This window comes from Schistocerca americana, chromosome 8 (genome assembly GCF_021461395.2).
Source record: "Schistocerca americana isolate TAMUIC-IGC-003095 chromosome 8, iqSchAmer2.1, whole genome shotgun sequence".
In the NCBI taxonomy this organism is placed as follows: domain Eukaryota; kingdom Metazoa; phylum Arthropoda; class Insecta; order Orthoptera; family Acrididae; genus Schistocerca; species Schistocerca americana.
In genome coordinates this window covers 365,587,403-365,875,760 of record NC_060126.1, presented here as the reverse complement: position 1 = coordinate 365,875,760, position 288,358 = coordinate 365,587,403, and the positions used below count along the sequence as shown (strand labels likewise).

Sequence of the window (288,358 nt, the reverse complement as noted above, 5' to 3'; positions counted from 1 at the left end):
CGCTTAATAACAGGTGTCAAGTATTGAAGTATTCGACTCATTTATACCTTCGAGATCTCGCCAGTATGGCCGTTATTGCTAATTCTGCAGACGTTTTGACGCTCGACCTGTAGGCAACCTTTTCAATCACAGTGGTGAAAAAAATGTATTTTCGGATTTAACAGGTAAGGGGAAGAGTTAGTTATCTTGTTTTGTATCTTCAACGTGATTATCATGAAGATGCAGGACATCCGCATCTGTAGAAAATCATTTGTACAGAATTTCTTTACCAGTGTACTTTTAGAGAAAAGGCGAAGAGTATTGGTGTCGTGGTTCTTTTGATAATAACTGTAAGGTGATATCCTAGATAAAATCTCAGTCTCTTGGCAGAGCTCCAAGGGAGCCATAGAGTAAGGGTATGTGACTGTTCAAGGCGCTCAGCCTGTCTGATGGAACTAATTAGGTGGGCTCTTTGGCTCGAAAAGGGCAGATATGCGTAGCATCAAGTTGCATCATCCACTGAGCACCTTTTACGTGTTAATTCATAGTATGAGAAGTGCAGGGGAAAGGGATAAAAATGAGATGGAGCGAGAAACTGACGGAAGTATTTGGTAGAGCACTGGAAGATCTAGTAAGTAGAACCAAGGCACCTGGGGTAATAAGCGTCTCTTCTCTGTCCCTCAGTGAGATTTTTCAACCCAAAGTTTCCCAGATGGGCGACATAAATGAACAGTTCATAAGGTAAGTAATCTTTACTTAAATTAACTGTCGTGACATGGAAGGGGCCCACATTGACGAAGAACAAATAACTCCCTAAAAGCACCGTATGGTGAGATTCACAGAAAATTCTGTTACTCCGACGTAACATTACCTTCATGGGTCCATCACTGTAACATCGCTCTCACAATAGAGGCTCCATGGGGCTCTTGAATAGGCCCGCAAGCTTCATTGTTCGAAGGCGGAGACCGATCAAGCCCACACAATTTCGCCAAAGCGTTACGTGTAACGGGGGAAATTATCGAATAAAACATCTCCGGGGGACTCTAGCTTCCGACAGAGAAGCAATAAACGAAAGGACACGAATAGCTTTCGATCGTTGCTACCCGAACAATCCGCCTCCAACGAACTATCTAGTATATACCAAGTACCATAAGTATTTGTTAAGTGACGAAACAAAAGAGTACTCTACAATTACACTAAAGATTGGCTTCAACATGAATTATTGGTATTATCGTTTCTAATTTTTCATGTTTATTTAATAGAAAATCTGTGAACCAGTGTTTAAAACTATCCATTTGACTAGCGTAGTATGGGACTGGCGAAAAGAATAAGAAAGCTAACTTGACTAGCAATCGCTGTTCCTAATTGTAAAAAGTATAAAATTGTAGTTTAACGTTAGTTATGCCGATGGCGTCGACAAAAGAACAATCTCTTCCTGGGCATTATCCTGGCCCTCGTTTTACTTAATCTATACACAAATGATCAACCGACTTCATATCATACAACGTTTTTCTTGCGTGCCGATGATCTGACTTTTATCGTACAAGGGAAGAGCTTTGAGAAAGTAGAAGGAAAACGAGAAAACTCAAATATCATCTCTGAATATTATCAAGAGAACTCCCTCAAACCAAACCCCTCGGAAACACAAGTTAACGCTTTCCACCTTTCCTCGAAAAGCAAACAGAAAGCTGAACGTCACTTGGAATGGCAGAAACCTGGAACATAAAGACAAACGAACGTACCTGGATGTCCTGCTGGACAGAACACTGAATACAAACGACCCGAAAAAAGGTTGCCGCCAGGAACAACATCTTGAGGAAACTAGAGAACAGTAAATGGGGAGCCAGACCAACTCCATTAAGAACACCTGTTCAACGACTCTGCCTTTCCTCATCGAAATTTTCGTGCTTCCTATGACCCAGATACGCACACGCCAAAAAAGTCAGTATAAGCCTACACGGTACAAACAGGATCGTTGAAACCAGTTCCACTTCGGAAGCTATATAAAGCAGCCGGATTCTCAGATCCTGAATCCTGAAGAACTGCACATAAGCAGGCAGAAAAATTTAAACAGACTTTCGATGAGGGTCACCTCCTACACGGTGCTTCATGTGGATCTGGCAGACTAAAATCCAGCAAGAAATTCCTTGGTATTGAGCTAAATGAGCCCCTGAACACCTACCCTATCTTACAAGAGATGCCCAGCGGCAACACATCAGGATGAAGATTTGAAGAACACTGATACGCATCAGAAAGGGTGTAGCGCCAGTCAAATAGAATTTAATTAAATTGCGTCTTAAACACTAAGCAAACATAAGGAGAGGACATGAAACATCTTCTACAAAGTACTAAAGGAACCACGACATGTACCGTTGACGACGTATGGCTTGACAAGAAAGGAGCAATGGACGTGGACATTTGTTGTTGTTGTTGTGGTCTTCAGTCCTGAGACTGGTTTGATGCAGCTCTCCATGCTACTCTATCCTGTGCAAGCTTCTTCAACTCCCAGTACCTACTGCAACCTACATCCTTCTGAATCTGCTTAGTGTATTCATCTCTTGGTCTCCCCCTACGATTTTTACCCTCCACGCTGCCCTCCAATACTAAATTGGTGATCCCTTGATGACTCAGAACATGTCCTACCAACCGATCCCTTCTTCTGGTCAAGTTGTGCCACAAACTTCTCTTCTCCCCAATCCTATTCAGTACTTCCTCATTAGTTATGTGATCTACCCAGCTAATCTTCAGCATTCTTCTGTAGCACCACATTTCGAAAGCTTCTATTCTCTTCTCGTCCAAACTATTTACCGTCCGTGTTTCACTTCCATACATGGCTACACTCCATACAAATACTTTCAGAAATGACTTCCTAACACTTAAATCTATACTCGATGTTAACAAATTTCTCTTCTTCAGAAACGCTTCCCTTGCCATTGCCAGTCTACATTTTATATCCTCTCTACTTCGACCATCATCAGTTATTTTGCTCCCCAAATAGCAAAACTTCTTTACTACTTTAAGTGTCTCATTTCCTAGTCTAATACCCTCAACATCACCCGACTTAATTCGACTACATTCCATTATCCTCGTTTTGCTTTTGTTGATGTTCATCTTACATCCTCCCTTCAAGACACCATCCATTCCGTTCAACTGCTCTTCCAAGTCCTTTGCTGTGTCTAACAGAATTACAATGTCATCGGTAAACCTCAAAGTTTTTATTTCTTCTCCATGGATTTTAATACCTACTCCGAATTTTTCTTTTGTTTCCTTTACTGCTTGCTCAATATACAGATTGAATAACATCGGGGAGAGGCTACAACCCTGTCTTACACCCTTCCCAACCACTGCTTCCCTTACATGTCCCTCGACTCTTATAACTGCCATCTGGTTTCTGTACAAATTGTAAATAGCCTTTCGCTCCCTGTATTTTACCCCTACCACCTTTAGGATTTGAAAGAGAGTATTCCAGTCAACATTGTCAAAAGCTTTCTCTAAGTCTACAAATGCTAGAAACGTAGGTTTGCCTTTCCTTAATCTTTCTTCTGAGATAAGTCGTAAGGTCAGTATTGCCTCACGTGTTCCAGTATTTCTACGGAATCCAAACTGATCTTCCCCGAGGTCGGCTTCTACTAGTTTTTCCATTCGTATGTAACGAATTCGTGTTAGTATTTTGCAGCTGTGGCTTATTAAACTGATTGTTCGGTAACTTTCACATCTGTCAACACCTGCTTTCTTTGGGATTGGAATTATTATATTCTTCTTGAAGTCTGAGGGTATTTCGCCTGTTTCATACATCTTGCTTACCAGATTGTAGAGTTTTGTCAGGACTGGCTCTCCCAAGGCTGTCAGTAGTTCTAATGGAATGTTGTCTACTCCCGGGGCCTTGTTTCGACTCGGTTCTTTCAGTGCACTGTCAAACTCTTCACGCAGTATCGTATCTCCCATTTAATCTTCATCTACATTCTCTTCCATTTCCATAATATTGTCCTCAAGTACATCGCCCTTGTATAGGCCCTCTATATACTCCTTCCACCTTTCTGCTTTCCCTTCTTTGCTTAGAACTGGGTTTCCATCTGAGCTCTTGATATTCACACAAGTGGCTCCCTTTTCTTCAAAGGTCTCTAATTTTCCTGTAGGCAGTATCTATCTTACCCCTAGTGAGATAAGCCTCTACATCCTTACATTTGTCCTCTAGGCATGCCTGCTTAGCCATTTTGCACTTCCTGTCGATCTCATTTTTGAGACGTTTGTATTCCTTTTTGCCTGCTTCATTTACTGCATTTTTATATTTTCTCCTTTCATCAATTAAATCCAATATTTCTTTTGTTACCCAAGGATTTCTACTAGCCCTCGTCTTTTTACCTACTTGATCCTCTGCTGCTTTTACTACTTCATCCCTCAAAGCTACCCATTCTTCTTCTACTGCATTTTTTTGCCCCATTCCTGTCAATTGTTCCCTTATGATCTCCCTGAGAAAAAAGTTTCTGGACGCGAAACACTAAAGTAAAGTAAGTTACTTATTCGTCAGTGCGTAACTAAAAGGAAATAATACACAGTTGCAATTGTTCAAGCATGTGCATTCTACACACTTCGAATATTTACAACTTATAAATAACTGTATTGATCAAATGTTCCTCTTTTGACTTAAGTTGTCAGTCACACGACAGACGTTTTAAACAAGTAGGATAGCATGTATGGGGAGTCTTTTAATGTTCTCATCTGGTTAGATAAGGTTGATAAGGTTTTTTGCGGGCATGAGCCGCGTGCGTTAAGTGATAGAGAGATGTGCAGCTAGTTTAGACATTGTCATCTTTTTAGTGCAACAGTTCGCAACTTCGAAAGTGTGTAGTCACTGAGTGCCACCATAGACGCTGTTACTGAACCGTGCCTCAAAGATTTAATTATTGCATGTATAACTTAGTGAACCGGTTAAATGTTCGGAATTTGTTCAGATTCAGTGACTTCGGCGTACATTAACCGTTGCTCGCATACACTCAGCGAGGTCAATTTTTTCAAATCTTATTTAATTCGCCGTGTATAGCATTACGCTGTGTAAGTCCACCATTCAATACGACTTGTTTACTTGTGCTAAATGAAACTGAGAGTGAATATCAATACTGTGCTCACGGCTCACTTTTTTCCTAAAGAACTATTCCTATAGCTTCTTTATTTAATAATTAAAATTTTTGTGCTTTATGATTTATTCACTAATTGTTGGTTAGACTGGAATTTTGTTATTTAAAAGACTTCGTAAGGACACAATGCAACAGTGCACAAACTAACACCTATCTTAGGAAACCAACCAGTAACTGGTTTCTGGTTAAGTACTCGTCCCTGTGTGGGACGGGTGACAACTCATTAATATCACCTAGCGATTAATTTCACTTCATTTATTTGTCACCATAAATAGTTGGTAAGTTGCAAGACTGAAATTTTTGTGTAATAACCAGTGATTATAAATACAAGAGTCGTTCATCGTATTTACTAAATATACAGCATGCACATTCTATTATCTGCTGAAGTACAACGAACAATAATCTCATACGGCATTACAATCTAAAGAGGGATATAGGGTGGGTACTAGGCACACAGTCACAGCTCCTTATCTTCTACTGGTTGTCTGCATGTTAATGGTTCCTCTTTCAACTAAATAATTCCTATTTCTTTTTATTAAATTTGCAATCTGTTATAACCGTTGACATATGAGAGAGAAGGGGTGGATGCTTACGAGCTGCATCAAACCAGCGTTAGGCGCAATGTCAATAACCGTTCATAGATTCATAATTACTGCACAAGCATGAAAAAAAGTCAATACAGCATAGATACAGAATCCTTGATATAAAAAGGTGATAAAAAATGAGTAACTTTTCTTCGCTATTTATTATATCCTGTGAGAATCCATAACAGAACGTCACATAATTCAGCTTAGAAGTAATTAGTAGACAGGCGCATTTACTGTAATAATCTTACTTTCTTTGTTATATTATCGTTCTGTATGGTTGCATCAACATTAATTTTCTGATCTTTATGCTTTTTTGTAGAATGTTTGAGGGTTCTGTGCCTTGATGAATGAATTAGGCTGTTGATAAACAGCGCAGATACTGATATTAAATAACCGAAGAAGTTGTAACAAACATTGAATATATTTTACATCAGTTACGGTATTTTCTGACAACGCTGCTCTGCTGATGTTGCTTGCAGCAATTGTTGCTGAATCATTGTTCCAGTAATGCTGTACATAGGAAAATATTCTGCAGTCCGCACACACATTAACAGATCCAGACTGCCTACTCTCGGATTTAGTGTCTAAACAGAACTTCCAAATAGACAGTTTAATTCATTGCATCTGCGTTAGGTATAGCCCTGACTTAGCTGACAACAAGAAACAAATAAGGAAAGATTTGCCCTACCTTAATGCCCCCTCAGCAGCAACGGTCATAATAAAAATCAACTTGTGTACTAGACGTATCCTATATCTAGGAAAGCCATCAAAGAAATTATCCAAAAGTCGCTAATATTGAAATTTTAAAACTTCATTTCATTTAGGAGGTATCATAACTCAAGTTTAAGGATGAAGTGATTTATTAAATAATAGTTGTATTTGCAAAATCACTTCCGTTAACTGTAGCAAACCTTATATTGGTCAAACAGACAGGATGTAGCAAAACTTATATTGGTCAAACAGACAGGACCACAGTATGTGGATTCACTGAGCACGAACGAAATGGACGTTACATAAATCAGACTAATTATGCTGAACATATGCTGGAGGAAGGTCACGGAAGTGCTACTATAGCCAACTTTAAATTTGTGTATTTTCGTTATGTACTGTTTCTCACACTACCTACATTGTAAATTGCAATTTATCACTGTAACTTAACATGAGCTCGATTTGACTTTTCTCACCTAGTGTCACAACCAAGTACATTTGTTTCTAATTTTTGGGTTCCTACAAATTAGTGTGTGTATGGACGGTAGTCAGTTGTTTTCTAAAGATAACCCAATAATCCGAAAACCAGTTCGAAGTAAACAAATATTAGTGGAACAAAAACACAATTTTTGTTTGTTTTTCAACCTTAAATGAATCATATCACGTATATGCGTTATTACTTCTTCATTACAGTAAACTAAGTGAAGTATTTATCTCTTTATATAACAATGCGGGACTGTTTATGTTACATAAGCCGGTAGCGTCTTTAATTGGCTGCTAGGATCCGATGTCCTCGCCGTTTCTAGAACGAAACGCAGCTCCTGCGACGGTTGCTTGACATAATAATTTCAGAACCCCCGGTGGTCGGTTTCATATTTGATGCTCGCGGGGCAAACAGGGACGTGGAGAAGCGCGCCACCGGCCGAGCAACAAGAGTTCCGAGGGGCATCCAGAAACAGAAATACATTTGCGGTGTGCGTCTTTAATGAGCTTGAAGACTGACGGCTTCGTGCCGACTTGCATGTTTCAAACATTTACGAAGTGTATCGGTACTTGGGGCCCCATCTAAGCATCTGTCCTTCCGCGGCACGATATGATTAAAGGTTCATCACTCGCGCGGGCCAAATATTTGATGAACGGCACAGTTCCGCTAATTACTACATTCAGCGTTCTCCACTAACTTTCATGCGTCACCTTGATGTGGAAGCCGTAGCTGAACAAAGCCACTGTTACATTTGCCTTGAACTTATGGCCTCTCCGCTGGGATGTTCTTGTCAGTAATAATATTTTCACCAAACCATTACAGTGATTTCAGCATCTGTCACTTCTTATTATCACATGAAACTGATACGACGCCTTCCGGCAGCACTGTATTATATTCCAGCCCCCCCCCCCTCTCATGAGCATGTTACAGTGCAAATGGTGTGAGGAAGTACAAGCTTATTTAAATCACTAAATCTGCCATTTAAGTTACTTGAAGTTGTAATGAAGCTGTTGTGACAGAACTACAAAAACTTTATGCTTCCTGTGTAGTCCTGGAGAACAATTGGTGTTTAAAAACACGTATCATAGGAGGTAGTAGTTGTCTAACTAGAGGAAAAATTTCTAGTCTGAAGAGGCAAAGAAACTGGTACACCTGCCTAATATCGTGTAGGGCCCCTGCGAGCAAGCAAAAGTGCCGCAACACGGCGTGAAATTGGTTCGACCAATGTCTGAAATAGTGGTGGAGGAAACTGACACCATGAATCCTGCAGGGCTGTCCATAGATCCGGAAGAGTATGAGGGGGTGGAGATCTCTTCTGAACAGCGCGTTGCAAGGCATCCCAGATACGCTTAATAATATTCATGTCTAAGTAGTTTGGTGGCCAGCGGAAGTGTTTAAACTTAGTAGAGTGTTCCTGGAGCCACTCTGTAGCGATTTTAGATTTGTGGGGTGTCGCATTGTCCTGCTGGAATTTCCCAAGTCCGTCGGAATGCACCGTGGATATGAATGGATGCAAGCGGTTAGACAGGATGTTTACGTACGTGTCACCTGTCAGAGTCATATCTAGACGTATCAGGGGTCCCATATCACTCCAACTGCACGCGTCCCACACCGTTACAGAGCATCTACCAACTCGAACAGTCCCCTGTTGACATGTGGATTGACATGAGTTTGTCTCCATACCCGTACACATCCATCCACTCGAGACAATTTGAAACGAGTCTCCTCTGAACAGGCAACAAATTTCCAGTCATCAAGAGTACAATGTCGGTGGTGACGGACCGAGGCGAGGCGTAAAGTTTTGTGTCGTGCAGCCATCAAGGGCTCCGAAAGCCCATATCGATGATATTTCGTTGAATGGTTCGCACGCTGACAGTTGTTGAAATCCGCAGCAATTTTCGGAATGATTCCACTTCTGTCACGTTGAACGATTCTGTTCAGTCGTCGTTGGTTCCGTTCTTGCAGGATCTTTTTCCGATCGCAGCGACGTCGGAGATATGATGTTTTATCGGTTTTCTGATGTCCACGGTACACTAGTGAAATGGACGTGCGGGAAAATCCCCACTTCATCGGTACCTCGTAGATACTGTGGCCCATCGGTCGCGCGCCGACTATAAAACCACGTTCAAACTCACTTAAATGTTGATAACCTGCCATTGTAGCTGCAATACCCGATCTAACAACTGCGCTACACCTGTTGTCGTATATAGGCGTTGCCGACCGCAGCGCCGTGCTTTGGCTATTTACATATCTCAGTATTTGAATACGCATGCCTGTACCAGTTTCTTTGCCGTTTCAGTGTATAATTACAAAGGGGGTGGACAAAATTATGACAATACTGAAAACACAACGCGTTACACATGCCTAACACGGTGTAGAAAATCTGTTCGCACTGTAAACCACTTACAGTCTACATCTACATCTACATCTACATTTATACTCCGCAAGCCACCCAACGGTGTGTGGCGGAGGGCACTTTACGTGCCACTGTCATTACCTCCCTTTCCTGTTCCAGTCGCGTATGGTTCGCGGGAAGAACGACTGCCGGAAAGCCTCCGTGCGTGTTCGAATCTCTCCAATTTTACATTCGTGATCTCCTCGGGAGGTAAAAGTAGGGGGAAGCAATATATTCGATACCTGATCCAGAAATGCACCCTCTCGAAACCTGGACAGCAAGCTACACCTCGATGCAGAGCACCTCTCTTGCAGAGTCTGCCACTTGAGTTTGCTAAACATTTCCGTAACGCTATCAAGCATATCAAATAACCCTGTGACGAAACGTGCCGCTCTTCTTTGGATCTTCTCTATCTCCTCTGTCAACCCGACCTGGTACGGATCCCCCACTGATGAGCAATACTCAAGTATAGGTCGAACGAGTGTTTTGTAAGTCACCTCCTTTGTTGATGGACTACATTTTCTAAGGACTCTCCCAATGAATCTCAACCTATCACCCGCCTTACCAACAATTAATTTTATATGATCATTCCACTTCAAATCGTTCCGTACGCATATTCCCAAATATTTTACAGAAGTAACTGCTACCAGCGTTTGTTCCGCTATCATATAATCATACAATAAAGGATCCTTCTTTCTATGTAGCCGCAATAAATTACATTTGTCTATGTTAAGGGTCAGTGCCACTCCCTCCACCAAGTGCCTATCCGCTGCAGATCTTCCTGCATTTCGCTACAATTTTCTAATGCTGCAACCTCTCTGTATACTACAGCATCATACAAGAAAAACATTTCCCATCGTCTCGGAATGGATAAATACAGCTCCCACATTTTTCTCAAGAGAACGTAAAGCCACTTTTCCTGCAAAATAATCTCAAGTTCAGATAACGACGATGGATGTGGACAGCGATCACACGCTGTTCTCTCCAGAGCACAAACGCTCAGTAATATTGAGATTTGTTGATTGTGGTGGCCACAGGAAATGGGACAGTTCATTCTTGTGCTGACAAAGGCTCTCCTAGAGGATGCGAGCTGCCTAAATAGGGATCCCCTCGTCTTGGAACACAGCATCACCATTGGGAAACAAACATTGTACCATAGGATGGATATGATCACGTTAAATGATCACATAATCATTGGCAGTAACGCGACCTTGCACAGTAACCATGGATTGCAAGAAGTACTATGATATGGCCGCCAAAATCATCACTTAACCACAGCCTTATTTCACTCTCAGGACGTAAATTCGGCCAGAAGTTGGGAACAATTGAAACAACACTCATCCGACCAAATTAATTCCTTCCATTGCTCCATATTCCAGTTTCTATCGCTTCGGCATATAATACTCCTTTCTAAAAAATTATTTTTTGAGTAAAATTGTGCGTACTGATTCCGTAGCAAAGAGACCATATGTTTTCATTTAAATTATCTGTACTAATAAACGAAGGCGCGGCCTTTAATGTTTTCGAGGGCAGGTAGGAGATGCTTTGCTGTTGGCTTTTGTCTTTTGACATTCTGCATCGTGCTCTGTGGCTCTGTACAAATTGTATTAAGTTAATTCTCAAAAAACATGTGTTCGGCCTCTTTATTCATATACCAGTCCACATATTTATGCTAACTAACAATGTATTAACAGTTTCATATTTCAGCCTTCTGTTGGAGAGACGCAACATTTCGAAGTGGCACCGATCTACCACTGGCATGACTTCGTTACAAATTTTTTAATTTCTTTTTTCGATTTTTATTAACTTGCAGTATTTTGAATAAGAAGACCGAGACTTTTAACTAATTCCCCGGCAGATCGCCATATGCAATTTACATTAGAAAATTCCATCGGGTCACATTTAGATGCGCTGCTGTCAACGCCAATCTGGGACAATTACATCGTGCAGCTTCGGCTTATATTGAGGGAGCGGAGGTGGAATCCAACTTGCACTGGTGACCGCGCCCGTACGATCGTTAAATAATGTCTATCATATAAAACTGTAATTACGAGGGCTATTCGGAAAGTAAGAAACGATAGGTCGCGAAATGGAAACCACAGTGAAAATCAAAACTGTTTTATTTACAACAGTTAGCTACACCTTCTAGCTACTTCTCTACACAGTCGCCGCTCAGACTTAAGAATCCGTCGTAGCGTTGTACCAACTTTTCAATTCCCTCGTTATAGAAGACAGCCGCCAGTGCTTTTCGACAATTTTCTACTCTGGACTGCAAGTCGTTGTCTAAGTCAAAATATTCTCTTCATAGCCAGCGGTTCATTTGAGCATAGATAAACCTCGTGGGCAGCCAGTTACGGGCTGTATCGTGGGTGATCAAACATTTCCCATCGAAAACGCTGCAGGAGCATCTTCATTGCCCCTACAGAGTTCGGCCGAGAATTGTCGTGTAGAGCGAACCGCATGACAGTTATGTTTTGTGGGTTGCATAGCTTCAGGCGAAACCTTTCGCCAGGCCCTCATACTTGAGGGGGACGCTAATTTATAGCCATCTTTAAGTTCTCACTGTGAGCTGAGAAATGAAAAGAGCGACCTGATGCAATCGAAGGGCGTACTAGACACAGTGCCCAATGCATCTGTGCAAAGCTTCATCAGATTTTCACTGTATTTTCCATTTCGCGACCGATCGTTCCTTACTTTCCGAATAACCCTTGTATTTTGATTGTTCCAATTGTTTGTTTTTCTTTCATGGTCGAGCGATCGTTCAAAACATCATTATATAGAAAGATAAATCATCTGGAACTGAATATTGAATTCAATGAATCACCTAAAGAAAGCCAAAGAAACCTGTAAATAATTTAAAAAAAAGCCGAAACAGGAGGAAGACATTTAAGGTAAGAGAGTATTCATTATTGCGCTTTATTGTTTGACATAGTGAGCGCTAGGCTGCGATCTTATGCTTTTTTATTTAAGCACCTCTGCAGTACATTAGTTTGCATAGTCACATACTTTCATATAATAAAATACAGTGAAAAGTAATAAACGTAACAACACAGAGTTGGTACCGGATTGACGCTCGTGTTATGTCTCTCGTTTAGTGGCCTGTTCCATTATCAAAGTGAATGCAATCAGTATTGTGATCATTTGGCAGCGGTGTTAACATTTCCGTTGTCAGTAAATGTTATTTATTGCAAAAAACGCTTTAGTGCGATTAGTTGATCTTTCAATATTTTGGCCAAAACTGGTTTGAAACAAAGGCAGAGATAAATTCTGGTAATATCTCTTCTGACGAAGAAAGTAACAAATTAGAAATTAATCAAAACACGGAGAATTATAATTCGGCTGTGTGTGAACCCAGTACGTAATCTGACATATTTCAATCAGATATGCAATCAGCTACCAGTAATGAACAGATCGCGGACACAATGATTCGACTTGCAGCCGACCTTGCGTTCCTGGCAGCACAAGCTTCTAGCCAACTTGATAGTCGATAAATGTTACAAAGGATATTCGTCAAAATGACCACTAAAGATGAAATGACCTCGTTTGCAAATGCAGTTACTACAATGATATTAGATGAAATGACTTCAAAGTTCAATAAAGCAACGAAAAATATCACAACACAATTTTCAGAGCTTTCAGCGTCTGACTTGCAGTCACAGTTTAATAGCATCTTTCTAGGTGTAGGGCGAATATCCCAAGACGAAACGTCCCCTTTGTAAAATTATTAAATTACTGCGCTGGTAAACCTCTTACGTTATTTGATTTTCAAACAGCTGAGCAAAACTGAACGTGCTCAGAAATTTCTCTCTTTACTTATTCTGATCATGACTAAACTGACACACAATATTTTTAGCGCAACGTAGTCTGACTTCCAATAATCCCTACAAAAGAATGGCCCTGACTAACAATAACCTATACCTTTCATGAATCACTTACATCACAAAAATCTTCGTTACTCGAACTACTGCATTTGCTAACTATGCCTATCAGTAGTTAGTGCCTTCAGTAGTTAGAATCTTCTATTTAGTTGGCGGTATTGGCGCTCGCTGTATTACAGTAGTTCGAGTAACGAAGATTTTTGTAAGTGATTCATGAAAGATATAGGTTATTGTTAGTCAGGGCCATACTTTTGTAGGGATTATTGAAAGTTAGATTGCGTTGCGCTAAAAATATTGTGTCAGTTTAGTGATGATCAGAATAAGTAAAGAGAGAAATGTCTGAGCACATTACAAAGGTAAGTTATATGATTTGGTACTATACTACTTACAAAAACTTACACGAGAACTAGATGTTATTAAAATATATATTTAAAGTGTGGAAATTCGCTCCAATGATGTATTTTGCCGCAAGAAATTTATGATTACCTGGTCAAAGCGAGCAGCAGCAAAAGATGAAATAAAACAAATGCTTATCACCATATAGTAGTCCATTGTTATTAATAACCAAATATAATAGAAGTATTTGTCTCATGTTAGACGCATGAGTCGCAAATAAGATAATTGCACCTGTATGCAAAGAACCGAAAACTTTGATGAGCAGTGCAAAAATTCCGTGTTATCAAATACCTTACAAGTATCGACTTACAAATTTGAGATAATCTAGAAAATATACGTATTTTGTTTTTGGCTTTGGGGATTATCAGTTTTGCATCCTACCTTTCGGACTTAATGTTAGTTCTCGAGTGTCAACACTGCTTTAGACACAGTACCAGGTCCAGAACTGCTAGAAAGTATAACATTCTATACTGACAACATTCTTATAGCAACAAATACTTGGGAAGAAAACCTGCGCATTCTAGAAAGAACGTTAGACATGTTTTCACAAGCAAGAAATACTTGAGAAGAAAACCTGCGAATTCTAGAAAGAACTTTAGATAAGTTTTCACAAGCAGGAGTAATGGAAACTTACAAAAATCTAAGTTTTGCAAGGGAGATAAAATCTTCAGTCCACATAATATCCTCTCAAGGAACACGACCATATCCTGATTAAAATTAGTGAAATCACGAATTTTCTATATACAAACACTAAGAAGCAATTTAAAGCATTTTTAAGTCTCTGCTCTTTCTTCCGACATTTTATTCCAGACCAGTTGCTAGATAGTCCACCAGTACTAGATTTGCTTGAGAAGAAAGCTTTATGCCTTTGGACACAGGAATACTGCACTGATTTTAAAGCAGTCAAAGAAGCCTTAGTTAATTCAGATATCTTACGTCATTCTATTAGGAGCAAAAATTTACACAATTTTGGACTTGTGTCTGTTTCAAACTGATCAGGTAAAAGGTCAGTATGATGTTAAAAATAATTAACTGTGCAAATAGAAAGCTTACTGAATGCGAGTGCTCTTATTGAACGACAGAATTTGAAACATGAGGAAGTGTGTGAGCATTCAATAGATTCGATGACATTTATTGTGGAAACATAAATATACTAATCACCTAGACTGGAGTTTTTTGACGTCATGCGGATTGTTACATCCGGTCCTAGCACACTGGGCATTGTCTTCACAAGAAGATTCATTTGAAGTAAATCACATAGAAGAAAGACAGAACATTGTAGCTGATGCACTGTCTAGTCTGCCACAAGGTCCAAACGAAATGGTGGAACACTAGAACAAATAACAGACTATCATATCTTACTCATGGAGACAAACACTACTGACAATACTATAATGACAAGTGCAGAAACACGCAAGAATTCTAGAAAGCAGATCCACATTGGCACAAAGTGAGAATGCAGCTGAAACAGGATAATGCGAGTACTTAGGAACAATATTACACCTTACACAATAACGTACTGTTCTATAGGAGGCACCCCAACACAAAATCTTGGTGTGTATTCGTACCGTTAGAAAGCGTAGATAAATTTATGTCGTATACACATCATACCTGGGGACTATGGTACGACAAAGTGTGTAAGGAAACCAAACCTATTTTGTTACTTTCAAAACATGCGACGAAAAGTACGAGTACATCGAATACGAAGCATTTGTGTCATATGTCAGAATGCAAAATTCACCATCAACACTAGAAAGACTGAACTGAGCTCCATTTCGCCTAGTAAACCACTTGTTGATATTGCTGGTCCATACCCGAGCACCTTTGGAGGCATCATACACGTTAGTGCATTATGTGACTTTTTTTCCAAGTTTATAAAGTTATATGCTGTTAAATCGGGGGCTGCAGTAATTACCAAAAGAATTGATTACATTCGCATAGCACGAAAACCCGATACATTGCTAACGGACAATGCCTCTTACTTCTCTGGTTATAAATGGAGTTTTTACAAGAAAATGACAAAGAAATAATATTGATATCATTAACCTGCTAGCAATTCCTTGCAAACGAGTGTTCAGCGAATTACACAGGTTTACACGCATTTATACACAAAATCAACACCCTCGCTGGGTACAAGGTATTGATCTGTTCGAGCAGGTACTGAGTCATATTCCTATTTATGACACACAATACATTCCTGCAGAGTTGATGTTGAATGTCAAAGAATACAACGAGAGGGTGAATTCTCTTCTGGAGTTTCCAAGACAAGCAAAATGCTACGAAGAGAAGATAAGATCCATGTTAGTAGCTCACTCGTCAAGCGCACCTTATAAAATCGCAGTGTGACAAGAATCTCAAAAAGACGCAAAAATATGAAGTATGTAATTATGTTTCACTCAGAACCCACCGCAAATCATCATAGCTCAAACGAAGAAACAGCAAGTTAGCCCTATTTTATGAAGGACCATGTGTCATCACTTGCATTCCACACCGAGGTTATTATTTACTCACAAATCCTAGAACGAATAAGATCCAAGGTTTGAAGAAGTTTCAATGTACACAAAACCCGTAGATAAACATTATGAAAGATTAGAACCTGTATCTAACCGGGGTGGCCGAGCGGTTCTAGGCGCTTCAGCCTGGAACTGCGCGACCGCTACGGTCGCAGGTTCGAATCCTGCCTCGGGCATGGATGTGTGTGGCGTCCTTAGGTTAGTTAGGTTTAATTAGTTCTAAGTTCTAGGGGACTGATGACCTTAGAAGTTAAGTCCCAAGAGCTCAGAGCCATTTGATTTTTTTTTTAACATGAAACATCATGTATCCTGACTTTGTTTTGGAACGAGCATTAAATCTGCAGCACCCGTTTGTATCAGCGACACGGGATCTACACTAGATGGAATTATATTTATCCGTTTGCTTACGACATGCTTATTATACTGAAGCGGATGTGTGGTAGCACAAACTCACTTTTATCTATGGTTTTTCTGTGTTTATTGTGAAGCTAAGTAATCTCATCTGCAAAGCTAAAAGGTTGTTTTCTCTGAGTGCAAAGATGCATCTCAGACTTACGCGTTGCTGAATAGCTTCTATGCTTAACACATTTTAATACTATGGCATTTATTTTGCGGAGAGAGTAATAGACAGTCATAAACCTATAAAACTAATTGAATAGTAAGGTGTGAGAGGATGATTTCCTGTGAATAAATGAAAACATTTATAGAGATATACTGCACTGTGTGCTAAGCACCAACCAAACACAATACAGTTACACCCAAATATGTAATGTACTAGCCTGTTTAAAAAGTAAACAACAGTAGTACACTTACACAAAATACTACTACGCAACACGAATGGTATGCACTGCTGATGTGAAACTTGTAACTAAAGGTTTTTTTCCCTGCTCCTTTTGGATGAACATCTGTTTATCTTGTACCTAAATCGTTTCTTATAGTAGGTACTTTGCTACTTGGCACTCACATACTTTAGATAGTGATTTGTTGTAGTGACTTTTCTGACCTGACTTCATGTGTAAGTAAGTAAATGAAATGTTAACTTCATGATATATGAATCCTAAACCCATATAATACAGCGTATTTTAAAGACTGAAAATAGGGTAAGTGAAATATGCAAAAATATGACTGATCAATGAAAAAATTCAGTAGATAGAATGACTTGGACAGAGAATCTCTAAATATAAAAGCCCATATTAAATCGGAAATCTCATACGAAAGTGCCTAAAATTCTGTTATGGCGAAAACAAGTTAGTGGTGTGTATGTGATAAACAGTGACTAGTTGTGTGCTGGGCTAGAGATTAGTGCACTGCAGAATCCCCATCCCTGGCAGGGTTCTAAAGGAATATTAGGACAAGTAAACAGCATTTCTTCCAGATACGAAGGTGTGCACTCACCTTGCAGAAAAACTGAAGCTGCTTACTACAAGAGGTTGTGCTGGCAAAGGGACGCCATTGAACATTCAACATACATGCTGAAATGCTTATATGTAAAAAAACAATTTCAGAATAATATTCGTGTGAACTTATCTTTGCAGATAAGCAGCGTGCTATTAGGAAAAAAAGGGGAAAACGAACGTTCTGTTTAGTCCGAATTCAAGCTGTACTTTTGTTTTGGGCAATGAAAAGAAATAATTTCTAGTGTACATAACATTAACATTTTAAATTCGAATTACTATTTGTCAGTACTAAGGAAATTTAAACTTTGTCTGTTTTATATTTATTTATCTGTGTATTTTAATTGTGCATTTTAAGATACTGATAGCACGGCACAAATGCGTCATGAATCGGAGAGCTGCACATATGGAAGAAGACGCTCATCTTTTGTGTCGTTGTTGACACTGTAGAGTCTTGTACCAGGGGAAGCAAAGAGAGGATGTTTTTTGTTGTCCAGTATTCTCTTTCTATAACACAACTGTGTACATGTGTTAACAGGGCTTTTTATTCAGAACAACAAGAAGCCACTTATCTTTAAGCAAGTTGGTACAAGCTCTTCTATAACAGTGCACCTTAGCCTCAGTGGCGATCTAAATATTACATGTGAAAACAAAGTTGACACTCAGAGTGGTGGCTGATGGGAGTGACCGTAAAGGCATTTCCCATTTACTGTAGCTCCCATCAGCCACCGCGCCGAGTATCAACTTTCTTTGCGCGAGTAATACTAACAGTCCAATGGGCGTCGGCAGCCCGTTGCTTGCGAGTCTGTCTTTGGCCTCTCTCTTGATAGACGCGCTTGATTCAGAGCCTATTGTCAATCTTCTTGCAACCTCTTTGCGACTGGTGCTCTGGCGACAGTTCACGGCAACACATCCCCCCCCCTCCCCCGCTCCAAATACCGCACTGTTGTCATGTAGGGAAGCTGCAAACGACAACAAGGAGGGGGGTAGGGTGCTGGGAGCTTTAGCTGTGGAGGATAGTGTAACCCGACCGTACCCTGCCATCTGGCTTATGAGGTAACAGGAATATCCTCCTGAAAATTGCTGCCAGGGCGCACGTCCAGGCCTGAGGGAGAGCCCTGGGGCGATGACGGCGACGACGATGGCGATGACGAGTCCTGGTTCATCGGGTCGGCGGGTGGGGGCGGCGGGTGCGAGAGCGCATCGTCCATCCGCCGCTCCTCAGGTGCCCTGGTGGCACCAGCGGGCGGCTGCTTAGGCCGTGTGGTCCCTTGAGGTCATGAATCTCAGGGAAGAAAAGCAGCAGAAGCACGGGGCAAATGGCATGCGAGATTTGGTTCTGGTGGCGGCGCTGGAAGCCATCGGGACCTGCAACCAAATACATAGAAGAGCCACTGCGTTTCTGGATCGAGCCTCTTTCCCAGCGCCCAAGTTGGCCACAAACCCTGAAAAGAAGAGGATCGCGCGGCACAAAAGGATACTTGCAGACCATTGGCGGTGCCAAATGCTGCGTTGGGTGAAGCAAATGTAGCAGCGTCTGATGGCGGCGGCCATGCAGAAGTCCCTACAGTGATGGTCCGTCACGTGCTTGGGTGCAGGAGGAGATGAGAAAGAGTTGCAGCCCCTGTTCCCGTGTGTGGGTGACGTAAAGCTTGGCCACCTGTTGTTTGAAAGTGCGTACGAAGCGTTCTGCTTCTCCGTTGGACTGTGGATGAAACGAAGCACTTGTTAGATGACGAATGCCATTGCGTTCACAAAACTGTTCAAAATCACGTGAAGTGAACTGTGGTTCATTGTCCAACACAACTACTTCTGGCAAACCTATGCAAAATATGGAGGACAACGATTGAATGGTGCTACGTGATGTTGTAGAAGCCGTAGGCACCGCAAATGGGACTTGCTGAGAGAGTCTACCACCATGAGCCAACAAGTGTTCCAAAATGTCCCGGTAATGTAAATGTGCACTCTTTGTCATGGCGATTGAGTCTGCTGCGAATCCAGAATGAGATTTTCACTCCGCAGCGTAGTGTGCGCTGATATGAAACTTTCCTGGCGGATTAAAACTGTGTGCCGTACCGAGACTCGAACTTGGGACCTTTACCTTTCGGGGGCAAGTGCTCTACCATCTGAGCTACCCAAGCACGACTTATGCCCTGTCCTCACAGCTTTACTTCCGTCAGTATCTCGTCTCCTACCTTCCAGACTTCACAGAAGCTGTCCTGCGAACCTTGAAGAACTCTTGCAGGCTTTGCAGAACTCTTACAGAGAACTTGCCTGCGAAAGCCGAAGGCCCCGAGTTCGAGTCTCGGTCCGGCACACAGTTTTTAATCCGCCAGGAAAGTTTCAAGCTGCGGATGTCTGTAGCTGAGAGGATTGGCTTTCCGCGCATGCGCAACACTGTTACTTCATGTGTTCAATATGGGCGTCCATGACCTGCCAGGTACAATGCCGTCGCGTTAACTGTTTAGTGCGAACAATTCCCTAATGTGTTTGGTGGAGCAATAGCAACACATCCTTTTGCAACACTCTGGTAATAAACACACGCGCTTGACAAATGCCATTCTGAACTATAATCACACCCTGCTGAAGTAAAAGGATATGCCGACGTGCAAAATATCGGCGCACAACCAAGTTCATTGAACAAGGCCAAGACGTGCGAATGTAATGCAACAAAATCATGAAGTCTGTCTCTGCTTCCGTGACCTGTGCAATTTTTATATAGTGCAAGGGGAAATATTCCAGCAATTCAGAGTCTGCCTATCGATTTGGCAACAAGATGAGACAAATGTATCAAATGTATCAAAATCAGAGTCTCGGACAATCGGAAGGCGAGATAGGCCGTCTGCATTGCCATGCTTTGCCGTAGGTCTGTACACAATTTCATACTGATACTGCGAAAGCAACAAAGACTATCGTTGCAATTTTTGAGCAGTGCGTGTAGGAACCGACTTTGACGGATGAAACAAGGACTGCAAATGCTTGTGATCTGTCATTGAAAAGAACTTGCCACAAAACAGATCGCAATGGAATTTTGTCACATCATACACAATAGCGAGAGCCTCTTTTTCGTTTTGAGAATAATTGCACTGAGTTTGAGTGAGCAACTTTGAGGCAAAAGCAATAGGTCTGTCTTGTGCACCAATTGTGTATGAAAACACAGCCCCGATTCCGTAGGAAGAAGCGTCGAGTTGCAAAACTATTGGCTTGGCAGTGTCAAAATGCTCTATACACCTGTCACTACGCAAAGAATTTTTGAGTTTCCGAGATGCGTCTTGACAATATTTAGCACAAACGTACATTTTTATGACATCAGAGGTGCAATGTAGTCGCTATTTGAGCGGCATTAGGTATGAACCGAATGTAGTGTGTCATCTTGCTTAGTACTGACTGCAGTTCAGACACATTGCGAGGAACAGGCAGGTCACGGATTGCAAGCAAATGAGACTGGAGGGGGTGCACACCCTGCCTGTTTATCACACTTTTTCGAGATGACACTTGAGTCCTGCTTCTGACAATACGCGGAGTACGCAAATTGGCAATGTCTTCCTTTGGTGTACAACTCAGACCACAATAACGTCGAGGTAGTTTGAACTTTTGCAGTCAGTTCCTCCAAGTAGCGTTGAAAAATGGCGGGTGCGGAAGCACTGCCGAAAGCAAACGCAAATACTTGGACAGTCTTAAATGTGTATTTACAACAAACATTTTCTGTGATTCTTCATCCAATGGAATTTGCAAATAGGCATCAAGAAAATCTATCTCAGAAAAGTAACGTCCTGCACCAGGCCTATCCAGGAGTTCCTCAGGGCGAGGTAACGGATAAGTGTCTGTGGGTTGACTGTAGACTTGAAGTCAACAGAAATGCGGATGCGGTCAGAAGGCTTAGGCAACAAAACGGTAGGACTTGCTCATTGACTAGCTTGAATGGGAGCAATTACACCATTATCTTGAAGTTCTTTCAATTCGCTGGGTACTTTGTCTCTTAAAGCAATCGGAACGAGGTGGGCCCAAAAAAACTTAGGCTGTGCATTGTATTTCAATGTAACATGCGCTGCGAAGTTATTTGCTTTTCCCACTCCTTCTGAAAATAGTTCAGGAAATTCTATAAGCAAGCGAGCGACACTGTCTTCTGGTGAAAAAGCTGATATGGTTCTGTGTCGTTGGAAAGTACGTTCTCGCAGGTGCTCTGTCCGAACAAATGGAAGGCATCTAAACCGAAAATGTCCTCACTGTCTCTGGATTTCAACACAGTAAAATTCACCGTCCTGTTGTAAGATTTGTAAGTGGCAGGCAAACTACATTGTCCAAGCACTGGAATTTCCTGTCCGTTGTAAGTAGTGAGATGCTTGCTAGATTTAGAAAGAAGTGGTGAGCGTAACCATTCATACTTGGCACGATTAAGCAAAGTTACTGATACACTCTAACTGAAAGTTCACACGACGACCAGAAATTGGTAATGAGACAAATAGTTTGTCAGAATGTCGTTGCACAGTATTAGGGCGAAAAGGAGGCACAACCTTAATCTTACTTTTGTGAGAGCCTATTGTAGGTTTTGAAAATACAACGTTCAGTGCCCGTGATCGAGCCTGTTTTTTCTGGGAGCGGGCAAAATTGGCGTTTCTGTGCTGTTGCAAACAAACTACCGGGACATGGCCTTCTTTCCCTGACATATGACACGTTGCGGTACGTGATGGGCGGTCCTGTATTTTATGGCGAGCAAAACATCGAGGGCAAGACTTAACTAATTTCACTGGTCTGTTTACTTGTCTACGTGGCTGTCCGCGCGGCTGTGTACGCGCTCGTTGTTGTGGTTGCTTGGGGCGGTCGCGAGCAAGGGGCGACTTGACCCGACAAATCAGGGCCTGGTCAAACTTATCGGCCACTATTGCACCCAAATCATATTTCTCTAAGATTTGCAATATTTGGGGAAGTGACGGATCAGAGTACTTTAGGATCTTGGGTTTGGTTGTTTGGGCAAGGAGACCAGACAGCGAGGTCATCGGTCTCATCGGTTTAGGAAAGCACGAGGAAGGAAGTCGGCCGTGCCCTTTCAAAGGAACCATCCCGGTATTTGACTGGAGCGATTTAGGGAAACCACGGAAAACCTAAATCAGGATGGCCGGACTAGGGATTGAACCGTTGTCCTTCAGAATGCGCTTTAGGATCTGTTTCCTGTACTCTGCTATCTGGGACTTAAACGTTATTTCATATCCAATCATTCAATCACTGTTGCCACAACTACACCTAAATTTACACTTCCTAGTGATACCCTTTAATTCTGTGTACCACTGACGGTACGTCTGTTCCGGCTTTTTCTGCAAGCGAAAAAACTGATTTCTGGCTGCAGCTACTTCTACTTGCTGGTCAGAATGTTGAGTTAATGTAGCGATTACTTGGTCGTAATTGAGTTCTTCAGGAGACGCCATTGGAAATAGTTTTTGTATTAACCTGAACAATGGGGAGCCCGCAATCCATAGAAAATATTGCAGCTTTACAGGATCTAGAACTCGATGAACTCCACAATGTGCTTGGAACTGTGACAGGTATTCGAGCAATTCCTCTTCTGTGTCGTTGAATTGCAGGAACGGTGGTATGCTGGTCGGCGGCACTTGTTGGGCTAGCTTGTCGGCCGGTTGCGGTTGTGCGGCCGACGCAGCTTGTGCAGCCAGAAGTTGCTGTACCGTCGTCAGTACGACAGAAATTTGTTGAACTTGTGTTAGATCCATCACAGTTTCCGTCTGCAGCTGAGAAACGGGGCAGGGGTTGGAGGGGGCAAGGTAGTAGCCACGGTTTACACAAATACATTATAGTAAAAAGCAAGTAAAGCGTCTAAAAAGAGAAATTTCATTAGTTCTGCGGCAACCCTGTAAGGTGTCAGGCAAATCCAACACCTTCCATGAAAACCCTGACATGATAATCAAATCCAGTAGTATGTCACATAGCTCCGAATAAATCGTGGTCCACAACTCGTGGTCGTGCGGTAGCGTTCTCGCTTCCCACGCCCGGGTTCGATTCCCGGCGGGGTCAGGGATTTTCTCTGCCTCGTGATGACTGGGTGTTGTGTGCTGTCCTTAGGTTAGTTAGGTTTAAGTAGTTCTAAGTTCTAGGGGACTGATGACCATAGAAGTTAAGTCCCATAGTGCTCAGAGCCAATAAATGGTGACATTAAATTAACCAAAGTAATACGAGTAACGAGTGAGCAAATGGAATACCACAGACTAACACAAGAATGCCTAAATGCATGTCATACCTTCCCACCGTGAGACAGACGCAATTCCGAGGGGAGAAACGAGAACAGAAGCCGAGAGCAGAACCGTGTTAAGCTGGAAGGCCCTACGATAAGGGACAGACACCCATGTTGTCAGTTAACCGCTAGGACCACCCCCCAGCCCATGTTAAAAGCTAGAGCCCTCCAGAAGAACAGTAATGATCTTACGATAACACAAAAAGTACCACCCTCCAGCCGCAAGTTTTAGTGTGAGACTTTTTCGCGTCTCTGTTACGTCAGGACCACTCCCCAGCCCATGTTAAAAGACAGAGCCCTCCAGAAGAACAGTATAGATCTTACGATAACACTAAAAGGACCACACCAGCTGCAAGTTTTAGCGTGAGACTTTTTCGCGTCTCTGTTACGTTGCAAACTTTAGAAACATTGCCCCACCACGAAAAGTATAACGTTTCTCATTGGATAGACAGAATTTTTGTAGGCAGAGCTTAACGTTAACATTGAGACCCTGATTGGTCAGATGAAAACACAGCCAGAAAGTTTTATTAAACCAACTTCGGTAAATTGTAGTAAGGAGAAGTTAGGAGAGAGTTGCTTCCGAGACGGCGAGGTGAGCGGAGCTGTGCTGACCGCTGCCCCCTGACGAACACCGACAAGGTAATGAACGCACGCGATGCTGCATAACAGCGCATAAAGCTTCACTCAGAACTGCAGAAGTCTCATCTGTTACACCCCCTTTTTGCGTAATACTAGTGTCGATCGTCAATTAAAGCTCATGGTGTTCACATTTGCCACTTGAAGTAAAAATCTGAAACGCGAAGATTTTTCTGTTATATAGTTACTGAGAAGCCACATCAGCCACTGTAATTTACGACAAGTTAGATAAGTAATTAAAGATAATTGAGGGTCACTGTAGACCATTTTGATAGTTTTCTCTTTTGTGAAACTTAGTTTAAACCTAGATTATAGATGTGATATGGCATAGGTCATCCTTCGATCCATTGTAGAACTTGGAAACCCATTCAGGGAATATTCGTTCACATTTTTGTTTTGTGAGTAGAATAAAATTTCCAATGGTGAACTTAACTGCTTTTTCGACGTTATTTTACCAACTAACTAAAAATAGGAAAGCCTTGAGCCCCTTCCACTAAATTTAGTTAGTATTAAGATTCTTTTACAGGGAGTGCAGTGGAGCTAACGCTGAAATCATTAAGTATTTGGTTATATCATCGCTAGTCTCACTGAAATCTTCTGAACTCTACATGTCGTGTGTGGTCTGACGTCTCCTTACCAGCAACAGGTCCCAGGTTCAAACTAGTCAATTCCCTAAAAAACACGCTCAGAGCGTCGTTGCGCGAAAGTGGTAGGGAGACGCGATATAGAACAAACAGACACTGTGCAGAATGTTAGAGAATGGCGACCCTGCCAGGATGGTAAAATTCCATGATTGAAGGTCGGCCACATGCCTAACTAGGTCAGAAAAATATCCTGTTAAAAAATTTTCGTAATAAAAAAAATTGTTTTTGAAAGGCATAAATAGTTGAAAATAGTAGCTGCAGCGATAGATAGTGAGACATTCTAGCAGAGACAATAGCATAATTAAGTTATAAAGTTTAAAAATTGTTAGAATTAAGTTTTCTCCTCAATGCAAGCGCACAGGTGGCGGATACATCGTTGACAAGTTGGTTCTGACCCAACAAGTAAGTGAATTGATTGTCAAGTCATGTGTGCAAAAAGTTTATGAAACGCGTGAGATCGTATGAGCGCATGTTGACTCGAAGTAGGGCGCGTGAATTGCTTTTAAAACAGAAAATAAGGAATTCGGAAAGATTAGCAATGGCAGATCGAGACCTTGACCGAATTGAGGTAGAGACCCAGCATGACGATGCAGTATCGCGAGAAATAGGACATATAACGCACCATAACGAGGATAATGTACATCAAGGCATAGAAAACGTAAGTCAGCATAGACAGAGGAGCAGGAAAGTAGAGAGACAGTCGATGAGGATTCTAACTTGCGTCTTGAATACGCAGAACCAATAGTACAAGTTTATCAGAGCTCCCTCACCACAGAGTACAAGGAATGCGAGCAGAAACGTGTCACAGCACAGTTTAATTCAATCGGTTGCGAACCAACACTTGGGCGAAAACACAGAGCGTAGGACGTCGGAAGAAAACGCAATAGGACCCACCAATCTGGCAGAATTATTACAACAAATTACGGAAACCATGACAAGGCAAAATAAAGACATAGCGAACCAAATTCAAATTCAGAATGCAGAAACCACGAGACAAATGCGTGAGATTAAAGAACAAAACAAAAAATTCAGTTACACCTAAGTCATATTGAAGACGAGGCAAAAGAATCTCGAGAAGTGATAGGAAACTTAATAACAGGTCACAATCAATTGAGAACAGACATTGACAAGGTACAAGCGGACGTACAAACATTGCGTAATGACATTCAGGACGAGATCAAAACATTACGTAACAACACCCAGGGAGAAGTCAAGAAACTAGAGAAACAGATAAACGAAATTACTAGACAAGCAGCAGGTACAGCGCGTGAAGTTGTTGAAAACAGTGTGTTACACAAACGTATCACAAAAGCAGCGCTGAAAAGATATGATAACCGCATAGTCAAAATAGAAGCGCAAACGAAGCGACAATTTCAGAAATTGCGAACAGAGTTGTTGCAAACCATTGAAGAGCGTAGTGAATAGGATCGAACAAGCACAGAGTCTGTTCGAATGGTTCAAATGGCTCTGAGCACTAAGGGACTTAACATCTATGCTCATCAGTCCCCTAAAACTTCGAACTACTTAAACCTAACTAACCTAAGGACATCACACAACACCCAGTCATCACGATGCACAGAGTCTGTAACCACATCCGTATCTGTAACAGCACCGGAAAAACAAGCAATTAACGAAGATATTACGCATTTGCGATTCCAATCACAGGCGGAAAGTAACATACTTGAAATCAGACAGCCTGCACAGCAACAAACACGTTTCGAAATTCTTGATGAACAAACGTCATCACAAACACATGCGGAACCACAAATGTATGTTTCAAGACAGTTTGGATCGTGCAATGAAGCAGCAAGGTTAGCCAGACAAGATACCCAACCAGTACCTGACAATGGAAAGCCAGGTCGCGAAGAGTACAGTGCAATGCATTCAGCTACACGTTCACAACCGATGGAAGAAAATTATTGCGTACCACTCCAACGATACTACTCAAGGGTAGGCGAAAGTTACAGTGGACAATATCCAATGGATCTACCACAACCGGAAAGAACGACGGGAGAAATGATCGGAAACAAAAGTGACGAAGAATTGCGAATTTCATATGGAACTATAACGAAGTACGACAACGATCATTTCCTCACAGTCAGAAAATTTCAACACTTTCGAGAAGGAAACTCATTACATCCACAAACTTTTACTGATCAATTCCGAGTAGGATTACCAGAACACTGGACGCTAGCACACAAATTAGACTTTATATGTGCACACATGTCAGGAACAGTCACAGAAACCATGCAGAATGTTGCAGCGACATGCCGATCGTACGAAGATTTCAGAGAGAAGTTTCTCTCACGATATTGGTCCAGCGAAGCACAGAACATAGTGAAGTACGAATTATTACAGAACTCATATTTTGAAAATTCAGGAGAGAAGAGTCTCGTGAAATGTTTCGAATTAATGGCAAAGAAAAATCAATGCTTAGATGTACCATACAGTGACGGAGAGTTGATTAAATTATGCGCGATGAAGTTACCATTGAAATACCAGCAATCATTAGTAGGTCGCGGAGGCAATGACGTCGAAGCATTTAAAGGTATTCTAAGGGAACTAGAGTTCATATTTTCGGAAGATGACGCAAGAAAAAGACGAAGCGCACGTGAAAACGAAAGCAAAAAGCAGTGGAATCCACAAGACACAGTGCGAAGAAACAATAATTACGAACCACGTGATAACTTCACACCAAGAAACGACAATAGATTTCAACAAAGAACCGGTTATGGATTTGGAAGAGAATATGGAAATAACTATAATTCACCCAGGAACGGCAACAACTATTACAGAGGGAATAACGACAACCGGAACGGGTACTGGAGAACAAATAGACCGACAAATTATCAACAAAGAATCCACGATCAACAAGCTGAACAAGAAAAGAGAATACAGATAGAAGAGATGGAGGTAAGACCACCAAACCCCGATAAACGTTCGAATTGACAGCTAAGCGCCCATGCCAAAGAGAATGACGCACCGACCAGGACAATTGCAGCACCTTGAACAGAGAAGTAAAAATCTTATCACGAGAAGAGAAGAAGGAAGAAACAAATCCGCAGGGACCAGATGAAAACGAAGACAAGAAAATAACAATATCGTGATTGGGACGAAATTAATTTGAAGAATACTGGCGAGGAAGATGAATTACCAGAGGCATGCACAACAAATGTAGGAGGAAAGGACGAAGTAATGAGTATTGCAGAGCTATTTGAGATGGAAACCAGGGAAAGCGAATTCAATGAGGATAATGCGCGGTCGACAGAAGTTGAAAATAAGTTACGAGTGGGCACACAACCCAACGTATATAATGAAGGAAGTTATGAAGCGATAATTAGAGCATTTAGATGCGATTATGTGGAAGTAGCGATGAAGAAGGAGAAGATAGACGAGGATGAGGGAAAAGTAGAGGATGTTGAAGAAAGCGTAAATGAAGGAAGAAATAGAGAAGAGGAAATAAAAGAGAGAGAAGTAGCAATCGAAGCTTATCCTACAGAAAGTTCTAATTCACAAGGGAAATTCCTAAAAAGACTCATGTATGATTCAGTGAAGGATTCGTTGATGCAAGAAGAAGAAGAACAGAATCAACCCTTTCAAATTCAACCAATTGTGAAGGGCATGGTAAAGCATATCCCAGTCAATATTGTAATTGATAGCGGAAGTGAACTGACTGCGATCTCAGAAAATTTATTCATGCAGTGTAATGCAAATGAGGAATTGCCAGTTCTGAAAACACGTAAGATTAAAGTAAGAGGTCCTATTAGAAACAATGCTGCGGAAGGTTAACTCTTTCGTGTCAAGGTCAAAAGATCGAAGTCAACTTCGTGATTATACCTAAACTAACTGTAGATTTGATTATAGGTGCAGATTTTTTAAATGAGAGACGAGCGATAATAGATATGGGGAAAGGTAGCGTAACATTCAGGAATGTCACACTTCTCTTTGAGCAAAAGCTAAAATTAGAAGAAATACCAGTTATAAACAAACAATTAAGAATGATGCGAAATAAAGAGGATGAAGAATTAGAATGGTATGCACAAAAGGGGGAATTACCTCAACTCATGTTAGAAGTCCATAAAGAAATCGACAAAAAATTGCCAGGAGTTCAAGGTATTTTGGAACACAGTAAAAGAGAATTAGAGGGTATTTTACGAGATAAAGCAGAGGTATTTTTACCTAAGACTGGCAGTATTAAACACTTTCAGTACAAGTTTGAAGATTAATTTTATTACTGGTAAACAATCAGCACAATATTTCAAGATTATGTTGCAGATAATATCATCAGGAGAAAGAAGAATGAAGAGAGGGGAAGGTGGGAAAAAGAAAGTAGTTTCAATAAAAACAAAAACAAAAATAACTCCAATAGTACCATAGATTAAGGTGAAGGGATAAAGCGTAGATAGTCTAACAGCATAAAATACTAAAATGCTATACACCATGACACTACACAAAAAAACGAATTTGAGGATTTTTATGGAAGTTAAGACTCAAAATATCTTAGAATTGTAACATGGGAAGGGCACCGAAATTTGTAAAGCTTTTTAAGAAGGCGTAAAACAATGTAGGTACTAGACATATGTTAGATGATTATAAGTAAAACTTTTTGTAAGAACCACTGTAAAAACTCCAGCAAGGACGAGATGCAATGACCCACAAGTTGCAACAAGAGAAGTATCAAGAAAGAAAAGGACGTAATTAGCAAGACACGATTCCTACAAGGCAGAGCGTCGAGAGAAAGGAGAGGACAGCGAGACCAAAGAAGGCCCTTGTATCAGAAGTGGGCCGTAAATCTGCCCGCTAAGCGGAACCCTGCTGGGACAGAACAAGGAACCACACAGTGACGGAACCCTGCAGAGACACAACAGGACACCGAATGCCAGAAGGAACCGGTGCAGGGACTGACAAGCAAACACCGGACTTTCACCGCTCGTAAAAGCCGAACACCCCGACTCACCGGAGCGAGCAAAAAACGGCCTGACGAGAAGACCGCTAGGGCAAGCCACTACTGGCAAAAAAATATGTGTAAAAGTCACACTACTGCTATTAAACAGCACGGTGATGCACGAAACTGAAGAAAACTTCCACAAAGTAAAAATGACACGCCCAAACAATTTATCAAACTGTTACTAAGAGGAGAACTTCAAAGCGACTAGTTATCAATAAATATTTCCATATCCTGCCCAGAGAAGAACCAAGAAGCAAGTAAGAAGCAGAGAAAAAGCAGGAAGAACAGAAGTTGAAGATTCGCAAGATTGAGATCAAGAAAGAAGATGGGTGAAGAATAGACGACATACCTTCCCAAATCCCTATCCTATTGAAAACTAGTTGTCTGCGAAGTATTACAACGAAAAACGACCGCTTTCAGCGACACCTAACGATGACTTTCACGCATACAAAGCCAGTAAACCACGAGATTCTGCACTCACGGCTCCATTCCATTATGGGACCTCCACAACAGCAACACACTTGCAAAGCCAACAAGGAATGACGAACGAAGCTGTACATCAAATACTTGCCCACATCCATCTCGCTCAAGTCCATCACCTTCGTTGAAAAACATTCATAGCATTGTGTGAATGTGTGAAATCAAATTATGTGATGTAGGAATTGTGCAAAAGAAATGTGTGAAAAACTAAATAAGTTAAACACACCAGGCAGCTAATAAACTACAAAATAACAGTCATTGACTATGGACTTAAGTAAAAAATAGACTATCGATAAAAATAAGTCATAAGTTCTGAAGTGGACAGTGCATAAAGAAAGCAAGTGAGGCATAATAAACTCTAAAACTATATGCCACTTATTTTCTCCTCATAAATATAAAAGAATAACTATATTTTACTTATTTTCTCCTTATAAAAACAAAGAATAAAAAATTATCTTGTTGGATGTTTTCCCTTTTTTTAACATTTGTACCATTTGTTAGGATAATATCTCAATACTCGTGTATGTGTATTTCTTTGTCAAAGCAATTCTTGGAAATAATTCTTATTTGTTAGTGTAACAATACTGAAATGAGTGTCTAGAAACAAAAACATTTTTGTACATGATATTTACAAAATGTGTTAGGAATAGATTATACTTAATTACTACATTTATAAAAACAATATTTCTAAGAAAATCGATGTGAAAGACTCCTCACTTTCGATAACAAACTTCTTAAAAAAAACAAACTTCACAATTAAAAAAAGAAAGAAAATAATTAAAAAATAATAATTATATTAGAATAAAAATATTCTTCCCTTGTCAATATAAAAATATTTTGATAATAATGTGGAAGAATATAAAAATATAAAATAATAATACAAACTAGCATAGAACAGAATAATGTGGCTGAACAGTAGGCAACAAAATTTAGATAACGGAATAATTTTTGACTGGCTTAAACAATGATTCAATCATTGCCTAACTTCAGGGCAAAAATTAAGTTCAAAGAGTGGTGATATGTAAGGTGTCAGGCAAATCCAACACCTTCCATGAAAACCCTGACATGATAAGCAAATCCAGTAGTATGTCACATAGCTCCGAATAAATCGTGACATTAAATTAACCAAAGTAATATGAGTAACGAGTGAGCAAATGGAATACCACAGACTAACACAAGAATGCCTAAATGCATGTTATACCTTCCCAACGTGAGACAGACGCAGTTCCGAGGGGAGAAATGAGAACAGAACCCGAGAGCAGAACCGTGTTAAGCTGGAAGGCCCTACGATAAGGGACAGACACCCACGTCATCAGCTAACCGCTAGGACCGCCCCCCAGCCCATGTTAAAGGCTAGAGCCCTCCAGAAGAACAGTATAGATCTTACGATAACACAAAAAGGACCACCCCCCAGCCGCAAGTTTTAGCGTGAGACTTTTTCGCGTCTCTGTTACGTTGAAAACTTTAAAAACATTGCCCCACTACGAAAAGTATAACGTTTCTCATTGGATAGACAGAATTTTTGTAGGCGGAGCTTAACGTTAACATTGAGACCCTGATTGGTCAGATGAAAACACAGCCAGAAAGTTTTTTTAATCCAACTTCGGTAAATTGTAGTAAGGAGAAGTTAGGAGAGAGTTGCTTCCGAGACGGCGAGATGAACGGAGCTGTGCTGACCGCCGCCCCCTGACGAACACCGACAAGGTAATGAACGCACGCGATGCCGCATAACAGCGTACAAAGCTTCACTCAGAATTGCAGAAGTCTCATCTGTTACACCCCCTTTTTGCGTAATACAACTGTCGATCGTCAATTAAAGCTCATGGTGTTCACATTTTCCACTTGAAGTAAAAATCTGAAACGCGTAGATTTTTCTGTTATATAGTTATTGAGAAGCCACATCAGCCACTGTAATTTACGACAAGTTAGATAAGTAATTAAAGATAATTGAGGGTCACTGTAGACCATTTTGATAGTTTTCTCTTTTGTGAAACTTAATTTAAACCTAGATTATAGATGTGATATGGCATAGGTCATCCTTCGATCCATTCTAGAACTTGGAAACCCATTCAGGGAATATTCGTTCACATTTTTGTTGAATGCAGTTGGTTTTTACCATCCTGTATTAAAACATTTCCTTTTATCAATAGTGCAATTTATAAACAATGTTTTGTGAGTAGAATAAAATTTCCAATGGTAAACTTAACTGCTTTTTCGACGTTATTTTACCAACTAACTAAAAACAGGAAAGCCTTGAGCCCCTTCCACTAAATTTAGTTAGTATTAAGATTCTTTTACAGGGAGTGCAGTGGAGCTGACGCTGAAATCATTAAGTACTTGGTTATATCATCGCTAGTCTCACTGAAATCTTCTGAACTCTACATGTCATGTGTGGTCTGACGTCTCCTTACCAGCAACAGGTCCCAGGTTCAATCTAATCAATTGCCTAAAAAACACGCTCAGAGCGTCGTTGCGCGAAAGTGGTAGGGAGACAGGATATAGAACAAACAGACACCATGCAGAATGTTAGAACCCCCACCCCACCCCCCCCCCCCACCCCCCTGGAACACATGCAAGAACACAACAACAAATTAGCAAAATAGTTACTCCTGCAAGCTGAAACACAAGAGAAGCTAACAAAATCTTCGGCAAAGTTGATGAACTTCGATCTGCACTGTCTTATTCTCATCGACACTTTTGTGTTGTCGTTGAGACTGTAGAGTATTGTACCAGGGGATGCAAGAAGATTAGATTAGATTAGATTAATTATTCATTCCATAGACCCACAAAAGAGGGGATCCTCCTGGGTGTGGAAAATGTCAGATAAACACATTACAAAACTATAATTAGAAAAACTTGAGTTTTATTAATATTAATGATCCTCAGTCAATAAACAGTAAAATTATGTACATGAATTAAAATTCGAATATTTACAGGTTTAATACTCTGCTTTCATTAAATCCATCATTCACACAGTAGCTAGTAACTTGGCTATTACAACCAAGTATCGTCAAAAATGAAAGTAAATTATTCATTTCAATGATCCTGAGTTGAGAACAGTCAAATTATGTATAAGGTTTAAAATTTAATTCCACTATTTACAGACTTAAGGCCTACATCATCTTTCCATACATCCATCATTCACACAGTAGGTAGTTACTTGGCTGTCACAACCAAGTATTGTCAAAAATTAAAGTATAATAAATTTTCATTAAAATGGTCTACTGCACTTGTTGAGAAATTCATGGATGGAATAGAAGGAGGTAGCCACCAAAAATTCTTTTAAATTATGTTTAAATTGTGCCTTGTCTGAAACTAAATTCTTAATGGTTGCTGGTTACTTATTGAAAGTATGTGTTACTTATTTTAAATATTTATGTATATTGTTCTTATTCCTAGTATTAATACTGTGTATTAAGCAGATAGTTGGAAAAAAGAGTGTATTCTTTACAACAAACCTCATTAAGGAATAAATATACAGAGAAGCTGTGGTTAGTATGCCCAATTCTTTGAATAGGTTTCGACATGATGTTCTTGGATTTACACTACACATTCTGTACTCTAATAATTTTTTCTCAGTTCTTGGAGTTACACCAAAATATGATACCATATGACATAATGGAGTGAAAATAGGGAAAATATACCAGTTTTTTTAATATTTATATCTCCATGTATGGCATCGTTTGCATTGAAAACACAGACTTGTTTAGGCACTTTAGCAGTTCGTTAGTATCGCTCCTAACTGAATTTATTATCAAGTAGTAATCGCAAGAATTTTACACTCTCAACTTCTCCTATTTCCATATCATCATATTTTACACACACACTAGAAGGAAATCTCTTGGAAGTTCTGAACTGCATATAGTGGGTCTTTTCAAAGTTTAATGACAGTGAATTGGCTATGAACCACTTATTAATGTCAGTAAAAATTTGATTAGCTGCCATTTCTAAATTTATATTTGATTTACTATTTACTGCAATGTTTGTATCATCTGTCAATAAGACAAACTTGGCATCTGGTAATGTAACAGATGACAGGCCATTAATATACACAAGAAAAAGTGGTGGACCTAGTATGGAACCTTGGGGAACACCACATGTAATTTCTTCCCAGTCAGATGATGTCTGATTGCCTACTGCTGAATTGCTATGTAATGACACCCTTTGTTTTTCTATTAGTAAGATATGACTGAAACCACTTTGCAGCACTACCAGTGATGCCATAATATTTTAATTTACTTAAGAGAATGGTGTGATTCACACAGTCGAAAACCTTTGACAGGTCACAGACTATGCCAGTTGCCCCTAATTTGTTGTCTAATGAATTAAGGACATTTTCACTGTAAGTGTAAATAGCCTTCTCAATATCAGAACCCTTAAGAAACCCAAACTGTGACTTTGACAGTATGTTATTTCAGTAAGGTGCTTAAGCAGGCACTTGAACATAACCTTTTCAAAGATTTTTGAAAAAACTGGCAAAAGTGAGATCGGTCAGTAATTTGATGGCATTTCTTTGTCCCCTTTCTTGTGGAGAGGTATAACTGCAGCATATTTAAGCCAGTCTGCGAATGTTCCTGTGATAAGTGATTGATTACACAAATAACTTAAGATATGACTAAGCTCACATGAACACCCTTTATTAACTTTGTTGATATGTTACCATAATCACTAGAATGCTTTGATTTCAAGGAATTTATGATGGATTCTGTTTCTTTGGGTGAAATAAGTGTCAATTCCATTTTATTGAGATTGCTTGTGTGCACTGGTCTCAGATATTTCATTGTATTATTTACTGAACCTGACAACCCCATGCTATTAGTAACAGAGACAGAATTCTTGTTTAAATGGTTTGCAACACAAAATGCATTTGTTACTAGGGTTTCATTTATTTTTAGAGCTATTTGTTCATCCTCATTTCTGGTCCTACCTGTCTCTGACTTACCTATATCCCATATTGTTTTTAATTTATTGTTGGATATATTTGTCTTCTTCTAATGATGCACTTGTTTAGATTTCTGGACAACCTTCTTCAATATTTTGCAGTAATTTTTGTAATGAGCTATAATGCTAGTATCAAAGGTGTCCCTACATATCAGATAGTTTCCTTTCTGTCTCACATGATATCTTTATCCCTTGTGTGATCCATGGTTTCTTGTTAGACTTCTGCTTGATTTGAGTTCTCTTCAGGGGAAAACAGTTTTCAAATAAGGTGCTAACTTTATTAATGAATGCTTTGTATTTTCCATTTGTGTCTTGGATGCTGTAAACATCCATCCAGTTAATTTGTTTGAGCAATCTTCTAAATCTCTCAGTTTTTGACTGATTTATTGGCCTTCTGTTCTCAGCTATGATGGATGTTTTACCCTGACAATTTTCAAAATTTAATGTTATGTGTTGTATGTCATGGTCAGATAGCCCATTTACTACTGGTTTTGTAATGTGGCTTAGTTACCTAGAATTGTCTATAAAGATGTTATCAATGGCAGTCTTAGAACATTTGTATACAATAGTTGGGAAATTTAAAGTATAAATTAAGTTGAATGACAATGTAACTAATTTCAGTAACTGTTTACTGACAGTGTTTTTCAGGACATCTATATTAAAATCACCAGCAACCACTACTTCTTTGTTTTTTAATTTTAGATGAGATAATAAATTTTCAAGACCATTTATAAACAGGTTGAAATTTCCTGAAGGTGCTCTGTATATGGCTGCTATTATAAAGGACCTATTATGAAATTCTATCTCTGTTGCACATGCTGCTCTACGCAAAATTTATTAATGTCAATATTCTTAAATTTATAACTGTTTTTTTACAAATGTGGCAACTCCTCCTTTCTCCATATTTTGTCTACAGAAATAAGAGGCTAACTTAAATTCTATAAGGTTTAACATATCTATACCAGTGGTAACATAATGTTCAGAGAGGCAGATAACTGGGTTTAATGACTCTAATTCATCAATGTACATAAGTAGTTCATTAAGTTTACTTCTATGCCATCGAATATTTTGATGCGCTAAAGATAATTGGCATTTCACATTTATGGAGATGAAATCAGGTGGAAATAAAATTTCTGCTGATTGCTGTAAATTTTTAACCAACAGCTGTGTTTGTTGATGCAATGTGCCAGGATTATGCTGTTTCATTTCTTTCTGAAACTGAAGGTTTTTTCAATCTTTACTTCTCTCAGAACTTGACTTTATTCTCTCCTACCTATCCTAGAAAAGGTGCTATGACCACTGGTATATTACCACTCATGGTAGTGCCTCCCCCACCCTTACATTTCCTGCTATTAGCCAGGACAATTTACCCTTCCCTTTCCTGTTGAGGTGTAGGCCATGTCTGTATAATCCCACCTACTGAGAGAATCAACAGGAACCAAACCAATATGTGACCCTGCATCTGACCCAAGTAGCCTTTACAACTCCAGATTAACTCTTTCGACAGAAGAGTTTAAATGAGGTCGGTCATGGCGTCTCAGAACAGACACAGACGCAACACTGGTATGTTTCGTTGCTGATACGATCTTTGCCAGGTCACACTCTATATTGTACCCAAGATCTCTGTCAATACTATCGCCTGGCCCATTGACAATAACCATGGTGTCTCTTAGGTAAAATCTTTACACAGTGAACCTAAATCCTCCGTCACCTAACCCAGACCAGCACTAGGTTTAAAAAAATTGTGACTTGGTATTCTGGTCCTAACTGGTTCTGCAAAAGTTGGCCTACACCTCTGGCATCTGAACTAGCTAACAACAAAACTTTCTCTTTGCTAGCTTCCCTACATTCTTATTCAACTTTCTACTGAAAGTTTGTTGTGCCCTCTCTACACCTACCTCTGTCTGAGGCTCATCAGTTTCTAACTGAAGCAACACCCTAACTTATTCTTCACATTCACCACAAAGCTGTCAGACAAAGTTTTAGGTCTGTTCCTCCTGTTACCTGTTGCCACTTTCCACCTGTCTTTACCCTTCTCCCTCCTTAACCTGTACAGATCTTCCCTAGCCTGCTCTAACTGTGCCTGAAGGGCAGCAATTTTCCCCTCCTGTTCCACTATTTTTCTATCTCTACTGCATATCCTACAGAACCACTGATGAGTCTGATCCACTTCCCCATTTCCCACGTCGCTACAGTCACCCCAATGGAAAAAACTACTGCAGCCTTCACACCAATCCCCGGAGCTAACAATTCCAAGACACGTCAGGCACTTTTCACTCTTGGTAAAAATCTTACTTTAGTGAGAATCAGTCAAATTAAATTACTGACAAACAAGGAAACACTTTTACGAAATATTAGGTCTAGTATCAATCGTATGTAAACAAACTTACGTTAGTGACAATAAGTTATATTACCGAACAAAAGAAGAAAAACACGTTTACAAAAATTAGGCCTTGTCGCAACTGTATATAAACAAAGCTATTACCGTATGTGCAACGTTTCAAGATACCGGAACTTAAAATTTACACTGTGTTTCGCAAAATAAGAGTTAAACAACAAAGGTACACGCTTTCTTAACTTGATGGAACGGAACAGAACAATTAAATGAGATTATATAAGTTCTACTGTACTAAAATGTATGCAAGAATGCGATCATAGCCGTACTTTATGTTCCTTTCGCGTTTTCTGGAGTAATACGCAAAGAGAAGTGAAACCTTTCATACTAAGCTTGCAAAGCACCCCTATACGCGTATTACACTAGTTTCCTGAACTAAACTTAGTTTTATTACAGTCTACATCACTCATCTGTACGGCAGCACAAAACTCATGCGTCTCGCCTGATGTTGTTTGGCGGCTGGTATCTGCCTTCTATAACACAAATGCACCCGTGTATTAACAGGGTTCTTTAGTCATAGCCGGCCGAAGTGGCCGTGCGGTTAAAGGCGCTGCAGTCTGGAACCGCAAGACCGCTACGGTCGCAGGTTCGAATCCTGCCTCGGGCATGGATGTTTGTGATGTCCTTAGGTTAGTTAGGTTTAACTAGTTCTAAGTTCTAGGGGACTAATGACCTCAGCAGTTGAGTCCCATAGTGCTCAGAGCCATTTGAACCATTTCTTTATTCATAACAAGACGCTACTTATCTTAAAGCTAGTTGTTGTGGTACTAGCTCTTCCATAATAGTCCATGTTAGCCATACCGCTGGTGAAGGACAAGTCCCGCTATAAACACTACAATCTCGTAGACACCAACTAAAATAGTAACTGAGCTGGCTGCGACTGTCACTGACTTTCTGCAGCTGGGCTGACTGTCTATGACCGACTCGGCTGACTGAATGACTGGCTCTCTGCTCTGGGGCGGCTTTTTTATGGTAGGGAGGACAGAAAGAAACCAAATTCTAAGATTGGTTGGGATTGAGACAAACCTTCAGTTAGAGAAAGAAACCAAGAAACATAATTTTAGTTAATTACATCAGCATAAACAGTTGTTGGTTAAGAATTTTCAACGATCAGCAGAAATTTCAACTCTACCCGATTTTAACTCAGTCAATGCCAGATATCTTTATTGCATCAAAATATTCGAGAACTGAGAAATAAAATTAATGACTAAATTACCTGAATAGATGAATTAAGAGTCCTCAAACGCAACTGTCATAATCTGCCTCTCTGAACATCATGTGACCACTGGTATAGAAATTTTAAGTGTTACAGGATTTAGGTTAGCATCTCACTTTTATAGAGCAGAAATGGAGTTGCCACATTCATCAGGAACTGTCATAAATTTAAGAACATAGACATACATAAATTTTGCTTAGAACAACATATGGAAGCATGTGCGACAGAAGTGGAATTTCATAAAAAATCCTTCATAATATTAAGTGTATATCGAGCACCTGTAGGTAACTTTAATCTGTTCATAAACCACCTTGAAGCTGTACTGGCCTATTTAACAAACAAAAACAAAGAAATAGTGGTTGCCGGTGACTTCGATGTAGATTTCCTTAAAGACCCTCCCAATAAGAACTTATCTGAGTTAGTAACACTATCATTCAACTTAATTCCCACTGTAATGTTATCAACTAGGGTAACCAATTTCTCACAAACAGTCATTGATCATATCTGTATAGAAAAGTACAATGAGCAAAATTATATTACAAAACCAATAGTCAAAAGCCTCTCAGACCACGACATGCAGTTCCTTCTGTTAAATGTTAATATTGAACTGGATATAAAATCTGTTAAATCTGAACTCAAGAGGGTAATCAATAAGCCAAAAACTGATTATTTTAGGACACTCCTCAGAGACATTTCCGTAACGCTTTCGCGGTTACTAAATGATCCTGTAACGAAGCGCGCTGCTCTCCGTTGGATCTTCTCTATCTCTTCCATCAACCCTATCTGGTACGGATCCCACCCTGCTGAGCAGTATTCAAGCAGTGGGCGAACAAGCGTACTGTAACCTACTTCCTTTGTTTTCGGATTGCATTTCCTTAGGATTCTTCCAATGAATCTCAGTCTGGCATCTGCTTTACCGACGATCAACTTTATATGATCATTCCATTTTAAATCACTCCTAATGCGTACTCCCAGATAATTTATTTAATTAACTGCTTCCAGTTGCTGACCTGCTATATTGTAGCTAAATGATAAGGGATCTTTCTTTCTATGTATTCGCAGCACATTACACTTGTCTACATTGAGATTCAATTGCCATTCCCTGCACCATGCGCCAATTCGCTGCAGATTCTCCTGCATTTCAGTACAATTTTCCATTGTTACAACCTCTCGATATACCACAGCATCATCCGCAAAAAGCCTCAGTGAACTTCCGATATCATCCACAAGGTCATTTACGTATATTGTGAATAGCAAGGGTCCCACGACACTCCCCTGCGGCATACCTGAAATCACTCTTACTTCTGAAGACTTCTCTCCATTGAGAATGGCATGCTGCGTTCTGTTATCTAGGAACTCTTCAGTCCAATCACACAATTGGTCTGATAGTCAATATGCTCTTACTTTGTTCATTAAACGACTGTGGGGAACTGTATCGAACGCCTTGCGGAAGTCAAGAAACACGGCATCTACCTGGGAACCCGTGTCTATGGGCCTCTGAGTCTCGTGGACGAATAGCGCGAGCTGGGTTTCACATGATCGTCTTTTTCGAAACCCATGCTGTTTCCTACAGAGTAGATTTCTAGTCTCCAGAAAAGTCATTATACTTGAACATAATAGGCGCTTCAGTCTGGAACTGCGCGGCCGCTACGGTCGCTGGTTCGAATCCTGCCTCGGGCATGGATGTATGTGATGCCCTTAGGTTAGTTAGGTTTAAGTAGTTCTAAGTTCTAGGAGACTGATGACCCAGAAGAGGCTATATTGTAACTGGCACTTTCATTTTAATGGCAGATAAATTACCAGGATCTTGGAGGAGGAGGGGAGACGAGAGGTGGGTGGTACATTATACAGCGTGTGTGTGCTTTTTGTGATTAGTTGATATATATGTAACTTTTTTTGTATATTTACTACTCGGGACGGCACAACTGGATTAGTTACAAGATCGCAAATTTAAAAAAAAAAATCCCACAAGTTTTTCAAATTTCCCTCATTCATATCTTGAAGAAGTCACCAAATATGAGCCTTGGCTTATGGCGTCACACTTTCTGTTATCGAGAAAGACGAATTTTAATTTTCGCTCTAGCACAGGTGGGTTAGTTCCTTCATCTTGGATTTTGATAGGTTGTTTCATTTCAGTATTATGCTGTTATTGGCTGGAAAGGTAAGGGGAGGGGAGGAGTGGGATGGAAGGGACATGATCGCGTAATACATTCAGGGTGAAAGTCAAGGTCATGGACAAGGTCTAGGACGGGTAATGACTCGGTCACGTGACGTAAACGAAGTGCAACAATGTCGCTAATGCGAGCCATAGTCACAGCCTTAGTCATATTAATTATTAGGAAGACTGATTTCAACAGATACTTATTTTTTACGAGCTGCAAAGTCAGAAGAAGTCTTTACAGACTATATTAAATAGGTTGCTCATGTACATATTGATTAACATTGGGGACTGCTACCTTCAGATTTTCAAAGAGTGAAGTCCAGTCAACATTGTCAAAATCTTTCTCTAGATCTACATATGTTATAATCAAAGTTTTGCCTTTCTTTGACCACTACTGTACGACAAGTAAGAGAGCAGGAACTGCGTTTCGTGTTTATACATTACTTCAGAACCCTAACTGATCTTCACCATGGTTAGTTTCCACAAGTCTTTCTATTTTTGTGCAAATAATTCATGTCAGTATTTTGCAACCATTAGTTATAAAACTTTTACTTCTGCAATATTCACATCTTTTTTTTTTTTTTTGTATTGGTATGTTTGGCTCTCTGAAGTAGTAGTAGTAGTGAAGTATTTCGCTGGTGTCATGTATCTCGCATATTAGGTGAAATTGTTTTGTAATGTGTGGTTCTCTCAAGGATCTCCTTAATTCTGAGAGAGTATCATCTACTCCAGTGTCCTTCTTCTCGCAGTATAGTATTTTCCTTCTCGTCTTTGTTTAATTCCTCTTCCGTTTGTACAGTATTGTATTCAAGTTCATTTTCCTTGGAAACCCCCCTGTATATTAGTTCCACCCTTCACATTTCCATTGTTTACTTAGTAATGGCTTGGAATCTGAGCCCTTCATCTTAATACCTCTTTTTATTAACTTTTCAAACTGTTTGTGTTAACAAAACATTTCTATAAGACGCTTGTACCTTTCTCTATTAATCAGTGTTCCCCAAATTGACAAATCTCTGGACGATAGTACAAGAATCACCCTTCAGTCTAGAGTTATCGACATTGTATGTGTCCAGCGCCGACAATAGCCGTCATCCTCTACATTCATAAACAGTGAAGTCTATACATTAGATTTCGGACGTCGAACCGCAGAAACCCTATTTATAAACGCGATATTTGTGCTGTGTATCTTACGGTTATTGTCCAAGTGAGGCAACAGAGTAATACTAATCTACAATAGGATCAATGTCCCCTTACTGTGAAGTATCAGTCGATGCAACCTCGAAACTCAGAAGCAGTCGACAAATGCATATCTCTACTAAAGCCGTAGTGGATTTCGTCGTATTTCGTTGTTTTCGTATTATAACTTGTGTGTCACGACACTATGCCATTCTAAGAAAACGGGACACTGAAGATTTATCGCAAACACACCATTATTGATATGACTGTTTTGTAATTAAATGTCAGTTAACGACACACCGGCAGTAAAAGCCTTCAGGACATCCAAATACTATTTGGAAAACAACTTAAACCTCGCTTTTAATGTTGTATGAGCGTGTCATAAATCACTGTTTGTGGAAATTGCAACACTCCAGAGGAATAATCGCAGTTACTCCAAAATCGGAGAAGGTGTAGAACAGTGGAACCATGATAGGTAATAAAGATTTCAGAAAGATGGCGTGCACATGGGGCCAGCAGCGCCCTCTTTGCTGTGACTGGACAGGTTAGAGTTACGCCACGCTCAGTCGGTGCAGTGTAGTCAGGCGAAGCGGAAACATGCATGCAAGTGCCAGTATCCCTCGTCGACGTTGAAGGACGCAATGTCACCGTATGAGTGATCTCGAAAAGGGCAGAATGATTGGTATTCGAGAAACGGGTTGTAATGGCGTGAGATTGCCGCTCATACAGGGCATACTGCAACTCCAGTGACGCGTATGTGGAACCTGTGGATAGCAAGAGAGTCGTACACAGCAGTGAGAAAGTACTGTGCCTAACAATGGGACCACAGAATGACCGTGATCTTGTCCGCCTAACCGTAACTGACTCAACAGCCTTGCCCACATTGCTGGCATGACATTGGAGCACTATAACTGTGTAAAGTTTCTAGCTTATTTTTGGTATTTGATGAGAGTGGTGTGAGTTCTCCTTTTATTTAATGACTCATACTACGCACTTGTACAATGGATGTTTTTCAGACAGAAGTCTTTAATAGTCGATATGTTACACCCCAGTGGTCATGAGTACAAGCAACGTGATCTTTGATTGTCAGTACTACTGTCTTTGCTTGTGCAGCATTCGAGAGTAAGTGAGAGAATCTAATGGGTGTTGCTGAGCGGTTTGGGAATAACACAGAGGTGCAAATGTAGAGGATGTGGATTTTTAGAAATATGGTTTTGTAAAGATTGATTTTAGAAGTACGAAGATATTCAGCAAATGTTGCCGCTGCATAGCGTAGACGTAATTTATGATGGTTTTTAGTATAATTTTTCTTCGCTGATTTGAGCTGGTTTGTTTCACTTTTGAGATGAGATTAAGCAAAATTATCTGGTCATATAGCTTAGACTCATAAATATACACTCATGCTGACAAATTAAGAATAATTCTGATACGTGGTGAAACAACGCTCTGGTGGGCGGTTTGCGCGTTTAAATCACCTCGGGGTCTGACAATGCGGTGCATTTGACCTGCGGTCGTCGCACGGTAGCGCTGGCAGCAGTCCACATATGTAGAAACGTGTTGGTGCATATCAGATAACGGTGCAGCGAGTAAGTGTGCAGACGTTTTCAGACTTGCTTATGGTGTCTGTGTGTTGAAAATGACTCAAAGAACACATATTGATGACGTTATGAGGGGTAGAATACTAGGGCGACTGGAGGCTGGTCAAACACAGCAGGTCGTAGCACAGGCCCTCCGTGTGCTACAAAGTGTGATCTCAAGATTATGACAACGATTCCAGCAGACAGGAAACGTGTCCAGGCGCTACAGTGCGGGACATCCACAGTATACAACACCACAAGAAGACCGATATCTCACCATCAGTGCCCACAGACGGGCACGGAGTACTGCAGGTAGCCTTGCTCGGGACCTTACTGCAGCCACTGGAACAGTTGTCTCCAGACACACAGTCTACAGACGACTGAACAACGTGCATACGACAGCATCCACAGGAAAAGCTCATGCAATGCACTGTGTGACTTTATAGACACTGAGAAGCTGATGAAAATGGTGCATTTCCAAGGGGTCGCGTATGGAAAGTTCGAAATCGAGATATTTCTTAGAAAAGGGATGCTCTCTCACGTGTTCTCTTGAATGTCATCTTAGAGAAAATAATAAGGGAATGGAGGCAACAGGAATGGGAAAGAGTGCAGATAGATGGTAATTTCAAATGTCTCGGACGTGCAAATGTTATAGTACTCCTAAGTGAATAAATCCATGAGTTAAAAAAGTACCAGAAACTGGAGTACATAAACAGGATTGGGTTAAAGGTAAATCAAGACAAAACGAAGTTCGTGCAGTTAGGAAGAAGACAAAGGCAGAAGCATTGAGGCAGATGTCATGAGGTTCAAGAGAGTTCACCAGTTCACATACCTGGGATCTTGGTTTACCACCAACAGCAATATGGAAATGGGAGTCAGGGAAAGAACAGCAGTGGGAATTAAATGCATGTAATTCCTCAGGGAGACGTTCAGTTCAACATCTATATCAGCGGATACCAAGGTGAGAATCTATAACACAGTGGTATGCCCAGCAGTCGTGTGTGGTTCAGACCCTAGGAGCATGACAAAAAACGAAAAGGAAAAACTATTAATATTTCAAAAGAAAGGAACGAGGAATATATAGGACCAATCTTATACAAAGGAAGTTGGAGGAGGAATGAGGAAAATTACTTCTTGACTCAACAACCACAATACTACAGAAGCTGAAGAACAAAAGAATCCAGTGGGCAGGCCACGTAGCCGGTATGCCAGAAGAAAGACAGGCGAAGAAATCATTTGAGGGGAAACCAACACCAGACGCCCCACAGGACGACCAAGGCAGCGCTGGTTAGACGACCTGGCAAAGGACCTGGCAGCCCTGAAGATTGAAGATACCTGGAAGAAATGATAATTAATTGAAACCCTAAGCTGCCGACAGGTGTTGTTGATATACCTCGATGGGGACAGCTAAAAATGTGTGCCCCCACCGGAACTCGAACCCGAATCTCCTACTTACATGGCAGACGCTCTATCCATCTGAGCCACCGAGGATACAGATGAACAGCGCGGCTGCAGGGACTTACCCCTTGCACGCTTCCCGTGAGACCCACATTCCCAACTGTCCATAATCTACATACGTAATATACCTAATAGATATTTGCCCATCCACTCATTACTTGCGCACACTAAGGTGACGGTTCCAATTAGAGCTCGGGCAACCTGTGCGTATTCTCACAGACGAAGGTCAATGTATATCAACAACATCTGCCGGCAGCTGCACAAACCATACAGTGGTAATTGTTTCAGTATTTTTGCTTTGGTATTATTGTTACCAACAGACGCTAGCTTATTTCAAGTACTGAAATTGTTTAGAGGCGGTAGTGTTGCTATTCCACTCTTCAGTTCAACGATGAGTTTGATGAACCTTACCACACTGGTCTATCCAGTAGGAGTCTCATCACCTTCGTATAACTACGGGAATCTTGGTCCATTTATACCTGCTTATTGTATTCAAACATTGATCCTACTGTACAATTTGTTACTATCCACACTTCCTTCTATTGCAAAATAGACTATCCGTTGGCATCTCAGGATCTTCGCCACAGTCGATGCTGTACCCTTTCATAAGCTACGTGACATAACTGACTAATCACTATACCACTGGAATTATGCATTCGAAAAGCTTCTATTCTCCTCCTGCCTGTAGGAAATGGCATTATGTCATTATTATTTCTTTCAGTTATCGAGAGAGAGGAGGGAAGGAGGAAGAGGAGGCAATGAGTTTTATATGTGTTGCTGTGAAGGTGAATTTATTTTCAACGAAATATGCAAGGAGTCAAAGGTTTTTTTATAACAAAAAGATTGTAATTAGAAAACGCATGCCTGTTGAGTGCCCTTTCTTTACGTTTATCACTCTTAAACAAGAGACGATCTCGATGAAAGTCTGGACAAAGGTAAAATTGATGAAATTATTAGACAGGCGTTCAGGCATAAGGAAGAATATGACCATGTTGACGATGATCTAGATGAATGTAAAACTGATGAATATATTGATGACATTATTCGACAGGCACTCGGGCATCGGGATGAATATTTCCTTTAGATTAATGTAATCTTTTTGATAGTGGACGGAGATGAAACTAAGTCATAAATGGAATAATTAAACTAATGTAATATTTATAAGAAATTTTTGCTCTTAAATCTTTCTTGTCTAGAGGATTTTTCTTTTATTTGAGAGAGAGAAAGACCCACAAAAGTCCCCCTTTGTAATCTGTCCTGCAAGTGGCTGCACATGTGTAAGGAGTACAGTATTTGGAATGCGGAAACAGAGAGAGATGAAAGACAAAGGTGTGTGTATTTGTTTTAATAACGATGGGGCTCTCCTACTTACATTTTTTTAAATATGTTGATGCACACACGTGAGATGAAATGTAACGCTGAGGCAATATGGTATTTATGGAAAGAGAGAGAGAGAGAGAGAGAGAGAGAGAGAGAGTGGGAGATGATGTATGTAAGCAGTAAAGTATTTGATGAATTATTTTCAAAGTATTGTTTGTGTGTGTGTGTGTGTGTGTGTGTGTGTGTGTGTGTGTGTATTTGTGTGTGCTAGTGATGGCTCTAATTTACGCAGTTCAAAGGCAATTTTTACTCCATTCAGAGGAAAGTACCTTGATACATGACGTCTATTAAGTGAAGATCACTTATTTCGGAAATATTACATTTCCTCTAAATTGACGGCATTTTTAGGCAATTCACGTGACTGACTGCCTCATTTGAATACTATACTGAGATTGCCTGGAGAGAGGAGAGAGAGCAGGTACAAAATACAATCAGGCCAATTCTCCAATCTTGGATTTGTAAATTTCCCTCCATCGCCAAGCTGAATATATTAAATTTCCCCCCACCGCCACACTGCATTTATAAACTTCCCACGACGGTCATCTTGCATTTTTTTAAATTTTCGCCATTGCCAGCTTGCATATTTTAATTTCTCTGCAGATCATGAATTTTTCGGCGACTGCAGTGCCGACTCCCTTGATATATAATTAACGGGCGTCTAGAAGTAACATTATTACATTTTGTTTGTTTCAGGTATGTCTGCAGCGCACATTGAAAGACCTGGAAGCATGTCTCGAGAAGTACCAAAAGGAAATGGGCAAATCCACTGATATAGTGGAGAAATGTGTGGTAATTCGTTTTCTGCATTTGAAGGGGAGCAGTACTGTAACAGTCCATGTTCGAGCTGCTGCAAGTATAAGGCAAAAGTGTACTACCATGTTATAAAACACTGGTTAGTGTGGTCAAACAAGGCTGAATGACGAAGAACGATAAGACAGGTGTCTCTCTTTGAAAAATGGGTAATCAACAAGCATTGAACGCCTCGGTGCTCGAAGACCGGCGTATCACAGTGGCAGAAGCCTGAGGTGGGTGACCTCTGCAGTGGCACCGTTGACCTGAGGTGTGAAGTCATCAGTGTTGGAGCTGATGCAACAGTTGCCAGTGGCCGGCTGGCAGCTGGGCCAGATTTCTGACATGTGTGAGGTAACGAGCAGGTTGTGGCGCCCTGAAAATATTCTAAGTTCGGAGTTGGCGTGGCCTCGCTGGAGCTTGTGGGCGGGCCGCGACTCGGCGGTGGCCACGTGCTGACGAACGTTAGCCGGTGTCCAGGCCGACCAGGTGGCTGGGAATTCCTTGGTGACGCTGTGTCAATGAAAGAGACTTGTACGCCGAGAGTACCAAAGATGGCCGACTTGTGAAACCTTAATGCCAGACATTTCACAGTTCGTATAGAAATTAATAGCAGCCAGATGAATCACGATACCTCAAAAAGAAACATGTACATTACCATTATTTGCACGATGATTCTGATGGTGTAATCAGATTTTCAACATCTTTATTAGTTTAAAGTTTAATATCTGACGATAAATTATACGAGTAACACCCAGCAACAGATTTCCAAAATCTAAACGGTTCATCCGATTTTGTCGATCGACATGTCTATAGAAAGCTATTAGTGTAAACTTAAATTGGTATAAATTACAGGCATGTAACTTTAATAGTGTATGAGTTATTGGAGGTTAAAGTGGCCGAAAATTATCAATCGTGTAAGGCCATAAGTATTCCACAGTTACACGAAAAAATCGTAGCAGCATGCTTATAAATATATTTATTCGTCTATGTCTCTGTTTATATCAGATATATACTGTTCATGAGGAAATTGGTCAAATATGGGAGAGGACACATAGAGTGCTGGACGCGAAGGAGAGGCAGCGACGGTCGGTCGCAGGAACTACTTGTAGAGTGCAGCAGTTTGCGCGTGGTCACGGATGATAGAAACATTTCGTAGTGCCGACTTGTGCACTTGTGAGATTTCCGTGGCTTCTGCAGTGAATACGTAGTACGTTTAGAAGTGAATATCTCATGTTCTTGGTTGTTGCCCATAAGTAATTACGTGAAGTAGGAATCTATTGTTTCCCTGTTATTCAACTTATATGTTATTTAATTACTGGATCATTGACACCAATAAGTGTTTTGCAGAAATATACCGCATTCGCTGAAGTACCTATGCTACTGTACTCATCATTTAAAGTCGTTAAGATAGTGAGCCGTGTATCGATTCGTGCTACACCTTGTGTTTGGTTTGCATTGGTTTTCCTTTTCTTTCCCTGACATGTTAGTTTGATATGTTGTCTGCCATTAAGTGGCTGCTTGGTTGTCTTTTCTCTCTGCTATCGATATCTGCGTTTTTGCTTCCGGGAAACTGCTATGGAGGAAGTGAGATCTTTGACCGCTTGTAACCTCGTGTGGTGGCGCGGAAGTAGGGGCGTTGCGCCCAGAAAGTGTGGTGGACACTGGAGGGCAGCGTGGCTCGCCAGCGTGAAGCAGGCGTGGTCGGTTGTACCGAGTCGCCATGTGATCTATGTCGGTTGTGTGTAACGAGCGGGTCGATTTGAAGGAAGAGCTCCCCGCGTGTTGGTTGAATACCGAATCGCCCCACGAGCACTTGCTGTTCATTTCGCCTTGGTGGGACGTTAAGAAGCTTCTTTAAATCCTCCGTTTCAACACTGGAGTTTAAAAGGAGACACCTAACATGAAGGAGCGGTCATTACCCGTCAACGTTGCAGAGAAGACGTGAACTCCGGTGACAGAGCGTGATGTCACGTGACCGTGGCGTGTTTGGTACGCTGGCGACGCGTGCGCCGTCGGATGTGTGGATCCTTGCCATCGGAGGTCGTGTACTGCCTGTTCGAGCATAATTGCAAATTAAGTTCGTGGAAGGTTTAATCAATAAGTAATAATTTCGTGTAACCAGCGTCTCTTCTGCCTTGTGGCCTCCGGCGACCTGGTTTCCTGTCCCTGGCACCCGTGTAATTGAAGACAGTGATCTTTACTCCTCCCTTCGTTACTGTCCGATGGGAGGTGTAGTTTTGGCCGTTTAATTGTTTCGCTATTCTGTCGTGGGTTATGAGTAAATTCATGCTTCTTGTTGGGTGATCATATGGTCGCTCTATCAGGACTGTGTGGTGTAATGTTTCCTTGCACGAGGTTAGCTCTAATTCTGTCAGCAAGTTAAGCCATCTTATAACAAGTTTTCGCGGGCTAAAAGTCGGTGCAGTGACCAGCTTAAGGGTGGCAATTGTGTTTACGGGCGTATTTAAATTGGTCAGTATTCTGTCTAGCCTGAGCATCCCTGAGTGGGTGATTTGTGGCCGCCTTACATGGGTCCGTCATATCTGTTATGTTCTAATGATATTCCAGGACACTTTTGTTTAAATTTTTTTAAAATTCTTTCAAGTTTGTAAATTCCTTTTATTGCCATTAATCGTGTGTTTGCTGAGACCTGTTTAATTTTTTTAATGGCGGTGTTGGTAGCTTCACTACCTCACCGTACTTTATTAACAAAGTTCTGTATTGACTTTAGTAGCCTGTTTACTAATGTTCTTTAAATTTTTAAAATTGTTGTATTGCTATAAATTACTTGATTGTCATTAGTGACGTGTTTAAAAGGCTGTTTATTGCCGTACTGCTATTTTCTGTAAGATACGAATAAAAGATCTGCGAAAATCTCAACTCGACAGTAAACTACTAGAAATTTGTCCCGGTTTCCCAACTTGTGGTGTGGCTTATAGTAACCGTAAGCACTGTGTGTGTCAGATAGTATCTGCCGATTTTATTTAATTGCAATCTATCATTTATAAACGTCTACGTTACGTTCAAAATTCGCAATTGCCGATTGATAGGAACCTTCGACCATTCTATTCATTTGTATATTCATATTGTATACTGTAGACTCAGCAGTATTTGGCTTGTAATGCGGCAACTACGTATCCCAGCCCCTAGACAACGAAACCAGCCAAAACTTTCAACATTTCAACTCTGAGTCTGAGGGTACGTAGTTGAGGGCCACCATCTCATCGCATTTTTCTATTTGAAAGCCCGCACACGCAATGTCTGAATTAGCACATGAACCAACCTGGCACGACTCTGCAACTCGGGGAAGGGGGTACTGGCTGATACGAAAACCCGCCATTGTTCTTGTGGTGGAAATCAACCCACAGCGATGACATCTGTCCTTGCAAATGGAAGCGTATAGTATCAGTTTTCCTGCACAAGCGGACGCGGTGAATCTGCTGCATTGCCCCAGTCACAAACAGCTATCCTGTAGGGCCGAAGGTTGGCTGCAGCTGAAGTTAGATCGGAGATAGTCCATCAAATGGATCGTGCCAACTCCACCGGAGTGAATTTAGCATCAGCAGTAGTCAAGTCGTAGTGAATGCTACCAGAAACATGTCATTTCATCAGCTGACGTAGTTCTCCCCTTGTGTATAACGCTGCCAAACGGAGATGCCTTTGGGTATTTATACACGCTCGGTTCCTACTTGTCATGCGGAGACGCCGCTTACAACCGCATAAACCAAAATGAAGTGGCAGTGAGAAGGTGTAGCAACTGACCAGCTATTGCCGTGGTCGCTTTACCTTTGTCATGTCGTCGGTACTGTGGATACTGGTCTCCGGCCCACATTGTGGAAACAAGCTGGTGGTATTGCTGCAGTTGATGTAATGGTTGTTTGCTCACATCCCTTTTGCAACAGCCGTCACCGAAAAATGCTGGTAGTGTTACGCAATCGAGACGATTATGGAAAAACTGAAAATCGGTCAATATCAGTTTTAATCATCTTCTACGACATTTAAACACGACGGAGGTGATCGTCGCCTGCTGGGCTTTGCGACTCCTGACATCGCCTCAAAAATCCTGATGCACCGAGAGGAGAGCAGAAATGTAATCAAGATGAATTCTTTAGCCACCTATTCACTGTGGACAAATGCTGGGTTTATCATTATGAACGCGAGGCAAAGGACCAAAGCAAGGAGTGGAAACACATGAATTCACGACCGGTGAATACGGCAAAGACCCAACCGTCATCCGGCAAGGTGCAGCGGAGTGTTGATTTGGACTCCACTGGGGCGGTACTAACAGGTCATGCTCATGAGCGGCAAACCATCACAGGAGCATACTACCGAAATCTCCTGACGAGATTCCCGGAGGCAGCGAAGAGTAAATATGTAGAGAAGGACCACGACCAAGTATCATGTTGCAAATGACTCACAGACCTGCTAAATAAAATGTAATGATTACCCCCCGTAAACATTAGTTTCAGAGCTTCTTACTGGATTTCGATGAATATTTGACATCCAGTCTTGAACAAAACCTATTTCATTTTCGCAAGTCTTCTTCATTCATTTTAGGTAACCTTGCTTTGCAAATATCGAAATACTTCTACGTCTTCTGTTGTACGTACACCCGTTTTGGTGTTTAGCCCGTTATTCTGTGTCTTACTTCTGTTCTACACCACAGTATGGCATGATAAACTAAACTTTGTCAAGGAATTAGCTCATCTGCTAAAAAATTGTGTACTGTTGGACTCAGGATGTTAGAGTAGTTGGAATTATTACATTGTTCTCTTGTATAAATCAAAGGATGCTCTCTTGGAGCCCTTCTTACTTCTCTAGTTTTGTACCTCTGAATTAATTGTGAATAATACTGTTAATATTGAGTTAAAATGAATCATTATGTTATTGAATATGTGCCTGAACTATTACCTATACAGGTAATTACCTATTTCAGGATTTCAGCTGCTTAATTCCGCTGGAAGCGAAAGCTTGGCGATGCATCGATTACACGCCATCAGTGTGCTATCACGTACATATCTGCTTCCTTTCTATTACAATCTGCAGTGTAACTTACTTTATGCAAAGTCCGATTATTCCTGCTGTACTCTGCGACATGTTTTGCCGAATTATACCGCATGTTGACACAGTGCGCCATCACCCAACTATTCGCTCTTCCACAACAGTGTCTGCGCCTGGTTTCACCATAAGAGGAAATTTAACAGGGAACAAAGTAAATGATTCAAGTGGCTCTGAGCACAATGGGACTTAACGTTTGAGGTCATCAGTCCCCTAGAACTTAGAACTACTTTAACCTAACTAACCTAAGGACACCACACACATTCGTGCCCGAGGCAGTATTCGAACCTGCGACCATAGCGGTCGCGCGGTTCTAGACTGAAGCGCCTAGTACCGCTCGGCCACACCGCCCGGCAGGGAACAAAGCGCAGATTCAGATCCAGTATCGAGTTTTATCTGAATTCAGTCATAACTGCAAACAAAACATGACCATTTTTACTCCTACTGGAACACCACATTCTTTCTCAATATCACCAAGGTACTAGCTTGAACTTTTCTCGTTCATTACATGAGTGTTTTTTGGCTGAAAGTACCCCGTAAATCTAAATTTCGTCTTCTTCGTCAATTTGCATTCTTCGTAGCATAACGAGACAAAGAAGGATTACCTCCAACAGTAGATGACCGATCAAGAAATCCAGTATACACAGTTTCGCAGGCTGAAACACAGTGTAACTATGTGAATCACCCAACATACCTTTAAAACCATTAGCTGTACAATGTTTAACAAAGCTCTGTAACAAATCTGACTCTGTCTTCTTCTTATTCACAGAAGCTCCTGAGGATGGATGCTCTACGTTCAACATACAATCGAACCCATAAATTGTAAACAGCCTTGCTCGGTATACAGGGTGTAAATTTTAAGTTGACGAACCAGAATAACTCGAAAAATAAGCTTCACACGAAAAAATGTGTAGAATCCAAAGTTGATTCTTTTCGAGCCGGACATCTGCTGGTGCTAAAATTAGGCCGCCACCCCAGCCCTCTGTGGTAGAGCGGGAGGCAACTTTAAAATTTCAAATGGGAACCCCCATTTTTTTATTGGAGAATCAGATTCTACATAAAAAACTACGTACATTTTGTCTTAAACATTTGTTTTGATTCTTGGTAGTTGGCGTTGTAATTCAAGAAAATCCATGTGCTCAAATTTTGCATGGAAAATGGTTACGGATAAATAAAAAAAATATTTATTTACTTCGTAAATTTTGATTCGCTAAAACTAAAACTCTCCCTCTCTCCCCATAGGGTGGGGTTTGAGAGAGATGAATTAGAGTATTATAAATGTTGACCCTAATACTGTATTAATTTTTTCCGCAGATTCGGATAAGTTTTGTTTGTTTCGTGGCCATGAGGCCACACAACTTTTAATCATCAAACAAATCATCTGACTAGCTAACTAACTAACCAAACATCCTACTTACTGAAACTTCCTGGCAGATTAAGACTGTGTGCTGGACCGAGACTCGAACTCGTACTTACTATCGAGTGAACTCATTTTTTATTTATCTGTAACCATTTTCCACGCAAAAGTGAGAACATGGAATTTCTTGAATTACAGCGGCAACTAGCAAGAATCAAAACAAATGTTTAAGACCAAATGTACGTAGTTTTTTTTAATGTAGAATCTGATTCTCCAATAAAAAATGGGGTTCCCATTTGAAATTTTAATGTTGCCTCCCCTCTCCCCCCCCCCTCCCCCCCCCCTCCCCCGACGCCCCAGGGGGCTGGGGGCTGGCGGGGTGGCGGGCTAATTTTAGCACCAGAAGATGTCCACCTCGAAAATAATCAACTTTGGATTCTACACATTTTTTCGTGTGAAGCTTATTTTTTGAGTTATTCTGGTTTGTCAACTTAAAATTTACACTCTGTGTAGTTAGTGTACCGGCAATTCATGAAATTACTTGTACCAGCACTGTCAAGTGGTCTAATACCAGTCAGATGTTTCATTGTATTGTCGTATATACCATTACCATACTCAAAAACAAACTGCATTGACTGGTGATCTAACACTTCACTATAGAAACCGAAATAAAGTACCTATCCTGTCCTTATCTCCCGTTAGTGTCTCTCGCAGGACACTAATTAGCCAACACCGTGAATCGCGCAAGAAATAAGGTGGCAGCAGGAAGCTGCGGTTAGATAAAAGTAATGGATCTGGGAAGACGTCGTGCAGCTGCGCGCGCGACAGCACAGGACGGCGAACAGAGATGCCACGCTACAGGGGGATGTATCCCACCTTCGAACAATTAGCATTCTGAGGTGCTACGCAATCTACCATTCTATCTTTATTTTGACCTTTTTATGGGCTACATCATCCTGGCGACCATGACAATAACGTTGTATAATTTTTGTGAACTTGTATAACGTGTGTCATTAAACTGTTCTAATCTTTCTCTCTTTATTTCATGTGCAAACAAACAATGTATGATGTATAGGAGGAAACTGAGAACAAGTATAACAAATGACTGTAAAAGGAGAATACATGCTAACCAACAACAATGAAGTTTGTCGGGGTAACGAGAGAAAATTTAATATCAAAAGGATTGCTGAATGCGATTCAACATAAAAGAAACGACGATATTGTCTATTACTCTCGCTCACGTGTAGAGTGATTTCAATTAGTAGTGAATACTCATCCAATAGATTCACTTATCGAAAAAGGAACTGATAATTTCCATAACAACGCGATCTGAAAATAGTAATTAGTCACCCAGGCTGGATGAATTCATGTAGCGGGAGCGCATAATGGCGCATGCTGTTTCAGTGTTTCAGATTAGCCATGTTGAATTGGGAGAGCATACTTGCTCGATACAATTAATTACCCAGGTGCTGAGTTTACTTGAATTACGTTACCTATAAGACATGTGAATTTTGTCATATTACATCGTTATTGTAGAGACAGGATAATTAACCACCGTGGAGCCAGAAATGGAACATGATAATGAATCTATTGCTGATGAGAATGAGTATGCTGGAGAAAATATAGACGATAGGAATGCTTCAGCATGCGAAAATGAATTGCGAGCTGAAGGTGAAGCCATTAAATAGTACGGTTAATCTCACTGTTAATACTATAATGAATCAGTTATCTCTCAATATTAACCTACTCAATAATAACCTACTGTGTATAACAAAGCGGAAATCTCCATCAATGTACGAGTACAAAATAAATGTCGAGAAGCGGTAACATACTTACATGGGATTTTTGTATTACACCTTACTGTTAATAAGAACAAACGAGGGAGCCATGCTACGCAACATCACAAATAAGTGTGATCACTTTTTTTCACGAAAAAAGGATATCTCTGAGACTATAGTTGGAGTCACAAACGATGGCGGACGAGTTTAGGCTTGTTCTGTACGTCACTTTTTCCCCAACAGCCAATGAGCGTTCAGTAGTCTACTCAGCCCTCTGCTGTGAATGCCGTAGCTAATGAGAGCATTAAGCGTAATCGAAGCGAGTTGTTTAGTGATTTCGATTCCATTTGTTGCGAGTTGCCATCACTGATTGCTGTGGTAAGTGATAAATTCTGCATAAGCAGGCGAGAGACCTAATTTGCAGGATATACGCTTTCTTCAAGCTCAAAGCACACGCATACCGCAAGTGTTGCTTGGAATCGTCAACAATGCAGTCCCCGTCCGTGCTTCGACATGTGTGAACCACCATCGTGCGTGGGTCGGACTGTAGTGATGTAGAATCTAATCCTGAAGTGGGAGAATCAGCTGCTTAGTTGATCGAACTTCTCCAAAAATAGCATTTAATGGTTCGGACGATGTCCGCAGCCTTAAATCAGGCGGGCGAAATTTGGTCAATGCAAGTGACTATTTCTCTAACAGAGACAGAAAGCACACAAAAATATTGCTATGGTGCTAGAAATTTCAATGAAATAGGTTTCACTATCGAAAGAAACTTCAGCAGTAAGTTTAGAATTACAGTTATCTCAAGTAGACCTACCAGAAGCCGTACAGAAATTAACTGACGGAGTAGTAGAAATAAAACAAGCACAAGCTATCTCAGCTAAAACTGTTCGTCAGCTTTCAGAAAGAGTTAATAATATAACTGCAGAGCAAGTAAAAATGATGCGCGAGCAATCCAAATTACAGAGAAAAAATTTGCACTTGGATTAGCAACTTGGGCATCTGAAAAGAACAGACAAGTAACTAAAGCAATAGGTGCAAAATTCCAGGCAGCAATTTACAACTTATGAGGCTACTTCTGAAAAGTGTCATTCAGCCAGGTCAGGTTGAAACTGAGTTACGTATTATCACAGATAAAAACTAGATCAAGATTTTTCACTATGGTGAAATGCCGTAGGTTTGTTGATTGTAGCTGTAAAGAAAAAGTAGTCGAAGTAAAGGGCATTGATCATGACAATCAATCAGCTGCACACAGATGTCTGCACTTCAGGACCGACGTCAAAAAGACAGCAGTGAATTTGTGCACGAACTGCCATATAAAATGGGGGCTGTGCTGGTCTATACTTCAGCAGTAATCGAAGAGAATTTAGTTAGACACAGTCAGTTCCTAGTGTTTTTGCCTGACAAATAGGGCATTCACTGCATTATTTTTGTAAGATTATTTCATGGATCATTGCCATGTTCATGTTTTGTAAGTGGTTATATTCGCGGAGAAGCTACACACTATATTACAGAGGCAGCTAAATATTGCCCACACGTTTGAAAAAATTCAGAATTAGGCCAAGTGCTGGTCTATGGGGGTACAAGAACGATTCGGCTAGAAGATGCTCAACCCAGAACTATCTCATACCTGTCAGTACTTCAAAAGCTGCATCAACAAAAACAGGCATCTGGGTGACCCTATATCTTATCACAACAAACTAAGAGTGTTGACAGTGTATATATAAAAGAGAAACTAATGAGTGCACCAAAATCAAATCTAGAAGAATTCATATCCGTACTTGATTCCAATGATTTAATTCATAAAGACGCAAAAACAGAATCGAACAAAGGGAAAACCATAATAAAAACAACAGTAACAATAGGTTTATGGACTATTCTAATGTGAATTGTCATGCACATCACAATGAGCAACAGAACGTGATGGGAGAACAGTGTGATAATAATAACAACAGCAATCACTACAACTGTTCTAACACGTGTAAACAAAATGGCAGGATCATAGATAACACCCTGGTTATACAGACAACAACAATTATAATGAGTAAGAGACTGGAAAAACCATCAAACTGACCAAAATTGGCATTAGCGAGTCCCTGACAGGAGTATGAACGACAAAACAGTTGCCCATCTACGTCTGTACGAGAAAACTAATTGCGACCTCATTATTTCCCGAGATGATGGTCATGGAGTGAGGTCAGGCATTGACAGATCAATTCACTTAGTACATTATGATAATGGAAATTACATTAGAGATTAACTTACTCTGATGTAAGTCATTGAAATAATCAACATTCTAGAGTCTCACGATCACCGATTACTGCATATATAGGCAATATTACGATCATAATAATTTTGGATACAGGCTCTGCTGTTAACGTGGACTCCACTGATCTGTTCAACAGAATATGTGAAAACGTTAAGGTACCAACTTTGCCCTCAATATCTGCAAGATACTGGCTGCTGTAGCCATCATCTCTCATAATATTAAATTATAGCTCCTCCTGTCTATTAAGCTGGGGAATGTGATAGGATCCATGTACAGAGTTGTTGATTATTTTGTGGTGGACTGTATATTAGGTACGGAATTTCTGCAGGAAAGGGATGTAAGGATCGACTTTCTTCTTCTTATTGATGGTGTTAAAGTATTTGCAGACTGGCTACGGACTGAGGTTGGTAATTATAAATGTTGCCAAGGCATAAAAATAAAGTTAATCAGCCATCAGAGTGAGTATACAAATAAGCAGCAACCTAACTGCCGTTCTTTTATTAAGGAGTACATCACGAATAAAGTAAATGCGACAATATATTGGAGCAACAATTATCAAGATTTTGTTAACGTATTCAGATGCTTTTGAAGAAAGGCCTGGTATAATCCTAGGTTATGAATGCCACCTAGATGCCATTCCCCACTCCCCCAGCAACACCTTCTGTCACAATTCTTACTCCCATTCTGTGGACAATAAGACCCGTCATTACCAAATATATTCGCAGAACCCTGGATTGGAATATCACTGAAAAATCGAGGAGCCAATAATGTTCGACCGTTTTTGGATGCCACTGCTTTTAAAAAAAATCACTGTACCTCTCTGGACCAGACAAGAAAACATAGGACAGATTCAAAGATTTACTGAGGTTAAATTTCTAAGCAGCATAAATCTCCATGTCTTGTATTTGGAGATTCCCTTATGCTAGAAGTCTAGAAAATATAATGATTTTATCTACGCTGTCTGCAGCTTCAGTTTTAGGTGATACACTACGGCATGAATGCTGGTTCGAACGTATTTACTGCAGCACTTAACTCTGTACTAGGATCTGAGTTGCTTGGCAGGCAAACTCTTTTTGTGGATGACTTATTAATAGCGGCACAAATATGGCAAGGTCATATTGATCTTACAGAAAAGACATTGTGCAGAGTTCTAAAGGCTGGCATTACCGTCATCCAACAAAAATCAAAATTCTTGGAACGTTTACTTACTCCTCGTATTATACTTCTCGACAGTGATAAAATCAGTGCAATAAAAAATTTTGTCCCTTCACGTTAAGAAACAATGAAAGGCTCCTGTCAGATTGACCTCGTTTTATATAAGACTATCTGTCAAACCCGGCCCTGCACGGGTATTCGTAGAAACGAAAACAAGACATGAATTGTTTGAAGGGTACTATTGAAAAAATTTCTTTTCCATATATTCCTGAAAACCCCTTCGAAATTATGGAACAGTCTTACAATGAAATGTGTATAATGTACAAATGTCTAAGACCAGTATTCCCTAAGTTTCTGTTCGCTGGACGCAGCTACTTCGTAAGTCTGCAACACGATTTTATAAACGTCTCTATGGCGACGCCTCTTCATAACTCTGTCGACAGCTACTGTCTTCGCCTACAGCCATTTGTGCTTCGCAGTTGAAATCTATCAAAGGTGGTGGTAAGTGCCATGGATTTGCTTAAGTTGACTGTTGGAGTTTCTCAGTAGTAAGTAAACATATCAAAATTTCATGCATGATGCAGCATCTTTTCATGCATATCAGTGTTCATGACGTCATATCTCTTGAACTATGTGCCGTACAATGTATGGTACACAAGGCGGAGCAAATAAAAGTGACCCGACGAGTGGATACGATTGGACGTGTTCCTGTGGCATCATTAACGATGAGGGAAAGACCTACAGTTACTTCCAACCGGATGCGGCAACTGGCCACCCAGCCCGCCGAACCTTGGAGCACATTTACACAATCTTCGCAGCTGACAGAGTCGTTAGCAGAGGTCAGTCTGGTCACGGCCCTAACTGGCCACCAGGTCACCAGATCTGAAAGAGTGTGGGGAGTCCTTAAGTCTAAGGTATAGCGCTACAGCCCTCATAGACTTCAAGAGCGGAGCAGAACATTGCAGATGAGAATACAGCAATTCCAGCAGTTCAGCTTCCATCCAACTTTAGCAACTTGCTGACCAGGGCCCACAAGAGCCATGAGACGAATGGTGGTCATTTTCAACACCTGCTATAATCAGGTTAGCACTTTATTTCCTACCCTCTGCTGTATTTCTTTGTACTTAGGAACTCTGTTCTCTGGGCCACTTTTATTAACCCTAGCCTGTATTTGTGTAGATGCATTTAGCGGCATGTGTGGATACACGTGCTAAATTTATTGCTAATAGTCAGTAACACAGAAGCAATAAATTTGCAAGTCAAGCATGATGATGCAGTTTTTGGTTTGACGTCATATCTTTAAACTATAATAGGTAGGAGATTCTTGCCCCACAGCCTTTGTTGCCTGATAGAATGGACACGTGTACCAAGTTTGGATGAAAGAGGAATGAACGGTGTATCACATTAGCTGATCAATAGTTGCCATTGAGAATTTGATGAAATTAAACAAACTTCCGTCACTCACACTGACGTGACAAAAGTCGTACGGTAGCGATTTTCTTTTTTCATGAGTCTTCTGACTGGTCTGACACGGCCCGCCACGAATTCCTCTCCTGTGCTAACCTCTTCATCTCAGTGTGGCACTTGCAACCTACGTCCTCAATTATTTGCTGGATGTACTCCAATCTGCTTCCCTCCACAGTTTTTGCCCTCTACAGCTCCCTCTAATACCATGGACGTCATTCCCTCATATCTTAACAGATGTCCTATCATCCCGTTCCTTCTCCTTATCAGAGTTTTCCACATATTCCTTTCTTCTCCGATTCTCCGCAGAATCTCCTCATTCCTTATCTTATCAGTCCACCTAATTTTCAAAATTCGTCTTTAGCACCATATCTCAAATACTTCGATTCTTTTTTCTTCCGGGTTTCCCACAGTCCTTGTTTCGCTACCATACAATGCTGTACTCCAGACGTACATTCTCAGAAATTTCTTCCTCAAATTAAGGCCGACATTTGATGTTAGTAGACTTCTCCTTGCTCCGTTGGTCATTGGTTATTTTACTGCCTAGTTAGCAGAATTCCTTAACTTCATCTACTTCGTGACCATCAATCCTGATGTTGATTTTCTAACTGCTCTTATCTCTACTACTTCTCATTACCTTCGCCTTTTTTCGATTCACTCTCAATCCATACTCTATACACATTAGACTGTTCATTCTGTTCAGCAGATCATGTAATTCTTCATCACTTTCACTCAGGACAGCAATGTCAACAGCAAATCATCTCATTGATATCCTTTCACCTTGAATTTTACTTCCACTCCTGAACCTTTCTTTTATTTCCATCGATGTACAGATTGAACAGTAGGGGCGAAATGCTGCATCCTTGTCGTACACCCTTTTTAATACGAGCACTTCGTTCTTGGTCGTCCACTCCTAATATTCCCTCTTTGCTATTGTACATATTGTGTATGACCCGTCTCTCCCTATAGCTTATACCTACTTTTCTCAGAATTTCGAACAGCTTGCACGATTTTACATTGTCAAACGTTTTTTCCAGGGCGACAAATCTTATGGACGTGTCTTGATTTTTCTTTAGTCTTGCTTCCATTATTAACCGCAACATCAGGATTGCCTCTCTCGTACCTTTACCTTTCCTAATGCCAAAATGATCGTCATCTACCGCATCCTCAATTTTCTTTTCCATTCTTCTGTGTATTATTCTTGTAAGCAACTTGAATGCACGAGCTGTTAAGCTGATTGTGCGATAATTCTCGCACTTGTTAGCTCTTGCCGTCTTCGGAATCGTGTGGATGATGCTTTTCCGAAAGTCAGATGGTATGTCGCCAGACTCATAAATTCTACACACCAACGTGATTAGTCGTTTTGTTGCCATTTCCCACAATTACTTTAGAAATTCTGATGCAATGTTATCTATCCCTTGTGCCTTATTTGACATTAAGTCCTCCAAAGCACTTTTAAATTCCGATTCTAATACTGGATCCCCTCTCCCTTCTAAATCGACTCCTGTTTCTTCTTCTATCATATCAGGCAAATCGATGATGTTATCGCTCTTTTCATCTCTGCTGTTATGACGTTCGTGCCCTCAAGCACAAACAGAGAAACTGAAAGGGTGATATGCGTTGCGATGATGTTGACATATATAGAGGCGGAAAGCAAATTGATCCAAGTGCAAAATTTAACAGTTAGCGTTGTTTAATCCACAGCAAACTAAATGCAGATGCCAATCCAAAGCTTATGATTCAGTTGGAAATCCACATCCGTTGTTGTTCTGTGTGTCCGTTAGTCTTGACGAATGACCTATTGCGACCGTCCTTGTTTATTCTGATAGCTGACGTTGCCATCGAGTTTTCAGGTTATGTTAATAAAAGACCTGACGAGAGATCAAGAAACTGCCTACTTGGGGGATTTTCTGTTGTTAACTGAGAAGAAAATATTACAGAATATTTTAAATGACTGAGCTAAACTGACACCGATAAGAGCGGTGGAGTCCGGGTAACCGGCCGCTGGCAACGAGCAAACCAACGGGACGGTGATGATGCGGCGAGAGTCAGATTAGGATGAGATTAGTGTTCAACGTCCCGTCGATAACGAGGTCATAGGAGACGGGGGACAAACTCGGATTAGCGAGGGATGGAGAAGGAAAGCGGCCGTGCCCTTCGATGGAACATACTGACATTTGCCTTAAGCGATTTAGGCTCTCACGGAAACCTAAATCAGGACGGCCGGACGCGGGTTTGAACCGTCGTCCTCCCAAATGCGTGTCCATGAGAGACAAAGAATACACCTGCATCTATGTACATCTACATCTACATTTATACTCCGCAAGCCACCCAACGGTGTGTGGCGGAGGGCACTTTCCGTGCCACTGTCATTACCTCCCTTTCCTGATCCAGTCGCGTATGGTTCGCGGGAAGAACGACTGTCTGAAAGCCTCCGTGCGCGCTCTAATCTCTCTGATTTTACATTCGTGATCTCCTCGGGAGGTATAAGTAGGGGGAAGTAATATATTCGATACCACATCCAGAAACGCACCCTCTCGAAACCTGGACAGCAAGCTACACCGCGATGCAGAGCGCCTCTCTTGCAGAGTCTGCCACTTGAGTTTGCCTGACATCTCCGTAACGCTATCACGCTTACCATATAACCCTGTGACGAAACGCGCCGCTCTTCTTTGGATCTTGTCTATCTCCTCCGTCAACCCGATCTGGTACGGATCCCACACTGATGAGCAATACTCAAGTATAGGTCGAACGAGTGTTTTGTAAGCCACCTCCTTTGTTGATGAACTACATTTTCTAAGGACTCTCCCAATGAATCTCAACCTGGTACCCGCCTTACCAACAATTAATTTTATATGATCATTCCACTTCAAATCGTTCCGCACGCATACTCCCAGATATTTTACAGAAGTAACTGCTACCAGTGTTTGTTCCGCTATCATATAATCATACAATAAAGGATCCTTCTTTCTATGTATTCGCAATACATTACATTTGTCTATGTTAAGGGTCAGTTGCCACTCCCTGCACCAAGTGCCTATCCGCTGCAGATCTTCCTGCATTTCGCTACAATTTTCTAATGCTGCAACTTCTCTGTGTACGACAGCATCATCCGCGAAAAGCCGCATGGAACTTCCACTTCTACATGACTACTCTACAATTCACAATGAAGTGCCTGGCAGAGGGTTCATCCAACCACCTCTAAGCTACTTCTCTACCGTTCCGCTATCGACCAGCGCGCGGGAAAAACAATCACTTAAATCTTTCTGTACCAATTTGATTTCTCTCATTTTAATGTGATGATCAGACCCACAAAATATTTTCATAACTTGAGCAGAAAGTTGGTGACTGCAGTTTCGTGAGAAGTTCGTGCTACAGTGAAAAACACTTTTGTTTTAATGAGTGCCACCCCAATTCGTTTATCACATCCGTAGCACTCTGTCCTTCTTTGAACTCCGTCAGTACTATCTGATGCGGATCCCACCCCGTACAACAGTACTCAGAAGAGCGCGGACAAGCTGAGTGAAAGCAGTCTCTTTGGTAAACCTGTTACATTTTCTAGACGTTCTGACAATAAATCGCAGTCTTTGGCTTGCTCTCCTAACAACTTTGTCTCTGTGACCATTCCAATTTAAGTTATTCGTAATTGTAATCTGTAAGTATTTAGTTGAATTTTGACCCTTTAGATTGGTGTGACTTTTTGTGTGACTGAAATTTAGTGGATTTTCTTTAGTGCTTACGCAGACGACTTTACACTTTTATTGATTAACAGACAATATAAATATGTTACATCCAACACATATCGTGTCTAAATCATCCTGAAATTCGTTTTGATCATCGAATTACAAGACGGTAAATGAGAGCATCATCTGTTAACCTGAGAGGGCTGCTCAGATTGTCTCACAAATCGTTTATGTAATCCAGGAACAATAGAGGGCTTGTCACACTTCCTTAGGAGACCAACTGTGCCGACTGCATATTATTGCTAAAAAACAGTCCTGTATGATCTGCTGTACTGCAAACTACTCAGCGCCTAGCAGTATTTGATTAATATTGCTTTAGAATGAACGTATGTTGAAGTGGCTGGAATTGGAAGAATACATGCCACTGTCATACTTTTTTAGACTTGTGATTGGTATATTCCCTTTATTGAAATGACTGTGTTACTCTGGGATTGGAAGAGTATATGTCACTGTCATACTTTTTTAGACTTGTCATTGGTATATTCCCTTTATTGAAATGACTGTATTACTACGGATGCTGTGTGAAAGTTTAACGCTGAGCAATTCTAGTTCAGTTGTAATTTAGAATCCTTACGAAGACGTGACAGTTTATTTACTCTCAGGAAATGATCGATATTCTGTGTAACTTGCAAATTTTTGCCATCACCGTAGTTGAGATTTCTCTTTACACTAACAAAATTCTGGGCTTTTCAGTTATTTCAGAATTATATGTGGATATATTTAAGGCTCTTCTTGTGAGGGATGTTCGTGCATCAATGACATCACCTGAGGGCATCCAAGTTTGTGTTGGCGTTTTGGTGGACTTGAGATCGATCAAACACAGTTACTCGAAACCTCTTGATATAACATTCGCCACGCTCTCGGTGCACACAACAGAGACCTAAGTGTCGCAGAATTACCTCTCGGTTACGTTTGACACTTGTCTCACAGTAATGCAGTATGTTTCCCTTTCAGTTTTTTATTCTACTTACGTATATTTTATGAAATAAATGCCCAAGCTTAAGGTCTATCAAAAAATGGGGAGGGGAAACTGAAAAGGAAGGTGGAATGGGAGCTAACAGTTGGTTGAGAAAAAGCAGTAGTCAGAAAGTTACAAAATCAGATAGCGTCCTGCGTTTTAGGAGCCCCGAATGTTAGATTCTACACCACTTAAAAACGTAGCCTTTGTGAATGGAGTGACAGTGGTGAGATTCAGCGAAAGAGCGAGATTATGATGATTTATATGTTTATCTTCTCGCTAATGACACTTTTGACATCATAGAACGCAAGTTTCGTTTCTCTGGACACAATTTTTAAGCCTCATATCGTGATATGCTCTGATATTGTTAAGTGCGAAACGTTCTAAATGGGGAAGACCTTAAAAATATCATTATTACTGCTAGGCCATCCCGAACCTACGAGGTTTTATATATGGCAAGACAAGGCTTCGTTGATTTGGACAATATCCCAAAAAAAGTACCTTCAAGACTCTCTTTTATCTAGTCTTCATTGCTGCTATTCAGAAAAGAACATCCAGAAGTCGTTTGTTACAAGAAATGCTATAGTGAACTTTTCCAAAGAGGGCAGCAGTTTATATCGAAACAAGAAATCAGTGTCCATGAAGTAAGATCAAAATAATTATAATAATTGCCTTCGGTACCACGTTCGAGAGAGAGAGAGAGAGAGAGAGAGAGAGAGAGAGAGAGAGAGAGAGAGCGAGAGAGAGAGAGAGAAATACTCGTTCTTTGCTTGAACTTCTGACTAAGTTTTTTGAGATTCGGAAATGAATGGTGGGGGAGTCTGAAGAGATTTGGGGTTAGAGCATCAGAAGAGATGGGAGCTGACGACCATCTGTGGCTGATTGGCACACTTTGCTGATCCTGAGGAGATATAACATTTTGTTGTCTTTTTTTTCTGGTCATCAGTCTACTGACTGGTTTGATGCGGCCCGCCACGAATTCCTTTCCTGTGCTAACCTCTTCATCTCAGAGTAGCACTTGCAACCTACGTCCTCAATTATTTGCTTGACGTATTCCAATCTCTGTCTTCCTCTACAGTTTTTGCCCTCTACAGCTCCCTCTAGTACCATGGAAGTTATTCCCTTATGTCTTAGCAGATGTCCTATCATCCTGTCCCTTCTCCTTATCAGTGTTTTCCACATATTCCTTTCCTCTCCGATTCTGCGTAGAACCTCCTCATTCCTTATCTTATCAGTCCACCTAATTTTCAAAATTCGTCTTTAGCACCATATCTCAAATGCTTCGATTCTCTTCTGTTCCGGTTTTCCCACAGTCCATGTTTCACTACCATACAATGCTGTACTCCAGACGTACATCCTCAGAAATTCCTTCCTCAAATTAAGGCCGGTATTTGATATTAGTAGACTTCTCTTGGCCAGAAATGCCTTTTTTGCCATAGAGAGTCTGCTTTTGATATCCTCTTTGCTCCGTCCGTCATTGGTTATTTTACTGCCTAGGTAGCAGAATTCCTTAACTTCATTGACTTCGTGACCATCAATCTTGATGTTAAGTTTCTCGCTGTTCTCATTTCTACTACTTCTCATTACCTTCGTCTTTCTTAGAGTTACTCTCAAACCATACTGTGTACTCATTAGACTGTTCATTCCGTTCAGCAGATCATTTAATTCTTCTTCACTTCCACTCACGATAGCAATGTCATCAGCGAATCGTATCATTGATATCCGTTCACCTTGTATTTTAATTCCACTCCTGATCCTTTCTTTTATTTCCATCATTGCCTTGTCTTACACCCTTCTTAATACGAGCACTTCGTTCTTTATCGTCCACTCTTATTATTCCCTCTTGGTTGTTGTACATATTGTATATGACCCGTCTCTCCCTATAGCTTACCCCAACTTTTTTCAGAATCTCGAACAGCTTGCACCATTTTATATTGTCGAACGCTTTTTCCAGTTCGACAAATCCTATGAAAGTGTCTTGCTTTTTCTTTAGCCTTGCTTCCATTATTAGCCGTAAAGTCAGAATTGCCTCTCTCGTCCCTTTACTTTTCCTAAAGCCAAACTGATCGTCACCTAGCGCATCCTCAATTTTCTTTTCCATTCTTCTGCATATTATTCTTGTAAGCAGCTTCGATGCTTGAGCTGTTAAGCTGATTGTGCGATAATTCTCGCACTTGTCAGCTCTTGCCGTCATATCTTTTCGATGTCTTCACATTTTTCATGCAGCCATTTCGTCTTAGCTTCCCTGCACTCCCTATTTATTTCATTCCTCAGCGACTTGTATTTCTGTATTCCTGATTTTCCCGGAACATGTTTGTACTTCCTCCTTTCATCAATCAACTGAAGTAATTCTTCTGTTACCCATCTTTTCTTCGCAGCTTACTTCTTTGTACCTATGTTTTCCTTCCCAACTTCTGTGATGGCCCTTTTTAGAGATGTCCATTCCTCTTCAACTGTACTGCCTACTGCGCTATTCCTTATTGCTGTATCTATAGCGTTACAGAACTTCAAACGTATCTCGTCATTCCTTAGTATTTCCGTATCCCACTTCTTTGCGTATTGATTCTTCCTGACTAATGTCTTGAACTTCAGCCTACTCTTCATCACTACTATATTGTGATCTGAGTCATATCTGCTCCCGGGTACGCCTTACAATCCATTATCTGATTTCGGAATCTCTGTCTGACCATGATGTAATCTAATTGAAATTTTCCCGTATCTCCCGGCCTTTTCCAAGTATACCTCCTCCTCTTGTGATTCTTGAACAGGGTATTCGCTATTACTAGCTGAAACTTGTTACAGAACTCAATTAGTCTTTCTCCTCTTTCATTCCTTGTCCCAAGCCCATATTCTCCTGTAACCTTTTCTTCTACTCCTTCCCCTACAACTGCATTGCAGTCGCCCATGACTATTAGATTTTCGTCCCCCTTTACATATTGGATTACCCATTCAATATCCTCATACACTTTCTCTATCTGTTCATCTTGAGCTTGCGACGTCGGCATGTATACCTGAACTATCGTTGTCGGTGTTGGTCTGCTGTCGATTCTGATTAGAACAACCCGGTCACTGAACTGTTCACAGTAACACACCCTCTGCCCTACCTTCCTATTCATAACGAATCCTACACATGTTATACCATTTTCTGCTGCTGTTGATATAACCCGATACTCATCTGACCAGAAATCCTTGTCTTCCTTCCACTTCACTTCACTGACCCCTACTATATCTGGATTGAGGCTTTGCATTTCCCTTTTCAGATTTTCTAGTTTCCCTACCACGTTCAAGCTTCTGACATTCCACGCCCCGACTTGTAGAACGTTATCCTTTCGTTGATTATTCAATCTTTTTCTCATGGTAACCTCCCCCTTGGCAGTCCCCTCCCGGAGATCCGAATGGGGGACTATTCCGGAATCTTTTTCCAATGGAGAGTTCATCATAACACTTCTTCAATTACAGGCCACATGTCCTGTGGATACATGTTACGTGTCTTTAATGCAGTGGTTTCCATTGCCTTCTGCATCCTCATGTCGTTGATCATTGCTGATTCTTCCGCCTTTAGGGGCAATTTCCCACCCCTAGGACAAGAGAGTGCCCTGACCTCTATCCGCTCCTCCGCCCTCTTTGACAAGGCCGTTGGCAGAATGAGGCTGACTTCTTATGCCGGAAGTCTTCGGCCGCCAACGCTGATTATTTATCAAAATTTAGGCAGTGGCGGGGATCGAACCCGGGACCGAAGACCACGGGTACGGTCTATGGTAGCGTAATTTGTAATCTGAGAACTTGCTCCTCTTATGTTTCTGGTTCGCAACTTGTGCTGCTGATTTAATTAAAATTTGTATGTTCTTTCGATAATCTCGTATCTATGAGCTGTACAGATAGGGATATCTTGATGCTTCTTTCTAGAAGCAGTCTTCCTTTCATTCGGTAGCTCTGATGGTGTTAATGTCTCTTTTTTCCCAACGTTATTCGCAATAATTAGTCTCGTTTCACAGTAAAGAAATATAAATAGGTATATTACCAAATCGTGCACTGCTGTGTCGGCGTTGTCCTTTGCCCAATACAAGGATAATTTCTCTCTTATTTTGCGAAAGAAACGATCACTGCGCATGCTCGGCTTAGGTGACATGATTTTGCTCAGTAGCAAACATAAATACTTAGAAATTTTCACACTTATCCAATGATAATATGTCTGATACACAGCAAAGTTAAATTAGGACGAAAACCGAAAAAGCTTCAGCTTGACAGCTCCTATTCCATAGAAGAACTATTTTTGCAATGTGTAAAAAGTGGGGGGTAGGAATTACCAACCGACTACTGTATTTTTTAAAAGGCAACTGTAAATGGTTAGCATTAACCATATTTACATATGAGTAATGTTAATATAAAATGACTCGTTCTGGAACATTACAATTAACCTACACATGATCCTTGGAACATGAAGCTAAATAACTAACAAGATGCCAAGGAAGTCGTCTCTTACACGAAATACAAAATTCTCTCTTATCAAGTAGCCCACCTGAAAAAAATGGTTCAAATGGCTCTGAGCACTATGGGACTTAACTCCTGTAACGTTCCCTGGCAGCACACACTATTAATAAACTGAAATGACATTTCATTGTCCTACGTACGCCGCTATGAAGCAATTCGTATGTACTGTAATCGTTTAACAAAAAATATTATTTAATTTTGTATAAAGGACGTTGGTTATTATTGTAATATTTTCTGTAATAATATTCTCGACGTATTTATGATTGTAATATTTCTATACTCATAATGTAATTACGAAATATGTTAATATCTGCGATGAAAAAATGTAAAATATAGCCACAGAAGAAAATAATGTTGTAAGATTACGAAGAGATATTCATAATCAGCAATAGTATAAATAGCACTACATAATGTGCATTCTTTGTCGTCTCCCTCGAGAGCTGAGAGAGAGAGAGATGAACCTGTGACGTAGCATTATATGAATGAGTAGACTTCTTTTGTCTGTATCTATCTTTAGCCGCCATTAGAGGAGAAATTATAAAGGTGTGTAATTTTAATTATTGTTATGGTCTAAATACATTATAATTTATCAAAATTGTGTATTACTAATGTAAATTAGCTTGCCCATGTCATCTATAATATTTCTTTAAAGAATTTTCAGCACTTTTAGCGATTATCGTTGGTGTTGCTGGGCTGTGCCGCGACCGAACGATTTGCAGCGGCGGCACATTTAAAAAATTGTTCCGCTATAAAATTAACCAAACCCGTAAATCGGGAGCAGGTAAAATTAGCAGTGAATTACGAAATATTTTTCTTTTACAGCGATCCTTTGGGTGACTGAATTTATTACTGGTTTTACATTTGTGCATTCATAGGCGGATAATTAACGTTGAAGTTGTTAATCTGTTGGTTCTTTCAATTTCTAAAGCAAATAACTTAAACGTATAGTGAAGTGTGTTTTGTCAATGATAATTAAACGTTCAGGACTGCTTGGCAATATTTAACCATTTTATGCTAACAGGGACTGTCTTGTGTAACATAGCTAACGCCGGGAAAGAATTCAGTAAATATTTGAAAACCCACTGCATCTAGAAAATATGTGCCAAGGCCGAAATACGTGAAAATTTTAATTTAAATATTTTTCAAGGCAATAAATGTTATTAATTAGTTAGTTTGAATTGATCAGCATGAGAGGGTTGGTAAAGTTCATGTAATTTTAAATGTGCTTAATTCTGTCTAAATGAATTTTTATTGCCACACGTAAAAAAAGGGGTTCTACAACAAAGTTCGTGCTGAAAGAGTAAACAACAAAAATATTTAAAGCCATTTCTTCCCCATTTTCATCCATTCATTTTATATATATATATATATAAAACTACTTTGGTCATCAGTCCCCTAGAACTACTTAAACCTAACTAACCGAAGCGCATCACACACATCCATGCCCGAGACAGGATTCGAACCTGCGCCGTAGCGGTCGCGCGGTTCCAGACTGTGGGGCCTTAACCGCTCGGTCACTCTGGCCGGCGTAGCCCATCTGAGATAGCAACAATTAAAAATAAAATGAAGATACTAACAGGGAGGAGAGAGGGTAGAGAAGAAGAATTCATGCCAACTAGTCCTCGTCCTTTTGCTGATAAAAAGGAGATGGCCACGAGATGACGAATCTGAAACTGAACATTCGAGACGGCTACATTATGAACCGGCTAAAACGGTCATCTGGTCCGAGTTGTATGTTACCTATCTAATGGTCTCCAGCGGAAATAAAAATTTGATTTCCAGAATTTCGTTGATTCGTTGATTTGGGGGAGGTAACCAACCAGCGAGGTCATCGGTCTCATGGGATTAGGGAAGGATGGGAAAGGAAGTCTGCCGAGTCCTTTCAAAGCAACCATCCAGGCATTTGCATGAAGCGATTTGGGAAAATCATGGAAGACCTAAATTAGGGTGGCCGGACGCTGATTTGAACCGTCTTCCTCCCGTATGCGAGTCCAGTGTGCTAACCACTGCACCACCTCGCTTGGTTTTCAAAATTTCGTACAGCTATTGACAAATTTAAAAATTTAAAATGCTGAATAATCTACATATTAACAGGTACAATCCTATGTTAAAGGTTTAACACAATGAGACAAGTATGAAAATCAGAAATTGTGTGCACGTCTTGGGGATGCATAAGTGACGAGACTCAAATTAGTCAAACTATACTGATCCAGTATTTGAGAATGAGAGCACTGACAAACTTCTTTCATGCCTCACACATAATTTCAAACCTTTTCGAAACTCCTCGTTGCTGACACCCCCCTCCCGCCCCCCCCCCCCCCCGCCCCCACACACACAAACACAAAATAATGAAAGTAAAAAAGTTTATCGTTTACTTTTTCGCTGTTCAAGCAGTTATACTTCAGCATCTACTTACTCTCTTCGCTACAGATTTGTCTTATAGTATCCGCATGTACCACTGGATGTACTTATAAAATAATATCACTGTACAATGTGAGCACTGACATGTGTAAAAAATACAATGTCTTCAACAGTAAAGCGAGAAATATTTGACGCACTAACTTATTATTAGTTTGTGGTATACGTTCGTAGTGCTTTTTTGTTCTGCATTTTGGTATTTCGGTTGCTATGGCTTTATTTATCGATTATCATTTTACGTTTGTGATTGCTATTTGAGTTTACATGTTCTCATTCTGTCCTTTGGAGTTAGTGAATGGACACTAGAATGTGAAGAAATCGTAGCATTTCCAACATATTCTTCTGTTTCAATTCAAGTAGAGGTGCGACAGCACCGGAAGCAGCCAGAAACATTTGCGTCTTGTGTGGGGTAATGCCATTGGACAGAGCACGGCAAGAAAACGGTTTTCTCGTTTTCAGGTGGATCATTTTGACGTCACTGACTCTTCACATTCACGAAGACCTTCTGGGTTTAATCAAGATCGTTTAAAAGCATTAATCCTCAACGACCGGCGTCAGTGTACTCGACAACTGGCAAATTTGACGAACTGTTATCATTCCACAATCGTGTGACATTTGCATGCGATTGGAAAGGTTCAAAAATTGGGTGTATGGATACCGCATGATCTAAGACGAAATCACAAAAATCAGCGGATGGGTATATGTGCATCTCTACTTACTTGCCATCAATTGGCTCGTGAACAACAAAAAATGGTTCAAATGGCTCGAAGCATTTTGGGACTTAGCATCTGAGGTCAACAGTCCCATAGACTTAGAACTACTTAAACCAAACTAACCTAAGGACATCAAACACATCCATGCCCGGGGCAGGATTCGAACCTGCGACGGTAGCAGCAGCGCGGTTCCGGACTAAAGCGCCTAGAACCGCTCGGCCACAGCGGCTGGCGTGAACAACACCAACCATTCCAACTCCGTACAGTTACTGGTGACGAGAAATGCTGTCTTTATGGTAACAAGGAAAAGAAAGGTATAGTTAAGCCCTAACAAAGCAATAACTCTCCGTACAAAGATATGCAGGCATCCACAATACATAATATGATGCATCTGGTGGAACACTATTCAGCAGTTGTGGTTGGGGGTCATTCCGTACTCATCTTATTCACCTGATCTTGCACCCTCAGATTTTAACCTTCTCCGCTCTCTATCGAACAACTTGCAAGGAACTTACTTTTCGGATAAAAATGCGCTCATAACATGCCTCGACGAGTTCTTCGCCTCAAATCCACGTGATTTCTACAGCCATTGAATCGAAAAGTTACCCCAGCTTTGGCAGACAGCTGTAAATAATGAAGTATATACACTACTGGCCATTAAAATTGCTACCCCAAGAAGAAATGCAGATGATAAACGGGTATTCATTGGACAAATATATTATACTACAGCTAACATGTGATTACATTTTCACGCAATTTGGGTGCATAGATCCTGAGAAATCAGTACCCAGAACAACCACCTCTGGACGTAATAACGGCCTTGATACGCCTGGGCATTGAGTCAAACAGAGCTTCGATGGCGTGTACAGGTACAGCTGCCCATGCAGATTCAACACGATACCACAGTTCATCAAGAGTAGTGACTGGCGTATTGTGACGAGCCAGTTGCTCGGCCACCATTGACCATACGTTTTTAATTGGTGAGAGATCTGGAGAATGTGCTGGCCAGGGCACCAGACGAACATTTTCTGTATCCAGAAAGGCCCGTACAGGACCTGCAACATGCGGTCGTGCATTATCCTGCTGAAATGTAGGGTTTCGCAGGGATCGAATGAAGGGTAGAGCCACGGGTCGTAACACATCTGAAATGTAACGCCCACTGTTCAAAGTGCCGTCAATACAAACAACAGGTGACCGAGAAGTGTACCCAATGGCACCCCATACCATCACGCCAGGTGATACGCCAGTATGGCGATGACGAATACAGGCTTCCAATATGCGTTCATCGTGATGTTACCAAACACGGATGCGACCATCATGATGCTGTAAACAGAAACTGGATTCATCCGAAAAAATGAAGTTTTGCCATTCGTGCACCCAGGTTCGTCGTTGAATACACCATCGCAGGCGCTCCTGTCTGTGATGCAGCGTCAAGGGTAACCACAGCCATGGTCTCCGAGCTGATAGTCCATGCTGCTGCAAACGTCGTAGAACTGTTCGTGCAGATGGTTGTTGTCTTGCAAATATCCCCATCTGTTGACTCAGGGATCGAGACGTGGCTGCACGTTCCGTTACAGGCATGTGGATAAGATGCCTGTCATCTCGATTGCTAGTGATACGAGGCCGTTGGGATCCAGCACGGCGTTCCGTATTACCCTCCTGAACCCACCGATTCCATATTCGGCTAACAGTCAGTGGATCGAGACCAACGGGAGCAGCAATGTCGCGATACAATAAACCACAATCGCGATAGGCTACAATCCGACCTTTATCAAAGTCGGAAACGTGATGGTACGCATTTCTCCTCCTTACACGAGGCATCAGAACAACGTTTCACCAGGCAACGCCGGTCAGCTGCTGGTTGTGTATGAGAAATCACCCATGTCAGCACGTTGTAGGTGTCGCCACCGGCGCCAACCGTGTCTGAATGCTCTGAAAAGCTAATCATTTGCATATCACAGCATCTTCTTCCTGTCGGTTAAATTTCGCGTCTGTAGCACGTCATCTTCATGCTGTAGCAATTGTAATGGACAGTAGTGTATTATTGATGACTAATGTCTCTGTTGTGTGTAAATGTTGTGTTCATTAATCTTATTGAAAAGCCCTACGAATTTATGCACCAACCCATCAGTAAAGTAATCAGACTTTGAAGCTATGAAACTAGTGTCGTGGCTTAGGACGACTTAGAATTTACCAAATTTCGTTCGTGTGTGTCATGTTCATAGTCCTGCAGGCTTATCGGTCATCGTATAAGTTGCGTTCAAACAACGGAACTGGCTCAATAAATAAGACGATTTTACTGTATATCTTGCGCTACAGATAACTAGGTTAGGTTTCTTCTGTGATCTTGACGTGTGGAGCAAAGGAAACTGATGTCACAAGCAAAGCAGTGTTTCTTTGTCAAATTTCCTTTCACAAAACCATATTTGCCTCACTCAAGAAGGACCTAAATCTCAATTTAATATTTGTACTTTGGGGTCCCACATATTTTGGTTTCGGAGAGAGAATTTGGATTACTAGGAGCTGATGAATTACTGACAGATTCATTATGCATGAGATGAGCTTCATTCTTCTAGGAACCTCGAGGAGTAGTCGCACGATATACGGACATTAGGGGGAAAAAATGCTATTGTACTCTGATCACTTAGTGAAAGACTGTTTATGAAATACAAAGAACACAGTGCCTAACAGTATCCAGTTTAGTTCTTCATTTAATAACTGGAAAGTGGTATAGGAAACAGAAATGGAAAGCCTTCATTTATTCATGTACGGAGTCATACAAGATTACAACAATACCAATCCCATCGTCCAATAGATTACTCAGATGCAGAGAGTGATTGCGAATGCCGGGGGCGTACATCTGGCTGGGTGAGGCATATTTACGACTATCACGTAAAGTGGGACAAATATATAAAAATCGATAACCAAGAGGCACTTTCCGGTAGGTGTCGTATTCGCAAGTACTAAACTGCAGTGCCCGTGTTGTAGCAATGTACTTTGCATCGCCATTTAGTCTTGCATGCATGTTTGAAGGACATTGCAAAGTACTTTAGAATGACAGAGGTACTGCAGTTTAGTATTTCATGTCTAATAACTGGGCCCGTCTCTTCCTGTACGGAACTCGCACGGTGTCCGTGCGAGTACAGAATGTAGACGAAAGTGGTGACACAGGGATGTTTGGGTCGGTCCCTGGAGCGTGCTCAGGTAGCCGAGGCTGCCATGGCAACCACTCTCGCCTACATCTACATCTACATGATTACTCTGCAATTCACAATTAAGTGCCAAGCAGTGTGTTCATCGAACTACCTTTAAGCTACTTCTCTACCATTCCACTCTCGAACAGCGCTTAGGAGAAACAAACACTTAAATTTTTCCGTGCGAGTTCTGATTTCTCTCATTTCCTTATGATGATCGTTTATCCCTATGTAGGTGGGTGCCAACAAAATATTTTCACGCTCTGAGGAGAATACTGGTGATCGAAATTTCATGAGAAGGTCCTGTCTCAGAGAAAAAGACCTTTGTTTTCATAACTGCCTCCCCAATTCGTGGATCATATCCGTGGCAAGCCGGCCGGAGTGGCCGTGCGGTTCTAGGCGCTACAGTCTGAAGCCGAGCGACCGCTACGGTCGCAGGTTCGAATCCTGCCTCGGCCATGGATGTGTGTGATGTCTTTAGGTTAGTTAGGTTTAATTAGTTCTGAGTTCTAGGCGACTGATGACCTCAGAAGTTAAGTCGCATAGTGCTCAGAGCCATTTTATCCGTGGCACTCTCCTATTTCACGATAATACAAAACGTCCTGACCTACTTTGAACTTTCTCGATGTCTTCCATCAGTCCTATATGATGCGAATCCCATACTGCACAGTAATACTCAGAAAGAGGACGAACAAGCGTAATGTAAGCAGTCTCTTTACTAAAACCTGTTACATTGTTTATGTGTTCTGCAATAAATCGCAATCTTTGTTTTTTTCACAACATTATCTATATGATAGTTCCAATTTAAGTTACCCGCGATTGTAGTTGAGTTTACAGCCATTAGATTTGTGGGATTATTGTGTAACCGGAACGTAGCGGATTCTATTTCAGGCTCTTGTGGATGACTACACACACTTTTCATGATCAGAGACAACTGTCATTTTTTGCATCATTCAGATATCTTGCCTAAATCATTTTGCAATTGATTTTGATGATCCGATGACACTACATGACGGTAAATGACAGCGTCATCTGCAAACAACATAAGAGAACTGCTCAAATTGGTTCCTAAATCTGTACGTAGATCAGGAACAACAGAGGGATTAAAACACTTCCTTGGCAACACCAGATATTACTTCCGTTTTACGCGACGTCTTTCGGTCAGCTATTAGCAACTGTGACGGAAATCTAAAAATACGGAATCAGTTTGACGAACCCTGTTGCTAGCACTCGTTATTTCGTGACGATAAAGAGGTAGTTGTGTTTCACAAGGACGATATTTTTTGAATCCGTGTTGGCTAATTGTCAATAAATCATTTTTTTCGAGGTTATTCGTAATGTTCGAGGACAGCATATGTTCCAAAATCCTACAGCGAATCGATATAGGTTTGTAACTTAGCCGATTGCTCCAATTTCCTTTCTTCAGTATTCGTATGACTTGCGCAACTTTCCAGTATCTGGGTACGGATCATTCTAGGAGCGAGTGGTTGTATATGATTGCTAAGTATGAAACTCTGAAAGGAACCTGACTAGTACACAATCTGGACCGGAAGCCTTGCCTTTCTTAAATGTTTTTAGTTGCTTCACTATACCAAGAATATCTACTTCCGAGTTACTCATGTTGGCAGATTCGAATCCTGGAATATTTACTTCGGCTTTTTTGTGAAGGAATTTCGGGAAACCGTGTTTAGTAATTCTGATTTAGTGGCGCTGTAATCAATAACATCACCATCGTTATCATGAAGTGAAGGCATTGATTGCGTCTTGCCACTGGTGTACTTCACAAACGACAAGAATCAGAAAGAGATTTTCACTCTGCAGAGGAGTGTGCGCTGATACGAAACTTCCTGGCAGATTAAAACTGTGTGCCGGACCGAGACTCGAACTCGGGACCTTTGCTTTTCACTCTGGGTTTTCTGCCAGAACTCGAGAGAGAATTTCGCTGTCGAAATCATTAAAAGCATCCCACATTGAAGTTTGCTTTAAATTTCGTGCTTCTGTAAGACTTCGTAGATCTTGGTGATTTTGCGTGCTTTTAAATTTGGCATGTTTTTTTTCGTTGCTTTTGCAATATTTTTCTGATCTGTTTAGTATGACTTGGAGTTCAGGACCACGTGTTATTAATTTATTTGGTATATATCTCCCAACTGTCGTCGACACTATTTCTTTGAATTTAAACCAAGCTGAAGATAGGAATTCGAGTCCCAATATGGCACAAATTTTCATTGTCATCAGTGCATAGTGGAGCCAAAGTTTAACCTTATTCACTAAAGCGAATATGATTCTCATATTGAAAATTGATCAGTCTCAAGTATTATTTGTATTAGGCTGTGCCGGTAATCAGGTTCAATGCACCTTGTCGGCTGAGGACTAGAATTAAATCAGAAACAGCAAAAAAAAAAAAAAAAAAAAAAAAAAGAAAGAAATAGAAATTCGAACTGCATGTAGGTATTCATTAAGCTCAGGGCGTTAGTTGTATCATTTGAGCTAGGCCACAGACCAAGGATCTTTAAATAACGGTCATTTGATCAGCTGAAGACCAGAATTCAGGCAAAGTCCCTTAAATTCAAAATCCGCCAAACAAATAAAAATTCCACATACTTGTGACTCATCATTATACTCAGGGCATAAAGATCTATCATTTAAGGTAGATCAGACAATCGCAAAGAAAACTTCATCAAATTCCGTGAAAATACTTGATACTTTAACATTAAAGTATAAAAGTACTAAAATATGAAAATCATTTACATGATACTTTAACATTACATTCGCACGAGCACAAGCTTAACGGCTTCCCTAATGACACAAAGCGGGTCACATACAGTTGCATTTACCGCACAGTTTTCTCAAGAAAATGAAGACTAATACGGGAATGTGAAACATTTCCTTAACCTTTGCAAATAAATGAAAGGAAGTAACTGTATCTTTAGTTTAAAGGAAATCAGCCGATTATCTTTGCTCAAGGTACCAGCGGAACGCTTTAAAGAGAGCACCCATAACTTAGCAAGCCGAGCGAAAGAATGGACACACTTCCATCGTCCAAGAGTCAAAGACGAGATTTTCGGCACCAACTACCCACGTGAGCCCTGAAAAACAGATTTCCACCCCAGGATAGCAAGCAGTCTCACAGGTTTTAGCACTGTCCATCTACGAGTGAAGTTAACACAGTCATTACAGTGCTCTATGAGAACTTTGGCTGTGCTGGAGCAAACTACAGAACACAAGCATTCTTTTTCAATTACTCACTCACAGAAGCTAAAGTGGGAAACCAAGTGGACTTTGGAAGGAAAAGGCCTTATATTCGACGAGTTGGGAACCAGCCAGAAGATCAAGATTACACAGAGAAGCTACTTCTTGGACACCAACACTGACTAGTGACCTCTTTCACATCTCCAGAAACTCAAACTAAAGATTTATTGACATAACTTGAATATTTGCATGAGAAATATCAGATATTTTAAAGATAACAATGTGCTTCAAACTAGGACTTGCCTCTTTACCTGTTAGGGTAGTGCATAATAAGCTCGTAGTGTTTTTATTTTGCGTTCTGGTATTCCGGTCGCTATGGGTTTGTTTATCGACTGTCATTTTTATATGTATTTCACTGGCGCTATTTGAGTATACATCCTTTCATTTTTGAAATCTGGTGTTTCGCATTACAGTGCGGATCAGATTGTGGAAAGGGGCCAAGGTCAATTACTGTTAGTTACACAAGAACACATTCAACGTCATTCCTCAAACCAATGCACAGTTTTCTCTTTAAAACAACAAAGATCAATTCACAACTGAGGGCCAAAGTAACTTCTCCAGAATAAGTTTGCATGATTGCTTTTAAAACACCATGATTTAAGATAACGGGTGAAGGCCTTACTTAAGCAAAATTACAATATCTTCTCGGCTAAAGGCCGAAATAATATTTCGGATCAGTTAAGGAATTCTTTAAAAGCCAAGCATTTACAAATTCTGGCTAAAGGCCATATTAAGGAAAATTCAAGTTAATTCTTCGGCTGAAGGCCCAAAAAATTTTTTTTCTTTACGTAATAAAAGAGAGTCTTCAAAGATAAGCTTTTACACAGTACAACAAAAAAACATCTTAAGAAAACTTGAAGGCTCAAACAATTACTCAAGAATAGTTAAAGACAACCTTAAGATAAAGATTTACAGAACATGGCTGAAGGCTGTTTCAAGAATTCAAGATAATTAAAGAGAAACTTTACAGCCAAGGATTTACATAGTAAAGCCACAGTTCTGAAACAAATGCTACTGAAGGCCTAAATGCAGAGCAACAGGAATTTTAAATGAAACACGGCTGAAGGCCTAATCTTAAGTTGTTATGAAGTTCGGCTGAAGGCCATATACTAAGCAGACAATATTAATACACGGCTGAAGGCCTGCCACAGTACCTGCGACTAGATAAAATGACTCACAAACAACAAACAGTGGTGCTCAGAAGTGTTCCAAGGGTCAGCCTGGGGAGTAAACTCTAACCATAGTATAGGTGGGACAGACAACCTAGCTTAACACTAAACAATCGGGTTCGAGCACGGCCTACGGACCAACCAACCACCAAATCAGTTCCCTTCCACCCGACCAACAGCGCGACAACCGAGAGTACCAGCGAAGACGAGGATCGCAGCGGGATTATGTCTTAATAACTGGTATGTAAACACAGTCAAAGCACAATAAACACTCAAAGAGAAAAGGAGAACAACACCAAGCTGTCGAAGAACACCAAGCCGTGCCGGACACCATCAACACGGCGAGGTAGACACACTGCCACAAACCTATGCTAACGACCAGGGCAGGTAACTGGAATGTTAACGGCCACAAGGCAGAAGATACCGCTGGTGCACTTCATTAATAAATTATAATCATTTCAAAGGTTAAACACCATACAGGGAGATGGCTGCAAAATTTTGCCGACTCCAACACATCATCACGTCGCTGCTTGCGGCGACAGCCCAGGATGCAACAACCAGCAATCAGCGAAGATGTCATAACGGTTGAGCTTTCACGACAGGTTCACTGATTACTCAACTCCAGTATGCAGGTGCGGTGGGCGACGAACTTAGCAGTTCTCGCAGCTAGTGCCACACAACTCCGACCGCGCGTGACGCCGCCAGCGGTCCCAGCCTGATCATACGCTGCAGAGGCATCCTCGCTGCTCCGCCGCAACCAATCAACTGCCCACACCCGGAAACGTTCAAAGGATAAAATACACGTCGGCCAATGAGACGACCGACCGAACGACCAACCAATGGTCGTTCCAGCTCCAGTCTCCTTCCGTCGGACAGTGCATGTGTGTCGCCAGCGGTCCGGAAGTACTGGCTGTCCGCACCTCACTGGCGCTCTGTGTCCGATGCTGCTTCGTCCCCGACTGCTGCCCCATGCCCGACTGCTGCTTCGGGCCCAACTGACTTCCAGTCACACGACGAACCGGAAATACTATCGGTCGCTCCAGAGATAGTACGACAGAGCACTTATCGATAAGCGCTGCTGCTGCCACTCACGGGCAGGTTTGGCAAGGAAGTTAGCGACGCCAGTAAATACAATAAGAAAACGAGATGGCAGTACGGTAAGAGAAGATGACAAACAATAAACGGAATAAACACGAGCCGCACACGTCTCAATTTTGTCATTTGGAGACAGTGAATGGAGCTGTGGACGGTAGAAAATGAAGTGCCAAGTTGAGAAATCGGGTCATTTCCGATGTACGCTAATGAGCCAAAAAATTGTGACCACCTGCTTAATAGATTGTTTGTCTGTCTTTGGAACGAAATACATCACTGATTCTGCGTATCAGGAATCCGACAGTTTATTGGTACGTTTGTGCAGGTGTGTGGCTTTAAATGTATACGAACGTGTCATGTAATCCGCGTAAATAACTGGCCACTGATTTGCGAACGCAATGATGGCTCCAGAGAGCGACCAAATAGTTTTCCGTAGGATTTACATCAGGCGAATTTGGTCGCCGAGATATCAACGTGAGTTTACTATAAGGTTCGTTCCTCAACCACTGTAGCACAGTTCTGGTTTGCGAGACACGAGCGATAGTATTGCCGAAAGATGACATCACCGCCAGGGAAAACATCAAGCATGAATGGATGCAGGTTGTTATAGCATAATACTGCTCCCACCAGCTGCGTCTGTGTCGCTCTGTACTTTTCGAGCCGCTGTTCACCTCGACGACGGAGTTTGTGGCGACAACCATCGGCCTAGTGTAGCAAAACACACGGAGAGCCAGCACGTTTCTACTGACCGACTGTCAAATCCCGACGGTCCTGCACCCACTGCAATGGTAATAGACAATGCCGTTGTATCAACATACGAACATGTAGGGGGTTGTCTACTGCGGAGCTCCATGATCAACAATGCACGATGAACGGTGTGCTCCGAAACACTTGTGCATCCACCAGCATTGTGCTCTTTTGCCAGAAATGCCACAGATCACCATCTACCCTACTTTAAAAAGCAGACATGCCTCCAAAACTCACGTTCTATCAAGATTTGTGCACGTCCAACCATTTAGTGCCTAATGGTACTTTCACTCTTGTTCTACCTCTTTCCGTAAATGCTCACGACAGTAGCACGTGGACATTCGACCAAGCTTCGCTGCTTTCGAGATACTAGGTCACATGCTCTGCGTAATAATAATCCGCCCTTTGTTAAAGTTGCTTATCTCATTGGATTTCCCTACTTGCAGCCCATATCTTCGCTAGGGTGATTCTCTATCCGTGTCTGCTCCTTTTGTTACCGCGTCACGTGCCCGCAACGCCACCAAGCGACAGTGGTCGTAAGGTTTTGGGTGACCCGTGTCTTCTTCTGTTTGAGTTCAGTAGAAGCAGCAGCGGAGAAGCCAGAAACGTTTGTGGCATGTGTGAGGATAATGCCATTGGATAGAGCATAGCAAGAAAATGGTTTTCTCGATTCGAGGACGATCATTTTTACATTAATGTCTCTCCACCGTTGTGCGACATTTGCGCGCATTATGGAGGGTTCAAAAATCGGGTGTATGGGTATCGAAAGCTGTAAGACAAAATCAAAAAAACCAGAGGGTGGCCATATGAGCGTCTTTCCTTGCTCGTCATCCACTGGTTCGTGAACAACACTGACCATTCCTACCCCGTATCGTTACTGGTGACGAGAAATCGTGCCTTCATGCTAAAATAAGAAAAAGAAAGGAATTATTGGGCGAAACAAAGCAGCAACTCCTCCTACAAAGAACTGCGCGCGTCTACAAAAGATAATGTTACGCATTTGGTGGAACACCGATGGTGTGATATACTACTAATTGCTTCCCCGACGTGTAAACATCACTGCTGACATTTATTGTCAACAGCTGAGACGTCTTGCAGCCGTAATCTAAGGACGACGACCATGGAGATTGCTTGAAGTGATGCTACTCCATGATAATGCACGTTCGCATTCTGCTAGACTGACAAAAAACACTATGCAGGACTTGGATTGGAAGTCACTCCGCATCCACCTTATTCATTTGTATTTGCGTCGTTAGATTTTCACCTTCTCCGCCCTCTATCGAGCAACCTTCAAACAACTTCTTTTCCGGATGAAAATGCCATCCGAACATTCCTCGACGAGTTCTTCGCCTCAAAATCACGTGATTTCTACAGTTGCGAAATTGAAAATTTACCTCAGCGTTGGCAGACAGCGGTAAAGAGTGAAGGAGAATGTATTATTGATGACTAAAGTCTTCGTTATGTGTCTCTGTTGTGTTTATTAAGCTTTCGGGAAAACGCTACGTACTTATGCATTGAAACGTCCCCTTAAAAAAAATTATACATGACTGTGATTAAACTGACACACAATATTTTTAGCGCAACGCAATCTGACATTCAAAAATCCCTACAAAAGAATTGCCCTGACTAACATTAACCTATACCTTTCACAAATCACTTACCTCACAAAAATCTTCGTTACTCAAGCTACTGTAATACAGCGAGCGCCACTACTGGCAGCTAAATAAAAGATTCAAATTACTGAAGGCACTAACTACTGATAGGCATAGTTAGCAAATGAAAGGTTCTGATAGAGAACAAACAATGTATTCACCTTAATAGTGTTCAAAAGTCATAATATATATAGCAGTTCATGACATCCAGTCTTACAAATTTCAAAACTCCGCCATTTCTCTCCCCACATCCACCACTGCTGGCGGCTCACCTCCAACTGCGCAACGCTACGCGCTGTTAACAGCCAACTGCCCAACACTACAATGGCAAATTCCAACAATGCCACCCAGCCACAGACTGCACACAGCACAGCCAGTGATTTTCATACAGAGCGCTACGTGGCGTTACCATTAAAGAAACCTAAACAGCCTACTTACAGCATCAAGGCAGTAACTTGCATTTTTTTCTTTTTACTTGATATTATTAACGGTATACACTTGCATAAATTCTGTTATTTGAGTTTATTTTTTCGTATGAATTTTTTATTCGATCTACCAGTTCATATTCTTCAAGAACATTGGGCATTCGAGATACGTAAGTGAATGGAACATTTCTTGATCTGGCATGTTAAGTGGAGTCAACAGCAATTGAGCTTAGTTTAAGCTACGTTATGCAGTGATGACCGACAAAGCAAATTATCACCTTGATCTACGGAATAATATGCAGGTCTTTTGGACCAATTGGGTAGAAAAGTAAGGAGAAGAGCTCTGTTTTGTACGATCAATCTGCCATCTACAGCAGCCATAAATGGTCTTTGGTAATGGGAACATTAATTTCAAATTGATGGAACCAACGAAGAGCTGTTAATAGTCGACGACAAACATTTTTAGACAATGCATCACTGCACTGGTTTGATGCCAGTCTTTCCTTTGCAGAGTTCGCGCCTCTGCATAGGTACTGCAACCCACGTCTATTTCAATCTTACTACTGTAGCCAGGCCTTGGTTTCCCTATATAATTTTTACCCATCACAATTAATTCTAGTACCAAGTTTGAGAGTCCTTGACATCTGTATCCTATCAACCGATTCCTTCTTTCAATCAGGTCCTGCCATAAATTCGTTTTCTCGTCAATCCAACACAGTACATCGTCAACAGTTAAGCGGTCTCTCTGTTTTGCAGCGTTCTCCTGTGGCACCATATTCCAAAAGTTTCTGTTCTCCTCTTATCTGGAATATTTGGCGTCAACGTTCCTCTTCAGTCAAGAATACGCTGCAGGAAAATACTTTCAGAAAAGACTTTCTAAGGCTAAAATATGTATTCAATGTCAATAAAACAATTCTCTTTTTCAGGAACGCTTTCCTTGCCAGTGCCAGACTACGCTATGTATGCTCTTTACTTCTACTAGTATTCGTTATTTTGCTCCGTAGGTAGTAAAACTTCTGCTTACAGTGTGGTATTTTCTGATCAGATTCCCTTAGCTTCACCTGGTTTGAAAGGGGAACTGTCTTATTTGCCGTCACGACTTTCAGGTAGTTTTGGTCGTAGTTGTGAATGAAGCTGCGAAATTGATATACGTACTCAATCTGTGTAGTTTCGGTATAATCATGTTCTTTGTAAATCTGTTCTTGGGATCACAGATGTTGGTCAGAGAGATTACTTCTTTTGAAGAGAGTAGCAGGCAGTGGGTATAAATCATTTCGGCTGCGTACTTCGTTTGAAAACGATGGAAGCTGGTCCACCATGTAGCGGAGGCAGCATTTTTCAAAAAGGATTCAGTAATAGCATGTTTTGAGAAAAAAATTTGAGAAAATGAGATGATATGAATGCAAGAATGACAAAGCCAAGTTTTAACCCAGTCAAATTTATATTTGTAACTGCATAGTTTCTTATTGTTATAACACTGGGTATGGTTAAAGTTTACTGTGAAAATTTTATAGTGAAGCACACGGTTGAAATAAGTGTCAAGGAAGGCAATTGTACACAACAGAGCTATTAAAAGTATTTTGTTACTTTGGGTGTGAGGAACTTATGAAAAGATGTATTGTCGTTAGGCTTAACGAAGTGTAGCTTAATTTAGTGTCTTGTTCTTATTTATCAGTGATTAATATTAGTTCCCGATTTTCATTTACTTTCATGTCTGTTTTAGCATACTCGCACTGCACTTCGCGAGTTGTGTACTGAGAATCATTTTGTGAAAATTGGTAAGATACTTCTTGATTTTCACATCGCAGGTATCAGTACGATAAATGAAATTTGGTTTCTGACAGTCTCATCATTATGTTAATAGTAACAGGTTGCAGAACAAACGAGGGGTTCGTGCGCACGGGTATCTTATCCCAATAAATATAATTACCATCAAACCTCATGTCCAATGTAAGTCAGTATCAGTTCTGAGGCTTACTGGTATTACTTTGCCATCAGTGTTAAGGGTTGCGTGTAAGAGGATGATTTCTGAATGGACAGATGAACATATGTACAGTACTGTATGTGTTCACCAGCAATTTATTCTTGTGCAGCCAGGAGAGGAGTCCTTCATAGCCCAGCACTACTTTTTATTTTGCTGTCAGAGACAGCAAAGGACATAGAATATCTGTTGAAAGGAATGGTTGGTGCCATCAGCATAGGTTGTGAGATAAACATAAAAAAGTAAAACAAGGGTAATGGAATTAAGTCAGGTCATACTCTGAAAGTTAGGTCAGGAAATTAGACATTTAAGGTGTTATATGTGTCTTGGTATTTGGGGAACTGAATGACTGACTGGCAATGGCAAGAAAAGAGTTTCAGAAAATGTTAAATTTTTATCATCTAATATGAATTATAATGTTAGGAGGACTCTTCCTAGGTCCAGAGTGTTGCCTGATACGGAAGTGACGCATGGACGGTAAACAGCTCACACAATAAGAGAACTGAAGTTTTTTAGATGTGAAGCTACAGAAGAGTGCTAAAGATTAGGTGAACAGATCACATTACTAATGATGTGGCACTGAATCGAATCGAGGAGAAAAGAAATTTATGGCAGAAGCTGACTAAAAATGGTGATCGGTTGATAGGACACATCTTGAGTCATCAATAAATTGCCAGTTCCGTAATAAACGGTAGGGGTAAAAGTTGTAGAGAGAGGAAAAGGGTTCACTACAAGTAAGTAAGTCTAAATGGGTTTGAATAACCACGCAAAGCGGAATAAGTTTGTACAGGACAGACTAGTGCGTAGACTTGCATCAAAATAAACTTCGAAATGAAGACAACAACAACAACAGCAACAACAACAACAGAACAAAGATAAAATTGCTCATGAATGTGGAGAAACTGTTTCCCAAATTTTCATCTCCGATCTTCATTGCGCTTCACTTACCTAGTGCCTTCGTTTAAGCAGTCTGTGGTGGTGCTCTCGATCGTAACAGCTGGATGTTCAATGTTAATGTCGCTATCGTTTCCACTATGTTTTTTCAACTATTTAAAATGTGATTTTGTTCATGAACGTTCAGAAGGATTCTAAGAAGACGGGTAATCTCACAACTTTGTACTCTCGGGCAAGGAGAGTATCACATTCATGTAGATGTTATATTCGAGCAACTGACCACTTGGCGATAGATATTTTCAGTTTTCGTCACTGCTTAGGAGCAATTAAAAACCTGAGAAATTCCACATGGAATTTGAGTCCCTGAATGTGCATATGTGAAGTTCCTTGCGTAACTCCTAAAATCTAAGAAAGTTTTTGTACTGAAACACACGAGATATAATGAGATATAGTTCACAATTCAATTTTCATCACAGTTAGATATTCTACCTTTTAGTTCGAAACGATCAGTCATGTTGCAATATGTTCGCTTATAGAGAGGTCTGTGAATCTACAAGTGTTGTACCGTTCTGGTTCATCTGAGACATTACCATCTTATAAGCGGGAATACTGTGAACACTGTATTGGGCTGTTTGACAGGAACTGTGCGTTGTCACTGCGAAAAGGAGTTAGTGGTGCTTACCTGCTGTTTTCCTAGTAGCCTGCGACTCCATAATGAACGCAAGAACTTTGTTAAGAACTCTGTGCATTTCTTAATCATTTATATCACATTTACTTTGACATCTGGTACATTTAATAAGTCGTTAGCGCAGCAAAATTAAGGTAGCGAGGTCATCAGGAGTATGTTTAATGCAAGCTGGAGAGAACAGTGCTACCAACTTCTTTGAGCGGTGTACAGAGAGACAGATAACTAAGAGCTCGTACGTATCGCAAGTGTTTACGGTTGGCGTCCAGTCTTCCTGAGGGCAGCATTGCGCATGCTTGAAATTTTGATGCCTCGTTTACCACGCTACTAGCAGCGAATGTGTTCGCTTTCACCGTGTCTGTGCTGTGCATTTAAGAATTCATGGCGGGCACTTTATACTTAATGGGCATGGAAACAAACATGTCAGCGATTCTGCCACCGGCGCTCAAGCAGAGAGGATGGCAAAAGCCAAGGACCTTCCTGATCCGGTGCGTACAGTAACTGTTACTTTTCTGTTTCTCAAGTACTTTTTCTTAACAAGTCCTTTACAACATCCGTTATGTTTTTTGATTTTTCAAAAGTTAATACAAGGGTTCCTCAGTAGAATATCTTCCGTTGTGGTTTCCTTCTTTTTCTTTACATAGTTCATTTAATGCACAATTCATCACAAACTGTTTCCTATTTCTTATTCCGCTATATCTGCCGACTGGCGTATATCATTAGTTAAGCCCCTCTACGTATGAGCATTCATGCAAAGAGTATAGTACATAAAGATGAAAGAACATAATTTGTAATGCTTTTATAAATTAACCAACCATTACAAACAAACTTCTGTAAAAGACCAGTGTTTAAGAATTTTTATTTGCAATGAAAACTGGATTTTTTCATGCGCAATAAGTAATTTGAAAAAATGAGACGTACGTTTTTTATAAACATGATATTTATGCAGTGTGGTGAGAAACAAAGAGTTTGTAGGGGTGATAAGAAATAACTGTTAAGAAAATAATGCGACACGTTGTGCCGTTTCCGAGTTCATTATCATTCATGTTCGCCAATCAGTCCGTTGAACGTGAAGATTTAAGTGGCTCGCCGGATACTGTTTGTGTCAGTTCCTCTCATAGTGTAGATAACAGCGCACGGGGATGCTCAAGTCTTTGTCTCGGATTCGATCCTTACTAGTGTCCCGTTTTCAGTGTTTGTATTGCTCCCTTGATCGGTTCCGGAAAAACAGAGGAAGAGTATTTCAGGAAAGTAAACGAAGAATACGTTTGGAGACATCGTATGTGGTGGGCCTGATAGGCTAACTTCCATGTTAATTAACTTGCAAACGCGTATCGAAGTTTTTCCGCAACAATTATTTCTTAGCGCAACCTGTCCTGCAACACCCTTACAAGCTTTTCGCATTGTTTCTGAGCACCCTTTATATGTGTTAATTATCATATATTTGATGACATTTATATTTAAATGGCGTAGGTATTCGAAGTGAATGAAAAAAAAGAAGAAAGACTCGAACCAGCTATCCAATGATTACCATTGTCAAAAAATTCCCCATCTTTCTGGATTTCAAGCTAGACGGAAACGCTTGTAGAAGATGCAACTTTGTTTAAAAATTTGCACCGGCTGGAAATTACACCAGGTCTCCCGCTTTGTAGGTGGGCACGCGACCACAGAGCTAAGGGTCGAAAAATCGACCCTACTTCAGGGTATTAAAGACGCTCGAAAAATTTAAAGTCGATTTTCTCTAGAATATTCGGAAATTGTATTGAACTTCTTTTTAGATTGATTTTGAAGTTCCGAACATAAACAAATACAAAAATCCGACTCACGTGTGGTCTGCTTGTTAATGTGTTGCAACCAGCTTCTAACTCTTGCAGGGCATTCTGATTATATTAAAAGACAGGAGCTAAGCTTGACAAATTGTCAAAATGACAAAAATATATTGAGTTTAATGGCCTCTGTACACTGGTGAAAGCAGCTACATTAAAGAGGGTTCATTATCCACTTGAAGGAAAACCTGTTTAAATTCACTAGTTGATATCACTCTCAGAAGAACCCGTACGAAATTCTATGGTGAACTATTTATTTAAGCGGATATTTTGCTAATGAACGAACATTATTTTTAAAAGCACGACATCCGCATAGACTTATCTTAGTTTTCTACCACCTACTTTTTTCGTATGCAGAGACCAGCTATTGTAATGAAGTAAGACGTCCGTATTCTCATGAGTGCTTCATTCATGGCTCCTTTTTCAGATGAAATGAGCTTATTGCCTGAGATATAATTAATGGTGAAAACTGATTCAAGTGAAAGAATACGATAATGGAAGCAAAACATTCCAGTAAACATAGGTCCACAGAGAAACCGTTTGTGAAATATCTGCATATGTGTGGTTACGAGCCGCCACTGACTAAAGAATGAAATGTTGTCGTAGTTAGTGAAAACATAATTAAAATACAATCTTTTCGATTAAGTCCGCCGCCCGGAGTGCCCGAGAGGTTCTAGGTGCTACAGTCTGGAACCGTGAGACCGCTACGGTCGCAGTTTCGAATCCTGCCTCGGGCATGGATGTGTGTGATGCCCTTAGGTTAGTTACGTTTAAGTAGTTCTAAGTTATGGGGGACTGATGACCTCTGAAGTTAAGTCCCATAGTGCTCAGAGCTATTTGAATAAGTCCCCGTCCAAACAGGCTCCAGTTTCAGCCATGGCTCATGGTTGGAGAATGTGGTACATACTTTTGAAGAACTGGTGCAGCGAATTGTATAGTCTTGTAAAGATTTAAGATATGATCCCACTGGTATTTGAAATAATTAGTAGCGGTATTTCATTGAAATACGAGCATTACAATGGAACTCTAACATATAACTAGCTTAAATCGTATTGTATTTCTTGTAAACTTACGCCACGGGTGAAATCTGAGATCATTAGACGGAGACAATCGAAAAGCGTACATTTCGTATTCATACAAAAGTCAAAATGTTCAAATGTGTGTGAAATCTTATGGGACTGAACTGCTAAGATCATCAGTCCCTAAGCTTACACACTACTTAACCTAAATTATCCTAAGGAGAAACACACACACACATGCCCGAGGGAGGACTCGATCCTCCGCCGGGACCAGCTGCACAGTCCATGACTGCAGCGCATACAGAAGTCTGTAACGGCTTGTGTGTTGGGGGGGATCATGTTTACTGGAGCGTTTTTGCTTCTGTAGTAGTATATTTCCACCTGTGTCAGTTTTCGCTGTTAATTGTGATACAGATACATCACCGCGTAAGGATTGCGAAGACACGATAAACAAACTCGGGGCTCGCACAGAATCGTATAGAAAATAGTTACTCCCTCACTGCATTTGCGTGTGAAACAGGAATGAGAATGACTGACTCTAGTACGAGGTACTCTCCACCGTACGACGGTTTGCGAAGTTTGTGTTTAGATGCAGATGTTGATCCAAATGACCTTGGGAATCACGTAGAAAGCTCCATGAGGTTGTTCGTGAATGATGCTGTTGTAGTTAGGGAACTCGAAGGCCAGAACACAGAACCGAAATGGAGGAATTGCAGAGGATCGACAAGTGGTGCAGTATCTCGCAGTTAACATGAATATGCCGTAATTACGTATAAGTAGTTGGAAAGACCCATTATTGTTCAATTAAATGATTATAGATTAACCGGTGACGCACACACCTCCGATGTCGAACTCCCATGTATAAACCGTCATATCTTCTGAATTATATGTCTCACATTGATATAATTTTGTAGGTACATTCAGCGGTATGCGTAGATATCACCTGCAAAATGTATTGCGGATAGACTTACGCATAAAGAAGTAATAAATTAAAACGTAATGCCTAATGCTGAAGTCTAACTCCACGAATAGCGAAAGTGAAGCAAGCGATAAACATTTATCGTTTCATTATTTTTGGGGGGAATGTCAGCGAGAAAAAGTTTCGAAGAGTTCTGAAATTATGCATAGAGTTTGTTGGAAGCTGCTAAGCACTCTCATACTCAAATGGTGGATGAATGTGATCTATTCATTTGCGCGCCTTGATTTGCTCTCTCCCAAGATAATTACGCAGTGTCTTACTTTAATACTTAATTTATTGTGTTAAGACTGTGGTGTCACCGCCAGACAACACACTTGCTAGGTGGTAGCTTAAATCGGCCGCGGTCCATTTAGTACATGTCGGACCCGCGTGTCGCCACTGTGTGATCGCAGACCGAGCGCCACCACAAGGCAGGTCTCGAGATACGGAATAGCACTGGCCCCAGTTGTACGACGACATTGCTGGCGACTACACTGACGAAGCCTTTCTCTCATTTGCCGAGAGACAGTTGAATAGCCTTCAGCTAAGTCCATGGCTACGACCTAGCAAGGCGCCATTAGCCTTACATAGTTTGATAGTTATCGTATGAAATGTCTCATCAAGAACGATGTATACAACAAGGATTAAAAGTTAAGTATTCCCAAAGCAACGTACTTTTCTTTATATCATTTATGAAGTATCCTGTTTCAGACCTATATCTAGCCTAAGTGAGATTACGCGTGCCTTTCGGCTACTTCAGTGTGGCGTAGCTGTCTTGTTACGCCACAACAAAGACTTTAACGTAAGATTGTAGGTTTTAGTGAGTGGATTATGACAGCTTTTTAAATTTTTAAATTTGACTAATAATTGTATGAGATACTGAAAATAAAAGTTTTATTTAGCCTGGAAGTGTTTAGATAGAGAACGTGCAACTGCGACTGACACCATAAACCCGGTTAGACATTCTGTAGTACAGATCAGTGCAAATAGTAACAAACGCAGGACTATTTAAAGCGAAACGACCACAGAAAACAAGATAGAAGGAATACTACTGCCAGAATAAGATTCGCCTAATCTTGTGTAGCCGTTCTGTCCATGAGTTTGACAACCTTAGTCAGTAGGATTAATAGAGATCTAGCAGCACTTTTCAGCCTGGGTTTATTTAGCAATCACGAGAGTTAGGCCGAAAGATGTTAGCTACAAGCGAAGCACTATGAACCGCGGAGTGGTTTACTCTTTAAATTTCGAGGATTCACGTTACAAGAAGATCCAAACAATATTTTAACTTACGCCAACTTAAATCTCGTGAAATGACTATAACGTTAAAATAAGGGAAATTCGATTTTGTATGGAGGTTTATTGACAGCTATTGTTCCCAGATACCACACGAAAATAGAACAAGAAGAAGAGAGAAAGAACTGACAGAGGTGTACTCGAATTATCCTCCGTCGCTAACCGTACAACTAGATTCAAACATCAAGAATTCACTGCCAATAAAGTTCTTCACTGCTGTTGACCGCATTGTCAATACAAAAGATTGTCCGACGTTTCGGCGGCCACTGCAAGTGGTCTTCCTCAGGGGTGTGCTGATATCTAGGTTTACGTGAAGAATTCAGTCGACAAAACTATACAAACACTATAACACGGAGTATCTGATTGAAAGAATCTTTATGGATTGCAATGCGACCCTACAGAGCTTCACTATGTCCTCTCATCAATCCAAATACTTACAAGTTTTTCATTGGGCGTGCTCATGGATGTTGTTCGTGTTTGTACCCATCCTCTGTTTGAGACCGGAGGCACGTTATCTGTGTGCTGTTTAACTGATTTATTTAATACAGGTTCCTAGCAAAATGTAGAACAATATTCTACGTGGACGTCTGTGTAAAATATACTACTGCAGTGTCAAAAGGTTCAAATGGCTCTGAGCACGATGGGACTTAACATCTGAGGTCATCAGTCCCCTAGAACTTTGAACCACTTAAACCTAACTAACCCAAGGACATCACACACATCCATGCCCGAGGCAGGATTCGAACCTGCGACCGTAGCGGTCGCGCGGCTCCAGACTGAAGCGTCTAGAACCGCTCGGCCGTCACTGCAATGTTAAACTGACTCGTGCTCATGCCACATGAAGCTACTAATGTTAAAACACCCAGAATTAATTTGGCTAGAGGACAAGCAGAACAAAAATTTCTACGAAGCCAGTGACGCACGAGTGGTAGTGTATGATCTGTACAAGCTCTTCAAAATTAATAAGAAGGAATCTTTCCGTGAATGAGACCCAAAATTACCAAACGGCGGTGTTACGAATAATGAACCATTTTGCAAGCGATATTAGTTCACGCACAGAGGATTTATACAGGACGTAACAGGTAAAAATGCAGATATTTTTGTATGTGGTATCGTAATACGTGCGGACATCATCGTGTAGGCTGTATTTTTCTACATCAAACAGTTCCCTCAAACAAATCACATAATCTACGAATATTACCTAATGTTTTCTGCACGGTGATAACTTCACCACTAAGTGGACTAACGGTTCCGTGTCTAGCGTGCACATTTCAACACCTGACGTGCTACCCAGAGTACAGTCATAATATTAATACGTGGACACGTATATTGAAGTACCGATTTTAAATATTAATTACTCAAGACGGCAAATGAATCTTATATAATTAGAAAAATTCTTTGCCGTAGATGTCCACAAAGAAAAGATCATGTCTGTACATAGGCGTTAAGAGTAGTAAAAATAAATAATTGCTTTCATACTCACACCTCTGATAATACCTTCTCCATCACGCATTAAAACTGAAGTACTGCCAACTTATGCTCTGCTTACCGATCAGGGGCTGTGAAAGAAATGACGCACGGAAGTAACATTTCATGAAATCACATTCCAGGTGCATTCACGTGTACATGGTTCACTTGCAGTAACACACGCTTATAGGCAGCTACAATGTGACAACTCTTATAGGTCGATAATGTCAGCCGTAGAAACCAAAATATCATAGAAACGAAGTCTGTAAATAACGTTGCATATTGGCGTCGTCATTTCGCTTATTTTTCTGTAAGACTTATTTTTCGATTTTTGCAGCCGTTACCAGAAAATTTGAAGTAAGTTCCTAATTTTTAATTTCTTCATTTTGAGTAACAACAACTTCTGACTTCTCTTATTATACGGAAACTATATACATTTTTAGACTGCCTGGGTCCGAATGAAAGATGCAGAGCTCGACAGAAAAAAGTTATGCGAGGAGAAAGTAATATAAGTGTGGACGTTCGTAATGATAACGCAACTTCTTAAATTACATTTAAATATGCACTGAAGGTAATTCCACATAATTTTGACAGTTACAAGTGCTGTTTTGTGGATTAATATTGCAGATTTTGTGATTCAAAACATTTCACATCAGACGTTACTATAAATGACATAACGGGATTCAGATTGTGGTGTCGTAATAGAAAAGCTAATTGGCCGGTGTTAACATAAAATTTATTTTCCAACGCATTAATCAAGTACGCACTACAGATAATCCAAGAATTCAAGAGAAATGAAAGAATTATTTCGATAATATTTGTAGCTACAATCAGCATTTGCTGTGGTCAGTTCTGATGCCAAAATTCCAAACAGTCTTATGTGAAGTGTATCACACACGACATTTTTTTTTTCAATCATACGTCACGTCCAATGACTCCTACGTATAGTCGTTCACCATGTAATGTAGTATTATATTTTTATGACATCGATATTGCTCTTTGTCAATTTTCATTTCCTCCCCCCCTTTTTTAGATTTCAGTCCTTTCGTGCCGATGTTGGCCCTTGTGGCAAAGTGTCCACAGTTGCCCTAAATGGCTTAGCGTGCCCCACATCCACAATGCAAGTCTTTGATGGTAATAACAGCTTTATATTCGCGGTGATCTCTTTTCTATGGTCTGATTTAGTCCTTGGTATCGAGTTAGGAAATTCTTTGCCTTGCCCTCAGGTGCAAAGGGTTTCAATGGCAAAATCCAGTATCCAATTTTGTACTGTGTAACTTGCCAACATGTCATCCCACTTGCTTTTGCCATTTGAACACTCTCATATTCACTTTCTTTACCCCCTTCAACACATCCCCTGACATTTTTGAAAACTTGTTCACTGACTTTTCGTTCTTCCCGAACTTAGGTTTAATTACATAAAAAGGTGATGACATTTTCCTTTTGTATATTACCTCATATAGTGCGAGCCCAACACTGCTATGTATCTTAGAATTACACATTGCCACAACAGAAGGAAGGTAAATATCCCAGTCATTGTGACAGCTGTTGACATAATGACTTAACATTTTGGCAAATTGTGATGAACACACTCCGTTCTCCCATTTGATTGAAGGAGGAAAGGACTGCGCTTCCAAATGGGTAGGAAGTAGCGTAGCTGTTTCATCATATCGTATTATGCATGCCAAACTTCCATGGCCTGTACCACCATACTTACATGCTGATATGGAATTGTAACTCTTACTATGTAACATGAAAAATGGCCTATGGTGGTCAACATGTAATGCTTAACTACAAGTGTTTAGGTAACAGACCTAGAATATCCATCCTTACCAGTTCAAATGGTTTGGATGCTTCGGGTAATTTTTGTAATGATACTCTTTGATGTCTGATGTCAGCATGTTGTGCACATCGCATTTGATTCTTGACATACTGCTTGATGTCTTATCTCCTCGTAATCCACGGAAACTTTTCTGCTACCCAGCTATCAGTAACTGTCCTGATACATGGTCGTGTGCTTGCCTTACTGCTCATCTTGCAATGCTGGAGGTACTGCCAAGTGTGGTCCATACTTCATCATTTCGCACAACACCCCTTGAACATGGAGAACTGTGGATATGCCCTAAATACTTCGCAGTTTGTGTCAACAGTTTGTGCTTCCTTTCACTTTTGTGAAGTGCTTATGTAAGCTCTGGTGCCTGGTTCGTGTATCACTTTGCAATCAAGTTCACTCAGTTTCAGAGCCCAGTGCATTAACCTCCTTGAAAGACCCCGTAACTCAGGTGCCATTACAACACAAAGTGGTCTGTTGAAACCCTAAATTTCTTCCTATACAAGTAACAACAAAAATGTGTACTCAACATAGTCTGTTACAAGCTTGCATTTCTCCCTGTACAAGTGACAACATTAATATGTAATCCCATAAATGACAGCCAACATTTCTTTCTCTGTGGATGAATAACTGTTCTCCTCTTTTATTTAAATGTCTCAATGCATATTCCACCAGATGTTCTTAACCATCTTGCTTGAGAAAACACTCACTGGGAATACTAATACCAGACTCGTTGTCAATGCTCCCTTTAATTTCTCGAATGTGATCTGACAGTTGGTTACCAATGGAATTTTATGCGTTTCCGCAATAAAAGGTATAACGGCGCAAAAATTTCGCCAAAAGTTCTTGGCGAATAGTCAATAATAATTACACAGCGCTAAAAATGATTGAAGTTGCTTCAGTGTCTGTGGTGTCAGTAAATCATGTACCGCAGTAATCAAACATGCATCTTCACGCCATCTTGGTTAATAAGATGATGCTGGTAATGATGCGAAGTGACGCTTCTCAGTACTCAGCATTAGATGTTCTGAATGTAGCCTTTAAAATACTTCCTTCAGTCGCTGTACTTGCTCCTCCAGGTCTTTACAAAATACAGTGATATTGTCAAGATGAATCGTACACTGTCTCTGTTTGCCTTCTAAGCACTTTCTCCAATAGCCTCTGCGAGGTGGCTGGTATATTCTTAAAGCCAAATAGCATCTGTTGTAAATGCAGTCTTCGGCCAGTCGTACAGAACCACTTCCAATTGGTGGTGGCCACTCTTCAAATCATAACAGCTTATTCGACGGGCATCCACAGCCAAACTTCTGCATGTTGAACAAAAACAACTGTAACTGTTGTAAATCCTTTGTTAAATGCATGGTCAGTTTCTTAATTTAAATTACATTATCAGGTGCAAATATTATAGTGGTAAAACCACTTTTACAGTCTGATCCCTACCCTTTTCTTAAAATTTGGAAAATTTTGCAAAAAGCAATAGTTATGGGTTAAAACGAGGCAATGAAATTGGAATCTTAGTTGAAGCCGCTCCAGGACGGAATGCTGCGACTGTCACAGAGGAACTGACAGGATAACAAAATATAGGCCGCAAGGGAAGCGGCACGTGCGTGGAAGCAGCTTTCTGTGTCGGCGTGGCTCCAGCTAGGTTCCCAGTTTCACTGCTGCATTTTAGTCACAGACTATCCCTTTTTGCAAAATTTCTCAAATTTTAAGGCATAGGTTGGGATCAGAATTTAAAAGTAGCTTGACCACTATAATATTTGCACCTGATGACTTAATTTAAATTATGAAACTGGTCATGGCTTTACTAAAGGATTTACAACAGCTGCAGCAGCTTTTGTTCAACGCTCCTCAAACTTAATCTGAACTAGGTTATCTAAACTCTCCGTTATGATGGCAGCCGCTGTTTTGCGCTCAAATGCCGATGATCCCATCAAAACTTACATTTCTTCATTCCATTCAATTATTTCTTTAGTACAACTGCTCTCCATGGACTATCACTCTCCTCAATAATGCCATCAGCCGACTGTTTATTGATGAATTCTTCCATTATCGGTTGCAGATATCTAGGTATTCTGTATGGCTTGTTGTACACTGGAGCGTTATTACGCATTGGTATCTTGTGTTATTGCTAGTGGTCACAGGATTGAACAGATCTGCAAAATTGCACCAACAAAGCTTCCACAGGCGACTTATCTCTTCAAATGTTTTACCCTCTCGCATAATGCAGATGCATCAATGGTCTGCTTGTGACAAAGGTCTCTACTCGACCTATCCAGATCATCTTCGTTCAAGATGTTGAAGTTGGTAATCAATAAAGCCTTTTGCAGACTCACTTCCTCAAAGAAAAATTATCCAAACTCACTGGAACGATGTAATTCCCATACATTTCTCTCACGCATACTGCATTTCTGTACACAGTACAATCTGATTTATCACTCTATTCTATCAACTCCGCAATGTATAACATTTTGCTCGGCACGTCAGTACCCACAGATACCCAGAGTAAGTCCTGTGCCTCTTGCTGCTTCATAATATACATTTTCAACCGTAGTTATTGATTTTTTAGTGATTTCACGAGTTATCTGCCATTCGAAGCTCACATATCTACATCTACATCCATACTCCGCAAGCCACCTGACGGTGTGTGGCGGAGGATACCCTGAGTACCTCTATCGGTTCTCCCTTCTATTCCAGTCTCGTATTGTTCGTGGAAAGAAGGATTGTCTGTATGCTTCTGTGTGGGCTCTAATCTCTCTGATTTTATCCTCATGGTCTCTTCGCGAGATATACGTAGGAGGGAGCATTATACTGCTGGACTCTTCGGTGAAGGTATGTTCTCGAAACTTTAACAAAAGCCCGTATCGAGCTACTGAGCGTCTCTCCTGCAGAGTCTTCCACTGGAGTTTATATATCATCTCCGCAACGCTTTCGCGATTACTAAATGATCCTGTAACGAAGCGCGCTGCTCTCCGTTGGATCTTCTCTATCTCTTCTATCAAACCTATCTGGTACGGACCCCACACCGCTGAGCAGTATTCAAGCAGTGGGCGAACAAGCGTACTGTAATCTACTTCCTTTGTTTTCGGATTGCATTTCCTTACGATTCTTCCAATGAATCTGTCTGGCATCTGCTTTACCGACGATCAACTTTATATGATCATTCCATTTTAAATCACTCCTAATGCGTACTCCCAGATAATTTATGGAATTAACTGCTTCCAGTTGCTGACCTGCTATTTTGTAGCTAAATGATAAGAGATCTATCTTTCTATGTATTCGCAGCACATTACACTTGTCTACATTGAGATTCAATTGCCATTCCCTGCACCATGCGTTAATTCGCTGCAGATCCTCCTGCATTTCAGTACAATTTTCCATTGTTACAACCTCTCGATACACCACAGCATCATCTGCAAAAAGCCTCAGTGAACTTCCGATGTCATCCACAAGGTCATTTATGTATATTGTGAACAGCAACGGTCCCATGACACTCCCCTGTGGCACACCTGAAATCACTCTTACTTCGGAAGACTTCTCTCCATTGAGAATGACATACTGCGTTCTGTTATCTAGGAACTCTTCAATCCAATCACACAATTGGTCTGATAGTCCACATGCTCTTACTTTGTTCATTAAACGACTGTGGGGAACTGTATCGAACGCCTTGCGGAAGTCAAGAAACACGGTATCTACCTGGGAACCCGTGCCTATGGCCCTCTTGAGTCTCGTGGACGAATAGCGCGAGCTGGGTTCCACACGACCGTCTTTTTCGAAACCCATGCTGACTCCTACAGAGTAGATTTCTGGTCTCCAGGAAATTAATTATACTCGAACATAATACGTGTTCCAAAATTCTACAACTGATCGACGTTAGAGATATAGGTACATAGCTCTGCACATCTGTTCGACGTCCCTTCTTGAAAACGGGGATGACCTGTGCCCTTTTCCAATCCTTTGGAACGCTACGCTCTTCTAGAGACCTACGGTACATCGCTGCAAGAAGGGGGGCAAGATCCTTCGCGTACTCTGTGTAAAATTGAACTGGTATCCCATCAGGTCCAGAGGCCTTTCCTCTTTTGAGCGATTTTAATTGTTTCTCTATCCCTCTGTCGTGTATTTCGATATCTACCATTTTGTCATCTGTGCGACAATCTAGAGAAGGAACTACAGTGCAGTCTTCCTCTGTGAAACAGCTTTGGAAAAAGACATTTAGTATTTCGGCCTTCAGTCTGCCATCCTCTGTTTCAGTACCATTTTGGCCACAGAGTGTCTGGACATTTTGTTTTGATCCACCTACCGCTTTGACAAAAGACCAAAATTTCTTAGGATTTTCTGCCAAGTCAGTACATAGAACTTTACTTTCGAATTCATTGAACGCCTCTCGCAAAGCCCTCCTCACACTACATTTCGCGTCGCGTAATTTTTGTTTGTCTGCAAGGCTTTGGCTATGTTTATGTTCGCTGTGAAGTTCCCTTTGCTTCCGCAGCAGTTTTCTAACTCGGTTGTTGTACCACGGTGGCTCTTTTCCATCTCTTACGATCTTGCTTGGTACATACTCATCTAACGCATATTGTACGATGATTTTGAACTTTGTCCACTGATCCTCAACACTATCTGTATTTGAGACAAAACTTTTGTGTTGAGCCGTCAGGTACTCTGTAATCTGCTTTTTGTCACTTTTACTAAACAGAAAAATCTTCCTATCTTTTTTAATATTTCTATTTACGGCCGAAATCATCGATGCCGTAACCGCTTTATGATCCCTGATTCCCTGTTCTGCGTTAACTGTTTCAAATAGTTCGGGTCTGTTTGTCACCAGAAGGTCTAATATGTTATCGCCACGAGTCGGTTCTCTGTTTAACTGCTCAAGGTAGTTTTCAGATAAAGCACTTAAAAAAATTTCACTGGATTCTTTGTCCCTGCCACTCGTTATGAACGTTTGAGTCTCCCAGTCTATATCCGGCAAATTAAAATCTCCACCCAGAACTATAACATGGTGGGGAAATCTACTCGAAATATTTTCCAAATCATCCTTCAGGTGCTCAGCCACAACAGCTGCTGAGGCAGGGGACCTATAAAGACATCCAATTACCATGTCTGTGCCTGCTTTAACCGTGACCTTCACCCAAATCATTTCACATTTCGGATCTCCGTCAATTTCCTTCGATACTATTGCACTTCTTATCGCTATAAACACGCCTCCCCCTTCACTGTCCAGCCTGTCTCTGCGGTATACATTCCAATCTGAGTTTAGGATTTCATTACTGTTTAGGTCTGGTTTCAGCCAACTTTCTGTCCCTAGTACTATATGGGCGTTGTGACCGTTTATTAATGAGAGCAATTCTGTGACCTTTCTATAGACGCTCCTGCAGTTTACTATTAGCACAATAATATTCTTATTCCCTGTTGCATTTTGCCTACTCCTACCTTGCCACGTCTCAGGAGGCGTCTTGTCGGGCCTAGGGAGGGAATTCTCTAACCTAAAAAACCCCCATGTGCACTCCACACGTACTCCGCTACCCTTGTAGCCGCTTCCGGCGTGTAGTGCACGCCTGACCTATTCAGGGGGACCCTACATTTCTCCACCCGATAGCGGAGGTCGAGAAATTTGCACCCAAGATCTCCGCAGAATAGTCTGAGCCTTTGGTTTAAGCCTTCCACTCGGATCGAAACCAGAGGACCGCGATCGGTTCTGGGAACGATACTACAAATAGTTAGCTCTGATTCCACCCCGCGAGCGAGGCTTTCCGCCTTCACCAATTCCGCCAACCGCCTGTACGAACTGAGGATGACCTCTGAACCCAGACGGCAGGAGTCATTGGTGCCGACATGAGCAACAATTTGCAGTCGGGTGCACCCAGTGCTCTCTATCGCCGCCGATAGGGCCTCCTCCACATCTCGGATGAGACCCCCCGGCAAGCAGACAGAGTGAACACTGGCCTTCTTTCCCGACCTTTTCGCTATTTCCCTAAGGGGCTCCATCACCCGCCTAACGTTGGAGCTCCCAATAACTAATAAACTCCTCCCCCAGTGTGCCTGCTCGGACCTTGCTGAAGGAGCAGCCATATGTCCACTCACAGGCAGAGCGGGCGATGCCACACGGCCAGCCTCAACATTTACCCTCCGCCTCGTGCGCCGCGAACGCCGCTGAACCCGCCACTCCCCTTGGGGAGAGGATGGCCCAACCGCGCCCGGTACCCGCGAAGATGTCTCGACAGCAGGGACAGTGGGTGAAGCATGCGACGCACCAGACTCCCCACTGCCGCTACACTCCGTGGCAGCAGCCTGAAGACGGCTGACCGCGGCCATCAACACGCTCAGCTGTTCGCGAACAGTGGCCAGCTCCTCCTGGCCAGCTCCTATTCTAAAGTATCTTTCATAGATATCGATTCACTACAAATTTCAACATTAACTTTTATTTAAGCTACTGGTGGTCTTTGAGTCGTCTGATTCCATTAGTTCCTATATAGTGGAGTAACAATATTCGTCCCTTCCACGTCATTATCCACTCAAAATTTAGATGACTATCACCAAGGCGTGTCAGCTGCCCCTGGTTCAAAATGGCTCTGAGCGCTATGAAACTTAACTTCTGAGGTCACCAGTCCCCTAGAACTTAATACTACTTAAACCTAACTAACCTAAAAACATCACACACATCCATGCCCGAGGTAGGATTCGAACCTGCGACTGTAGCGGTCGCGCGGTTACAGACTGTAGCGCCTAGAACCGCTCGGCCACCCCAGCTGGCAGCTGCCCCTGATCCCAGGACTTCCAGCATCTGCCAACCGTTATTTCTACGTGATGAGCTTTGCAGTTGTAGGTACTTTCTGACAGTTGTAGATACTTGCTGCTCTCTCGTATCAACTTACTGGCCTGCCAACTCATGCAGTGTTGACATGTCTGACAGGTGGTGGACTTGAGGTGGATGAGCCGGGCGCTGGCACCCGTGGGCATGTGGGGTCCCTCGGGTGGCAGCCGGCTGTACTATGCCTACTCGCTGTGGACCATCGTGCAGCTGGTGCTGACGGCCGCCGGCCAGGTGGCGGGGCTGCAGGGCCACTGGGACGACCTGCAGACCGTCTTCACCACGCTCTGCTTCGCCTTCACTGTCACCTGCACCATCATCAAGGTTCGTGATAGTCATCTCCACTCGTATACCAGAACACACAAGAGCGACAGGTGTCGCAAAAAACTTATACAGGGAGTTCAGAAATTCCCGTTACAGACTGCTAGAACTTATAAAAGGGAGCGAGTAGAAAATATTTCGTATTGGAATCCATGTCCAGGAACGCACCGTTTCCGTGGTAGAACTATTCGAAAACATGTTAGTAGTGCGACCAGCTCTACAGGTAACTGATTAGGCATGAGCCATTAAGTCACTTACTCTGTAATTCTACTGATAATAACCAAAGAAATTACTCCTGTACTCGTTGATGGGTTCTCTCCAACGTGATACAAAACAATGTTCCAGTTCTGGTGTGCGACTTCTTCCTGAAACACCACAGTCACACCTGCTGACGGCGAAGGTACCCTTTCTTGAAGCCGTTCCGTAATTATGCCGAAGAGGTTGCGCGAAAGAGTCGGCCGTCGTGGATAATGATCTTCATATAGGCTACGAGCTGCTCTTCCATTACCGTGAGCTTCGCCAATCAGAAGGATCTTGTCGGTGTAGTCTGCAAACGTGTTCTCAGCCATGTTGCTCTAACATTCACAGACACATGAATGAGGCTCTAACTAGGTCAGAGATGGGATAGAAGTCAAACAACATCAGCCGATCCGCCGTAAGCAGCCCGCACTATGACCAACCTGTTGCGAACCTACTTAGCAAACATGTTTTGAAACGGCTGTAACAGGGAAACGGTACGTTTCCGGAAGTGGTTTCGTATTCAAAATATTATGTGCTCACTCCTCTCTACACGTCCTACAAATTTGTAACGGGGATTTCAGAACGCCCTGTAAACTGGATGTAACGAGGACAGGCGAAGCTGTCCGCAGCTCGTGGCCTAGTGGCTAGTGTTGATGCCTCTGGATGACGGGGTCCTGGGATCGATTCCCGGCCGAGTTGGAGATTTTTCCCTGTGCGTTTGTGTTGTCATCATCATTATGATTCGTGAGAGTGTCTAGATTGGATTGTGTAAAAATTGGGACTTTGTAGGGCCGCTGATTACTGTGCACTTGAGCTTCCACGAACCAAACATCATATCGCATAGTTGTACTGAACTATATTACATCAGTATTTATGTCATCTGTAGACTGACAATTATAGCCATTACAAATCATATGTTTTTAGATTGGTTAGTATCTCCAATCACATATGACAAGAGCAAGCCGTTACTGAAGATTTTCCCCTGGGCAGCAGGTTAGGTATCGAAGTGTGGACGCGTGTTCCATGACTGCCCAGGAAACATCAAGTCGCAAAGTTTTTTACGTCTCTTGATGATATTAAGCTGCCAAACACAAAAATATCTGCACTTACATCCATTACACCCTGTATGTATATACAGGGTGAATCTCCTAAAATTTGCACCGCATATATTGCGGAAATGGAAAGTGCTATAGATGTGAGGTTTTCACAGAGTGAATGGGTGGTCAGGGGTTCTTATTATTAGCCAATAAACAGATGGTGTTTTCTGTGAAAAGACATACCTTTTAAATGTAACAATGCTATTGACATTATAAAACTAAAATAGGGTAAATTAGAATGTCAGTGGTGTTTGTTACAGGAGTCTATTGCGAGCCATTTACGGTATTCGTGTTATGCAAAGTTTCCGCAAAGACAATTGCTTGTGCCATTCAACCTGCATATCTGCTGGGAACGATGTTATGCTTGCTTGTAGTGTGCTGTTATGTTCTTTGAGTGCAATGCAACTTACTGGTCTGTTAGTATGTGACAGTCGAAGCAGTAGGTTGTGAGTGAACGATGGGATTTACCAATGCAGAAAAAGCCGACTTGCTTATGGTGTATCGAGAGTATAGGAAGAAAGCAGTTCGTTCTTGTACGGTGTATGCGGCACGATATCCCAACATACGTCAACTGTCTCGACAATTCTTATCAACATCTTCAAGCAGTCACGTACAAGTAGATAGAGTAGCACGTAGACAACGTAACAGAAGGAAACAAGTGATGACAGAAGAAGGGGAAATTAATGTTCTTGCTGCTGATGCAGTTGATCTTCACACGAGAAAGTGGCATGAGTCAGGCAAGCGTCCTACGCATTCACCACCGATAATGGTTCCATCCCTATCACATCTGTCTCATCAAGAGCTGCATGGAAACCATTATGAGAATCGTGTTAACTTCTGTACATGGGCATTAAGACTGGATGCACGAGATGTATCGTGTATCTCGTTTAGTGATGAAGCCACATTTATCCATCATGACCAGGTAAATCGCGTAAACGTGCACTATTGGCCTGCTGACAATCCCTGTTGGCTTCCTCCACGAAGTGTAAGCGTGTGGTGTGGGAGAGTGACTCAGCTCATAGGTCTGTTTTTCGAAGATGGAACACTGAACGTGCACAAGTATCGCAGTCTCCTAAGGCATCATCTATCAGATATGCTAGGAAATGTTCGTCTGCAGGCTAGGAGGAACCTGTGGTACTATCATGATGGCTGCCCAGCCCATAGTGTGCGGATTATTACACAATGTCTTCAAGAATTATTTCCTAAACGTTGGATTGGACGTAGAGGACCTGTGTCTTGGCCGGTCCGTTCCAAGGATTTGACGCTTGTAGACTTTCTTCTGTGGGGAAAGCTGAAAGACGCTGTCTGCAAGGGCTTACCAACCACACCCTATGATATGCAATGACGTATTACTGCAGCCTGCTCGGAAATCTCCGCTGCAATGCTAGCACGTATGCAGCGGTAGTTTCATACTAGACTAGGAGTGTGTACTGTTACTGCCGGTGGTCATTTGGAACAGAACTTGTAATGATCAATTGTCTCGTTACTGATCAAAATCCACATAACTAGTGTAGGCACTTGCGCTGTTCTTTAGTGTGTGCTGCCACAGGCATTGTACAATTGTCAGTGTGTCGTAAACGATTCGCATTATAGTGCTGGAACAAACACCACTGACATTCTAAACTGCCAAACTTATAATCTTTTAATGTCAATAAGCATTGTTCCATTGAAAAAAGTGTATATTTGCACAAAAATACACTTTGTAAGTGTTATTAATCTATGTGTTGGCTAAAAATAAGAGCTCGTGACTACCAATCAAGTCTGTGATAATCGCGTATCAATAGCACTTTCCATCTCCGCAATATTTGCGATTGCAAGTTTTAGGTAATTCACCCCTATACATATGTGAACATTTCCCTTATCTGGTGAAGACTATTTTTCACATTCAAAACAATAACCATCCAGCTCAGGAATGGCTCATGTTTAATATATAGGGGTAGGCGGCGATATTTACCGATCGGAACTATGATTACAGGGTATCTAAGAAATTTAGAGGCTGCATCCCCTTTTATTTTCGTAATGAAATAGTAAATAACATCCTTCAAGATAACGTATATGCTTAGACTCCGACGTAACATTTTCTCGACGCTTTACCACGGCAAGTCTTACTACAAATAATACGTTTTAAAGAGATCTTTAATGCAGTGTATGTCAGCATCACTGTATGCTTTATGTTCGTCGTGTTTTCATTTTCTAACTTGGGGCGTTTGTTTTTATTCAGTCCGTGGCGTTAATGAGTTCGTACGACAGAGTAGTGATTTTCTGTGACGTCATGGGGCCTGTGCTGTGATTGGTTGACGGAAGCAGAACGACTAGCCTCCATGTTGATTTTAGTATCTGAGAAGCTAAAATACCGTATTTGTTCGTTTTCGTATCTGTACCTGTGTATTACGAAAATGGGCAGTTAAAAGAGATACGTCACACCTCTCCAAAACACATTGCTTTTGGTAAAGTTTGCTGTGTTAGTCTCGGGAAATATAACGGCAGTGGCTACGAGGGCAGTTCAATAAGTAATGCAACACATTTTTTTTCTGAAACAGGGGTTGTTTTATTCAGCATTGAAATACACCAGGTTATTCCCCAATCTTTTAGCTACACAACACTATTTTTCAATGTAATCTCCATTCAATGCTATGGCCTTACGCCACCTTGAAATGAGGGCCTGTATGCCTGCACGGTACCATTCCACTAGTCGATGTCGGAGCCAACGTCGTACTCCATCAATAACTTCTTCATCATCCGCGTAGTGCCTCCCACGGATTGCGTCCTTCATTGGGCCAAACATATGGAAATCCGACGGTGCGAGATCGGGCATGTAGGGTGCATGAGGAAGAACAGTCCACTGAAGTTTTGTGAGCTCCTCTCGGGTGCGAAGACTTGTGTGAGATCTTGCGTTGTCATGAAGAAGGAGAAGTTCGTTCAGATTTTTGTGCCTACGAACACGCTGAAGTCGTTTCTTCAATTTCTGAAGAGTAGCACAATACACTTCAGAGTTCATCGTTTGACCATGGGGAAGGACTTCGAACAGAATAACCCCTTCAGCGTCCCAGAAGACTGTAACCATGACTTTACCGGCTGAGGGTATGGCTTTAAACTTTTTCTTGGTAGGGGAGTGGGTGTGGCGCCACTCCATTGATTGCCGTTTTGTTTCAGGTTCGAAGTGATGAACCCATGTTTCATCGCCTGTAACAATCTTTGACAAGAAATTGTCACCCTCAGCCACATGACGAGCAAGCAATTCCGCACAGATGGTTCTCCTTTGCTCTTTATGGTGTTCGGTTAGACAACGAGGGACCCAGCGGGAACAAACCTTTGAATATCCCAACTGGTGAACAATTGTGACAGCACTACCAACAGAGATGTCAAGTTGAGCACTGAGTTGTTTGATGGTGATCCGTCGATCATCTCGAACGAGTGTGTTCGCACGCTCCGCCATTGCAGGAGTCACAGCTGTGCACGGCCGGCCCGCACGCGGGAGATCAGACAGTCTTGCTTGACCTTGCGGCGATGATGACACACACTTTGCCCAACGACTCACCGTGCTTTTGTCCACTGCCAGATCACCGTAGACGTTCTGCAAGCGCCTATGAATATCTGAGATGCCCTGGTTTTCCGCCAAAAGAAACTCGATCACTGCCCGTTGTTTACAACGCACATCCGTTACAGACGCCATTTTAACAGCTCCGTACAGCGCTGCCACCTGTCGGAAGTCAATGAAACTATACGAGACGAAGCGGGAATGTTTGAAAATATTCCACAAGAAATTTCCGGTTTTTTCAACAAAAATTGGCCGAGAAAAAAAAGTGTTGCATTACTTATTGAACTGCCCTCGTAAATATCCTTCGAGACATTGCTCCACTGAAATTATGTTCACACCCTTGCGCGGATTTGCACTGTTTTTGTTCTTGATTGAAGTTTAGATCGGCTCAGGGCGCACCAAGTTCCGTTACTTTCACGAATAGGAAATAGTAGTGGCTGCGTTATTAAGAAGTACGATGCAGTGTCTTTACATCGTACTTGTTAATAACAGAGGCCTGGTCTTTTGTATTTGCTTGCCAATATGAAGACCTTGACTCTCAATAAATATGCCCTTCCTGCACTGCAGTATATGTGACGTACATGTGCAGTTCGTGACACAAGGAGGACAACGTGTGCAAGTTTGGAAAAGAAATTGCAAATTTGTGGTAAGATCTTATGGGGCCAAACTGCTGAGGTCATCGGTCCCTAACCTTACGCACTACTTAATCTACCTTAAACTAACTTACGCTAAGGACAACACGCACACCCATGCCCGAAGGAGGATTCGAACGTCCGACGGGGTGAGCCGCGCGAACCGTGGCTAGACGACCTTAGACCGCGCGTCTACCCGGCGCCGTTGCAAGTTTGGGTACTGTGTGTAGGCCTGCGCGGTAGCGCAGCGTGCTCGGTGAGAGGGCTGGTTGCTCTCTGAAATAAATGAAAAGTGAGCCGAATATTCAACTATGAAATTAAAAGGATGTCAAGTGACATCGGCCCAGACCATATTACAATGAAGAACAAACTATAAAATAAATTTTTTTTTTTTTTTTTAAATGGTTAAGGTGATCGCTTGCGTAAAACGGGAAATCCGGATTCGAGTCACGTCCGGGACAAATTTTCACTGTCGTTATCACAATATACAGCCGAAGGTGGTTGATATCCGCTGCTGAGAATACATTTCCTCTCTTTCAATTTCACTCTAAGGTCATGTTCCAGATTTGTGCTTCGTGAAGTGTACACATAATTCATATAATGTTGTTTTCAGATTGATGGTATTATTTGCAAGATAAAACTCAGAAGATCTCAAGCAAAATGAACTTACAAAAAAAATTGCGCAGTAGGTCACCGTATTCTAGCGCACTCTTGCAAAACAAATTTAGCGTGTCTTTCCTACGGCATATAGACTTGCTAATACCATAGAAATATTAAAAATAAACGTTGATAAATGACTCATCAAGGCATAAAAAAGGTATACAGAGACAGGGATTAGATTGCGAAGGCTCAGCCACTCTGTTGAGTCCCTTTCGTTGTAAGCAGCAGCATGCGAAAGAACGCTCTTAGGCTGAAGGAACAGACCTTCGGGAGGTCCATAAAGAGCTATGCACCATGGAAATGGAACTCATCTCTGCTAGATTTTTTTTTTCTTTTTTAATCACTCTTCTGACTGGTTTGATGCGGCCAGCCACAAATTCCTCTCCTGTGATAACCACTTCATTTCAGAGTAACACTTGCAACCTACGTCCTCTATAATTTGCTGGATGTATTGCAATCTCTGTCTTCCTCTACAGTTTTTGCCATCCACAGCTCCCTCTAGTACCATGGAAGTCATTCCCTCATGTCTGAACAGATGTCCTATCATCCTGTCCCTACTCCTTATCAGTGTGTTCCACATATTTCTTTCCTCTCCGATTCTGCGTAGAACCTCCTCATTCCTTACCTTATCAATCCACCTAATTTTCAACATTCGTCTATAGCACCACATCTCAAATGTTTCGATTCTCTTCTGTTCCGATTTTCCCACAGTCCATGTTTCACTACCATACAATGCTGTACTCCAGATGTACATCCTCAGAAATTTCTTCCTTAAAAATTAAGGCCGGTATTTGATATTAGTAGACTTCTGTTGGCCAGAAATGCCTTTTTTTGCCATAGCAAGTCTGTTTTTGATGTCCTCCTTGCGCCGTCCGTCATTGGTTATTCTACTGCCTGGTTGCAGAATTCCTTAACTTCATCAACTTCGTGACCATCAATCCTGATGTTAAGTTTCTCGCTGTTCTCATTTCTACTACTTCTCATTACCTTCGTCTTTCTTAGATTTACTCTCAAACCATACTGTGTACTCATTAGACTTCATTTCGTTCAGCAGATCATTTAATTCTTCTTCACTTTCACTCGGGACAGCAATGTCTTCACCGGATCGTATCATTGATATCCTTTCACCTTGAATTTTAATTCCACTCCTGAACCTTTCTTTTATTTCCATCATTGCTTCCTCGATATACAGATTGCACAATAGGGGCAAAAGGCTACATCCTTGTCTTACACCTTTTTTAATACGAACACTTAGTTCTTGGTCGTCCACTCCTATTATTCCCTCTTGGCTGTTGTACATATTATATATGACCCGTCTCTCCCTATAGCTTACCCCTACTTTTTTCATAATTTCCAACATCTTGGACCATTTTACATTGTCGAACACTTTTTCCGGGACGACAAATCCTATGAACGTCTCTTGATTTTTTCTTTAGTCTTGCTTGCATTGTTAACCGCAACGTCAGAATTGCCTCTCTTCCGCCTTTACTTTTCCTAAAGTCAAACTGATCTTCATCCAGCGCATCCTCAATTTTCTTTTCCATTCTTCTGTATATTATTCTTGTAAGCAGCTTCGATGCATGAGCTGTTAAGCAGATTGTGCGATAATTCTCGCACTTGTCAGCTCTTGCCGTCTTCGGAATTGTGTGGATGATGCTTTTCCGAAAGTCGGATGGTATATCGCCAGACTCATATATTCTACACACCAACGTGAATAGTCGTTTTGTTGCCACTTCCCCCAATGATTTTAGAAATTCTGATGGAATGTTATCAATCCCTTCTGCCTTATTTGACCGTAAGTCCTCCAAAGCTCTTTTAAATTCCGATTCTAATACTGGATCCCCTATCTCTTCGAAATCGACTCCTGTTTCTTCTTCTATCACATCAGACAAATCTTCACCCTCATAGAGGCTTTCATTGCATTCTTTCCACCTATCTGCTCTCTCCTCTGCATTTAACAGTGGAATTCCCGTTGCACTCTTAATGTTACCACCGTTGCTTTTAATGTCACCAAAGGTTGTTTTGACTTTCCTGTATGCTGAGTCTGTTCTTCAGACAATCATATCTTTTTCGATGTCTTCACATTTTTCCTGCAGCCATTTCGTCTTAGCTTCCCTGCACTTCCTATTTATTTCATTCCTCAGCGACTTGTATATCTGTATTCCTGATTTTCCCGGAACATGTTTGTACTTCCTCCTTTCATCAATCAACTGAAGTATTTCTTCTGTTACCCATGGTTTCTTCGCAGCAACCTTCTTTGTACCCATGTTTTCCTTCCCAACTTCTGTGATGGCCCTTTTTAGAGATGTCCATTCCTCTTCAACTGTACTGCCTACTGCGCTATTCCTTATTGCTGTATCTATAGCGTTAGAGAACTTCAAACGTATCTCGTCATTCCTTAGTACTTCCGTATCCCACTTCTTTGCGTATTGATTCTTCCTGAATAATGTCTTGAGCTTCAGCCTACTCTTCATCACTACTATATTGTGATCTGAGTCTATATCTGCTCCTGGGTACGCCTTACAATCCAGTATCTGATTTCGTAATCTCTGTCTGACCATGATGTAATCTAATTGAAATCTTCCCGTATCTTCCGGCCTTTTCGAAGTATACCTCCTCCTCTTGTGATTCTTGAACAGGGTATTCGCTATTACTAGCTGAAACTTGTTACAGAACTCAATTAGTCTTCCTCCTCTTTCATTCCTTGTCCCAAGCCCATATTGTCCTGTAACCTCTTCTTCTACTCCTTCCCCTACAACTGCATTTCAGTCGCCCATGACTATTAGATTTTTGTCCCCCTTTACATACTGCATTACCCTTTCAATATCTTCATTCACTTTCTCTATCTGTTCTACTTCAGCTTGCGACGTCGGCATGTATGCCTGAACTATCGTTGTCGGTGTTGGTCTGCTGTCGATTCTGATTAGAACAACCCGGTCACTGAACTGTTCACAGTAACACACCCCCTGCCCTACCTTCCTATTCATAACGAATCCTACACCTGTTATACCATTTTCTGCTGCTATTGATATTACCCGATACTCATCTGACCAGAAATCCTTGTCTTCCTTCCACTTCACATCACTGACCCCTACTATATCTAGATTGAGCGTTTGCATTTCCCTTTTCAGATTTTCTAGTTTCCCTACCACGTTCAAGCTTCTGACATTCCACGCCCCGACTCGTAGAACGTTATCCTTTCGTAGATTATTCAATCTTTTTCTCATGGTAACCTCCCCCTTGGCAGTCCCCTCCCGGAGATCCGAATGGGGGACTACGCCGGAATCTTTTTCCAATGGAGAGATCATCATGACACTTCTTCAATTACAGGTCACATGTCCTGTGGATACACGTTACGTGTCTTTAATGCAGTGGTTTCCATTGCCTTCTGCATCCTAAAGCCGTTGATCATTGCTGATTCTTCCGCCGTTAGGGGTAGTTTCCCCACCCCTAGGACAAGAGAGTGCCCTGAACCTCTGTCCACTCCTCCGCCCTCTTTGACAAGGCCGTTGGCAGGATGAGGGTGACTTCTTATGCCGGAAGTTTTCGGCTGCATATGCTGATTATTTGAGCTAATTAGCGTTTAAGGTGCGACCTTAAGACTGCTACTACCTGCTCGAGAAACATCACTCAATGTAAGTAGTACCAAGAACGCTGCCTGCCATTATAAATCCGTGTGACAAATATTCGAATGCGTCCTCTTAATTTCGATTCTGTAATCCATTATTGAGAAATATATTTCAATATATTTTTGGAGCTTCTAATTACGAGCTGCGCCTAATTCAACGGACTGCAGAGATTCGATCACGATTTACAACTGGAATAAGGTAGAATTAGTTTTCCCAGCGACATAGTCATTTACGTCGTGTGTTAGGGATGAATGTGAAACTATTATATTCTTTGTTATTGGTCAGTAGTTCGGGTTTGGTGTTATATGCGCACCTGAAGCCTGTTCTTTACGTCCTCAAGGCTTAGAAGACAATTAAAACGTATTCATATTTTTTTTGTTTTTCGCAATTCCGCTTCCCCTGTCTTCATTGGCAACTGTTACCAAGAAGCAAGATAAACCTCTGCCACAGCAGACGAATCGCAACGCCCATCATGGTAGATCACAGCTCTTGATGTGAACTACGACCGCAAACCAATGTGAGATTAAACAAGCAGTTCCAAAATATGAAATACCTCACAAATGTGTAAGCAGAAAACGCTCCATGATGTAAGCGACAGTCAGTCGTAAAATAACTAAGTAAAAGAAAACTTCAGTAGATTTTGTAACTAACTGTTGTTAGGTATATTGTGTGTGTGTGTGTGTGTGTGTGTGTGTGTGTGTGTGTGTGTGTGTGTGTGTGTGTGTGTGTGTGTGCGTGTGTGTGCGTGCTTGTGGGGGAGGGGCGTTATGGTCGGTCATCGGCGAGGTTACTACTCCCGTACCAAAATTAGTAGAAATGAATGTGGTTAAAGTGTCTAACACGTTGCAAAACAAAGAAGAGTAAGTCTTAAAGTCTTAAATAAATACACTTGCTCTCTCCCAATCTCACTCATGGTGTAACCTCCCCACCGCAATTTTTTTTAAGAGAAAATAAAGCAATACTTAATAGAAATGGGGGCCAAGTGTAACCTCCCTACAAAAATTTTAAAAGAAAAGGACGATACTAATTAGAAATGCTGATGGACATGGCTCTATGCGTAACCTGCCTACAATCAAATGTACTGACAATGGCAACAAATGTGAAATTCGCAATCTGACTCAATTATAAATCCTTCAAAAAATTAAAGTCCATTCAGTGACAAGAAAATTCAATTAAACCGAAATATCGGTTATTGGCCCTGTGTAAAAACAATCAGAATTAAAGTCTTACCTCAGAATAAATGGATGTCACATATCTGCTCTTGTTGTTGCGCACCACTTGGAGGAACTACATTGCAAATAATAATATTCTCCTTTTTTTTTTGTAATTCTAGTGAAATTTTTCTTCAAAAAGAAGTGGAATGAAATGGGAAGTGCAACGAGATCTTTAGTTCAAAAAAATTAAACTTTTGAGAAAATGCTTTTGAAATAAAAAAATTATTATTGGGAGACTTGTTGGAGAATAATTACAATAAATAAAATTTTTCATTATCTAATGATTATATTAATTAACAGTATACCTTATTCCTCATCGTGACCAGTGTTGCCGACCGCCTACATCACACAACCGCACTGGGCTGCTACTACTGACGGACCGCTCTGCATGACGACTACAGACTGAGTACTGCTCTCAACTAGACAGAGCTACAGACTCGCAACGACTGACTGACTGCTACTCTGCATAGCGACAACTAACTCGCAAAGACTACTACTGACTGAGAACCGCTCGCAACACTCGCGCGGTCAAGCGCATACTCTCTGGTCACAGATGCTACAATGCCTCGCCATCGCTGCTGCGTTACATACGTGTTTCATAACCCTCCACTCGGGGGGCAAAAATTTGGCAGCGATGGTGAGTCATTTGGACTTGCCAAGCGCGGCAAAATTTTTCTTTAATTAACAAAATCCTACAACTTACAGAATATTTAAATGTTGTGCACACGCACTAAGTACAAAATATATCAGACAAGGACAAAATGTGAATACTAAACATAGTAGCAAATCAGAAAAAAGTATATACAAACTTTTTGACAGATAAAGTGCACAGGCACTGAAAAAATTCTTTAGCATATGCAGAACAAATAAACAGACTGGCAAGAATAATTAGATGTAGTACATAAAGTAAATGTTGTGCACACGCACTAAGTACAAAATATATCAGACAAAGACAAAATGTGAGTACAAAACATAGTAGCAAATCAGAAAAAAGTATATACAAACTTTTTGACAGATAAAGTGCACAGGCACTGAAAAAATTCTTTAGCATATGCAGAACAAATAAACAGACTGGCAAGAAATATTATGTTGACAAGTACTGAAAAATGTCTTTAGCATTTTCACAACAAATAAACATAATGGCAAAAAAAAATTCATGTCCAAAGTGCACATGCACTGAAAAATGTCTTTAGTATTTTCACAACAAATAAACATAATGGCAAAAAAAAAATTCATGTCCAAAGTGCACATGCACTGAAAAATGTCTTTAGTATTTTCACAACAAATAAACATAATGGCAAACATCATGTCAACCAGTGACATAAGTGTACTCACACTGGAGTTTAGCGAATCGAAAAATGTATAACCTATGAACATAAATGATGTTACCAAAAAAATTTTTTCTTTATGTGACAAGAATCAGGATAGGAAAGGGAAGGATTGCATCATGGTTGTAGCACTTTAGATTGCACACAGCTGCTCTGAAAGTCCATATCTTTCCACAGTAGTACAACACCAAGTGACACAACTTGAAGTTCTTTTCCCATTAGAATTTATCAGTGTAGCCAAGACACTGAACTGTCGTAGTAATGTTCCATGTTTTCATTTTGGCAGTACATTAGGTACACCAAACAGTGGGACCATAATAATGTCTTCATCGCTCATGGTGGTGGACAGCATGTCGTGTCAACACCACACTCTTACAAGGCACACCAACGTAGAATTAGTGCAAAACCAAATATAGTGCTCCATGATCACTGGGATAAACAGGACAATGGACATTGCAGTAATTCAGGGTAGTCAGCTTATGAGGTGAAGGACATCAAGTCACATAATATTGACAATTACAGTCTTCATTGATAGTTCGTGGCATTCATAGCCCAGTTATTGAACATTTCTGTACCAAGTATGTAGTATTACAGAAACATGTTCATTAATTGTTTTACATAGAATCAGTAGCCTTCTTTTCCTGGTTACAAAATATTATGAAATAATCGCATTCTTTTCAGTTACAGAGTATAATCAAGAATCATTAACCTTCTCCTAATTACAGTTAATTAATCATTTGTCTTTAATTAATCATTTGTCTAATTACAGTTAATTAATCATTTGTATAATTACAGTTAATTAATCATTTGTCGTTAATTAATCATTTGTCTAATTACAGTTAATTAATTAATCATTTGTCATTTCAATATACTAAGAATTATTAGCCTTAATTAATTACAAAGCATTATTAAACAGTACCATAGTTAATTAATTATGTGTCATTCCAATCTATTAAGAATCATTAGTCTTTTCCTAATTACAAAGCATTATGAAACAGTCACATTCATTTCCAAATACAAAGTATGAACATTGGAAACAAGAGCTAATCAATGGCATAATTAATAACAATTCGTGGAGTGACATTAATTATTGGCACTCAGTGGCCATCAAGTATTGAATAGAATAAAACATAGTTCATCATTCAGTATTATTCAGATCATTACAAAGTCATTATTAAAAATCAGTTAATTACAGTCAAATCATTAGTAATCACAGGCATTACAATAAACAGTGGCAGTTATTAGCTAGTGACAAAGCATTATTTTGAATATAGTCTCATTAAGAGGTCATTACTCGAGTGACATGCTATTCAGAGTTGATCAGTATTATTCAGAATTATCATAAACTAGTGACATTATGTGGGACTGGTAATACATTTTTTTTTGGTAGCAATGCATTGCGTTGGGATCGATAATTAATTGCTGAGGCATAATACTTTTTGCTTTTGACCTATTGCTGCAAATGAGGATAGGTAACGTCATTCGTCATGAGTCAGCTGTAGCAAGATTATGTAACAAGGCAGTACATGTGATCACATTTATAAATGATAAACACAAATGGGTAAAAATATAAAAATGCAAGTACTAGAACAGGTATAATAAGTAACAGGTTTAGTAAGTGTCATGAAAAACTTCTCCTGGAAAAAATACAAAAACGGATTATTGACCTGAAAGAAGAAACGCACACTATGCTGAAAAGTAGTGAACTTCGAATTAACAAGTAGTGAAATGTGTATAAAATGTGTTCCATAGCTGTCCTTTCCAAAACTTTCCGTCATCCTACTATGCAATGTAACACCTGCTGTCAAAGCAAACCGCAACAAATACTTAAATAACTACGTGGCATAAAGAAAAAAAACTTCATTATCCATATCATCATAACTTCACCATTATCATCACCTGTAAAGAAAAACTTCATTATTCATAATACCATTTCCTTCATCATTATTCATCAGTATTCACTATCATCTGCAAAAAAATCACTTCATTACTCATTATACAACTATTCCTTATCTCTAGCATATTTCATCACTAAAACTAAGATGTGTAGTTCTCTCTGACAGCCTGCATCAATCACCTTGTATTCTGAAAGAAAAAATTAGTTAAGACTGCTATTCTGTGATGAGTATAGTATATTCTTGTTAATGTTTGTTAATCCTGATCCATTTACTCTTCCTCATAAAGTTATTGCATCTCCCTTCGTTTATTCCGTAGGTGAAATTCCCATTTATGTTAAATTTATTTCTTAGAATCATCATTCCTTTCTGAAATTGATGAACAAAGATTAATGTCCTGCATTTAAATCCTATACCCACTAAATAATGACTGGTTTATGGTGACACAATTAACCATACAGCATAACATGACAGAAAACGTAATATGTCCAAGACATTGACAGTGTTCGGATGCGAAAAAATGTACACAGAATAATACAATGCAGTAGCAAAAAAAATGTGAAACAGTCACGATGTTGAGATGTCATAAGGCAAAAAAAAATGTCAAAGTCGACTGGTGTGTGTTATATCTTAACTATTTCATAGTGCATACAAACAAAACTGGAGTACAGTCATATACACAAAAAAATGGAAAATGTGCACGGTCTGATGTGTAACGACAAGAAAAGCGACCTGCTAACCTTACCTTGCCGGGCACTTGCCAAGAAAAAAAATACGATAATCATCAATAAATAGTCACATAAATATAATTGCAGAAATAGTCGTAAATGTGTAAATTCATCTGGAAAAATATGCACGGTCTGATGTGTAACGACAAGAAGAGCGACCTGCTAACCTTACCTTGCCGGGCACTTGCCAAGAAAAAAAAATACGATAATCATCAATAAGTAGTCACATAAATATAATTGCAGAAATAGTCGTAAATGTGTAAATTCATCTGGAAAAATATGCACGGTCTGATGTGTAGCGACAAGAAGAGCGACCTGCTAACCTTACCTTGCCGGGCACTTGCCAAGAAAAAAAATACGATAATCATCAATAATTAGTCAGGTGAATTAATTGCATTAGTAAATGGCATCATAGTGTGTTGAATCATACAGTGGTTTCACTCAATAAACGGTTTAATGTTTGAGATATGGTGATTGCCTTTCGATTTTCTGGTTCTCAAAGTTTCGACGTGTACAACATTGGGGTGAGGGATGCTGCGAATCCGATACGGACCTGCGTATAGAAGTTCAAATTTACTGCACTTACCTTTTAATTTGCTGGATAAATAGTGTGTACGTACTAATATCTTCTGTCCAACGTGAAAGTCGCGGCGTGTACAAACCTGTTTTTGCTGTCTTCTCCGGCGCTCTGCGGCACGTTTGATGTTGTTCAGCGCAATGTCAATTATTTCGTGGTGTCGTAGGCGACGATTTTTGGGGAATTCTATTAATTCTTTAATTTTGTTCGGTGGTTCAACGTTTTTCAGTATAACAGTCGGAGATAGCATAGTGGATTCATTTGGAATGGAATTAATTACATCTTGGAATGAGAGTATGTGTGTATCCCAATCAATATGTCTTTTGTGGCAGTATATTCGGCACAGCTTACCAATTTCCTTCATTAATCTTTCACAAGGGTTCGAAGAAGCGTGGTACTTGGATATATAGATCGGAGAAATGTTTCTAGCTCGTAACATGCGTGTCCATACACTACTACGAAATTGAGATCCATTATCAGAAATTACTTTCATTACATGCCCTACATGAAATAGAAAATGTTTTACAAATGCTTTCGAAACAGTTTTAGCAGTAGCTTTGCGTAACGGAGTGAAAGTAACAAATTTTGAAGTGAGCTCAACAGCGACAAAAATGTAGCAAAAACCTCTGTTAGTTCTCGGAATCGGACCAAAAATATCTACTGCGGCCATGTGTCTTAATTTAACAGGTATAATGGGATATAAAGGAGGAATATGTGAAATGGTGTCTGATTTAGCTTTCTGGCAAATTTTACAAGACGCTAAAACTCGTCGTATACGTTTCTCCATGTTGGCAAAATAACAGTTCTGTCTCAGTATAAGAAAACATTTTCTTGCTCCGTAATGTGCGTAACTTAAATGAGTGTACCAAATTAATTTGTTAACCAGTTCGTCAGGAATGCATAATAACCAATTGTTGCTGTCAGGATGAGAGCGGCGAAACAGAATGTCATTGCGCACAGTGTAGTGGTTTCTAATCGTAACATTATTCTTATCTAGCCAAAGATGTTTAATTTCTTTCCACACATTGTCTTTATTTTGCTCCTTTGCTATGTCCTGTAATGACGATGAAATAAAGTTTTCAAATGCAACTTGCTGAATGTACATGACACTGAAATTTGTTTTGCAGAAGTTGGTTGCTACGTCTTGCTGATTGTTGCCGAGAGAACGCGATAGTGCGTCTGCTATAACATTTTGTGTGCCGGGAATGTGAACAATCGTAAAATTAAATTCCTGTAAATACAGCTTCCATCTACTTAATCTATCGTGAGTGAATTTGGCTGAAAGCAAAAATTGTATGGCTCTATGGTCAGTGTAAACGGTGGTGTGTCTGCCATAAAGAAAATGCCTAAATCTCGTGAAAGCCCATACAACACATAATGTTTCAAGTTCTGTAACAGAATAATTTCGCTCAGCAGGTGACAGAATGCGACTTGCAAATGCAATGTTTTTAATTACTATAGAACCATCTTCTTCTACTTCCTGGAAAATGTGTACGCCTAAAGCGGTGTTGGAACTGTCGGTAGCAATGGAAAAATTTCTAGTAAGGTCTGGGTGCGATAAAAGTGGAGCATTCAACAAAGCATGTTTCAGGTTCACAAATTCAGAATGTGCTTCCTTATCCCAAGACCAAATAGTGTTTTTACCTGTTAATTGGCATAATCTGGGTGTGTCTAAAGCAGAGTGATGAATAAATTTACGAAAAAAGTTAATTAAGCCCAAAAAACTGCGCAATTGCTTCTTTGTCGTCGGAACAGTAATATCACGTAGAGCTTGAAGTTTTTCTGGATCAGGTGCAATGCCTTCTGCTGAAATTACGTGTCCAAGAAATTTTATGGAAGTTTTGCCAAAATGCGATTTACTGAGGTTAACTGTAAGTCCTTGTGCATGAAAAGTTTGCAGCAGTTGTTCAAGAATCAGATTGTGTTCATACCAGTTAGCTTCTGCGATAAGAATATCGTCTACGTACGTCGTAATTCTGTCCTTAAGTTCTGTCGGAAGTATTGTGTTCAAACCGCGAATAAAAGCTGCAGAAGAAATAGTTAAGCCGAACGGTAATTTGCAAAATTGATAACAGTCGCCGAAACAGAGAAAAGCTGTATATTTTCTACAATTCGGATGAAGTTGAATTTGCCAAAATCCCGATTTCAAATCTAATGTAGAATAAATAGCTGTACCGTGAAATTTCTGTAAAAGTTCCTCTAATGTCTGTGGTCGGTCTGTTTCATTAATAATAATGTCATTAATGTGACGTGAATCAAGTACAAGGCGAAGTGAGCCATCCTTTTTCTTAACAATATGTAGCGGGTTTATGTACGGACTAACTGCTGGTTCAATAATTCCCTGATCAAGCATATCTTGCAGCTCCTTTTTAACCTGTTCTCTGTGAATATATGGAATGGGATAATGCTTTGCTTTAAATGTGTCGTGCGGTTTGACTTGAAATTCATACATAAAGCCGGACATAGTACCAGGAATGTTGTCAAAAACTGGAGCTTGCTGTAAAAGAATTTTGTGTAATTGCGTTCGTTCGTCGTCTGTAATTGCACTACTCTCTTTAACTTTATCGGAAATCATTTGTATTACGTCGTAGTCCATTTCGTCTGGAGTATTATAGTTGTGTACGTACGTATCCGTTAACAATGTGGGATTACAGTCTATGTCACGTGTTGCGGAAATGACCTCTGTGCGGTTAATTGTTTGTTCTTCCGCAGATAATGAGTGCTGAAATTCTAAAGCAAGTTGTACATTTTCATCCTTTAACATTAAATAAGAATTCTGAAAATCAATGACTGCTTCGTGTTGTACCAGAAAATTCGTGCCTAAAATAACGTCTGTTGTCAATAAAGGAACAATCCAAAAATTAGAGTGAAACGTGTGACCTGCGATACAAAAATGATAAATGTGTCTGTAATTTAACGTCTACTCCTTTACTCGATACTGCTCCTTTCACTTTTGTTTTGCCTAAAGGTAATGTCGGATAAGTATTCTCTTTGTTGCACTCATTAAAAGTCTCCTCATTTATTACTGATATAGGTGATCCGGAATCAATTACTGCTGAGAATTTTGATGAACCAATTTTAATTTCGATAACAGGATGTGAAATGGTTTTCTGAATAACTGGTCTTTCCTGTAAAAGAGTGTCTCTGATGTCGTCAAAAGTAATTACATTTTCTTGAACAACATTTTGCGTGTCTAAGGTAGTGCTTGTATTATTGGAAGATGCGTCCTGTACATTATCTAGTCAGATTCTATCTGACGTGTTATTATTATTAGGAGGATTCTGTGGCATTTCGACTATTTGAACTGTCCTATTACTTCTTCCAGGCGTGTTACGCTCTGGATGGTACCTACTGTCGGGTTCATTCATGAGAATATGTTCTTGCGTATGATTTTGCTGTTGGTATGACCGACTGTTGTTAGATGTTCGCTGAAAATTGTCTTCATTATTTTTACGTCTGTCGTAATAGTCATTCCTATACGGTGCATTACGATAGGAATTGAAATACTGTCTTCTTTGTACGTAGTTGTTTCCTTGCTGACGTACGTTACTATTTGTTGGACCAGGGGCTATACGTCCACGCGGCGAAACATTAAAGCCTGGTTGACCTTGTGTATTCCATTGTTGGTTAGGTATGTTAACCGGCTGGTTTTGATGTTGTTGTTGTGAAACACCTCTATTGTTACTAAAGTGTTGTTCCTGTTGCTGAAAATTTTGACGGTATTGATAATTAGAATTTTGCCTGTTATTAAAGTTTTGGTAGTTGTCGTTCCTAAAGCGTCTGTTATCTTTCCGATTGAAATTACGTCCCTGATCATAATTGTAGTACTGTTGTTGACCTTGGTTGTTACACGAAAAGTTTTTGTTTACAAAAGAATAATCGGATTGCTGTACCTCCAAGAGCTGTAAAAGATCTCTGAATGCTGAAATGTTTTCTTTTTGCTGGCCCGTTAGAAGTGACACTCGTAATGACCGTGGTAATTTAGAGATGCATAGTTGTATAAGTGCGGATTCACTGTACGGTTCACTTAGGTACTGGTTTTGTTGTACCATGTGCTCAAAAAATTGCGTTACACTGGGAAAATTTGAGTTTTCATAGTTTGGCAAACTAATTAGTTGATCTTTAATTCCGCGCTGTGTCGTCTTCGACCAGTACGCTGACAGAAAAGCATTCTGAAATTCCTCTACCGAGTAACACTGTCTCGCGATCGGTCTCATACGAGTTGCCGGTTCGCCTTCCAAAAAACTGCAAATAAATTCAAGTTTATGTGTTACAGGCCAAGTCGGTGGAAGAGCAAAACTAAACTGTTGAATCCAATCCAGTGGGTGAATCTGCGTTCTATCGTTTTTAAATATTTTGAACTTTCTTACTGACAGAAAATGTTTATAGTCAAAATTATCATCTCTGTGTAATGAAACAGGTTCAGGATCGTAAGAGAATCTATTGAACTGCGGTTGATCGGAATCTAAGTCCCGTACTCTCTGTAGATTACCCAAATTATACGCGCTGCGTGAGTCTGACACATGTTCATAAAGTGGCGTCTGTTGTATGTTATTAACTGACATGTTTTTCATCTCTGTTACTTCTTGTTGTAAATTTGATAACTTCCGACGTAACGTGTTGTTAGATGAATCGATTTCATTAATTGTCTGCTGTAAATTTTGAAATTCAGGTGTTTGGATAAAAGAAACCGGTGCAGTATCGTCTGATTTATTGTCATTGGTATTTTCGATAACATCAATACGACTGGCCAATTCATCACATTTTTCAGTCAGTATTTTAACCTGATCATCGGTTTTAGAATCAGACGCATTAATCTGTTTTTGCAACTTGCGCGTAGTTTCGCTCAGTTTTTTAACATCAGCTTTGATGACATCGCAATCCTGTGTTAGATCTAGTTGTTCGAATCTATCTGTCACTGTTTGAATATTTACTGTGTGTGTATCTGTTTTTGCTTTAAGATCAGAAATTTCATCCTGTAATTCCGCGTTCAATTGTTCTATGGTATTAATTTTGTCGGACACTGTAGTAATATTATTGTCTACATACGTCTTCGCTTTCGCGAATATTTTACGTTTGTCCTCTTGTCTCTGTGCAGTAATTGTTTCCATGACTTGTCGTTTTACTTTGTTTTGATCTTGAATAAATCTGCGGAAACGCGTATCACTGTTCTGTATGTGCTGACTAAAGCGCTCGTTAATCTGAGTGTTCTGCTGTTCGAATTTCGCGTCTATCCTTGCGTCCATAGTGCGCGAAAGTTCTACCGTCATTGCTTTAAACTCGTCCCGTAATTGTGCAGCTTTTTCAGAGCATTGTTTAGCGACTCCGCTAATTTCGTCTCTGAGTGTTTCTGTCGCGACTGTTTGCATTTCTCTTAATTCTTGCGCAACAGATTTAATTTCTTCGCTATTTTTTTGTGAACACGCCTCAATTTCCGCGCGCAACTGTTCCTTAGTGTCATGACACTGCGCGGCAACAGCTTTAATTTGTTCACTAAGCTGCCTCGAATTGTCGTCAAATTTTTTATTTTGTTGTCTGACCTGTTCACTAAGTTGCTTGAGGTTTTCATTTTGTTGTTCGTTATCTTCCCTAAGTTGTTTGAGATTTTCGTCATTATTGTCAAGTTTTTCATCCGACCGTTTTGAAGTGCTGTCTATTTTTTTATTCAATTGTTCGTTCTGTTCACTAAGTCGTTTAAAATTGTGTAGCAAAAATGCCATAATTGGATCCGATAGAAAATTAGCATTTCTGTTCTCTGTGCTAATGAATACTGGATCTGGAATTGTCTCATTTTCCGTAACCATTTGGTTATTCTGCGATTGACAAAAAGGTTTATCAGTCGGATGTACACTATCAGTCATTGTTTCGGAATTAAATAAATCCGCCCTACTTTGTGTGATCTGTTCATATTCATTAGACAAATTTGTCTGTTCGTTACTTGGGTTTTCCAAATCGGGTGTGTTAAGCTCTGCAGCGCTCATTACAATAGAGCGTTCTGCGTCATCAATTGTCGTCAAGTTAACAGACGAGACAATTGAGTTCGTTTGTTCATCATTAAGGTGAAAGTCATCATTAATGGTTGTATTGCACTGATTGTTAGTGAACGCAGGATTGTCATCATCACACTGCGTGTCATAATTACTGTCGGTCACGCTGTTTGAGTCGGTAATTTCATTCAAAATACCTCGCGATACACTATTCACAGTTTTTCGCGGCATTTTTACAATAGTCACAATTTTTCAGAAAAATAAACAAGCACAATGCAAAAGCAACACACAAATACAACAAAGCAACAAATTGCCGTTGACCTGTAGAGAGAAAGTCACAATATTATTAAAAGCGTTGCGCTAAATCCTAATTATATCTAAGCAAACAAGAGCAGATGTCTGACTGTTGCTCAAAAGACTCTCAACGAAATACGATCCTGGACTGGGTGTCGCCAAGTGTAACCTCCCCACCGCAATTTTTTTTAAAGAAAATAAATAGCAATACTTAATAGAAATGGGGGCCAAGTGTAACCTCCCTACAAAAATTTTAAAAGAAAAGGACGATACTAATTAGAAATGCTGATGGACATGGCTCTATGCGTAACCTGCCTACAATCAAATGTACTGACAATGGCAACAAATGTGAAATTAGCAATCTGACTCAATTATAAATCCTTCAAAAAATTAAAGTCCATTCAGTGACAAGAAAATTCAATTAAACCGAAATATCGGTTATTGGCCCTGTGTAAAAACAATCAGAATTAAAGTCTTACCTCAGAATAAATGGATGTCACATATCTGCTCTTGTTGTTGCGCACCACTTGGAGGAACTACATTGCAAATAATAATATTCTCCTTTTTTTTTTTGTAATTCTAGTGAAATTTTTCTTCAAAAAGAAGTGGAATGAAATGGGAAGTGCAACGAGATCTTTAGTTCAAAAAAATTAAACTTTTGAGAAAATGCTTTTGAAATAAAAAAAATTATTATTGGGAGACTTGTTGGAGAATAATTACAATAAATAAAATTTTTCATTATCTAATGATTATATTAATTAACAGTATACCTTATTCCTCATCGTGACCAGTGTTGCCGACCGCCTACATCACACAACCGCACTGGGCTGCTACTACTGACGGACCGCTCTGCATGACGACTACAGACTGAGTACTGCTCTCAACTAGACAGAGCTACAGACTCGCAACGACTGACTGACTGCTACTCTGCATAGCGACAACTAACTCGCAAAGACTACTACTGACTGAGAACCGCTCGCAACACTCGCGCGGTCAAGCGCATACTCTCTGGTCACAGATGCTACAATGCCTCGCCATCGCTGCTGCGTTACATACGTGTTTCAATGGTCACCCGCACAATCACACTACCTCACTTGCTTTAAGACAGCGTTAATATTGTCAGATGTTCTAAAATTCCTAATTAAAACAGAAGCAATACAAGAGAGAAGCTAATATAATTAGACAGGAAAATAAGCCTGGGCCATCACTTAAAAAAGGGTGGATGAACCAGAGAATCTGAGAACACATTAAAAACTTCTCCCTAAAATATTACGGAACAAACTGGACATTACACAGAACATTTTAGATCTAGAAAGCAAATCAGATTGTAAATATGTGTCATTGCAGGACACTGATTATGTTTTATATCAATAAAACGAAATATGTATGGTGATAAAACATACACACTGTCTTATACTTGCACAGACGATTTTTAATACCTTAATAATTGTAAACCAATTATGAGTGTTATGGCCACACAAATGAAAAAACATAGGTGTATGCTTGTATTATGAGAAAATTCTGATATATCGCAGGTGGAAATGTTTCTCAAATTAAAATGATGCGAATACGTGTAGCCAAAGTACAGAAACACTGTACCATTTATATTCGCTGCTAGCTGCGTCCCTTGGTGTTGCCTGCTATTAAACACTAATTTATAAAAAAATTGCTAATGCCGAAATGCGCTATCCACAAGCATACACCATCACAAAAGTTTTCTCTTGGAAGTCACGTGGCGCAAGCCACTTGCGCCCCAGCAAACCGCTCCACATCGAAAAAAAAAGAGCATTAAATCTCTAAACAAAGGGAAAAGTTGTCAGAACTTTTGTTCCTCGCAATTCACCCGTTCATTTCAAGGAAAAATTTTTGCACGACTGATTAGTGCACTAGAATATGTGCCAGAAAAGGGAGTACACGGTTTCACGACTGTTTGAGACATTCTGACGTGAATAACGGGTCATTGTGCTTTGACTAAGCACGAATAATAGAATCTTCAATACACGGATTAATGTAGTTGTTCAGTGCCATCTACGGTAGTAGATATGCATTAGTTTAATAATAAATTTGTTGTGGATTGGCGAGAGAGCCAACCCGGTATGAGAGGAAGCCGAGAGGCACGCGTTTTAGCTCACGCAGGCTGGCGTGAGGTCTGGAACAGGTCAAGGAAATTAGACTAGCAAAAAAGGACGTAGCTGTGGAATACTTAACTTTAATCCATAAATGGTGAACATCGCTCTTGACGGTACATGTTTTACAGCATCAATAGTAACTGCTAATGGCGCCTTGCTAGGTCGTAGCAAATGACGTAGCTGAAGGCTATGCTAACTATCGTCTCGGCAAATGAGAGCGTATTTTGTCAGTGAACCATCGCTAGCAAAGTCGACTGTACAACTGGGGCGAGTGCTAGTAAGTCTCTCTAGACCTGCCGTGTGGCGGCGCTCGGTCTGCAGTCACTAATAGTGGCGACACGCGAGTCCGACGTATACTAACGGACCGCGGCCGATTTAAAGGCTACCACCTAGCAAGTTTGGTGTCTGGTGGTGACACCACAAAATTAGTGCCATGTAATGTTTAACGTGACGCACCAATACTAATTGCTTTATTGGAGATTCGTCGTCCATTTCCAAACACATCTTGATATGAGTTTCGTTGTTCCTTTTCCTGCAAGGAATCACTTCCTGAAGTTTGTCCCCTTAATCAAAAAGAGGTTACCATAAAGTATTAGTTGTAACTTTGAAAAAAAGTTATGCTGCTCCGATGATAGTTGGTGTTCGTGTTGGTCCTTCTCTACGTATTCACCTCTAAATGTGACACATTTTCCCAGCGATGGGTAGCAGTTGGAGACCTTTGCTCTAGAAATCTGCATTTTGGTTGATCAGGAATCGAACCACTTCGAAAATCATCTGTCATTCTGGAAATGCCTGTTACGCAGTGGTTTCTTCATCTGAGAAAAGAGAAAGACGTCACTGGGTACCGTGTCAAAGAGAATATACGTCTAAAGAAGAATCTTATCTGCCTGTATCCTGTGAAGAACGAGATTGTGCAACAAAAACGCCCCTCTGGAGAACTTCCGCTACGATGTACATTCACTGGCTCGCGTAACCTCGGCATAAGATTGCGACAGTATGCCCCCATGACGGTTTGGTCCTTATGAGCATTATCTGTTAGCATCTAGTGATGGGAACAACCGAACGAAGCAATCGATTCACTCGGTTGTTGGAAAACAATAGACTCACTCGGTTGTAGTTTTGCGTATCGGTTGAATTATTCATTCATTCACATCTTCCGAGTGAAACCAGTGTGTGGGAGGAACCTAATACAAACATTTCATCGTTCTGGCATTGTTCAATTATTATTGTTGACTGCGCTCTTTTATTGTCTGTCGTCACTTTTACTGTCGTCCGATGTTTGCTTTTTACTGAATGACAATGAATTGCTTTTAGTATAGTCTGCCGTTCATGATTATTTCTGAAACGGTGAACATTGTGCCTGTACCAGAATACTGGAACGCTCATGACTTGGAAATGGGAGAAATCATATGACTAGATAAAAAAAAATGATCCCAGAGATAAATTACACGCTATATACAGTATCTGCAGGGGCGAATAATATTATGAAACTGTATTAACTAAAGACATTCAGAGAAAATTTACGAATGATAAAAATTATTTTTCGCAAAAAGGAGAGAAAAGCACTTCCAACAAGTGACAGTATGTGCTTAAAAGTATGTGATTAAGTCACCAAACAATTAAAATAATTGTATCTTATATGCTTCCTGTTTACGTCACTTCAGCATTTACTAAAATAAAATTATCAGTGATAACTGCAAACCAGTGGAAAGAAGACAGAGCTTCAATAAACTTAAATGAAAACGTAATTCTTCATTTATTTAAACGTAAATCTGTAATGTAGCACCAGCTGTTAGCCTTTTAAAGTCATCAAAAAAAGTCCAGATTTACTGCCAGAAATACGAAAATCCGTATTTATGTAAATACATAAATTTTCAAAATACTCCATTTTTAGCAATACAGTTTTCAGCTCTGATTAAAATAATATGCATTGTTTGTGTCTTTTTTTTTAAAAAAAAAGAAAGAAAGAAAAGGTTGTCAACGATGGCCATCGTTTAGATATGCTAATATGCTGAAGAATATTTAAATGAAATTACTCACCCCGAAGACTGAGTGAAAACATTCATATATCTGTCGTAACTGTCGGAGACTTGTCAGTCGTTTTTCTCACACTAAGTTAGTGTAACTATTCAGACCCGTGCAGTGAATGAAGAAATTCGTGTAGCTGACAAGGCCGCAGAAACTAGGCGGTCCAGTCATACTAATGTGACCATCACCTATATGCGATGTCAATGTGCAATAAAATCTCACAAATGGCAGGTGGCAGAACTAGCTGCGGAGAGGAAAACAGTGCAATAGTTGTCGAAATGCGGAAACCGAGCGATTTGTTTGGCGACCAATAAAACATGATCATTGGTTTGTGGCCCAAGGGTGAAAGGACTTCCTAAACGGCTGAGGCTGTAAACTGCTCGTGTGGCGCCGTGGTTAAGGTACACCGCTCATGGCAAAACAGCGCTACCCAAAACCGGCGCAGAGACACCTGTGGTGGACAATGGCTGCGCAGATATGTACAGGCGAATAAATGTGCAACTGTTAAGCAATTGACCGTCCGGTTAAACCAAGGTTCATGCAACCATGTTGACTGCCGTTAATTGGAGAAGAAGGGTGGAATTTGCACTCCAGTACTGCAAGTGGACGTCCGCTGATTGGCGACAAGTGGTCTTTCCATTGGCATGAAACGTCTGAAAGCAAACACCCTTCAACAAACGTCGCAAGGGTTTAGGCCGAAGGAGGGTGCTCTATGATATGGCGAATGATTTCGTGGCATTCCGTGAGAGATAACGGTGTGATGTTACAAAATAAAAGTGATGTTGTTATTCAATGGAAAGTTGGAAATTGAGATTTAGCTTACTGTTTTATCAATCGCAATTGGCGTAAGAATCATGGATTGACCATTGTCATAAAATATTGCATTATGAGATGTGAATAGTTTCTACTTGCAGTTTCGCGTGGCTTGAGGCAGTCTCAACTAGCGTGCTATTGATTAAGAAATTGCGTTATCGTCTTTCTAATTACTTCATGATCGTAGATACGATCATACCCGGTTGTGAAGTTATTGTTATGACAAAACAATTTCCTAAGGGACCAGAAGGTTCTTAAGAGCGCAAAAACAACTGTAACATCACACAAAAGGGAAATTCGATATTAAAGCTGATGCAAGAAGACGATAAAACAGTTTTCTTTTTGTCAATGTAACACGCACATTAGACTGCTGACCTTGGTGTCTGTAATATTAGCAAAATGCATAATTAAAATGAAAATAATACTGAGGAGATAATGGGAATGAGCACTGCTAAATGATTCAGTATTCCCAGAACAAATATTTATTATAACTAAAACATATATCGTACCTTAAGCTTAATACAACAATGACGGTAGATTTTTATGTCCGTATCATGTCCATTTAGCGCTCTTTTATATAGCCATTGTCTTCTTTGAGTCGCTCGTGCGTCGTCACGGTAAGTTATAACAGTTCTTTACACTTCACTCAACTCAGACATACACGTTTTTATACATTTAGTAAAAATTAGATCAGACTGCCACAAATCTGCGTCCGTCTTACTTCAGAAAAACAGTACAAGTCTTCTTAGCGCTCCAGGCTTCATTTGTTCTCCAGCGAACAAAATAGTGAAGGATCGTATATCTATCCGTATTTTTCTGTTTTTATTGCCGCCCAAAGACGACAAATTACATCACTAGAAAATTCCACCGTCGCTATGCGACGCCTCATTATACATTAATCATTATTTACAAACAAGTATTTGCCTTCTGGCTGAAAGTATTAACTACTCGTATTTGCTGTTTTAATGAAGTCAAAAATAGCGAATATCACATTGCCTCCCATGAGGAGAGAGGGAATGCCGAAGGATTACCTCGATCCTCATGTCCTCATGAGATATTCGTGATTTTTGGTGTGACATTTACATAATGTTACTGGCGTACTATGTACTTAAATCGAAATTACATTTATAAACATATATCAGATATTTATCATTTTTCAAAATAAAGTTTTTCATTCTTTGTTCATCAGTCACTTCATTCCATAATACCAAGACTAACATTTATGTGCATTTTTAAGTTTGGTCCATATTTGCTTATAACAATAAGTGAACGTTCATTTCGCTCTTCAGGGGATAGAATTCAGAAATTACTTTCTCTTGAGCTTAACAACTAATACATGAGTACAGTGAGTGCTTATTTTCACTAAACTAGAGTGGACAATGTTCGAGCATCTGTTGACTCATTGTGGTTCAATTACAGTTTAATAACGTAGCACTACACTTCGTGATGCTTTCACTTTCTGTGTTAGCTGTCTACGGCGTTCATCATGCAGTACATCTGTCCTTTCCGCTGTGGTGCCAGGAATTCATGCGGCTTCCCGGGTTTTTATTTACAATATGAAACAGAAGAAGTGGAAAATTATTAGTATAACTTATAACCTATTGGATACATTTGTTAAGGATCGGGACTGGTCTGGAGTTTAGGGTCTTCCTATAGTGCACATTCATTTTCTTTGTCCATCAAGAGACAGGATTATAATTCATTTTAGCAGTGTTCAGGAGTGCCGGTATTAATGGCTTTAAGGTCTGAGTAATCTAACAATCTACTTCTCACTCATCTTAACTTCAACTCAAGAAAATCGCTTAATTTACATATGAAGATGTAGTCACACAAGTGTACAAATGTCTTTCCTCCAGTATGTACGATGGAAGTCATGGCGGATAGCAGTTTAAAGTTTGGATTGTTTCGTCACCCACACGTCAGCCACTCACAGCGGCTGCACAGTGTTGCGTGAGCTCCAACACTCAGTATCCGTTCGCGCTCAGGCTGTAACAGAGCTGGTGGTCGTCGAGTGCTCCTTTTTTTTTTTTTTTGTGAACTTCGTATCACACGAGTGGATCGATACAAACACCTCGCGCGCGTTTTCCATCGGAGGAGCCAGACACTGAAGCTGCCTCCATACTTCTCTGTCAACTGCCTCCCATGAGGCTCACAGGTAAGTGACGACGAATGTTTTAGCTGTCGCTGCACTTAGAACAACACTGAACTTTGCGTTGCACCTGTTGTCGTAGCCTTGACTTCTTGTTACACTTGCAGTACAACACTACCACTAATATACAGTGAACAGTTACTTTTATTATGCACGTCGCACTTAAGTGTGCATCTTCACACAGCATTCGTGCTTAGTTCCTTCGCCGATAGAGTTCATTTACAAAACAACCAATTTTGCAGGTTTCCTCCATTGGTACAGAAATACTTATATTCTACTATTTACAAAAGATCACTTACGAGCTAATATTTACAATTAATGGTCACTCCTTTTGTTAAGTCCAGTGAACAACTGCTTTATGAATGGACTCTTTATATCTCAAGGTTTACTTTCACTAGTGAACCTAAAAATATTCTTTCAAACTTTCTTTTAAGGGCTCATCTCCTCATTATGAAAACTACAGGTTTCGCAACACTCGTTGCATTTATTCTTTAGTGCACCCAAGATCATTTTCTACTGCCACGCAGAATATCTACTACTTAACGAGTATGCATTTAACGCTGAATCTTTTTTTTATATATATATATTTGAGGGCAGACTGGATAACAATAGGTCTCCCTCTTCGCTTCATGTACTCAGCAATCGTTCTCTGTTTAAAAAAAAAAAATAGGGTAACGCGTGTCTACTTTTTTTTTTCGCATGAATGGAATTACCGACAGTTCACTGGGTTTACGCAACCGGTCCATAACAAACATTACCAAAGCTAGCGAAGTTCATCACGCTACGTGTCTCATTTCTCATAAGCACTGCTTTGCCCCGAAGCACACGTGCCTTTTACAAGTCGACCCTTGGTCTGGGTTAATGAACCAGGATCAAAAGGAACAGGCACAAGGAAAATGGCTTTCATAAGAGGAGTGTCTTAGGAGACATTTTTGCAATAAAATCTGCACGTAAATAAAATTATCATAATAAACATAGGCACATATATAAATTTCAACGTCTTTCATTACAGCATGCTTTGCGACTTCTACGTCTTACTCTGGTTATAGTCAGTATTAAGTTTAAATATCACTGAATTGCTTGTTCTTTGGATTAGCCTTCAATTAGGGTATTGAATGGTCGCTAGATTACACTACAAATCTTCTGAAGATCTTTACTTGGACTTATTTATGATACAGGGGGCTTGCTGTGTGGTTATTTAGTACCTTTATTCTACTGAAATCAATTCGTCAGCTAACATTCCTCATATACTCTTTACATTGGGCTCAGATCACAGGGAAATAGTATACTTTCATAGCAATTAATGGCCTCGTGGAGTACTTACGCTACATTATTGATGCTTCATGGTTTGCCTCCATTTGTACTGTATTTCACCTAACTTAGTTTACTACAGCTTATTGTCTCCTTGCGTGAACACATGCGGGTTACCACTTGTTTTTCCATTTAACAGCACGCTTTAACTGAACTTTAAGCTATTTCTTCTACTCCTGTCCCACTGTCTGGAGTGTTTGAACATATACCTTTTTTTTTTTTTAAGCAGGTAATTTGGGCTTTTACAACAGAACTTCAAGTACTTACATTACTAAAAATAAATCTATCTTCTTGTACCTTGAGAGAAGTGCTTATTTACGCATCCTTCTCCATTTCTCACCTTTACATATTTATATAGCTCCGGGCAATCGCCTCGCAAGCACTTTTTTTTTAATACTAACTTAAAATTAAATTGAAATTCTTGGTGCAACCCCAATTTCCTGCTTCAGCTTGTTGAAGAAATATCAGTTCATGTCCATCACTATAAACAATTTTTCCATACTTAACATTTAATACTTAAAGTTTACATGTAGTAGCCGTTACCATGTAGTCAGTGCACTGTTCAACACAATACTTATCATTAACAGTTCACACAAGGGAATTTCCAGTACGCAAGAGATTCTATCTGCAGTTGAGGCTGTGTCTGTAAGCTAACTCTCTGTTTCAATAGACCAATTGCTTCCGATATGGAGCAACCCTGAATCGGCAATGATAAAACTTTTGAAACAGAAGACACCTGTCTGAAGAGACATGATGACATCACATTGATGTTTGCTCCTGTATCAACAATGGCTGTGACAGGAATGTTGGCAATAGAAATCTTAATCGAAGCCTGGACCTGTTCATCATAAATGTCATTAATGTCTTGAGCTTCTAGGTCAGGTGCAAGGTCATCTCGTAAGTCGGTCTCATGGTCGTACCGTATCGCATTAGCATACTCAGAATCACAGTATTCGTTAGTACCCCCACTGGAACCGGCAGCGACCTCTAGGAGGCTGAAAGGTGCTGCCTCTAATTTTCCGCAGGATGTTTAACCTGTTTGTCATTCATGGCCTTAAGTGTTTGTTCCGTTTCATGTGGTACAAATGCCGGTGTAGAGGGATAAAATCCACTGGGTGCATTCACTTGTGAATAAAATACTTGAGACGGCGGCTGTCGCCCGATCTTTTGGTTGCCGGGAGAACCATTTCCTTGTGAAGGAAAGTTCGCATTTGGTACCGTTTGAAAATTGTTCCGCTGTCCTCTATTCTGTGAAAAGTTGTTCTGATGTGCTGGGTGGCCTCCGCCTTGCCCATGCCACTTGCTAGTTTTCGACCTATAACTTTGATTGTACACTGGCCCATTTGAAAAATTACCAATCGTTTGTGGAGAATTTCCATACTGCTCAGGCGCAGAATTAAAGGGTGGGTTTCCGTACTGATGTTGTTCCTGATGGTTGTAAATTGGGTGGTATCTCTGCTGATTACTGTAATTGGTTTTCTGCTTCCATTTAAAGTTATTGCCATTTGCCTTTTCATAACGGCTGGCAGGTTGGCAACAGCGGTCGCAGTAGCTCGCTCTCTCCTTCGGCGCATTGTTGTCCGCGTGCGATGCATTCTGCTGGCTGCCAGGGAAGAATTTGCCGCTGCCAACCTTGGAGCGCACATCCTCGCTAATTAAATCTAAGGAATCCAGCACAGAAAGGAATGCATCCGTGTCTTCTTCGGACACACTTACTAGTTTCTCTCTAATAGATACAGGGAGTTTGCTTTTGAGAATCATAATTACGTCCTTGGAAGAAATCGGAGAATCCCAGAATTTAATTTTTGCAAGATACTTCTCGAAGTATCGCCGGAGACTTCCATGCTTCTCATTGAAAATTTCCGCACCATACACCTCCTTCCTTAATCTTTGCTGTACCCCATTACTCCAAGATTTTGCCAAGAACATTTTCTCAAACTCTTCATAATTCCTACACGTGTCTACCATTTCCGTTCCCCATAATGCTGCATCACCAGAAATAAAGCCAGTGACGAACTGAATACGCTGTCTGTCTGTCCAGCTCCTGGGAAATATGCCGGAAAAATTCTTTAGGAACACGATGGGGTGTATTTCTCGCTTCTGCGGATGAAAAACAGGAAAAGTGCGATGCTTAATCACACTTTCCTCTTGCATTAAACTCACGATTGTGGGCGGATCATTTATTTTCCCTACTCGGGACTCAACAGGACTGTCGTTTTGCATGTAATCAGGCGGTGAACGATAAGGAGTTGACTGACATTCGTCACCGTCTAAAGAGTTGTTCCCTATAGTTTGCGTATGCGTGTGCGGATTTTCTACCCAGTTTCTCAGCATTCTGACTTCGTCCACTACTTGCTGCTTCCACTCGGGAAGATCCCGTGTAAGTGTCCTCCGAATCTGTCCCAATTCAGAAAGCACTGTGTCTCCAGACTTACCAGGAGCAGCTAAGATTTCATAAGTTACATCCTTGACAGTCTCCCTAAGCTCCTCCCTGACCTTCTTTTCGATAAAAATATCTTTACCCTTTATCCATTCACCGTAGTGTTCCGACAATGCCTCCGTGTGTGCTTTCACGGTGCTCTTAACCTGTTCTTCAATATTGATTGAGTCTATCTGCCTCGACAGATCCTCCACTACACTTTCAATGCCAGATACTGCATGTCTAACTGAGTTTATTTCTTTGGTGGCTGCCTGAATTTTTGTGTTTAATGTTCCAGATACTTCAGCTATTTCACTTTTCACCTGTTTCTGCATTTTCTGAATTTGATCACTGATCTTAGTTTGCACTTCACCCAAATGGGTATTTAATTCAGCCGTAATTTCTTTACGCAGATCTGTTTTGATTGTGCCTAGCTGTGTTTTTAATGATTCGCCTACAGCATCTAATCGGACGTTAACAGCCTCAATTTGTGTTTTTACTGATTCGCTTACAGCATCGAATCGGGCGTTAACAGTCTCATTTTGTGTTTTTACTGATTCGCTTACAGCATCTAATCGGGCGTTAACAGTCTCATTTTGTGTTTTTATAGTCTCATTTACTGCGTCAAACTGTTGTTTCAGCATTTCCATTAACGCACCGAGGTCATTTGTAGCTGCAGCGGGAAGAATTTGGACTTTAGGGTCACTTTCCCCTGTTACAGACATGGTTAGTTCAGTTTCCACACGGGAACCTACCGTTCGCGATCGTAAAGGGTATGGGATACTATTAACGTCTTCACTCCCGTCTCCTGTTGTCACCTGTCTCTGTTTACTATCTGCCATTTTCGTCAGTAAACCACGTGCTACGCAAGGCTTTCGTCGTTTGTCAGTGACGTGGTGAGTCCGCTAAGAGCACCACTCTCGCGTGAGCAACAAATGAAATTCTATCTGGCGAGAAGACAAGATGGAACCTAAACGTTTCAGACAAATGAATGAAGATGCTCTTCACTGCAAATTGCACACACTATCCTCCATGTTTAAAAATGTAATACAGCTATACTAACAATGGGGAGAAATAATTTCTATTATCAGACTACGAATAATTTTACTTTGAAAGATAAAATAAAGCAGATTTTCTACAGCGGGAAGGAGATAGAAAGGATGTGGATCGACTTGGAAAAGCAACGTTGCTACTGAAGCACTACACTGCGTATGCAAAATTCTGACTTACTTTTTGATGGCTTGGTTTGCACTAGGTTGTCTCAGCAATTTCGCGTCTCTTTTCTTTTCCTTTCTCTCGATAATTAAACTGCGTTATCGACCAGCGTATTTTCTGTCATTCTCACAGAGAGATGATGTGTACATGAAACGACAGAACATTTATTAACAAAAGCACATAGAAAATTTTCCAAGAATTTGAACTAATTTTTGGTCAAGTCCCTGTTCGGGCGCCAAGTGTGATGTTACGAAATAAAAGTGATGTTGTTATTCAATGGAAAGTTGGAAATTGAGATTTAGCTTACTGTTTTATCAATCGCAATTGGCGTAAGAATCATGGATTGACCATTGTCATAAAATATTGCATTATGAGATGTGAATAGTTTCTACTTGCAGTTTCGCGTGGCTTGAGGCAGTCTCAACTAGCGTGCTATTGATTAAGAAATTGCGTTATCGTCTTTCTAATTACTTCATGATCGTAGATACGATCATACCCGGTTGTGAAGTTATTGTTATGACAAAACAATTTCCTAAGGGACCAGAAAGTTCTTAAGGGCGCAAAAACAACTGTAACATCACACAAAAGGGAAATTCGATATTAAAGCTGATGCAAGAAGACGATAAAACAGTTTTCTTTTTATCAATGTAACACGCACATTAGACTGCTGATCTTGGTGTCTGTAATATTAGCAAAATGCATAATTAAAATGAAAATAATACTGAGGAGATAATGGGAATGAGCACTGCTAAATGATTCAGTATTCCCAGAACAAATATTTATTATAACTAAAACATATATCGTACCTTAAGCTTAATACAACAATGACGGTAGATTTTTATGTCCGTATCATGTCCATTTAGCGCTCTTTTATATAGCCATTGTCTTCTTTGAGTCGCTCGTGCGTCGTCACGGTAAGTTATAACAGTTCTTTACACTTCACTCAACTCAGACATACACGTTTTTATACATTTAGCAAAAATTAGATCAGACTGCCACAAATCTGCGTCCGTCTTACTTCAGAAAAACAGTACAAGTCTTCTTAGCGCTCCAGGCTTCATTTGTTCTCCAGCGAACAAAATAGTGAAGGATCGTATATCTATCCGTATTTTTCTGTTTTTATTGCCGCCCAAAGACGACAAATTACATCACTAGAAAATTCCACCGTCGCTATGCGACGCCTCATTATACATTAATCATTATTTACAAACAAGTATTTGGCTTCTGGCTGAAAGTATTAACTACTCGTATTTGCTGTTTTAATGAAGTCAAAAATAGCGAATATCACAAGGCCGAAGGAGGGAGCTCTATGATATGGCGAATGATTTCGTGGCATTCCGTGAGAGATAACGTCATTCTCGAAGGCACAATGGATCAACACAAGTATGCATCTATCTTTGGGTACCCTCACATGCAGTTTGGTTTTCTTCGGCACGATAACATCTACGAGTAGGGCAATGCAACATGCAACACTGCTCACAGAGTGTCAGGAGGAGTTTAAGGTACTCCTCTGGGCACCAAACTGCCCGGATTTGAACCCAATCGATCGAGCCGTTCGCGCCATGGATCATCAACCGAGAAACCTCGCGCAGCTGGCAACGGCGCTGGAATTGGCGTGACTCCGTATTGCTGTTGGTACCTCCCAGAATCTCTCTGACTCTCTTTCTGCACGTCTTTCAGTGGTCTCCACTGCAAAGGTAGTTATTCAGGCCTGTGACAAGTGGTAACATGTATGTGACTGACAGTGTAGTTTCATTGGGTTGATTCATGCGACCGACAAAAAACGACTGAACAAAATGAAAAACAGTCCACTGGCCAGTCGGTTGTAAAAATGAGTCAGTTTTGGTTCAAATGGTTCTGAGCACTATGGGACTTAACTGCTGAGGTCATCAGTCCCCTAGAACTTAGAACTACTTAAACCTAACTAACCTAAGGACATCACACACATCCATGCCCGAGGCAGGATTCGAACCTGCGACCGTAGCGGTCGCGTGGCTCCAGACTGAAGCGCCTAGAACCGCTCGGTCACTGAGGCCGGCTGCCACATAAAACATATAGTAGGAAAATTGCGACTCTGACTTTCCTTAGCACTGATGAATCCACGTGTCGTCCTGATAAATCCAGCATTCGTAGATGGAGATTAGACGGATAAAGTAGTTATCTGGTTTGGCCTGGCACAGCTGTACAACTTACACAACTGCTTTGGTTCTGCGAACTTCTTGAAGGGGTTTGAGCATCACGAAATACAGCAATGGTGACATTTGACATGCTCAAAATATCGTAAAAGATGTTGAAACTGATAAATGGCTCACTGTTGCCTCTCTCGCATCGACTGGTCTTCAAGCACCAGTGCCTTCACTTTAGATTCGTGATTTTCCACAGAGAGATGGTCTGTCATTTAGTTCGTCATTCAAACTTGCTTGACCACAATGAAAACGTCTGTGCCACGTAACAATTGTGTCATTTGTTGATGCTTTGCTGCCGTACACTTCCACCATCTTAGTATGGGTAGTTGTACGATTGTTCCCCATCAGATATAGACAATGAATTACTCCTCGCCAGTCTGCTTTTAATTTGCATCGCCATTTTACGAGTATAAGGAGCATTCAAAAAGTTTCCGTCTGAGGGCGTCGCTGCAGCCCATGCAACGTAGCACGACTCCGATGCGTAAATACGGGGTGTTCAAAAAGTCTCTCCGGAATGCCGTATGATTTTTAGCTGCGCATGCCGTGTAATTGTTCGTCTGCCTGGGTTTTTCAACGAAACAATAAACGCACAACGATACTGCAGTGATATTCTGGACCCATTCATAGGAGAACTTGTGTTACGTGAAATACTGAACTGTTATTTTCAACAAGATGGCGCAACCGCGCATACAGCTCGCGTTTCAATGTCACTGCTTGCTGATGTTTTGGTTATCGCATAATTTCACAGGGACTTTGGCCTCCACGATCGTCTGACCTAATACAACCTGACTTTTTCTTCTGGGGTGCAGCGTCTAACAATACCACCACTTGCAAAGTAGGTTAGAAATCAGATTAATAATGTTGCTCACGCAGCATATGTTCGCTTTATCGGGCAACAGCAAAGTTATTGACTGTGGATGGTATCGTCAGAATGGAAGTAATAAAGTCACTGCAAAAAAGTCATTAATTTTGGCACTTATCTTGAATGGATTCCCACGTAGATTCCGTCGAAGTTGTTATGGCTCATCTTGTTGATTCTAGGGTGATTCCACTTTGACTGCTAGAAGGTCCAGATCTGCATTTTAGCAATATTTCAAGACCTAACAAATGCGTTTTTCAGGAAATTCTTAATGATCAAACAATCCCAGATCAGAACAATGGTATGGTAGAAATAATTTTTGGCTTGGTGTTCACGATCCACATTTTTATTAAACTTCTTGTAAATTCACATGTACTTCTTCTTAATTGTCACATCATCAAGAAAACAGTTTTGTAACAATTTTCATACATTTAATTTCCACTTTAACCAAACACAAGACTTGACTGCTGTTTTACAAAGCGAAATAACAACTTAACTTCTGCAAAGTGAAACAAAGACTGCTCTGTGCGCATTTGCGCCAAAACGGTTACATGTAAGTCAAAGATTACGACAGTCTCACATAAATGAATACACACAAGAACCATATCACTGTAATATATCGATACATCGGAGTACCTATACATTAATAAAACCAAATGTGAATATTGTCACGATATTACTGGTATCGAGAACTGGGGTTGGAGTGCTGTAATGGTCACGTAAATAAAGAACAATAAGAAGCGAAAGCAACTGTCTGTAAAAACCGTCCAAAATCCAACGATGAATTGAAAGCTGCAATATCCACTTTCACTGCTTCTGTTACAGAAGAAATGTTACAGCTTGTGTTTAGAAACATGATTAGACGAATTGAATTGTGTATTGAACAACAGGGGGGACGCTTTCAACATTTAATATGAAAATTTGTAAGTCAAGTCTAACCCGATAGCTGAATGGTCAGCTTGACGAACTGCCGTCCTAAGGGGCCCGGGTTCGATTCCCGGCTGGGTCGTGGATTTTCTCCGCTCAGGGATTGGGTGTTGTCTTCATCATCATTTCATCCCTATCCGGCGCGCAGGTCGCCCAATGTGGGGTCGAATGTAATAAGACCTGCACCAAGGCGGCCGGACCTGGCCCGTAAGGAGCTTCCCGGCCAATGACGCCAAACGTTCATTTCATTTCCATTTGTAAGTAAAAATGAATATTCAGTAAATTAATAACTTGTATTTCACTGAGTTTCATTTCGGTATATTCACTGTGGCATACGGCATGCGCGGTTAACAATCACACGGCACTGCGGAGATACTTTTTGAACACCCCGTATAAGAACCGACATATAGACAGAGGGTTAGTGTGGCACGCGTGTCTTTCAGAAGTGCGTGCGATAAACGCGAAAAAATGAAGTATGGTGATGTTATCAGTAAAGGCGTCCAAACAGGATCAACGTGCTATTTCTTGACTGTCGAAGGAGAAACGCCGGTAGACATCCATCTGAGAGTGAAGAATGTGTTGGGGCAGCACTATTGTCGAAAACTACGGCTGTGGAATCGTGTGCCAAGTTCCGTGCTGGTCGCAATAACGCATGTCCCTATATCGCAAATGTTGTAACACAGAAGTTACGCCAACTCAAGTAAGAAACGCTCGAGCGCCCACCACATAGTCTTCATCTCTCCCCATGCGATTGCCATGCCTCTGCTGCTTTAAAAACAGCTTCGGATGTTGGACGATTCCTGTCGAATGAGGAATGCAGCAGACAGTTATAGCTTCTTAACGCAGTAGGACACGGGGTTTTACCAAACGGTTATCTTCAAAATGACGCGTCAGTGGGCTGATTAAGTCAATGCTCACGGCTATTTTTCCAGGTTGGCACACCGATTCTGGTCTGTATAGCCTTAGAACGAAAATTTTTTGGGCGCCCCTCATATCTTGGTTCCTCCTGCGACGTGCTGCGGTTCTTCAACTTGGAGATTTCAGAATGTACCAGGACGGCAGCCATCAATTCTGAATTTCTCGCTACTCTTATAAATTGAAATCGAAGTGTGGAAGAATTACAAGTTTCTTGGCCGGTGTGTGAGGGATATCTGGCTCACTTTCGCAGGGTACCATCTTCGTGCTGCAGAGGGAGAGCATGGACGCGCTGAAGCGTCACATCGAGCGCAACGCGGCCGAGTTTTGCTCGCACCTGCCGGAGGAGCGCCGCTCGCTGCTGGTGCGCGCGCGCAACCTGTCGCGCCTCATCGTCTGCTCCTTCCAGAGCGTGGGCGGCGTCACGCTCGTCTCCTTCATCACGGGGCCGATCGTGCAGAACGGCCGCGACCGGGAGCTGCTGGCCAGCGGGCTGAGTAAGTCACAGTGGGGACCCCTCAGGAAAAGGAGTAGAGCAGAGCCTCATACACTTCGTCAGTTGGGAAAAAGAGGCTGCGTCAGGCTCTTCTCGAGGGCGTTCAAGTGTAATGGTTCTCCTTGTAACCTCCCCACAAAATTATAAAAAAATAAATAAATGATATTGATAATGATTCTAATTTTTGTGTAACCTCAGAACAAAATTGGTTCCAATTTATAACCTCCCTACAGGAATTCATTCACATTTAACCTCCACACAAAATTTGTTTCCCATTTAAAGTACCCACAAAATTATTTTCTCATTTAATGTAAGCTCGAAACAGAAAAATTCCTGAACCTCGTAATAAAAAATAAAGTCAGTAACCTGGTAAATTTTGGACGACAGCAGTGCTGCGTCATGGCCCTGTAAGATCATTCTGAATAAAAAAGGAAAATTTCTTACCTCAATAAAATTGTCGAATATATCTGCTCTTACAATAAATTTTTCCGGCACCGCTCTGTGCAATGCTGGCCGACAGATTGGTCATTTGTGAAAGGAAGCAACTGATTTTTCTTTTGCAACAATCGGAATGATCATGGATTGGAGAAATTAGTAAATTCTTTAAATTGAAATGAATGCTTGTTAGAAATTACTTTATATGGCGAAGATTATTATTAGGACATTTTTAAATGATTTACATGGGAGTTCAGATAGTATTATTAGATATGCGCGAGGCTGCTTTTTACCTTATACAATAATACTCAGGCTCCGGCATCGCTGCACCGCGACCGGCCAGCCAACACGATACACCATACCAGACCAGAGCAGACTCCAGACCAGACTAGCAACAACTTATTGCTACAGCTACACAGTACCTACTCAGTCAACACTGCTCTCTGGTCAGCGATTCTATTATACCTTGCATATCGCAAGCAGCGCATGAGCAATACATCGAAATTACATCTGCTCGGACCTCTTACATCCATCCAATGCTTAATAATGAAACTTTGCAAATCAAGGGCCTAGTCCAAGTTTCTTAATTGAGCGCCTTTCCGGCGATTTTCCTTTTCCCTGCCTGGGAAAGGGGACCTATGGTTTACGTGGAATCCAAACCACTTGTCGTTCACGGCGAATCTTCACATAATTGAGAGGTGAAGGTTAGATGTATCTATGTATGTATTAAACTGGGGACCTAGAAACGATGGAGAGGCTTCGTCTCACCGTAGCCTTCAGTGGTCCACAACCCCACAATAGGCCACGGCACTCCACCCACACCACCACCGCCCCACAGCAATAACGTAGATAAATTAGAGACTTAAATGTCTCAGGGAAAATTTAATTTAAGATCTATCCGATCACATGCAGTACGGCACTTCCCCATTATGTCCACTGCTGGGCTGCCCTGGTAATAGTGACAATATAAGGGGAGATGTGAATTGGAGTTTGTGTTGGGGAGGGTGTTCTACTTGAGTAGTTCCTGCAGAAATGTCAAACATAAAGCTGTGGTGGTATAATGGTCAGCATATCTGCCTCGCTAGCCAAAAGACCGGTGTTCGAGTATTGGCTGGAGCACAAATTTTAATTCACTTCTTTAGCTTCCAACGTTATCGTAGATGAATTAGAGACGTAAGTATCTCAGGGAAGATCTAATTTAATCAGTGTCGTTTTGAACAAGCTACTAAAATAAATTATGGGCAGATCATAGATAGCAAGGCTCTGTACATTAGTTGTAGATAGGCACATATAAACCTATGCACCGAATGAAGCCTCAACTGTAGATACTAAAAACTCTTCATGAATTAACGAGATAGCGCTGAAATGAGCGTGTCCAACTTGTACAGGTTATTAGACTGATTGTAGCTGTTTGATAACCACGAAGTATGGAAATACACAAGAAAATGAAGGGGTGCACAAGAGATTCTGTCAAATAATGATCGGACGGCAGCAAAACACTTAGCTTTACCTGAGGAAAAGCATGGATGATTTGGTGTTTCAGGGGTGGCTGTACTTTCGAGTTACCGTAGTAACATCTATTAACAACTATTGAACGATCAAAATAACGATCAAATTCTTAAATGATCTGTCCGTCGGAAACTGGCAGCATTCCTTACACTTGTTGGGCTTCAGTAGTCAGGAGCACTGCTATGAGAGGGTGCGAGACGTAGCACATGAGGTCGCAGGATGTCAGTGAGGTAGTGTTCAGCTGTCACAGTTGCCGCAATCACTACAGGCCATAACCTGATTTCATACCTGATTGATTCGTAGTGGCGGTCATACATGGTTGACCGAAACCTTGTTCATGAGTATGAGCGGTATGGCTATCAACTACCTGGAACACACTTTAAGTGCCTGACGCTAGTTGACACTGCACTTGTAGCACTGTAATCGCTAAATCCAAGATGGCACTAATGGGAAATTCAAAAATCTGAGATGGGTTCAAATGGTTCAAATGGCTCTGAGCACTATGCGACTTAACTTCTGAGGTCATCAGTCGCCTAGAACGTAGAACTAACTAACCTAACTAACCTTAGGACATCACACACATCCATGCCCGAGGCAGGATTCGAACCTGTTACCGTAGAGGTCACTCCGCTCCAGACTATAGCACCTAGAACCGCACGGCCACTCCGGCCGGCTCTGAGATGGGAATTTAAAAATACGAGACTGCGGAGTGGAAAAAGTAAGCAAGATGGAGGAACTAGCCCAGTTGCAGCTAGCATGAAATTATACAAAATTAAAAAATGAAAATTAAAAAAATGAAATATAATAAAACATTTGTCATCTTCTGCGGAAAATGCTGACTTATACTATTACACAGTGGAGAATTCACGACGCTTCAATGGGCAGTACTAATACACATTCTAAGAGGTAAGAAAAGATGGTTACTATGCTTTACAACAACTTCGCAAAGCCATCCAAACATAGTAACCCCATTGTAACTTTATCTCACAGTACAAAACGTTTACCATCTGCTATTGTACATATTGACATATATTCGCCCCATACATCACGAATTCTAACAAAATACCTCCTATGTCGTTATGTTATAACAAACAGGGGCAGAGGTGATCAGATTATTTAGCAAAAACCGTCCAAAAACAGAAAAAAACCTACTAAAACCGGTTACACCAAAACAGTAACAAATTACCTCCATGCACCACCTTTGTTCTGTTACACAACATTGTAATGAACTGGAACAATGATGGTCAGACTAGTTGACACATGGTGGCTACCAATATCCCAACCACAACTGGGAGTGGGGGGGGGGGGGGGGGGAGGAAGGGGCAATAATGGTATGTTGCAAAGATGGCACAGGGTGGGCAAACGATGATTAGTTGACATATCGTGGCTACCTTTACCCCAAACACAAATGGTTCAATGACGGTCAGCTGAGAGGGAGCAATGAAGGACTGTTTGTAGAGAGCTGAGATGATGATCAATTTATTTGGGCAATAAAATTCACATGTTATGACTACTGTCACTTACCTGATTGCCCAATGTATCACTATTATTACACAAGATTGTAACGAACTGCCTGATGTGTCATCGGCTAAGAAAAATTGAGACTTATTCTGGCAAGCTGTGACATGTTAAAAAGGAAAAAAAAAAGAATCATCAACAAGTTGAGACTTGTTCCAACAAGCAACACACTAGTCAAATTCATGAAGTCACATGTACACGTCAGCACCCTATCCACGACATCACATGCCACACCCCTTTACTATGATGTCATCATGATGGCATGAGTAAGTCATTGACCTAGACCGTATGGCATGACATAGAAGATGGCGGGGTCCATTACGTCACAGTGGCGTTCATCTTGATGACCAGTAAAATACTACACTGTGATCAATTGGTTTTTTTTTTTTATAACTGGTATAAAGTCACTGTTATATTCCAGTAATTATTCAGAGATGAAGAGGCTGGTACAGGGTGGACGAGGACAGCTGCATCAAACCAGACTTTTGACTTTAGACCACTACCATGACAAAAATAACAATAACAACAACTACTACAAGTTTTGTTACAAAACTTCCTTGTACCATGACAGGCTTTCTACGTTCTTTCGTTTACAGCAGTTATTTCAACAATTTTTTTCAAATTATTTTTACAAATAATTAGAGAACATTTATGTTTGTAATAACTTTCTTATTTTGGCTAGAGATATTCTTGGAATACAGTCTGAAATGCTTGTAAGAGTGCTGCTCGGGAGCTTATGGGGACCATTTATGAGTTAATTAGCATGGAAGTTAGCCAATCAGTCCAATCCGTGCACAAACTTGGCCAGAGACGATGTCGCTAAATGTGTTCCTCACTTGGTTTCCTAAAACCAAACAAAAGAGCAATACAAAAATTGGACATGGGGCATTAGTAAGGATCGAACACAACCAAAGGCTGAGCAGTCTTGTGCGCTATCCTCTATGTCATGAGAACTGACCCTAATTGTACCTGGCGTGCTGCTCGAATTTATGCAAGCAAATGCCTAATTGGCTACCTTTAATGCTAATTCACTCAGGGATGAACACTTATTTCTCAAACCTAGCCTGCAACACCCTTTTTGCAGGCTTTTTCCGAGTAGCCTGTAGTTATTATCTATCTCCTCCAAATATAGAATAACATTATATTTTTAGACTTTCAGGACATACAGCTAAATCTTTGTGCAATTCGAGGCAGTTTAACATATTTGTCCTATCTTCCACCATTATTGGACGTAATTTGTCTTCTGATAATATTGATCATTCTATATTCTTGTCACTTCTTCGAAACTCAGCTCAGGAGGACTGAAGATAAACTATCATTTTGTCTTTCTCCTGTAATTATATTGATTAGTTTTGGTACTTGGCGAACATATTTTATTTTTAATGCTTTGTCTGAGAGTGACTGACATAGTAGGTTTTTTAACTTTATCTTTAACGCCAACTTCCTGAATTATTTTATCTAAGATTTTCATTTAAATAGTCATAAGATCTTAAAAATTTTCAAAGTTACATGATATTGGAGTTTAGTAACCGGTGAATTAGTGGTTTTAAGTTGAATACAAACCCTTTCTAATTCCAAATTTGTATTCATCCAAATAATTTTCGAGTACTGACTCAGATTTTTACAGTCACATTTTTGAGAACATTATATAAGCAAGTGGAAAAGGAATATACCTCTGTACAGCTATTGATATTTTGTTTCTCTTCTTGTTTAGACAATGGGTGAATTAATGTGACTTTCATTCTCTGAAAATATCCATAAAATAATTGTTCAGTAGTATATTACAACAGTTTGATTTAGACTATTTACAACAAATTATACATCAAATGGAAGATAACCTAATATACATTTTCTTATAAATATTCAGTACGTGCGACTTTTATCATGTGGCACACATCCTACCCATAATTCATTACTTCTCACAGTTCTGTTAACCAGTCCAGAGTAATGGAAGCAATAGCCTCTTCAGTTCTGTGTCTCAGCTCTGGAAAATTATTAGGTAGTTGCGGAACATAGATATGATCTTTTATAAAGCCCCAAAACAAAAAATTGCATGGCATGAGTCCAGGTGAATGTGAAAGCCAGCGGAAAAGAGATATTTCATGTTGACGATTACAACGAATCCAACGCTTAGGGATTTTGATCTCGTACAAAGTGATCGAATGAGGAGGTGTTCCGTCTTTCTGCTAAATAAAGTTTTGCAGAGCCATTCTTGCAACATATCCAGATAAGCCACGTCTGTTTCAATAGCTCCATGAAATGAAAATTCACCATACACTTGATGCTGGCACAAAGCGCAGAAAACGTTTACCTTTGGGGAATTTCTTTGACGTTGTACAATTTCGTGAGGATGTTCTGACTGCAGAAACGATCATTGTGGCTATATACCTCCCCACTTAGATGAAACACCACACGGTCACGGAAGTCATTTTCCTGCTTTAAAGAACGTATCGATTGTAACTGATATGGGCCCATGTGCAAACCTCATCTTAAAACTTTTCACACTTTCGCCTTTGGCAACTGAAGTTCGAGACTTGTTTCCGAACAGTCTTCTGAGTACTGCGAACGTACGAAGCTCTGACATAGTCAAAATCCTCTTCAGACACTTTTGGTGTTTTCGTTGCTTTCCCTTTACACATACATACGGTCACTTCGAACTGACTAGACCATCTTGCGGATATTTTTGCATCATGGGGATCACAGTTAAACTTTAAACGAAACGCACGTTGTACTGTTAGCGAACTGTAGAACGTAATACGCTTTACGCACAGGGGTCGCCAACTTTGCATGTGTGGCGCTGCAAAGGGGAAAACAGCACAGTAGTACTCGCACGCGTTCTCATCTAAAAACATTTGAATTACTCTTTAATTATGAGCTTCAACCAACATTCTACATCAGTTTGTTCGTCGTCGTCGGTGTTCTACGTCAGTGTTGTGTTAGGAGCTGTTCTCATGTGACATCTGAGCTTTGATTTTAATCATGTGCTGACTTGTACGTAGTGCTGCTGTCAGTGATTGTTACGTGGTACGCCGCCCATCGCAACTTTTAAGCTCCGGCCATCGTTCGCCTTGTATTTCTTTTAATCGTCACAGTCTGTGGTTTTTTTTGTATACAGTTTTCAGATTTTTACCACCTTTTTCACAGTCTTCCCCTTTTTACGCTATCTTTTATTGTGTTTCCCCCTTTTTTATATCTGTTTCGCCATATTTCCTCCTTTATGTTGTTTTAAATGTCTCCCTGTTATGCACTGTCTGTCGGCTGAAGAGCGGCGCCTATGCTGCTGCCAGTCCACCCCATATGGGGCACTGATATTCAATAAAGAAAAGAAAAGTTCTACAACGATTACAGTTGATACTATTAAAATTTATAACTGGGATATTCTTCTATGAACACCGTTTATAATCTTCTCCATTAGTTCTATTATTGTTTAGAGTTTTAGTCACATCCTCAATTTTATTTTTATTGGGTGGAGGAAATGTTTTACATTTTTATGAATTATGTGAAATCTTAATTAATGGTATGGTTGTGGTACGTTCAGAAGCTGTATTTGGTAACCATTTCATATTCATTACCATTTTTTAAGCCAAGTCGGCCGGCCGCGGTGGTCTAGCGGTTCTGGCGCTGCAGTCCGGAACCGCGGGACTGCTACGGTCGCAGGTTCGAATCCTGCCTCGGGCATGGGTGTGTGTGATGTCCTTAGGTTAGTTAGGTTTAAGTAGTTCTAAGTTCTAGGGGACTTATGACCTAAGATGTTGAGTCCCATAGTGCTCAGAGCCATTTTTTTAAGCCAAGTCTACCGTTTTCACAACAGGAATATTTGATACCTATTACTTTTAAAATTCTGATAAAGATTTCAGAATAATTTTTTTGAAGAAACCTTCCATTCCTGTAACTTAGGACTTTTAGAAATACCGTTTCAACTTTCCTTAATATTTTTTCTTTCACTATGATTAAATATTATTTTATTATTTATCATCGTTCTTTCATAGTTGTCATTTGCGGCCATATGACGTGATTTTTTCTTACCATTGCGACACTCATTTTGTCCTGACTTGATTTTGTACTTTTCCATTTACGAAGCCTGGCTGACATGTCACTTTCATGGTTTGGAGTCAGTTGTTTATTCATGTTGTTTTGATGTTAGATTAGATTAGATTAGTACTTGTTCCATAGATCATGAATACGACACTTCGTAATGATGTGGAACGTGTCAGGTTAATAAAAGGTGTCTATACAAGATGTTAAATTAGACAAAATATTACATGACACTCGATATTCTTAATTTTTAATTTTTTACTTTTTTTGTGGGGTTGGGAAATTACCCACTTACTATATCCAAAAATTCATCTAATGAGTAGAAGGAGTTGCCATTAAGAAATTCTTTTAATTTACTTTTAAATGCTATATGGCTATCTGTCAGACTTTTGATGTTATTAGGTAAGTGACCAAAGACTTTTGTGGCAGTATAATTTACGCCCTTCTGAGCCAAAGTTAGATTTAACCTTGAATAGTGAAGATCATCCATTCTCCTAGTGTTGTAGCCATGTACACTGCTATTACTTTTGAATTCGTTTGGACTGTTAATAACAAATTTCATAATTGAATATATATATTGTGAGGCTACAGTGAAGATTTCTAGCTCTTTAAATAAGTGTCTGCAGGATGATCTCGGATGAGCTCCAGCAATTATTCTGATTACCCCCTTTTGTGCAATGAACACTCTTTTACTCAATGATGAGTTACCCCAGAATATGATGCCATACGAAAGCAGAGAATGAAAATAGGTGTGGTAAGCTAATTTACTCATATATATATATCGCCAAAATTTGCATTGACCCTAATAGCATATGTAGCTGAACTCAAACGTTTCAGCAGATCCTCAGTGTGTTTTTTCCAGTTCAACCCCTCATCAATGCATACACCTAGGAATTTTGAATATTCTACCTCAGCTACCGATTTCTGATAGAAGTCTATATTTATTAATGGTGTCATTCCATTTACTGTGTGGAACTGTATATACTGTGTTTTGTCAAAGTTTAACGAGAGCCCATTTACAGAGCACCACTTAATGATTTTCTGAAAAACATCATTTACAACTTCACCAGTTAATTCTTGTCTGTCGGGCGTGATAGCTATACTTGTATCATTGGCAAAAAGTACCAGCTTTGCATCTTCGTGAATATAGAATGGCAAGTCATTAATATATATTAAGAACAGCAGAGGACTCAAGACCGAACCTTGTGGCACCCCATTCTTGATTGTTCCCCAGTTTGAGAAATCACCAGTTTTTTGCATATTATGTGAACTGTTTATTTCAACTTTCTGCAGTCTTCCAGTTAGGTATGATTTAAACCATTTGAGCACTGTCCCATTCATACCACAGTACTTGAGCTTATATAGAAGTATTCCATGATTTACACAATCAAAAGCCTTTGATAGATCACAAAAAATCCCAACGGGTGCCTCCTGGTTACTCAGAGCATTTAATATTTCATTAGTAAAACTATATATAGCATTTTCCGTTGAGTAACTTTCTGGAAACCAAACTGACATTTTGTTAAAACTTTATTTTTACAGAGGTGTGAAGCTACTCTCCAATACATTACTTTTTCAAGAATTTTGGATAAGGCAGTCAGAAGAGAGATTGGGCGGTAGTTGTTGAAATCAGTCGTATCCCCTTTTTTATGCAGTGGTTTAACAATGCCATACTTCAGTCTATCTGGGAAAATGCCCTGCTTCAGGGATGTGGCTAAGAATCCCACTTATTTCTTGGGAACAAACTTTTATTATCCTGCTGGAAATGCCATCAATTCCATGTGAGCTTTTATTCTTGAGAGAGTTTATTATCTTCCCAATTTCAGAAGGAGAGGTGGGTGGAATTTCAATTGTATCAAATGGTGTGGGTAAGGCCTGCCTTACTTCTTCTAATGAAAATTTAGATCCTATTTTCTCTACAACATTTAAAAAATAATTATTCAAAATGTTTTCGACTTCCAGCTTGTTGTTTATCAATTTTCCATTCGCTTTGATGGTGATACCATCATCCTGTACTCTTGGTTGTCGTGTCTCCCTTGTAATAATACTCCAAATTGTTTTGATTTTGTTATCAGAGGTATTAATCTCAGACGTGATGCACATGCTTCTGGACTTTTTAATAACCTTTCTTAATGTAGCACAGTAGTTTTTATAATATTTGGCTGTTTCTGGGTCATTAATCATTCTTGTTGTTGGATACTGTTCCCTTTTGTGGTTACAAGATATTTTTATTCCTTTAGTAAGCCAAGGTTTTTTGCATGGTTTCTTATAATTAGATTAAACTAATCTCTTGGGGAAACAGTTTTCAAATTCTCTTACAAGTGTATCATGATATAAGTTGTATTTTAAATTAGCATCAGGTTCCTCGTACACCTCATCCCAGTCTAACTACTGAAGATTTTCTCTGAAATTTCTAATTGTTGAGTCATTACTTGTACACACAACGTTGGAGGGTAGTTTTGAATTACTGAATGGAGCTATGTCATATACTGCAACTAGCTGAGCATCATGAACAGAAAGCCCATTCTCAACAGGACAAGAATTTCTGTTTATAAACCTATCTTGGTGTTACCTATCAATGTGCTGCTCTCCTTTACTACACAAGTAGGAAAATTAATGAGAGATGTCAAATTGAAAGAACCCAGCAAGACTTCCAGGTCATTCTTCCTATTATACTCTTTCAGTGAATCAACATTGAAGTCCCCACAAATAATAATTTGCTTTCCCCTATCTGACAGATAGCACAACAAGGCATCCAAGTTTTCCAGGAATAAATGAAAGTTTCCTGAAAGGGACCTATATACTATTACAATTATAAAAGAGCCCTCCTTCAGTTTAAGTTGACAGGCACATGCTATTATATGTTGCTCTAGACAAAACTTTTTTGTATCTAAGCTTTCTACACAATGATAACTTTTGACATATATGGCAACTCCTCCTCCTACCTTATTCTCTCTACTCATATGTGCAGCTAGTTTATAACCACTGATATTTACCTTTTCCATATCAGACACAATGTGATGCTCAGACAGGCATAGTATATCTATTACATTATCAGATTCAATGTCATCTAAACAAACCATGAGCTCATCTACTTTATTTTTCAATCCCAGAATATTTTGGTGAAAAATGGTAACATTATTTTTTACTTTACTTTTGTGAGAATCTACTTTTTTCTTTAATCCACCAATATTTTGGTTAAATATGGTAACATTATTATTTACTTTCTTGTGAGAATTTTGTGAGTTTTGGACCGCTTTAGCACCTGCCTGCCTGAACTTCTCATTGGACACTGATATTAGTCTAAAAAAGAGGTACATCCATGAGTACTAGTGTCTCCCCTTATGGATTTCGGTAACAACCCTGCCAGTTTACCCTTCCCTTTCCTATTGAAATGTAGGCCATGCCTTGTGAAATCCCCCTATCAATAGCCTCGACAGGAACCAATCCAATGTCTGAAAGAGTGGCTGCCCTACGCAACTGATCCAACTCCAAATTTACCCTCCTGACAGAGCGGTTCAACTGGGGCTGATCATGCTGCACGAAAGCAGGCACCAGCCCAACATTGGTATGGATCATTGCTGAGACTATTTTCACCAGGTCTCACTCAATCCTGTAGCCCTGATCCCTATCAATACTGTTTCCCACTCCACTCACTATCGTCACATGATCCTGCTTTGTGAATCCCTTGCACAAGGAACCTATATCCTCTACCACCTGGCTAAGGCTTGCACATGGCTTGAAAAAGTTTGTGACCTGGCCACTGTGCTTGGCTCCAGCTTCGAAATTCTGGATACCGAATGAAACAACAAGTTTACTGTTACCAGACTCTATTTATTTATATTCATGACAAGTTTTTAAGGTTTAAATCTCCATCGACTGGAGGCTTTACATGCGTTAGTATGACACATGTGTGTGCTGTGTTACGATTTTGTGGTAACTTGTGGCACTGTCTCCAGTGGTCACAGGCCCCTTTCTCTCTCATAACACATCACATGTAAACTGACATAATTTTTAAACAAAGATGGTTTCTGCAAACTGTTGGTTGTGTCTTTTAGAAATAATTTTCAGATACCATCTTTGTTTGCAAAATATGACAGTTTGGATGTGATACTTTATGACAGAGAAGGAAACCTGTGTGTGCCACAAGCTACCCCATATCGTCACACAACACACATATGTCATACTAACACATGAAAATCCACCAGATGATGGGGGTTTAAACCTCCGATTTTTTTCCTTTATTGTAATTTCATTCTCCTGCCCCATATAGGCAGGGGACGGCTGGCGGCGGCACAGTCCCTCATTCTTCAACGAAATGGCTTTAACAAAAATACTAGGGGAACTTTTACATGAAAAATGGGGGTGAAAAGGGGGACATAAAAGTACAGTAAATGGAGATGATGGAAGTTAAAATATACACTAATACGGGGACATCGGGGGACAATTAAAAAGTCAACATTAAGTTAAAAGAACACAGCTGGTGATTCGTTGCGTACTTAAAATCAATGGACTCAAACACAAGGTAAAAGTCGGCCAGAGTATAAAATTCACACAGAGTGAGACACTTAAAAAAAAACACTGGAAATGACGAAACACTCACAAAGAATAAAAGAAACCACTGGTAGGGGCCTGCCAAAGGACTGGAGGTTGGAGAGGAGGGAAAAAGAGGGGATGGGGGGATAGGGAGGTGGCAGGATGAGGAAGAAGGGGGGGGCAGGGGGCGCCCCAAGAGGCAGGAGGTGGGCAGGGTGGGAGATGAAGAGGGAAGATAAGGCAGGAAAGAGTGCAGAGACACTGAAAGGGAGCATGGGAGAGGTAGCAGATGTAGGAGGGGGAAAGCCACTCAGGAGAAGGGAGGGAGTGGAGAGTGAGCCCTGAGGAGGAGGCAGGAGGAAGGTGGGGTTGGAGTTGGTAGGAGGGATAGACATCAGGGCGAAATTCATCATCTGGTGGGGGGATAGGTGCTGGAAGTTGCGTTCGGAAAAGAGTTGGAGGGTGTGGAGATGGAGAGAGGGCAGGACACAACGGAAAAATTGCGGCAACGGGCTGGGGATTTAAAGCTTTGAAATGTGTCATGGTTATAAATAAAGAGTGACTGCTAAGAGTGAATTGTTTGTTTGACTCGGTATCAATAACAGTCATGGTAAACCTTAACCTAAAATGTTCACATTCAGAGTTCTGGATACTCTCCATCATTACCAGGTTGCATTGTATAACTATTTATAAGAACGTCATTCTGTGTCTCGGACAAGGACAAATTGTCTTCATGGTTTGCTGTGATGTCTACTACACAACCTTCGTCTCCCGAGAACTCACGAGGTAGCGCAGTGGAACTACAGGTGCAAACAACTAGCGCCACCCGAGTGGTGGTGTTTCAACTGCCTAGAAGAGACACGAGTCATGTGTCTACAGTTCATAGCTACTCATTGAGGCAACGACCCCCGAATCTGTGCTGGTAGTTACATAAGTTGAAGATGGAGGGAGTAGAAGGGAAAGGAAGGGGAAGGAACTAATGTTATCAAGTTGCATCGTGACTTCACGCCGTATCACTGGTGACGAGCCACACCGGGACTTGAACCAGGGATCTCCTGCTTATTAGGGAGTTGCGTTAACATGCATGGACTATCTCGTCCCGCTCCCTGGCCGTCTCATCTGGCGCCACCTGTCTGCAGTCCATGTTCTCAGTGCTCGCTAATTTTGGATTTCCGCAGGAGGTCGAACGTAATAGTGCATCCACACTGAATATTATGGATTCACTGCCCATCGAGAGAATCAATTATATGACTGCTTGGCGTCTGTTCTTTCGGACATATCCCAAAGAACAGGGACCCACATCCATATAACGTGCTGGTAGTGCTACATCAGGTGGCGAGCGACAGCAGGGTGACATATTATACGTATGTACTGTGTCGAATCTACAAGCTGTAAACTGGTCTTCGATGAGCTGGTACAGCTAGTGGTGGAAATGAACCAGAGTGTTTCATAAATGAGGAACGACACGTTCAAGCAGGCTCTTGCTCAATTTGTGCATGTGTTGCGCTTTTTATTGACTGCTGGTTGTTAGTTCTACGACTGGTCACAGTAATGACAAGTTGGGTCACAGACTGGATTGTTTATTCTTAAATCACCGTACTGAACTGAGAGGATTTTGTAGTATAACTTCGTATTGTGTCTTATGTAATTTTGTAACTTTTGTACTTTTGTGCGACATCTAATTAGACTGTAAGCAAATGTTGTTATGTTTTGTTCTGGTGAAAGTAAAAACAAGTGGTTTTCCTCAAATTATAAAGACAGATTAGTTTTAATTAATTTTCTAATTCAAAAGTAAGTTGTCAACTGTTAGAGCGAAAATTGTAACTCCAGAGTGGTTTCTCACAATCTCCGTACTATAAATGCAGAAATGCAGTTCGGATGTCTTAATTATAAATATCAATAAGCGCACATTTCACAGTGATGATGATGATGATGATGATGATGTTTGGTTTGTGGGGCGCTCAACTGGGCTGTCATCAGCGCCCGTACAGGCTCCCAATTTTTACACCGTCCAATCTAGCCACTGTTGGGAATGATGATGAAATGATGAGGACAATGCGAACATCCAGTCTCCAGGCACAGAAAATTCCCAATCCGGCCGGGAATCGAGCTCGGGACTCGGTGATCCAGAGGCAGCAATTCTAGCCACTAGACCACGAGCTGCGGACAGATTCCACAGTGAAACCATTGTTCCACCATTACGATGGCATTAATATTTTTTAGGCAAAAAATTCATTTCTTTTTGGACGTCCCTTATTAGGACAATGAATTTCGTTCTCGTTTCACTGGAATCAAATCGTTTTCCACTAACTAATATCTTAACATGTGATGATGGGTGGAAGACATAGGGCTTCATACCTAGTGAACAGAGTAGATATTGTAACAACACCTACTTGACATCTCTCAACTATCCCACAGTGCAATTATGTTTGTCAGTAGGTGCTTCATCCTGACCTCTTCTCCAACAATTTCTCCATCCAAGTCGCTCAAAATATTTCAGCAGTGCTCTTCAGCAATTATTTTATCGTCACCAAGATAACTAGTGAGAAGACGCCCTTTTACAGCCCAAAAAACACTCGTCATAACATTTCTGATAGTTGAAATTCGATTTCACATTTTCGGCAATTTCTTCCTCTCGATCATGGTTTTGATTGGTGATTCTCTTCATGTTTCAAGTGGTGGGCCAATGTCTCATTCAACGGAAGAATTGTGGAGGAAACAATCACGATTCCTCATTTACATTTACTCAGCAATCAATACATGTGGCAAGCATCTTACATAAAGCTCTATCGTCCTGAATTCTTCATGTAATACGCACCTCACTCTTCCTTCCAATGTAACTACCACATAACTTATTTCACGTACGTTCAATCACCAACCCTGGAATAGCGTATGGTACGCTTTCATAAAACGTTCAAATGTGGTTACGGTTCCGAAATGTTTTTCACACAGGATCATCTTGAGGAGAAGAAAGATTGCGTTTAAACTGAGCAACTCATTTCTTAGCTGCTGATAATGAAATAATGGATTTGTTGTAAGGATGCACCAACTTAGGATGAATTTTCATCGTCGAAAAAAAAATAAAGACTGATCGGTTATTCCAGCTTACCGATTTGGATGTGAACGACAGCAGTACAACGAAGCTACTTTAAAAATCCGTATAAACAAAACCATTCCGTTCAGCAGGTTGTCGCTTGACTTCCGTCACAACACAACATGTTGTAGCAAAGCAAAAAATATGTCGATATGAACGCCAGTGGACAACAGAATTAAAGGACCACTTTTTCGAAATCCCGTAACTGTCTTCCACTGCGCTCTAGATGTTCGAAATTTGGCTCGAAGGTACCTACAATTTTCCACTAGTGGTACAAAAGCATGGCATCCTGTGACGTCATCCCGGGGTTCGCCGACGCTTCAAACAGCAATGCGTTGACACATGCGAAAAAGGGCCAGCACCCAGAAGTTCGTGTGACAAGTAAGATGGGTTAATGATGTGATATTGGCACCAAATTTCACCACAATTCTGTATAAGGATACCATGAACGTGAGACACTATGAGAAGGCCATCACACCCCCTTTTACCCACATTCCACCCCTGCTTTCCATGCCTCTGGGATGGAGGTCAGAACGGTGACACCCAGTGTTGAAATCACGTGGTTTTCCTGTGGGTGGCCGAGGCAAAGGTTTCAGACTCACTGCCGCTCACAATCGACACTGAACTGCCATAGTGGGTGGCATAATTTGGTCAATGAAACAAATCTTTTCCTTAGGGTGTTGATCCCCGCACATTTCGCGGTCGGGAACAACAGATCTCAGTGCGATAAGCAACAGGACGCCATTTTGGACAACCTTTGATGCTGCTGACACGCCCGGAAGTTTCAGTCCCCCCTCTAAGATACTGTGGAGCTGCATTTGAGATGTGTCAAGTGGTTGCCTGCCTGCAGGTGGCTAGGGATGCTTCCCAGGTTTTCTCTGCAAAAGCACAATGTGGGCGAGAGCCACTCAGGTATTTCCGAACTGAAGGATCTTAGATGGACCCTAACCATTACAGTTATGCGTATGTCAATGTCGCACTCATCCATGATCACATCACAGGAGAAAGTAATTGTGGGTCAGAAAAAGCACAAGCACTCTTAGCTGCTTCTGATCATGTTCTAATTTCGTTGAATGGCTTTGGACTATCCAACCTGTACACAAGAGCAAAGATTGCGGTTCAGTCACATGCAATAGGGATGCAGCCCCACAATGTCCTTAGAGAGGGGTTGAAACGTCCAGGGATTCAGAGGCGTCAAAGGTTGTCAAGAACGCCGTTCTGTTGCTCATCCCAATGTGAACTGCCGTTTTTGGCCGCGAAATGTGTGAGAATCGACACCCCAAGGAAATGGATGATTTCATTCACGCCTCTTATGCCACCCCCTGAAGCCTTATCGTGAAGGTTGTGAGCGGCAGTGCGTCCAGAATGTATGCCTCGGCTCCCCATAAGAACACCGCGTGATGTCAACGCTGGGTGTTGCCGTTCTGACCTCCATCGCAGAGGTGTCAAAATAAGGGGGCGAAATGTGGGTAAGAGAGGGGGTGTGCCGATCTTTCTATCCTGTTGCTCATCCCAATGTGAACTGCCGTTTTTGGCCGCGAAATGTGTGAGAATCGACACCCCAAGGAAATGGATGATTTCATTCACGCCTCTTATGCCACCCCCTGAAGCCTTATCGTGAAGGTTGTGAGCGGCAGTGCGTCCAGAATGTATGCCTCGGCTCCCCATAAGAACACCGCGTGATGTCAACGCTGGGTGTTGCCGTTCTGACCTCCATCGCAGAGGTGTCAAAATAAGGGGGCGAAATGTGGGTAAGAGAGGGGGTGTGCCGATCTTCCTATCGCGTGAGACGTGCACAGTGGTGTTGTGGTGAAGTCTGGTGCCAATGTGACACCATTAACACACCTTGCACGTCACATGAACTTCTGAGCTCTGGTCTTTTTTTCGCATGTGTTGACACCTTGCTGTCTGAAGCGTCCTCGAGCCTGAGACATCCTAGGGCACCACGCTTTTACACCATTACAGAGGAAAGTCGTAGGCATCTTTCACACAAATTTCAAATTTCTGCGTTTCAAACGCAAGAAAATTACGGGATTTAACTTACTGTTTAATTCTGTTGCGCAGTGTATAATTCAAGATGAGAAATTTTCCTTCCTATCAGCCTTCTGCCAAAAGTCTTAAAACCGCCGCTCACTGAAGTTGAACCAGGGTTCTAGTTAAGTTTTGCACACTTAGGAAGAACAAGGTTTGAGTTACGGTGTTTTGGTTGTCGTTCAGACAACGCGACACTGGACCGCCGCCTGGGCCACAACTACCCGATGCTGATGTGGTGGTTCGGCGGGCTGCCGGTGAGCTCGCCCGGCTACGAGGCGGCCTACATCATCATGTGCTACTGGCTGGTGCTCATGTACATCTGCACCAACGTGCCCGACGCCTACTACGTGGGGCTCATCAATTACATCACCGCTCAGCTCAGGCTGCTCCACATCGCTCTGCCCAAGATGGCGACCCTGGAGCCAGACGCCGTGCTGCCAGAGAAACTCGCCCACTCTTACGGACTCACCATCAAGGCTGATGTACCGGCCGACGCTGGGGCCCAGGATGTCATCCAGGATAGAGTGTACGCCAGGCTAGTGGAGTGCATTCGATTTCACCAGGAGATTATGAAGTTGCGTAAAATGTTTTATAATCTTTACGTTGTTGTTGTGGTCTTTAGCCTGAAGACTGGTTTGATGCAGCTCTCCATGCTAATACTTCCTGTGTGATCCTCCTTATCTCTGAATAATCATGGTAACCTACATCCAGTTGAACTTGTTTACTGTATTTATCCGTTAGTGTTCATCTACAACCCTCACACTCTGCCCTCCCCCTCCATCATGAAACTGATTATTCCATGATGTCTCAAGACGTGTCCTATCAATCGATTCCTTCTTTTAGTCATGTTATGTCATAAATTTCTTTTCTTCCCGGTTTGATTCAGTAGCCCCTCATTAATCTTTAGCATTCTTCTGTAGCACCACATTCCAAAATCTTCTACTGTCTTCTTGTTTGGACAGCTCATCGTTTCGCTTTAACTTCCGTACAAGACTAAACTCCAGAGAAACACCTACAGAAAAGACTTCCTAAAAAATTAATATAAGATGTTAACAAATTTATCTTATTACAAAATTCTTTTCTTGCTGTTGCCAGTATGCCTGTTATGTCCTCTCTACTTCAACCAACACCCGTTATTGTGCTGCCCAAGTAGTTTATCATTTACTAACATCTCCTAACCTTATTCTATCAGCGTACTCTGATTTAATTCGGCTACATTCCGTTAATATTGTTTTATTTTCGTTGATATTCTTCTTACACCCTCTTTCAAGACACTGTCTATTCCATTCAAATGTTCTTGCAAATTATTTGCCGTCCCCGACAAAATTAGAAAGTCATCGACAAACGGTAAAATTTTCATCTCTGTCTCTGAACTTTAATTCCCTTTTCAAATTTTGCCTTGCTTTCCATTAGCGTTTGCTCAATCCACATAACGACAGGTTCTAATTTTGTCTCAGTCCCTTCTCAGCCACTGCTTCCCTTTCACATTCTTAGACTCTTATAATGGCAGTCTGGATTCTGTACAAGTTGGAGATAACGTTTCACTCCTTTTATTTTATCCCTGATACCTTCGAAATTCAGAGGGTGTCGTCCAGTCATCAACGTCAAAAGATTTCTTTAAATATGCAAATGCAATAAACGTAGGTTTGCCATTGTTTAACCTATCTTCTACGATAAGTCGTAGGACCCGTATTGATTCAAATATTCCTGTATTTCTCTGGAAATCAAACTGACCTTCCCCAATGTCAGTTTCTAGCTGTTAAACCATTCTTCTGTTAATAATTCGCGTCAGTATTTTGCAAACATGAAGTATTAAAATGATACGTCTGTATATTCACACCTGGCAGCACCTGCTTTACATGGAAATATTTATACTAATATTATTATTAATTTTTACAGTTATTTATATGGAACTTATAACATGAACTAATAATGTAAGGTAGTTCTTGCGAAATTTCTTCACTAAGATTAGTAAATACCATTCTACGAAAGAATGAGCATCCACATCGGGAACGTCCAGTCACTTGTCTGTACAACACTGTGGCTATAGACACTACTTTAATTACTACATAAAGTACGGAATTATTTTTAAATATTGTCTCGGGACGACAGAAATTGTTAAAAAACATTTTAAATAGCTGTGGCTACTCTGTATATTTTGTACGACTCATCCAAAAATCACAATATGGTGTGATCGGTGAAGTTACGGCTAAAAGTCTCATCTCAGAGGAATTTCCTATGTTAACACCATCTCTAAATCAGCTTCTTTTCATGAAGTTACGAGTTACAGCAGTTTATTTTGATGTGTATTGATCAGCACGTAGTCTTTCGTAAAATACACTGCTTGACAATTGCTAAATGACAACTGATACCGGCTAAGGAACAATTGCCAGGTGGTACGGAACAACCGCCAATTCCTATGGAACACCCGGTTAATGATAGTAAAATGAATTTTGGAGGCCGGGACATGTTAATTGCAGAGATGCCTATGCACGAACGCTCTGTATGCATACGACAGCTCATGCAGTACGATGTTTGTCGGAAGTTGTTGTGGAACTGATTAGTTCCACGTTACATGTGGTATGGCAACATGTCATAAAGACATCATTTCAGTGATATTGTGGACAACCAGTTGGACTGTTCTAAGCAGTCCACAATGTCACTACTGTGGCCACAGTATAGGATGTGCACAGAAGTGTCATCTCGCGGTCAAAAAGGCCACTGAAGGTGGAAATGCTATGCGAAAGGATGCCAATGGTCGTAGATGCATCACCAAACCGCATAAGGATCGATACCTAGCCCATGTGGTGAAAAAGAACAGACATCTCTTTCCTAGGCAGATCGCTGCAGACGTTGCAATCGTTACCGATATACTTGTCTCTGCCAGAGCCATTTCGCGGCGGTTAAATCAGGCTGGTTTGTATGTTCGCAAGCCTGTTGAATGCATTCCACTTCAGCCACGTCATCGTAGACAAAGAGTTCGTTAGTGTAGGGAGAGATTTGCTGGGGAGAGCACCAGTGGTCCAGAGTGATGCTCTCCGACGAATCCCGCTTCACTGTGGCAAGTGATTCTGGCCAAAAGTTAATATGGAGAGAGGAGGGTGGGGGTGGGGGTGGGAACGTTACACACCAAAACCAAATAGAGCACGCTTGGAATGTTCTTGGTAGACATGTTTCTCAACAAAAACCTCCTCCTCGAACCGTGCAAGAACTGAAAACCGACTTGAGAGAGGAGTGTAACAAAACAAAACAACACAACATACACATAACTGAAAGGATCACTCGAAAGGAACCCTTCAGTTAAAATGGGGGATACAAACATCAAACGGGCAAATGTTAAGCGCCATAGATGAGAAATTGAATTTCCATGAACACATAAAGCTAGCAACAGACAAAGCAGAAACAATACTGCATAAACTAATGAGACTAAGAATGAGATTTTCACTCTGCAGCGGAGTGTGCGCTGATATGAAACTTCCTGGCAGGTTAAAACTGTGTGCCCGACCGAGACTCGAACTCGGGACGTTTGCCTTTCGCGGGCAAGTGCTCTACCATCTGAGCTACCGAAGCACGACTCACGGCCGGTACTCACAGCTTTACTTCTGCCAGTATCTCGTCTCCTACCTTCCAAACTTTACAGAAGCTCTTCTGCGAACCTTGCAGAACTAGCACTCCTGAAAGAATGGATATAGCGGAGACATAGCTTAGCCACAGCCTGGGGGATGTTTCCAGAATGAGATTTTCACTCTGCAGCGGAGTGTGTCGGGCACACAGTTTTAATCTGCCAGGAAGTTTCATATCAGCGCACACTCCGCTGCAGAGTGAAAATCTCATTCTGGAAACATCCCCCAGGTTGTGGCTAAGCCATGTCTCCGCTATATCCTTTCTTTCAGGAGTGCTAGTTCTGCAAGGTTCGCAGGAGAGCTTCTGTAAAGTTTGGAAGGTAGGAGACGAGATACTGGCAGAAGTAAAGCTGTGAGTACCGGGCGTGAGTCGTGCTTCGGTAGCTCAGATGGTAGAGCACTTGCCCGCGAAAGGCAAAGGTCCCGAGTTCGAGTCTCGGTCGGGCACACAGTTTTAATCTGCCAGGAAGTTTCATAATGAGACCTCTACCAGTCATCGGGCACACCACTGTACGATCTTCGAATCAGTACACAGCGTCGCAACTAGCACTTAGTCACCAAAAAAGCTTCAGTGAGACGAGGGCAGAGAAGTGTCCTGCTTAGGCTATTCGGTGCCTTTTGCACCACCTTAGTCGGTGCACTTTGTGTGATACTCGGAATATGCCCCATAGATATCACAATCAAATACAGAGCTGCAAGGTACTGGTTAAAGACGGGGAGACAAGATAAGGACACACAGTAACTGGTGTACCGATACAGACGACACGTCGCCTTACAAGTTGGCGGTTGGATACATGACAAGGTGAGCGGGATGTAAATGAAAAGGGACGTAGACTGCACGACTTCCTCCATGACGTAAGGGAGCGATTGAGAGTGAAATATATCGATCCCAGCCGCGGTGTTGTATTTATCTTAACTGGACACGGACCTTATTCCACTCACACAAACCGTGTGAATGTGAGACAGACACCTACATGCACATGCGGGGAAGAAGGTGCCCCAGAACACACTGTCTTCTTCTGCGGGCAGTAAGCGAACAGTAGACATACACCACCAAAGAATGGCTCAAATGGCTCTAAGCACTATGGGACATAACATCTGAGGTCATCAGTCCCATAGACTTAGAACTACTTAAACCTAACTAACCTAAGGACATCGCACACATCCGTGCCCGAGGCAGGATTCGAACCTGCGACCGTAGCAGCCGCGTGGTTCTGGACTGAAGCGCCTAGACCCGCTCGGCCACCGCCGCCGGCCATACACCGCACTTAGGCTACACAGAAGTAGGTATACATACATACACAACAATAAGAGACGAGGAACAATGGGTGCAACTAAGTGCATTGACAAACTGTTTCAAAAACAACACATGAATAGTATCTGCGGACACAACAGACATGCCTATATGCAACGTAACAACAGTCTCCAGAGGTGGACACCGACACTCACAGTGATGTGAAAACGGTGCTAATGGATAAGAACAGGAGTAGGAGGAACATAGAGATGTAACAGTAAATAAGTGTATGCTGCTGACTATCTATCCAAGAAAGCACCAAATGTTGTACATGGATGAGCACCTAATGTCAATGCATATGATTAGCAATACCATTTGTTTACTACTAACTAAACTTTTTGTTGTCACTGGTGATCAATAGCTCGAAGAAACCATTCCGAGGCATTCACTGCCAGGGACAATCGGCGACGGCGCGAACAAATCTCTGCTCTATTCTATCATCTTTTTACATCTTTCTTAAAACAACAACATTTATTTGTATTTCTGTCATAAATTATTGTTGTTTTAAAAAGTGCTAGTCTTTAACAAATGTTGTAGATAAGAACAAAGAAAAAGAAAAAACTACAAAAAAATGACAAATGAAAACTGTAAGATGTACGACCCGTTTTAAAACATCAGGTAACAGGTGTTTTATTTTGAAATACATAATTAATGACTCCTCTACAGTTTTGTAGCCAACTTGAGTAACAGTTGCTAAATATGCATTAGTGCCCGAGGAGGGCATTTCTTACAGAGAGTCTGTTATGGACCTTTGTGTTGGGAGTCTGATACGTGTCAAATACGAACTTCGTTTATATCTGTTATACTGCTTTCCCTTGAGGTGAAGTCTATACAATTTTTCGTTATAAATATATCCCTCCACCTCTGTCATGTATGCACCTTGTTTCATCTCGTCCATCATTGGCTGCGATTATTCATGTACAACACTGTCTCTACTCCTTAGCAATTTTCAAGCAGTGTATAGTTTCATTCGATTTTAGTTTACTTCGCTTACAGTACAGTGAGCTGACGAATACGTGGCAAATTATATGCTGCAAATCTTGGTGGCCTGTTATTATTAGGACCACCAAGTGTTGGCTTGGTGTAGATTTCCTACATTTTTCATCCATTTCCTTCAGTTTTCAGTGTACGATGATCAAGAAGTACTTTTATCATGAGGTCTATACGTAAACAGTGCAAACTCTACCCATTTTCACTAAAAAGAAAACCTTACAGGTTTGCCATACTTTATTTCCTTCGTACTTACAGGACTTGAAACTAAGTGCACGGACATCAGTTTCCTAAAGTGGTATGACGGAATACTCAAAGAAGATCGAAAAAATTCACCTTTGAAGATTAGAAGAATTTCGTACGCAGTTAGGTGCACATTTCGTGAGCATTAACATAAATGCCAATAGCTGAATTTGTCAGGTACAAATTTTGCAATGGTGAGGTTACTGTCCTGATTCTTGTTGATATCAAGTGTTTTAGCGAAATTCTGTAACTATTCTGAAGTGGAAATATTAATTAACAAATACTAAATAATAAATTTTTTGTTTTTGCTTATTGATCGTATGAAAAAAAATTTAAATCTGACACATGCAAACTGCGCTATTGTTAAATGTAAAAAGCTGTACACACGCGCACACACACACACACACACACACACACACACACACACACACATATATATATATATATATATATATATATATATATATATATATATATGTGTATGTGTGTGTGTGTGTGTGTGTGTGTGTGCGTGTGTACAGCTTTTTACATTTAACACACACACACACACACACACATATATATATATATATATATATATATATATATATATATATATATGTGTGTGTGTGTGTGTGTGTGTGTGTGTGTGTGTGTGTGTGTGGGTGGGTGGGTGGGTGTGTGGGTGTGGGTGTGGGTGTGGTTGTGGGTGTGGGTGTATATATGATCAGAAGTATCCGGACACCTGGCTGAAAATGACTTACAAGTTCGTGAGCCCTCCATCGGTAATGCTGGAATTCAATATGGTGTTGGCCCACCCTTAGCCTTACTGACAGCTTCTACTTTGGCGGACATACGTTCAGTCAGGTGCTGGAAGGTTTCTTGGGGAATGGCAACCCATTCCTCAAGGAGTGCTGCACTGAGGAGAGGTATCGATGTTGGTCGGTGACGCCTGGCATGAAGTCGACGTTCCAAAACATTCCCAAAGGTGTTCCATAAGATTCAGGTCAGGACTCTGCGCAGGTCAGTCCATTACAGGGATGTTACTGTCGTGTAACCACTCTGCCATAGGCCATGCATTATCAACAGGTGCTCGATCGTGTTGAAAGATGCAGGCGCCATCCCTGCATTGCTCTTCAACAATTGGAAGCGAGAAGGTGTTTTAAACGTCAGCAAAGACCTGTACTTTTATGGTGCCAGGCAAAACAAGAGGTGCAAGGCCCCTCCATAAAAAGCACTACCACACCATAACACCACCGCCTCCGAATTTTACTGTTGGCACTAAACACCTTGCAGATGACGTTCACTGGGCATTCGCCATACCCACACCCTGCCATCGGATCGCTACATTGTGTACCGTGATTCGTCACTTGTAATGACACATTCCGACGCAGAGACATACAATACCTTAAAGGCTGCGCCAAAGATTAAATTGAGAGGTATGTAGATTATAATCTTTGTAATGTTCACATTGGATTCTCTTTTGTTTCATACTCCAAGAAGGGGCTAAGAGACACTTTCGATTGTTGCCTTGTGGAGGATGGACGTAATTTTTGGAGTGTGCGGAAAGGCAGCCATATAGTTAGTAATTATGGTTTGTGCGACGAGCACAGCAAGTCTTATTGTGTTGTGAATAAAAAATAGTGAGAAGTATCAAAGTTTAACGAGAATTATCTAAAGCGACGTAGCATTGTATTCCTTGGTTTCCACCGTCTTAGTGAAGTGAACCAATGCCGACTCAGGAAGGTACACACGGTCAACAAAGAGAAGAACATCGACGGCATAAATGAATTAATATTGTGGCAGAAGGACGAATTTTACGTCTAAGGTGTGAACTCTGAATAAATCAACAATGACGCAGAATTCAAAAATTTAATTAATCGGAATGGTAAATTATATTACAGGCAAATTTCACACAGCACTGAATTTGACCGCATTCAAAACGGTCAATACAGTCCGTTAAAAAGCCTTTCAAAAATTCTAAAGCTACAGTTCCGTGTCCGTAATTTTTCCTTTTTTCAAAAAATAAATAAATAAATAAATAAATTTAATGTTTTTTATTTATTTTGCCACACACTCCATTGTTCAATCGTCCAATGCTTACATTCTTTACACCAAGCGAGGCGTCGTTTGCATTTACTGGCGTGACGCGTGGCTTATGAGCAGCCGCTCGACCATGAAATCCGAGTTTTCTCACCTCCCGCCTAATAGTAATACTACTTGCAGTGGATCCTGATGCATACTGGATTTTCTGTGTGATAGTCTCTATAGATGTCTGCCTATTACACATTAGAACCCTCTTCAACTTTCGACGGTCTCTGTCAGTCAACAGACGAGGTCGGCCTGTGCGCTTTAGTGCTGTACGTGTCCCTTCACGTTTCCACTTCACTATCACATCGAGAACAGTCGACCTAGGGATGTTTAGGAGTGTGGAAATCTCGCGTACAGACGTATGACACAAGTGACATCCAATCACCTGACCACGTTCGAAGTTCGCGAGTTCCACTGAGCATCCCATTCCGCTCTCTCACAATGTCTAATGATTATTGAGGACGCTGATATGTACCTGGCAGAAGGTGGTAGCACAATGCACCTAATATGAAAAACGTATATGTTCAAGTTCTAGAAATGAACTATTTCGTTTTCTGTTTGATGTTTCGCTTTTTTGTACGAAATTTGAATGTATTGAGAATATTCACGTTCTCGTGTAATTAGTGATAACAAATCAGAAGTTGTTAATTTTATAAAAAATTTATAGTCGCGTATTTGTTAATTACATTTTATATTTGGTGATAAATATGAATCTTAAATAAAGGTCCATAAGAGTAGCTGTTATCGGGATTCGAACCAGAATCCTTATCATTAAGAGACATTTGTGTTTCGTGCACAACTGCCGGATGATTTAAAATATTTTGTTGTTAAAAAGGCTCGGAAATCTCCTGACCTTCTAAGATGTTTTCAATTTTTGTAGAGAAATGGGCTGTGCTGCTTTAGGAAATCGATATCCATGCACTGACCTGCAAATCCTTTAAGTACTTAAGATCCCCTTTTAAGTGTTAGTAATTGAGTTGTGTTTCTGCCATCATCTGCATTATTAAAATAGCTTTCAAGAACATTTTCACATTTTATGACAGATCTGGGGTGGATAATGAGTTTGTCACGAAACACATGCAGGTGTTGACAAATATAATATTAATTGCAGCTATGTGATGGTCGTGAATAAGTTGTTATTCAATAAATGTTTTTTGCTACAAAGCATGGTGCTGAGAAAACATTAGAGTGAGTCATCATACACCCATATATAATCATTTTTGCAACTCTTTAAACAGCTAGTGAGGAAAGACCCTGCATAAACCAATATTTGAAATTCATTGCCATGTCCATAGAGGATGGTACTGAGCACAATTGTTAACGCTTGTTGAGTAACAACCAACATTTTTACTAACAAATTAAATGCTAAACCAAAAATATGGATACTACAATGGAAAAACACGCAGATCTCTCCTCATGAAGGGTAAGAACGCTGCTTGAAGATGACAAGAGCTATGCTTTGAAACCTCGCCTTTAAATTCCTTATACAGTAGTTTTTTTGGCGCTTACGTTCACCACCTTTTCCTTGCTTCTGTAGACTGCCCGTTCCCTTTCGATTTACACTTAATTTTTGGATTTTTTTGTGGCCTCTTTCGATAGATCTTAGTAGGTGCTCCCGTTGTCTGTTTCCTTTCACCTCTTTTTTATGCATGTGAACTATACAAAATGGTTTTAAACCTCAATATTTATGATTCAGTCTGTCCCGTTCCAAGCTTTAGCTCACGTAAAATTCACCTCTGACCTTATATTTTATTTTGCATGTTTAGTACCAAAATTTCAAGTGTGCTGTTCAGGTCTTTTTTTAATTTTTCAGATCTTAATTTTTTCGACCATTTCGTGATTCTAAGATATTTTAAAAAGTAATTAACATGTTTCACTTGTTCCAGTGTTTCATTTTTAGCTAACTTAATGTCCGCTGCTTCGCTCGCTTTTGCGATGAAGTTACAACAAAATTAGTTTTATAAACATGTATTAGGCCTACAGAAAAATTAATGGCTTATTCGTTTTTTTTTCTGCGCAAATTTTAGAAAGTCGTGACTTTTAAATAGCTTTCTTTGATTCATTTCGTAAACTGCAGCACCTTTCTCACTTTTCGCGCCAATTAACGCCATAGAAGCATGGTCACTTCCGAAAGTACTTCTGACCAAAAAGCACTTCTGGTAACTGGAGTCAGAGGTTTTTGTTATTCACTCTTTTTGAGTTCTTGTAGTGATACTTCCATATAAACTTTCATTCCGTAATGCACATTTCTTTATTTCTGAGAAGCAAAACACCAATTTTCATAGATTTGGCTTTAGAAATGTTGTAATATAACGAAATATTATCATAAAAATTTGCATCCGCTATTCTAACGCTTAGGGATTGAATTTCCAAAAGCACTGCACATTAATTTTTTATTTCTAATCAAGAAGTCAAATACCAATTTTCAAAGATATAGCCTTAAAAATACTTTAGTACTTCTTTAATAATGATTTGTTTAAACAAAATTTCCCTCACTATTTCAACCTCTGAAGGGCTGCATTTCTAAAAATGCTGAAACACTGCTTTTTTTATTTCTGACCGAGGAACCAAATACCAACTTTCGTAGTTATAGCTTTAAAAATGCCTTAATAGCGACATATTTTCAAAAAACCTAGCATTCCTTGTTTCACCCCCCTTAGGGGGGGGGGGGGGGAATTTCAAAAAAATCTCTTTAAACGATGCCTACAATATAAGATCAACACTTTCTCCAAATTCAACGTTTCTGTCCTTCATGGTTTGGAAAGGCGATGATACGTCAGTCGGCTGTTGTCTGAGCATGTGTTCTCGTAGTACATTTGATACATATACTGTTCATAATATATTCTTAGTGAGACATCCACTGATACTTGTATTGTTCATGATGAATAAAATCCGCTGCAGTTGTAATTTCAAAGTTCTTTTATTTGAATAAAGGCCTGTACACTTCCTGGATTTAAGGAGACCAGTTGCTACTATAACATTTAATCAAAAGTAAGTAGGACATTAAACCAAATCAAGTAAGAATCGGTGTGCCGTTAAGGCTGGAATCTGTCAATAAAAAACACCTTAATTGTTTGCGTAAAAACCGCACAAGTCTATCTGTACGAGAAAGTCTGTACGGGTGACGCATGAGTAATGTGGCGTCGACCGGTAAGACTCGAGGTGAACAGGGACTGACCGAAAAGAAACAGGATTAAATCCATAAAAATGCACTCACAGGCGGAAGAATATAAACTTGCGGTCTGCTACGAATGACCAGAGATATGGCATAGACTCTAGGAAGCCAACATCAGGGCATAAATGCCGTTACGGACAACCAAAATGCCAATTGCTGAACCTAAAAACCACGCTGTAAGCACTCAGGCAGCTGCATGTCGAGTACACCCAGCATGACCCGTACAATAGACTGCTGCGCAGAGCGCAAGGAGACGCCCCAATACAGACGCGCACTGAGTCGGCGCAGCATGAAATGTGCACCGATTACCTTTGAGACTGGACGTGGAAAGTTGTTGTTAGTCAAGAATGCCCATAAGGCGACAAAGACCCCATTATCAACACCTCACTGGGTTTGAACGATATGGTTTAAGGGCTGTTCCTTCCTTGATACTGCAAAACGACTTCGCAGGTATGTAGCCAATGTGCATGATTGCTGGCAGCAGTGGTCACGAGAACGTACAGTCGCACGAAGACAAGGCTCTGGACGGCCACGCGGCACTACCGAGAGGGAATATCATTGTACACTCCTGGAAATTGAAATAAGAACACCGTGAATTCATTGTCCCAGGAAGGGGAAACTTTATTGACACATTCCTGGGGTCAGATACATCACATGATCACACTGACAGAACCACAGGTTCATAGACACAGGCAACAGAGCATGCACAATGTCGGCACTAGTACAGTGTATATCCACCTTTCGCAGCAATGCAGGCTGCTATTCTCCCATGGAGACGATCGTAGAGATGCCGGATGTAGTCCTGTGGAACGGCTTGCCATGCCATTTCCACCTGGCGCCTCAGTTGGACCAGCGTTCGTGCTGGACGTGCAGACCGCGTGAGACGACGCTTCATCCAGTCCCAAACATGCTCAATGGGGGACAGATCCGGAGATCTTGCTGGCCAGGGTAGTTGACTTACACCTTCTAGAGCACGTTGGGTGGCACGGGATACATGCGGACGTGCATTGTCCTGTTGGAACAGCAAGTTCCCTTGCCGGTCTAGGAGTGGTAGAACGATGGGTTCGATGACGGTTTGGATGTACCGTGCACTATTCAGTGTCCCCTCGACGATCACCAGTGGTGTACGGCCAGTGTAGGAGATCGCTCCCCACACCATGATGCCGGGTGTTGGCCCTGTGTGCCTCGGTCGTATGCAGTCCTGATTGTGGCGCTCACCTGCACGGCGCCAAACACGCATACGACCATCATTGGCACCAAGGCAGAAGCGACTCTCATCGCTGAAGACGACACGTCTCCATTCGTCCCTCCATTCACGCCTGTCGCGACACCACCGGAGGCGGGCTGCACGATGTTGGGGCGTGAGCGGAAGACGGCCTAACGGTGTGCGGGACCGTAGCCCAGCTTCATGGAGACGGTTGCGAATGGTCCTCGCCGATACCCCAGGAGCAACAGTGTCCCTAATTTCCTGGGAAGTAGCGGTGCGGTCCCCTACGGCACTGCGTAGGATCCTACGGTCTTGGCGTGCATCCGTGCGTCGCTGCACCTTCCGCCGACCACTGGCGACAACATCGATGTACTGTGGAGACCTCACGCCCCACGTGTTGAGCAATTCGGCGGTACGTCCACCCGGCCTCCCGCATGCCCACTATACGCCCTCGCTCAAAGTCCCTCAACTGCACATACGGTTCACGTCCACGCTGTCGCGGCATGCTACCAGTGTTAAAGACTGCGATGGAGCTCCGTATGCCACGGCAAACTGGCTGACACTGACGGCGGCGGTGCACAAATGCTGCGCAGCTAGCGCCATTCGACAGCCAACACCGCGGTTCCTGGTGTGTCCGCTGTGCCGTGCGTGTGATCATTGCTTGTACAGCCCTCTCGCAGTGTCCGGAGCAAGTATGGTGGGTCTGACACACCGGTGTCAATGTGTTCTTTTTTCCATTTCCAGGAGTGTATTCGGCGTATGGCTGTAGTGCATCGTATTGGATCTGCAGCAGCGATTTCAGCAACTGTGGTACCCAGTCATACAACGAACTGTTGCAAATTGGTTGCTTTGAGGACAGCTCCGACCCTGTAGCGTGCCTTCCATTGACCTAAAACCACCGCCATTTGCGACTTCAGTCGTGTCGATTGAGAGCTCATTGGAGGGGAGGGTGGAGATCTGTTATGTTTTTTGATGAAAGCTGGCTCTGCCTAGGTGTCAGTGATGTTCGTGTCTCAGTTAGAAGGAGGCCATTTGAAGGCCTGCAACCAACCTGTGTGCGTGCTACACTGGTCAGTCTGGTGATAAGACCTGTTGTGTTGCCATTCGTGAACAGCATTCCGGGGGATGTTTTCCAACTGGATAACGCTCCCCCATTACCACTGTTGTAACCCAACGTGCTCCGTAGAGTGTCGACATTTTGGCTTTGCCTGCTCTATCACCATATCCGTCTCCAATGGAGCACATACGGGACCTTAAGGGCCACTATATTGACAGAACAACTGCAACAGGCAGGGAACTCTACCCCAAAAACTGACATTCGAGACCTGTACAACACAATGCATGCACGTTTGCATGCTTGCGTTCAACATTGTGGTGGTTACACCGGTTATTAATGTACCAGCATTCAATGGCTTACCTCTTGGTTATACCATCCTGCATCTTGATGTTAATCATATATTAAGTCACCTAGACAAACGTATTAGAGAAATTTCATTACACTGCATTAATTATTTTGTGGTGTTGCTATTTTTTTCAACGAGTGTATATATGTTTCAGGTGTGTAGACGAGATGGAGTCAGTGCTGAGCCTTACAGTTCTCATTCAGTTCTTCACCAGCACGCTCGTCATTTGTTTGACAGCCATCACTGTAATTTCGGTGAGTGTCTCAAGTTGGGAATGAAAGGCAGGAGATTTGATTTTAAAGTTCCATTAGCTTATTGTAAGGAACAATCCTGGTGCTCGCCTTAATCAGTCTAAAGTAAATACGGAATATTTAAATATCGATGATTACATGGGAAACAGGAACCGTTCCCCAAGACTTTTGTGGCTATTTAAGGTATGATTACGCGAAGAGGCTATGTTTCGCAAGTGGGACCATGCTTATGAAGGTCACTTGCTGTGATTTTGTCCATCAAAATGGGAGGAGTTGAGGTCACCTAAATGACACATCACATGAGTTAGGTCACTTTGAGCACTAAACAAGAGAACTTTACATGTAAAGCACGTATTCATTCTCATATAATTTACGAATTAACTCGAGAGCTTGCCGACGCACCAAGTGACTGTGAAAACTTACAAAAAGAAGCCCTTTCTTTTCTATTTATTAGTAACTAAATAATAATAATAATACATTTAAAAGGAAAGGGGCTATTTCTCGATTATGTAGAGTCCCAATGCTGCTATGGGTGATAAACTGAAAGTGTAAAGGCCGCATAAAAAAATGGTTCATATGGCTCTGAGCACTATGGGACTTAACTTCTGATGTCATCAGTCCCCTAGAACTTAGAACTACTTAAACCTAACTAACCTAAGGACATCACACACATCCATGTCCGAGGCAGGATTCGAACCTGCGACCGTAGCGGTCGCGCGGTTCCAGACTGTAGCTCCTAGAAGCGCTCGGTCACTGAGGCCGGCTGCCACATAAAACATATAGTAGGAAAATCAAAAGCCATACTGAGATTTATATGAAGAATCTTAAGGAAATGTTACTCACCTACAAAGAAGTGGCTAACAAGGGGCGTGTTCGACCTATTCTTGAGTATTGTTCATCATTCTGGGACTCTTACCAGGTAGGATTGTTAGAAGAGATAGAGAAGATCCAACGAACAGCGATGTGTTTCGTCATGGGATCCTTTGGTCGACGCGATGCTCAACCAAATCCAGTGGCAGACACTATAAAAGACGCGTTGTGCATCTCGGAGAGGTATGCTTTTGAAATTTCTAGACAGTACTTTCCGGGAAGAGTCGGACAACATGTTACTTTCTCCCAGACATATCTCGCGAAATGACCACTACGAGAAAATTGGAGAAATAAGAGCTAATACAGAGCCTTACCAATAATAATTCTTCTCATGCATCATTCGCTGGTGGAAAAGGGAAAAGGGGGGGGAGGGGGGGAGTCAGTTGATGGTATCATGAGTACCCTCCGCCACACACCGTCAAGTGGCTTGCGGAGTAATTATGTAGATATAGATATCACCCTTCTGTTCGTCGCATGGCCCTTGTCAACACATCATTCATTGTTAAAAGAATTAGCAGGACGTGTTTCGTAACAACTGTTGTTTACCTCTGTTCTGGCACTGGGTTTGCAAGCCGCATAATTGCATAGATAGGCTGCAACCTTGGTTGCTCAGTAAATTTATTACTCGCATGCTACTGCATATATATAGGAGTGGTCCTATGTACCGATGTCATATAACACTTCAATACAAAGTATATGTTTTGAAACGTAGTCATTTCGAAGGAAATTAACCTAGCGACATTGTTTTCTATCAAGTACATGCCATCCGACATTTTAACGAATTACGTGGGCAGTCACCTTGATCCAGGAAAGCTCTATCTTTCGCCGTAGAGCAGAAAATTTCAGTGTATTCCCGCGTGCCAGTCGTCGGAAATGGAATCGCTGAGGTGAGACCAGTCAGGGCACATGGTAGGCTAGATCAAGTCATCGACTCTTATATAGCCCCAGACGATGATAGTTATCTGGAAACATCTGCATGGCGGAATTTTAGGATCAGCGTAGTAAGACCTCAAAAGGGCCTCTGAATCGCCCGGCCTGTTCATACCGTTCATGTTACAATCCGAAAGTTCTATCAGAGTACATCGGTAAGACAGAGACTTCACGTTCCTCACCTTGTGTTCTGACTAACCACTTCCATTGGCAATATAGCATTAGAGACGTGTGTTGTTTACGGTTCGATATTTTTCGTGGCGTGAGGTGAGGTGTGTGCAAGTGCGTGAGGCGAAGCGGTGAATGGAATGCTCCATATGGTGTCCAGAAAATCCACATATTTGCAGACGGTTCTGTGATGGTCTGAAATAGCACTAATACCGACGGCTGTGCGGATCTTGTCGCTATGCGTGGCATACGTCACGAAGTAAATCGAGCAGATCCTGGTAGACTATTTGGTGGGTGCTGCATATGTTATCGGTCGTTAGTTTCATTTCCCGCACGATAGAGGCAATTTATACAGGGTGTTTCAGAAGTCATGCTCAATATTCAAGGATGTGACAGGAATAACCATTCGAAACCAAAAAGTCAAGTAAACATGGCGTCTAAAACGCATACCTTCAGAGCTATGAGCGTCTTGATCTTCAATACTGTGAAACAAATCTCTTCCACTGCAAGCTCTTTGCTTTCCATATTTTGGGAAGTGGTAGTATAGACTAAAACAAGAAAAAAAGTCCAGGAAACATGTGCCCTAAAACACATAACTTCAGAGCTATGAGCACTTGTTCATCTTCGCTGTTTTGAAATACAACTCTTCTAATCAACAAGTGATCATAACTTTTAAGGTGTTCATTTTCGAGCACATGTTTAGTGGACATTTTTTTCTTGTTTTGGTCCATACTACCACTTCCAAAAATATGGAAATCAAAGAGCCTGCAGTAGAAGAGTTTTTTTCACAGTATCGAAGATCAAGAATTGCTCCTAGCTCTTAAGGTATGCGTTTTAGATCCCATGTTTCGAATGATCATTCCTGTTATATCCCTGAATATTGACCACCACTTCTGAAACACCCTGTACGTACTGAGCATGACCTGGGATGGCTAGGGGAGGTTAGAATGGTCAGCGATCAGACCAGTCTTCAGTCCCACAGAGCACGTGTAGACTGTTCGTGGTTGTCCTACTGCGCCATAAATTCTTCACGGACTGTCCGTTGAAGAATGGTAATGCATAACGAAAAGCGAGCTCTAGAGACCAGTAGATACGATGTTGCGATTAACGCACGGGAAGGGCATACACAGAACTGAAGCTGTCGAGCTCTGATTCTGAATACTGAGTGATCGACTTCTCCTACTTTGTATTCTACGCTGTATGGACTCTACGGGTGGTACTGAGAAAATTAACAAGGATCTAGTGATGTATTGCTGGGTATTTTATCAGTAGAGAATAAAGCACACTTATTTAACAGTTTTTATTCCGTGCAATGCGCTAAATATTCAGAGACGTATCCCCCACTGCAGTGACGGATTTTTGTTAAGCTTATCGTTAAGGTTACTAGTTTGTTATGATTTAGGCTGCCTGACAAAATCATGAAACATCTTGAAAACATGGTCGGATGACAATCGCCAGGTATGTAAATGATTGCAACTCTCTGTGACAGTTAGAAGGACCACCACAATGCATTAGTGTTGTTCGAGTTTAGCGTTGTTATCAGGCCTGATATGATTTATAAGGCGTGTGAATAGTGTCACATGTTGAGCGATCACTGCGAGAAACACGGAGAAGCCGCTTGCTCATGTGAGGCAGAGTTCTAAAGGCTCCCATTGTGGGTCTCTATTTGACCGTCAGGTCGAATCGTGCCAAGTCCAGATTTGTGGGGTATTCAGATGTGACAGTGGCCCAGTGTTGGACGGTATGGGAACGTGTGGGAAGGCGTACTCGTCGTCAAGGTTCCTATCGATCACGTCCAATCAACACAAGGGAGGATCACCGTTAGTGCACCATACGCATCACAGCCCAGCAACTCAATACTGCTTGGTAGTAATATTTATTTCTTCAACCTTCACTATCGATCCGTTTCGCCTAAACTGCGGTTATCCAGTGACATTCGGTGCAACGTGGCTGACGTTATTGTCATCATGCATTTGTATGTTATAGTAGAAAATTGAGCATGGATTGCTATTTACTTGTAGGTGCACTATGTAGTGTCACCGCTAGACACCAAACTTGCTAGGTGGAAGCCTTTAAATCGGCCGCGGTCCGTTAGTATACGTCGGACCCGCGTGTCGCCACTATCAGTGATTGCAGACCGAGTGCCGCCACACGGAAGGTCTAGTCTAGAGAAACTCCTTAGCACTCGCCCCAGTTGTACAGCCGACTTTGCTAGCGATGGTTCACTGTCTACATACGCGCTCATTTGCAGAGACGACAGTTTAGCATAGCCTTCAGCTACGTCATTTGCTACGACCTAGCAAGGCGCCATATTCAGTTAATATATGTCTTCTGAACAGATAATATTGTGAATCATGTACCGTCAAGAGCGACGTTGATCATTAATGGATTAAAGTTAAGTATCCAACTACTTACGTCCGCTTTCTGAATTCTAATTCCTTGTCATGTTCCAGACCTCACGTCAGTAGAGTCCTTCCATCCTCACGCCAGCCTGCGTGAGCTAAAACGCGTGCATTTCGGCCTTCACTAGTAACACGATGTTGGCTCTTCTGCCAACACAACACACTATGTCATCAATAGTATCCGCACGCCTGGCTGAAAATGACTTACAAGTTCGTGGCGCCCTCCATCGGTAATGCTGGAATTCAATTTGGTATTGGCCCACCCTTAGCCTAGATTACAGCTTCCACTCTCGCAGGGAAACGTTCTGTCAGGTGCTGGAAGCTTTCTTGGGGAATGGCAGCCCATTCTTCACGAAGTGCTGCACTGAGGAGAAGTATCGATGTCGGTCGGTGAGGTCTGGCACGAAGTCGGCGTTCCAAAACATACCGAAGGTGTTCTTTAGGATTCAGGTCAGGACTCTGTGCATGCCAGTCCCTTAGAGCAATGTTATTGTCGTGTAACCACTCCGCAACAGGCCGTGCATTATGAATAGGTGCTCGATCGTATTGAAAAATACAATCGACATCCCCGAATTGCTCTTCACAATGGAAGCAAAAAGGTGCTTAAAGCATCCATGTAGGTATTTGCTGTGATAGTGCCACGCAAAATAACAAGGGGTGCAAGACCCGTCCATGAAAACACAACCACGCCGTAACATCACCGCCTCCGAATTTTACTGTTTTCACTAGACACACTGGCAGATGAATTTCACCGGTCATTCGCTATACCCACACCCTGACATCGGATGACCACATTGTGTATCGTGAGTCGTCACTCCACACAACGTTTTTCCACTGTTCAATCGTCCAATGTTTACGCTCCTTACACCAAGCGGGGCGTCGTTTAGCATTTACCGGCGTGATTTGTGTCTTATGAGCAGCCGCTCGACCGTGAAATCCAAGTTTCCTCAACTCCCGCTTAACTGTCACAGTACTTGCAGTGGATCCTGATGGAGTTTGGAATTCCTGTGTGATGGTCTGAATAGATGACTGCCTATTACGCATTACGACCCTCTTCAAATGTCGGCAATCTATGCCAGTCAACAGACGAGGTTGGCTTGTACGCTTTTGTGCTGTACGTGTCCGTTAACGTTTCCACTTTACTATCATATCGGAGACAGTTGATCTAGGGATGTTTAAGAGTGTGGAAATCTTGCGTACACACGTATGACACAAGTGACACCGAATCACCTGGCCACATTCGAAGTCCGTGATTTCCAAATGGCTCTGAGCACTATGGGCCTTAACATCTGACGTCATCAGTCCCCTATAACTTAAAACTACTTAAATGTAACTGACCTAAGGACATCACATACATCCATGCCCGAAGACGGATTCGAACCTACGACTGTAGCGGTCGCGCGCTTCCAGACTGAAGCGCTTAGAACCGCTCCGCCACTCCGGCCGGCCCGTGATTTCCGTGGAGCGTCCCATTCCACTCTCTCATGATGTCTAATGACTACTGAGGTGACTGATGTGGAGTACCTGGCAGCAGGTGGCAGCACAATGCACCTAATAATACAAACGTATGTTTTTGGGGGTGTCCGAATACTTTTGATCACATAATGTATATTGCGTACATGGATTGCCACACATATAATATCGTTGGAACTGTATTTTGAGTGTCGTTCTATATCTGCTGGGCTAAGGCAGTAATTAACTTGTTACGACAGTGGTTTGACAGTTTTACAGCTACGATGTCGTATGTTTACAAAACACACTGAAGATCCAAAGAAACTGGTACACTTGCCTAATATCGTGTAGAGGCCTCGCTAATACGCAGAAGTGCTGCAACGCGACGTGGCGTGGACTCAACTAATATCTGAAGCAGTGGTGGAAGGTGGAAGGAATTGACACCATGAGTTCTGCAGAGCTGTCCATAAATCCGTAAGAGTACGAGAGAGTGCAGATCTCTTTTCAACAGCACGTCGCAACGTATCCCAGATATAATCAATAATGTTCATGTCTGAGGAGTTTGTTGGTCAGCGAAAGTGTTTAAATTCAGAATAGTGTTCCTGGAGCCACTATCTCTCTAGCAATTCTGGATTTGTGGGGTGTCGCATTGTTCCGCTGGAATTGCCCAAGTCCGTTGGTATGCACAATGGACGTGAATGGGTACAGATGATCAGACAGGATGCTTACGTACGTGTCACCTGTCAGATCGTATCTAGGCTATCAGATAGTCCCACATCACTCCAACTGCGCACGTCCTACACCATGACAGAGCCTCAACCAGCTTGTACATTCCATGCTGGCAAGCAGGGTCCATGGGTTCATGAGGTTGTCTCCATACCCGTACACTTCCACTCGTTCGATACAATTTGAAACGAGATTCGTCCGACCAGGCAACATGTTTCCAATCATCAACAGTCCAATGTCGATGTTGACGTAATCAGGCGAGGCGTAAAGCGTTGTGTCGTGCAATCATCAATGGTACACGAGTGAGCCTTCGGCTGCGAAAGCCCATATCGATGGTGTTTCGTTAAATGATTCGCACGCTGATACTTGATGGTCCAGCACTGAAATCTGCAGCAGTTTGCGGAAGGGTTGCACTACTGTTACGTTGAACGATTCTCTTCAGTCTTTTGTTTTACCGGATGCCTGATATTCATGGTATACTCGTGAAATGGTCGTTCGAGGAAATACCCACTTCATCGCTGCCTCTGAGGTTCTGTGTCCCATCGCTCGTGCACCGACTGTAACACCACGATCAGACTCACTTAAATCTTGGTAATCTGCCATTGTAGCAGCAGTAACCGATCTAACAACTGCGCCAGGCACTTGTTGTCTTATACAGGGTGAGTCACCTAACATTACCGCTGGATATATTTCGTAAACCGCATCAAATACTGACGAATCGATACCACAGACCGAACGTGAGGAGAGGGGCCAGTGTAATTGGTTAATACAAACCATAAAAAATGCACGGAAGTATGTTTTTTAACACAAACCTACGTTTTTTTTAAATGGAACCCCGTTAGTTTTGTTAGCACATCTGAACATATAAACAAATACGTAATCAGTGCCGTTTGTTGCATTGTAAAATGTTCATTACATCCGGAGATATTGTAACCTTAAAGTTGACGCCTGAGTACCACTCCTCCGCTGTTCGACCGTGTGTATCGGAGAGCACCGAATTACGTAGGGATCCAAAGGGAACGATGATGGACCTTAGGTACAGCAGAGACTGGAACAGCACATTACGTCCACATGCTAACACCTTTTTACTGGTCTTTTTCACTGACGCACATGTACATTACCATGAGGGGTGAGGTACACGTACACACGTGGTTTCCGTTTTCAACTACGGAGTGGAATAGAGTGTGTCCCGACATGTCAGGCCAATAGATGTTCAATGTGGTGGCCATCATTTGCTGCACACAATTGCAATCTCTGGCGTAACGAATGTCGTACACGCCGCAGTACATCTGGTGTAATGTCGCCTGAGGCTGCCACAGTACGTTGTTTCATATCCTCTGGGGTTGTAGGCACATCACGGTACACATTCTCCTTTAACGTACCCCACAGAAAGAAGTCCAGAGGTGTAAGATCAGGAGAACGGGCTGGCCAATTTATGCGTCCTCCACGTCCTATGAAACGCCCGTCGAACATTCTGTCAAGGGTCAGCCTAGTGTTATTTGCGGAATGTGCAGGTGCACCATCATGCTGATACCACACACGTCGACGTGTTTCCAGTGGGACATTTTCGAGCTTCAATGAAGTGCCCCTGTATCGAGCACAGTCCACAGATCTGTCCCCCATGGATCAGATGTCGAGTCAGATCGGACGTCAACTCCATCCGGGACCTCAAGTACTAGTTACATTATATGTAAATTGCAAGTGGAGAGGGGAAGAAATGAAAGGAAAGAGAGGGGACCGCTGGTGTCAGCTGCATTGGGACGTTACGCGGGATCAGCAGCGACGAGTGAAAATGTGTACCGGGCCACGATTCGAACCCGGGATCTCCTGCGTACTAGGCAGGAGTGTTAACCACTGCGCCATCCAGGAGACAGCGTTATCGCAACTGCGTGGACTATCTCGGCACGCCTCAAGGCCGATCTACGTTCCCGTCGAGCGTCACTGTCCGCAGTCTCAGTCCATTTTCTGCAAGTTCGCTACGCTGAGATTTCCATAGATGGTCGGACGTATTTGTGCAGCCACACTGAAAAAGGTGGATCCATTGCCCAGTTAGTTATATGAATGCGTGGTGTCTGTTCTTTCGGATATGTCCGAAAGACACCACACATTCACGCCGACCGGAGTGGCCGAGCGGTTCTAGGCGCTACAGTCAGGAACCGCGACACCGCTACGGTCGCAGGTTCGAATCCTGCCTCGGGCATGGATGTGTGTGATGTCCTTAGGTTAGTTAGGTTTAAGTAGTTCTAAGTTCTAGGGGACTGATGACCACAGCAGTAAAGTCCCATAGTGCTCAGAGCCATTTGAACCACACATTCATGTAACCCTTCCCAACCGAACCAATGTATGCATTCAAGTCAGAGAGAGGTGCAACATCATACCGCTAAGTGGGAGCATACTGCCAACTTTTTCGTAAATTTGACTCGATTTTGTAATCATTGACATAACATCACGTACCCTCTTAATCCATAAATTTTCATCTGGTTTCCTCCTCTCCTTTTGCGCGTCATCCTTTTTTTTTTATCAGACAACTGATTATATATATATATATATATATATATATATATATATATATATATATATAGAGTACTTGCCAATTCGATTTTCAGCAATTTATTATGCTTCTTGTGTAGTTGTGAGTGCATTATGTCTGACCTTAGTGAATTTGAGCATGGCCAATTTACGTCCCAGGAGGGAAACTTGGCAGGCGTTTGGTGATGATTTGGGCACCCGTATCGTGGTATTCCACGTGAAGAATGGCTGTGCTGCAAGGACGCACTACTGCCAAGGCTTATTTGATCGCTTTGGTTGGTCAAATTTCACCCTTTCGGTCACGAATTATTTATTTTTTCCGAACAAAAATCATGGCGTTGCTATCCACGTTGTTCGAATTAAAATATGATTTTTTAGATGTATAAAATATTCCGGGGTGCCCCCCCCCCCCCCCAAGAGAGGATACAACGTGTTACCAAATGCGGACGTTGTGTTCAAGTTGGTGCAGTATAAGTCAAAAAGTCAAAGTATATTATTTGATTTTATTTCACCAAAGTACACAAATTACACAAAGCTCGCTTAATGATGTGATACATAAACACTTGTGAAGAATGATAATCAAAGAAACAATTTGTTTTTCTATCCAGTCGTAAGTGAATCTTACGTTTTACACAACAAAATTTGGTTTTGCCTTTGCAACCCGTTTTCTTGCACCTGTCAAATGATTTTTTGTCACTCACCACTGGAAGATGCCCGCCAACTTTGTCCAAACGAACATCAGCTTCTGGACGGACTTCCGCATTGGCTTGTTTTGAAGTTCTGGAGATGGCATTCTACTCTCACAAGTGGAACGCCCTCTTTTCTTGGCAGCTGGCTTATCTATTTTTGTCAGTGCTTTGGCCACATTTGCCTAAAGTGAAGAAAATCAAGGGTCTTATTTTTAGGAACACCTAATTCTGATACTTTTTCCTTGTACTCAATCCATGCATTTTCACATGCAATATCAACTGCATGAGCAAACATGCGAAGTGTCCACTTCCGCGATCTGATGAAGTGCGATAAACTGTGATCAGAAAATCCATCTTGTCGACCCCTCCCACATGTTATTTTTAAACTTGAATAATTTCTGGCCGGTCTATTTCAACCTATTTCTCCAGAATCTATAATAAAAAATGCTATTACAAAAAGAAAACCGCATCAAAAACGTACATCTGAATAACCCAGATGAAAAAGCCGCTAAATTCATTTTATGTCGTTTTTGAGGTGGGCACACGGCCGTATAGATTTTTTCAGCGCCTAGGTGATGGAATATGTTTCAGGTTGCAAAACCGGCTATAAACCGTCGAAAACGGCTGTCAAAAATCGTGTTCGCTTTCAAAAGCAGCTAGCTGCATGTTTGTCTTCGGGTGCAAAAGATCGGTAAATGCCCAGGAGGCGTGGCTGTTGCCCTGCCATGTCCGTATGCAAAACACGTGAAAATCAGACTTACCAATCTGGGTATTCAAAGGTACCTTTCACTCTATTACGATTAGAACGGATATTTTTCTTATTCAGCTTTAGGTTGGCAACGCTGTATCAAATTCGTACGCAACAATAGCATTCTCGCTGCCAGTGCATTGTCGTTTGAATGAGGCGAGTGTTTCGTGAGTACCTAAGTGTTACTTATCATGTGGTTAGCGGGCTTTGCGTCTAGGCTACTTAGCTTACAATTTACCGTATGATAGAAACCGTCTAACATTACCTCCATCATTGTCCGCTTGTTCAAAATTATCTACAGGGTCATCGGATAGATCGTCAATTTCAGATGAATTAAGGAGCTCTATAACTGCTTCTACTGTAAGTGGTCTTCAGCTGTCTTGGACTCGGGGCATTGTGAAATCACCGTAAGATGCTATTACAACAGTTCAATCACGACGTCCTCATTTGAAAACATGTATAAAGTTATAAATATTTCACTTACCTTTCGTTCTGAAAGACACCTTTAGTTTCCACCTTCAAGGATGCACCTTTCAAGGATGCACATTTCTACGCACAAATAATTTTTTTTCCTAAACTCAGGAAATATTAACCGGCTGATGGGAGATACAAAGATTACTGAGAAGCGTCCATGTGACTGAACATTCAGCTTTGTTTTGTGTTACCGCAGTCTCACAGGTGATGTCGACACTGTTCTCAAATAAACTCACTGCTTGTGACAATATGAGGACAACAATCAAAAATGGTAAAATTTAACGAATTTTAATTTACTAAGCATTTCTGTAGTACGTCCTTATATGAGGACGTCGTGGCCGAGAGGGTGATTGTTCGTCAGCTGTGATGCTTTGCTAGAAGACGACAAAGCCCTGTTCCCACAGCTCGCATCGTCCAGGACTGGTTTCGTGTGCACAGAGATGAACTGTCGCATCTCCCCTGGCCATCATAATCACGAGATCACAATGTCATTGGGTGCTTGTGGTCTTCTTTGCAGAGAAGTGTGCTTGATCGCTATTCACCTGTGTCATCGTCACCCGAACTTACCACCTTTTTGCAGGAGGAATTATATAAGGTTCCCTTGAAAACCGCTCAGGATCTTTGTTGATCAATAACGAAACGACTTGAAACTGTGTCGAACCCAACGGGCCGGCCACTGTCACCGAGCGGTTCTAGGCGCTTCAGTCCGGAACCGCGCTGCTGCTACGGTTGCAGGTTCGAATCCTGCCTCGGGCTTGAATGTGTGTGATGTCCTTATGTTAGTTAGGTTTAAGTAGTTCTAAGTCTAGGGGACTTATGACCTCAGATGTTAAGTCCCGTATTGCTTAGAGCCATTTGAACTATTTGAACACAACGGGTTTCCTAGACCGTATTAGGCACGTTAATGTGTCACGTTTTTGGTGTTTACATATTTTTGTCCAACTCCTACAGTTCCAGCACTCTTAATTCTTGACAGTGGAGTAGTGAGATGTGAAACAGTGTCTCGAGGATCAAAGCGATGTTGGCCAGTATTTAGACTGATCTTATAGAATAGGGGAGCACAGAATTTATACGGGTCCGTCAATAACCCTTGCGATTAAATCTGAGAAGCCGTATAACACGTAATTTACCTTGCAAGCCGCACACATCACAGACTGTGAGGGTAGCTACTAAAAGTGGTCGTGACAGGGAATTTATCAGACGCCATGGAACCCTCAAGAACGGTCGAAAGGAGTGTTTCAGAGGGCACCACAGGTAAGTACCATCCGCGCACCAGGGAAGTCGCAGACGCTAATAGGCATGTCAGCAGGAGCCGACGCTACAGTGTCAACTGTTAAATTGGCCACCCAGTCAAAAATATAGTTTGAAACTCCGTACAATCGTACTTCCATTATTTTGCATCTGAGCTCGTTGCTTGGTGGACAGCGCCAATGGCTCTAGATCGAGGTGTTCAAGGATCGATACCCGATCGGGCCGACGATTTTGTTCGCTTCGGGCTGAGTGCTTGTGTTGTCCTCATCATTTCATCTCATATTTATCTAACCGCAAGTCGTCGAAATTCCGTCAAATAGAAAGAATTGGGCCAGCCGGCCGAACAACCCTAGAAGGGGTGCTCAGCGTCATTTCATTTTTTTAAGTTATTTTGTATTAGTATGGTACTCAACCACTTTTTGCCCGCCCGATTAGCCGTGTGGTCTAACGCACGGCTTTTCGCATTGGGAAGGAGCGACTGCTCCCCGGCACGAATACGCCCGGCGGACTTGTGTCGAGGTCCGGTGAACCAGCCAGTCTGTGGATGGTTTATAGGTGGTTTTCCATTTGCCTCGGCGAATACGGGCTGGTTCCCCTTATTCCGCCTCAGCTACACTATGTCGGCGATTGCTGTGCAAACAAGTTCTCCACGTACGCGTACACCACCATTACTCTACCACCCAAACGTAGGAGGGGTTCCACTCGTCTGTTGTGAGACGTTCCCTGGAGGAGAACAGGGGGGAGGAGGGGGAGGGGGCAACGGGGGCCGAACCGCACAATAGCCCTGAAAGAGTGGTTCGGTGTGGGGCAGCGGAGGGGTGAAGTGGACTGCGGTAGTCGTCGTGGGGTTGTGGACCGCTGCGGCTGCGGCGGGGACGGAGCCTCTCCGTCGTTTTTAGGCCCCCGGTTAACATACAGTACAATACAATACAACCACTTTTTGGAAGTCGAGAAACACTGCATCTATGTGGCTGCCACTCTCCATGGCTTTCAGGATGTCATGTGAGAAAAGCGCGAGTTGGGTTCGCACGACCGACATTTTCGGTCTTCGTTGACGTGTAGTTGTTCTGTTCGATAGAAATCATTACCTTTGAGCAGTTGCGGCTAGTGTAAAATTTTATGTTTGCTACAATGTGGTGGCCTACAGCTTTCTGACTTACAAGGGTAGTAATCGTAACTAAATTGAGTACATTAATATTGTCTATATAAATTGAATTGTTCAAATAGATTTAAATCTCGTAGTTAATCGTTTAATGAAGCGAGAATAAAATAAAGTAAAAAAATTAAATATTAGGTGCAGCGGCAATCAAACAGCCCAAGTCGCACTTAACCAGTAGACAACGGAACTGATATGTGTGCCGCTGCTCGAAAATCCTTCATATTTTATGATTGAGATCTCAAGCGCTTTTCGCGTGTCTATGCGTCCTATTTCGCCGGCACTCTCACTGCTAGAGACGAGTTACGTCCATACCTCGGAGACAAAAATGATTCGAATATTTATCATACGATACACGCGTCTCTTTGCGTGCTGTCATTTGCATAAATAACTCGTTTCGATATACTGAGCCGTTCATGAAACATGACGATTGTTGTGACCACGTGATTCTAGATTCGTAGGGACATAAATGGGCGCGTGGCTCCCGATCGTCCGACGGATATTAAGACCAATACCTCGAGAGCGAAACGACATACCGTTTTTCTCTCAGCTTTAAATAAAATTTCGATATCTTTTCTACATTTCGTTTCATACACAGCAATGTTTGCGCTGAAATCGACTACACGCAAAGTTTATGCGATGCGCTTTTAATTCTGCAAATTCTTTTACAATTTCGTGTTGTGGTTTGCACAACTTGATCTAGCGCAGTAACACTATGACGAATGACGAAAAGCAATCCAGTCCTTTATCGAGTGAAGATATTACGAGGGCTTTCAATAAGTAGTTAACACATTTTGTTCTCGGCCTTCAATAAGTAATTCAACACATTTTTTCTCGGCCAATTTCGATTGAAAACATGAGAAATTTGTCGCGGGACATCGTGGCATACTCCTGCTTCAGCCTCTATAGTTTCATGAAGTTCCGATAGATGACGGCGCTATACATAGCCCTCAATATGTCGCCTGTAACAGAGGTGCGTTTCAACCACAGAGCCATGACTGAGTTTCTTTTGGCGGTGAACAGAGCATCTCAGACATTCGTAGGCGCTTGCAGAATGTCTGTTGAGACCTGGCAGTGAACAAGAGCACGGCGAGTCGGTCGGTGAGGCGCCAGTCATCATCACAACAACGTCACGCAAAACCTGTCCCAACTCCTGCATGTTGGCCGGCCGCACTTAGCGGTGACTCCTGCAATGTGTTCGTCGCCAAAAAAATGCAAACGAACTTCTTCTCCGTGACAATTCAAGGCCTCACAGAAGACTGTGCACCCGAGAGGAGCGCACAGAACTTCACTGGACCGTTAACCCTCACCTACCCTACAGCCCGGATTTCGCACCTTCCAACTTCCATCTGTGTGGCCCAATGAAGGGGAAGCAGTACATGGATGACGGGGTGGTTATTGATGTAGCAATACGTGGGCTCAGACATCAACCAGTACAGTGGCACTGTGTGGGAATACAGGCCCTCCGAGTAAGGAGGCTTAAGGCCGTAGCACTGAACGGAGATTATGTTGAAAAACAGGGTTTTGTAGCCAAAAGAGTGCGGAATAATATGGTTTATTGGAATACTGAATAAAACCAACCTGCTTTAAGGAACAAGATTCATAAAATTATTTCTATTCACTAAATAATTTTCTTAAAATCGGATATTTCATAGTGGCCAGAGCGCCATCTCTTAACAAAAGTACTAGTTGAGTAGTACAGCGACAAGAAAACTGCTCTCAGCACGGAATGTTGAGAGCGCTTCTGCAAATAAAATAAAAGACAGAATAAAATAAAACAAGAAAACAAATTGGTAGCTGCGGGATACAAATCACTCAACCACAGCACCGTTATGACAAGAGCTACTCCAAGATCCCTCATACTCTATGCTTGCACATTATTAATGACCTGATGCTGTGAGCAACGTGGCACCATCAGTGCCGGCAGGGATGACCTCGCATCAGAGCGCATGCAATCGAAAACAGGCACCAGCGTCGCATCTCTGAGTTAATCATAGCGTGGCTGATTATCATTTTAGCACTTGACACTGGTTTGCAGTTGTTGCGGAGAGAGCGCTATAAAAGATGTTTTCGTCCATTTTATTTGCATGCCAGCATAATTAGAAGATAAATGGCATAATTTTAGTGCGATTCTCTGCTCGCATTCGAGGAGAAATGGCGTAATTTTTGTGCAGTTTCCAGCTTGCATTCGAAATTGCATAAATTTTGTGCTGTATTTACAGTGTGCTGTACCAGCATATTAGTACATGATCATCGGCCGCCACTCCGAGTTCAGAATACGGTCTAAGATTCTGCGAGAGGTGGATATCAGTGATGTTACACAGTAGTTTCGGATGCCTCTTTTGCCATCCTCCTAATAGGCGGATATGACCTGTGCTTTCTTGTAATAGCCGGTCAAGGTGGCCGAGTGGTTCTAGGCGCTACAGTCTGGAACCGTGTGACCACTACGGTCGCAGGTTCGAATCCTGCACCGGGCATGGTGTGTGTGATGTCCTTATGTTAGCGGTTTAAGTAATTCTAAGTTATAGGGGACTGATGACCTTAGAAGTTAAGTCCCATAGTGCTCAGAGCCATTTGAACCATTTTTCTTGTAACAACTAAGCGTAGTTTATTATTCCTTTACTGTCCTTCACTGATATTTCTAGTCACAAATAGAAGGAGGTTGCTAGGCACATTATCTGTTTACAAGCTTCATTACTTGTAGCCTGTTCACTGTTCTCCACATTCCTAGAGTTTCGATTGTTGTGGCCATTCATTCCTTGACTTACAATGCACAAACGATAGTATATAATGTCTTCTAATAGATGGATAGCAGAGGTGGTTCTCAAAAATACAGTACAATGTCACTGACATCCATCTATAACAGAATTTTATAATGTATTCTGAATGATCTGTTTCAGATATCTAATCTTTATTGGCATCAGTAGTTTCTCCTCTACATTGCTCTATGAATTTCTGTTCTTGGATGTGGCAGTACATACCCCACTAACCTGTTTCTTCCCTTGAAATGGGTCTTTCTGTTCTTGGATGCGTTAGTAGATATCCCACTAACTTATTTCTGCTTTTGATATAGGTCTTTCGCAGACTTCTTCCCTCTATTATTATTTCTAGTACCTCTTCGTCCTTAACTTTTCTCGGGTAAAATCAAACGCTCCCGGTTACCTCCTCTCAAGCGTCCTCACACTATACTGTTCACGCTCTAATTGCACAGTTTCAGAAGCTTCTACCTAATTGGCTCGTCTGCAGCTCTTTGCAAAAAACAGTTTCTTTTCCTGACTCAGTTTTTTTGAGATCGTTGTTACTTCGAATAATTTCAGCTTACCACGTGCTCCTAGGTTGTGAGCATCAGAGCATGGGGATGCTCTGCAATCCATTTTTACACTTATTAATTATATCGAACCTTATTGTATCCCAGTTTATATCTATCATTGCGTCCCACTACATTCCAATCATAATTTCTTCTTTTGATGTTGTAGAAGAGTGTCCACCACAACTTACTGATTCCTATTGCTTAGATTAAAAAGTTTTGTCAGTTATTTCCCCCATTAAATATACAACAAAAATTCAGCCTTCCTTTCTCTTCCATATTACACTGCTCCAGGTAAAAGTGTAATTTTTAATCACAATGACGGCGTACGCAGACGATATGAAAGTACTCATTTTCTCTTTGTAAAAGACTTCGTGGGAGTGCACATAAATTGTCTGCAAATTTTAGTATCCATCATTTTTCCTAATTAATCATTACCTTTATCGTTCTTGTGCTTATTTCAGACAGAAACGGCGTACCTCCCTACTTATGCAGCATATCTTGCTACAATGTTCTACCAGCTGTTCATCTACTGTTGGTATGGAGGCGAAGTTTATTTGGAGGTAAATAATAATAATAACAATAAGATGTATACTAACAGACTGATTTCATTTTACAGACTAGTTATGTGTTAGATACTACAGACACGATGTTTATCTTACTGGAAACACTATAAACTATCAAATCAAAGACTAACCTTTGATGTATGGATAATTCAGCGAGCATCCTTTCGTTGTTCGAATTTACTACTAATAAAAATTTAATGCTGTCAGTAGTGTTTGCTGCGACTGTTTCCATTTCTTCTCCTTCGGGTAGCGAAGGAATAATACACTACCTGAAGAAGCAAATTTTGTGACGTCAACAAGTATTAAAGGACGATTATTAAAAATATGTACAAGAATAGTTGCTTATAAAAATTAATCTTTATTAACAGACAGTTTCCCCAATTATCGCCATTGTCAAATACTTGCTTATATGATTTTGGTGAGACCGTATGTAAATATCAGTGTCATTTACATTAAAGTGACTTGTACTCATGTCCAGAATCATGTGACATCCATAAACGCCATTAATGAACTGTCTTATCGCTGTCCATGTTTTGATTACACAGTAACTGACGTAAATATATTGATAATAATACTTTGATTATGGTTTGACAGTTCTACACTTATGACGTCGTATGTTTATAAGTTTATAAGCTTTCTAATTTTCCTAACTACCATTTTTTCACGATTGTCTTTCATTGTTACTTATGCTATTCCCGAGTCATCCTTTTTGGTCTTCTAAAATTTCAATAAAGTATTTGAGGTGGTATTTGTGTCTAAATTCTGTATGCTCATTTCATATTTTTAAGGTACTTTCTCATGTGTATATAGAGTACTAATTTTTCAAGACCTTTTGGTATTCCATGCAGGGCTTGGAGTGCATTTTCGATTATATCAGCAATGTGGTTTTCATTTTTCAAATGCAGGAAAAAGCTCTACTGATTAGCCTTGCTGTTTCTAATGCGTTCTTTATATCTTACGTTAAAATTTCTATCTGTCTGGTCAATTTAAAAGTTAATACAGTTTCTACATGGGATTTTATACATGACTGGGTTTCATGTTCCGGTGGTCTATTGGCGCTGGAACATAATTTTATTGAAAGGTTGTTACTGGTGCGAAAGGCTAGCTGAATATAAGTGCCTTTACAAAACCTGCATTAACTCTGTTGGAGATCTAACACGCTAGACTGTTGGTATGTTTCTTATTTTTTGTTTAGATGATATTTCTCGAGTTAGTATCTCACTATGTACTGTATTCTGCTTTGGTGTTTTAAATTTGTAGTATAACTGTGTGGGTGTCATCTACGTCATTAAAATAGTAAGCTATAAAATCTCGTTAACAGGAGGCTAATTTGAGTTAAAGAATTTCTCTTCCAGAGAATTTAGGAAAATGTTAGGAAAATGTCGGCTAATGTGACTGCTACATTATTACTCATGGTTACTCCATTTGCTTGGGTATAAACTTTGTTGTTAAATTCAAAATAATTTTGTGGTAGTGCTATTTCCAAAAGATTCATAATTTGAAGTGTTCCAGTCATTGATATTTCCTATATCGTAAGAGGCTACATTTTATGACTTGGATAGTTTCCTGTACCGGTATAGTGGGGTACAAATTTGTGGCATCAAATCAAATAAATTTATCGTTAGGTGGTATCTGTACGTCTTTTATTTATCATATTATGTGAATTTTTGGTTGTGTACTTTTTGTTGGAAGAATCAAGTTTGTTATTGTGTTTAGTTTTTTGTTTATCAAATATGATGGGCTATTTATGCAGTTAATTACAGGGCAAGTTCTGTTTATGTGTCCTTGAGTACGTTCGTAATTTTGGTGTATTTGGATTCATTACTATATATGTTCTTTTTCATGTTCAGAGAGAGTGGTATTACAATTTTAATGGCTTTTTTATTTTAGCTGAAAATCTTTTGGTAAGGTTGTGAGGCAATTCTGTGATATTATTAGATTCAAAGAAGGACACAATATTATTAGATTCAAAGAAGGACACGGTCTTATCTACATAGTCATTTTTGTTTAGTGTGATCATGCTATTCCCTTTATCACTGTGTTAAGTCTCGAGTAGCATCTGAATGTGGATCCATCGTTTGACACTATCCTAAACGTAATGCATGTTGTTCCACCCACGTATGATCCCAGGTAGCGTCCGAATATGGATTCTTCTTCGAACGACGCCTGAACTTCTGCCTCCAAACCTATTCCGGGCAAAGGAGGCCCCCATGAGAAAGTGAGACACTAAATGGAGTTATTGGCATCCATAGATTGCAAATGTGACCAAACTTACAAGGGAACCTCCCCATCGCACCCCCCCTCAGATTTAGTTATAAGTTGGTACTGTGGATAGGCCTTGAAAAACTGAACACAGGTCAATCGAGAAAACAGGAAGAAGTTGTGTAGAACTATGAAAAAAAATAAGAAAAATATACAAACTGAGTAGTCCATGTGCAAGATAGGCAACATAACAAGAATTTCTGAGCTCACGAGCTCCGTGGTCCCGTGGTTAGCGTAAGGGAGTGCAGTACGAGAGGTCCTTCGTTCAAAACTTCCCTCGAGTGAAAATTTTTTATTTTCAGACAATTATCAAAGTTCAGGCACTCACACATAATCAACTTTGCTCTCCAAAATTCCAGGACATGTTCAGATTTGCTTGGAGATATGCAGGATTTGACGGTCTACGCACGAAAAAATTTGGAAACGTTAAAAACATATGTTTTGACAGAACACAGGGAAAACTGTGCGACTGTGAAACTGTTGCATTCATTTGTTGCAGTTTGTGACAAACTCTTATGTTTTCATCACTTTTTTGGGAGTGACTATCACATCCACAAGAAAACCTAAATCGGGCAAGGTAGAAGAATCTTTTTACCCATTCGCCAAGTGGACAAGTTAGGTGGGTCGACAACATATTCCTGTCATGTGACGCACATGCGGTCACCAGTGTCGTATAGAATATATCAGACTTGTTTTCCCGTGGAGGAATCGGTTGACCTATGACCTTGCGATCAAATGTTTTCGGTTCCCATTGGAGAGGCACGTCCTTTTGCCTACTAATCGCACGGTTTTGCGGTGCGGTCGCAAAACACAGACACTAAACTTATTACAGTGAACAGAGACGTCAATGAACGAACGGACAGATCATAACTTTGCAAAAATAAAGAAAGAAAAATTTTTCACTCGAGGGTAGACTTGAACCAAAACCCTCTCATTCCGCAGTTGCTCACGTTATCCATGGGACCACCACGCTTCTGAGCTCTCGAACTGTGTGATGTTGCCTATCTTGCGCATGGACTACTCAGTTTGTATATTTTGCTTATTTTTTTTATAGTTCCACACAACTTCTTCCTGTTTTCTCGATTGATCTGTGTTCAGTTTTTCTAGGCCTATCCACTGTGCCAACTTATAACTAAATCTGAGGGGGGTGCTATGGGGAGGTTCCCTTGTTAGTAGGCATGTCCAGAAGATTACGTGAATGGAAGTGCCACCTTTTATCTTATGAGTACAAAAGGATGCATGGTAGTTGCAACTGATCAGTATTTTGAGGTGTCTGGAAGTGTCAACATCGATTCCTCCGAAGCGCTATACATCCCTCAGTTAGAGGGAGGAAGACAAAACCAACCAACGAACGCTTTGGTTTGCGGTTATTACTGGAAAATGTGGACGATCTTGTTACTGATATTGGTAGTAATAATTATACTGAATACGGCACTCTCCTTAGCAAGAATAATTACACCCATTACAGAATCGCTTTGCGATAACATTATGGTTGTTAAAACCTGTGGCCGGCCGGTGTGGCCGTGCGGTTAAAGGCGCTTCAGTCTGGAACCGCGTGACCGCTACGGTCGCAGGTTCGAATCCTGCCTCGGGCATGGATGTGTGTGATGTCATTAGGTTAGTTAGGTTTAATTAGTTCTAAGTTCTAGGCGACTGATGACCTCAGAAGTTAAGTCGCATAGTGCTCAGAGCCATTTTTAAAACCTGTGATCAAGTGACCTCTAAGGAGCAGTTACAGAAAGAACGCTCTGTAATGTTAATTAAGGAGATATGTGGATCATATAACAATTATCTACGTAGCAAATCCTCTAAGTTAGTCACAGAGAGACACAGTGTCAAAGCAAAGCTATCTTTTCTCATAACAGAAACGGCAGTGAAACAGCAAGAGGAATTCTGGAAAAAGTCGGCAAGGAAGCACTGGAAACAGTTTCGAGAAAATTAAACTTCCTGTGGCTCTACCATATAAATTTGAATTAGGCGACGTTAAATTGGCTGTTATAATGGAAGAGCTCCGAGGAATAATGCAGCAGCTACGTATAGGCGACTATTACCTTTTGGATTTGGACATAACGTAAGATTTTGCGGGAATTTTTAATAAAGTGGAGATATGCGACTGCTTAATGTCAAACCACGACTTCTTCATGGCAAGGAGACTGTCAGGAAAACAGTAATGTGTTTCTGGACAACGATAAGACAGCTGGAATAGACTGCCTAAGTGGCTGACCTCCAACTGTAGAATAAAGATATACAGAAAATTATATATCAGTGTTACTTACGTATCACAATAGATAAGAAAGTTTTGCATATTAGCTATGTAGCAAAATACCGTCCAGTTTGAATGCTATCATTTGCCAAAAAATCATCCCGTAATGGTTCAAATGGCTCTGAGCACTATGGGACTTAACATCTGAGGTCATCAGTCCCCTGGAACTTAGAACTACTTAAACCTAACTAACATAAGGACATCACACACCCATGTCCGAGGCAGTATTCGAACCTGCGACCGTAACGGTCGCGCGATTGCAGACTGAAGCGCGTAGAACCGCTCGGCCACACCGGCCGGCATCCCGGTATGTCGTACCGTTCATGAGATATGGGGGATCATACAAATATTTAGCCTCCACCCCACCATTTACACACATGATCGGAAGTGAGTGCACTACCAACAATCCATCTCCCGAGAGTGGTGATAGATATAGGTCTCACTTCAAGTTTAAAGAAAAGATAAATATGTTATCTCCATTTAGTAAGCAGCAATAGGTGATCTGACGCATAGTGTCCCCTGTTTTCAGTGAAAACTGTTCGAATTTCGCACAATATCTTAATAAATATAATAACTATGACCCTTAAGGAAATGATAGCTATTCAAATGTGTGTGAAATCTTATGGGACTTAACTGCTAAGGTCATCAGTCCCTAAGCTTACACACTACTTAACCTAAATTACCCTAAGGACATAAACTCACACCCATGCCCGAGAGAGGACTCGAACCTCCGCCGGGACCAGCCGCGCGGTCTATGACTGCGGCGCCTGAGACCGCTCGGCTAATCCCACGCGGCCGAAATGATAGCCAATTCATCATGAAGATAACGAATGAGGCTTTAAGGTGTGTGAGAATCAATTTTTTTTAGCTAATAGTTTCTTTGAAATTGTTTGAGAAAGGTCCCAATGCAACCAGTGAGTGCACATATCTGTTCTTACTGTGTAGCCAAGGCAGGTGAGTTTGCTTCTTTCACAACAAACGAAGCTCACAGCTCAATAGGCGACAGATGACTGAGGCAGCCGCCCGTTCGGAACAAAGGGGTAGACTCACCCGGCATTGAGAACGAAAATATGTTTGTGCTCAAGGGCCAAGTAATCGTTTACGAGCTCTATCGTCTGAGCTGGGAGCATTTGTACTCCGGAGCTGAGTGTGGTTTGACAAGAGGTAGGATCCTGTCACGTAGTCACCTGTGGAAACGCTGTTTTGTGTTACAGCATGTAGCGGGCCAGTCAATCACTGAAGGCAAAACGGCACATTGCACACTGCAGTACCAACGCTAACACAGCGTCCAGCTGCAGAATTACGTCAGTGGATGGCCCGCATAGCTCTTGGGCAGTTGCAAAACGCCTGCCTGAAACTCATATTGCAACAGTACCAGTCAACAAACCACAGAGCAGAAATACCTCTGGAGTGAGCTTTGCTTTCTGTGCATGTTCTCAACAGCAGACTGGAACTGTCATATGATCTCGGGACGCCTTGTTTTGTTTAGCCCAATTCATACTGGCCATCACGTCACGTCACGTCGCATCGGTTCACGTCACGCCATAACATGTCGTAATACATTTGAAATGGCGCCATTCAACAGGCCGTCAACGGTCCGCCATGTCACATCATGGTACGTCGAGGTTTCTCGGGGAGAAAGTTTTGACGTTGTAGTCGTCTACTAATAACATAAGTTAACCTATTTTCGATGCGCTCACTCATTTTATAGAAGTGTATTTCGAGCTGTTGTGTCTTTTTAATCTTTTTAATATTTTTCCCATCCACTGTCAGATACCTGAAAGCAAAAAAAAAAAAAAAACAACAATAGATTTTACAATAACGGAGTACTGCTGACGCCCACAACGTACAGAAATAAGTTAACGAAGCTATTTTAATTAAATAACGTTTCAAGTGAAAAGATCATCTTTAATAAAGGGCAAAATACAGTTGTTCACGACATTACTAGTGATATTAGGAAAAAGCAGCATGGATAAGGTACACAGGCTCCATTTATTTCTTTATGGCTATTGTTTGAGGTGTTTGTAAAAGGTGTACAACTTTGCTTCCGCGACAACGGAAAGTAGCGGTCGAAAGAAACAGATCGCAAACGTCAGGCAGTTAGCTTGGACCTCGGTCAACATAACCTCATTCAAACATTAGTCGATCTGTGTCTGCATCATAAAGTTATTCTTGATTGAAAATGTCAGTTTACGAGCCTAATTCTCGTCATTTGCGGGAGATGTTACTGTTTTGTTTCAATATGAAGAAAAAAGCGGCTGAGCCTAATCGAATGCTCTCAGGTACGTATGGTAAGGACGCTATTAGTGAAAGAACGCTTCAAGAACGTCGTAGACAGGCGTAGTGGTGGAAGAGAGAATATTTTCGAAGATGCAGAATTGGAGACATTGAAGACTCGCGTCAAACTCAAGAAGAATTGGCACGATTAGTGGGAGTGACACAACAAGCCATTTCAAAACGTCTCAAGGCTATGGGCATGACTGAGAAAGAAGGAACTTGGGTCCCGTGTGAGCTGAAACCAAGAGACGTTGAACGGTGTGTGTGTTTTTGTGAACATTTGCTTCAGAGACCAAAACGGAAGGGATTTCTGCATCGCATTGTGACCTGGGACGAAAAATGAATTCATTACGATAATCCTAGACGCAAAAAATCATGGGGATATCCCAGCCATGCTTCCACGTCGACGGCCAAACCGAATATTCACGGCTCCAAGATCATGCTCTGCATTTGGTGGGACCAGCTCGGTGTTGTGTACTATGAGGTGTTAAAACCAAGTGAAACAATCACAGGTGCTCGTTATCGAACGCAGTTAATGCGTTTGAGCAGAGAATTAAGACAAACGGCCGCAATACAGCGAGAGGCACGATAAAGTGATTTCGCAGCACGACAACGCGCGACCGCACGTTGCAAAAGAGATCAAAACAAACTTGGAAACGTTAAAATGGGAAGTCCTACTCCACCCGCCGTATTCTCAAGTTATTTCTCCCTCTGACTATCACCTGTTTAGATCAATGGCGCATGGCATGGTTGACCAACACTTCCGATCCCAAGAAGAAGTCACAAATTTGATCGATTCGTGGATCGCTTCAAAAGATGAACAATTTTTTCGACGAAGGATTCGTACACTGCCCAAAAGATGAGAGAAAGTAGTGGGCAGTGATGGAAAATACTTTGAATGATACATGTGTAACCAATTTGTTTCACTAAAGCCTCAAATGTTGGGGAAAAAGCGGCGGAAGCAAAGTTATACACCTTGCAATTATACAGTTTTCTTTGCAGATTAATGTCGAGGTTTTGAAATGTTGTTTACTTCTCAACATTTTAACAAACAAAACTGGTCAATAACATCCATTATAAGTTTTCTTTGTCCATTATTAACGTTGTCGTTGTTAGTTCCTGAGTTCCAATGCTGTACTCTGACTTTTTGTCACATCACTTTTACCATTCGGTACTGTGCTAAGCGAATTGACTTGATGTGACGCGAGGGACAGTGTGAACACACGCTGCCGTGACGGTGCCGTTATGTGATTCCCCTTCATTGTCCCCTTTAAAATTATTCCAGGTACCAAGATGCAAATAAAACGCCTGTGCCACATCCACAGCTCCTGCGAAAGGAATCTGTCTGTACTAGCCATAGAATCACATTCAAAATTCTTAGGACGCATTAGGAAAAAACTTCCCGAGATCATGTGATCACGGTGGCAATGTATGTTGACAACATAAAATCAATTCTGCGCATCCGAATGCCCGCTTCAGAAATATTTCCACACTATGTCACGAAAACCGTATCTAGTCTACAGTATTCTAAAACTTCTAACAATTTACGTACGTCAGATATGTTGTTCCGTTTCCGTTTCTTCGCTTTTTCTAGATTAATTTCTTATTCATTCTTAATTACTCTCTTACATACGCGTCTTGTTAGTTTTCTCAGAGACTATATTATCAAATATCTAATAGAAACGTTTTACTTTATTCGCAGTCAATGTTGAAATTTCATATCAGTGCATCAATAAACCTATGTTTTACGAAAACATGTTTCCAGTCTGCGAATGTCCTCGTTTTATTGCAACTTGAGTCGTAGGTTATTTTGGAAGTCTCAGTTTCTAACAACCTACACTAGCGGCTCCCTGTTTGCAGGCCTGATTGTTCATGTTTCAGAGCGAGAGCCTCCAGTTTTCGGCATACAGTTGCAACTGGCCAGAAACAGACGCTAGATTCAGGAAGACGCTCAGAATCTGTCTGGCACGCATGCAGAGACCCATCAGCTTCACGGCCTACAAATTTTACAAGCTGTCTCGAGAAACTTTCCTGCTGGTGAGTACCGAGTCTTATATCGTATTATTTGACGATGTGTGTGAGGAGAATGCATAGATTTGCACTGGTGGGTGATGTACCAGAGGGTCTACTTGAGTAACACGATGTATCTCATCATTTAGTAGCACAACCTAAACGAAAATCTGTGAAGATTATTTTCGCGTAGAAAGCACAACGGTCTCTAGGAGAACATGTACAGTGTGTAACAAATATTGCGGATAAAATTATGGGAACGACAGTGTCTCCTACAATGAGTCCCTTCGGATAAGAAAACTATGGTCGTCACGAATATTTCTGGCGATACGAGTTCTCGAATGATCAGTGGTTCGCAGGAAGGAAGGAAGAAAGGAAGGAAAGGAGCAGGGTGACGGTTTAACATCCTGTCGACGACGTAACTGTATGCTGTGTCCAAGGTCCTGTTTGGGCATATTTTAACGGTAAACAAATGTTATTCTAGAGTAAACTGTCGTTGTTTAGTGATTATTACAGTAAAATCCTAAGTCTAGGATCTGTGAGACATTCTAAGCCCTTTCCACTTTCTCGAGCACTACATCTCATTCATTCTCGTTAGGGGATGACCCAGCTTTTTCAAACGGGCCAAGAGCACAACACGGAGAATTCAAAAGAGTGTAGTATCGCCAACTGTATATGTGTGTGTGTGTGTGTGTGTGTGTGTGTGTGTGTGTGTGTGTGTGTGTGTGTGTCTCAAATAATTTACACAGTATTTATGTCGCTCTCCGACGTCCGACTCATCAGTCGGCAAGACTCAATGTCGCCGGGAGCACCTGCGAAGATGTCCAACACAGCTCTGGACGAAACGCCAAGAAACGAAAAGTTTCTTCGACCACGACCATACAACCCGGAAGACTCGTCAGCAACCATGACATCCGACCCTGAAAACCTTCATTGTATGAGCTTAAGTTTTTATTTTATTTCCTCTATTAACATTTTCCTCTAATGTAAAATTCAATGCGGCCTACGTGCCGAGTAGGACCGTCGCTTCAGCAAAGGTTGTTTGTTCCTGTGGAACGTGCTAACAACAAGCCCACTATGGACTGCTATGTATAGATACTAGGCACCGCAGAAGATAGATCTTCTGTTAACTGCTGGTTGCCCTCTGCAGTGTCGGATCTAGGCTGGAAGCTCTTCCTGGAACCGGCGTCCAACTGGTAATGACGTGAATTCTCTTCTACTCCTTTTTCCTCTGACTTTGTCCCGACACCGAAATTAATATTTTTACTGGCAAAAATGACTGGCTAACAGCCTCATAAGCTGCCACAGTTGCATCAATTTGTATTTCATCTACTGAACACAGAGAGTTTATTTACTTTGGACCTGCTGTTTCATTGGAAAAACTGTTTTCAGATGCCCACATCCCCGCTATCCCGACCAGGCCCCTGCCCACCAGTACAGCAGTGTTGTGGGCTTGAGTGTAGTGTGGGCAGTAACCACTGTTGTGATAAGAATTAATAGCATGAAAGTATTTTTTGTTGATGTTGTAGGGGAGCGATGCCTAAGTTGAACCACTTTAGACAATTTATTTATTATCGCCTAAACAGTAAGTTAGAAAATTACACTGCCATTGGAAAGCTAGTAACCCCTTTTAGAATTTCCAGTTCACGCAAGATTAATTCTTGCAGCACTGCATATAGAGTACATGAAATGATAACGTTTAGAGATCAATAACACAAGCGGTTCTGGGGTATCAGGTATCGAGCGACGCTGGAACACCCATATTGTACGTAGTGTAGTCTTCACGGTAGGCGATGCAGGTGCTGACTCTGGTATCCAGTTGATCGTACAGATAACAAATACTGTCGTGGGATACGTTATGCCACGCCTGTTCCACCTGTTCTCATAACTATGTAAGAGTTGTTGGCTGACGAGTCGTACGAGTCACTTGTCATTACATCAAATCCTACACGTGCTCGATTGGATTCAAGTCCGGCGATCGTGCTGGCCACGGAAGTTACTGCAAGTCTTGCAGAGGGCGTTGAGCTTCACAGCAAGTGTGTGGGTGAGCATTATCCTGTTGGGACAACACATCACCTTCCTATTGCAGGAACGCCAAAAGAACGGGTGTAAAAACAGAACGCACGTTAAACTCCTCTCCAGAAGCAGCAAAGGTGAACGAGAGTTGTACGAGGTGCATTCAAGTTCTAAGGCCTTCGATTTTTTTTCTAATTAACTACTCACCCGAAATCGATGAAACTGGCGTTACTTCTCGACGCAATCGCCCTACAGACATACACATTTTTCACAACGCTGACGCCATGATTCCATGGCAGCGGCGAAGGCTTCTTTAGGAGTCTGTTTTGACCACTGGAAAATCGCTGAGGCAATAGCAGCAAGGCTGGTGAATGTGCGGTCACGGAGAGTGTCTTTCATTGTTGGAAAAAGCCAAAAGTCACTAGGAGCCAGGTCAGGTGAGTAGGGAGCATGAGGAATCACTTCAAAGTTGTTATCACGAAGAAACTGTTGCGTAACGTTAGCTCGATGTGCGGGTGCGTTGTCTTGGTGAAACATCACACGCGCAGCCCTTCCCGTACGTTTATGTTGCAGTGCAGGAAGGAATTTGTTCTTCAAAACATTTTCGTAGGATACACCTGTTACCGTAGTGCCCTTTGGTACGCAATGGGTAAGGATTACGCCCTCCCTGTCCCAGAGCATGGACACCATCATTTTTTCACCACTGGCGGTTAACCGAAATTTTTTTGGTGGCGGTGAATCTGTGTGCTTCCATTGAGCTGACTGGCGCTTTGTTTCTGGATTGAAAAATGGCATCCACGTCTCATCCATTGTCACAACCGACGAAAAGAAAGTCCCATTCATGCTGTCGTTGCGCGTCAACATTGCTTGGCAACATGTCACACGGGCAGCCGTGTGGTCGTCTGTCAGCATTCGTGGCACCCACCTGGATGACACTTTTTGCATTTTCAGGTCGTCATGCAGGATTGTGTGCACAGAACCCACAGAAATGCCAACTCTGGAGGCGATCTGTTCAACAGTCACTCGGCGATCCCCCAAAGCAATTCTCTCCACTTTCTCGATCATGTCGTCAGACCGGCTTGTGCGAGCCCGAGGTTGTTTCGGTTTGTTGTCACACGATGTTCTGCCTTCATTAAACTGTCGCACCTACGAACGCACTTTCGACACATCCATAACTCCATCACCCCATGTCTCCTTCAACTGTCGATGAATTTCAATTGGTTTCACACCACGCAAATTCAGAAAACGAATGATTGCACGCTGTTCAAGTAAGGAAAACGTCGCCATTTTAAGTATTTAAAACAGTTCTCATTCTCGCTTCTGGCGGTAAAATTCCATCTGCCGTATGGTGCTGCCATCTCTGGGACGTATTGACAGTGAACCCGGCCTCATTTTAAAACAATGCGCATGTTTCTATCTCTTTCCAGTCCGGAGAAAAAAAATCGGAGGCCTTAGAACTTGAATGCACCTCGTAGTTTATCACATCCCAGGTTATAAGGCCTGTGTCTCTTGGGCGAATGCACTCTACGAGGCAGCGCTCACCAGGTCTATGTCGTATGCACAAACGAGCATCCTTGCGCCTATGCAGAATCTCTTTTCATCGCTGAAGACCACAGCGCACCATTCCATCTTCCAAGAGATCTTCTCATGGGACCAGTCGAGCAGTGCACGTCGATGCTGTAGCGCGAGTGGAAGACGGGCTAGAGGTGTGCGTGCCCGTAGTCCCACTACTAATAACTGGTTCGGAACAGTTTTTGTTGACACGTCTGGGCTCACAAGTCCTCTTATGTGTGCTGTGATGTCTGTACGATCTGCCACAGCTGCTCTTGCAATATGACGATCGTGGTGGGCGTCTGTCCCCTTGTAGAGGTCCAGAACATCGTCTGCTGGTGTAAGAATGTTTACGTGACCACTGATACCAGCATCGTTGGAAGACGGACGCGTCGTGTCCAACTTGTGTGGAAACTCACCGAGAGGACGATCCCGCCATTCAGAAGGTCGCAATCTGGCCCCTTTCAAACGCGCTCAGTTGGCTGTAGGAAGCACGAGTGCGTGTCCGTGGCGTGGTTGCCTGCTTGCTTAACACGTTTGCACCACACTGTGCCTTCTGACAGTTAAAAGGTAGACAGAGATAGCGCTCTGATAGCTACGCCATTACGTTATCTGTTGGAGGATGACTTTGAAACCATTATCAGTACATCTACTATCCCCCAGCTGACATATCCCGTCGTCAGAGCAAAATCGACATTGTTTTTCCAGATGTACTACTTTTTTTCGAAGTTTCTTTAGACAATGCCACCTCCAACTGCAGGATGTTGTTCCTGGTATTTGATTTAAGGAAAGGAAATTCTGAGAAAAAATAAATGCAATACACTTACTTTTGTAAAAAGCTACAAGTGGTACAAATTAGAAATTGGTCGTTACCAGTGGGTGCCTAAATTTTAACACCCTAATAAACTATATCCCTCAGCACAAAGATAGGTACTAGTCTAAGATGAAGGAAATATTCCATGTTTTAGGTCTCACACAACTATTATCAGCCATTGCAATAGAACTTTTCACTCTTCTTCCAATCACTGCACTTTTTCCGTGGATCTACAATTTTCATCTCATGCATCTCATCATTTATTCCATTCGATCTTCCTCACACAACTCTCTACATCACTGTTCTGTTTTACGAATGAGTTTTTGTGGGGGCTCCCCGCAGAGTCTCCAAACACTACATTTTTACAATGCGGGGTACATTTATAATTTCCTCTGATTCGGTGATACTTTTCGGATGGACACATTTAGCCCACTTTTTGCCTGCCATGGCTTCTGCTGCACTGAAATTGGGAATCAGTTTATTTCTCTGTGCAATATCGAAGGGAAGTTCACGTTCGACCTGCATTAGCCGAACATCTCCTAATGTGTGAGAAAATGCTCTTCCAATGCGTTTTCAAGTTCGTTGGGGAACACTTTTCTGCAGCCAAACAATTTTACGTCCACATTTGCATTTCTGTTTTAATTTTTAGCATGCCTTTCGGTTGCCCGCTACATATTATGTAAATGCATATTCATTTAATCCCGGATCCACATTTAGATATACCTTTCCACCCAAACTCAGTTTATCTGAGCGCCATTTTCCATAACTTCTTTCTATTACCAAACTAATAACCGAGTGAAGAAAACGAAAGCGGCTTGTAATCAAATTACGTGCTTATGGAATATCATCTCAATTATGTGACTAGATCCGTGATTTCCTGTCAGAGAGGTCACAAATTTTTTCAAACCAAGTGCTGGTCTGGATCAGGTGACAGAGGATTTAGGTTCACTCTGTAAAGGATTTACCAGGGAAGACACCGTGGTTATTGTGGGAGGGCCAGGGAACAGCATCGACAGAGATCCTGGGTACAGTATAGAGTGTGACCTGGTAAAGATTGCGTCGGCATCGAGACACACCAATGTTGAATTTGTATCTGTCCTGAGACGCCATGACCGGCCTCATTTGAACTCTTCTGTTGGGAGAGTTAATTTGGAGTTGGAACAGCTGCTTGGGTCGGGTGCGGGGGCTCATATTGGTGTGGTTCCTGTTGATTATCTCAGTAGGTGGGACTATACCAGGCACGGCCTACATCTCAACAGGAAAGGGAAGGGGAAACTGGCTGGGGTAATAGCAGGAAATTTAAGGGGGGGAGGCACTGCCATGAATGGTAAAATACCAGTGGTTACAGGTGTTGGAGCAGCACCTTTTTTAGGATAGGTAAGACAGAAAGATGTCAAGTTCTATGTGAGGTCAGGATTGAAACAAATCTTCAGTTTAGGAAAGAAATTAAACAGCACAATTCTAGCACATTTGATCACCAATCACAGCTATCAATTATAAATTTTCACCAATCACCAGAAATTTTATCTCCACCAAGTTGTATGTCAGTCCTAGGTAATTGCATTGATGAATTAAAGTCACCCAACCCAGTTGACATAATCTGCCTCTCTGAACACCATGTGACCACTGGTATAGGAACTAGGCCTAAGCACAATGAGAAACTCAGACAGGAGAGTACTGCAAATGTTAGAATAAGGAAAGGTTCTCATAAAAGTATAATTAAAAATAATGTAAGTAAATTTCATCAAAATATTGGGAGTTTAAAGAATAAAGTAGATGAGCTTCTGGTTTGTTTAGAAGATTTAGAAGCTGAGAATGAAATAGATATACTATGCCTGTCTGAGCATCACATTGTTACTGATATGGATAAGGTAAATGTAAGTGGATATAAGCTCTCTGCACATGTATTGAGAGAAAATATGGAGAAAGGAGGAGTTGCCATATATGTCAAAAGTTATCATTGTGCAAAAAGTATAGAAACAAAAAAGTTTTGTGTAGAGAAACATATAGAAGCATGTGCCTGTGAGCTTAAATTAAATAAAGGAACATTTATAATTGTAACTGTATATAGGTCCCCATCAGGAAATTTCCATCTATTTCTGAAAAATTTGGACTCCTTGTTGTGCTATCTGTCAGACAGGGGGAAGCAAATTATTATTTGTGTGGACTTCAATGTAGACTCTCTGAAAGAGGGTAATAGGAAAAATGACCTTGAAGTATTACTCGGTTTTTTCAATTTGACACCCGTTATTGATTTTCCTACTCGGGTGGTAAAGGATAGCAGCTCACTGATAGATAACTTCTTTATAGACCAAGATAAGTTTAACCAGATAAATGCTCAGCCTGTTGAGAATGGTCTTTCTGATCATGGTGCACAGCTAGTTACAATATATGACATAGTTCCATTCAGCAATACTAAACAGCCCTCCAAAGTAGTACGTTCAGTCAACGATTTAACAATTGCAAATTTCAGGGAAAGCCTACAGCAATTAGACTGGGATGAGGTGTACCGTGAACCTGATGCCAATTTAAAATACAGTTTATTTCATGACATTTTTGTAAATGCATTTGAAAACTGCTTCCCCAAGAAAATAGTTAAATATATTCATAAGAAACCTTGTAACAAACCATGGCTTACTAAGGGTATAAAAATATCTTGTAACCGGAAAAGGGAAATGTATCTGACAGCAAGAAAGAGTAGTGACCCAGAAACTATAAAAAATTATAAAAACTACTGTGTTATATTAAGAAAAGTTATTAAAAAACCCAGGAGTATGTGTATCATGTCTGAAATCAGCAACTCTGATAATAAAATTAAAACAATTTGGAATATTATTAAAAGAGAAACAGGTCAACCAAGAGCAGAGGAAGACAGTATTACCATCAAATTGAATGAAAACTTTACGAACAAAAAGTCAGAAGTTGAAAATATTTTTAATAATCATTTTCTAAATGTTGAGGATATAGTAGGATCCAGGTGTTCATTAGAAGATGCTAGGCTGTTAATGGAAGAGGCCATACCTATGCAATTTGATACAATTGAAATCTCACCCACTTCTCCCTCTGAAATTAGGAAAATAATAAACTTGCTTAAAAGCAAAAACTCACATGGAATTGATGGCATTTCCAGCAAAATACTAAAAGCTTGTTCTCAACAGATAAGTAAGATTCTCAGCCACCTGTGTAATAGCTCTCTGGAACAGGGCATTTTCCCTGATAGACTGAAATATGCTATTGTTATACCTTTGCATAAAAAGGGGGATAGATCTGATGTCAACAATTACCGTCCAATCTCCCTTCTAACAGCTTTATCCAAAATTTTTGAGAAAGTAATGTATTCAAGAGTAGCTTCACATATCTGTAAAAATGAAGTACTAACAAAATGTCAGTTTGGTTTCCAGAAAGGTTTTTCAACAGAAAATGCCATATATGCTTTCAGCAGTCAAATTTTGAATGATCTGAATAACTGAACACCACCCATTGGGATTTTTTGTGACCTCTCAAAGGCTTTTGATTGTGTAAATCATGAAATTCTGCTAGCCAAGCTCAAGTATTGTGGCATGAGTGGGACAGTGCACAAATGGTTTAATTCGTACCTAACTGGAAGAGTGCAGAAAGTTGAAATAAGTAGTTCTCGTAACATGCAAAGATCAGCACATTCCTCAAACTGGGGAACTATTAAGAATGGGGTTCCACAAGGGTCAGTCTTGGGTCCTTTGTTGTTCTTATTATATTAATGACTTGCCATTCTATATTCATGAAGAGGCGAAGTTAGTTCTCTTTGCTGATGATACAAGTATAGTAATCACACCTGACAAACAAGAATTAACTGATGAAATTGTCAATACTGTCTTTCAGAAAATTACTAAGTGGTTCCTTGTAAACGGACTCTCACTGAATTTTGATAAGACACAGTACATACAGTTCCTTACAGGGAATGGTATGACGCCATTAATAAATATAGACCTTAATCAGAAGCATATAGCTAAGGTAGAATATTCCAAATTTTTAGGTGTGTCCATTGATGAGAGATTAAATTGGAAGAAACACATTGATGATCTGCTGAAACGTTTGAGTTCAGCTACTTATGCAATAAGGGTCATTGCAAATTTTGGTGATAAACATCTTAGTAAATTAGCTTACTACGCCTATTTTCACTCATTGCTTTCATATGGCATCATATTTTGGGGGAATTCATCACTGAGGAATAAAGTATTTATTGCACAAAAGCGTGTAATCAGAATAATAGCTGGAGTCCACCCAAGATCATCCTGCAGACATTTATTTAAGGATCTAGGGATATTCACAGTAGCTTCTCAGTATATATACTCTCTTATGAAATTTGTTATTAACAACCAAACCCAATTCAAAAGTAATAGCAGTGTGCATAACTACAATACTAGGAGAAAGGATGATCTTCACTATTCAAGATTAAATCTAACTTTGGCACAGAAAGGGGTGAATTATACTGGCACTAAAGTCTTTGGTCACTTACCAAATAGTATCAAAAGTCTGACAGATAACCAACAAGTATTTAAGAAGAAATGAAAAGAATTTCTGAATGACAACTCCTTCTGCTCCATAGAGGAGTTTTTAGATATAAATTAAGAAAAAAAAGAAAAAATATTTAAAAAATAAAAAAAAATAAAAATAAAAAATAAAGAAAAACAAAAAACACAAAAAAATAAAGTTGTTATATTAACTTAAGTATGTTGTTAAATTAACCTAATTATGTCATGTATTAGAAAATTCGACTCGTTCCACATCATTACGAAATATCGTATTCATGATCCATGGAACTAGTATTAATCTAATCTAATCTAATCAACTCGTAATAAATGACGGAAAATCTTCGTGTAAAGCAGAAGTGATTTCTGGCGTTCCCCAATGAGGTGTTATACGCCCTCTGTTGTTCCTTATCTATATAAACGATTCAGGAGACAATCTAAGCAGCCCTCTTGGATTTCTCGCAAATGATGCTGTCGTTTATCGTCTTGGAAAGTCATCATAAGATCAGAAAGTGTGAGGTCATCCACATGAGTGCTAAAATGTATCCGTTAAACTTCGGTTACACAATAAATCAATCAAATATAAAGGCCGTAAATTCAACTAAATATCCGGGAACTGCAATTATGAACAACTTAAATTCGCAGGAACACATAGGAAATGTTGTGAGGAAGGCAAACCAAAGACTGCGTTTTACTGGCAGAACACTTAGAAGATGCAACAGATCTACTGAAGAGAGTGCCTACACTACGCTTGTCAGTCCTCTTTTGGAGTACTTGTAGGGAAGCAGCCTACTCACGCTGTAATAAATTCACATCAGTTTCCGTTGTGTGCCAGCCAGTCTGCTGTAACTAGCTCTGACGTCGTAAATGTTGCGCAATACCTTAAAAATCAAGCAAATGACCTAAAACTTTTCTAGCATGTCAGGAGTAATACTAAATTAATGTATGTTAAATATCAGTTCGATAACTTCAGCCATTTTCGAAATTTGGACGTTTTTCTGAAAAAATCATTGGCGCAACAGAAAAGAGCTAGAGACTTCAAAATTTATATTTAGATTCATCTTTCATAATGATTTAATAAAAACAGTACTTTGGATTTCACAAATTAAGATTTTAGTGGAAATTCATGATTTTGTGGTTTTCGTCTCAAAACTGAAGGAAGCAAGATAGATTAAGTAGGCTAATAAATAAGGCTACGATGTTTAGATTTAAATAGGTTGGAGGTCCGCTATGACTATGAAGATGTGTAAAGTTTCCTTTTAGTACCTATAAAATTATAGCGATAGCGGATCTCAAAAGGGCCAGTTCAGAGCTCATCTACTGCGTACAGTGTAATTTAATTAATTCTCTCGCCCAAAATATTTAATTTAGCCACGTCAAAATTTTATTATCAATACTTACCTGCGTGCTGAATGCACGTTTAAATTAAGAGCTTCATCGGCCATCAGCAAAAGAAGCTATAAATTATTATGTAACTTGAAGTGGTGCGTTACTAGCCCAGCGGCTAGTCGAGAGAGCCGAAAAGATCAGGCGTTCCCTTCGCCGTCCGCACCGCGGCTTTATATATAAGGACGCTACGCGAGGAAAAAAGGCCCCAGTTCTCTCCAGACGCTGAATGACACGCCATCTGTGTCGGTAGTCGCTTCGCATCAGTGTATCTGCTACAAACAGCCTCGGGTGCCGTATTAAGTTACTAGAGATACGCGGAACTATGAAAACATTATATGTGAAGTGTTAATTCTGGAATGATTTTCATTATCTAGCTTCAGTTTGCGTATTGTCGTAATTTTCACGTGCCGTCGCGGGACAGACATTCTACCAATTATTTAGCGTGGCGTTTGATGAAATACTCTCATCAAATTATGGCGAGCATTCTTTTAACATTTGAGTCGGACATTTATAGTTGCATCAGCGCATTAGACTCTGAACTGCTCTGTTAGTTAGGTTGTAGGGATACTTGTGTTTTTTATCAGTGAATTTCAGAATATACTCAACTATTTTGGAAAACCGTTTTTGATTAGAAATCCCGGACAATCTCCTAATTCCTCAGAGCTATAAGCTGCAGCTATAATGGTATCTCAATTGAAGTGGGCACTAGGATCTCTAATTACTGGCTCCATGTTTTATTAAATCACTTTCTGGGTGCCAAGAAGTAAATAGAGAGCCAGTGTTGAGAACGGCGAAAGACAGCATTAACAACATTCTAAAAGCCAGAAACTGATTCAACTTGCAAGCGTTTGTTACAGCAAATTTATTTCTACAAACTTACACACGCCGCCCCACATATGGTGCATCGGCCGGGAAATGTTACAACATTCAAACAAGGAAACAACAGTAATTTTTCTACAGACTCACACGCCGCCCCACATATGGTGCATCGGCCGGGAAATCAACTAAGTGAAAGTGATTTTTAACTATTCGGATTCGCGAGTGGAATGCGACACGCAGCTGAGTAATAGAACAGTGAAAGTGTTACGTGTGCATGTGAACGACGCAATTGGATTAACAACACATCTGGATTGACGGAACTGGCACTGAGTCTAGCGGTGCTGCCGGCATCGCGAGAAGCCAGTCTCGCCGCACCGCAGTCGTCCGCTGGAGCAGCCGGCGCAGAGCCTGCAATTGCGGACCACGCAAACACACAACAGCCGTCGGAGAGCCGTCTGCAGTTCAACGTGCCACGTCGCATCAGGACTCCTGGTACGCCGCGCCGGCAACGCCATACGTCGTGCAGAAGGAACTAAGTTAAGTGAAAAACTGTTAAAAATTTTACTAACCTGCACTAAAAGACTGTCGGCGATGGAACCGCCAAAAGAAACTGAGTTTAAACTTAAATTAGAACCTATGTCTGTTGAGGGAACTGTAAATTCAGACAACGTTTCAAGTATAAACATGCATGAAGGTAGTAATGTTAAAGTGAAAAATGAAGTATTGTCTCCTGACAATAGTGTGCGAAGGGGAAATGATTCAATAATAGAGACCCCTGTAGTAAAGCGGAAAGTAGAAATTGTAAATTTATGGGATGATAGTTTCTCTGATGAATTAAAAATGAAACAGTCATCAGAGATGGTAGAGTTTAAGAAGGAGCAGTTAGATATGACTAATCAATCAGAAGTTTCATGTAGTTTTGATGATTCTGGTATTGGAGCTAGTTTTTCGTCACCTGAGTGTGATAAAAAGCCAGCTCGTGAGCAACCCAAAGATGCTGGGGCTGTTGATCTAAATGTTATATTACAAGCAATAGCTGCCAGTAATGCACAAATGACAGCTGAATTAAAGTCTGAAATTGTGGCCAGCCAAACAAATTTTAATAAACGATTGGAGGTAATGGACGATACCTTCAAGGCTGGTTGCAATAAGTTGAAAGAGAATCTAGACAGTTTGAATTATAAGATTGATTACAATCATGAAGATATTAAGAAAAAGGTTGCTCAACAGTTTTCTGAAATGTATAAAACAGTTAAATCCGAAGTTGCTGAGGTTCGCAAAGACTTCCAAATGGAAGATGCGAAGCTGGAGCACAAGTTAACAGAAAAGATCGAGGCGGAATCTGAATTGTGCTCAGATAGATTTAAAGATGTTAATATTAAAGTCAACATATGTCAAGCAGAAGTAGAAGCCATCAAAACTGGCACTACTCATATTGTACAAAGAGTAGATAATGTTGAAATGAAAGTAGAAAATATCAGTACTAACATTGCTAACATTGAGAGTAAAGTAGCTTCAGTAACTTCTGGTAATGGTAGTATACAACAAGTTGTAGCTGCTGCAAATGCCGCTTTTATCGGGTGTCGGCAGTTCTTGCGGTTTGATCCAGATAAAAATATCCACCCGCTAGATTTCTGGAACGATTTTGAAGATGTGATTCCACCGACTTGGTCTGAACGAGAGAAAATCTCATTTATTAAAAGCCATTTAGCAGGTGACGCCATGCGTTGGTCAGCTGATGTTATGTTGAAGTGTAAAACATTAGCGGAGTTTAAAACAGCTTTCATTAATGAGTATTGGTCTAGCAATAAGCAAAATGAAGTGTTGAGAGAATTTTGGAGTGGGAAACGCTTCAATGTAGGCAAGGAATCAATTAAAGAGTTTGCTAGGTCATGGATTTCACGTTTGTCACATTTGGCGGAAAAGCTAAAACCAGAAATGATTATACTAGGTCTTGAAGCCAAACTGCCATGGTATTGGCAAACTAGAATTATATCAGCCCCTAGAGACAATCTGGATCGTTTCATTGAGTATTTGGAACGTGTAGAACGTGTTGCTGCCAATGAGGAGCAAGCACGTAATAACCGAAATGCCCATAACAATAGTAGTAATTTTAGGAACGAGCAAAATGGCAATGTAAACATCAGAACAGTAGGTGTTCACCATCCTAAGAGAGGTAGGAATTGGGGAAATAATTATCAGAACCAACAATGGCGTCCAAGAGATAATAATTTTGTTCCAAACAGAAATATGCATGTAAACAACAGTACGGAAAGTAATGCTATGCCAGCTAACTATAATGAAACTAAAGGAAACAGTAGTAGGCCGAGGCAGGAAAACTAGTTCCCGTCTATGAGGACACTGGCGCTCACCAGGCGGTTACTTTTCCTAAGCCAGTAGTTAAGGGAATTGGTAAGACAGATCAGAATACTCAGACTGAACATGTGGAGGAAGAGTCGGTAGCACCTCAGGATACAACAGAAATATTAGATCACTCACAGTATTTGATAGATACCGTATTAGAGACGCTTTCTAAGTGGGAAGAGAAAGAGAAGGCGCAGCAGTGTAACGATAGGGACGAGCTACAAAATACTGAATTGTCAGGTGAAGAAGCAGAAGAAATTCATGCTTATATTTACGATGAGGATGATGTGCTCTTATCTAAAGTGCCTGTACAGGATGTTGATAATGTACTAATAGATTTAGGACGGGAGATAAGTGGGAATGTAGAGGGTAGGCTGTTTGGGGTCGATGAACCCAGTAGCTGTGACCAGTTGTCACTTGAGAAGGAAACCGACGATAATGGTGAAAGTGGTTTAGCTGTAACTAATGTTATGCCCGGTCTGGAGGCGCAGAATCGCTCAGACTACAGTAATTTGGGTCATGTTCAGCAAACTAAATGTAATGAAGTCGTGCGGTGTTTCGATTTAAAATTAATAGACCGACTGGAAAAGGCAGCGGAAAATGTAATTCAGGAAACCCCTACACACTGTGACCTAAATGTAATGAAGACAGATGTCGATCACTTTAGTTGGAGACAAATCCAAAAGGAACTACTAGATGAATTTGAGAAACCACCTGTACAACCTAGAATAAGCCACCCTATAATAATAGTGAATATGTTGGGTATCAATGTACGTTGTCTCTTAGACAGTGGAAGTGAGGTGAGTGCAATATCGCAGTCCTTCTTTGATGCATTACCTGGTAAAGACAAGCTTACAGTAATGAGGGTATCAGGACTAAGAATAATAGGTGCTACTGGCAAGGTGTCAAAAACGGTAAAGCAAGAAGCTTTACTACCCTTTAACATTAATGGTAATTTAATTGATCATCCATGTTTAATTGTAAACAATCTCAGTATTGAGGTTTTAATTGGCATAGATTTCTTGTCAAAATATCAGAGTGTTGTTGACTTTGAAAGAAGCCAGTTAAAAATGGTCTTGCCAATAACCGGAGTAATTATAGTACCTTTTAGTGACAAACATGTAGTAACTGATGATGGAACTTGGGAGCTGCCTATACGAGTTCTGAAAAATAGGAGGTATTGGGACGAAGGTGTTAATCTTAGTACAAGTAAGCTGAACACAGAAGAAGAAGAAGCAATTATTTTGGACAAAATAGATGCTAAATTGCAGGAAATCGATAAAATTTCAGCTAATCAGAGGGAAGAATTGAGACAGGTTTTAAAAAGGCATCATAAGGTATTTTCAGATCGACCTGGCATAGTCAAAGATTATGAATGTCAATTAAAGGTGAAACCTGGCCAAGTGTTTTTCAGGAAGCCATACCAAATACATGTAGCTAGGAAGGAGGCAGTTCGAAAGGAAATACAGAGAATGCTAGAGTGGGGTGTGATTGAAAAAGCGGTCAGTGAGTACAATAATCCTCTTGTTGTTGTACCAAAAAGAGACGGGAGTGTCAGATTGGTCTTGGACGCTCGTTGGTTGAATGAAATAGTGGTTAGGGAAAGTGATAGACCGCAGAACGTGGATGAGTTATTGCAAAAGTTCAGGGGAGTAAAATTCTTAACTTCTATGGACATCACGTGTGGATATTGGAATTTGCCACTGGCGGAAAGTTCAAGGAAGTACACAGCTTTCTTGTACGAAGGAGTTTGTTACCAATGCCGTGTGGTACCTTTCGGACTTAATATCTCTGTTTGTGCCTTCGTACGTGTGATGTGCCATGTTTTAGGACCAGCTTTAAGTAATAAAATAACTGTCTACGTAGATGATCTGTTAATAGCAACTCCTACCTGGGAAGAACACATAGCTTTATTAGAGGAAGTGTTAGAGGCAATTGAGAGAGGTGGCATGAAACTAAAGATTGAAAAGACAGAGTGCGTTAAAGAGGAAATAGGTTTCTTGGGATATAGGATAAGTGGAAAAGGTATTCTGCCTGACCCAGGCAAGCTAGCAGTCATTGAAAAATTTGAGGCTCCCAGAAACAAGAAGCAGTTGAGATCAATGTTCGGTCTTTTCGGCTTCTATAGGCGTTTTGTTAGTGATCAGGCTTTTAATGCTCCCTGTCTTCACCTCCTGCTGAAAAAGAATACCCCTTGGGTTTGGACAGCAGAATGTCAACAGGCGTTTGAGGTGCTTAAACAGTCTTTAATTAATAGTCCAATTTTGCATCATCCTGACTTTGGAAAACCATTCTGTATGTCTGTTGATGCTAGTGGCTATGGTATAGCGGTGGAGATATTCCAGGTAGAAATAGAGAACGAACAAGAAGTGCACAAGACTATAGCTTTCGCAAGTCGATCTTTACAGGCAGCAGAGAGAAATTATGGCATCTCAGAACTAGAAGCGTTGGCAATTGTATTTGGGGTACAGAAGTTTGAGCAGTATCTATTAGGTCACAAGATAATAGTTTACAGTGACCATAAGGCATTGACCTTTTTAAAGACCTGTAAATTGAGGAATGCTCGTTTGGTAAGATGGTCATTGTATCTCCAGCAGTTTGACCTTGAGGTTAGATATATTCGAGGGAAAGACAATCTGGTAGCTGATGGGTTATCTAGAAGTGCGGAGCTCTGTGATGACGCAGGAATTACAGCAACAGACCCAAATGAAATTCGAATGTTTGCATTGCACGAAGTAAAGGAAGAAAGTGCATTAAAGAGGGTGATTAAGAACTTGAGACGTGAGCAGAATGCCGATGACCAACTGAAATTAGTGAAGAGCTATTTAGGAAATGCGAGCTATCCTAAGGTTTCGCAATACTATTGTTTGCATAAAGGTATTCTGTTTAGAAGGAAGAAGGTAGGTGTTTCTGAGTGGAAGCTGTGCTTTCCCTCACAACATGTAGACTTACTAATCGACTATGTACACCTGAGGTATGGGCACTACGGTGCAAAGAATTGCATTGCAAAATTACAAGAGAAGGTTGTGTTTGACAACATGTACCGCCGTGTGGCCAAGCGTCTAGCATCGTGTGTAGTGTGCCAGAAAGTCCGTGCTGCCAACACCAGAATACAAGGGGATATGCATTCAGTAGAGCCAACTGAAACCCTAGAATTACTGGCTTGTGATTTGTTTGGCCCTCTTCCTGTTTCGAGAGGTGGTTGCACCCATGTTTTTGTTATTGTGGATGGATTCAGTAAATATGTTAAGCTATACCCAATTAAAAGAGCAAATGCAAAAACGTTGGTTGAAAAGTTGGAAAAAGATTTCTTCGTGAACGTTGGCGTTCCGAAGAATTTGCTGTCAGATAATGGGCCTCAATTTACTTCTGATAGATTTAAGGAATGTCTAGATAAGGCCGGCGTAAAACATCTGAAAATATCTGCGTATTTCCCCCAAGGAAATATGAGTGAACGTATTATGAGGGAATTGAATAGGCTTTGCAGAACTTATTGTGCTCGGAAACACTCAAGTTGGGCAGAGCACATTAAGAATTTTGAGAATGTAATTGCCGGCCGAAGTGGCCGTGCGGTTAAAGGCGCTGCAGTCTGGAACCGCAAGACCGCTACGGTCGCAGGTTCGAATCCTGCCTCGGGCATGGATGTTTGTGATGTCCTTAGGTTAGTTAGGTTTAACTAGTTCTAAGTTCTAGGGGACTAATGACCTCAGCAGTTGAGTCCCATAGTGCTCAGAGCCATTTTTTTGAGAATGTAATTAACAACTTAAGACATGATGCAACTGGTTTTGCACCTTGCGAATTGATGTTTGGCCAAGAACCGCACAATGTGATTGCAGATATGGTAGAATTCCCTATTCTAACGCAAATATCCACAGACGAGAAGAAACTAAAGGCTAGGGCTAATACGAGAAAAAGAGCGTTGGAAAGGAAGAAGCGTCATGACGCAAAAGCTGTACCTACTAGCTTTGAAATAGGTCAATTAGTCCTTGTCAAAACCAAAGAAAAATCAAAGAAAGTAAATGCAGAAACAAAGAAATTCATGTTCGTATACCAAGGACCTTTCAGGATAATAGGAAAACCACATGCCAATGCATATAGGCTGGAGTACCCAAAAAGTAAGAAGCTATTAGGTCTCAGGAACGTGATCGACCTAAAGAAATTCATAGGTAGTGAATGATTGCTGTAGGGAGGAGGTTGTTCTGTAACCTCTACACAGTGTGGCAGCTGTGCAGTCCCAGCTGTGTGAGATCTTCTTTCCATTTCAGGTCTCACTCACTCTTCATCTTTTCTATCCACCAAAAATTTCTAACTCTTCTTTACAGCATTAAACTAATGAATGCTGTAGGGAGGAGGTTGTTCTGTAACCTCTACACAGTGTGGCAGCTGTGCAGTCCCAGCTGTGTGAGATCTTCTTTCCCTTTCAGGTCTCACTCACTCTTCCTCTTTCCTGTCCTCAAAAATTTCGACCTCTTCTTTCCAGACATGAAAATTTTCTGTCATGGCTATCAAGCCATGAGTTATGTAACCATTCTATCTACCGATTAGTGAAGAAAAATACCTAATGTGACAAACCTAATAATGAATAACAATAGAGAAGTATGACGTAATTAAGATATAAAATGTATTTGAGTAACAAGTATGTATAGTACCCTGGTAATATAATAAGTACAAAGTGTTGTTTTATTGGAAATGGTCCACCAACAGTAATTAAAAAAGATATATGAATTCATGTACAAGCAGGATCTGAAGTGGTAGTGAAACCTAGTGTATGCATTAGAGCTAACTAATAAATAATAAAAGAGATTGCTTAGTGGTATGAAATATATGCAGATAAGTTGTAAGGATAAACTCACCTGGTATAGCAAGGACAGGCAGTGTAATGGAATTGAGCAGTGTTTGTGGTTGAGACGTGAAGGACACGTCCCTGAAGTATTTATAAGGTTGGAGCTGGCCATTATTTTAGTGTAGTGTGTGACCGGATACACCTACACGTATTGAGGTTATGAGTTGGAGGCGTGAATGCGACCATAGGTACCCTTATGTTAGATGAGACAGAGCAGCTCATGGTGTCCTATAGGTTTAAGGAATATAGCATTACGCTAGTCCATAATTATTTGATGCAGTTTAGTGGTAGGTCCGAGAGAGACTACCTGAGGTTTCAGCGTCCGATCGAGTGGAAATGGATTGCCACGTGAGCAAACTGATCAGCTGCAATACACTAAAGATATGAAATAAATGTGCTATCCTATGCTTTAAATATTAATAGAGTGAGTGTTAAATAAGTTCATACACTAGCAAAGTAAGTAAGTACATAATGACAGACGTAAAACATTATTTTAGCTCCGCATAAATACACTTTGAAGTAAGTACGTAATTGCAGATGTGGAACTGACAAAAGCAGAGGACCAATAAGTGGATTTAATAGTCAACTAAACGTAGTGTGTTTTGAACACTCACAACTGTACTATTACCAAAAGTTACTCACATGTACAAAGAAGCTGAGAAAACAACCACTAATCATACTCATACTATCTCTAAGAATAAAGTAATCAAAGATGAGTCAGTTAAGTAAATAAGATGCAGATTTGTCAGGAATGTACCGAGCATTGGTTCAGTGTTCCGGCCCAGAAATAATAAATTCAGATTAAATATGATTTATGACTGTATGCCTTGAGCATAAATTTTCTCAAGTACGTGACTAACGGCGTTTTGAGCCATTTGTTTACCGATTTTATGACAGTTAAGTAACCGTGAGGGTAAAATTAAAAAGAAAAAATTCTGTTAACTTTGTTCCAGCAACATACTGAAGGATAAAATGTATATATCCCCATTTCATTGTGACCCTCCCTTAGATTTTAAGTGAACAGAGTCTGAGGCACTCTTTTTGTTTGTTCTACAGGACAAACCAGATAATGGCAGCCTGGTAGCTGCGTGAAAGCGTGGAGTGACTTGGACACAACTCACAGTGACCCCTCCCCTTTCCCCCATGTAATTTAGAGAGAACGTGAAGGACGCACACCATAGCAACTTCCCCTCCTCTACCCTTGTGAATGGAAGTGTAGGACGCCAGCCAAAGCGGCTACAACCACGTGTGTAAAAATTATTTGTGGAACTTTTCTTTCAGGTTTAGAAAAGACTGCTAAGAGATAATCATCTGTTTATGTATCATGTTATTTTCTTTGAATTTGTGTATGTAAAAATGTATTTAATGTAGTTAAGATTTTTATAATTTTTCAATTTCTATGTGTTTGTTTGTCTAAGGCAATATGTATGCCAAAATATTTCATGACTTTGCTTAAAATTTTGAGTAATGACATTGTTTAAAAGGCAGTGAACATGCCTACAATTTAAATAATTAATGTAGGTAATCAGTTTTCTTTAATGTTTATACAGGTTTATATTTCAATTTTGCTTTTTCATAGGGAGTTAAACTGTACTCTTGCTTCCCTTTTTGTAATTAAATTTTTTTTTCATTCATTAACATTCATAAACAAAAAATTTAAGTAGAGGGTGATGTAGGGAAGCAGCCTACTCACGCTGTAATAAATTCACATCAGTTTCCGTTGTGTGCCAGCCAGTCTGCTGTAACTAGCTCTGACGTCGTAAATGTTGCGCAATACCTTAAAAATCAAGCAAATGACCTAAAACTTTTCTAGCATGTCAGGAGTAATACTAAATTAATGTATGTTAAATATCAGTTCGATAACTTCAGCCATTTTCGAAATTTGGACGTTTTTCTGAAAAAATCATTGGCGCAACAGAAAAGAGCTAGAGACTTCAAAATTTATATTTAGATTCATCTTTCATAATGATTTAATAAAAACAGTACTTTGGATTTCACAAATTAAGATTTTAGTGGAAATTCATGATTTTGTGGTTTTCGTCTCAAAACTGAAGGAAGCAAGATAGATTAAGTAGGCTAATAAATAAGGCTACGATGTTTAGATTTAAATAGGTTGGAGGTCCGCTATGACTATGAAGATGTGTAAAGTTTCCTTTTAGTACCTATAAAATTATAGCGATAGCGGATCTCAAAAGGGCCAGTTCAGAGCTCATCTACTGCGTACAGTGTAATTTAATTAATTCTCTCGCCCAAAATATTTAATTTAGCCACGTCAAAATTTTATTATCAATACTTACCTGCGTGCTGAATGCACGTTTAAATTAAGAGCTTCATCGGCCATCAGCAAAAGAAGCTATAAATTATTATGTAACTTGAAGTGGTGCGTTACTAGCCCAGCGGCTAGTCGAGAGAGCCGAAAAGATCAGGCGTTCCCTTCGCCGTCCGCACCGCGGCTTTATATATAAGGACGCTACGCGAGGAAAAAAGGCCCCAGTTCTCTCCAGACGCTGAATGACACGCCATCTGTGTCGGTAGTCGCTTCGCATCAGTGTATCTGCTACAAACAGCCTCGGGTGCCGTATTAAGTTACTAGAGATACGCGGAACTATGAAAACATTATATGTGAAGTGTTAATTCTGGAATGATTTTCATTATCTAGCTTCAGTTTGCGTATTGTCGTAATTTTCACGTGCCGTCGCGGGGCAGACATTCTACCAATTATTTAGCGTGGCGTTTGATGAAATACTCTCATCAAATTATGGCGAGCATTCTTTTAACATTTGAGTCGGACATTTATAGTTGCATCAGCGCATTAGACTCTGAACTGCTCTGTTAGTTAGGTTGTAGGGATACTTGTGTTTTTTATCAGTGAATTTCAGAATATACTCAACTATTTTGGAAAACCGTTTTTGATTAGAAATCCCGGACAATCTCCTAATTCCTCAGAGCTATAAGCTGCAGCTATAATGGTATCTCAATTGAAGTGGGCACTAGGATCTCTAATTACTGGCTCCATGTTTTATTAAATCACTTTCTGGGTGCCAAGAAGTAAATAGAGAGCCAGTGTTGAGAACGGCGAAAGACAGCATTAACAACATTCTAAAAGCCAGAAACTGATTCAAATTGCAAGCGTTTGTTACAGCAAATTTATTTCTACAAACTTACACACGCCGCCCCACATATGGTGCATCGGCCGGGAAATGTTACAACATTCAAACAAGGAAACAACAGTAATTTTTCTACAGACTCACACGCCGCCCCACATACTGCTATGCGGTCTGGGATCCTTATCAGATAGGCTCAACGGAGTACATCGAGTAAGTTCAAAGAAGCCTGCCCGGTTAGCCGATCGGTCTAATACACGGCTTTCCAGAGCGCGAAGGAGCGCCTGGTCCCCGGCACGAATCCACCCGGCGGACTTGTGTCGAGGTCCGGTGAGCCGGCCAGTATGTGGATGGTTTTTAGGCGGTTTTCCATCTGCCTCAGCGAATGCAGGCTGGTTCCCCTAATTCCGCTTCAGCTACACTATGCTGGCGATTTCTGCGCAAACAAGTTTTCCACATACAAGTACACCACCATTACTCTACCACGCACAATAACCCTGAGTTCGGTGTGGGGCGGCGGAGGGGTGAAGCGGACTGCGGTAGTCGTCGTGGGATTGTGGACCACTGCGGCTGCGGCGGGGACGGAGCCTCTCCGTCGTTTCTAGGTCTCCGGTTAACATAACATAACATAACATAAGTTCAAAGAAGAGCGGCACTTTTTGTATCATCGCGAAATAGGGGAGAGAGTGTCACTGATATGACACAGAATTTGGGATGGACGTCATTAAAAGAAAGGCTTTTTCTTTGCATTGGAATCCTCTCAAGAAATTTCAGTCACCAGCTATCTCCTCCGATTGCGAAAATATTTTATTGACGCCGACCTACATAGGGAGAAATTATCATCATAATAAAATAAAGGAAATCAGAGCTCGCACCGAAAGATATAGGGGTTTGTTTTTGCCGAGCGGTGTTAGAGATTGGTATAGCCTGCATTGCTTTGAAATATTGCGTTATTACAAAAAATGGGAGAAGCGATCAGTGCCATTTTAATAAGAATGCCGACAGAAGCGAGCTGCAAACACTTGGCATCGGAATTGTTCAGCATTGCTGAGACAATAATGTTCCTGTTGCCGTGTGTCGTGGCTTAAGGTATGCAAAACTTGCCCCCACTTGGTCTTCCTCTTGTTACTCCTGAGCAGAGTACGCAATATTACTAGCTGAAATTTATTACAGAACTCAATTAGTCTTTCTTCTCTCTCATTCCTGGCCCTAAGCCCATATTCTCCTGTAACCTTTTCTTCTATTCCTTCCCTTGCCCACACATGATCTATATGGTAGTTTCTCGCTGTCGTTGCTGAACATTGCAGAATGGCATCAGCACCAGTCTGGAAATATTTTTTCGAAGTAAAATAGCAATAAAAAGAGGAATAAGAATGTGGTAACAGAAATAAATTAAAAGTCCTTTTGCTACCCGTGTCTACATAACATATCTTTTACTACTTGTAGTTCTTGAAAGCGGACAACTTCAGTGTTCACCCTTTAGCACAGATTATTCGTGAGGCCTAAATAGTTACCACCCTTGCTTTTAATTTCACCAAAGGCTGTTTTGACTTTCCTGTATACTGAGTTAGTCTTTCCGACAGTCATTTCTTTTCCGATTTCTTCACATTTTTCGTACAACAATTTCGTCTTAACTCCCCTACACTTCCTGTTTATTTCATTTCTCAGTGACTTGTATTTCTGGATTTCTGAGTTTTCCTGAACATTTCTATACTTCCTTCTTTCATCGATAAACTGATGTATTTATTCTGTTACCCATGGTTTCTTCGCAATTACCTTCTTGCAGCTATGTATTTCTTTCCATCTTCTATGATTACCCTTTTTAGAGATGACCATTTCTCTTCAACTGTACTGCCTACTGAGCCATTCCTTATTGCTGTATCTATAGCCTTAGAGAACTTCAGGCGTATCCCATCAGTCCTTGGTAGCTTCGGTACCCACTTCTTTGCGCATTGATTCATCCAGACTAATCTCTTAAAATTCAGCTTACTCTTCATCACTACTAGATTGTGATCTGTGTCTATATTTGCTTCTGAGTACGCCTCACAATCCATCATCTGATTTCGGGCTCTCTGTCTGACCATGGTGTAATCTAACTGAAATCTTCCCACATCACTCGACCTTTTCCAAGTATACCTCTTCCTCTTGTTACTACTGAGCAAAGTACGCACTATTACTCACTGAAACTTATTACAGAACTCAATTAGTCTTTCTTCTCTCTCATTCCTGGTCCCAAGTCTATATTCTCCTGTAACCTTTTCTTCTATTCCTTCCCGTACAACTGCACTCCAGTCCCCCATGACTATTGGATTTTCGTCTCCCTTTACATACTGTATTACCCTTTCAATACCCTAATATACTTTTACTATCTCTTCATCTTCACCTGAACTATCGCTGTCGACGTTGATTTGCTATCGATTCTGATAGGGACAACTATTCACAGTAATACACTCTGTGCCATACCTTCCTATTCATAACGAATCATATTCCCATTATACCGGCTGGTGTTGATATTACCCTATACTCATCTGACCAGAAATTCTTATTTTCCTTCCATTTCTCCTCACTGACCCCTACTATGTCTAGACTGAGCCTTTGCATTTCCCTTTTCAGATTTTCTGGGTTCCCTACCACTTTCAAGCTTCTGACATTCCACGCCCCGACTCGTAGAACGTTACTCTTTCGTTGGTAATTCAATCTTTTTCTCATGGTCACCTCCCCCTTGGCAGACCCCTCCCGGATATCCGAGAAGGGAACTATTCCGGAATCTTTTGCCAATTGAGAGATCATCATGACACTCTTTCAAGTACAGATCACATGTGCTATGGATACACGTTAGGTTTCTTTAATGCAGTTGTTTCCATTTCCCTCTGCATCCTGATGCTATTGATCATTGCTGATTATTCCGCCTTTAGGGGCAGTTTCCCAACCGTAGGACAAGAGAGTGCCCTGAACCTCTGTCCGCTCCTCCGCACTCTTTGACAAGGCCGTTGGCAGAATGAGGGTGACTTCTTCCACCGAAAGTCTCCAGCCACCAGTACTGATTATTAATCAAAATTTAAGTACTGGAGGGTTTCGAAGCCGGGATCGAGAACGTATTGATTACTAATCAAACACGCTGCTCCTAGACCAGGTGCATTTATTAAATTTACGCCTATATCGTAAACACAATGTACGGGTACTGAACCAAATAATTTTGAACCCTGTGGTCTGTCAACGAACTATCAGGCCCGACGAGAGTTAGGTTCAGCTACCTATGCTATTAGGGTTATTGCAAATTTTTGTATTGATTGTACGAAAAGGTGTAATCATAATAATAACTGGAGCCCCACTCAAGATCACCTTGCAGACATTTATTTAAAGAACTCAGCATTGGGCGGCCGGTGTGGCCGTGCGGTTCTAAGCGCTTCAGTTTGGAACCGCGTGACCGCTACGGTCGCAGGTTCGAATCCTGCCTCGGGCATGGATGTGTGTGATGTCCTTAGGTTACTTAGGTTTAAGTAGTTCTAAGTTCTAGGGGACTGATGACATCAGAAGTTAAGTCCCATAGTGCTCAGAGCCATTTGAACCATTTTAACTCAGCATTCTCGCAGTACCTTCACAATACATATATTCACTTACGAAATTTGTTATTAACAACCCACCCCAATTCAAAAATAATAGCGAAGTGCATAGCTACAACACTAGAAGAAAGGATGAGCTTCACTTTTATGGGCTAAATCTGACTTTGGCACAGAAAGGGGTGAATTATGCTGCCACTAAAGTCTTTGGTCATTTGCCAAAAAGTCTGACAGCCGACCAACATTTAGAAACAAATTAAAAGGATTTCTGAATGACAACTCCTTCTACGCAATAAGTGAATTTTTAAATGTTGTTGTTGTGGTCTTCAGTCCTGAGACTGGTTTGATGCAGCTCTCCATGCTACTCTATCCTGTGCAAGCTTCTTCATCTCCCAGTACCTACTGCAACCTACATCCTTCTGAATCTGCTTAGTGTATTGATCTCTTGGTCTCCCTCTACGATTTTTACCCTCCACGCAGCCCTCCAATGCTAAATTTGTGATCCCTTGATGCCTCAAAACATGTCCTACCAACCGATCCCTTCTTCTAGTCAAGTTGTGCCACAAACTTCTCTTCTCCCCAATCCTATTCAATACCTCCTCATTATTTACGTGATCTACCCACCTTATCTTCAGCATTCTTCTGTAGCACCACATTTCGAAAGCTTCTATTCTCTTCTTGTCCAAACTATTTATCGTCCATGTTTCACTTCCATACATGGCTACACTCCATACGAATACTTTCAGAAATGACTTCCTGACACTTAAATCAATACTGGATGTTAACAAATTTCTCTTCTTCAGAAACGCTTTCCTTGCCATTGCCAGCCTACATTTTATATCCTCTCTACTTCGACCATCATCAGTTATTTTGCTCCCCAAATAGCAAAACTCCTTTACTACTTTAAGTGCCTCATTTCCTAATCTAATTCCCTCAGCATCACCCGACTTAATTAGACTACATTCCATTATCCTTGTTTTGCTTTTGTTGATGTTCATCTTATATCCTCCTTTCAAGACACTGTCCATTCCATTCAACTGTACTTCCAAGTCCTTTGCTGTCTCTGACAGAATTAAAATGTCATCGGCGAACCTCAAAGTTTTAATTTCTTCTCCATGAATTTTAATACCTACTCCGAATTTTTCTTTTGTTTCCTTTACTGCTTGCTCAATATACAGATTGAACAACATCGGGGAGAGGCTACAACCCTGTCTTACTCCCTTCCCAACCACTGCTTCCCTTTCATGTCCCTCGACTCTTATAACTGCCATCTGGTTTCTGTACAATTTGTAAATAGCCTTTCGCTCCCTGTATTTTACCCCTGCCACCTTCAGAATTTGAAAGAGAGTATTCCAGTTAACGTTGTCAAAAGCTTTCTCTAAGTCTACAAATGCTGGAAACGTAGGTTTGCCTTTTCTTAATCTTTCTTCTAAGATAAGTCGTAAGGTTGGTATTGCCTCACGTGTTCCAACATTTCTACGGAATCCAAACTGATCTTCCCCGAGGTCCGCTTCTACCAGTTTTTCCATTCGTCTGTACAGAATTCGCGTTAGTATTTTGCAGCTGTGACTTATTAAACTGATAGTTCGGTAATTTTCACATAATACGAAGTAGTAACGGAGAAAAAAATTTAAAAAATAATGATAGTGTCTAAAGAAAACTTACGTTAAACTGACACGTTCTACATCATTACGAATTGTCGTATTCATGATCTATGGAACAAGTATTGATGTGATGTAATGTAATGTAATGTAAGTGAGCTACCACTGAATTCAGTGTGAATTGTTGTCTTAGTTAGTATAAAAGTATTTGAAATGATGATTTTTCGAATAAGTCCCCATCTAGTCAGGCTCTTATTTCATCCACGGCAAACCTTAGCAAGTAATATAACACTGCTTCAACACGTTGCATGTAACAGTTTACTGTAAACTCCTACGTATTGAAGGAGATGTTCCATGTGTTGTCAACACATTTGAATCCAGTATCGTGCTATAGTCTGACAGACACATTTGTAATAAGGGGAAACAGTGACATTTACGATTAAATATTATAAAATAAAAAAGGAAAGGAATAAAATTAATACTCTCCCCATAGCTGTATCGTTACAAATGCCATCCTTCGTTCTACATTTTCTTAATGAGTCTTTTGTGAACACTCATGTCTTCTAAGGTGACAGCAGCCATGACCAAAGGACTGCAAGAATCCGTTGCTGATCTGGCATACCTGAAGAGACTTGTGGATTCTTACCTTGCTGGACTGATACTATTGTCAACGCTACATAGGATGTTTCAAAGTATTTCCATGACACCTCCTGGGGTTTGGCTAGTTAATATTTGTCCGGTGTGCGTACAGTCGTGCTCAAAAGTATCCGAACGACCTGAATTGCATTTAGTCTGATTCGCATGCAACCGGCATAACGCAGCTGTCTAGCAGGTCCTCTAATCGCTCCTTGGTACAGTCGTTTGACTATTGAAAATGGTTCCAACAAGTCACCACTAGAAAACACTGCTCTTTATCGCAGTAACTCAAGATACCACGATACTACTAATATCAGGGAACACCTTATCACAGATAAGACTGTCCTTAAGGCTTGTAAGCTCACATTTATTACAATACATGACATACCTGAAATGTTACCACTCCCATTTTACGTCAGATAGGTAATACAAGTAATAGGTTCGTCGTATTCATGATTTCCTCTTCAAAGTAACATATACTACTTATTATTTAACTCAAAATGACATTAAAAATTTACGTTATCCACGAGCAGCTAGTTGAGAATATATATGAACTTCAAATGACACGACGAACCGTCTCGTTCTGCATATGGATTCAAACCCAGTTCAGGCAGACTAAGCAAAGATTTCGTGACTGACGCAAACTAACAGTCATTCCTTATTAGGCATACAGAGAGTAATATACCTCGATTTTAGACAGTATCAGTTAGCAAATATCAACTTTAAATTACATAAAGCAAATATTTTTAACGGGCGTGAATTCCTCCCCAGCATCTCTTGTCCCTGTTAACGAACTATGAGAGATGTTGAATATTGCTTCTTCACAAGTAACTTACTTGAAATGCAGTGAGGTAAAGCTTTGTGTTGGACAGGGATTCGAACCCAGAGCATAATAGGATTGATATCGAAGCAAAACCAACTGTGACATATCGGATTTTCTCGGCAGTAGCTAGATATTTTAACTGAAGTGACGAGACCAAACATTATTTTTTCCATCCTAGGACTCCAACCCGGCACCTATCACTGTTATATTCTAGAGAAAACGAACGCTAAATATGGTTTTGTTACACCAGCAGCGACATATAGCATGTTCGAACTAGAAATAATATGACGAAGAGTTCACTGCTCACTGGGAATAGAGCCCCACGCATATCGTTGTTGACTACACACGAAGAGACGTCAGCTACCGAATTTTTCTCCACCAGCAGCTCGGAATAACATATTCAACTTACAGTGTTCTCGCAAATAGTTCTGTGTCCCACTGGGAGTCAAAAACGTCAGATACCGTTAGTGTTGACAACGAATGAAAGAACATCAAAAATCAAAATTATTATCCACCAGCAGATAGGTGTTCTCATGCTAGAGCTTGATAATACACAATGAAATCTTTGGTGCCGGGCCAGGATTCGAACCCACTCACGAGTAATCATATGTAGAGATGTTGAGGAATCTGCAGTTTTGAACAAACAACAAATTGTAGCCGAGCTGTATTCTCAGGAAGGGATCAAATTCCGCGTTAAGGGCGGTCTGAGTTGCATTCTCAGTTCAGAACCAATTTTATCGACATACAGAAGCTCAGATAAAAGATGGAATAAGTGTCCTGTGACCCTACATAGCGTTTGTTTCGTCACTAGAAATAAATAACTCGTATAAAAATGATTACTGGTGATAGAGTTTCTACATGTCGCCACTCCAGACTTTATTGCGGTTCAACCTAACGTCTACTTGGCAGAGAAGGAATATCATCTTTAATGTGAATTTCTGACCACACTGCCATTATATCTTCTTCACTTGCTGTAGTCAGAAGAGATGGAAACTTTCTCTCCCTATCTAAAATCATTACCATAAGTGGAAATCGAACCAAGACCATAGGTATAAGAACCTACCAATAGTCCAACAGACCACCAAACCCTCTTTTCTGTGACTCATTATTCTATCGTAACGCCGTTGAGCCACACTGGATGAGAATTCTGACACACAAACTCCCTGTAGTAAATTGCAGCATGTTCAGTAAATTCATTTATTTGGTTGACCGAATCACCATGAACTAGTTGCCTCGGCTACCCAGTGCATACATTCGACTCTATTTTGTAATCACCGAAATAAAATCACGTAACTGCCACCTACACAGAACTACCAACAGTGTAGGATGCGGAAATTTAAATAGGAAGGGTTCCTTTCCACTTGAGCTATTCTGTTGCGTTATCTGTTTGTAAAAAACGTCGTGCAGCGCAAAAGGAAAGCTGTAACTGTTTCTCTCAGAAGTCTAGACCCGGCCATTTGCATTATCCCGCAGTGCTGTGGAATGCAGAACTTCTGGAGGAATTGTTGTTCAGCTCTGTTGCTTTTGTAGCTATGTGTCAGCTAGTAGCGTAATGGTAAGTGTTGTGCACCATAGATAAGATGTCGGGAGTTCGAATACATTTACCGCTAAATTTTTTTAAAACGCAATTCTGCTGTCTGCTGAAGTTACCAATCTAATGGAACTTTGAACATAATTCCCTTCACTTCTCAACCCAAAATAGTCGCATGTGGAAAAAGGGCTAACTTCTGTGACTTTTCTTCTTTTCAAGTTTAACAGACAGCCAGGCAGCAGATGCATCTCGAAGCTTTTGTATTATGTATAGGGAGAGCGCATCGTGCCCAAATACGTCAGAAAAGTATTTTCTACATTAGCTGTCGTGTGGTAGTGGCATTTTATTCTTCTTCAAACATTGTTTGCCAGCTTTAACTCAGAACAAGTTTTCTACATGCATGTAATCAATAAACTGCATGTGCATCGTCAGACTGTTATAGATAACATCAGAGAATTCGCATATATCGTTGATGATTAATTTCGCTCTCATGTTTACAACACAAAAAGGAAACCTTACGAAAATTGTGCACTGTATTACAAGAAATGAAATAAAACTACCCACGATAACCTTACGACGAAAGTCTGTTTTAATAAAACTGAGTATCTGTACACAAGCTTGCCTCTATCGACACGAATTAGTAAAATACTACTCACTTAGATTTTGATTGGGTCTGTGTTTAATTGGTATGCTGTGTCATACTCAAGAGGTATGCAAATGTGGCATTTCATAAATATAGTTATGTATTTCTAGAAACCCAAAATTTGCTTGTCAGCAGCGGAAAGAGGCGTTACCTGTTGTGCAGAATTGTAAGTTTTTCACCATTTCACTATGAGCCGAAAGTATTTTCTTGCGATTTCCTTATTGATGTTTGATCTGACTGCTTGTAGCTCTTTCACAGAAGGGGTAAAAACGTTGCAGTCAGTGAGAATGGAACTGCGAACCATAACAGACGCTTTTTCACAGCTCAGCACGTTACCACAGAGCCTGCAAAGAGGTATGTATCTTAGCTTGCTCTTACGAGGCCAATAGTGGCTAGAACTCATAAACTGCTATTTAAAGGACGAGATTAGTTACGATTTCCACCTGCAACAACTTTCCTGGGCTGAGAACCGTAAGTTTACAATCTTTTCATACACCTCAAGTGACAATAACTGAGATTATTCAATGGAAATGACAGGTAAAATCAAGTGAACTTTGAGGCTTAATTCCATGCACACCAGGAAGTTACTCGTCGATCGCAGAGTTGCCAAACATACGTTGCCTTGTTGCCAAATCTCAGTTACAGTACCAGCAGGAAGAAGACGAACCGATGTGATCCTACAGCGGGCTGGGAAGTGACCATAGCTGGTGTCTCCAAGTCGCAGCTGCTACAGCCTGGAATACGTAATGCGACTGATTCGCATTTCTGTAACTAGGTTTATGGACTGGAGCGTAGTTACTAAAAATACTCAGAGTTGACTGCAAACTAAGCATCATAAATCAGTAACTCTCATAGTTGTTTTTATATTTATTTCGTAAGTGTACTCAAAACTAAGAAACTCATTCACAGGCGTTTTCGTGCCTCGCCGATAGTCGAGCACAACAAACAAAAATAAAAAAAGAATGTGTGTGTGTGTGTGTGTGTTTGTGTGTGTGTGTTTGTGTGTTTGTGTGTTTGTGTGTGTGTGTGTGTGTGTGTGTGTGTGTGTGTGTGTGTGTGCGTGTGCGTGTGTGTAAGTGTGACAGAGAGAGAGAGAGAGAGATGGAGGGTGAGAGAGCGAAAGAGAGAGAAATAAAAAAGAATGAGAGAGAGAGAGTGTGTGTAAAAAATTGTTGCAAAGAAATTGAATCATGGTATGTAAAGAAATATTTCATTTCAAATGACACATCCATATCATTACGAAATGTCGTATTCATGATCTATGGAACAAGAATTAATCTAATCTAATCTAATCACATCATATTGATGACTAGCCATGAAGACTCATGAATTACCGAAATTTTTGGCAGTACCAGTAACCAAATCTAAGCTTGAAAATAAAAGACGACAATTTTTGCAATAAACCGGGACTCCTATCAAGACCCTTTCGTCCCTGTTAGCTAACCACAGAAGATGCCTGATATACCTCCATTCTGAAGTAACAAAGTGTGCTTACATTTAAAGATGAAGTGCATGATGTGAAGTTCTGTGACGGAGATACGAACCCAACACGTAATGGAATTATTAACTAAGAAACATCAAATGTTACATATCGGTTTTTCTTACGAGTTGCTAGGTGTTTGAATCTAAAATAAGGATACAAACTTTTGTGCCTAAGCGACAATCGAAATGCACACCTACCGTTCATCCACGAATATAGTTTAAGTATCAGTTACTTACTCACCAACAGTAAGATGTGTGCATGTTTCACCAGAAATGACGACACCTATTGCGATTGTTCGCAACACATGAACAGACATTAAAAATGCACGTTAATTTTCACTAGCAGGTGGGTGTGCACTTGATAGGGCTTGAAATGAAATTATGAATATTTTTGTACTTGATCCTTTGGAGGAGACCCAAAGAAGATTGCAGTCTTGGGAAAAGGTTAGCGACTAAGTGTAAGGTCAATGAGTCGGATGCGAGTTTTGCAACTGTGAAACACTGTCCTACATTTTAGAAGCGAATATTAAATTTGTGCTAATACTGCGAAAATTTTGTACTTTGATAACTTAGAATGAAAATATTTCTGTTTATTTCAAACGAAAACAATTGATTTTCTAAAACATTGTCTGTCATACACAACTTGAAACAGGTCATGTCGACCAAATCGTATGGAAGAACTGACAGCGACGTATATCGGAAGCAGTAAGATCTCTTGCCTTTTAGTTTGGCAGTACTCGATAGCCATTTCTAGGCGCAAGTAAATGAAGAAAGGCAGCGAGTTTTTGTTATCAAGTAACGTTTTCATCAATTACTATAGTTTTAATGTAATGTACGAGTAATTGCTGATGGTTGATATTAACAAGAAAAGGATTCTGTAGACAGGGAAAAAACCTGTTCTTGGGAAACTACTTCTATAGTGACCAAAAGGCATTAAATGATCTTCAAGCACATGTGTTCCAGCAGCGGTATTAATAAAATGATAGTAATAATGACGGTAATAATCGAATTATCCGGGAACTTCACAGTGGATTTTCTCGAACTAAGAAATTTGCTCAATCTGTGAAAATTCAAAATGGCTTTACTTCGAGCCTATGATGCCTAGAAGAGTCTTTACATCCTGCTGAAATGAGAATAGCAAAATCTCCGCGTCAGAAGCTTGCTTCTACTTAACCATTTAACAGACTCGCAGTTTTTCCACCGTGACTAACTTTACAAGATAAGCACATCATCCGTTTCAGCACACTCTTGAGGCTGGGAAATGTGGCCACAATGGTTTGGTGGAACGAATTATCACAGGTGCACTGCGTGGGGTCAGGAATTTGCTTTCAATAGGCAGAATCAGATTTATTTTACCTCTGGTAACCTCAAGAGAAAGACGTTATAATACATAATCCGCATTAAACATCACGTTATTTCATTACCAACTGGGCAGAGCCGGTTTACGTTGGGAAATGACATAGCGGAAGTCATGGAAAACAGAAATACAGTCGCCAGTAAACTTACTTACATTAGAAAATTTTATTTTATTTGATGATCCGATAGCCACTTAAAGGAACAGGTCTCTTATTTTACTGTTACTTGATTGAACTAGAGACGTTGAAAAATTTGGTGCTGGACTGTGACTCGAATTCGTATCTTCTCTTTCGATGATCTGAATCTCGCAAAACAGTATAGTTCAATCATTTTGTTCCTTTTTCCAAGACCGCAATCTTCTTTGGGTCTCCTCCAAAGGATCCAGTACAAAAATATTCATAATTTCATTTCAAGCCCTATCAAGTACATACCCACCTGCTAGTGAAAATTAACGTGCATTTTTAATGTCTGTTCATGTGTTGCGAACAATCGCAATAGGTGTCGTCATTTCTGGTGAAACATGCACACATCTTACTGTTGGTGAGTAAGTAACTGATACTTAAACTATATTCGTGGATGAACGGTAGGTGTGCATTTCGATTGTCGCTTAGGCACAAAAGTTTGTATCCTTATTTTAGATTCAAACACCTAGCAACTCGTAAGAAAAACCGATATGTAACATTTGATGTTTCTTAGTTAATAATTCCATTACGTGTTGGGTTCGTATCTCCGTCACAGAACTTCACATCATGCACTTCATCTTTAAATGTAAGCACACTTTGTTACTTCAGAATGGAGGTATATCAGACATCTTCTGTGGTTAGCTAACAGGGACGAAAGGGTCTTGATAGGAGTCCCGGTTTATTACAAAAATTGTCGTCTTTTATTTTCAAGCTTAGATTTGGTTGCTGGTACTGGCAAAAATTTCGGTAATTCATAAACCTTCATGGCTAGTCATCAATATGATGTGATTAGATTAGATTAGATTATATTAATTCTTGTTCCATAGATCATGAATATGACATTTTGTAATGATGTGGAATGTGTCATTTTAAATGAAAGATTTCTTTACACACCATGATTCAATTTCTTTGCAACAATTTTTTACACACTCTCTCTCTCTCATTCTTTTTTATTTCTCTCTCTTTCGCTCTCTCACCCTCTCTCTCTCTCTCTGCCCCCCCCCCCCCCCCCCCCCCCCACACACACACTCACATTCTTTTTTTTTTTTGTTTGTTGTGCTCGACTATCGGCGAGGCACGAAAACGCCTGTGAATGAGTTTCTTAGTTTTGAGTACACTTCCCCCATGAACCATGGACCTTGCCGTTGGTGGGGAGGCTTGCGTGCCTCAGCGATACAGATGGCCGTACCGTAGGTGCAACCACAACGGAGGGGTATCTGTTGAGAGGCCAGACAAACATGTGGTTCCCGAAGAGGGGTAGCAGCCTTTTCAGTAGTTGCAGGGGCAACAGTCTGGATGATTGACTGATCTGGCCTTGTAACATCAACCAAAACGGCCTTGCTGTGCTGGTACTGCGAACGGCTGAAAGCAGGGGGAAACTACAGCCGTAATTTTTCTTAGGACATGCAGCTTTACTGTATGATTAAATGATGATGGCGTCCTCTTGGGTAAAATATTCCGGAGGTAAAATAGTCCCCCATTCGGATCTCCGGACGGGGACTACTCAAGAGGACGTCGCTATCAGGAGAAAGAAAACTGGCATTCTACGGATCAGAGCATGGAATGTCAGATCCCTTAATGGGGCAGGTAGGTTAGAAAATTTAAAAAGGGAAATGGATAGGTTAAAGTTAGATATAGTGGGAATTAGTGAAGTTCGGTGTCAGCAGGAACAAGACTTTTGGTCAGGTGATTACCGGGTTATAAATACAAAATCAAATAGGGGTAATGCAGGAGTAGGTTTAATAATGAATAAAAAATAGGAGTGCGGGTTAGCTACTATAAAACAGCATAGTGAACGCATTATTGTGGCCAAGGTAGACACAAAGCCCATGCCTATTACAGTAGTACAAGTTTATATGCCAACTAGCTCTGCAGATGATGAAGAAATAGATGAAATGTATGACGAGATAAAAGAAATTATTCAGGTAGTGAAGGGAGACGAAAATTTAATAGTCATGGGTGACTAGAAATCGTCAGTAGGAAAAGGGAGAGAAGGAAACATAGTAGGTGAATATGGATTGGGGGGAAGAAATGAAAGAGGAAGCCGCCTTGTAGAATTTTGCACAGAGCATAACTTAATCATAGCTAACACTTGGTTCACGAATCATAAAAGAAGGTTGTATACCTGGAAAAATCCTGGAGATACTAAAAGGTATCAGATAGATTATATAATGGTCAGACAGAGATTTAGGAACCAGGTTTTACATTGTAAGACATTTCCAGGGACAGATGTGGACTCTGACCACAATCTATTGGTTATGAACTGCAGATTGAAACTGAAGAAACTGCAAAAAGGTAGGAATTGAAGGAGATGGGACCTGGATAAACTGACTAAACTAGAGGTTGTACAGAGTTTCAGGGAGAGCATAAGGGAACAATTGACGGGAATGGGAGAAAGAAATACAGTAGAAGAAGAATGGGTAGCTTTGAGGGACGAAGTAGTGAAGGCAGCAGAGGATCAAGTAGGTAAAAAGACGAGGGCTAATAGAAATCCTTGGGTAACAGAAGAAATATTGAATTTAATTGATGAAAGAAGAAAATATAAAAATGCAGTAAATGAAGCAGGCAAAAAGGAATACAAACGTCTCAAAAATGAGATCGACAGGAAGTGCAAAATGGCTAAGCAGGGATGGCTAGAGGACAAATGTAAGGATGTAGAGGCTTATCTTAAGAGGGGTAAGATAGATACTGCCTACAGGAAAATTAGAGAGACCTTTGGAGAGAAGAGAACCACTTGTATGAATATCAAGAGCTCGGATGGCAACCCAGTTCTAAGCAAAGAAGGGAAGGCAGAAAGGTGGAAGGAGTATATAGAGGGTTTATACAAGGGCGATGTACTTGAGGACAATATTATGGAAATGGAAGAGGATGTAGATGAAGATGAAATGGGAGATAAGATACTGCGTGAAGAGTTTGACAGAGCACTGAAAGACCTGAGCCGAAACAAGGCCCCGGGAGTAGACAACATTCCATTAGAACTACTGATGGCCTTGGGAGAGCCAGTCATGACAAAACTCTACCATCTGGTGAGCAAGATGTATGAGACAGGCGAAATACCCACAGACTTCAAGAAGAATATAATAATTCCAATCCCAAAGAAAGAAGGTGTTGACAGATGTGAAAATTACCGAACTATCAGTTTAATAAGTCACAGCTGCAAAATACTAACGCGAATTCTTTACAGACGAATGGAAAAACTGGTAGAAGCGGACCTCGGGGGAGATCAGTTTGGATTCCGTAGAAATGGTGGAACACATGAGGCAATACTAACCTTACGACTTATTTTAGAAGAAAGATTAAGAAAAGGCAAACCTACGTTTCCAGCATTTGTAGACTTAGAGAAAGCATTTGACAACGTTAACTGGAATACTCTCTTTCAAATTCTGAAGGTGTCAAGGGTAAAATACAAGGAGCGAAAGGCTATTTACAATTTGTACAGAAACCAGATGGCAGTTATAAGAGTAGAGGGGCATGAAAGGGAAGCAGTCGTTGGGAAAGGAGTGAGACAGGGTTGTAGCCTCTCCCCGATGTTATTCAATCTGTATATTGAGCAAGCAGTAAAGGAAGCAAAAGAAAAATTCGGAGTAGGTATTAGAATTCATGGAGAAGTAGTAAAAACTTGGAGGTTTGCCGATGAATTGTAATTCTGTCAGAGACAGCAAAGGACTTGGAAGAGGAGTTGAACGGAATGGACAGTGTCTTGAAAGGAGGATATAAGATGAACATCAACAAAAGCAAAACGAGGATAATGGAATGTAGTCATATTAAATCAGGTGATGCTGAGGGGATTAGATTAGGAAATGAGACACTTAAGGGAGTAAAGGAGTTTTGCTACTTAGGGAGTAAAATAACTGATGATGGTCGAAGTAGAGAGGATATAAAATGTAGACTGGCAATGGCAAGGAAATCGTTTCTGAAGAAGAGAAATTTGTTAAGATCGAGTATAGATTTTAGTGTCAGGAAGTCGTTTCTGAAAGTATTTGTATGGAGTGTAGCCATGTATAGAAAGTGAAACATGGACGATAACCAGTTTGAACAAGAAGAGAATAGAAGCTTTCGAAATGTGGTGCTACAGAAGAATGCTGAAGATAGGGTGGGTAGATCACGTAACTAATGAGGAGGTACTGAATAGGATTAGGGAGAAGAGAAGTTTGTGGCACAACTTGACTAGAAGAAGGGATCGGTTGGTAGGACATGTTTTGAGGCATCAAGGGATCACAAATTTAGCATTGGAGGGCAGCGTGGAGGGTAAAAATCGTAGAGGGAGACCAAGAGATCAATACACTAAGCAGATTCAGAAGGATGTAGGTTGCAGTAGGTACTGGGAGATGAAGAAGCTTGCACAGGATAGAGTAGCATGGAGAGCTGCATCAAACCAGTCTCAGGACTGAAGACCACAACAACAACACGAAAGAAATATAAAAACAACTATGAGAGTTACTGATTTATGATGCTTAGTTTGCAGTCAACTCTGAGTATTTTTAGTAACTACGCTCCAGTCCATAAACCTAGTTACAGAAATGCGAATCAGTCGCATTACGTATTCCAGGCTGTAGCAGCTGCGACTTGGAGACACCAGCTATGGTCACTTCCCAGCCCGCTGTAGGATCACATCGGTTCGTCTTCTTCCTGCTGGTACTGTAACTGAGATTTGGCAACAAGGCAACGTATGTTTGGCAACTCTGTGATCGACGAGTAACTTCCTGGTGTGCATGGAATTAAGCCTCAAAGTTCACTTGATTTTTACCTGTCATTTCCATTGAATAATCTCAGTTATTGTCACTTGAGGTGTATGAGAAGATTGTAAACTTACGATTTTCAGCCCAGGAAAGTCGTTGCAGGTGGAATTCGCAACTAATCTCGTCCTTTAGATAGCGGTTTATGAGTTCTAGCCACTATTGGCCTCGTAAGAGCAAGTTAAGATACATACCTCTTTGCCGGCTCTGTGGTAACGTGCTGAGCTGTGAAAAAGCGTCTGTTATGGTTCGCAGTTCCATTCTCACTGACTGCAACGTTTTTACCCCTTCTGTGAAAGAGCTACAAGCAGTCAGATCAAACATCAATAAGGAAATCGCAAGAAAATACTTTCGGCTCATAGTGAAATGGTGAAAAACTTACAATTCTGCACAACAGGTAACGCCTCTTTCCGCTGCTGACAAGCAAATTTTGGGGTTTCTAGAAATACATAACTTTATTTATGAAATGCCACATTTGCATACCTCTTGAGTATGACACAGCATACCAATTAAACACAGACCCAATCAAAATCTAAGTGAGTAGTATTTTACTAATTCGTGTCGATAGAGGCAAGCTTGTGTACAGATACTCAGTTTTATTAAAACAGACTTTCGTCGTAAGGTTATCGTGGGTAGTTTTATTTCATTTCTTGTAATACAGTGCACAATTTTCGTAAGGTTTCCTTTTTGTGTTGTAAACATGAGAGCGAAATTAATCATCAACGATATATGCGAATTCTCTGATGTTATCTATAACAGTCTGACGATGCACATGCAGTTTATTGATTACATGCATGTAGAAAACTTGTTCTGAGTTAAAGCTGTCAAACAATATTTGAAGAAGAATAAAATGCCACTACCACACGACAGCTAATGTAGAAAATACTTTTCTGATGTATTTGGGCACGATGCGCTCTCCCTATACATAATACAAAAGCTTCGAGATGCATCTGCTGCCTGGCTGTCTGTTAAACCTGAAAAGAACAAAAGTCACAGAAGTTAGCCCTTTTTCCACATGCGACTATTTTGGGTTGAGAAGTGAAGGGAATTATGTTCAAAGTTCCATTAGATTGGTAACTTCAGCAGACAGCAGAATTGCGTTTTAAAAAAATTTAGCGGTAAATGTATTCGAACTCCCGACATCTTAACTATGGCGCACAACACTTACCACTACGCTACTAGCTGACACATAGCTACAAAAGCACCAGAGCTGAACAACAGTTCCTCCAAGATCTGCATTCCACAGCACTGCGGGATAATGCAAATGGCCGGGTCTAGACTTCTGAGAGAAACAGTTACAGCTTTTCTTTTGCGCTGCACGACGTTTTTTACAAACAGATAACGCAACAGAATAGCTCAAGTGGAAAGGAACCCTTCCTTTTTAAATTTCCGCATCCTACACTGTTGGCAGTTCTGTGTAGGTGGCAGTTACGTGATTTTATTTCGGTGATTACAAAATAGAGTCGAATGTGTGCACTGGGTAGCCGAGGCTACTAGTTCATGGTGATTCGGTCAACCAAGTAAATGAATTTACTGAACATGCTGCAATTTACTACAGGGAGATTGTGTGTCAGAATTCTCATCTAGTGTGGCGCAACGGTGTTATGATAGAAAAATGAGTCACAAAAAAAGCGGATTTGGTGGTCTCATGGACAGTCTCGCCGCGTCAGCCGTGCTGTGCGGACGTGTGCTGAGTTTCGTGCCCCGCGGTCTGCTGTGCTTCGGCGTGGTAAGTCGCAGTGCTTCTTGCATCGTTGCAGAACTTCTACGCATATTGAAATTTGAAATATGAATCCGTGATGGCCCACTTGAACAGACAAGATACTTTGAAATTCTCGTTTGATCGTAATTACGCCCGACCTAAACTACACGAAATCGAAGATTGGTTGGAATACGAAGTGAAAGTTGATTCAGAGGATGTCATTGGAATGCATCTTTCGATAGTGAGCAGCGTTGTATTTGTGAAATTGGGGAAAGTTAATTTATGTGACAAAATAGTTGAGTCTTGCGGAGGAATTATGAAATTTAAACATTGTGATGGAAACGTAGGCGAAGTCACCGTAACGCATGCAGGGTTTGGAATACGAACTATCAGGATATTCGAACTACCATTCGAAGTACCGGCGGAACAAATAAACGCAGTGATAGCGCCGTACGGTAAAGTTCTCAGCAATGTTGCCGAACGGTGGTCCAACGCGCGCAAATTCAAAGCTCTAAACGGAGTGAGGCAATTAAAGGTCGATTTGCACAAACATGTACCGTCATACATCAGCGTGTGTGGATACCGAGGTATCGTTATATACGACGGCGAGCCGAGGACGTGCGCGGCGTGCAACTCTCCCGGCCACGTGCGCGCCGAGTGTTTACAGCGGCGAGTGTCGCAGCTCCCGGCTGGTGAGGCGCCGCGACCGCCGGCTATGACTGCGCTGCCAGCGACTTACGCTGCGCCTGCCCGCGGCCAAGTCTTGACCCCAAGCCCTGATGTGAATTCGGAGAGCCATCCCACCCGAGAAGAAGCCCAGATTGCCACCACTGACACAACAGAAGCTAGACCACCCGAACCTAAGGAAATCGTGACAGCTGTAACGGTTTCAACACAACAGACACCGAAAGATATTGGGAGTCACAGCAAATTATCCGATTCCTCCGCTGTTGAGAATGACATGCAAGAACCATCCCGGAATGAGCAACCTCATACTGAACCGATTTATCTATTGACACCATCATCCACCAAGAGCACGGTCGACAATTTAGCTCGAAACACCACCCGCTTAGAAGATTTGAAGAATGCTGAGGAAGACAACATCAGACAGCAGCCGGTGCAACCTAAACGGCAAACACGAAAACAGAGCCCTGCAGAGATTCAAGAACTGGAGAAAAAAAAATTCCAGTACCAAAAAAATTCTTAAAACAGATCGAAGCGGAAAGCAAGGCGTGGTAGACATCGGAAAACCAGACATCCCCAACCCGAATGAGGACGTACAGATGAACCTCGCCCCTCCAATTGAAGAACCAATGGACACTGTTGACCGCTGCGGAACTGATATGGGGACAGCATGGTCTGACGACACTGAATGCGCTTAGTTGGACTACCGAATGACGTAGGCGTATAAAATCGCCACGCTCAATGTAAACAGAATATTTTCGGACGTAAAGTTACAATCTGTGAAGGACTACTTATATGCCGCCGACATTGACATAGCGATGTTACAAGAGGTAGTTACGACCAAAATAGCGGATGTGTACGGCTATGAGGCGATCTTAAACATAGGCAATGAATGTGGAACAGGAATACTGTTCAAACACGGCATACCATGTACAGCAAAAGCAATACTTGAATCTGGACGAGGCATAACTGCACAAATATATGATCAGCTTCTTGTTAATATATATACTCCCTCTGGATCCAGCGGAAAACGAGCAAGGGGCAACCTGTTCCGGGACGAAATTGTCCCATTAATAGCGGATCCTCGACTGCACATAATTTTGGGCGGAGATTTTAACTGCGTATTGCGTCCGGAAGATCAAATCCCGAACTTCAACTTTTGTGAGGAGCTGTTGCTGTTAATTAACGGGCTAGATATGATAGATGCTTGGTGCCACCTTCGCCCGCACACCCGAGGATACACGTACGTATCCAGTACTTCGGCAAGCAGACTAGACAGGCTTTATGTAACGAAAGGTTTTATCCATAATGTAACTGACTGTGAAATTTGGCCTCTTAACTTCTCGGATCACTGCGCATTTCATATAACCGCGGAGCATACTAAACAAAAAACATTCCTGGGAAGGGGCGTATGGCAGCTAAACGTGTCACTTTTGGAGGACGCAGTACTGAAACAGGAGGTCCATGCTACATGGCAGCGTTGTCTTCGGATGCAATCCAGATATCCAACACGCATCATGTGGTGGCTACAGTCTGCGAAACCGCAGATAAAAAAATGCATCGCACGATATGGTCGCATGAAAGCGTACTGGCGAAAACGCACCTTGGAGTATCACTTTCTTTGCCTCCGCGAGTTATATGATGACCCCATGGGATTAGTAGCAAACAGCTCTAGAATAAAACGCACTAAAGCAAGAATAACGGCGTTGGTACGACAATCACTAGAGGGGAAAAAAGTTCGATCGCGTCCTCCGATTGAACTGACGCAGGAGAATACGTCCGTATATCACGTGATACGGGAAGCCAAGAGAGGTAAACGAAAGTTAATCCACACTCTCAGTGATGAACAGGGGAACGAATACGATCAACAGGTCACAGTAAAAAACTACGTGGTGCAACATTATACAGATTTTTACTCCGCATCGGCGACTGACGCGACGGCAAGTGAGCTGCTTTTATCCAACATTCATTCCACGGTCCATCCGACTGACAACGCCGACCTTGTAGCCCACATAACTGAGGAAGAAGTATCTGCCATAATCAAACACTCGCCTACAAGGAAATCTGCTGGTTTAGATGGCCTACCCATAGAATTTTATGCTTGTTTTTGGCACATCATAGGACCGGAATTCACCAAAATATGCAATGATTTATTGGGAGACGGGCAGATGCCATCTCAGTTTACCGAAGGAATGATTGTACTGATCCCCAAAAAACCACGTAGCGCTACGTTGAAGGATTTTCGACCACTAACACTCCTCAATTCCGACTATAAAGACTCATAAACTGTAGACTGAAGACGGTACTGCCGAAAGTACTTGGCCCTTATCAAATGAGTGCTGTCCCAGGGAGATCAATGTCGAATGCATTATGTGAATATAGAGACATAATATATTTGTCGTGGCTATGCAAATGCAATGTTGGTCTCATGTTTTTAGACTTCGATAAGGCTTTTGACCGCATTAACCATCACTTTCTAGTAACTGTAATGCAACGGATGGGATTCAGTGCTCATTTTATTCAGATCATACGCAAATGTATAGTCGGCACTTCCTCTCGAATCAAAATTAATGGTCAGCTAAGTTCACCAGTCCCGATCAAGCAATCAGTGAGACAAGGCTGCCCTCTTTCTATGGCACTATACGCAATCGCCGTAGAACCGTTACTGTTAAACCTGCATCACAGGTTACAAGGTCTACAGGTGTTGGGTACAAAAACCGTGTGTCACGCTTATGCTGATGACGTCAGCGTAGTAGTTAACACGCACTCAGAAATGGAAGTCGTTCAACAAATAATCCACGCTTACGCCACTTCTTCCGGAGCCAAACTCAATGAACAAAAATCGAAAATTTTACCTGTCGGACCCCATATGGAGACCATTCAAAGAACATGGCTACAAAGAACAGAGAAGACGAACCACTTAGGTATGATTCTAATGGCCAACCGAAGAGAGATGACAGTAGCCAACTGGGACCATAAACTACATATATTCAGGGCTACTCTCCGTGAACACAAAACTAGAACGCTCAATCGGATACAGAGAGCTCTATTGATTAACACCTATGCGCTAAGCAAAATATATCACATCGCAGCAGTGTTACCAGTACCCAAGGATACAGCGCAAAAGCTTTTAGCTGCAGCGTATTGGTTCATATGGAGCGGAAACATCTTTAAAGTCGCCATGCCAACCATAGTGTTAACCCGCGCCGCTGGTGGTTTGGGCGTCAAAGACATCAAGAACCAATGCACTGCCGTATATATGGACCGAATCCGCAAAATACTGCAGTCACCCCATCCGACAATTCCGAAAACGTTATTCAACAGGTTAGCCCCAACGAGCAAAAAGGCCCCAGTCGATGTTAGTCGCATCAGCGCTCAACTCGATCACGTCCGGACTTATTACCTGGAAATGAGCTATATTCAAGATACTTCACAGCTGCTTAACACCAGAAGGACCTATTACCACCTCTCGAGACACCATAGGCAAAACCCAATTGAAGCGAAATATCCAGCGGTCAACTGGAGTAACGTCTGGAAAAACATTAAGAATCCCATCCTCCACTCCAAAGTAGTGTCCACGCGGTATGACATTGTGAGCGAGAAGGTCCCCACAGGTGAAAAGTTGCACAATATCAAAATGAAGCAGAGTCCGTACTGCGATCATTGCCATACTGTAGATACCTTGGCACACATTCTCATCTGCCGCGGCCAATACCACATATGGAACTGGACTAGAAAAAAACTCGCAATAATTACTAGAACCACAGACTCTGCTATAACACTTAAAGATGTACTTCAACCAGACTGTCATTTCTTTCCTGCAACAAAGCACAATAGCTATGCTTGGATTATCAGCCAGTTTCCATATTTTGCAGTTACGAATACACATGCGAGTATAGACGAGTACATACAGTATATAATGGAAGAGCACCACAACCTTAAAACGAGTCGGAAATACAAAGCTTTGTTTCAAAATTTCTTACTTCACACTTTGCCATAATGAAGCGGTAATTTTTTTTTTTTTGTTGGTACACCACACTACGGTGAGTTGATACTAATTGTGCTTCATTATAATTAAGTTGGCATTTATTTATTTATTTATTTATTTTTATAGTTCAACAGGTGAAAGTGCCTCAGGAAAACTAATTTTGCCAGAAGCCGTAACATAAAACAAATCAGAAGGGCTTGATTGATTTCGTGTACTTCTGTTTCACGGGTATTGGACAGATTGTCAAGGCAAGAAGATTTATTCAGTTCCTTTATATATTATTTAAAAAAATAATGAAAAAATCAATAAAAAAGTAGGTTAAGTTAGGGTGAAAGTGGCGGTGGCAACGGATTATTTTTTTTATTATTATTATTATTTTCTTTTTTTTTAATTTTTTAGGTTAGATAGGATTTTGGGGGTGATATGGATGATAGGGGCCAACGCCTGAAGTGGAAGAGGTCCAGGAAAATATATATATATATATATATAAAAATATGGATAGAGCGTCTGCCGTGTAAGCAGAATATCCCTGGTTCGAGTCCTAAAAAAAAAAAAAAAAAATGGTACCGCCCGTGTCTCGTGTTCCAACGGTTATGAAAATCGTCAGTTCTAACTGCGAAAAAAAAAAAAAAAATGGACTGATGGTAGGTTTTTATACCTATGGTCTGGGTTCGATTCCCACTTCCGGTAATACACTCCTGGAAATTGAAATAAGAACACCGTGAATTCATTGTCCCAGGAAGGGGAAACTTTATTTACACATTCCTGGGGTCAGATACATCACATGATCACACTGACAGAACCACAGGCACATAGACACAGGCAACAGAGCATGCACAATGTCGGCACTAGTACAGTGTATATCCACCTTTCGCAGCAATGCAGGCTGCTATTCTCCCAAGGAGACGATCGTAGAGATGCTGGATGTAGTCCTGTGGAACGGCTTGCCATGCCATTTCCACCTGGCGCCTCAGTTGGACCAGCGTTCGTGCTGGACGTGCAGACCGCGTGAGACGACGCTTCATCCAGTCCCAAACATGCTCAATGGGGGACAGATCCGGAGATCTTGCTGGCCAGGGTAGTTGACTTACACCTTCTAGAGCACGTTGGGTGGCACGGGATACATGCGGACGTGCATTGTCCTGTTGGAACAGCAAGTTCCCTTGCCGGTCTAGGAATGGTAGAACGATGGGTTCGATGACGGTTTGGATGTACCGTGCACTATTCAGTGTCCCCTCGACGATCACCAGTGGTGTACGGCCAGTGTAGGAGATCGCTCCCCACACCATGATGCCGGGTGTTGGCCCTGTGTGCCTTGGTCGTATGCAGTCCTGATTGTGGCGCTCACCTGCACGGCGCCAAACACGCATACGACCATCATTGGCACCAAGGCAGAAGCGACTCTCATCGCTGAAGACGACACGTCTCCATTCGTCCCTCCATTCACGCCTTTCGCGACACCACTGGAGGCGGGCTGCACGATGTTGGGGCGTGAGCGGAAGACGGCCTAACGGTGTGCGGGACCGTAGCCCAGCTTCATGGAGACGGTTGCGAATGGTCCTCGCCGATACCCCAGGAGCAACAGTGTCCCTAATTTGCTGGGAAGTGGCGGTGCGGTCCCCTACGGCACTGCGTAGGATCCTACGGTCTTGGCGTGCATCCGTGTGTCGCTGCGGTCCGGTCCCAGGTCGACGGGCACGTGCACCTTCCGCCGACCACTGGCGACAACATCGATGTACTGTGGAGACCTCATGCCCCACGTGTTGAGCAATTCGGCGGTACGTCCACCCGGCCTCCCGCATGCCCACTATACGCCCTCGCTCAAAGTCCGTCAACTGCACATACGGTTCACGTCCACGCTGTCGCGGCATGCTACCAGTGTTAAAGACTGCTATGGAGCTCCGTATGCCACGGCAAATTGGCTGACACTGACGGCGGCGGTGCACAAATGCTGCGCAGCTAGCGCCATTCGACGGCCAACACCGCGGTTCCTGGTGTGTCCGCTGTGCCGTGCGTGTGATCATTGCTTGTACAGCCCTCTCGCAGTGTCCGGAGCAAGTATGGTGGGTCTGACACACCGGTGTCAATGTGTTCTTTTTTCCATTTCCAGGAGTGTAATTTTAGATAGGGAGAGAAAGATTCCATTCTCTTCTGACTACACCAAGTGAAGAAGATATAATGGCAGTGTGGTCTGAAATTCACATTAAAGATGATATTCGTTCTCTGCCAAGTAGACGTTAGGTTGAACCACAATAAAGTCTGGAGTGGCGACATGTAGAAACTATCACCAGTAACCATTCTTATACTAGTTATTTATTTCTAGTGGCGAAACAAACGCTATGTAGGGTCACTGGACACTTATTCCATCTTTTATCTGAGCTTCTGCATGTCGATAAAATTGGTTCTGAACTGGGAATGCAACTCAGACAGCCCTTCGTGACAATACAGCTCGACTACAATTTGTTGTTTGTTCAAAACTGCAGATTCCTCAACATCTCCACATGCTGCGCGTGAATGGGATCGAATCCTGGCCTGGCACTAAAGATTTCATTATGTATTATCAAGCTCTAGCATGAGAACACCTTTCTGCTGGTGGATAATAATTTTGATTTTTAATGTTTTTTTTTTCATTCGTTGTCAACAACAAAAAAATGGTTCATATGGCTCTGAGCACTATGGGACTCAACATCTATGGTCATGAGTCCTCTAGAACTCAGAACAACTTAAACCTAAATAACCTAAGGACATCACACAACACCCAGTCATCACGAGGCAGAGAAAATCCCTGACCCCACCGGGAATCGAACGCGGGAACACGGGAGCGAGAAGCGAGAACACTCCCGCACGACCACGAGCTGTGGACCGTTGTCAACACTAACGGTATCTGACGTTTGTGACTCCCAGTGGGACACAGAACTATTTGCGAGAACACTGTAAGTTGAAGATGTTATTCCGAGCTGCTGGTGGAGAAAAATTCGGTAGCTGACGTCTCTTCGTGTGTAGTCAACAACGATATGTGTGGGGCTCTATTCCCAGTGAGCAGTGAACTCTTCGTCATGTTATTTCTAGTTCAAACATGCTAACATGTCGCTGCTGGTGCAACAAACCCATATTTAACGTTCGTTTTCTCTAGAATATAACAGCGATAGGTGCCGGGGTGGAGTCCTGGGTAGGAAAAAATTAATGTTTGGTCTCGTCACTTCAGTTAAAATATCTAGCTAGTGCCGAGAATATCCGATATGTCACAGTTGGTTACGCTTCGATATCAATCCGATTATGTTCTGGGTTCGAATCCCTGTCCAACATAAAGCTTTACCTCACTGCATTTCAAGTAAGTTACTTGTGAAGAAGCAATATTTAACATCTCTCGTAGTTCGTTAACAGGGACAAGAGATGCTGGGGAGGAATTCGTGTCCGTTAAATATATTTGCGTTATGTAATTTAAAGTTGATATTTGCTAACTGATACTGTCTAAAATCGAGGTATATCACTCTCTGTATGCCTAATAAGGAATGACTGTTAGTTTGCGTCAGTCACGAAATCTTTGCTTAGTCTGCCTGAACTGGGTTTGAATCCATATGCAGAACGAGACGGTTCGTCGTGTCATTTGAAGTTCATACATATTCTCAACTAGCTGCTCGTGATAATGTAAATTTTTAATGTCATTTTGTGTTAAATAATAAGTAGTGTGTGTTACTTTGAAGAGGAAATCATGAATACGACGAACTTATTACGTGCATTACCTATCTGGCGTAATAATGAGAGTGGTAACATTTCAGGTATGTCATGTATTGTAATAAATGTGAGCTTACAAGCCTTAAGGACAGTCTTATCTGTGATAAGGTGTTCCCTGATATTAGTAGCATCGTGGTATCTTGAGTTAGTGCGATAAAGAGCAGTGTTTTCTAGTGGTGACTTGTTGGAACCATTTTCAATAGTCAAACGACTGTACCAAGGAGCGATTAGAGGACCTGCTAGACAGCTGCGTTATGCCGGTTGCATGCGAATCAGGCGAAATGCAATTCAGGTCGTTCGGATACTTTTGAGTATGACTGTAGACTGAGGTGGCAAAAGTCGTGGGATAGAGATATGCACATATACAGATGGCGATAGCATCGCGTACACAGGTTATGAAAGTGCATTGACGGAGCTGTCATTTGTACTCAGGTGATTCATGTGGAAAGCCTTCCGAATGAATTACGGCCGCAAGACGGCAATTAACAGATTTTGAACGCGGAATGGTAGTTGGAGTTAGACGCATAGGACATTCCATTTCGGAAATCGTTGGGGAATTCTGTATTCGGAGATCCATAATGCCAAGAGTGTGCCGAGAATACCAGCTTCCAAGCATTACTTCTCATCACGGTCAACGCAGTGGCCGATGGCCTTCGCTTAACGACCGGGAGCGGCGTTTGCATACAGTTGTCAGTGCTAACAGACAAGCAAATCCATATGAAACAACCGCAGAAATCAATGTAGGACAGTGCGGCGGATATTTGGCGTTAGTGGGCTATAATAGCAGTCGACCGATGCGAGTGCTTTTGATAGCATCACGACATCGCCTGTAGCGCCTCTCCTGGGCACGTGACCATATCGGTTGCACCCTAGGCGACTGGAAAACCGTGACCTGATCAGATGAGACTCGAGGTGATGGTAGAGTTAGAGTGTGTCACAGACCCCACGAATCCCTGGACTCAAGTTGTCAGCAAGGCGCTGTGCAACCTGGTGGTGGCTCCGTATTGATGTGGTTGTGTTTATATGCAATGGACTGGGCCCTCTGGTCCAGCTGAACCGATCATTGACTAAATGGTTATGTTTCGCTACTTGGGAAGCATTTGCATTCATAGACTTCATGTTCCCAAACAACGATGTCATGTTCGCGGTTGGTTTGAAGAACTTTATGGACAATTCGAGCGAACGATTTGGCCATCCAGATCGCTGGACGTGAATCCAATATTGGAAAACTTATGGGACGTAGTCGAGATGTCAGTTCCCGCACAAAATCCTTCACCGGCAACACTTCCGCAATTATGGGCGGCTATAAAGGCAGCATGGCTCAATATTTCTACAGAGGACTTCCAATAAGTTGAATCCACGCCACATTGAGCTGTCGCACTACGCTGGGAAATGGGAAGTCCTACTCGATATTTGGAGGTCTCCCGTGACTTTTGTCACCTCAGTGTGTATACAATAGTTTCTCCTTGTTTGTCTCTACACTTCGTATGTATACGAGCTGCTTGCTCCTAGCCCCATGCTGCCGTACACATTATTTGTTAGTTCAATTAGACTGACGTCAAAAATAGTAACACCGAACACTTACCAACGTACTTAATTATAAGTACAATGAACGTAATAAAGAACAGATAGTTTTTGCTGCAAAGGACTCAAGGAAATTTTTCAGACATCATTCCCCCTCCATAAAAAAATGCTAAGGCATAGACCATATTATCTTATTACAGCTTGTACATTTCTAGCTGTCAGTAGGTACACTACCGTCACAAATTTTATGATGCTACAAAATTATCAGTGAATAATTACTTATTACTGATTATACTCATACTATTTATCAATGAAGCGTCTACATCTACATCTACATGGATGCTCTGCAAATCACATTCAAGTGCCTGGCAGAGGGTTCATCGAACCACCTTCACAATCCTCTATTATCCCAATCTCGTATAGCGCGCGGAAAGAATGAACACCTATATTTTTCCGTACGAGCTCTGATTTCCCCTATTTTATCGTGGTGATCGTTCCTCCCTACGTAGGTCAGTGTCGCATTCGGAGGAGAAAGTTGGCGACTGGAATTTCGTGAGAAGATTCCGCCGCAACGAAAAGCGCCTTTCTTTTAATGATTTCCAGCCCAAATCACGTATCATTTCTGTGAAACTCTCTCCCAATTTCGCCATAATAAAAAACGTGCTGCCTTTCTTTGAACTTTTTCGATTTACTCCCTCAGTGCTATCTGGTAAGGATCCCACACCGCGCAGCAGTATTCTAAAAGAAGACGGACAAGCGTAGTGTAGGCAGTCTCTTTAGCAGGTCTGTTACATTTTCTAAGTGTCCTGCCAATAAAACGCAGTCTATGGTTAGCCTTCCCCACAACATTTTCTATGTGTTTCTTTTAATTTAAGTTGTTCGTAATTGTAATACCTAGGTATTTAGTTGAATTTCCGGCTTTTAGATTAGACTGATTTATCGTGTAACCGAAGTTTAACGAGTTCCTTTTAGCAATTCATGTGGATGACCTCACACTTTTCGTTATTTAGGGTCAACTGCCACTTTTCGCACCATTCAGATATTTTTTCTAAATCATTTTGCAGTTGTTATGATCTTCTGATGACGTTATTACCCCATAAACGACAGCGTCATCTGCAAACAACAGCTCAGATTGTCTCCCAAATCGTTTATATAGATAAGGAACAGCAAAGGGCCTATAACACTACCTTGGGGTACGCCAGAAATCACTTCTGTTGTCCTCGATGACTTTCTGTCAGTTACTATGAACTGTGACCTCTCTGACAGGAAATCACAAATCCAGTCACATAACTGAGACTATATTCCATAAGCACGCTGTTTCACTACGAGTCGCTTGTGCGGTACAGTGTCAAAAGCCTTCTGGAAATCCATAAATACGGAATCGATCTGAAATCCCTTGTCAATAGAACTCAACACTTCATGTGAATAAAGAGCTAATTCTGTTACACAGGAACGATGTTTTCTAAAGCCATGTTGAGTGTGTGTCGATAGTCCGTTTCCTCTGAGGTAATTCATAATGCTCGAATACAATGTATGTTCTCAAATCCTGCTGCATATCGACGTTAACGATATGGGCCTGTAATTTAATGGATTACTCCTACTACCTTTCTTGTATATTGGTGTGACCTGTGCAACTTTCCAGTCTTTCGGTACTGATCTTTCGTCGAGCGAACGGTTGTATATGATTGTTAAGTATGGAGCTAATGCATCAGCATACTCCGAAAGGAACCTAATTGGTATACAGTCTGAACCAGAAGACTTGCTTATGTTATATCTGGTAGTATCAACAGCTCCCACAACGGTAATTGGTCGTGGGACACTGTAGAAACATTTCTAAGATCACTTCTCCATAAATGTGTGAATTAATGTACTCAGCTACGTATTATCTGAAAGCGTTGTTCCTCCTGTCATATTACAGTGCTGATATATAAGGACACAAACTACGAGGTGCATTGAAGTTCTAAGGCCTCCGATTTTTTTTCTAATTAACTACTCACCCGAAATCGATGAAACTGGCGTTACTTCTCGACGTAATCGCCCTGCAGACATACACATTTTTCACAACGCTGACGCCATGATTCCATGGCAGCGGCGAAGGCTTCTTTAGGAGTCTGTTTTGACCACTGGAAAATCCCTGAGACAATAGCAGCACGACTGGTGAATGTGCGGCCACGGAGAGTGTATTTCATAGTTGGAAAAAGCCAAAAGTCACTAGGAGCCAGGTCAGGTGAGTAGGGAGCATGAGGAATCACTTCAAAGTTGTTATCACGAAGAAACTGTTGCGTAACATTAGCTCGATGTGCGGGTGCGTTGTCTTGGTGAAACAGCACTCGCACAGCCCTTCCAGGACGTTTTTGTTGCAGTGCAGGAAGGAATTTGTTCTTCAAAACATTTTCGTAGGGCGCACCTGTTACCGTAGTGCCCTTTGGAACGCAATGGGTAAGGATTACGCCCTCGCTGTCCCAGAACATGGACACCATCATTTTTTCAGCACTGGCGGTTACCCGAAATTTTTTTGGTGGCGGTGAATCTGTGTGCTTCCATTGAGCTGACTGGCGCTTTGTTTCTGGATTGAAAAATGGCATCCACGTCTCATCCATTGTCACAACCGACGAAAAGAAAGTCCCATTCATGCTGTCGTTGCGCGTCAACATTGCTTGGCAACATGCCACACGGGCAGCCATGTGGTCGTCTGTCAGCATTCGTGGCACCCACCTGGATGACACTTTTTGCATTTTCAGGTCGTCATGCAGGATTGTGTGCACAGAACCCACAGAAATGCCAACTCTGGAGGCGATCTGTTCAACAGTCACTCGGCGATCCCCCAAAGCAATTCTCTCCACTTTCTCGATCATGTCGTCAGACCGGCTTGTGCGAGCCCGAGGTTGTTTCGGTTTGTTGTCACACGATGTTCTGCCTTCATTAAACTGTCGCACCTACGAACGCACTTTCGACACATCCATAACTCCATCACCCCATGTCTCCTTCAACTGTCGATGAATTTCAATTGGTTTCACACCACGCAAATTCAGAAAACGAATGATTGCACGCTGTTCAAGTAAGGAAAACGTCGCCATTTTAAGTATTTAAAACAGTTCTCGTTCTCGCCGCTGGCGGTAAAATTCCATCTGCCATACGGTGCTGCCTTCTCTGGGACGTATTGACAATGAACGCGGCCTCATTTTAAAACAATGTGCATGTTTCTATCTCTTTCCAGTCCGGAGAAAAAAATATCGGAGGCCTTAGAACTTGAATGCACCTCGTAGCTGCTGCTTTTTACACACTGACAGAGAAAAATCGTAACACCAAGAAAGAGATGTGCGAAATAAACGAAAATTGGAAGGTGTGTTTCTTTATATGAAAGATGTTGTCTACTAAAATTTCGCGCCAGTCGTATAAGAGCAGCGCTAGTAGAGCCACTACAAGCGTGAAAATCAGGTTAACTAATACGCGCTGCAATGGTTGGGAGCGTTCGTTACCTTTGAGATTGGACATAGTGAGTTTACGTTATTCAAGAATGTCTTTAAGGAGACAAAGACGCCGTTATCAACTCCTCACTGAGTTTGAATGAGTTTGTGTAATAGGTCTATGAGAAACTGAATGTTGCTTATGCGATATTGCAGAATGACTTGGCAGGGATGTAGCCACTGTACATGGTCTCTGGCGGCGGTGATCACGAGCATGTACGGTCACAAGAAGACCGGGCTCCCGATGGCCACATGGCACTACCGAGAGGGAAACCATCATGTTCGGTTTATGGGTCTGGCGCATCATGCTGCATCTACAACATCATTTTAAGCAGCTGTTGGCATGACACTGACACAACAAACTGTTACAAATCGGTTACTTGAAGAATAGCTCCGAGTCAGACGCCTTGTAGCGTGTATTCCACTGATCCCAAATCACCTCAATTTGCGACTTCAGTGGTGACAAGAGAAAGCTCATTGGAGGGTTGGGTGGAGGTCTATTGGGTTTTCTGATGAAAGTTGGTTCTACCTAACTACCAGCGATAGCCGTTTGTTGGTTAACGGAGGCCAGTTGAGGGCTTGCAACCAACTTGTCTGCGTGATAGACACACTTGAGCTGCACCTGGAGTTATGCTATGGAATGCGATTTCATACGACAGCAATAGCATCTTCGTGGTTATCCCACGCACCCTGATTGAAAATCTGTGCGTCAGTTTGGGTCTGGTGATTCGACTTGTTGTGCTGCCATTCATGAACACCATTTGAGGGGGTGTTTTCGAACTGAATAACACTGACCTACATACCGCTGTTGTAACCCAACATGCTCTATAGAGTGTCGACTTGTTGCCTTGGCCTGTTCGATCACCACATCCGTCTCCAATCGAACACGTATGGGACATCATGGGACCACAACTCCAATGTCATACACAACCAGAATTAATCGTCCTTGTAATGACCGACCAAGTGCAACAGACATGGAACTCGATCCAACAAACTGACACTCAGTACCTGTTCAACACAATGCATGCACATTTGCATGCTTTCATTCAGTATTTCACATTTTCAGTGGTTCATCTCATGCTTACATATTTTTACACAGACTAATGTATTCCTGAAATTTCATTACTCTACAATAATTAATTTTTGGTGTTGCAATCTTTTTTCCCTTAACGTATACGTTCCTTTAGCAGTGAAAATGGGTATGATCTGTTTGCGTGAATGAGTCTTTGCACGTTCTACTTTTCAGGTAAGATTACTAATTTTAACATCTCCGGACCGATGAATATTCCTTGCTACTTATTTTCATTGTCACAGTAGAAAACAAACTTTAAATTAAATTTTAGGTGTAGAAACACTTCTGCATAAGAACCACGTGTGGAATCTTTGAAAATATAATTTATGCTGTTGTACTATTTCTGTGTGTTTATTCCTCTGCAGACATAAGTTTGTTTTGTACCTTTAATTCTCATTATGTGGATTCATTTTTGAATAAGATCCAAATATTGTAATTCTGCAGTCAATAAAACTGGATATTTCTTTATACGAACTTCTTAGTTCCAAAGTGTCAAAAGCAAAATGCTGTGTACAATATTGCACCTTGGTCAAGAGAATCAAAAGTCGAGTGTAATGCTTTACTATAGACACAAGCTGTGATATTTTGCCTTCGTGTCATTACACTCTAGTGCACGAGAAAACTGTCTGCACTATATTAAACATTTGTGCGTTTTATTCTGTTGATTATGTTCAATGCCCTTTCCAAGACCCTGTAAATAACTTCTATATTCATCAGTTACACAACTACGATAGCGTTGATCGTTAAGTTCAGGACAGAATTACAGTATAGAAAAACATGATTTAGTTCATAATAATCCTATCTCTATAACTCATTCACACACATTTTCTGTGACAGCTTTCTGTACACATGTTGATACTTCTCTCTGCTTTCCAGTTGTTGAACGGCTCCTACTCCTACTTCACATTACTACTTCAGATGAACCAGAAAAATGACTAGCAGGTAAAAATGAAATAGCAGGGCAATGCTAAAATGTTTTGGATTGTAGATCACCATGATGTAGCCCACACTCTCTTACATTATTTACCAAGGTTAATTTATTACACCTTCTTCATTATCAGCCTCTAAGAATCAATGTACAAATGGTTTTGAACATTAAGAATTTACTTTAAATACCGTAACTTACAAAGAAGTATGTTATTTTATGCACTTTGTAAATTAAACTTTGTATAATTAAAAATTACTTACAATAAAATGTTATAATAAATGGTCTGCAGCAAAAGTGATCCCCCTGAATGAGATATTTTGTGCCCTGTTTAAAAAAATCTTGAAATGAGTCTATTTACAGGGAACCATACTTTAAGTTGCTCAGCCAGGTTTTACAGTAGGACAAAAAACCTAGTATGAGTGAAAAACTACTATATTTAGATTTTAGCTCTGTGTGGAACCTTGAACTACAAGGAGGAAGTAATTGCAGCCCTCGTGAGGCCCGCGAAAGTCTTCAAACGTCCCTTAAAGCAATTTTTGCTCACAAATAAAACCATACCATAATTCGCAGTGTTATATTTACATGCGCAGTTTAACATGCACTGAAGGTATGCTAAATGGGTTTCGATTGTGGTGTTGTTGCAATCTAATGTTAAGTAACAACAAACTTACCGTAATGCTGATACAGTTACTCTATATGTTAAATACGTGGATGCATATCAAAGTCACCTACTGGCCTGTAGGCCGCCAAAACGTGAGAGGCGAGAGAATCCTGGGTTTACTTGGACTGCGTAGCTGACAGTATGGAGCAGTTTCGAGACGTGTCCTGCCACAAGAACCATTGGCTAAACGAGAGGTTTAGCAGAATCGCGGGAAATCACCTTTAGAAATGTATAAGAACCACGTGAGGGATGAAAACTGTCTACTGCAGATTCCAGATATTTAATATCTCCTGTTTGTCCCATTTGGCATGTCCCACACATTTGAGCAATATTCTAAGACGGGACACACAGGCGATTTGTAAGCAGTCTCCTTTGTAGACAGCGTTTCTGCAGAATCTTACAAACTAACTAAAGCCTTCCAGTTACATTACCTACAACCGAGCCTAATTCATCATTCTATTTCATATCCTCACAAAGTGTTACATTCAGGTGCGGTGCTTGTATGAGTTGACTGATCCCAGTGACTCACTGATATTGTTATTATACGATACAACATTTTTGCTTTTTGTGAAATGCACAGTCTTACATTCCCGACCGTTTAAAACAAGTTGACAGTCTTTGCAGCACTTTGAAACCGTACCAAAACGCCTGATGTTACTATTAACATTGACATCCAGGCCATTGATACACAATATGAACATGAAGGGTCCCAACACACTTCCCTGGGCCACAGTTGCTTTTACTTCTGTCTATGACTCTTCATCGGAGATAATGTGCTGGACAATTCTCGTTACGTTTGAGATCAGAATATAGTTTAAGACTCTATAAAGAATGGATGTTAATGATATTGGACAGTAGCTGCTAGCATGAGTTTCTTAGAAGTACATACAGTAGGGGTTGCGAAGCAACTTAAATCGCTTTATACGGGCAAGTCTTCTGGTCCCGATTGTATACCGATTAGGTTCCTTTCAGATTACGCTGATACAATAGCTCCCTACTTAGCAATCATATACAACCGCTCGCTCACCGATAGATGTACCTACAGATTGGAAAATTGCGCAGGTCGCACCAGTGGTTAAGAAGGGTAGTAGGAGTAATCCATCGAACTACAGACCGATATCATTGACGTCGGTTTGCAGTAGGGTTTTGGAGCATATACTGTATTCAAACATTATGAATCACCTTGAAGGGAACGATCTATTGATACGTAATCAGCATGGCTTCAGAAAACGTCGTTCTTGTACAACGCAGCTAGCTCTTTATTCGCACGTAGTAGTGGCCGCTATCGACGGGGGATCTCAAGTTGATTCCGTATTTCTAGATTTCCGGAAAGCTTTTGACACCGTTCCTCACAAGCGACTTCTAATCAAGCTGCGGGCCTATGGGGTATCGTCTCAGTTGTGCGACTGGATTCGTGATTTCCTGTCAGGAAGGTCGCAGTTCGTAGTAATAGACGGCAAATCATCGAGTAAAACTGAAGTGATATCAGGTGTTCCCCAGGGAAGCGTCCTGGGACATCTGCTGTTCCTGATCTATATAAATTACCTGGGTGACAATCTGAGCAGTTCTCTTAGGTTGTTCGCAGATGATGCTGTAATTTACCGTCTAGTAAGGTCATCCGAAGACCAGTATCAGTTGCAAAGCGATTTAGAAAATATTGCTGTATGGTGTGGCAGGTGGCAGTTGACGCTAAATAACGAAAAAGTGTGAGGTGATCCACATGAGTTCCAAAAGAAATCCGTTGGAATTCGATTACTTGATAAATAGTACAATTCTGAAGGCTATCAATTCAACTAAGTATCTGGGTGTTAAAATTACAAACAACTTCAGTTGGAAAGACCACATAGTTAATATTGTGGGGAAGGCGAGCCAAATGTTGCGTTTCATTGGCCACTAAAGAGACAGCTTACACTACACTCGTTCGTCCTCTGTTAGAATACTGCTGCGCGTTGTGGGATCCTTATCAGGTGGGATTGACGGAAGACATCGAAAGGGTGCAAAAATGGGCAGCTCGTTTTGTATTATCACGTAATAGGGGAGAGAGTGTGGCAGATATGATACGCGAGTTGGGATGGAAGTCATTAGAGCAAAGACGGTTTTCGTCGCGGCGAGATCTATTTACGAAATTTCAGTCACCAACTTTCTCTTCCGAATGCGAAAATATTTTGTTGAGCCCAACCTACATAGGTAGGAATGATCATCAAAATAAAATAAGAGAAATCAGAGCTCGAACAGAAAGTTTTAGGTGTTCGCTTTTCCCGCACGCTGTTCGGGAGTGGAATGGTAGAGAGATAGTATGATTGTGGTTCGATGAACCCTCTGCCAAGCACTTAAATGTGAATTGCAGAGTAATCATGTCGATGTAGATGTAGTTTTGTGACCATTTTTGCTGCCTCTTTTGTAGTCGTTTGTGACGCGCTTTTTCTAAGCACTGAGCATGGTTTTTTGTTCGAGAGGTCTACGGTAGATTATGACTGAAAGCATGAGCGTCACCGCCGGGGAGAACAGAGGGGACGTCTCTCGCCGACGATTGTTTGTTGCAAAAACTGATATTGTTGAAAGAATACATCGAAGCTTAACTAATTACTCATAGTAAAAGCTCTTGTGCTGTAAGAATTAATGGTTTGCAGGATTTACTAAATGCCTGTTCGTCAAACCCATTTACGTTATTCACAAAAAAGCCAAATTCCTAGTTTTAATGAGCTGTGTTGGAACAACTACGACTGATGAAGGAGAATGCTAGAGAAGCACGAATCTGCTTGGCTTTGCTGAAAATAAATTTGTAGGAGAGATGGCAAGGAGGCAGACGGCTAACAATCGAATGCCACGCGACAGTCCGATTTTAGCACACTGTTATAAAGTTATGGTTAGTGCATGTGTCAAGAAGAATTGCTACGCTGAGAGCACGGTTGCCGAGTTAGCGGAACTTCCGATAAATCTGACAGGGTTTACACACTGTCAGCAGGTGAACTTTGCATTTGGCTGTCAGGGGATTTTTAACGGATTTGTGGATTGATGTCTGAAACAATATTTTTTCCGTTTAATTCAGTCTTACGATTATACAATTTGAAATTATATTTAACGTGAAAAATCCTAAACTGGCAACAAAATGGCTCCGGCTATCTCTTAACAATCTGATTTCGATATAGTGTTTCCCCTGTCTCAACACAACAGAACAATCCTTTCCAGTCTTAGTTCTTTGTAGAGATGGGCAAACTGAAACACTTAACTGTTTGGAAACAAATGAAACAGTACAATGTAATATTTCGATACGCTGTTTGGAAACAGTGAAACAGTTTGTGTTTTGTAATCTAATAAACCTACACATTTTATCATCTTGAATGTCTACTGTATAAGTATATCCATATAAACATATATGAGGTGCGAGAGCGCTAATCATTTCGCAGAAAGTATGAATCTATCACTTGGGCGTCTTGGCAGTTTCGTATTTCCTGCAGCAAATGTGCTGCTTTCGTGTCGTGTGACTTTCATACTTTTCAATTGGCTGAGGACAGCCATAGCTGAAGACAGAAGAATTACCACGAACGGAACTGGAGGTGGGAGCAAACTGCATTCCGTTAGTATGGGTAATATACCCATCCTGCTAATTTCCATGCACACAAAGGGAATCATTGTGGATAATAGGCACAGTGACCATAGACTCACAAAACGCCAAATAATTCGAATAAGTAACAAAATAAAACAGAAAAAAATTTTGTCTTTCATGGTGTTTCGAACCATTACTAAAAAGTCACCATGTTTCCCAGCCCTTCCCGTTCACCACTACACTATCAGTGATATGTCAAACAGATTGCTTGCAATTATACCTACATCAAATTTATGTATATATCTAATAACTGTCACTCTACGCCTTTTTTTATTCAAAATGTTGTAGGCTTACTTGCGTTTCTTAATACGATTACTGTACATGAAAAGAGAAGCGTATGTTATTAAAAAAAGTGTAATTTAATAGAATGATTTTCACATATTTATTATTTTGAATGTGAATAGTATGCGTTGTTTTATTGTTTGGTTAGTGTTTATAAAGCAGGTGTTACGCCATTTCGTAATAGGACAGTCAGCTAGAAACGAAGCTTTATTTTCGGATATTCTAAGCTTCATTCTATTGCTTGTCAAAAATATTTCGCCACTCTTGAAAGTGTTTCATTAAGTGTTATGTTGTGTTTCAGTATCTGTGCCGAGCCCGAATCTCGTACGACACAGAGCGGAATGAAACATCACTGTTTCGATACAATTAGTCCGTTCCAAGCGCAGGTGGACTGAAACAGCTTTATTTTGAAACAACGATACAGTTTCTGTGTCTGGCTCGAGATCGAATCTGGTGCGGTTATCCGAGACAGGGCGGAATGAAACACCACTGTTTCGAAACAGTGAACCACAGCCGTTCCGAAACACTGAAACAGTTCCACGTACCGATACACTGTATCGAAACATAGAAACAGTGGCCAAGTCTAGTTCTTTGCTTTTAGCATTGCAGTTGCAAGTTACCGTGGACCGAAGTCGGTACAATGTGTAGTGTTGAATTGTTAATGTTTGTGGTGCAGTTAATCGCGTTGTAATCAGTGATTTTCTTTACTTTTTTATTAGTTGTCTCATCAAAATGTCGAAGCAAAAGGACAAAAATACACCCAAAAGTTCAGAAAAGAGTGGCTTAGCAACAAACAATTGAAAGACTGGCTTCTTGAGATCCCCGCCAATCCTTCTAGTGTGCGATGTCGATTTTGCCAATGCAATTTAAATTCGCGTCTGTCGGATTTATTGAATCATTCAAAAAGCAAAACGCATGTAAATGCTGCGGCACCCGTTTCTTCACAGGAGCAGTTGAGACTAGTTGTATACGTAATTAGGCAGTCCAATGAAGTTTCTGTTGCAGAAGCTGCATGATGTTTATTTGTGGCTAACCATTCCGCAATAAGATCTGTGGATCACATCTACAGCCTATCAAAAACGTGTTTTATAGGTGCTGACCATGTCTCTCAGATGCGTTTGCATAGAAGCAAGTGGTGTGATTGCAAACGTTCTTTACCCACATTTCAAGGACATGTTGTTGTTGTTGTGGTCTTCAGTCCTGAGACTGGTTTGATGCAGCTCTCCATGCTACTCTATCCTGTGCAAGCTTCTTCATCTCCCAGTACCTACTGCAACCTACATCCTTCTGAATCTGCTTAGTGTATTGATCTCTTGGTCTCCCTCTACGATTTTTACCCTCCACGCTGCCCTCCAATGCTAAATTTGTGATCCCTTGATGCCTCAAAACATGTCCTACCAACCGATTCCTTCTTCTAGTCAAGTTGTGCCACAAACTTCTCTTCTCCCCAATCCTATTCAATACCTCCTCATTAGTTACGTGATCTACCCACCTTATCTACAGCATTCTTCTGTAGCACCACATTTCGAAAGCTTCTATTCTCTTCTTGTCCAAACTGGTTATCGTCCATGTTTCACTTCCATACATGGCTACACTCCATACAAATACTTTCAGAAACGACTTCCTGACACTTAAATCTATACTCGATGTTAACAAATTTCTCTTCTTGAGAAACGATTTCCTTGCCATTGCCAGTCTACATTTTATATCCTCTCTACTTCGACCATCATCAGTTATTTTACTCCCTAAATAGCAAAACTCCTTTACTACTTTAAGTGTCTCATTTCCTAATCTAATCCCCTCAGCATCACCCGATTTAATTTGACTACATTCCATTATCCTCGTTTTGCTTTTGTTGATGTTCATCTTATATCCTCCTTTCAAGACAATGTCCATTCCGTTCAACTGCTCTTCCAAGTCCTTTGCTGTCTCTGACAGAATTACAATGTCATCGGCGAACCTCAAAGTTTTTATTTCTTCTCCATGAATTTTAATACCTACTCCGAATTTTTCTTTTGTTTCCTTCACTGCTTGCTCAATATACAGATTGAATAACATCGGGGACAGGCTACAACCCTGTCTCACTCCATTCCCAACCGCTGCTTCCCTTTCATGCCCCTCGACTCTTATAACTGCCATCTGGTTTCTGTACAAATTGTAAATAGCCTTTCGCTCCCTGTATTTTACCCCTGCCACCTTCAGAATTTGAAAGAGAGTATTCCAGTTAACGTTGTCAAAAGCTTTCTCTAAGTCCACAAATGCTAGAAACGTAGGTTTGCCTTTTCTTAATCTTTCTTCTAAGGTAAGTCGTAAGGTTAGTATTGCCTCACGTGTTCCAACATTTCTACGGAATCGAAACTGATCTTCCCCGAGGTCCGCTTCTACCAGTTTTTCCATTCGTCTGTAAAGAATTCGCGTTAGTATTTTGCAGCTGTGACTTATTAAACTGATAGTTCGGTAATTTTCGCAACTGTCAACACCTGCTTTCTTTGGGATTGGAATTATTATACTCTTCTTGAAGTCTGTGGGTATTTCGCCTGTCTCATACATCTTGCTCACCAGATGGTAGAGTTTTGTCATGACTGGCTCTCCCAAGGCCATCAGTAGTTCTAATGGAATGTTGTCTACTCCCGGGGCCTTGTTTCGACTCAGATCTTTCAGTGCACTGTCAAACTCTTCACGCAGTATCTTATCTCCCATTTCATCTTCATCTACATCCTCTTCCATTTCCATAATATTGTCCTCAAGTACATCGCCCTTGTATAAACCCTCTATATACTCCTTCCACCTTTCTGCCTTCCCTTCTTTGCTTAGAACTGGGTTGCCATCTGAGCTCTTGATATTCATACAAGTGGTTCTCTTCTCTCCAAAGGTCTCTTTAATTTTCCTGCAGGCAGTATCTATCTTACCCCTAGTGAGACAAGCCTCTGCATCCTTACATTTGTCCTCTAGCCATCCCTGCTTGGCCATTTTGCACTTCCTGTCGATCTCATTTTTGAGACGTTTGTATTCCTTTTTGCCTGCTTCATTTACTGCATTTTTATATTTTCTCCTTTCATCAATTAAATTCAATATTTCTTCTGTTACCCAAGGATTTCTACTAGCCCTCGGCTTTTTACCTATTTGATCCTCTGCTGCCTTCACTATTTCATCCCTCAAAGCTACCCAATCTTCTTCTACTGTATTTCATTCCCCCATTCCTGTCAATTGTTCCCTTATGCTCTCGCTGAAACTCTGTACAATCTCTGGTTCTTTCAGTTTATCCAGGTCCCATCTCCTTAAATTCCCGCCTTTTTGTAGTTTCTTCAGTTTCAATCTGCAGTTCATAACCAATAGGTTGTGGTCAGAGTCCACATCTGCCCCTGGAAACGTCTTACAGTTTAAAACCTGGTTCCTAAATCTCTGTCTTACCATTATGTAATCTATCTGATACCTTTTAGTATCTCCAGTATTCTTCCAGGTATACAACCTTCTTCCATGATTCTTGAACCAAGTGTTAGCTATGATTAAGTTATGCTCTGTGCAAAATTCTACCAGGCGGCTTCCTCTTTCATTTCTTCCCCCCAATCCATATTCACCTACTATGTTTCCTTCTCTCCCTTTTCCTACTGACGAATTCCAGTCACCCATGACTATTAAATTTTCGTCTCCCTTCACTACCTGAATAATTTCTTCTATCTTGTCATACATTTCATCAATTTCTTTATCATCTGCACAGCTAGTTGGCATGTAAACTTGTACTGCTGTAGTAGGCATGGGCTTCGTGTCTATCTTGGCCACAATAATGCGTTCACTATGCTGTTTGTAGTAGCTAACCCGCACTCCTATTTTTTTATTCATTATTAAACTTACTCCTGCATTACCCCTATTTGATTTTGTATTTATAACCCTGTAATCACCTGACCAAAAGTCTTGTTCCTCCTGCCACCGAACTTCACTAATTCCCACTATATCTAACTTTAACCTATCCATTTCCCTTTTTAAATTTTCTAACCTAAGTGCCCGATTAAGGGATCTGACATTCCACGCTCCGATCCGTAGAATGCCAGTTTTCTTTCTCCTGATAACGACGTCCTCTTGAGTAGTCCCCGCCCGGAGATCCGAATGGGGGACTATTTTACCTCCGGAATATTTTACCCAAGAGGACGCCATCAACGTTTAATCGTACAGTAAAGCTGCATGTCCTCGGGAAAAATTACGGCTGTAGTTTCCCCTTGCTTTCAGCCGTTCGCAGTACCAGCACAGCAAGGTCGTTTTGGTTAATGTTACAAGGCCAGATCAGTCAATCATCCAGGCTGTTGCCCCTGCAACTACTGAAAAGGCTGCTGCCCCTCTTCAGGAACCACATGTTTGTCTGGCCTCTCAACAGATACCCCTCCGTTGTTGTTGCACCTACGGTACGGCCATCTGTATCGTTTAGGCACGCAAGCCTCCCCACCAACGGCAAGGTCCATGGTTCATGGGGGGGAAAAAGGACATAGGAGACAGATATTCAGTGTACTTTTGGATGAATCTACAAACATTAGTGCCAGTAAATTGTTAGCGGCGTGTGTGATATACTTTTCTGAGGCCCAAGGTCGCATTGTTTCCACATTCTTTGGAATGGTACAGTCATAGGAAGGCAACGTAGTGGCAGTAACCAATGATTTGAAATCTTTGTCAGTCCGGAACCGCGCGACTGCTGCGGTCGCAGGTTCAAATCCTGCCTCGGGCATGGATGTATGTGATGTCCTTAGGTTAGTTAGGTTTAAGTAGTTCTAAGTTCTAGGGGACTGATGACCACAGATGTTTAGTCCCATAGTGCTCAGAGCCATTTGAACCATTTGAAACCGTTGCTTAATGGGTACGGCCAGAACATTCATTTAACACGCTGTTTGGGTACTGACAATGACGCAGTTATTGTAGGCATCAATAATGGTGTATTCCCGAATTTGAAAAGAGAAGTTACCCACCTTGTCTTAATTCCTTGTGTCTGCCATTCCGTGCAGCTGGCGGTATCTTCTGCCGCAGCTGAAACTTATGTCCTGGAATTTGGAATTTTTGTTGTCAGAAACGTATTCTTGGTTTTCCAAGTCTTCACCTCGTCAAATTGCTTATAGCAAGTTCTTCAGTGCAATAAATGACGGAACTAATCCATTTAAAATAGTCCAGAAGTGCAATACACATTGGATGTATATTTTAGAGGCTGTTTCTCGTGCTTGGTCTCAGTGGCTTGAACTGAAAACCCACTTTGAGATAGTAGCGCTTCATGAGAAGTGCTATACTGCCCAAGTCCTCCATGATATGTACAGAAATGACGTAAACAAAATTTATCTTATTTTTCTGAAACCTTATTTGGAAGAAAGTCAGCTGGTAAATAAGGAATTTCAGTCAAATTTTGCAGACCAATCACGGTTCCTAAACGATGTTGTTTACTAATCAGTGGGCTTGTAAGAAGAATTGTTGTACCGTGGTATAGAGGCGATCTTTTAACAGCAGATGTTCTCAAATATACAGTAAGTCTCCAAGAATATACTTAGGTCATGAAGTCGAAGTCTTACTGCAGGACATGAATACTTCCAACAAAAGTTCATCTGAGGTTGAGAATGCCACAAGGAAAAGATGTGAACATTTCCTTGTTTCCCTTGCTTCTGAGCTGCACGCCGCTTGCCCCCAAATGTAAAAGTGTTGCAAAAAATATCCTTAATTGCTCCAAGAGAATGCTTGAGAGTGTAAAAGAACCAATAGTATCGCTGGCTAAGGAAATGGGCTTGTCAGACAGTACATTAGCAAAAATTGAATTTCAGTGGTCCAAGTTCACTACTGTCCAATGGAAACAAATCAACAATACTGCGGCGTTCTGGAATGAAAGTAGGTCATACAGAGATGCCAGCGGTGTAAATTCTTCCAAGAACTTTCAGATCTGGCAAGTATGCTTTTGGTTTTACCATGGCCCAATGCAGAGGTGGAAAGTACCTTTAGCCAACTAAATTTGATAAAAACGTCTCTCCGGAGCAGACCAGCTACTATTACGGTGAACACCATAATTACAATAAGAGCTGGTCTTAATCGTGTTGGTAAGTGCTGACACAATTACCCACTGCCGGAGAATGTTCTCCAAGACATCGGCACTATGAGAGAGCATATGCCCCAGGGATATCTTCACTCGGTCCCAGTACTTCAGCAGACAACCTACTACAGGATGAGGAGGAAAATGAAATACTGTGGCTTGAACTACATTAATGTGGTGAGTGGAATCTGAATTTAGTAAACTTCATTTTAGTAGTAGTAGTAGTAGTAGTAGTAGTAGTAGTAGCAGAAGTAATAAATGGTTCAAATGGCTCTGAGCATTATGCGACTTAACTTCTGAGGTCATCAGTCGCCTAGAACTTAGAACAAATTAAACCTAACTAAACTAAGGAAATCACACACATCCATGCCCGAGGCAGGATTCGAACCTGCGACCATAGCGGTCGCTCGGTTCCAGACTGTAGCGCCTAGAACCGTACGGCCACTCCAGCCAGCAGAAGCAATAATAATAATAATAATTACAATATACCATGAAGATGACAAAAAAATTCTTTGTAAGTTATCAGTGCACTGAAATTTCGTTTTTAGGAGGGTAAATACCAATAATGAGCATTTAGCGGAATTTTAACTTCAGTTTAGCGGAATAAATTTTTCTGTGTTGGCATCGCTGACACAGGTTCGTCAATGCTGCCTTTTTTTAAAAGGCAAAACAATGATGGTAAGTAAATATTTATTACCAAATGTATTGCAATATATTCAGTTTTACCACTACAATGTAGTAGGAGACCTAATTTGTGGGAATTTTGTCAACTGACTTTTAGACTGCTCTAAATAAAGCATGTAAACTATTAAGTTCTATACATATTACTTTTCCTTCATTCTTCCCTACAAAAAGGTATATAATAAAGTAACTCCACAGACGAGCAGCAATCTGGCATGAACGAAACATTTATTTAGCTTGAAAAACGATTCAGTCTGAAACAGTTCCTACGATTGTATAGGGCATAATACATTATAATCATACACGCGTTGTTGATAATCTAAATGTTAATATAATGTACAGTCTTAGACATAAAAACTGGCCGCTGGCCGGCCGCCACAGAGACTAAGTTCGAGTCGTTCACTTAAGGTGGCCAATAAAACTGACCGCCCCTGACAACTCTTTAAGTCCGGCAATAAGCACAATCTGGCAACACTGTAAGATGCGGAAGTGTCACGAGGCAGTGTTGTCTACTTCCTAGATGTCGTCCGATTGTGTGAGCCCGTGGTCTAGTGTTAATCGTCGTGCATTTAAAACTTAATAGTCCCCTGTTCGCGTCCAACTGTATTTTTCTTTTCTTTTCCCACATTTCGGCCCTCGTCTAAAGTCATGAGTCTGATTGCACATCGATGATAATGCGCTTCACATTCTACACACCAGCAATAATAAGTACTTCCAGAAACAATTCCGCAGGACAGCTCGTGGCTGCGTCATAATCAGAACAGCTTACGCTCGAGCGTTTCCTCGCGCTGCAGCGGCTACCGGCCACCGGCCAGACGCCACCGGCCGCCTGAAATCCGGCGCCGCCCAGGTGAACGCGGCGCGACGCTGTCAGTGTATGTATAAACTGTCATTTTCGAATTTGAAGTTCTGGTTATCATTTCACAGTTAAGCATTGGATTCTGCATACCTGAAAATCGTGAACTACGGTCAAGCATAGCAAAATTGAGTCGCAAGCGGAAAAAAGTGTAACATCAGCAACACAATATTTACTTTTGGTATAATAGAGGGGTGAATGCAGAGGAGACAGCGAGAAAGATTTGAACTGTGTGTGGAACGAGTGCTTTTGGGAGAAATACGCTAGAAAAAGATATTGCTGTTTCAATAAAGATCTTTCTGGCATGAATGATTTTCCACATTAAGGAAGTCTCGACTATTGATATATGTGATGGATTACCATTTAACCATCATGCAACATTTGCATTCAACAGGCAAAGTTCAGAAGTCTGGTGCAGGAGTAGTGCATGCTCTAATTCGAAACAACAACAAAATGGCTCTGAGCACTGTGGGACTTAACTTCTGAGGTCATCAGTCCTCTAGATCATAGAACCTAAGGACATCACACACATCCATGCCCGAGGCAGGATTCGAACCTGCGACCGTAGCGGTCGCGTGTCGAAACAACAAAAATCAACGGAATGACTACTACTGAACGTCATCAGGTCGCTCATTGAGCATTCCTATGTAGTACTGTTAGTGGTGACGAGTTATGATGCCTTTATCGTTAACTTCGTAAGAAGAAATGAAAGGCTGAGACTCACGAAAAGACGTAAACTCGAGCAAAGGGTAGTGTGAACAGAATATTTTACATCTGATAGCTCCAAAAATGTGTTATGGGCTACGAATTCCGCCCCAAGGGGTGTGTGCATCACAGCTGGAATTTGTTGCCAACAACCGAGACACCTTTCGGTCGCAGTGTAAGAAAATCGACCGACAAAACTACACTCCTGGAAATTGAAATAAGAACACCGTGAATTCATTGTCCCAGGAAGGGGAAACTTTATTGACACATTCCTGAGGTCAGATACATCACATGATCACACTGACAGAACCACAGGCACATAGACACAGGCAACAGAGCATGCACAATGTCGGCACTAGTACAGTGTATATCTACCTTTCGCAGCAATGCAGGCTGCTATTCTCCCATGGAGACGATCGTAGAGATGCTGGATGTAGTCCTGTGGAACGGCTTGCCATGCCATTTCCACCTGGCGCCTCAGTTGGACCAGCGTTCGTGCTGGACGTGCAGACCGCGTGAGACGACGCTTCATCCAGTCCCAAACATGCTCAATGGGGGACAGATCCGGAGATCTTGCTGGCCAGGGTAGTTGACTTACACCTTCTAGAGCACGTTGGGTGGCACGGGATACATGCGGACGTGCATTGTCCTGTTGGAACAGCAAGTTTCCTTGCCGGTCTAGGAATGGTAGAACGATGGGTTCGATGACGGTTTGGATGTACCGTGCACTATTCAGTGCCCCTCGACGATCACCAGTGGTGTACGGCCAGTGTATGAGATTGCTCCCCACACCATGATGCCGGGTGTTGGCCCTGTGTGCCTCGGTCGTATGCAGTCCTGATTGTGGCGCTCACCTGCACGGCGCCAAACACGCATACGACCATCATTGGCACCAAGGCAGAAGCGACTCTCATCGCTGAAGACGACACGTCTCCATTCGTCCCTCCATTCACGCCTTTCGCGACACCACTGGAGGCGGGCTGCACGATGTTGGGGCGTGAGCGGAAGACGGCCTAACGGTGTGCGGGACCGTAGCCCAGCTTCATGGAGACGGCTGCGAATGGTCCTCGCCGATACCCCAGGAGCAACAGTGTCCCTAATTTGCTGGGAAGTGGCGGTGCGGTCCCCTACGGCACTGCGTAGGATCCTACGGTCTTGGCGTGCATCCGTGCGTCGCTGCGGTCCGGTCCCAGGTCGACGGGCACGTGCACCTTCCGCCGACCACTGGCGACAACATCGATGTAGTGTGGAGACCTCACGCCCCACGTGTTGAGCAATTCGGCGGTACGTCCACCCGGCCTCCCGCATGCCCACTATACGCCCTCGCTCAAAGTCCGTCAACTGCATATACGGTTCACGTCCACGCTGTCGCGGCATGCTACCAGTGTTAAAGACTGCGATGGAGCTCCGTATGCCACGGCAAACTGGCTGACACTGACGGCGGCGGTGCACAAATGCTGCGCAGCTAGCGCCATTCGACGGCCAACACCGCGGTTCCTGGTGTGTCCGCTGTGCCGTGCGTGTGATCATTGCTTGTACAGCCCTCTCACAGTGTCCGGAGCAAGTATGGTGGGTCTGACACACCGGTGTCAATGTGTTCTTTTTTCCATTTCCAGGAGTGTACATCACCTGTGCTACTCCATGATAACGCACTGTGTTGATTCGAGAAACAAAACTATCCAGGAGATTGATAGGAAACTAGTCTCTCAGGCACTTGTATTGATAGGGAAGTCCTCTCTCAAGCACTTGTCCCACTTGTCATATACTCGTAACATTTTACCTTTTCCGCTCTTGATCGATCAACCATCAAGGCAATTCATTTCTAGACGAAAATACTCTTCAAACTACACTGGTTTAATGACATCGTTAGAACCAGTTGGTTTCTGCAGGCGTAGAATTTGTAAACTACTTTAGCATTGACAGATTGTTTTACATATCGTGAAAGGAAATTCTGCTGATGATTAATTTCTCTTTGATGATTACTGTAGCGTTCAGTAAACTAATGGACAGAAACATCACGACAGCAGTCTATCTTCATAAAGCATTGAGTATCTGTAAGACGATTGAGCCTATTTTAACACGAATTAGTAGGATATTACCGCATTTTTACTTCGAAAAGGTCTGTATTTACTTCATGTCCTGCATCATTCGCATGTATTATGAAAATGTGGCAGTTCATAGATAAAATTATGTATTCACAACAACAAAAAACATGTCGGCAGAAAAGAAAAGTGGCATTATGAGTTTAGCAGTACCGTACGGTTTTCGCTCTGACACTAAGGGTTAGTAAAAGCAGCAAGGCGAATTATGCTCGAGCGTTATCTTACGATTTCCTTATTGAGTTTGTATCTGCCTGCTTGTAGCTCTGCTACACAAGAATTAAAAATCAGGCTTTCTGTGACTCTCAAAAGACGAACAAATGCAGTGTATACCTGACAGGCAAGCACGTTACCTAGGCGCTAGCGAACAGATGTGGTGTGTTCGACTTACTTATTGACCCATTAGCCGCTCTGGTAGATAAATCGCAACATAAGAAACGAGAGTAGTTGTATTTCCCGTGTGGAACGACTTTCGTTGACTCAAAAGCATTGAATCATATCCTTATGTCACATTTCAAGGGAAAATCACGTGATTCAATTAAAATGACATGATAATATCAACTGAATTTAGCAGGATAGTCCCGAGCTATCGAGGAAGCAACTCGTCGGTCACAGAGTTGCCAGACATATTCTGCGCTGTTGCCAAGTTTCAGTTATGCTGCCAGGAAGGTTACCAGCTGTGTTCTGTGAGTGACCTCGGATGCGACTATAGCTTCGTCTCAAAGTTGCGGGTGGCAAGGGCCGCAATATCCTCATTATGTGTCAATGAGTCTTATTCGCATTTCTGTAACTAGGTTTACGGGCTAGAGTGTAAGTACTTGTAATAAATCCATGCACTGAGTGCAAACTAAATGTCATAAATTAATAACAGGGACAATTATTTGTGTTTTACTGTCTTAATCGGACCGAAACCTTGAAAGCGATTCACAATTTTGGATCTTCTCCAGTGGTTGAGCTGGCAACGTATCTTTGCTGTACAATATTGTTATTGAGATCACTGTCATTGGCACATCCACCAGAAGACAGGCATGGCCTGGCATTTTGTTGTCAGCTTTTCTGACGGATAATCTGCCTTTGCTCGAAACGTGAAGACTTAAGGTGAATTCGTATATTCCATATGGCCCAAATTTGATGTTTCTATTCTTACAACTCTAACATTCAAAAAACAGTTACAATAAACGGCAGAAAAGGGCCTGTGAACCAACAATTAATAATGCAGTCGTAATTAGTGGAATCTGACAAATTCCATCTGTCATCTGATAATTGTGAAAAACTAATTTTTGCATCTGCACAGGACCACAGTATGAACTCAAGTGTTTCATAGGATTTCTATACTTAATGTCGTTGTGATCGTTTTCAATGACGGCAGGGGAAGAGGAAAACCATCTTACTTGAAACATACTTTTCCAGTGGGATTTGAATCTTTGGCTACAGTTGCAGTAGAACGTCCAGCAAGGTATCAAGAATGCGAGCAATCGCTCATTGCTGTCGTATAGGCTAGGGCACAAAGAAGCAGGTTTCTGACAAAGTAAACGATGAGAGACGCTGTCACTGTCACTTATTAAAGAGGGATTGTTCAGAAAATTACAACTGCATGTAATTAAATGAGAAGGTTGATGCAGCTCCAGTCCAGCACTATCACTGAGTTGCCAAACATTTTCCGAATAGCACTTAAGATAAAAATGTGTGTGTGTGTGTGTGTGTGTGTGTGTGTGTGTGTGTGTGTGTGTCTGTTCTTTCGGACATTTCCGAAAGAACAGACACTATGAATCGAAATAGGCAGCCTTGTTAATCAATCAAATATTGGACAGATGTCCAGGCTGTCATGGGCGTTAAAATACAATGTTAGTAGGCTGTTTAGGTTTTTATGTTGGTAACGCCTCGTAGCGCTCTGTATGAAAATCACTGGCTGTGCTGTGTGCAGTCTGTGGTTGGTTTGCATTGTTGTCTGCCGTTGTACTGTTGGGCAGCTGGATGTGAACAGCGCGTAGCGTTGCGCAGTTGGAGGTGAGCCGCCAGCAGTGGTGGATGTGGGGAGAGAAATGGCGGAGTTTTGAAATTTGTAAGACTGGATGTCATGAACTGCTATATATATTATGACTTTTGATGACTATTAAGGTAAATACATTGTTTGTTCTCTATTAAAATCTTTCATTTGCTAACTATGCCTATCAGTAGTTAGTGCCTTCCGTAGTTTGAATCTTTTATTTAGCTGGCAGTAGTGGCGCTCGCTGTATTGCAGTAGTTCGAGCAACCAAGATTTTTGTGAGGTAAGTGATTTGTGAAACGTATAGGTTAATGTTAGTCAGGACCATTCATTTGTAGGGATCTTTGGAAGTCAGATTGCGTTGCACTAAAAATATTGTATGTCATTTTAAGAACAGCCATGTACAATTTTTCTAAGGGGACGTTTCATATGGCAACCCTGCCAGGATACCTCACTAGAATCTTCTGATTTTGTTCTTGTAGTTTGTGTAATTACTGCAGCCTTTGTTTACTGCTAGCGCGTAATTGTAGAGAGAATCTCCTTTGTAGATGTAGTTTTTCATTCTTGTACAGTAAAACAGTTGTGGCATGCATGTAGATTTGCACCAAGTATTTCGCAGCTGCGCTTGCAATTAACGAGATGTTATTTTCAATGTTATGTTAATGTGTTTTCTTGTTTTGCTCTTCAAATTGTGTTTTTCTGTGTTGTTGTGTGAAATATTGTGACAATAATGGCGTGTGAAAAACGTAATACTAGGCTCCAAAGTAAACTGAGAAATGACAGTGAAGACGAAAGCAGTGTGTTAGCGCCACTGTGAAATGAATTAACTAATGTTGAAAGTAGTAATTTGGTAATTGTACATAGGGAAATGGAGCGGGCTGCAAATAATGGTGTAGGCAGTGAAACAATTAGTGAACAGGGAAGCATTATCGATCGATCGGTCGGCAACAGCTTGCCTCAGGAATCCGAAATGACAGGACACAATCTTGCAAATACTGTAGATTCAGGTTTTGCGTCCTAACCGTTTTCTCGAATAAGTCAAGACACATTTTCTGCTTTTCAAAATGCGAATATTTCCGGTTCAAATGCATTGCCGAATAGCACTGAGGAACATGTTTCAGACACCAGTGCATTGTTATTAAATTAATGCAACAAAGGGGAGAAAAGCTTCAAAAGTTAGACACAATGGAACAAAATCTTCAAAAGTTAGACACAATGGAACAAAATCTTCAAAAGTTAGACACAATGGAACAACACCAGAGACAAACACAGCAACAGTTAGACACAATGGAACAAAATCTTCGGAAGTTAGACACCAAGCTTGAACAAACACATGAAGATTTAACTACTGAGTTACATAACATTGAATCGAAATGTCAAAAACTCTGTAATGACGTAAAAACACAAATTTGTGAGCATTTTCAACCTATTTTTTCGTGGCATGAAAATGCATTACAGAATCACGAAGCAGCCATAAAAGAACTGCAAACTATTGTTCATGAAAATCACGACACCTTGCAAGCTAAAATTGACTCAGTTGCACCTATCGATTCGGTTATGTAACTTGCAAAAACTCAGGAAAACTTAAAGGACACAGTAGTTTCAATTTCAACACAAATGGCGACTCTGAAATTTGGTTCAGAGAAACACACTGAGGAAATGTGTTCACTATCAGAGAAAGTAGCCGAACTTTTGGATCAGTTCACTAACTTATCTACAAAGGTAGATGATAATCCGAATGACACAAAACCGGTAGTCTTTAATGACACAGAAGAGTGCGGATAAATTAGGAAATTCAAACAAAATCAGAATCAAATTATTACGCAACACCAAAGAGAAATCCGGGAAGTACAAGATCAGCTGACGCAGGTAATACAGGAATTACGTATTTCAGAGGACACTCGCGCCCCAATGTGGGAAGAGGGACATAGAAATACGAAACAGCCACAAAATAATAACACAGCGCATTTCGGAAATTATGAAAGAAATTGGCAAGGTGCACCGAATTTTGAAATGGAACCGCCGAAACGACGTAACAATGACCGATATGCAACTCGCCGACATGATGATTTTGACTATAAACTGTTCATTACTACATGTAAATTCAAAACATTTAAGAATTCTGGCAACGACATTCATCCACAAGCGTGGCTCCATCAATTCTTTCATTGTTTTACTCCCAACTGGTCATTAGAGCACAGATTAGAATTTATGTGTGTCTATTTAGAGAATGAACCAGCTGTAAGAATGCAATCGGTCATTCACGATTGTCACAGTGAAGGAGAATTTTACCAAGCCTTCCTCTCAGCATATTGGTTTCAAGCTACACAAGACCGAGTAAAACATAGCATCATAATGATGAAACATTTCAAACAATCTGAATTTTCCAGTCTTGTGAAATATTTTGAAGACATGTTGCACAAGAATCAATATCTTTCAAACCCATAGAGCCCTTCAGAACTCATCTGCATTTGCTTAATCAAATTGCCTGAACATTTACGACATATTATTTTAGCAGGACGTTGCAAAGACGACATTGAAGCTTTTCAGGGACTGTTACAAGAACTGGAAATTGACACTGACAATCATAGAACGCGAAAACAGGAGCACAACAATTACAGGTCACATCTGTCACAATTCCGCGATGACAGAAGTAATACACAACAAGGCTATTCTTACAACGTAAATCGTGACCAAAACAAACACCACCCGCATGACAACCATTGGCAAAGTAGTAATAATTACAGGGAAAGATCACCTCTCCGCGGTAGTGACTATCACAGAGGCAACCATAGAAACAGACAATATGGGAACAAAAACAATTACTATCAAGGGAGACAGAATAACTTCAGACGCAACAGTTCAGTGCGCAGTTACAATTCAGGGAGAAATATTCTCCACCACATGACCGACAAGAAAGAAACTATGGAATCTACCGACATGACGACAGATGATATGATCGTAACGACAGACCTGAATTGCATCAGAACTGGCGAGATACAAACAGAGCAGGGCACTCTCGACAAGGTGAATTTGTAGAAGTTAGGTCTCCTAATCCCAATAACGATGCACGCCGACAAAGGAACAGACAATGACTCGCACCGCAGGCAGCCACGTTCGCCGGCTGGCTCAGAGAAAAATAACATAGACGCTAACCTTGAGAAAAATTTTAGCATTCCTTACTGACGTATACCGCATGATAATTGCATTCAAGTTGAACCTCTGCACACTAGGAAGAGTAAAGGATTGCACCACATTTCACTTGTAAAGCCGTTTATTGAGAGATAAACTGTTTTTTAATGTAGTCTTTGCTATAAAATTTTTCACTTCACGTTACTAGTACTCTTTGTCACATTTAGAAACTGTTAACATGCAACAATGTTTTGCAGTTAAATATCCAGTCAAGAACCAAGAGAACTTATTTAAACAGAAATTACGAATGCATTGTTATAGTGAACAGACGACACAGTGTTACTGTGTGTGTACATTCTTGCTTGTTAGTTGCACGATTATGTAACGACTATAAGGCTTACATACTTAGAACATATACTGGTACTGCTAATGAGATTTTAATGTAACATTTTGGTTTACTTGAAAATACATTCTGGATTTAAAGTACTTTCTGTGAGATACCAGATGACACAGTGGTTAGTTTATGTGACAGCTACACGATTTTATCACAACGCTACTAATGAGTGACAATTTACAATGTTGCTTTTGTGGTGTTTCTGTTTCATATCTGAACAGTTTTTCTGAGTTATTCTGGAAAGTAAATCATGTTTTAGTAGTAACTTTTGTGGTATAGCTACAATGAGACTGCCTTTTCCGCAGCACAACAATGTGTTACGGCACAGTACTTTCTTCATCACGGCAATAAGCGTAATAACTAAGATATCTATACGCAAAGCATTTCACTTTTGTTTATCATGAGGTAAGTACATTGACTTTTGCGGAACTTAGCTTTCAGAGGACGATAACTACGACACTTCCACAGAGACTATCTTACAACAAGACGCACAGTTCAGCGCTACAGTACACGTATTTGAGTGATTAATTTTGTACTTAAAACATTTACTTTAAAGGTATTTGAAGTACAATGATACAAAGGTTTTCCGTGATACATTTCATTCCATTGCTGTATTCTGTAACACCTAAGGGTATTATTCATTAATCCTCAGGGGGTACACACCTACTTTGTGTACCATGTGTTTGGCAAGCACAAGGAGCCCTAGCTAATATGGTATTTGCTTATACAACTTTACACATCGGTACCATATCTCTCTAACACATAAATTCCACAGCTATCTGATCATTTAACTGAGAGACAAACATTTTTTTTTTTATTACATCAGTGACACATGTTTACACAGTTACACCGTTGGATAACTTCACACTTATGAAACTGTATTTCGTCTGTACTTTGTGAACTGTTCATATTTTTTCAGAACCATTGTGATACTGTGAGAGCTTTGAATGATGTATTTGGTATGAGTTCATGATTTTTGAAGTACGTTTGACGTAGATGACACTTTTGACATGAGCAGAGAATTTTTTTAGGTTTTGAAATTATTGAAGGAAACTACGATGATTTTGAGATTTGACTGAGGTATTATGATGTTATTTTTATGACGACGATGTGTATTATGCTGCTGAGGTATGTTTATGATTAATAAGCCGATGCTATATGAGTTATTTGATTATGCTACGTATCTGTTATGATGAAATATTGAAGAAGTGTCGATGAATATGTGTATGTGTAATAAGGTAAGGAATAATGAGTAGTGGTAAGGGACTCTGGTTTGTGAAAAAGGTTGTTGGAAACCAAGAATCGTACTTTAAGAGTTATGAAATGTATGTAAATGCGTGAACGTATTATAATGCCGACGAAAATTTTTTGGACACTGTTATATCAATAGGATTTTGTTTCTACACATTTGTAATGCAAATTCTCAACCTGTGGAACTTTTCTTATATGAGACTGCCACTGTTGCAGAAACTGCTGTCGTAAATATTTCAGTAAGAAAGGTAAGTGACCTTGACGTAATGCGTTTTGGGCACCCAGCTGAGAGGTAGTCGTCTGACAAAAGAAAGCCAGTAGATGGAGAAAAAAAGAGGCCATTATCCTCGCCATTGACATTCCTTTAGAGAAAGTATCGCAACTATGACACGCTCATTACTTGGAAAGATAGTTACATCTGCACACCTGATTATGACAAGCGTCTTTCTACGAGGGTTGAGAGAATTTCTACTAACTTATGAAATGTCACATGACTATTGAATGATATTTTTACGCTTTGCTTTTCATAGTTGCTTATTTCATTTGATATCTAGTTTCCAGCCGTGTTGCAGCATTGGTTTTATAAAATAAAATAAAACGCATTTGCTAATGTGAACACTTTCTGTCAACAGATTTATTAAATAATAATTTTGTGATCCACATTCTTCAAAAAAAGAGCACTTGGAAAGGAAAGAACAATAAGAAGGGACTAGTAACAGTAACTGCATACATAATTTTCTTTTCAAGTACATGGTAACATTTTTTTTCTACAATAAGTTGTTGTGGTGCACCACTTTAATTACATAGACACTAAGATGTGACATAGGTATTAGACATGGCCATCTTTACTATAATATTTTTTCTGCTTGAGCTATGTCATGTTTAGATATAAGTTATTGCATTTGCTGCTGCTCTTTGCCAGGCATAATGTTACTGAATTTGACTTTGTATTACTCTGTTAAGCCAGTTTTACTACTGATTTATTTTTATTGTTGCTGCATATTGGCTCATATTAGTTGTAATATTGCAATTTCTCTGCTAATTTAGATTTACTGCTGCTTGCTTTGCCAATTTGCATTTTTTTGTCCTTACTGTTTGTTTCAATTTGCTTTGTGCTGCCGCATTGCCTCGTCCCTTGGTATATAAATGTCTGACTCAGTAGATTTAAGTAAGCCTAAGAGGGGGTAGACTATATAAGAAACTAATTATGATGAATTGGAAGAAATGCATTGAGAAGCTATAAGAAAATGGTTTGGCCAAAAAATTAGTGTACAGTGGAGAAAAACTATTTTTGAAAGAAGATGTGAACAGAATACAGAAAGCATGCTTGGATAGGAGTTTTTTGGTGGAAACAAATGTTGAAATAAGAGGAAAGATCTACAGAATGAAGTTTTGGGTTGGACTGCAGCACCAAATGTTACACTGAAAACGAACCCTGTCTTTCCTTTTGTATTATTCCGCTATGTGTTTGTATACCCTTGTGTATTTGTGTTTTTCCTGTCTTTATGTGTTTAGCTAATACGATTTATGTTGTAGAATTTTTCTAGTACTAAGCTACATTCACTATGAGGAGGAATACTGTTATCCTCAAAAGTAATTGTCATTAATAATATGTTATTTTCTATGTAAAGATGTTTATAGACATTATTAATTCTGTTCTGTTTCAATGCTCATGTGTGAAATTAATGTTTCGAAAACTATTCTCATTATTCTATATATTTACTTATGTCATAATTCCTGTAACACTGATGTATATGTTTATTTCTATTATTTTGTGAAGCTTGTGTTACTACAAATGTTATCTGTACTGTTATGTTCTTTAATGATGTATTTTGTACCTTTGTAATTGTATTCTTATGTTGTAAATTTAGAATTGAATAGACACCAGTTCATCAAATTAAGTATCATTTCACTGCACACGTTTGTGTTGGTCATAATATATGCACAGTACGTGAGAAGTTGGGACTGTTAGCGTTTGCACGTGTGTTAATAATTCAGCAAGGGACTGGTTAACAGCATTGCTGGTTCTAAGGACAATTAGAAAAAAAAACTTTGTGAGTGCACAAGTGGTGGTTTATGGACTTGCTATATTATCCGCAAGACTCTTCAATGGTGATTGTGCATCTGCACAGTCAAACAGATGGCTGCTGGCCATCTCTACAAGGACTATAGTGGGTCTGCATCTTTGATAACCCACCAATACCATTATTTCTACAAGGACTGCAGTGGGTCTGCACCTCTGGTGGCTCACCAATACCACAATCTCTACCAGGACTACAGTGGGTCTGCACCTCTGGTGGCCCACCAATACCATACTCTCTACCAGGACTACAGTGGGTCTGCTCTGTGATGACCTACCTACCGATATTCTTCAAAACTTCGACTGACTCCGCTGTGGGTTTGCTCTGTTGTGGCCCATTACCTGTCTGCATGTCAAGAGTCAGCACAGTCTTTCCGTTGGAAGGACAACACTACTTCTTCACGACTACATGGAAATCCACTACTTCCGTGTATCATTTTCTTTTACTGCTCAGACTTTGAGAAAACACTGCAATTTTACTGTGATGAACGATCAGGACTGTCTTTATGGACTGTGAGAAAATTTTAGCTTTTGACCAACATTCTATCAATAAGTGTGTGCATTTGATATCTTTGTTATTGTAATTATGAAAAATTTTATCAAATCATTATTGGCCACTGCCCAAAACAAATTGTAAAATTTTTTGTGGGGAGCATGGGGGCTATGTTAGTAGGCTGTTTAGGTTTTTATATTGGTAACGCCTCGTAGCACTCTGTATGAAAATCGCTGGCTGTGCTGTGTGCAGTCTGTGGTTGGTTTGCATTGTTGTCTGCCGTTGTAGTGTTGGCCAGCTGGATGTGAACAGCGCGTAGCGTTGCGCAGTTGGAGGTGAGCCGCCAGCAGTGGTGGATGTGGGGAGAGAAATGGCGGAGTTTTGAAATTTGTAAGACTGGATGTCATGAACTGCTATATATATTATGACTTTTGATGACTATTAAGGTAAATACATTGTTTGTTCTCTATTAAAATCTTTCATTTGCTAACTATGCCTATCAGTAGTTAGTGCCTTCCGTAGTTTGAATCTTTTATTTAGCTGGCAGTAGTGGCGCTCGCTGTATTGCAGTAGTTCGAGCAACCAAGATTTTTGTGAGGTAAGTGATTTGTGAAACGTATAGGTTAATGTTAGTCAGGACCATTCTTTTGTAGGGATTTTTGAAAGTCAGTTTGCGTTGCGCTAAAAATATTGTGTGTCAGTTTAAGCACAGTCATGTACAATTTTTCTAAGGGGACGTTTCATAAGAACAACGACGTCAGATGAAAATTTGTACCGGACCAGGTTCGAACCCGGATCTGTAGTGTCTTTTCTTTCGGACATGTCCGAAAGAACAGACATCACGCATATATCCACATTCAGGGTGTTTCAGGAGGAATAGTAGATATTTTAGCAGGTGGTAGTACAGTCGAATTGTATAAAAAAGTTCCAGGTAAAGGGGTTCACTTTTTATTGAGTACAGAGATACAGCTGTTAGTACTTAAACCTGAAAACTCAAAGGAAAGGCAAATGAGGACGTTCAAAGTTGATTTTCAAAAATTCCCCCACCAACTTCGATGCACATTTGACTTCTCTTGATAGCAATACGTGTAGCTCTTCTGAGGTTGTCTTTGCGTTCTTTTATGAAGGCTGCACTATTCATAATCCGAACGATCAAATCGGCTCTTGGGTTTATTTTTTCTTAATAGACTTCGCCTTTAACCATCCCTGCAGGAAAAATTCAAAGAGATAAGGTCCTGGGACCATGGTGGCCAAGAAAAGTGCCCATATTTACTGATCCATCTTCCGTGAAATGTTAGACTTGGATAATGTGTCACCTGACGACTAGAATGTGCAGGATCCCTGTCATGCTGGAGGAACATACGCATTCTTGTATCCAAAGGAACCTCTTCCAATAACGCTGGAAGCTTATTTTCAAGGAAGTGTAGACAACTGGGTCCTGTAAGGACCAACATACGAAACGAAAATGCATTGAACCCAGCTATATGTGCTCAATGAAAATTGGACACATGTTATATGGTATATTTTCTGCAATTTGTCTGTACTACCACCACCTGCAATATTTGCTATTCATCCTGAAATATCCTGTATAATTGTTCAGCTCTCGACGGGTCATCGTTTTCAGTGCTAGACGCACGTCATCGTCCGTACCCTCGCGGGAATGCAGTGTGGCCGCGAGCGAGTGGAATAATTAATGAAGTGGGGGAGGGGGTACCGAGCATGAGGTATGCGGCAAAGATGGGAATTCGCGTCTGACGAGGAGCATGCGTAGATAGGTGCTGCAGAGAGGTTGGCTGCTGTGTCCCGATAGTGCCCACAGTCGGAGGTTCGGGTCCTCCCTCGAGCTTGGGTGTCTGTGTTGTCCATAGCGTAAGTTAGTTTAAGTTAGATTAAGTAGTGAGTAAGCTTAGAGACCGATGACCTAAGCAGCTTGGTCCCATTAGATCTTACCACAAATTTACAAAATTTTAAATCCAAAATACTGCATCTCGGTTCTTACAATAGTGCAATACGTGCGCGCTGTTTAGATGTAACTGAAGAGAGACTCCAACTCGTATTGTGGTTAAGGCCGAATCCCAAGCGCATGTCTACGAACAATTGGGAGCGGAAACTTAATGTCATCGGAGCCTTGTTGAAGGACCATGACATGCGATCGTTGGACCGACTGCAGAAAGTTCAGTTTATAAATACATACATACTTAGCGAAATATATCATGTCGCAGCAGTCTTACCGATACGGCAGGTCACTGCACAGAAAATACTAGCTGCAGCGTGTTAGTATGTTTGGAAAAGTATCCTTCCACAAGGCGACTTTGCAGAGGCAAAACGGAGGACTTGGAATTAAAGACGTTAAATCTAGATGTGACGCACTGTTTCTAACTCATGCTTTTAAACTAATACATGCCACTAAGACAGGCATCACGAAACTTCTGTTCCTCTCGTTAGATCCTGGGGATAGGAACACTCCTGTTAATGTAGCACATATAGATGCCAGCCTAGATTACGTCCGAAAGTACTATGTCGATTGTAGCTGTATAAGACCTCCACCAGCACAAACTAACACTAGAACCGTCTATGACTGTATTACCAGACATCGTCTTTACAACCCAATTCAGGTAAATTAACCTACTAAAAACTGGATGAACGTTTGGAAAAATATCAACAATAAAATTCTACCAACTAGAGTCAGTGCCGTTTGGTACGACGTTATACCCACAGCGGAACGATTATGGAAAATCAAATTGAGACCATCTCCATACTGCGACAAATGTCTGCTTGTAGAAACTGTAGCGCACATGTTCTTATGTGAAAATAGAATCAGAATTTGTAACTGGAATAGGAAGAAATTAGCACTATCAACAGAACCGCAGAATGTCATATATGGATAACTGAAGCTTTACAACCTAACTGGAAATGTTACCCGTCCGCAAAGAATAACAGTTTTTCGTGGCTTCTGGGACAGTTTGTGTTTTACGTCGTAACAAACAAAACTTAGAACTTAGAAGAGTACATGTTTTATATTGCAGAAGAACATTTTAAGCTGAAGAAGATTAACAAATATAAGGAATGGTTTCAAATTTTTTTGTTTATTGCGTTATGTGGGCCACAATGAGGTGGACAGTTTTATTGATTTAGAAGCAGAATACTATTCTTTCACTTTTTTATTCTTGGAATCTTCTTTTAATTTGGTTCTAAAGTCAGAACTGTTCTGATTTGGCAAAACTCCTCCGGCTCCGAATTTTCTTTCATTTGTTGAAAAATATATGGCTTTCTTACAGACCTCATATGTATCCAGTACATAATAACTTAAATTGTGAATATGTATCTGAATAAATGTTTGTTATGTATTTTTCCGTCACCCTTTTGACTGTTATAAATTATGTTCTACAAGGAACGCACGCCATTGGAAGCGGCAACCTGTAATTTATTTTACCTTAATTACTACTTCAATTTTGTTCTACAATTTAAGGCATATATGAGAACAAACATGGAATACATAGGAATAATGCAGCTACTCAGTGACAGGTATGGGGGAGGCATTGTGGCCAGGCCTCGGATCTTCGACCACTGTCCTCTTTTCCCTCCGCCGACCTGGTGTTGAAAGTCTTATCAAACTTTAAAAAATAAAAAAAAATAGTGCAGTGGTCAGCACGTCTGTCTAGTAAGCAGGAGGTCCAGGTTCGAAGACCAATCGGTCACAAATTTTCATCTGCCGTCGTTAGTGTATTTCAACGCGCTGTGACAGTGTGGACGCCAGTCCTTCGATATTTAAGATACAATTGTTTTTTTGAGGCAATAGAGGTGATTTGTGAACATTTGTCTTGCCATCAATGTAACGGGGCTTCAACGGCATCCAACCCTTAGTCATTGCTTTGTGACGGCGCTAACCCATGCGAATCAGATTGTAGCGCATATTTAGTCAAATAACGAATGGTCAGTATAAAAGTATTTACAAACAGTAGAAGCAAGGTTGCAGCGAACTGATCACTTAGCCAAGTGCAACGTAGAGTACCTGTGTAATATTTGTTAAGCAGTTCACCGCAGAATTAATGTAATACCCGTACAATGATCTCTGTAGTCATACTGTATCATTAGCAGCTCGCGAATGGAGTGCTATGTTCGTTAAATCGGATTACTCAAGCTGATGGAATAATAAAGAGAAGCGACGACGCCACCACACTATCTTTACTTAAGTAGGTAGTCAGCGCTAAATTATGTGCACCACCATTAGCGTTACTGTAAGCAGTTTGACAACATCACCACCACAACTACTGACAACCTGTACCATTATCATCACACAGTTGTAACTCGCAGTGATTACAAGTTACTGATGTTTGTCAAGAATAGCGGAAAGCGTCTCATGAATGTCAAGTTCCATTTGCATTACGCCTAGGACGGAGAGAATCCTAAATAACAGTAATAGGTCACCCAGCGAAGAGAAGAGTCCACGTTGTCTCAAGTTCTTGCGGTTTGATATTAATGCAGGTCCCGATGATTTCACACTAACGGGTTCTTTTGGCTTTCGGAATAATCATATGGAAATTATCATAGTGTAATTGCTAGAACGCTCAACTCATTCTGGATTGAATACGACTCGGAGAGTGACGTTAATTTGACATTTCCGTCCATCTCCTGACGTCTTACTGAATGAAGTCTGAAGTGCACGCACAGTTATGTTGCCGACCGCATGGATTCTGTGAAGTTTTGTGGCAGCTGGCAGTCATTTCTGAATACAGACATGTGCAAATATCCTCACTGCTCTAAGGGAACTCGTCTTTGTTGCATTTTTCCGATACCGTAATTAGCACAATAACATAAGGCTTATTCTGCTGAAGAACTTGATGCCTTAAATTAGAATCTCTGAGCGGTAGTAATGCACGAAAGGAAACAGGCTGTTGGACAAAAGAATGGACAGCTCCATGCTTTTTGATTTTCCGAAAGCTCCTACAATAAGAATCTGGTGTCATAATATGCTTCAGAACCCTAAACTGTTTATATTTTTGTTTCATACTAAAACAAAAGCTATGATAAGAGGAAATGACTTATATGCTTCTCAGGAACCTTAGTTTTTCGTGTTTATTATCTCACTTCATACTAAAACAAGGGCGTTGATATGAGAAGAGGAAATGAAAAATACGCTTCCCAGACATAATATTTCCTTGTGTGCTACTACTGCGTGCATGAAAGCTCTGCAGTTAATTTTTACGTCTTAGATAAATTTTGGTATCGTCTCACATTACTTTGTGAGAAAGTTCCCATTTTTTTGGGATTCAAATAGAATGGACATTTCATCACTGGTAAATATTCTGATGACTAATGACATGATACCTTTTGCAATTCCTCCATGGCCCCTGTGAGTAGAGTCTCACGTTTGTTACTATAAGAATATGCAGGCAGTGAGCCGGCCAGAGTGGCCGAGCGGTTATAGGCGCTTCAGTCTGGAACCGCGCGACCGCTACGGTCGCAGGTTCGAATCCTGCCTCGGGCATGGATGTGTGTGATGTCCTTAAGTTAGTTAGGTTTAAGTAGTTCTAAGTTCTAGGGGACTGATGACCTCAGAATTTAAGTCCCATAGTGCTCAGAGCCATTTGAACCATGCAGGCAGTGATGTCCGCTCACTGCAGTCAGAGCCAAGGTGATTTCTATCTGTTTATGGTGAAGTGACTGCTGCAGTGTCCACGCTAAGCCAACATAAACAATTCGCTGCGCCATTGGGCACTGCTAATCGTTGCTCTTATCGCGAGCCGCGACAACAAGAGCTCACTGTCTCTCATAACATCTTTCTTACTTAACGTAATATGCAGGACGTGGGTTGGGTAAAAATTCAGTTTGTAACTTCCCGTCGCATTAAAATACCTTACAGTCATATTTGATGCAATATTTATTGTTGGTTGTCTCTCTAATGTTAATAGTATTGATTCAGATTGTGCGTGAATACGAAAACACACACACGCACACGCTCACGCTCACACACACACACACACACGCACACACACACACACACAAACAGTCATTGATTGCAGTGAGGGTGACGACTACTGTGTGTTGAACAACACATGCACCAATCAGTTCCTCAGTTGGCGTCGAGTGGATGAGATTTTTCAATTACCTTGCATTGCAAGAATTGTGAGGAGGAGACTGAAAGTAAATGGACTTGTATGCTAAAGAGCTGCGACAAAGCAAAGCTTGACCGATTATCAGATAATTGTCCACATGGGTTTTGTGGGTGAGTATACTTTTAGTAACCAACCCACCCACCATCATTACATAAGATTTCTCGAAGGCGTAGGGGCATTGATTTCATTAAGTCGTCGATAGTGTAGCGTGATTGTTTACTTCCCACCATACGTTTTCTATATTCGTCCAAAGGCCGCTTGCATTTGTAGGTCCACATGGCAATGACCTTATTACCTCTGCCCACATATTCTCTATCTGGTTGATGTTTGGTGATCGTGGAACAAACGGCAACAGCTTTATCCTCTCTTGGCCCTGAAACCAATCTTGCACTGCTCTGGTATCTCGTTACTTCATATATTTATATTTAAATAACGTATTTGTAATAAGCACATTGTATTAGTATTTTCCATAGTGCTTAAGAATTCAGGCCCTGTCATAGGTAAAAGATCAAGATTCAACAGTCCGATTAAGAATGTGGTTTACGCAGTCTATCACATGATGAGAGCCCAAGTCGGAGATCCACATTAAGACTGACTGGCCGAATCTGATTAGAACGATCTGGTATCGAAATGAAATTGCAGAAATCGGTTAATTTGAACGTCTGTATTGCAACAATGCTGCACACATAATTCCTTTCATGGAGTAACATTTAGCAACTGTCTAAGAAAAAGTGAGAAATTATAACCCACAGTTATGTGATGGAAATTTGCTGACGACATAATAATAATAATAATAATAATAATAATAATAATAATAATAATAATAATAATAGCCGGCCGGAGTGGCCGTGCGGTTCTAGGCGCTGCAGTCTGGAGCCGAGCGACCGCTGCGGTCGCAGGTTCGAATCCTGCCTCGGGCATTGATGTATGTGATGTCCTTAGGTTGGTTAGGTTTAATTAGTTCTAAGTTCTAGGCGACTTATGACCTCAGAAGTTAAGTCCCATAGTGCTCAGAACCATTTGAACCATTTTGAATAATAATAATAATCCCGTGTGGCGGATAGGGGAAAGCCCCCCAGATATGGGTGGTACCGAGGAAATCAAATACTTGGGGTGAACCAAATAATAACACAATCCTGAACGGCTACTCAATCCGTTGAACCCAAAATCCAGACAAGTCTGAGTGAAAATCACCGGTACTCTGGTCACCGTATGTTAGCTAAATGAATAAATAAGCTCGGCTGAAAATATTTGCTTCCAAAGGCTTCAACACCCTCTTGTCCAATCTGGTCCTGGTATCACCCAGGCCAAAACAATGAAACACAAGCAAACATGAACTGTGGAAGCAGAGTCAACTTTATCCCAGGTGGTACACAATCCGCCCGTCGACAGGCGGCAGCTGGATTTTCGGATTCTAGGGAGTCCAGGCTAGCACGGCAGAGAATATCGGATATCTCTGGTAAATTTCCCTACCATAGAAAACATGCATTTGAAAACTAAACATCGATACATTGATCCAAACACGAAAACTAAATAACGTCGTATAAGAAATCGACCTACAAACAATTCTCATCCTTGCTCTTCAAGAGCCACCACTAACTGACAATGAAACCTTGCATTACGGAAACCATCTCATCTTCAAGAGCAAAACACAACAAAACGTAGCGATATGCGCACCAATCTTCGGCATGGCATTTCTCGAACACAGATCCATCATAAACTCTGATAAGAAAGCACACCCATCAACAATCGACTTATGACTATGCTCATTCAGAGCCCCAATTAAAAATATACACTCATCAATGCACATACCCCCACCAACATATAACATAGGAAAAACACCGAAAATGTCGAAAAATTCTGGAACACACTCGAAAAAACTATGAGCAAAATTCACCAAGATGACGTGAAAATACTAATGGGAGACTTCAACTCTCTATTTGGGACAGAAAAAACCTATAGAAAAGTCATTGGTACAAATTCAACACACTGAAACACTTACACCAACGGCACACGTCTCACTGACATTTGCCAACAATTTAACCTCAAAATTATGTCTACCCACTTTAGGAAAAAAACCAGTTCGCAGGTAGCATTCTTGGCTACCAGGTACAAGCTGCTTTCCTTCGCCTTTCGAGACTCGCTAAAAGCAAGATTTTTAATTCTCTTGTAGCAGAGCTACAAGCAGGCAGATACAAACTCAATAAGCGATCCGTAAGACAAGGGTGGAGCAAAATTCGTCTTAATGTCAGAGCGAAAACCTTACGGTACTGCAACATTCATAATGCCAGTTTTGTTTTCTACTGACATTTTTGTTGTTGTTGTGAAGACATAATTTTATCTATGAACTGCCATATTTCCATAATACTTGCGAATGATGCAGGACATGAAGTAAATACAGACCTTTTCGAAGTCAAACGTCGGTGATATCCTACTAATTCGTGTTAAAATAGGCGCAATCGTCTTACAGATACTTAATGCTTTATTAAGATAGACTGCCATCGTGATGTTTCCGTAATAAGCTGAATTTAATTTGTATTAGTACAGTGAATATTTTAATTGCGTTTTCCATTAGTTTACTGAACGCAACAGTAATCATCAAAGAGAAATTAATC

At 41.2% G+C, this 288,358-nt stretch overlaps 1 protein-coding gene across 1 annotated transcript; it reads left to right on the top strand.

The window, feature by feature from the left end:
* The first annotated feature begins 88,450 nt into the window (after positions 1–88,450).
* Positions 88,451–255,475, top strand: LOC124545853 (odorant receptor Or2-like). The gene is made up of 8 exons (XM_047124811.1): positions 88,451–88,494; positions 103,311–103,532; positions 142,553–142,796; positions 160,140–160,530; positions 174,116–174,215; positions 191,379–191,477; positions 200,164–200,319; positions 255,299–255,475. Exons 1-8 carry the CDS (start codon positions 88,465–88,467, stop codon positions 255,359–255,361), a joined length of 1,305 nt encoding a protein of 434 aa, XP_046980767.1. The 5' UTR covers positions 88,451–88,464; the 3' UTR covers positions 255,362–255,475.
* Positions 255,476–288,358: the final 32,883 nt, after the last annotated feature.

Bases quoted from the DNA above. Each gene is read 5' to 3' on its own strand.
- LOC124545853 (XM_047124811.1), top strand. From the start codon at position 88,465: ATGGCAAAAGCCAAGGACCTTCCTGATCCG. The intron at 142,797-160,139 runs GTAAGTCACAGT...GTTGTCGTTCAG, and splicing joins GCTGCTGGCCAGCGGGCTGA to ACAACGCGACACTGGACCGC. The intron at 191,478-200,163 runs GTAAATAATAAT...TTCATGTTTCAG, and splicing joins GAGGCGAAGTTTATTTGGAG to AGCGAGAGCCTCCAGTTTTC.